This window comes from Myripristis murdjan, chromosome 3 (genome assembly GCF_902150065.1).
Source record: "Myripristis murdjan chromosome 3, fMyrMur1.1, whole genome shotgun sequence".
NCBI classification, from domain to species: Eukaryota; Metazoa; Chordata; class Actinopteri; order Holocentriformes; family Holocentridae; genus Myripristis; species Myripristis murdjan.
Window position 1 is genome coordinate 188630 of NC_043982.1, and position 210551 is coordinate 399180.

Sequence of the window (210551 nt, forward strand, 5' to 3'; positions counted from 1 at the left end):
AATAAACATTTGCCCCTCACCGAGGTGAACGAAGGGTCAGGGATTTGTTCTATTCCCCTCAAAGACTCTAACAGTCTCAATGACTCAACCAACCCCTGATTTGCAAGTGCCGGGGTCAAGGAATGCATTCCCAAACCGTCTTGCATCCTCTGTTGATAACAGATCAAAGACTCCATGAACACAAGGAATGTGAGACCTAAAACCCCCACCTACACCTACACACACACACACAAAATGACATGTGCAGTGAAATGAGTAACCAAACGTTCAACAAATCAGTAACAAGGGTTAGGCTTGTTGGAGAAGCCTGAATTACATCTGCTTAAATGAACTGGCAGATGTGGATGTGACCGTGTTGTGATTTTGTATGTCATGTTTGGTAACATTGCGCTACTCAGGGTAAGGTAAAGTCAATTTTTAGGTAATCTCCAAAATTCCTCTTGCAGGTTGAATGATATGAAAATCTGTTAGAGGAATACTTCCATCCTAGGGCCATTAATTCCCTGTCTGTGAACCCCCACCCCCCACGCCCCCGATTGGTCAGCAAGTTGAGACGAGGGGCATCCCTCCTAAAGTTTATGATAACAGATAGCTGCCTGATTGGCCAAACTTTTTAACATTTATTGGCTTACACCCCGCGTTTCCAAATTGGCTCACTCTCTAGGTACACATTGGTTCATTTTGCACTGATGCAATATCTATTTTGTGCCACATTTTAGTCACTGTTTGTTTTTATCCATTTCATGTTTCCTTACCTTTTTTTCTCATTCATTACATGTTTCGTTTTCATGTCTGTTTGTTTGTGTTGTTTACCGTAGTTATTTGTGTATAATCAGTAGTCGTAGTAATAAAGTGTGTTTAAATTCATGTCCGTTGGTGAGTGGTTTTTGTGAGTGGAATTCTTGATCCCTAATCGTAAAAGATCTAACTGACCTTTTTTTGTGATTTGATTATTTCCAGGCCTAGACTATCATCTTTAAGGGTGTAATATTCCCGATATAAACTGGTTTTCTGCCTGATCACCAGAAAATGCAGTCGGCCATTGTTACGTCTTTCCTCCGGACCAGTTGCCATAATAAACTAATCATCACTCTTAAAGTGTTGATAAGTTTATTCTCATAATTTCCCCATTATTTTGTGATAGTCTATCCAAGCGAGTAATCCTACACCTTTAATAATACAGAATTGGTTTTATCACAAGAGACATATGCCTTCTATCACTTAGATAAGAATATAACCAGGAGTGAGCTACCCCTCTGATGCCATATTTATACATCTTTTGCAGTAATAATCCAGGATCAATCATATCAAAGGCTTTTTTTAGATCAATGAAAATTCCTATTGTGTATAATTTATTGTGTATTGCAGCGATTACTTCCTCCATAACTAATCCAGTAGACTGGTTTGTTCTAAAACCATACTGATTCTCACTCAGGATGCTGTGCTTTTCTATAATACTATCCAATTTTATAACAAATAATTTCTCCAGAATTTTTGAAAATTGCGGAAGCAAAGAAACTGGTCTGTAATTTGACACAAGATATTTTCCACCAGACTTATACAACGGAAAAATTTTAGCCGTTTTCATTTCATTTGGAAAGATTCCAGTTGTAAATGAAAGATTAAAAATAAAGATCAGAGGTTTAAGCTTCTATAGTGTTATCAATTAAGGCCATATCAAAGCCACTGTTATCTGTAGAGCGTTTACTTTTAAACGCTGACAATCCTCATAACTTCAGTTTCATGAATGGCTGTAAGAAACATAGTATTTACATTCATTTCTGTCAGGTTATTTACTTCATCCTTATTAACTGGTTGTACAATATCATTTGCCAAGCTCAGTCTTACATTTACAAAGAAACTATTAAATTAGTTTGCAATATCTTCCTTATTGTAAATATGATTATCTCCCTTTAAGATGGATTGAAGAAAATCGGCTTTTCCAGTGTTCTTTCTAATTAAGCTGTTGATTACTTTCCACGTCTCTCTGATGTTGTTTCTACTCTCTTCCATTAATTTACTATAATAATTCTCCTTACTTATCCTAATTATCTTTGTCAATTTATTTGTATAATAATAATAATAATAATAATAATAATAATAAAACTTTATTTGTATAGCACCTTTCATACAAGAATTGCAGCTCAAAGTGCTTCACAATAAAAAGAATATTTGAAAACCTTAAAATAAAACATTAAAAACTGCACAGGGTGGAATTAAAAAGAAAAGGCTAAAAACGAGAACTTAGAAATAAAACAAAAGATGCAAATAAAACAATAAAAGACAACAGTGTGGAATAAAATAGGAGTTAGTTAAAGGCTAGAGTGAAAAGGTAGGTTTTTAGTCTTCTTTTAAAGACATCTAGTGAGCTGGCTTCCCTGATGTCTAAAGGTAGTGTGTTCCAAAGTTTGGGGGCATAAGTAACAAAGGCGGCATCCCCAATTTTCTTTCGACTGTTGTAGGGAACCAATAAGCCAGCAGCAGACGATCGCAGTGCTCTTTGGGGTGCATAGCCAATAAAGGCTGGATTATGCTTCCGCATACGGGGGTTGTGCGAAGCATGCATTTCCTACGCAGCGCGTGTGTGTCCAACATACCTCTGCGAAACACACTGAGCAATTCTCCGCCCACCAACGTAGACCCTGTGACGTATGGTCGCTGCTCTTCTGTACGTCTTTGTAATGGCGAGAGGACGAGTCGTATAGGTGCGGGTGCTTGCGCACCTCCTCGGCCAGGCGTTCTTCCGCGAGATCCAGCATTCTCCAAAGTTTTCAAACACAACCGACAAGTCGAGACACAACAATTGTTTTAAAAATGGTGCTGCCGGCCAGCACAACAACAGGATGTGATGCTGGTTGCAGCGAAATGCTGGAAATGATGTACTTTGGCGGACCAATCACAGCTCTTGTGGGGCTGCGTAGGGTCCGCGTAGTTACAATTTTTGGGAGGCGCGCGGCAAGGCTCTGCGGCAGTCGCACAACCCCTGTAAGCTTCGTACAACCCCCTCTTCTTACGCAGAAGCATAATTCAGCCTTAAGGGAGTTGGCAATGTAGCTCGGTCCTAGCCCATGAAGTGCTTTATATACAAGTAGGAGAACCTTAAAGTCAACTCTAAATGTTACAGGGAGCCAGTGTAGGGCAGCTAAGACCGGACTAAAATAACTTTTGTATATCTTCTTTCAGCTTTTTCTGTTCTACTTCTTATAAATTCTCTATACAGTGGAGGAAATGATTATTTGATCCCTTGCCGATTTTGTAAGTTTGCCTACTGACAAAGAAATGAACACTCTATAATTTTAACGGTAGGTTTATTCTAACAGTGAGAGATAGAATACCAAAAAGAAAATCCAAAAAATCACTTAATATAAAAGACATAAACTGATTTGCATTTCATTGAGTGAAATAAGTATTTGATCCCCTAGCAAAACATGATGTAGTACTTGGTGGCAAAACCCTTGTTGGCAAGTGAAGAGGTCAGACATTTTTTGTAGTTGATCACCAGGTATACACACACATCAGGAAGAATTTTGGTCCACTCCTCTTTGCAGATCATCTCCAAATCCTTAAGGTTTCGAGGCTGTCATGTGGCAACTTGAAGCTTCAGCTCCCTCCACAGATTTTCTATGGGATTAAGGTCTGGAGACTGGCGAGGCCACTCCATGACCTTAATGTGCTTCTTCTTGAGCCACTCCTTTGTTGCCTTGGCCGTATGTTTTGGGTCATTGTCGTGCTGGAAGACCCATCCACAACCCATTTTCAGTGTCCTGGCGGAGGGAAGGAGGTTGTCAATCAGGATTTTGCGGTACATGGCCCTGTCCATCCTCCTGTCGATGCGGTGAAGTCGTCCTGTCCCCTTGGCAGAGAAACACCCCCAAAGCATAATGTTTCCATCTCCATGCTTGATGGTGGGGATGGTGTTCTTGGGGTCATAATCAGCATTTCTCTTCCTCCAAACACGGCGAGTTGAGTTGATGCTAAAGAGCTCAATTGTGGTCTCATCTGACCACAGCACCTTCTCCCAAGCATTCTCTGAATCATTCAGGTGTTCATTGGCAAACTTCAGACGGGCCTGTACATGTGCCTTCTTGAGCAGGGGAACCTTGCGGGCACTGCAGGATTTTAATCCATTACAGCATAGTGTGTTACCAATGATTTTCTTCGTGACCATGGTCCCAGCTGCCTTGAGATCATTAAGAAGCTCCTCCCGTGCAGTTGTAGGCTGATTTCTCACCTTTCTCATGATTATTGATACCCCACAAGGTGAGATCTTGCGTGGAGCCCCAGACCGAGGTCAACTGATGGTCATTTTGTGTTTCTTCCATTTTCGAATAATTGCACCAGCAGTTGTCTCCTTCTCACCCAGCTTCTTGCTTATGGTCTTGTAGCACTTTCCGGCCTTGTGCAGGTCTATAATCTTGTCCCTGACATCCTTAGACAGCTCTTTGGTCTTGCCCATGATGGAGAGGTTGGAGTCTGATTGATTGATTCTGTGAACAGCTGTCTTATATACCGGTGACAAGTTGAGACAGGTGTCTTTTATGCAGGTAACAAGTTAAGATTAGTATCTATTATTAGTTGAGTATCTAATAGGTCTGTGGGAGCCAGAATTATTAATGGTTGCTGGGGGATCAAATACTTATTTCACTCAGTGAAATGCAAATCAGTTTATATCTTTTATATAATGTGATTTTCTGGATTTTCTTTTTGATATTCTATCTCTCACTGTTGGAATAAACCTACCAGTAAAATTATAATAGTGTTCATTTCTTTGTAAATAGGCAAACTTACAAAATTGGCAAGGGATCAAATAATTATTTCCTCCACTGTATAGTGTATTTTTCTTTTCAATTGCATTCTGTAGGGTTTTGGATATCCGTGGCTTATTTTCTTTTTTATTTCTATCACTGTGTGTTCTCAAGGGGCAATTTTTAGGGCCCGAGCACTGTCCCAGTGCGAAGCCCTATTGTTTTTGCTTCGTTTTTTTTTTTTTTCTTATTATTATTATTACGTCTCTTTGAGGCTTAATTTGACCCCCTAAACATGCTCAAAAACTCACCAAATTCGGCACGCACATCAGGTCCGGCGAAAAATTCAATAAAATCAAAAATCGGAACCCCCCGGTGCAAAAATGGGCTCGGTAGCGCCACCTAGGGACGCAAAGGCAGCCCCTGCGGCCCACAGGAATGTCATAGAAAGACCAAACCAGCGCCGAAACGTAGATCTCATCTAGCCCGACATTTTTCGTGCTTGCGCCCCCCACCTAAAACCAACAGGAAGTCCGCAATTTGCGTTTGAAAGTCACGTTTTCGCCCAATTTTTCACTTTGCGTGAAATCGCACTCCTCCCAGGGTGTTAATCGCATTGGCTTGAAAATTTAATACATGACAGAGTAACCAGTGCTTAACAAACCATCTAAAGGAAATCGTAAAATTTCGAACCGTTTGGATTTCAGAAGGCCGCAAAGTCAGAGTGTCCACAACCAGCGCCTCCACTTTTCCCTATGGACTCTGGTGGGAATAACGCAGAATGCTAGGGGCTAATTAGGCCCCTGCTGACTAAAGTAAAAGTCTGACAGCTTTCAAACCTATGCCGATGGAAAGAGGACCAAAATTCCTACAAAACTATATATCATGGTGTGGACTGGAAAAAGTGTGTGGCCACTGTGAAGAGTTGTTTAACAAGTGGGACTCCGGTTTCGCTGCTCTGCACTGTTCTCCCTCCCCTCCTCCACTCCTCTGACTCACAGTAACTGCCTGCAGCCTTCTCCCAATACACACTCATTGGGAAGGAGCAGTAACAACTCTGTGTGTGTGTGTGTGTGTGTGTGTGTGTGTGTGTGTGTGTGTGTGCTTAATACCACAGCCACCGGGCACAAGTAGGCACGAGGCGGCACGGGTGCGAGGGCCCGTCCAACGCTGCTTGCAGCTTTAATTATCATAACATTCTTTAAATATCCTTAAAAATGAATTATAAGCCTTGTTTACATCAGAAACATAAACAGATTCCCAGGTTTGTGTCATTAGATCGATTTTTAGTGACTCCACTGTTTCTGGATTTCTCAGTCTAAATGTTGTTTGAGTTTTTTCCACAGGATTTCCCCTTAGATTATAGTGAAAAGTTGTAAAAATTGGTAAATGATCACTTATGTCTTGGATGAACAGCCCCCCTACAGTTGCATCTATGATGTTAGAATAAATATTATCAATTAGAGTTGTACTGGACCTAGTGATGCTACTTGGTTTAGTGATCCTTGGAAATAAACCAACACTATACATGGTATTAATGAAGTCAGTTGTTCCCATTTGACCCGGTGGATTTAATAAATCAATATTGAAGTCCCTACATACAAATACAATCTTCTTATTGATTATTTTTTCATACAATTCAATCATTTGTTCCTTAAGAATTTCTATTTCACATACAGGAGCTTTGTAAACACAACTTATGATTATGGTTTTAGCTTTCTCTATCTCAACTTGTCATCTATCCCTTTAGACATATTTTTCACTTGCTTACATTGTAGGGTCTCATCAACATATAAGACCACACCCTCACCCCTTTTTCTTCTCCTATTAACATAAAACATGTGATACCCCTGCAATTCAAAATCATTTACTTTTTCGTCAGTTAACCAAGTTTCTGAAACAGCTACAGCACTAAATTTAGTTTTCAACAACCTCAAGAAATCATAGACCTTTGAGAAATTTGCAATTAGGCTTCTGCTATTTATATGTATAATTGAGAACACACCTACCATTTTAACCTTTACGTTGAATTGCTGTTCAGTGTAATACCTACATTCGTTGTGCATGGTATGGAAACAATTTGTTTCTGGGTCAAAGTCACAGTTCATGTCATGTGTTCTTTTTCCAGAGTAATCAAATGTTTCATAATTAAAATCTAGATATGAATTTAGAAGAGTGGTCATGTCATTTCCTCCAGTCGTTTCATCTAGATTGTCACTCTCATATTCCATCATTGGTGAAAAAATAACAGTAAATCATGAATAAATAAAATATCAAAAGGACTGAAAATGAACTCACAAGTGTCCAAAGTTCCACTCGTTTGTACCTCCACAATGTTCCCCGCAGTCCAGCATCTCCAACAAGAAAATGAAGCAGTCCAGGGCAAATAGCACGGCATGTCCATAGGCCACTCCCTTATCAACATTCACAACAGACCTGCAGCTCCAAGCCACACCAATTCCCAAGCTCACCCGGAAGAAAGCTTCAGTCACTAACTGTCGTTAACTCTCTTCTTGTAGTCATAGAAAAGTTGTACTCGGTCTTTTTCAAAGGTCTCATCACTCTCCCTTTGAGGGTGACACTCAAGGGTGAAGCAAATTTGGTGGTTTCTCCAGTGGAGGTTAGCTGACAGATTTGTTACATTTGTGTGAATCCAGGTTGCGGTCAGGAGCTTGGCTTCTGTTTGACAGCCTTAACCTCTTCTCTGATTGTTTGTCTGACCTCAATAGTGGGGGGAAAAGAAGAGGTGGATCACTTACAACATTAGTCAGTTGCACAACAGGTAAAGGCATGATCACAGCAAATTTCTCCTGTCAACATGCAATTGCCCTGCTTCTTCAAAACTTAAATTGCCTCAAAAAATGGTAATGCTTCAGTTGTGAACTTCACAGTTATTTTTTCACCACTGTTGGTGATTAATTTATACTTTAACCAGGAATTGATCTTAAAACTGTAGACTATGCCTGTAGAGTGTGTAAATGATTAAATGATTTTTTACACAAATGTGTATGTTGTATCACACATATCCACAACACAGCCAATTTTTACAAGGACTCTAGCATGACACAAGCACGATGCGAGAGGAGGGTATATGTTCCATCATCCAATACACACTAACTCAATCTTGTTATATTGAGTAAAGCAAAATATACAGATCGCTGTTTAAATCACACATATGTCCAACTGTGGGCACTTATTAACCATATCTATATTGATTAATCTAAAGCACAAAACAGAAATACATACATTACAATGGGATATTTGTGTCATTTAAATAGTTCTCTATGCAAAACAATAATCAAAAACAAAAACATTTTTGATTTAATGGAGCATATGAAACTGAAGAATTGAGAAAATAAACAGCTTAAATTTGGCAACGTTTAACAAGGAAAGTTATAAAATCTATTTGGACCACCTCTTGAGGTAAACACACTGAAAATTTGCCACAGGTAATAGGAGTAGATTAGAATTTAGTCATCACAGCTTCATCACATAAACCTAGGATAACAAAACCTTGGACATCTGAAATTATGCCTTGTCTTCTGGCTCATAAACTAATTGAATGAATCTACCTGTTGCCCCACTTTCCCCACTACAATTAACCAAGTGTTTTAACATACCTGCAATCAGTGTAGCCTTCTTGTGAAGATCCGAGAACCACCTGGTAGAGATAAAATGTCATAGTGAATAACTTGCCGATAAAAGAAACCAGGGCAGATATGTTTTTGTTTAACTATAATTCACAACCAGACTTAAACATTTAATAGCTTATATAGCTGTTAAATTTTTTTCTTTTTTTTTTTTTTTTAACGGAGCAATAATAGGGCCCTATAAAATCCGTTTTGGGAATTCTGTTTTTTACCTTTTACTCTTATTTTACGACCAAAAAAGAGTGTGTTTTTAATGTTGATGACTATAATGCTAACTAGACTTTATAAAGTTTCTGAAGAAACTTTGATGTGCTTGCCTTGCAACCGCCTGGACATGTGCTAAATCGCCAGCCTTGTGCTGTTTGTGGGTTGTGTAGTGTTGTGGCTCTTGCCCAGGTGGGGAGTTGAACCCTGGTCTCCTGCATGGCAGGCAGAGACACTATCCACTGTGCCACTGGGGCTTGTGTGGGCGGAGCCAGAAATGAGGCTCTATGAAACACACAGCATGAGTGACAGTGCTGCTTCTGTGAAAACTCACCTAAAAGTAGTGGTCAACTACTGCTTTTTTCTCAATGACAGTAAGTCCGAGCAGAAAATAAAAGGTATCATGGCAAGGCTTTGGGCTTTCAAACTGTGTCAAAATTATTTTCCAACTCCCAAAAATGCCCACCTTAGAGCGAGTTGGAAAAGTGTGTCTTTCTGCTTCTCTCCTGAGACTTTGCATTCCAGATATAATGGGAGTCTATGGGGGAGAGAGCTGGCACTCCTGCCTCGTTAAGGGTCACAGTTTAAAAAGTTGAAGCTACTTTGCTTTTGTATTTGCATTTTTCAAAGCACAACTAGTTTTCCTACTACTTTCCAAAAAATTATGCATGTGGAGTGAAAATTGTGGCCAGGAGAGCAAGTTAAAGACAAAAGTTTTAGGCGAATTTTCAGGGCTGCTCCACTCTAGCCCTCAGGAATGCCACTCTAGCTCACTCCATTAGTGTGTATTGCGTTTGGAATTCCAACTTCAAACTGGAATTGTGGAAAAACGGAAAGTCAGATCGGTTTGAAAATGGAAACCCTGATTCTTCTCCATAAGACGCACATTTTTCATATTTGGTGCGTAGACGCAGGTCCAAAGCTCTGGGCCCTGGAGCCTTCTGAAGTTTTGGCCATTCATTTCGGATGGCCAGAATTTTCAGGAAAATTGGAATTTTGAGAATTCCATGAGTGGGATTCCTTATAAAAGTAATAGCACACCTCTCCCAATGGGGCCACACATTTTCCCAATTCATTGTGTGGGCCTAAAACCAAAGCTGTAGGAGGAGTAGCGCGCCGAAAACGTGCAGAATAATAAACTATAATAATAACTAGAGGATATAAAGTTTCTGAAGAAACTTTGATGTGCTTGCCTTGCGAGCGCCTAGACATGTGTAAAGCGCCAGCCCTATGCTGTTTGTGGGCTGTGTAGTGTTGTGGCTCTTGCCCAGGCGGGGAGTTGAACCCTGGTCTCCTGCATGGCAGGCAGAGACACTATCCACTGTGCTACTGGGGCTTGTGTGGGCGGGGCCAGAAATGAGATTCTATGAAGCACACAGCATGAGTGACAGTGCTGCTTCTGTGAAAAATCACCTAAACGTAGTGGTCAAACTACTGCTTTGTTCTCAATGACAGTAAGTCCGAGCAGAAAATAAAAGGTATCATGAGAAAGGCAAGGCTTTGGGCTTTCAAACTGTGTCAAAATTATTTTCCAACTCCCAAAAATGCCCACCTTAGAGCGAGTTGGAAAAGTGTGTCCTTCTGCTTCTCTCCTGAGACTTTGCATTCCAGATATAATGGGAGTCTATGGGGGAGAGAGCTGGCACTCCTGCCTCGTTAAGGGTCACAGTTTAAAAAGTTGAAGCTACTTTGCTTTTGTATTTACATTTTTCAAAGCACAACTATTTTTCCTACAATTTGATCCCAAATTTATGCATGTGGAGTGAAAATTGTGGCCAGGAGACCAAGTAAAAGACAAAAGTTTTAGGCGTTTTTTCAGGGCTGCTCCACTCTAGCCCTCAGGAATGCCACTCTAGCTCACGCAATACACACTCATTCAAAAGTCAGAGGCGGCTCAAAAATAACTCCAAACTTAAACTGTGTTTTATGGCAAACTAAAGCAGACATGAAAAATTCAAGATGACACACATAAAGTTGAAGGTCTGCTGAGTCATTTAAGCTTTGAATGGAGTCTGTGCGCCAAAGAATGAAGGAGCTGTGAGGCTTTGAAAATGCATGAGTGTCTGCCGATTTCCCATTCTTTTTCTATGAGGGCAAAATCGTGATTTAAATTATGAATTATGAGAAATCGCAAAGTCTGATCGGTTTGAAAATTGACACACCTCTTCTTCTCCACAAGACGCACATTTTTTGTATTTGGTGTGTGGACGCAGGTCCAAAGCTCTGGGCTCTGGAGCCGTCCAAAGTTTTGGCCATTCATTTCGGATGGCCGAAATTTTCAGGAAAATTGGAATTTTGAGAATTCCGTGGGTCGGATTCCTTATAAAAGTAATAGCACACTTCTCCCAATGGGGCCGCACATTTTCCCAATTCATTGTGGGGGCCTAAAACCAAAGCTGTAGGAGGAGTAGCGCGCCGAAAAAAGAGTGGAATAATAAACTATAATAAAAACTAGAGGATATAAAGTTTCTGAAGAAACTTTGATGTGCTTGCCTTGCGAGCGCCTAGACATGTGTAAACCGCCAGCCCTATGCTGTTTGTGGGTTGTGTAGTGTTGTGGCTCTTGCCCTGGTGGGGAGTTGAACCCTGGTCTCCTGCTTGGCAGGCAGAGACACTATCCACTGTGCCACTGGGGCTTGTGTGGGCGGAGCCAGAAATGAGGCTCTAAGAAGCACACAGCATGAGTGGCAGTGCTGCTTCTGTGAAAAATCACCTAAAACTAGTGGTCAAACAAATGCTTTCTTCTCAATAATAGTAAGTCCGAGCAGAAAATAAAATGTACCATGAGAAAGGCAAGGCTTTGGGCTTTCAAAGTGTGTCAAAATAATTTCCCAACTCCCAAAAATTCCCCCCCCTAGAGCGAGTTGAAAAAGTGTGTCTTTCTGCTTCTCTCCCGAGACTTTGCATTTCAGATATAATGGGAGTCTATGGGGGAGAGAGCTGGCACTCCTGCCTCGTTAAGGGTCACAGTTTAAAAAGTTGAAGCTACTTTGCTTTTGTATTTACATTTTTCAAAGCACAACTATTTTTCCTACAATTTGATCCCAAATTTATGCATGTGGAGTGAAAATTGTGGCCAGGAGAGCAAGTTAAAGACAAAAGTTTTAGGCGAATTTTAAGGGCTGCTCCACTCTAGCCCTCAGGAATGCCACTCTAGCTCACGCAATACACACTCATTCAAAAGTCAGAGGCGGCTCAAAAATAACTCCAAACCTAAACTGTGTTTTATGGCAAACTAAAGCAGACATGAAAAATTGAAGATGACACACATAAAGTTGAACATCTGCTGAGTCATTTAAGCTTTGAATGGAGTCTGTGGGCCAAAGAATGAGGGAGCTGTGAGGCTTTGAAAATGCATGAGTGTCTGCCGATTTCCCATTCTTTTTCTATGAGGGCAAAATCGCGATTTTAAAATTGAATTATGAGAAATCGCAAGGTCCGATCGGTTTGAAAATCGACACACCTCTTCTTCTCCACAAGATGCACGTTTTTCGTATTTGGTGCGTGGACGCAGGTCAAAAGCTCTGGGCGCTGGAGCCTTCCAAAGTTTTGGCCATTCATTTCCTATGGCAGAAATTTTCGGGAAAATTGGAATTTTGAGAATTCCGTGAGTGGGATTCCTTATAAAAGTAATAGCACACTTCTCCCAATGGGGCCGCACATTTTCCCAATTCATTGTGGGGGCCTAAAACCAAAGCTGTAGGAGGAGTAGCGCGCCGAAAAAAAGGTGGAATAATAATAATAACTAGACTTTATAAAGTTTCTGAAGAAACTTTGATGTGCTTGCCTTACGACCGCCTGGACATGCGCTAAATCAGCAGCCCTATGCTGTTTGTGGGTTGTGTAGTGTTGTGGCTCTTGCCCAGGCGGGGAGTTGAACCCTGGTCTCCTGCATGGCAGGCAGAGACACTATCCACTGTGCCACTGGGGCTTTTGTGGGCGGAGCCAGAAATGAGGCTCTATGAAACACACAGCATGAGTGACAGTGCTGCTTCTGTGAAAAATCACCTAAAACTAGTGGTCAAACAAATGCTTTCTCCTCAATAATAGTAAGTCCGAGCAGAAAATAAAATGTCCCATGAGAAAGGCAAGGCTTTGGGCTTTCAAACTGTGTTAAAATTATTTTCCAACTCCCAAAAATTCCCCCCCCTAGAGCGAGTTGAAAAAGTGTGTCTTTCTGCTTCTCTCCCGAGACTTTGCATTTCAGATATAATGGGAGTCTATGGGGGAGAGAGCTGGCACTCCTGCCTCGTTAAGGGTCACAGTTTAAAAAGTTGAAGCTACTTTGCTTTTGTATTTACATTTTTCAAAGCACAACTATTTTTCCTACAATTTGATCCCAAATTTATGCATGTGGAGTGAAAATTGTGGCCAGGAGAGCAAGTTAAAGACAAAAGTTTTAGGCGATTTTTAAGGGCTGCTCCACTCTAGCCCTCAGGAATGCCACTCTAGCTCACGCAATACACACTCATTCAAAAGTCAGAGGCGGCTCAAAAATAACTCCAAACTTAAACTGTGTTTTATGGCAAACTAAAGCAGACCTGAAAAATTGAAGATGACACACATAAAGTTGAACATCTGCTGAGTCATTTAAGCTTTGAATGGAGTCTGTGGGCCAAAGAATGAGGGAGCTGTGAGGCTTTGAAAATGCATGAGTGTCTGCCGATTTCCCATTCTTTTTCTATGAGGGCAAAATCGTGATTTAAATTGTGAATTATGAAAAATCCCAAAGTCTGATCGGTTTGAAAATTGACACACCTCTTCATCTCCACAAGATGCACATTTTTCGTATTTGATGCGTGGATGCAGGTCAAAAGCTCTGGGCCCTGGAGCCTTCTGAAGTTTTGGCTATTCATTTCGGATGGCCGGAATTTTCAGGAAAATTGGAATTTTGAGAATTCTGTGAGTCAGATTCCTTATAAAAGTAATAGCACACCTCTCCCAATGGGGCCGCACATTTTCCCAATTCATTGTGTGGGCCTAAAACCAAAGCTGTAGGAGGAGTAGGGCACCGAAAAAAAGTGGAATAATAAAATATAATAATAAAAATAAGAAATATGCAAGATAATAAGATGTGTTGCCTTTTCAAGGCAAGCACATAAAAAGAATAAATATGCAAGATTTTAAGATGTGTTGCCTTTTCAAGGCAAGCACATAATAAAAAGTATGCAGGATTTTAAGATGTGTTGCCTTTTCAAGGCAAGCACATAATAAAAATAATAAGTATGCAGGATTTTAAGATGTGTTGCCTTTTCAAGGCAAGCACATAACTAGAGGATAGAAAGTTTCTGAAGAAACTTTAATGTGCTTGCCTTGCGCATGTCGGGTTACACGCAACATCACCAGAGCCCGTCTACTGTATTAGAGTTTCTCTGATATCGCGTGCCTCAGCTTCAAAACAAACTGCTGCATGCTGCTCTCTCTCTCTCTCTCTCTCTCTCTCTCTCTCTCTCTCTCTCTGTCTCTCCTCGCCGCTCTACACACATCCGTGATACTCAAAGACACGCGGTGGTTATGTCATGCACAAGCACATGCACGGTCGGGCACGCGAACGTGGATACGACGTAAATCATGCAGTCCTCCTCCCTCCGCAAAATCGTTTAATGCAAACGGCTGCATTGCGCAATCAATAATCAACCGATAATAATAATCAACCAGATCCGGCAGACCTAACCAGAGGGCTGTACTACGAAGGAGGCTCAATATAGCCAGGCTTTGTGTTCACTATCAGGCTCAACAAAACCTAAAGCTCCAGTCAAAGTTAAGTGGTATCACGACGGCGGTTCTCATCAAGGTTTGTTAAGCCCGGCTGTCAGCTTTGTGCTCTGTGCGCCTTCACAGAAAAGGGGGCGTTTTGGCATCATATGATTCTACTTCCGTGAAAAATGGACCGTTCACGGGCTGCATAGTTCACGCAAGAGGAGCAGCTTGTCCTCATGGAAAGCTATGAAAATTTCAAAAATAAAATTAACGCTAAGAGCAACACTGTGGCCGCAAATAAGGCGATAGAGGAGAGCTGGCGATTAATTTCAAAGGAAGCACAAAGGTTGGGGATTCTGTCACTGTTTTAGCCATTTTAAATAATTGCTGCAATATTCATTCAGTATTATGAATTTTAGTTTAGAAAAATGTAACTTCAGTAGCCTTATGGGAGTGTTGCCTAGGAATTGGAGGTAAAGCCTGAGGTTAAGTCAGGTGACTGTAGGTGTGTGTGGGTGAGTCTAGCAGTGTCGGACGGAGCAGGCGGTGGTTACCATGGTTACATGACAATTTTGACCACTATTTACGCTGCTTAGAGCCACTTGTCAGTAGTTTCAGATAATTGTTCGTTACATTTGAAGTTTAACTTGAATTATGGAGCCATTTCGGTTGATGTTTGTTTGCTCCTTTTTTGTTAAATCTTTCTTTCTAAATCGAAATAAGTGGCGTTTGGAGTGCGTTTGAATCACCACTGGCTGCTCCCGTCCAATCATCATGTCGTGACAGTCACCGTTATAAGGGGTTTCCTTTAAAAAAAAAAAGTAGCCTACTATAACAAACGTGAAGTCTGTGCACCACTAATAGTATACCTGCATTGTGCATATGTGCCACCAAACACCGGACAAAAATTATTTTTCGTGATTTCACCTGGGTGAGATAGCGCCGCTTTTATAGCCGGACGGGGTTAAACTTAACTCATAACCTGGTCGGGACCAGGTTATGAGTTAAGCATAAGTTACCATGGTGATCTAGCCGGGTTAAAAGAGAGCCACCTTCGTGATACAGGAAAGCCTGGCTTTAGACTCAACATACCTCGCTAACCCACCGAACCTGCTTCGTAGTACAGCCCTCGGGTGGCCACACACAGCGTGAGGTGCTGGCCAACACCGAGCCGGCACCGCGCACACAGACTGTCATATAGTGGAGCACACTTGCAAAGGACGACGCTTACAAGGGCGTCGTGGTCGAGACGAGTTTACTCTCCATCTGTCAATCATACATAACAAGACACACACATTGCAGCCTGGTTCATAACGGCACGTGCAGCTCTTCTGATGATTACAGCCGAATGTAAAGAGCACGAACACAACAGGGGATCAACATAAAAACAAAGGCGACCGTCATGTGCACTGTGCTACGACATCAAGTAAAGGGGGCAGACTATATTAGTTACATTTTGCACTCCATAATAATAAACATCACCCACCGTCTGTTGACGTTAGCTCCGGGTCGCGGGAGCAAGCTAAGGGTAATTAGCGCTTAGCGAGCTAGCCATAACAGTTAGCTTACTCACGTCATCAAATAAATAATATATTTCCTTCGTGAGTCTCTTTGATATGTCTCGCTACCCCACTCACATACACTATTTCACACACACACATTTCCATTAAACTAAACGGTCTGCTTACCTGTCAATCATACATCACAGAAGACGCACACATTTCAGCCTGGTTGATAACTGCATGCGGAACTCTTCTGACGATTACAGCCGAATGTAGCCGAGCACGGCGTCTGGACGGACTGTAATTCTTGTCTTAGCGTGCCCTCTTGTGATAAGAACCGGTATCACCACAATAGACAGTTCTCCCTTTACCACAACTGAAGGTAAGTCCCACAATAACAGGTATTTCTTATTATGAATCAAACATAAAAATAAAAATAAAAAATAAATGGGGGCTCCGGCTGTCAGTTGGACACAGACGGAGGAAGTTACCTCTGAAACTGTCAAGGTAAATAAACACCCCTTAAATGAAACAAAACGTCTGTTAGTTAAAAGGAAGACATGATGAATGTATGTGTGTATTTCAATGTGACGTGCATATCGGGGGCAGTCGCGCTGGAGCGCGTTTGGGCTTGATAATGTGAGTGCAGGCCAGCAGGGGACTGGGGAGGGGGGAGAGAGGGCGGGACACAGCCACGAAAATGGAGTTTTCAAATTGATTCGTAAATAACTTCAAATATACAATTAACCTTGCTCTTGTGTTGATTTCATGGTAACACCCCCGGTGTTAGGCTCAGTTTTGACCCGTGTTTTAAATCAGCCATAAAATACCAACAAAAAACAATTATTTTTCATCCAATGTGTTTCTTATCTCTTGGTTACCTTGTTACTTCCAAAAAAAATCCCAAGAGAATTATATAGATAAATAAAAGGTTGTTATGCTACCTGACAATTACTGAGGGATATTAGAACACATCTAAAAAATGTTCATAATTTTTTTTTATTATTATTTTAATATCATTAACTATAATAACATCTATTTTGTATATATTTCCAGGGCTGCCAGTAGAGGGAGCTCACGCTCTTTGGATGTAAATGTAGATACAGTCACAAACAGAGTTAAGACTGGAGATCAGTAGACTGGGTGAAGACTGGAGATAAGTATCACATTCCAGCAGATTTATTTATTTATTCATGTATTTATTTATTTAACTACCGTAAATCAGTCACAGTCACACAAATAGGCTCCATATTATTTCTTACCTTGATGCAGAATTAGTGTTGAAAGTTGAAAGTTCATAAGCAGCCAAATGTTGCCAAAAGCAGCCCAATTTTGAAGTAGACGCCCAACGTGATTATTCCCTGCCCAACGGAATTAAAAATAGCCCAATCTGCCAATCCTGGCAGGAGGAGAATTGAACTCCGCTCTCCAGCATTAGAGGCTGGAGAGGTTACCGCTGCGCTACTGGAGCTTATGGGGGCGGAGCCCGAAATCACTGTCTATGAAGCAGACAGGAGCAATGACACTGGTACTGGTGACAAGATCGCCGAAAACCACGGGTCAAACTACCGCATCTTTCTCCGCGATAGTAAGTCCGAGCAGAAAATGGATTGCACCACGAGAATCGTAAGGCTTTGAGCTTTTAAACCATGGTTAAATTATTTTCCAACTCCCGAAAATGCCCGATTTACGGCGAGTTGGAAACGTGTGTGTCTCTGCTTTCCTCCCGCGACTTTGCTTTGCCGATATAATGGGACTGAATGGGGGAGAGAGCTGGGACTCCCGCCTCGTTAAGAGTCGAAATGAAAAAAGTTGAAGCTACTTTGCTTTTGTCTTTACATTTTTCAAAGCACAACTATTTTTCCTACAATTTGATCCCAAATTTATGCATGTGGAGTTAAAATTATGGCCAGCACAGCAAGTTTAAGAAAAAAGTTTTAGGCGATTTTTCAGGGCTGCCTCCCTCTAACTCTCAGGAATTCGAGCTATGCCGCTCTAGCTCAGCCTACGTACCTCTCCCATTCATTTGTATAGAGTCTTAAATTTCGACTTCAAACTGGAATTTAGGAAAAACGGAATGTCGGATCGGTTTGAAAATTCGCAAGCAGCTTCTTCTCCACTAGACGCAAATTTTTCTAATTTGGTGTGTGGACCTAGGTCCAAAGCTCTGGGCGCTGGAACCTTCGGAAGTTTTTGCCCATTCATTCGAATGGGCCAAATTTGCCATAAAAATTGGAATTTTGGGAATTCCAGATGTTGGATTCCTTAGAAAAGTAATAGCACACTTCTCCCAATGGGGCCGCACATTTTCCCAATTCATTGTGTGGGCCTAAAATCAAAGCTGTAGGAGGAGTTGCGCGCCGAAATTTGTCCAGAAAAATAATAATAATAAAAATAAAAAATATGCACAACAATAAGATGTGTTGCCTTTCCAAGGCAAGCACATAAATATGCACAACAATAAGATGTGTTGCCTCTCCAAGGCAAGCACATAACTAGAGGATTGTGCAGTTTCTGGGGAAACTGCGTGGGCAAGCTGGAAGCATAACCGCGGCGCGCGGTTTCCGAGCAGAAAATAAAACGTATCATGAGAAAGGTAACGCTTTGGGCTTTCAAACGGTGTCAAAATTATTTTCCAACTCCCAAAAATGGCCGAGAAACGGCAAGTTGAAAACGTGTGTGTTTCTGCTTCTCTCCCGAGACTTTGCATTTCAGATATAATGGGAGTCTATGGGGGAGAGAGCTGGCACTCCTGCCTCGTTAAGGGTCACAGTTTAAAAAGTTGAAGCTACTTTGCTTTTGTATTTACATTTTTCAAATGACAACTATTTTTCCTACAATTTGATGCCAAATTTATGCATGTGGAGTGAAAATTGTGGCCAGGAGAGCAAGTTAAAGACAAAAGTTTTAGGCGAATTTTCAGGGCTGCTCCACTCTAGCCGCTCAGGAATGCCAAGAATGCCACTCTAGCTCAACTCCATTAGTGTGTATTGCGTCTGGAATTCCAACTTCAAACCGGAATTGCGGAAAAACGGAACGTCGGATCGGTCTGAAAATCGAAACCCTGCTTCTTCTCAATAAGACGCACGTTTTTTGTATTTGGTGCGTGGACGCAGGTCCAAAGCTGTGGGCCCTGGAGCCTTCCAAAGTTTTGGCCATTCATTTCCTATGGCCGAAATTTTCAGGAAAATGGGAATTTTGGGAATTCCGTAAGTCGGATTCCTTAGAAAAGTAATAGCACACTATTCCCAATCGGGCCGCACATTTTCCCAATTCATTGTGTGGGCCTAAAATGAAAGCTGTAGGAGGAGTTACGGTCCAAAAAACGTACGGAATAATAAATAAAGAAAGAAAGAAAGAAAGAAAGAAATAGTAGGAATAACATAAGTGTGCAAGCTGCAGCTTGCCCACTAATAAAGAAATAGTAGGAACAACATAAGTGTGCAAGCTGCAGCTTGCCCACTAATAATAAGAAGAATAAATATGCACAACAATAAGATGTGTTGCCTCTCCAAGGCAAGCACATAATAATAAGTATGCAAGATAATAAGATGTGTTGCCTTTTCAAGGCAAGCACATAATAACATGAGTGTGCAAGCTGCAGCTTGCCCACTAATAATAAAAAGAAGAAATATGCAAGATTTTAAGATGTGTTGCCTTTTCAAGGCAAGCACATAATAAAAAGAAAAATAATAAGTATGCAAGATAATAAGATGTGTTGCCTTTTCAAGGCAAGCACATAAAAAGAAAAAGAAAAACTAGAGGATATAAAGTTTCTGAAGAAATTTTGATGTGCTTGCCTTGCGAGCGCCTAGACATGTGTAAACCGCCAGCCCTATGCTGTTTGTGGGCTGTGTAGTGTTGTGGCTCTTGCCCAGGTGGGGAGTTGAACCCTGGTCTCCTGCATGGCAGGCAGAGACACTATCCACTGTACCACTGGGGCTTGTGTGGGAGGAGCCAGAAATGAGGGTCTATGAAGCACACAGCATGAGTGATAGCGCTGCTTCTGTGAAAAATCACCTAAAAGTAGTGGTCAAACAAATGCTTTTTTGTCAATGACAGTAAGTCCGAGCAGAAAATAAAATGTACCATGAGAAAGGTAAGGCTTTGGGCTTTCAAACTGTGTCAAAATTATTTTTCCAACTCCCAAAAATGCCCACCCTAGAGCGAGTTGAAAAAGTGTGTCTTTCTGCTTCTCTCCAGAGACTTTGCATTCCAGATATAATGGGAGTCTATGGGGGAGAGAGCTGGCACTCCTGCCTCGTTAAGGGTCACAGTGTAAAAAGTTGAAGCTACTTTGCTTTTGTATTTACATTTTTCAAAGCACAACTAGTTTTCCTACTACTATCCAAAAAATTATGCATGTGGAGTGAAAATTGTGGCCAGGAGAGCAAGTTTAAGACAAAAGTTTTAGGCGAATTTTCAGGGCTGCTCCACTCTAGCCCTCAGGAATGCCACTCTAGCTCACGCAATACACACTCATTCAAAAGTCAGAGGCGGCTCAAAAATAACTCCAAACTTAAACTGTGTTTTATGGCAAACTAAAGCAGACATGAAAAATTGAAGATGACACACATAAAGTTGAACATCTGCTGAGTCATTTAAGCTTTGAATGGAGTCTGTGGGCCAAAGAATGAGTGAGCTGTGAGGCTTTGAAAATGCATGAGTGTCTGCCGATTTCCCATTATTTTTCAATGAGGGCAAAATCGTGATTTTAAAATTGAATTATGAGAAATCGCAAAGTCTGATCGGTTTGAAAATCGACACACCTCTTCTTCTCCACAAGACGCACGTTTTTCGTATTTGGTGCGTGGACGCAGGTCCAAAGCTCTGGGCCCTGGAGCCGTCCAAAGTTTTGGCCATTCATTTCCTATGGCCGAAATTTTCGGGAAAATTGGAATTTTGAGAATTCCGTGAGTCGGATTCCTTATAAAAGTAATAGCACACTTCTCCCAATGGGGCCACACATTTTCCCAATTCATTGTGGGGGCCTAAAACCAAAGTTGTAGGAGGAGTAGCGTGCCGAAAAAAAGGTGGAATAATAATAATAAAAAGAAGAAATATGCAAGATTTTAAGATGTGTTGCCTTTTCAAGGCAAGCACATAATAATAAGTATGCAGGATAATAAGATGTGTTGCCTTTTCAAGGCAAGCACATAATAATAAAAAGAAGAAATATGCAAGATTTTAAGATGTGTTGCCTTTTCAAGGCAAGCACATAATAAAAATAATAAGTATGCAGGATAATAAGATGTGTTGCCTTTTCAAGGCAAGCACATAATAATAAAAAGAAGAAATATGTAAGATTTTAAGATGTGTTGCCTTTTCAAGGCAAGCACATAATAATAAGTATGCAGGATTTTAAGATGTGTTGCCTTTTCAAGGCAAGCACATAATAATAAGTATGCAAGATAATAAGATGTGTTGCCTTTTCAAGGCAAGCACATAATGACTAAAATGCACACAAATGAAATAGAAATTACCTTAAATTAATTGCGGTAACAAATAAATAACACTTTATTTATTTAACAATTACGTTGTTATAGCAATAAAAGGTGAAAACGTTATGTTATTAATAATTGAACAATTTTGTTTTAAAAATGTAAATTACTTATCAAATAGACCTAACAATTCAACTACCAATGCAGGAGCAGGAGTATGCCTGTGATAACATAGATCGAAAAATAATCCAAAGTGATACCGCTTCTCTGAATAGACAAGCTAAGCTAGTGTGCTGCTGTTAGCCAGTGAAAATAGAGCGGAGTGGCAACTCTTTACTTTGTTAGACAATCTATGTCAGCGCGCTGCTGTAGCCTGGAAAGTTTCTTTGCCTTTTGGACTCGCACGGTGCCGGTGCAGTTGTTGTAATTTTTTTTCTTGGTGGTGCAGGTGCAGGTTAAACGACTGCAGGGGTTGTGCCACCCAGGTTTGCTTCCCTCCATTTAATTTTCCCCAGACAAATGTTCATATTCCACACAAAAACAGCATTTCATTCAAATTATGTCAAATTCCGTGATATTCTGTGTTAAAAATAGATTCCGATTTGTTTGGCTAATTCAGCAATTCCGTCAGCGATTACATTATCGCGGAAATTATAGGGCCCTACAATAAAAAGAAATATCCAAAATTCCCTCTGTAAATACCTTTGCCTCGAATACAGCAATAAAACAAAAAAATAGAATTGTGCCTTTATCCAGTGTTTACGTTTGTTTTGCTCTGAATTTATGGCACATTCTAAGACAATTCCCTATTTACATATTTTCAGAAACCTGTAATGCAAATAAAAATATTGTCTTACTTGTTTAGTGGTGGTATCATGAATGTAACATTGTTAACCTGCTCACCTGTAAGGTTAATGGTAACTTTAGTGCATCTTGTTAATATTGTAGTCATGCATTTGCAATTTCATTAGCCAATTCCAATTACCAATTAAATTACACAACAGATCATTAGCCTACAATTACAGACCATTTCATTATTATTCTGTTGCTGAAGTCTTTTACCTCTCCTTCTCTCTGCTTTGAATGGTAGGTCTATTTGCAGATGCAAATACTTATTATCTTGTTCTTTCTCCATTTATGATCATATGATTAATCTGTATCAGTGTTGCCAGGTGTACGATAATTATCGTCTTTGTACGATAATTTGGCCCTCTGTACGATGTATGATCAATAATCCCCAAAAAGGCCAAATGTGCAATAATTTGACCATTTCAAATTATTACCTGCCGCAACTGAATACCGGAGTTTTTTTTTTTTTTTTTTTTTTTTAAACCCTGAAGGGCTCTATCCCCATGTGACATTTTTGCAACCAATCGTGCTTTGCTGAGCGTGAGATACGAGTGATGTCTATGCGTTTGTCTCAGAACAACGAGCAGGATTGGCTGAATGGTCAGTTGCGCCCGCCCCAGGAGAGCTCACAGTCAGGTCAGGAAGTCGAGCGAGCGCGATTCAATTCAAAACAGAAAGGCTGAATTTCAATCTCCTCCCTAAGCCCTGAGCCCTGAGCCCTCACTGACTTAAGTAGCTGCAGCTGGAAAGTGACTGAGTGTGTGAGGCTGCAAGGGGCTGAAGCAGTGGCGGCTGGCCCATAGGGGGCGCTGGGGCGCCGCCCCTCCAGACGTGGAGGGGAAAAATCTCTAATGTATATATTTACAAATTTTATCATCAGTGTCAATTTTACTTAATAGTGTGTGCCTACATGCAATCTGAATAATTTAAACAACATTTACACCAACTGACTCATTCAATCAGTGGTGAATTTCCTCCCACAGACTGTATCATTTCTCTTTAGGGGCGCTTTTCAAAGCGCCCCAGACCTGCAGCTAAATAGCCAATCCGGTTATGGTTGCTAGGGGAAAATGATGAATAATTGGCCAATCAACGTCGCCAAATTTAACGCCGTAGGGGCGCTGGAAATGTCGCCCCTACGTCCACGTAAAATGCGTGAAGGTTTCGGATTGCTAAAGCTACTTGAGGAGCCAGCGATCATTGTTTTTCGTAGTGAGATTCCCAGACTTACGGTGCCCTACGAAAAAAAAATACCGCGAGGAGTGAGTGAGAGAGATAATGGCGGCGACGATGACAGGAGTTCAAGAGCAGCAGCTTCCACCAAATTCGCTGAGATCCTTATTAAATTACCCTTTTGCGAGAAGGACGGTAGCGGAAAAAATCCGCGTTAAGGAGCTGGGACACGACAAGCCCGAAATCAACATCCAACAGAAAACCAAGGAGAAAGCTACATCCTATAGCAGGACTTTTTGCCGGAGCTGGTTTCAGCGCAAGCCGTGGCTGACAGGTTGTGGAGCAGCCAGTGCACTTTACTGCTTCCCCTGCATCCTTTTCAGAAGTGACAGGTATGATTCAGCGTGGACACACACAGAGACAGACACACACACAGAGAGAGAGACAGACCCAGTTAGAGAGACAGACACACACCAGGGATGCAAACAGCGCGCTGAAAAGCGCAACTCGCTTTTTGCCTGGCCATTTGGGTGAATTTCATGGCCATTTGGGTGACTGTTTTTAACTCGGAATTTGACATAATAACAACGGCACCGGCACCGCACGAGCCAAAAGGCAACACCCACAAGGCAAAGAAACTTTCCAGGCTACAGCAGCGCACTGACATAGATTGTTACAAAGCGAAGAGGTGCCACTCGGCTCTAGTTTCACTGGCTAACAGCAGCACACTGGCTTAGCGTGTCTATTCAGAGAAGAGGTATCACTTTGGCTTATTTTTCATATTCAATCTGTGTTATGACATGCATACTACTGCTCATTCATTGGTGGTTGAATTGTTAGGTCTGTTTGATAAGTAATTTACATTTTTAAAACAAATGATAATCTAACATATTGTTAAATTATTGGAGTCAAGCTTGCTGGTAAACATCTACTCCTTCAAGATAATTTATTATGTTCTACAACTCATAATACTACATACCTAGTGTTTGAGCAACATATCTCCTCTGTGCTACAAAAGATCCGCCGTCACCCCCTGTTGTTCTGTTGTGTTTGTGACATGCACTGACAAATTTTGCTGCTTCTATGGCACTGATGCTTTTTTCTTCAAGCAAATTTTGCATTTTTTCTTGATCAGATAGGGTAAATCATCTGATTATGTTTTAATTTTTGAAAAGAACTTTGCTGTAAACTCACTCACTCACTGTTGATTTGTATAGATTCAGCTGAAATCCCTTTCTGTAAATTTATCTCATTATTGTATTGTATTGTATAGTATTTGATAGCATAAAGTCTAATATAGCTGTAAATTGTTATTTTATCTTTGAAACTGTTGATTTTGAGAAGGAAATTAAATATTATTGTGGAACTGTTAGTAATTTTCCCACTGTTCATTTGAATGCTTATACTAGACTAGGCAGGGAAATGTGTTGGCACACCAGCCCCACCAAGAATTTTTTTCACCAGCCGCCACTGGGCTGAAGTACTATAAAAAGGGAATGGGACAGCCCTTTGTTTGGTTGTCAACAGCGATGCATCATGTTTCTCACAATCGCAGCCTTGGGACTTTTTATTTTACGTTTTTTGCTTGGTATTTTTGAGGAGTCGTAAAAACAGCATTAAAAAATGATCTACTCCCACAAAAGGCATTGATGAGCTTGCCAAGAGATAAAAAACAAATATGCATTGCCTATCTGCTTATTTCCTTCATTTCTGAAGGCCATCTTATATAAAATATTATACTCACATGAGAACTTCTTCTTTTTTGCGGCGTCACTGCTGATTGCCCCCTCCATGTTTTTTGTTTTTTTGATACCATGTAGGATTTATGATTTTATGATTTATGATTTTATGTGTCCATGTTTTTTTTCTTTTTAGGCTGTGCGGGCAGTGCATTTTACATTATTTTATTCTATTTAAATTATAATTGTATTATTATTTTGTTTTATTTTATTATTGTATATTATATTTTCTTCTTCTTATTATTATTATTATTGTCTTATTTTATTTGATCTTATCTTATTTTATCGTGTTATCCTATTGTGTATTTTACCTTTTTATTCTGCTTCTATTGTGTTATCTTGTGGTGTTTTATCTTGTTGTGCAGCACTTCGGAAAACCTTGTGTCTGTAAAAATTGTAGTTTATAAATAAAGTGGATTGGATTGGATTGGATTGTTTACAAATTCGCTCGTTTCACTTCGCTTTTATAGCGGCCGCCAGCTGGTTTCCCCAGGGGATTCATGTCATACGTCACAATGCAATGAACTATGGGTAATTCCCTTACGCTAAGTCTGCAGAGATGCCCACTTACGGAAAGGGTGCATTAAGGGCTCAAAAAGTCCGCGAGAGAACGCTCACGCACTTCATGATTTGTCAATGGGACAACCCTAAGCCCTCACGGACTTAGCGGGAGCGTGCCTCAAAGTCAGTGAGTGTGTGAGGGTGGACATTGGGATTGGGGCAAGCAGTGTTAAAGCAGAGGCAAGAGTGTAGATGAAGCAAGCAAGGAAAATGAGCAACACTCTGGAGGACTTTGGTGCAAGAAGAGTGTTTAGGGAACTGGGAGAGTTTGCCCTTGATGCACTATTGTTTCCTCATTCAAATGCATCCTGTGAGTGCGTGTTTTCCAAGGCTAATCTTATAAAAACAAAACCACGAAACCGACTCATCACAGACACACTTAATGGGCTCATGCACACATCAGAGTGTGTGAAGATGGCAGGTGGATGTGTCAGTTTTAAGCCAACAACCACGATGCTGCGCTCCTTGACAATATCAGATCTGTACCGTAAAAAGGACTGCCCCCGCCCAGCAGGATGCAGCAGACTCAGACAGTGACTCAGAGCTGGAGACTGAACTTTAAGGTAAGCATAATTCATTATTTAATTAGCCCAGCTGATGGCCTGTTTCATGCACATTATGAACAGGCTTCTAGTTGTGTCATCTATCATATAATGTAATATCATTATAAATCTAAACAATAGTCTCCTCTCTGCTCTTCTATTCGTTCACAAAATTGCAGAGGCGGAAGTGATGTGACATGACTGACACAAACCGGACAGCCTATGAAGACCGAAGCGATTACGGCTACACATCACTGTTATCATTTTGTCCAATGTTCAGTGCATCCCAAGTTTTTTGGTCAACATTACTCTAGGGAGGTTGGGGTTTGGTGGAAAAACATGTACCCTTGTTTTTATTTCATTTATTATTTATCTGTTTTTTGGGAGGGACTTTTGCAGAGATACCTCTTTTTGATGCACATCATTTTAAGTTATAACCTGGCAGCAGGCACTTTGTAAGTATGTGTGTTATATTCACATCATTTTAAGTTATAACCTGGCAGCAGGCACTTTGTAAGTATGTGTGTTATATTCACATCATTTAAAATTATAACCTGGCAGCAGTCACTTTGTAAGTATGTGTGTTATGTACACATGATTTTATGTTATAACCTGGCAGCAGGCACGTTTTAACTTTGAAAGTGTGTTGTTTATGTCCATTCATTCAGTTAGTGTCATTTTTGACACTAACTAAGGTGAGATAGTATTGTTCTGCAAAATAAATTGCACTAAGTGAAGCCAGATTACTCTTTATTTTCTTGTCAGTTATTATGAATACTGTTTCTCTATGACAAAAAAATAAACCTGCTATGTCTATTCCCCAACAGTAGGTGGCCTCCAGGCCTCAAGACTGCTCATTAGTTCACATCTGTCATTTGTTTGTGAGGGACACATTAGTCTAACGCAAATGTGAATTGGGGCTGCTGATATGGTGCTGTTAATCCATTCCGTACTGACGCCACAAAGTCGTGATTGCCTGCAGGACGCTATTAAACACTAGAGTGACTATATTTGACAATAGCGTATCATTGGACTTGTTATTTAGGTTATCACAGATGTACGATCATTTCTCTCAAAATACAATAATTTTGAGTCTCTGGTACGATAATCCTACATTTCCTACCTGGCAACACTGATCTGTATTTCCTGTAGAGCAACAGGTCTCTTGGCAGGTCGAACTTTTTTTTCACATATGGGTCATTCCATGTCATTTCACCAAATGGCCCACGCACTTGGGTCTCAAAAAATTCTGAAAAATTCACCAGTTGTTCCTTATTTATCCAATAGGCACACTGTAAAATTTTAGTTTGCTCGGATGGATACTTTTTGAGATATGGCCAGTTTGGTGGGGGACGTATGCAGGGCTCCAGACTAACTTTTTCACAGGTAGCACTGGTGCCACCTAGCTTTTCATTTAGTAGCACCAAAAGAAATTAGGTAGCACCATATTTTTCTATGTATAGCGTGTTATTAATGCACGACCTTATCATGTTAATGAAATTTAAAGATTAAAAATGACCCAAACTTGTCTGCAAAATATTGTAATTTGAAGTTTACATTTCTCTGCAGCAGCAGTACAAAATAGATCATCTTCTTCATATAAACAAAACATAAAAATGAAAGTAGGGATGTCCCGATCACGTTTTTTTTTGCCCCCGAGTCCGAGTCATTTGATTTTGAGTATCTGCCGATACCGAGTCCCGATCCAATACTTCTATAAAACCAGGAAATTATATGTTATTAATGATTGAACAAAAATGACAAGAGGATGCATCAGTAATTATTTCACCTGAGGGTTGATAGAGTACTTTTTACTGTAACAATATGTTAAATTATTATTTGTTTTAACAATGTAAATTGCTTATCAAACAGACCTAACAATTCAGCTACCAATGAATGAGCAGTAGTATGCACGTGATAACATAGATTGAAAAATAAGACGAAGTGATACCTCTTCTCTGAATAGACAAGCTAAGCCAGTGTGCCGCTGTTAGCCAGTGAAAATAGAGGAGTGGCACCTCTTCACTTTATTACTCAATCTATGTCAGTGCGCTGCTGTAGCCTGGAAGGTTTCTTTGCCTTCTCGGTTTCCGAGTCCAAAATTCGCTTGTCGCGTCCCTTCAACAGCCTCCTGACACATTCTTTTTCTTAAAATAATCAACGATAGATGCTTCATCTTCTTTGTTTAGTTTTTTTTTTTTTTAGCGGGATCGTCGGTGATCATTCAGTGAGCGCGCTGCGTGTACACGCGCGTGTACGTCTGTGCACGCATTAAGACAGACAGGCAGGCAGAGACGGGGAGCGAGAGAGAGGAGAGATAGGAGACGCGGGAATGAGCCAGAAAGTAGCCTAATTTTTTTTTTATTATCAACCACAACCATTACTGCACTAACATAGCCACGGGAGTGATGAGAGAAAAAAAATATTTTTTTTCACTCGTCCTCCTGCAAGTAGCACCGGCGCGACCTAATTAAATTTTAACTCGCACCTTAAAAAAAGTAGGTCGCATATGCGACCTAATAGGTCGCACGCTGGAGCCCTGGACGTATGTGTCGATTTTGGTGCGATTTTCACGCGTCCTTATTTTAGGAAACTGAAATTTGGTACAATAAGACACCTCTACCTACTCTCTCAGAATATACAAAAACATCTGTCATACTTCATAACTGGTAGGCATGCCAGCCCCTCAAAAATGGAAAAAAAATTACGCGGGTTTTGTGGTTGACCATTTTTGGGCCTTCAGAAAACAACTTTGTATATGCTCCAGTTTCTTGACTTTTTCAGCGCTTTGAGATACATACATGGACTGTTCAAAGCATTGATGGTTAGTCAGATATATGCATCGGTTTCTGGATGGAAGCTTCTCCAAATCCCAAAAAAAGTTTTCATGTCACATTTTCATTGGCCCATAACTGCATGTGGGAATGTCTTAAAAAATCTGATTTCTGTTTTAATTTAAAGTTCAAAGCTTGCTCTTTCTTGGGATATCAAACATTTTTTCTTTATGCAAGTTCTTCATTTTTTTTTTTGTTATCCCAAACATGGGGCTATTTCACCACTTGCGAATATTGAAATTCCTCAATATTAGACCATTGTAGCTTGCGTTTGCGTCTTATATTCATTTAGTGTTTGTTATTTGGTCATTATTAACCTAAAATACAATGACCATTGCACCAGAAATGCATTTATTTGTCAAAACATCAACATTTTCATGAACTTTTTACCAAATCTCCTAAGCTGCACATTCATAGAGTTGGGGTTTTCGCTTCCAAATTTCCACAGTAATGTACCCATTCTGAATTTCACCATACATAAAATATGCATAAAATTGACTACTTTACAAATTGAAACCGTTTTGGTGTGATTATCTTCAAAACTGAAAAATTGTAAAATGTCACACAGAATGGGTACTTTACTGTGCAGTAAAGTGCAGTAAAGCCTGAGGATGCTCTGGTGTTCTGTTGTTGTCATTTGTCCCAATTTGTCCTTATCTCCCTGTCTCTGTCTCTTTGTCTCTCTCTCTCCCCTTTCCACCCAACCGGTAGAGGTAGATGACCGCCCGCCCTGAGTCTGGGTCTACCTGAGGGTTCTTCCCGTTAAATGGGAGTTTTACCTTGCCACTGTCGCCAAGAGCATGCTCAGGAGGGAATCTGTTGGGTTTCTTGTTTTTGTTTTTTTTAAGCATCAAATCACAACAAATTTATCTGATGACGCTTTACAGGTAGAGTAGGTAAAGACCACGCTCTACAAATTAGAGAAGAAAAAAACAAACTGGGACAAATGACAACAACAGAATACCAGAGCATCCTGGGGCTTTACTGCACTTTACTGTGCAGTAAAGTGCCCATTCTGTGCCCATTCTTCATTTTGAAAACTTTACAAATTGAGACCATTTTGGTGTGATTATCTTCAAAATTTAAAATAAATAAATAAATAAATAAAGAATGGGCACAGAATGGGCACTTTACTGCACAGTAAAGTGCCCATTCTGTGTGACATTTTACAATTTTTCAGTTCTGAAGATAATCACACCAAAATGGTTTCAATTTGTAAAGTAGTCAATTTTATGCATGTTTTATACAAGGATACAAGGATACAAGAAAGTTTATTTGTCATTATACAACAGGTTGAATTAAAGCTGCAAGCAGCGTTAGACGGGCCCTCGCACCCGTGCTGCCGCGTGCCCACTTGTGCCCGGTGGCTGTGGCATTAAGCGCGCGCACACACACACACACACACAGAGTTGTTACTGCTCCTTCCCAATGAGTGTGTATTGGGAGAAGGCTGCAGGCAGCTACTGTGAGTCAGAGGAGTGGAGGAGGGGAGGGAGAACAGTGCAGAGCAGAGAAAGCAGAGTCCAAACCTGTTGAACAACTCTTCAGTGGCCACAAACTTTTTCCAATCCACACCATAATGTATACTTTTGTAGGAATGTTCGTCCTCTTTCCATCGGTATAGGTTTGAAAGCTGTCAGACTTTTACTTTAGTCACCAGGGGCCTAATGAGTGTCCATTGTCAGGTTAAGTGCCTGTTTATTCAGAGCAGGCACACCAGGGTCCATGGGAAAAAGTGGAGGCGTTGGTTGTGGACACTCTGACTTTGGGTCCTTCTGAAATCCAAACGGTTCGAAGGAATGTAAATTCCTTCTGAACTTTTGTTAAGCACTATGTTCTCTGTCATCTATGAAATTTGCAAGCCGATAAAATAACGCCCTGGGAGTTTATAGATTTCATGCAAAGTGCAAATTTGGGCAAAAACGTGATTTTCAAATGCAAATTGCGGACTTCCTGTTGGTTTTAGGTGGGGGGCACGAGCACGAAAAATGTCGGGCTTGATGAGATCTATGTTTCGGTGCTGGTTAGGTCTTTCTATCACATTCCTGTGGGCCGCAGGGGCTGCCTTTGCGTCCCTAGGTGGCACCACCGAGCCCATTTTTGCACCTGGGGGGTTCGATTTTTGATTTTATCGAATTTTTCGCCAGACCTGGTGTGCGTGCCGAATTTGGTGAGTTTTTGAGCATGTTTAGGGGGTCAAATTAAGCCTCAAAGAGACGTAATAATAATTAAAGCTGCAAGCAGCATTGGACGGGCCCTCGCCCCCCCGTGCACGTCGGGGCCGGCGCGCGTGTCGAAGTGCAGACAATTCGTCAGTTTGTGGCAATTTTAAGGGTATTTTTGGTGCTTTTATTTTGAAAGAGTTTTGGGCTTTTATTTTGAAAGGCCGCGGAAGTCCTAGTGTGTGCTTGACATCAGTACTGACGGCTGTGTCATGATCACACCAAAATGCAGGCATACAGAGAAATCCTCATTCAATCCAATGGAGAAATCCAGAAAACCCACCCGTTTGAGGTCAGCTCGGTCACCGTTTCAGCTACAGATTTGATTCAAAGCTTAAACGAGTCACGAGACTCGGATCTATAAATCTCCCATGTACATGATTTTGCTATCTTTTACCGTTTTTGAGTTATGGCAGTTTTAGTTTGAGAGTGTTTTCTGCTCCCTCCGAGCTCTTACAATGGGTGTGTATTGCGCATTCCTGAGGCAGCTAGAGTGAGTCACATGTCCAGGCAGAGTGCAGAGCAGAGCACACCAGAGTCAAAAACGTTTGAAAACTCTTCACAGCTCCCACAAACTTGGTCCAATCCACATCAAAACTACATATTTTTGTAGGAATTTTTGTCCTCTTTCCATCTGCATAGTTTTCAAAGCCGTCAGACTTTTACTTTAGACTCCAGGGGCCTAGTTAGTGCCCAGTGTCAGCCTCTTCACACCAAACTCCATGGGAAAAAATGAGGTTTTGGTTTTGGCCACTCTGACTTTGAGGGCTTATAAAATCCAAACGAATCGAGTAATGACGAAATCCTTCAGAACTTTTGTTAAGCACTGCATCCTCTGTCATCTGTTAAATTTTCAAGCCGCTGCCATTCACGCCCTGGGAGGAGATAAATTTTGTTCAAAGCGGAATTTTGGGCGTGAACGTGACTTTGCAACGCAAATTGCGGACTTCCTGTTGGTTTTAGGTCGGGGGTGTCAGTGCGTGAATTGTAGGGCTTGATGAGATCTACATTTCGGCATTGGTTTGGTCTTTCTAGCACATTCCTGTGGGCCGCAGCGGCTGCCTTTGTGTGCCTAGGTGGCGCTACCGAGCCCATTTTTGCACCTTGGGGGTCTGTTTGTCCATTTTATCAAATTTTTCACCAGACCTGGCCGGTGTGCCGAATTTGGTGAGTTTTTGAGCATGTTTAGGGGGTCAAATTAAGGCCGAATGACACGGAAGAATAATAAATTAAAGCTGCAAGCAGCGTTGGACGGGCCCTCGCCCCCCCCGTGCACGTCGGGGACGGCGCGCGTGTCGAAGTGCAGACAATTCATCAGTTTGTGCCAGTTTTAAGGGTATCTTTCGGTGCTTTTATTTTGAAAGAGTTTTGGGCTTTTATTTTGAAAGGCCGCGGAAGTCCTAGTGTGTGACCGACAGGACAACTGGCAGCCGCTGCATGATCACGCCAAAATGCAGGCACACACACTCTTTCACTCACTCACTCACTCACTCATACAAACACACACACACACACACATACGCACGTGCACACACACACACACACGTGCACACACACACACACACACACACACACACACACACACACACACACAACGCCAACAAAAACCCACTGGTAGTACATTCGCTGCTGGTGCCCCTCTGGCCACTAGCAGCGCCGCTCCAGCAGATGGCGACCTTAGCATGTCCTAGTGTGTGACTGACTTGAGTACTAGCACACCTCTCCCAATGGGGCCACACATTTTCCCAATTCATTGTGTGGGCCTAAAACCAAAGCTGTAGGAGGAGTAGCGCGCCGAAAACGTGCAGAATAATAAACTATAATAATAATAATAAAAATAATAAGTATGCAGGATTTTAAGATGTGTTGCCTTTTCAAGGCAAGCACATAACTATTAATATGGCAGTGCATTTTCCCATTTTGTCTATTTTTAGCAGTTTTAATACCTGCTTTAGTATTTCTACCTAATTACCCCAAAATGTTCCTGAACTTCTCACATTACCTGTGTGACATCCTCACTGTCAACATGATGCCAACTTATTACAACATTCTCCTCATCACCAAGGTCATCTTCCGGATCCCACTGAGCTGTATCTGCCTCGTCTACTTCTGTATCTTCAAAGGTTCCATAGATGTGTTCATGTTCCGTTTGTGGGGAGTGACTGGGAGGTACACTGGTCAGATCAATAGTTTCAAACAAGGGATGTGGTAAGGCTGTGTTTGTGCCCTGCCTTTGTGGGGTTGACTGAGTCTCAGACATTGCTCTTTATCTTTTGGATCTACAATGCATCTGTAAACAAATGAAAATCAGAAGGTTTTAAAGTTGTTGTCAGCAGTAACAAAAAAAATCATAGCAAGAAACTCTTTTGCCACATGTAATATTAAATGGTGTGGAAAAAACATATGGCTCAAAGTCACTTCACTAAAGTCTATTAAACCAGTAAAGCCTGTGCAAATACAATGACCCAAAACTTTATTTTAAAAGAAAAAATAATACATTAAAAAATTATGCATTATTTTTTTTATGAAGTTAGCACCTGACGTGTGATCTTCAAGCTAATTCTTTCCATCTTTCTCAGTCATTATCATAATTTTATTCATTAGAAATATATTTGCTACTACCACAAACCTGATTTCTTCTGTCACTGTCAGATGACTGTCTACGATCCTGCAGATCCGTGATCAAATCTTCTGTGTGAATGTGAGATCCACCTTCAGTTGGCTGTGAATCTGCTCCTTCAGTGATGCTGAAAGATAAATCCTCAGATAATGAATCTTCACTACCTTTGTTCAGCTCAGATGAGAAGTGATCTGTTGATGGGCCTTCTTTTGTGCAAATGTAAAATCTGAGCAGATTCAGTTTTGTTTGTTCATACAGTCTGCCAACAGTATCATCTAACTGAACATTGTTTCTTTTAAAATCACAGACGTCAAATGTAAAATCGTCAGCTTTCCCCTTTGTTGAGCACCCATCTGGGAAAAATAGGTCCTTTCCCATTTCCAAAATTTGAGCAACAGTTGTCTTTTCGACACTTGCATGTCTTGTTCCTCCACCATTCCTAGTCCTGACTTGCTGGTATTCATTCTTGCCATAATGAAGCCATCCAATTTCAATCTTCCTGGAGGTCTTTTCTGCGGAAGTATTTCTTCCTCTTGCCATCATACTACTTGCCGCACTAGACAGTGCTCCTTTTGTTTTTGATTTCATTTTCCAATTCTATCTCTTAGTCTCTGTAAAAGTGTCTCTTTATTGGCGCTGCACTTATCAGTGTCTGTCTGTTCACAGAATGATACTCTTCCAGTATAATATAATCGATGCTCCCATTGATACAGAAGCCATATGGCTTTAGCTTGTCATAAGAGTCTATGTGCCAGATGAAGTTCGGCCCTTTAGAGAAGTACCTCCGTCGTCTCAAGCGTCTTGCTTGCCTCCATGCGACTCCTCTTGGATCCAGTTCCTTTAATGCCAATCTCACATCCTTTTTTCTCACCCGCAGTCCACATTCTCTGCATTTCGCATACATCCACCTATACCCGTGAAGCTGTCCGGAGAATTGCAGTTGGTTCTGAATGAAATCAACCAGGACCGCAAGATCCGAATACGCTTTCCGACGAGAAAGTCCTCTCTCGCTTAAGAATCTTTTTAGATGTCACTCACTAATATGGAACCCGTGTCTACTGCCTAGCACTGTTTTAATATCTTTGTATTTTAGGCCTAAGTAAAAAATAAAACTCAATAAACTTATCCCACTCCATTGTTGTGTCTGTTGTGTTTCCGCTCTGACCACGGATGACCCGGAAGAACATGCTCTTAATATAACCTTTGCGAGATCTCGCAAAAATTAATCTTTTTTTTTTTTTTTTTTTTTTTTTTTACCCTTCAATTTTTTTTTCTCGCAAGACCTTTGTGAGATCTCGCAAAAATTAATCTTTTTTTTGTTTTTTTTTTACCCTTCAAAATTTGTTTCCCCATGTTTCCCCATACAAAAGGCATATTCATAGACATAAGAATATAACAGATATCCCTCCTTGAAATGTCCAGGTATATGACAGAATATCAAGAATCAGATTCAATCGTGGTTGTTCAGGCAGGTGAGTGTGCCATTCATTCACTGCCAGTCCAAGGAATCAAAAAAGCAACCTTCCAGTCACAAGACCGTTTCTTTAATCATTAGACCATAACTGCCCCATAAGTTATCGGGCACCTCAAGATGCAGTAGGATTTAATTTGAGGTTATTGACATCAGTGCAAAAATACATGATGAATCAAAAAGTATGAAAATCAACATTATGAGATTTCATAAGCCTACAGTTGCTTACTCTCTGGGCAGGATATTCAGCAACTAATGGATGGACAAACTGATGGATTGAAGGATAAATGGACAGATGGAAAGATGGAGTGATGGTTAGAAAGAAAGGAGATGGAGATGTAATTAAATAAAATGTAAACTTATAGCCATGGGCTTTAATGGCACCATTGTTCAAAATGCTGCTGTGTTATGACACAAATGAGTGGAGCTAGTTCAGTCAGGAGGCTGTCCAGGGACCATCAGTTGATTGGTTCCTGGATGGTGCAGTTCTCATACTTAACCAATAATCATCTCACTGCCTAAATTCAAATGCCTTTTAAGTGTCACGTCAGCTAACCTTGACAAAACTGGCTAAAATGCTGCTCCACGTGATATATAAGATATTTTGATCAGAAAAATATTTGTGATATGTCAGAAACAAACTTGTCCCACAACAAAAATAAATTTCCCTCAAAACACAATTGAGAATGTTGATAAGTTGAATGGGCACAAGCTATGTTGATTAAAGATGTATTTGTGATAGTCAAAGAGAAATGTAATCCCTGGCAAAACACGTTTCACCCTAAAAGTAATTGGGAATGCAGTTTTGTTGTATGCTAAAATTTTTTAGGAGACAGGGGGTCCGTTTCACAAAGCAGGTTCAACAAACTCTGAGTCTTACCCCAAACTCTGAGTTGATCTACTTTGAGATAGGAAACTCTGAGTTTTCGGTTCCAGAACAGCTGATTTGAGTTAGTTTGATCAACTCGGAGTAGTTTCACCTGGAGTTAAGCGTGTGCACCACAGCTATAAAAAGACAGCGTCAATGGAGCCCCAATTTGACGATTCACCATGGCGACGGGGAAGCGTCAGGCTGCGTTTTTCACCCCAGTTGAATTGGAAATCTTAATGCATTCATACAGCGAGTTTGAACACCTTTTTTTTTTATAAAAAAGTGCAACCACTGCCGCGCCAAAGCAGAGGGAGACGGTGTGGGAGAACATTGCTGCTTGAGTAAATGTGTAAGTTTAAATGTAGTCCATTGCAATCACAATAATATTAATGGGGAAAACTGCTTGAATGGTAGCCTATTAATTTATTTCATTTAGGTGCAATCCCACGGGGGAGAAGCGCACTTGGCAGCAGCTTAAGATGAAATATAAAAACATTGTTCAAACAGGTAAGACCTCAGCATAATCTTATGGGGGTACCCCATTTTGATGTCGCTATGTAAGGAAGGATTAAGTTGTGTATATAGATGATCGACTGTGACGATCATCTATATACACGAATGTGACGAATATTTAATTCTCTGCGCAGTAACACTGCACCTTCATCCACAGGATCATTGACGAAAGGACATGCCATGTTTGTGAAAAAAAGTCGCCACCTGACTACTAATGGACTTCTAATAAAGGCCTACTGGCTGTTTAAAAAAAAATAAAAAAATTAAATAACAGATGGCAGAACTAATATCCCACGCAAAACTCACCTGCTGACTGAATGAATGAGGAAGTTAAATACCGTGTACCCGACCAGGTTAGTTTCATGGAGTCTGTTACTGCAGTAACTGACCGAGAGCTTAAGTTACCTCCCTCTGTGAAACAGGCTAGAGTTACCTCCCTTTGTGAAACGGAAAACTCAGAGTTTCCCTCATTTCAGGGTTAACAGACTCAGAGTTTTCATTAAACCTGCTTTGTGAAATGGACCCCCGGGTGGCTTTCTTCCACTCCATAATTGCTCCATTCTGCTCCAATGATCATAGGCCACACTGTATGTTTGTCTCTGTCAAACTGAAAGTTATTGGCATAGACATCAATGAGCACACAGTCACTGAGGTTCAGAAAACACTCCTCATATTTATTTACTTTTTTTCTGTGGGTAGAGGCCTAAGTTAACATTTGGCACACTGATGTTTAATTTCCGCACAACAACCTGAATCACAAGATGAAACAATCTTGCCAAAACAAAAAAGCTCTATGAAATTGATCAACTTAGGATGCTCCGAGCCACTTCTGTGAAGTGATCTGAATATAACAGGTTCAAAAAGGGTGGCAAATTCACTTTTTAGCCCACCTGCCACAGTGTCTGGTGGAAGCCAAGATGTTACCAGCCAATCTGATTTTTCTTACCAGACACATTTTTTGTGCCCCCTGCCTGCGTGACTTGTGGTCCTCAGTTGCTTCCAGTTTTACATTTCTGCCTAATGACAAATAAATGTGACTGCCCCATATCTGAAGCATAATTTCAGCAAAGTGAACAGCAGCAGAACATTATATTTTGTGTATCAAATACCAGACATTCCCAATCTTTTCCTTTCTCACATTTTTGCCACCTTTGGTTAAATAATCTTTTTACTAAGTTTTCATTGTTTGCTGTCTTTATGGCATCAACTGGCCTTTTCATGCCAGGTTTGTGTAGACACAAATCCCCCACCGTGGAGTAGGTCAAATTTACCTGCCACTGCAAGTATTTTCCCGCATTTAGCGAGTGCTAATTTGCCACCCTGGGTTCAAATCATGAACATTGCAGTAACTATGAAAGAGCATTGTAATGAGATGTGACAGGTTGAAGCAGAACTAGGTGAGCTACTGCAGTAAGTATCTGATGTCATCAGCTGCTCCTTCTTATCAGTTCTAATATTGTTTTTGTTAAGTTACATCAGAATGAATGCGAGATATTTTAGTTTTGTGCTGGTACCAGACTACTAGACCCATCCCACAATGCCAAGTGGTTCTACTTCAACCACTTTTCCATAATGACAGTGAAGACATATAGAAATTAAACACCCTGCAGTGTGTTGCACCAGTTAAATGGGCACATAATCAGTAGTAATCAGCAGTAGCCACCACAGAGACAAAAGTGTACTGCTTAACTATTGTTTCTTTTCTTCATTGAACACATGAATGCATGTTGGAGGACAAAAATAAAACTTTCTCTGGCAAGTAATGTTGTAGCTAGTTTCTTTTCCTCCACTCTCCTCTATCACACACGTTTCACGCATCTTTCAGGCTTCTGTCATCCACCTTTATATCCGAAGACCAGCACAAAGCACTTAAACCACTAAAGTAAATAGTTTTGCTGTTGATAATTCAATGTTTTATGGTATTTCAGGCTGTAAAAATACTGCTATACATCATGGACCTCAAATTCAAACTATTATTTAACAATTTGAGAGGATAAAGACAGTTATTTTAAAGAATCTTAGCTGGTGGAATTCCACCTAAATGGCCGGAGGCTAACAGTTAGCTTTTGAAGGATAAAGGAAATAGCTGGCACTCCAGCAAGTTTATCATAAATAAAACTGATTTGCCATGCAAGTAACATTTTTACGACTGCACACCTTTTGATAGTTTGATAGTGATAGTTTAAAGATGTAACATGTCTAGAGTGGGAATATTTCAGTTGATTTCTGCTTTGTTTTATAACAATACTTAAGCTCACACAGAGGGAGAATTTATGATCAAACTAGCCAGTGTCTGACCTGAAGTCTGACTGATGCAACAGGCTGCTGGATTGAACAAAAGCTGTCACTGAATGTGTAAAAGCAACTCGGATATTAAGGTGACCAGATCCAAACACATTCACAGGACTTCATAATGATTAAACACTAATTAATGATTACATAAAAGTAATTTAATTTCACCAGTCAGCATTTGTGAACACAGCAACTGAAGAGAGCAGCCTGGGTAAAACTCTGGACGGTTTGATGATTCATATCTGATGAGGCAAAATTCCACCTGTGACCTCTTTACAATACAAACATTCTGGACTGACACATTAATACAGACACAACAGAGTAAGGCAATAAAAGACATATACATTGCATAAATGTTCATTATGCACTCTTATACACTTTGGTCATTCAAAACAAACAACTCTTGTGTTGTGTTGCGAGGTTTTATATTTGCAGCTTTATATATATATATATATAAAAAAAACATCTAAAGTATTTATGGAAGAAAGTTTGACAGAATTTATAGAAAGTAGGTTAGCGTAGAAAAACAAAGACTAACAGAAATACAAGTTAAGTGTTTTCAATGACATCACTTTAAGGGGAGCTGTCACTGAGACAGCAGGTCAGTGCTTTGCAGAATTCAATATGGAGTTATTAAAATGATACCAATCAGTTCTTTATGAATCCAATCCAATATGATGGATATGATGCAGTGTAATAAATTACATACTTAGTTTAGATTTGATGAATACCATACTGGTTGCCTCCAAAAACCCTTAAAGGATTAGTTTCCCCATTTTGAAAAATGTGATATTACTGTATTTCACCAATTAATCGCCTGGCCGCAAATAGCTGCCTGGTTCTTTTAAATGCCTGGGGTCTGCACCCATTTTGCGTATTAAACGCCCACCCAAATAACCGCCGGGGCGATTATTTGCATTATACCAAGGTAACCCAAAATAAGGCTATTCACCTTATTTTTGCAGAAGTAAACAGTTAGCCGCACAATAGCTGTGCAGCACTTCCGTTTTCTGTCAAAATAAAAGAGCTAGCTAATGATAGAAAAAAGGGTGTACCGTAATCTTAAATCAGCCGACTGTAAATATGTTAGACAGTAACTGTCATCACAATAATGGCCTAGTGCAGATCTGTGCAAAAATAAATAAAGGCCTGCAGCGAATAGCCACCTGGTTCTTTTAAATGCCTGGGGTCCAAGTTGATTTTGCATATTAAACGCCCTGGCGATTAATTGGGGAAATACGGCATTTCACTTCTTCCCTAGCTGTTCTGTAGGACAGTAGTGGTTCTATCTTCTTCTCATTGTTATTGAGTGCAGGATACTGGCTGGATGCTCCAAATGCTAAGTTAGAAGTCACTGCCTAAATCCACTCAAAGTGAGAGTGCTAACCTAAATTTATGTTAGCCAGTATACATTGGGTTTTCTCAACGGGGGCAGTGATTTCTGTTTCGTACTTCATGCTGCATTTAGGAGAATGGGACATGAGAGCATCCTGTATTAAATGTCACCACCACTATGACTCTTCTCCAATGGCAGCGGAATTGGTCAGGGCTTGTTGGGATTCCCGACAGGCCCTGACCCCCCCACAAGGTCTCGCGATGCTGTTGTCACTGGCGCACAGTGCTTTTGGCTAGCAGCTAAGGTGGAGATTTCCCATGAAAAGACCTCCTAACTTGATATTTGAGGAACAAAAATGTAATATTAACTGGGAAATCAACACCAGGCCTCAAAGATTTAATCCAAAGGAAGGGACAAAAATTGTGAGGACTTTTCAAATGGAATGGTACAAAAGGAAAGACCGGGTTGTGTGGATGCAGTCAAGCTAGCAAGTTGTTGTGCTTTCCGAGTCTCCTTTTCTCAGCGGGTAGCGGCAGCATCTGGCTGAGAGAGGCTGACTGCGACCTGCACAGCCTGCCGAGGGCTTTGCTGAAGCACCAAACCTCCACAGCCCACATCCGCTCTCAGGTCGCCCTGAACACCTTTGGTAAGAACCGGACAGACACAGCGCTGGATGAGCAGCACAGGCTCCACATCACTGCACACAACGAAAAGGTAAAAGCTAACAGGGAGATTTAAAGGCCCCTCTCTCACTCGCTCTCTCTCTCTCTCTCTGGTTAGAAGGTCTTCCTAAGTTGTGCTCGTATGTGAGTGACACAGTAGCTTTTTAGGCTTTCAGACTTAGTTGTGCTTGGAGGTTTAATGGTGTGTGATCGGAGCAGGCAGTGTTTATAATGTATTGTTGTTGGGCTTATAGACTGCATTGGAGCTGGAAATCCTGTGTTGTTGAGATTCAACTGATTTCTTGTTGTGATCTTGTCTTTGGGAGCTCCTGTGCTGTAAATCCTGTAGAAATGCAGGTGAATGTATGTCTCAGAAAATTAGGTGGCAGTAATTACGTGTGTGCTATAATTCGCCCTTGTCAATAACTACATTTTTGACAGTGGCAGCTTGATTGACTTTGCAGTGGTTTTAATATTTTGAGTTCTACTTACTACTACTCTACTACTAACCCTAACTCAAGAGATGGCTGAAGGATTTGTGTTTACCAAGTATTTGGTAACCGACACCCAGGGTCAGTCAATTTTTAATGCAGTGGATGCGTACTTATAAGAGAAGACCGTCCCCATCACCAACAGCCGCGCTTGCACCTCTGATGTTGTCTCAGCCATGGTGGGCCGCACCGTGGATTCACCTCTCTGCTATAAGAGGGGGCTCCGCAGGTCTTTACTGCTTACTGTGCCATTCAATGCCATAACCTTGTGGCCAAAGCAATGAACACCGTATCCGTTTGTACTTGTGTACTTCTGGTGCACTGTGGTTTTGGGTCACTTTCTTACATCCCGATGTGAAGAAGCTGGCATATAACCACCAAGCGCAGGGCTCTCACTAACGGTGCCATGGCGCATAATGATGAGGCGTCAAAAAAACCCTCTATTAGAGCTCACAAAATTTGGCTGTTTTTTCTTTTGCTTTTTCCACAAATGAAAATTGGGCTGTCATAGACTGTTCTAGTCTAGTGAATGTTGTAATGCTGTTCTTGTTCTCCGTTATGAAATAAACCCTTTTTTCCCCCATAATTCTGATACTGTTAAATCCACAGTTTCTGATTGGCTGCGGATAGTAATTAAGCGACACCTCATTTAAGATTGTTTATTAAAATTGTCAATTTGTAAAGTACAGGGTTTTTTTTTTTTTTTTTACCAAAAACAATACTAATTATAGCTACAAAACAAGATAATAAACAACATTAACATTAAGGAAAGATGACCAAACTACATGATATTTAATAGGGGGCAGCAAGCAACCTGGATGATGTACAGGGGGGCGCTGGCCCGAAAAAGGTTGAGAACCACTGGTCTAAAGGATCTGGTAGAAAATATGCCGAATAAATAAATGAATATAGTGAAGACTTTTTTGTTGGAAAATAACAAATGTTACTCTTTTACTCTAGCAAGTCTGAAGGATTATTTGGTTTACTTGTGTCTGACTTTCAGTTCAAACATCCAGTGAAAAGGCCCATACTCTCAGCTGTAAGGTAAGCTTTGAATTAAATCTTTTTGGAGCTGTACTGCTGCTGATGAGGCTTTTTTGTTTGTCAATTTGGGCCTAGAGGGAGTGGTTTTAGTGTTTTTGAAATGCTTGACATATTGCACTTAGAAATCCAGAGACACTTGTCAGCTTCAGTGGATTTTGGGGTTTTGTCAGGTTTAATCCATCCCTTGCATAACTGAACTGTTACCACTATTAAATAAAATATGCCTCAGTGAGACAAGTGCTATATCACCTAAATACACCACAAATTAAAATATATGTGTATTATTTCCTCCACTTGGCCAGAAATCTGGAATATTACCATATTAGTCATCCAAAAAAAGTCTTTCCTAAATCCTGGTGCACAATGACGACAATTTTGCTCAAATTACTGTTTATAGGAGTGTTTTTCCTTTTATTAATATCCAGAAAGATCCAATAACTTCTGCACTTCTGCTACAGATCATGAAACTCAAACTTTGTTTTTTAAATAATTAGAGTGGGTTAGGGCAATTGCTTTTAAGAATGTTAGCCAGGGGAAAGTCCACCTAAATGGCAGGAGGCTAACAGTTTGCATTTGGAGCATTCAGCCAGTATCCAGCACACAGTTGAGACTACAACTATCCAGTAGTGGTGTAGTAACAGTTAGGAGGAAGTGAAATTATTTAATATCTTTCAAAATGGGTAAACTATCCCTTCAGAGGAGAATACCAGTGCCATTTATTTCAGTTTACATACTAAAATTAGATATATTTCTTAAGATTTTTTTTTTTTTTTTTTTTTTTTAAATCTGTTGTCATTTTTAAATTGTAACCTAATTATCCAGAGTCAAACCAAGCTTGACAATTACATATTTTAGATCTACTAACACAGATTGTCTAAATAAAAACACATAGCTGTCACAATGAAGCTTGGGCAACATGCTTTTGACAATTGACAGGACGTGCTCAATTCCTCACAATGAAATGTGTGTAAAACACATCTGGACCTGCCAAATAAAAGCTTCATATTAAATGTACTAGATTATTTTACTATGAAGTTGTTGTTGTACAAAAATGAATGACAGCAAATGGCTTCTTTTGAAGAGAGGAAAGATTAGCTGACTGTGTAGATACCACAGAGGGTGTTTGGACTTTTCATGATAACTTGCACTGAAGAACACTGAGATCATTCTTTAATATGTATTTGTTCTAATGAAATATTTTCATTCAGTTCCACACAAGTATATATGAATATGATCTAGGTGCTATTTCAGAGGCTTCTCGACCCTTGCAAGAATGGGTGAAACATTAAAAACCTGCAATTTTTGGCATGAAAGTGGTGAAGAGAAGTTCCAATCCAAAGGTATTAGCCTTCCAATATCCATATGGGTTGCATGGTGATATGTGCTAATGGCAATATGCAGCAGTGCAAACTCCCGTGCTTCACCATCAAACAGCAGCAGCATCAGGAGGTTCTGTAGCGAATGGTTGGTGAACTGTGACCCTGTCACATGGACTCTGCCTCAGTGCCAGGATGCTTTGTTACCCCAGAAGGCAGGGCAGTTAAGCTGTTAGTCAGAGACATTCACTAACTGACCACGTGGGCAAAGATCTCAGGGATTCTTATATTTCTGTTCCTTGTGGTCCTGTGTGTGTGTGTGTGTGTGTGTGTGTGTGTGTGTGTTTGTAGTCTTGAATGCCTGACAGAATCACAGCCCATGAAGCCAGTATAACTAGACAGATTGTCAACAGATTTTAACGTGATGAGCCGGCTGCAACTCCAGTCCACATACTGTTTTATGGGTTTTATGTGTTTAAGAAAATACTACAAGGAGTAAATTCACATAGTTATGCTACAATGAACATGGATGCATCCGATTACCCTTAAATGAAACAGTGATGGTGTGCAAGCAGTTCCGATAGGAAAGGAATGAAATGCAAAATGCTTCAGATTCTTTTTCTTGGAACCAAGGAGCATGCTAAAGGCTAGGACGTGAAGACAAGTGAAACTGTATTGAAAACAAGTGGGATGACATCACGTGAGCGAGATCTTTTCACTTGTTTTAAGAAAAACAAAATTTTAAGACTGAATATGAGACTAAATGACTTGTAAAGACAGAGATTTTTTGTAGCATGGATTGTTCATTGTTGTGATGGCATATTTGAATACAAACTGCAGTTTAATGCCTGCTGGAAATGGAGCCTAAAAGTGAAGGAAGCTGCAGACATGAAAGATTTATAGTAAGTGATTCAGAAATGGCGACTGATTCCCTATAGGACAGGTTTGCTTTACATTCCAGTCCAATACACAGTATGAAGCCTAGTGTATTAACTGTGTTGGTTCAACATGATGACCTTACATATCATTTAGTTTGTGTAGATTCTGCGTGTGTCTGCACTCTGGGTATGTTTGTCTTGGTGTGTGTGTGTGTGTGTGTGTGTGTGTGTGTGAGTGAGTGAGAGAGAAAGAGAGAGAGAGAGAGAGAGAGAGAGAGAGAGAGGCGGAGAGAGAGAGAGGGAGAGAGAGAGGCAATTCATATGTCCTGAAGATACTAATTAGTGGAGTACAGTTATACCTATAGACACTGATCTCCAGCTAGTGTTCCTGCTCCACTCAAGAGGTTATGGATGCAGCTCAAGGACTATGTGCTGATCTGAAATCTGCTGTTACAGCTGGGTGGGCCCTCTGGTGTACATCTCACTGCCAGGAGGAGGCACTGTTACCAGGCTCCTCAAGTACACACAGGGGTTCCTCCTTCTTCCCGAGCCAAAGGCAGAGGCAGGAGGTGGTGGCGGCGGTCCAGGGGGCCTCAGAGACGACATGAGCGGCTGCATCTCCTGCTGCTGCTCTGACACACCTCCACCCTCCTCATCTTCCTCCTCCTTCTCTGGGAAGTGGAAAGTGACTGAGCCTTGCGCCACATGGGCTGCAATGGAGGATGTGCTACCTGCTGAGCTGCCGGTGGGGGTGTAGGAGGCAGGGCGGGGTCCTCCCAGCCTGGAGAGGGCGCTCACTCTGGGATGCACAGGCTCGGCAGGTACTGGTGGGGAAGAGATGCTCTCCAAGGAGGAGATGCTCTGGTTCCAGGCCTGTTGAAGGTCTACAGGGATGATCTTAGTGGCTTCCACAGACACACAGGGGGGCAGTGAGCCCACCCCCCCCTTCCATGGCAACTGGTTCTCTCCACTGGTAGGTGAGGGGGGGGGTTGCTGATGGGCTCTGGCACCCATCTAGACCTGCTGGGACTAGAAGAAGACAGTGAGGAGGCATTTCTGAATACATTATACAGAACACAACATACAAATTAATGACTTCCATTTACATTCTTGGCACTTAGCCAACTCTCAGCTACATTTCAGTTTCAATTTTTAGTGGAGCCTGCTGACTAAACCTTAGTGGTGCAGAACTAATAGACAGACAGACAGACAGACAGATAGATAGATGTAGTTTATTGACCCCAAATGGTAAATTCTTCAACACTATGAGAAATCTATATCTTTAGAAAAAACATATCTATGCACTATTTTTACTTATGGACATCACTGTATGAACTTTGTGGATGGGCATAAGAGAATGGAATTTTTATTAACATGTGAGGAAATATTCTGGTACCTGATTTGGGCCGTTGTTTTGGTGTTTCTGTGTTGTGAGCCACAAAGGTGATGCCTACATCTTCTTCCTTCTCTGGGTCTGAGTGCTCACCTTTGTCCTCCTCTGAATCGATGGGAACTACCACCGGATCTGATACAAACACACTGCATGTTAACAGGCTTTCATCCCAACCACCTCTACAGGAGCAGATTCAGATGTTTGATTTCTTTATTTTGGAAAAAGAAAATGTTTCAAAATTGTCTTCTTCTTAAACATACAATTGTCTAATTTTCATTTATTCAAATCTTTTTGGCTGTTTTGTTTTAAGTGACAACAAATGATAAATACAATGCAAATGCAAATTACCACCAGATTTGTAACATGTGTGAACCAGCCACTTTTGTTCCAACCCTTGTGCACTATGAGGGACGAAAAATGACAAAACAATAAATAAATGAATAAATAAATAAATACGCATATAAACATATAAATGCATAAATAATTAAATTAATAAATATTTCTACATTTATTTATTTATTTATTTCTGTGTTTATTCATGCATTTATTTATTTATTTGTGTATTTATACATTTATGCATGTATTTATTTATTTATTTTTACATTTATTTATTTATTTATTTATTTATTTCTACATTTATTTATTCATTTGTGTATTTATATATTTATTTTTACATTTATTTATTTATACTTTTATTTATTTCTACATTTATTCATTTATTTATTCTTTCTTTTATTTCTACATTTATTTATTTATTTCTACATTTATTTATTTATTCCTACATTTATTTCTGTATTCCTACATTTCCACATTTATTTATTTCTGTATTTCTGTGTTGTATGTTAATAAGGTGGGCGGTTCTTACATTAGTCTTAAGCACGACTGGTTTGTGGGTGTGATCCTATCCACTGCTACTGCCTGGACTGGCAGTAGCAGTGGATAGCAGTGGACTAGCTAGCTACTAGGGCATTAACAACGCCAGACTTTTCCACGTCGTCGACGTTACGTCGACCCGTCAACACCGGGAGATTTTTGGCTAGCGGGGGTCCAACCGGAGGGAGGGAGGGGTTGTAGTGGAGCGCTGACCGGGCGATCGGGGAGGGGTGAGGAGGCTGTAGTGGAGCACCGACCGTGTGTGTAGTCGGACTACTGGAAGTAGTCGGTGGGTGCATGATTTAACCACATCATTCGCCAGTGACCTTAAATCACTGACGATGGCTCTCAAACGCTTTCGATTGCGTTTTACACAGTAGCTAGTAGGGCATTAATGTAAACATCGACCCGTTGAAAGTCGAAGAAACACACACACACACACCCCCACACACACGGTCGGCGCTCCACTACAGCCTCCTCACCCCCCGTGTGCCTGGTCGGCGCTCCACTACAGCCTCCTCACCCCCCCCCCCCCCCCCCCCCCCCCCCCCGGTTGCCCGGTCGGCGCTCCACTACAACCCCTCCCTCCCTCCGGTTGGAGCCCCGCTAGCCCCCCCAAAAATCTCCCAGTGTTGACGGGTCGACGTAACGTCGACGACGTGGAAAAGTCTGGCGTTGTTAATGCCCTAGTAGCTAGCTAGTCCACTGCTATCCACTGCTACTGCCAGTCCAGGCAGTAGCAGTGTATAGGATCACACCCACAAACCAATCGTGCTTAAGACTAATGTAAGAACCGCCCACCTTATTAACATACGACACAGAAATACAGAAATAAATAAATGTGGAAATGTAGAAATACAGAAATAAATGTAGGAATAAATAAATAAATGTAGAAATAAAAGAAGGAATAAATAAATGAATAAATGTAGAAATAAATAAAAGTATAAATAAATAAATGTAAAAATAAATATATAAATACACAAATGAATAAATAAATGTAGAAATAAATAAATAAATAAAAGTAAAAATAAATAAATAAATGCATGCATAAATGTAAAAATACACAAATAAATAAATAAATGCATGAATAAAAACAGAAATAAATAAATAAATAAATGTAGGAATATTTATTAATTTAATAATTTATGCATTTATATATTTATATGCGTATTTATTTATTTATTCATTTATTTATTGTTTTGTCATTTTTCGTCCCTCATAGTGCACATGTTACTGAATGGCCACAATCAGTAATTAGCATTTTAGCACGGCTTCTTTCTCTAAATAAATAAATCTTTTGCAAACAGATGTGTCAGTGGAGAAAACATTCAAGCTGTTGAAAAGAAGAGAAGCATGGCCACTAAAGATACAAGGCAGAAAAACTCTACAAATGTTAAAATCCAAATGGTAGTGTTAGAAAGAGGTAGAGGCCTTTTCTGGCCTTTACCGACATAAGGCTGTGATATACTGAGAAACAGTCAACCTTTTTAGGGTCTTTGCATTACCTTTGTCCTGCCAGCTGACATTGCGTCTCGGCTTGTCATTACCCTCCTCCTTGGTGTCAGATCCTCGGCGCTGTTGAGGACAGTAAACAGTAAATACACTCCTGATCAAAATCTTAAGGCCAGTTGAGAAATTGCAAGAATTTACATTTTGCGCTGTTGGATCTTAACAAGGTTCTAAGTAGAGCTTCAAAATGCAAAAAGAAGAAATGGGAGTGAGACCAAAAAAAATTTGAGTAAGCAATTTATTGCAAACAACCATTAAACTGAAATAGGCTGTTCATCAGCTGATCAAAAGTTGAAGACCACAGCCTTTAAAAGCCCAAATCTTCGCAAAAATGTGGATTCAGTGTCATTTTCTGTCAGGTATCCATACTGTCATAACCTCCTGATGGCAAAGGCAAAAAAAACTTTCTGTCTTTGAACGCGGTCGGATTGTTGAGCTGCATAAGCAAGGCCCAACAACAAAGCCCTCACAGTGTGCCATTGCTGCTGAGGTTGGACGCAGTAAGACAGTCATTTTAAACTTCTTAAAAGATCCTGAGGGTTATGGAACAAAAAGTCAAGTGGTAGACCCAAAAAAATTTCACCGGCCCTGAGCCGGAGGATCCAATTGGCTGTCCGTCAAGACATGGGACGATCCTCGGCCTAAATTAAGCTTGTCACTGGTGCCAACTGCAGTCCCATAACCATCAGACGGCATCTGCGAGAGAAGGGTTTTAAGAACAAAAAATGTCTTCAAAGGCCTCGTCTCCTTCAGCGGCACAAAATTGCTTGTTTGGAGTTTGCATGAGAGCACCAAACATGGGACACTGAAAGGTGGAAGAAAGTTTTATTCTCTGATGAGAAAAAATTTAACCTTGACGGTCCTGATGGCTTCCAACATTACTAGCATGACAAGGAGATCCCACCTGAGATGTTTTCTACACGGCACAGTGGAGGGGCGCCATCATGATCTGGGGGGCTTTTTCCTTCAATGGAACAATGGAGCTTCAGGTTGTGCAGAGGCATCAAACAGCAGCTGGCTATGTGGAGATGTTGCAGGGGGCATCCCTCATGACTGAAGGCTATTGTCTGTGTGGTAATGACTGGGTTTTTCAACAGGACAACGCTGCAGTTCACAATGCCCGCCTGACAAAGGACTTCTTCCAGAGAAATCACATCACTCTTTTGAACCATCCTGCGTGTTCCCCTGATCTAAATCTAATTGAGAACATTTGGAGTTGGATGGCAAGGGAAGTTTACAGAAATGGATACCAGTTCCAGACAGTGGATACCCTCCGTGAAGCCATCTTAACCACTTGGAGCAACATTCCCACTAGCCTCCTGGAAACACTCGCATCAAGCATGCCGAAATGAATTTTTGAGGTGATTAACAAGAAAGCTTTTTTTGCCTTTGCCATCAGGAGGTCATGACAGTGTGGATACCTGACAGAAAATGACACTGAATCCACATTTTTGCAAAAATATGGGCTTTTAAAGGCAGTGGTCTTAAACTTTTGATCAGCTGATGAACAGCTTATTTCAGTTTAATGGTTGTTTGCAATAAATTGCTTACTCAAATTGTTTTTGTCTCACTCCAATTTCTTCTTTTTGCATTTTGAAGCTCTACTTAGAACCTTTTTAAGATCCAACAGTGCAAAATGTAAATTCTTGCAATTTCTCAACTGGTCTTAAGATTTTGATCAGGAGTGTAATTAAAAGTGCACCACAGACTTCAGACCTGGTTTCTGTTAGTCAATAACGCAGTCACTTTCAACTGCATCAAGATAGCAATGCACCAATAATACACCTGACCACATTTCATTCTGAGACCAACATGCCTCAGATGGACACAAGTGCATTTGCTATTTACACAACATGGGCACTGGAAGGGAAAATGACAACTGCGCCAGTTGGAAACTAGCAAAGACACCAAGGTGTAAGATGGGGTGCTAACTGTTAGTTTAACTTGCCTTTTTGCCTTGCACCCAATGTGCGCTGTGATAGGCTCCTGCACCCCATGACCCAAACAATGATAAGAAGTTTGACAATGAATGAATGAATGTACTACCATAAACAACTACAAAAACCCAAACACTGGAGGAATTCCCAAAAATTGATTTGGGGATTTCCTCAATGTTTGTTTTGTTTTTCAAAAATTTTGCCTGCCTTCTTCTGGCTGCGCTCCTTTTTGTGTCGTTTGTGCCGGGTGGATTTGAAGGTCTCCATGCGACTTCTCATGTTCCTTTGGAAAACCTCCCTATCCTGACGCTCCTTCTCCCCCACTGGCATGAAGTGACGGCTATAGTGGGACTGGTACTGCAGACAACACAGTACATTCATACATTTTAATCGAAGTAAATCTTTCACCTACTTGTAAAGCTGACCTCTACAAGTGTGCAACTTAATCAACAATACCTAACTCTGGAAGTGCTTTGTTATTAAACCAAAATTCCAGCCTAAAACACACACGTTAAGTCACCGATGTCTGGTTTTAAACAGTGGTAATGTGTTTATGGGTGGAATTTTCATTAAAACCCTCCTTGGCAGTTTCTGCTTGGACTTGCCTGCACACATTTCTAGGCAGCTGTAACTCTTCATTAGGTTACATTACTTACAGCTATATATCTTCTATAATCTAAATGCAGGCTCAGCAGATGAAAAGAAATGTCTCTCTCCAAACTTCAAAGGACACTGCTGTACATAGCCCTTTTCACACTTGCATTCCTTAGCCCTAGACTAACTCAGTCCTGTGCTATGACTTTGGGTAGCCTGGATTCACACAAGTACTTAACCAAGGGCTAAGAGTTAGCCCTTGAACCCTTAACTCTTGATAATCAAAGCTTAGGGTAAATGTCCTCAGAAGATTTGTAGCACAGTTTTGATTGGACAAAAAACATTCTGTTGCTTTTAAAAAGTATTCTATTGCTGTTGTGCTAACCTTGAGTCTAACCTTCATTCACACTACAGAACTTAACCATGACTTTTTGAGGATATCCCCTTAAAATCAGGGATAACTCTGCTCTGGAACAGTGTTTAGTTAGCCCTGGGATAAGAGTTGAGATATCATCCAATCCTAAAAAAAAAACAAAAAAAACCCCTGAAACAACAGCAATAATAATAATAGTAATCATAATGCTAATAATATGATAACTATAATAACAATACTACTACTACTGATAATGATGACAATGATAAGAACACTATTGTGTGCAGTAAAACAAATGTTAGAAAGTGCTTTGCAGTAGCCTATATAAGAAAAGAGCAAGAAGTGCAGTCAAGAAAAAACTATAGCCTATAAAGCCTATATAATAAGGGATAAAACAGAACACAATTCAAAACACAAATAATATAAGCAAAAACAGATTCAATGATATAACAATAAGATATAAAAAGTAATTTAGCATTTTAAGAAGAGATTTAAGTTGAGTATTATAATGAAACAGTTTAAATGTGGTGCCAGTGTGTAGTTATGTGTGTGTGTGTGTGTGTGTGTGTGTGTTACCCGTCTCCTAGGCTTGTAAAGATTTCCAGCGAGGACATGGTGTGTCTCTGTATCCTCCTCTACTTTTGCCCCAGGCACATTGTCAATCACCTGGAGGTCCAGACACACACCACTACCATTCTCACGCCTGGAACATGCCCACACACCAAAAACACAGTGGAACACCCCAGTTATGAGGGGTAATATGGGGTTGTGATTGAGAATTGATCAGTGCTTGTTGCCTAAGGGCAGGGACGACACCCAGTTTTTTTTTTTTTGAGGGGGCACATACTACAACTTGCTGTTTACCAAACTCATTTTTTGCTACCTCATACACTAACCGACTGTTCATTTGAACACTGCATCAAAATTTATCAAAAAGTAAATTAACTTCAGATAACTTCAAATCATTCTGTGTCAGTGTTCCAACATAAGTTACACAAAGGTCAGTGAGGCTGGAAATAGGACATTGATATGTTGTGGGGTTCAGCGCTGACAAGCACTGACACAGGCCTAGCCACATTTTTAGAGAAAATAACTTATTTATGGAGTGACTGCAATTGAATTGTCCTATACAATTTTCAAAAATTTTAATTTCATTTTTTAATGCAAAACAAACAAACAAACAAAAAAACCCAAAGAAGTCAGAATTAAAAAAAATTTGGGGGACCTCTGTCTAGGGCAGGGGTCGACAACCTTTACCACTCAAAGAGCCATTTGGACCCGTTTCCCACAGTAAAGTAAACACTGGGAGCCACAAAACCCTTTTGACATTTAAAATGAAATAACACTGCATATAAAGTTTTTTTTTTTTTGCCTTTATGCTATGTATAGCTAAGCAAACCATAATGTGTTGCATTTATGAAATCAATGAACGACTGCAGAGAAAACGAAATTACATGTCTGCATGCAACAAAAACATTTTGAACCCCGAAAAAAAAGGCGCTGGGTTAAAGGTTACTTAAAGTAGTAAAGTAGAATACTCAATGTCTATGTTTTTTTTTTGTTATTGTTGTTGTTTTAGTTTTTTTTTTAAGTGCAACAGCGCTGCAGCGGCAAAGGAGAGGGATACGGCGTGGAAGAACATTGCTGCTCGGGTCAGCAGAAGTAAACAGTTAGCCGCACAATAACTGTGCGGCACTTCCGTTTTCTGTCAAAATAAGAGAGCTAGCTAACATTAGAAAAAAAGGGTGTACCGTAATCTTAAATCGACCGACTGTAAATATCACAATAATGGCCTAGTGGAGGTCTGTGCAAAAATAAATAAAGGCCTGCAGCGAATAGCCGCCTCGTTCTTTTAAACGCCTGGGGTCCAAGTTGATTTTGCGTATTAAACACCCAGGCGATTAATTGGGGAAATATTGTATTTAATTCTCTGTGCCGTAACACTGCACCTTCATCCATGGGATCGTTGTCGAAAGGACATGCCATGTTCGTGAAAAAAAATCACCACCTAACTTCTAATGGACTTCTAATAAAGGCCGACTGACTGTTTTTTTAATTATTATTTTTTAAATAACAGACGGCAGAACTAATATGCCACGCCAAAACTCGCCAACACAGAAGGAAAAAGCAGAACAAGAAAAACCTAAATCAGCCTATCATTATTTATTTCTTTACAGTGGTCTGATATGGCTGATTTTAGGTTTCTTGCTCTGCTTTTTCCTTCTGTGTTCTGTGAGTCGTCCTGTGTTGGACTCACAACAACAACAACAGGACTGTTGTTGTTGTGACTGTGACAGTCCTGCACTAGTCTGACCTAATGCGGACTAGAAAGACCGATGCGCTATGAAACTGATGAAGCCCCTTGGATAAGAGGCGAAACGTCTTCCTAAGACAAATACAAGTCCAGTTGCCTATGATTCATTTTAGCCCAAAGAGCTTTGGTTACTGTTCACCCCTCCTGTGTTTTCTTGGGGGGGAGAGAGTTGTGTTTGCTTATTTTGATTACTTTATTATTACTTATTATTTGCTTATATCATGTGAGCATGACTCTCTAGTTGGGGGTGGGTGGGGGGGTTGTTGCTCTAAAAGGTGGAAAAATGGGTGAAATGTGTCCTCACTGATTGAAAATGTATTTTTGTCTTGATAACCCAATAAAGATATATATGAAAAAAAAAGTTGAATTATATCCCATATTGTCCTACTGAGTTTCTACAACAGAGATGGTCCAAATGGCAGCAGAAAAAACAAAAAACAAAAAAACAAAAGAATGCCTGAGGACTACATTGGATATGAAGCTGACTTCAGGTCTCATTAGAAACATAGATAAAGCTCGAGAGACACTCCTTCATGTTATACTCAAACCCATCAGATCTGTTTCTATGACAAGACAGCCACCATCAACCAACCACCACACATAATTTAACAGTTATTTCCAAATGTGATACATTCATTTTTCTTATATGATTACATATATATCTACGAAAGCTAAACGACACGGTCCTATACCATCACTTGGTCAATTATTAAGTCAGAGCAGCTGTCACTTTTTCACATGTCTCAATTTGGAATCAAACTCTGAAGCCAAAGGACACAAGGACAGGGCGTCTTAACAAGTGAGTTCATGTTTGTAGTTAATCTAATGATAAGAAGTAAAATGGCTGCTAATTACAAAACAGTTTATTTGTATTTTTGATGAAAAATAACTCCAGTCTTGATTCGGTCTTCTTTGGTTTATCATGGCAATCATTTTGTGAAAGCAGATATCATTTTTTTTCCAATGCACACAGACTCTCTCTCTCTCTCTCTCTCTCTCTCTCTCTCTCTCTCTCTCTCTCTCACACACACACACACACACACACACACACATACACACACACACACACACACACACACACACACACACACACACACACACACACGCATGCATGCATACATGAACAAATGCATGTGACTCACAGGTAGTTGGTGACATTGGTGACCTCAGGGAAAGAGGTTCTGCTGGCCATTGAGGGCAGGGATAGTCTGGCAGAGGTGAGGACATTCCCACCCTACACACACACACACACACACACACACACACACACACACACACACACACACACACACACACACACACACAGGTAAAGGTAAAGCTCTATTGTTTAGAGCACCTAATCTTCTTAAGCATTACTATATCATTACCAAATTAATAGTGATACCAAAGCTTACAGAGAGAGTGAAAGCTAAACCATGGTCATTAATTGCTGTGAGACAGAAAAGAAGAGTGCAGCACAATCTGTTGGACATCAGCAGGCAGTGTATATATGCTGGTCAGTTGGGCTAAATGCTGTAAAATGATTACTACATTTGACTCCAACTATTTAACAGTAAGTGGACTATTACTGTCATTGTTAAATGGCCCAGTATTTATAATGAAGACACAGTTATAACCTGATGTGAAATTGATGGTTGTAAAATTATGGCAGTTTCCGAAGATTTCAAGTAGAATTGAGGCTATTTGCTGTTGACTGGTTGTGTACATGGTTCAGGTTTTCATTAATTTAAGTGCATAGAAATGTTTATCTTCTTACTCAGCATCACACAGACCTTCATTCCAGAGCGCCAGGGTCGATTCCCAATTGAGGCAATAACTATGTTCATTTTTAGCTAGCTAAGACTAATGTTAATGTTAGCAAACGTTAAGGTAAGTTTCCTAATCTTGACCAAGTACCTAATGAAAGTGGCTAAATCTAAAATTTGACTGGTTAAGAGTGACTAAAAACAGGAACAGCCCTCTGACATTCTAACATTTGATTGGTTTAGACAGATTTATGATAGGAATAGATGATAACAGCCTTCTGACCCACTAGAAGGTGCAGCTGAGCCCTACTAAATCATGTCTTTCGGGGCTGGGGGTGGGGGTATGATTTAAAATGTCCATTCAGTGTCAATCAGTGTTGTGATAATAGCAGGTGCAATATTGGATATGAATGTGTCAATGTCTTTGAGGTCAAAAATTATTAGATGGGTGTTGGGAAGAACTAGCCTGATATTCAGTCTAGATGACCATTCCATTTCCATTGCATTATTCAAACCCGGTCTCATCTATTTCACAGAGCTGATAGTGGAAAAAAATCCTGAGCCTGAACTTTTTTCTGTGTGTGTGTGTGTGTGTGTGTGTGTGTGTGTGTGTGTGTGTGTGTGTGTGTGTGTGTGTGTGTGTGTTAGATAAATCTTGGCGAACCCAGTGCTGTTGATATACCAGTCTTTCCCATTGATTTCTGTGGAAACCTGATGTGCTACATTCAAACATGCTCATTAGCTCAGTACCTGAATACCTAACATTAACGTCACCAAAACTGCATGGTTATATTTACAGGGCTGCCACACATTTTGACAGACAAGAATTCTAAACTTTTCCATGACTTTGCCTTTGTACACCACCACAATGGATTTGAAATGAAGTAATCAAGACATGCAAAAGTGAAAAATATGGCATTGACAATTTAGGAATTATAGCCAATTTTATACAGTTACCCCCTTTTCAGAGGCTCAAAAGAAATTGGACACTTAACTAAAAAGCAGTTTCTTGGCCATTTGTCACCTTTTCCCTCATTATTCCATGACAAATTAAGAAAAGTTCATTCCGAGTGTTTGCATTTGTGTTTGGTAACTGTTTATCAGAACCCTCAACATGCGATCAAAGAGGTGTCTATGCAGGTGAAGGAGGCCATCATTAGGCTCAAAAAGCAAAAAAGAATTAAATAAATAAATAAATCCATCAGGCATCTTTTGCATAGTCGTGTTCAATGATGAACGAGCTCATCCGAATTTTTTGCTCACATACACAGTCTGTCATCGAGGGTGCCGTTGCAGTCGTCCCAGGTAGCGTGGTGTTATTTTTTAAGGCACTGATTGCAGCAATGTCATTTCGGTCGGTTTTGTGACGACGGACGACTGCTGTGCACCATGTATTAAACAGTTTGCCCTCAGAGCTGGATTCTCAGCTCTTATTGGCCAGCTGAGTTTGGTAACACTATACTATTGGTGGATCTACCCATGTGCTTTGCTGAAAATCAGAAGATGATTCGTTAAATGCTTACTTATGCCAAATTGTTGCCACAAAAACAAAACAAAACAAAACAAAACAAAAAAAAAACACAACAACAACAACAACAACAAAAAACAAAATAAAATAAAATAAAATACCAGAATTTCCGTCAAGCCAGAAATCCGGCACCACGCCGGAGTACTTTAAGCCCTGGACAACTAAAATGGATGACTGAAGAATTCTTTCTCTGGTGAGGAAAACCCAATTCAGTGTCTATGGAACTCAAAAACACTCTCGAGGAGGTAGGCGGGTTGTTGTTCAAATCTACGGCTAGAGAAGGCCAGATTTGACATTGCAAAAAAAAAAAAAAAAAAAAAAAAAAAAAAAAAAATCCTGCTCAATTCTTGAACAAGGTTCTTTGCACAGATGAAACAAAGACAAACTTGTACCAGAATGATTGGAAGAGAAAAGTGTGGAGAATGAAAGGAACAGCTCATGACCCAATGCACACCACATCATCTGTCCAGCATGGTGGAGGCAGTGTTATGGCATGGGCATGTATGGCTGCCAATGGAACTGGGTCACTAGTATTTATTAATGATGTGACTGCTGATGGAAGTAGCAGGATGAATTCTGATGTTTATAGAGCTATGCTATCTGCTCAGATTCAGCCACATGCCACAGAACTGATAGGACACAGGGCAGATGGACAGTGACCCAACACATATTGTGAACATAACCCAAGAGTTACTGAAAGCAACGAAGTGTAATATTCACTTCAATGGCCAAGTGAAGCCCCAGACCTCAACCCAACTGAGCATGCTTTTCATTTGCTGAAGACCAAACTGAAGGCAAGAAGACCCACAAACAAGCAGCAACTGAAGGCAGCTGCAGTAAAGGCTTGGCAGAGCATCCTAAGGAATAAACTCAGAATTTGGTGATGTTGTCCATGGGTTCCAGACTTCAGGCAGTCATAGACTGCAAAGGATGGAATAAAATTGAATAAAATCCTTATAATGATATATGTTATGTATAGTTTGTCCAATTACTTTTGAGCCTCTGAAAATGGGCTGACAATGTATAAAACTGCGTAAACTGGGTAAAAGGGTAGTGCCATATTTTTGTTCAACCCCTTAAAATAAAGTTGAAATTCTGCACTTCAATCACGTCTTGATTACTCCATTTCAAATCGACTGTGGTGGTTTACAAGGGCAAAATTATGAATATTATGTCACTGTCCAAATACTTATGGATCTAACTGTATGAACAGAGGTAGGCATAAAGAATTAATTGAAATATTATTGAAATCGCAGAAAATGGCCAAGTGCAATATCCAAATCACAGACGCTGCAATTTTTTGTCAAAGGTAAAAGGTTTGTCAAAAACATTGTTGTGAATGAAGTATTATGGTGCTGCAGGGATGTCCTGGCCTACAATCCATATTTTCCAGATGTAAGAAAGCAATCAGCCACAGGCTACAACAGACTGAAGGTTAACCACCTAAAATATGCACCTGCTTTACACAGTTACTAAAGAACCCTCCATCTTTAAGTTTGCACTACCTTTGTGGTAGTGGAAGTTAGTCTGAACAATAAACACTCACTACAGATGTCTCTAAAATGTGTAATAGATGGATGAATTGATACCATAAGCACTGAGTCAGAGGCATTTTTCATCATTCTTGTTTCATGTTATTTTATCTTTTTCTATTTTTTTTATTAATATTTCACAGGTTTCTTTCCATAATGGTACTGTATCAGTCATCTTTCCATTACAGTCTACCTGTCAAAAAGCTATGTAAAGGAGATAGTGTACTGCAGAGAAGACATGAAAAAGAAAAAAAAATGTATTGGAGGAGCTTGCCATCTAGTGGATTTTTATGGAAATGACAGTCAAACTGATAATAGAACATTACCTGCAGTCTGTTTTAGTCTATAGGTGGTTGAATGTGAAACTTATGTTACATTATCACTGACAAGTCTACTTTACAATAACCTTCATTGTTCTGGGATGTTCAAAATGGATTTGAACTGTGGGACACTTTATCTCTCCAGCCACTTCACACCTACATACTCTGGCAAAATCCCGTAGAGTACAGTATTTTCCGGACTATAAGGCGCACTTAAAAACCTTTAATTTTCTCAAAAAACGACGGTGCGCCTTATAATCCGGAGCGCTTTATACATGGATTAATTCTGGTTGTACTTCTGGTATTCTGGTGTGGTACACGGCGCTCACGGCACTCTGTCAAAATGTTTTAGTACGACTTTGGTAAACTACAAAGCCGCACCGCTTGTAGCATTACGGCTACCGTAGTCAGGAGCGTCGCGGAGCAATACATACTGTGCTTCACCATAATATTAGAATGTGTGTATAAGGACCCCAAAATGGCACCTGTCAAGAGACACGCTTACGACGTGGACTTCAAACTCAAGGCTATCAGTCACGCAGTAGAACATGGGAATAGAGCAGCTGTGAGAGAATTCAACATTAATGAATCAATGGTACGGAAGTGGAGGAAGCAAGAAGATGACCTGCGCCAAGTAAAGAAGACCACACAGATTTTCCGAGGGAACAATGCGAGATGGCCACAGTTAGAGGACAAAATTGAACAGTGGGTTATTGAACAGAGAGCAGCAAGTAGAAGCGTCTCTACAGTCTCTATTCGAATGAAGGCAACGGCGTTAGCACGGGACATGAATATCAATGACTTTCGAGGCGGTCCTTCTTGGTGCTTTCATTTTATGAAAAGACGTAATCTCTCCATCCACACACGAACTACCGTCTTGCAGCAACTGCCAAAAGATTACGAAGAAAAGCTGGCCACTTTCTGCGCATTCTGCAAAAACAAGATCACTGAAAAGAAGATCCGGCCAGAACACATCACCAACATGGACGAGGTTCCCCTCACCTTGGATATCCCTGTGAACTGCACTGTGGAGAAAACAGGGACCAGAATGGTGTCTATACGCACCACAGGGAACGAGAAGTCATCCTTCACTGTAGTTCTCGGTTGCCAGGCTAATGGCCAGAAACTTCCACCCATGGTCATTTTCAAGAGGAAGACTTTGCCAAAAGAAAAGTTTCCAGCCGGCGTCATCATCAAAGCTAACCCGAAGGGCTGGATGGACGAGGAAAAGATGAGTGAGTGGCTGAGAGAAATTTACGTCAAGAGACTGGATGGCTTTTTCCACAAATCTCCGTCCCTATTGATCTGCGACTCCATGCGCGCCCATCTCACCGATGCTGTCAAAAACCAAGTGAAGCAAACTAATACGGAGCTTGCCATCATTCCAGGTGGATTAACTAAAGAACTCCAGCCGCTAGATATTGGTGTCAACAGGGCGTTCAAAGTTAAACTGCGAGCTGCGTGGGAGCAGTGGATGACAGAAGGCGAACACACATTCACCAAGACAGGGAGACAGCGCTGGGCAACTTACGCCACTGTCTGCCAATGGATCGTGGATGCCTGGGCTAAGGTATCAGTCTCAACTGTGGTCCGAGCTTTCACGAAGGCCGGAATCATCACTGAACTGCCAGGTAACAGCAACAACACTGACTCGGATGATGACGAGAGGGATCCGGGCATGCTACATGCCGTAATCGCCCAACTGTTAAACTCGGACACTGAAGATGAAGAATTTGAGGGATTTGTTGACGAGGAATGAACTGGAAAAGTGAGTGCATTGTGTTGTATTTTACATGTTATAACTGAACAATTTTGAGAGTTATTGTGAATATGCTAACGTTTGACTTAGCGGTATCAGACTGTGTTGTATTTTACGTGTTATAACTGAACAATTTTGAGAGTTATTGTGAATACACTAACGTTTGATTTAGCGGTATCAGACTGTTTTTTTTTTTACGTGTTACAACTGAACAAGGTTGGGAGTTATTGTGAATACGCTCATTAACGTTTGAACAATGTTGAGAGTTATTGTGAATGCGTTGAATAAAGTTTGACTGACTGACTTATCTGACTGTTTTGCTTCGTGTAATGCGCCTTATAGTCTGGTGCACTTTATATATGAAAAAAGTTCAAAAATAGACCATTCATTGACAGTGCGCCTTATAATCCAGTGCGCCCTATACTGCGGAAAATATGGTAGTCCATTTCTGAATTTGCCTCCCCTACCTCTGACTTCCAGTGGGGAGACCTGAGGGTCAGGATCTGAGATGATGCCCTGGATGGCTGTCCATGTCTCCTATAACGGCATCAGCCTCCAGTCAAGATTTCTTCCAGGGTTTTTGGGTTGTATTAGAAATCAAGATGGCAGTAAATGAACATGAAGTAGATGAAAGTAAATTGAAACACATCAATGTCAGTAGCATCTTCTGGGCTAGTTTCCTCCTCCAGGAATCACAGCCTTACAGTGAAATGGTTTGTGACACTGGGATCAATGTTGTTGATAGCCTTGCACTCCTGGTATGGACATCCAAGACAAATTAGTCCCAGGAGATAGACCAGACAAATGGCAATCGAAAAAGACCCATTTGTGTAGCTCAACAAGATCTATGAGAGCCTACCAAACGTGGGGCCAACTCCTGAAGCCAGGTCTGTCAATGGTATTTTTAGGTGAGGTGTCCCTGAAACAAAGAATGTAGGATTTAACCTCTCTAGGCTAACAATGAGCTAGCCATGGAAACTAATTCCCTGGAACAGAGCTAGAATTAGTCTGACTTCACTAAATTGTGGGTCTTTCATTGGATTTGTGGCAATATTGAGCAACTGCATTTCTTAAGACCATTTTTACCAACAAACTGACTTGGGATAAACAGCACACTGTCATGTTTCACGGTCTGTTTAGCATTTTATTTTCTCCTCCATGTTTCATGTCTTGTATTTCCTGTTTTATTTTGTGATCACTCACCCCTGTCTCTGTTCCAGGTTCCTGTCTGCCCCGCCCCTTCCTCGTCTGTGTTCACCTGTTCCCTAATTGTGTCTCCCGCACCTGTCTAATCACTCCCCATTAGTACTGCTTATATTCTCCCTTTGTCTTGTCTCGTCGCCAGTTCGTTGTAGCTTCTGCTCACGTTCCGGCGTTATCTCTTAGCCATAGCCATAGTCATAGTCTTTTTGTGTATGAACCTTGCCTGTTTTTTCGACCTTGCTTTTGCTTCTCGTTTTGGACACCTCTGCCTGTTTTGGATTGCCTGCCTGTGTATGACCTCCGCCTGGTAATAAACCTGCCTTTTGAAATTCAACCGGGTTGTGTTGAGCAATTGAGTCCTGTTTTCCCTGTGCCACGTTCATGACAGAACGAACTGGCCAAGTATGGACTCAGCCGACTCAGACCCGGTGCGTCAAGCCCTTTGTGCGCAGGGACAAAGGCTGGCGCAACAAGAAGAACAGCTCTCGTCTCTGTGCGCAGATTTGCAAGCCCTGGCTGCTCTACAAGACTATGATGACCTCGCTGAACTCACAGTTTAATGAGCTACTCACTCATCTGCCACGCAAGAAGCCCGCGACGGAGACGCCGAACTCGGCTACTCTTCCGGGTTCACTCACAGACTCACAGCCTTCCTCCAGTGCTGCCATGTGTGCAGCTTGCTCGTCCAGAGCGTTTCTCCGGAGAATCAGGTGACGTGAGACCGTTTTTGATGCAATGTGAACTACATTTTGAATTGCAAGCCTCGGCTTTCCCCACAGACCGGACCAAGGTGGCGTTCATCATCTCCCACCTCACGGGTCGAGCTGAGGCGTGGGCCACCGCTGAGTGGAGCCGCGGGTCGACAACCTGTTCCACCCTCGATGGATTCACTCGAGCCCTCGAGCAGGTCTTCCAGCACACCTCGCATGGCCGAGAAGCCGCCAGGTCCTTGCTTAAATTGAGGCAAGGTAAGCGTAAGGTTTAAGACTATGCTATTGATTTCCACACTCTCGCCTCTGAGAGCGTATGGAATCGAGCAGCCTTGATTGATGCATTTTTTCAAGGACTTTCTGAATCTGTGAAAGACCAACTGATTCCCATCGAACTCCCAGATGATTTGGATGCACTCATCGCCTTGGCCATCAGGATTGATAAGAAACTCTCCGAACGGCACCTGGAATGAGGACGTTTCCGGACTCGCTCATCACCTCACCGGAAATGGAGGAGTGACTCGGCGGATCGACCAAGTCACGTCCGCCCATCTGCTGACAGCCTGGCTCCCGTTAAACTCCCTGCGGAGGAACCCATGCAGCTGGGTCGCACCCATCTCTCTGCTGAGGAACGTCTCCGCCGCCAGAGGGATGGCAGATGTTATTACTGCGGACAATTGGGACACTTAGTGAGTGCATGTCATGTCAAGGGTGCCGGTGCGCTGAGTAAGAGGCCGCTAGTGGTGAGTCGAAGTTTTGTTATTGGTAAACCTGCCCAATGCCAACCTCAAGTTAAGATTTCTTCTGACTCTGATTCACTTTTGGTCTCTGTGTTTGTCGACTCTGGGGCTGATGCTAACCTTATGAAATCTTCCCTTGTTAGGAGACTAGGGCTGAAAAAGTTCGCTCTCCAACACCCCCTTGAGGTTAAGGCTGTAGATGGAACTCCCCTGGGCAAGATTACCCACCGTGCACAATCAGCTAAGCTAACCTTCCCTGACTCACACACAGAGAGTTTTCATGTATTTGACTCTGTGGCTCATCAGGTGATTTTAGGGCATCCTTGGCTCATGACTCACAATCCTGATTTTGACTGGGTTAATGGGAGTATCACCTCCTGGGGACCTAACTGTGCTGACACCTGTCTCCCCAAGCCTAGGGAATTGGTTCCTGTCTTAGACTCCTCTAACCCAGATCTGATTAACGTGCCACCATGCTATCATGACTTAACTGAGGTTTTTAGCAAGGCTAAAGCCACTTCCCTGCCACCTCATCAGTCGTATGATTGTGCTATTGACTTGTTGCCTGGTTGCACCCCACCTAGGGGTAGGTTATACTCTCTCTCAGCTCCTGAACACAAAGCCATGGAGGACTATGTGAGGGATTCGCTCGCCGCTGGAATCATCCGTCCCTCTTCCTCTCCAGCTGGGGCAGGGTTCTTCTTTGTGGACAAGAAGGATAAGACCCTCAGACCCCGCATTGATTATTGTGGCCTCAATGACATCACTGTCAAAAACAGGTACCCTCTCCCTCTCATCTCAACAGCATTTGAGTTGGTAGAGGGGGCCACAATCTTCACTAAGCTCGATCTCCGTAATGCTTACCACTTGGTTAGAATCAGCGAGGTGGATGAGTGGAAGACAGCCTTTAACACACCCACTGGACATTATGAATATCTGGTCATGCCTTTCGGACTTACCAATGCTCCTGCTGTGTTTCAGAACCTAGTTAATGATGTGTTCCGTGACATGCTTAATGTTTTTGTGTTTGTGTATCTTGATGACATCCTGATCTTTTCCCCGGATGAGGAGACTCACACCCGCCACGTCCGCTCAGTGTTGCAGCGGCTGCTCCAAAACCAGCTGTTTGTGAAAGCGGAGAAATGCGAGTTTCACAAACCCTCGGTCTCATTCCTTGGGTTTGTGCTTGCTGAGGGGGAGATCAGGATGGACCCTGAAAAGGTCTCTGCAGTGGCAGATTGGGCCACTCCCACTTCCCGCAAGGAAGTCCAAAGGTTTCTAGGTTTTGCCAACTTTTACAGAAAGTTCATTCGCAACTACAGCTCTATAGCCTCACCTTTGCATGAACTTACCTCTCCCCACAGACCATTTGTCTGGAGCCCCGAGTGTGATGTTGCATTTCGGGGTCTAAAGAAGAGCTTCACCTCCGCCCCTGTTCTCGCCCTCCCGGACCCCAGCCAGCAGTTTGTGGTCGAGGTAGACGCTTCTGACATTGGTGTCGGTGCGATCCTCTCACAAATTAAACCTAAGGATGGTAAGCTGCACCCCTGTGCATATTTGTCCAAAAAACTCTCCTCAGCGGAGCAAAATTATGACATTGGTGACCGTGAGCTGCTGGCTGTAAAGGTGGCCCTGGAGGAGTGGAGGCATTGGCTGGAGGGAGCTTCCCAGGCGTTTCAGGTTTGGACAGATCACAAAAACCTTGAATATTTAAAATCTGCTAAGAGGCTAAATGCAAGGCAGGCTAGATGGGCTATCTTCTTTAGCCGCTTTAACTTCACGCTCTCCTACCGACCTGGTTCAAAGAATGTCAAACCTGATGCTCTGTCTCGTATGTTTGCTCATGACAATTTGGATTCTGAACCCAAAACCATTTTGCCTAAGACTTGTTTTGTTGCTATGCTTTCATGGGACGTGGAGAGCAAGGTTAAAGCCGCTGCCGAAGGGGTAGCTATTCCCCCCGAATGCCCTGATGATAAACTTTTTGTGGTTCAGGCTCTCAGGGGGGATGTTATTCATTGGGCCCATACTAATAAGACTGTTTGTCACCCTGGCATAAAAAAGACTTTATTTGCAGTGCAACAGCGGTTTTGGTGGCCTAAAATGGCTCAGGATGTAACCGATTATGTCAATGCTTGCTCTGTGTGTGCTTGTCATAAAGTCTCTCATCAAAAGCCCTCAGGAGAACTCAGGCCCTTGCCCATCCCTCAGCGCCCCTGGTCCCACATCTCCATGGACTTTGTTACTGGACTTCCCCCCTCTAATGGTAACACTGTGGTTCTGACTGTTGTGGACAGACTGTCTAAGATGGTGCACTTTATTGCTTTGCCCAAGCTTCCCTCAGCCAAGGAAACGGCTGAGGTCATGATGACTAACATTTTTTGGATTCATGGTTTCCCTAAGGATGTTGTTTCTGACAGAGGCCCTCAGTTCATCTCGCAGTTCTGGAAGGAGTTCTGCAGCCTGATTGGTGCCACCGTCAGCCTTTCCTCTGGGTTCAGTCAGAATGCCTCAACCAGGAGTTGGAGACTGGTCTCCGCATCTCCGCCTCCCAGAACCCTGACACCTGGTCTCAGAAACTGCTTTGGGTCGAGTTTGCCCACAACACTCTCCCTCTGCCTCCACTGGTTTGTCTCCATTCCATATTGTTCATGGTCATCAACCCTCAGTTCCCTCTGCATTGGCCTTGGTGAGACGCTGCAGGAGAACCTGGGACCGAGCCCGCCGGAACCTCCTGCGACAGTCCAACCTCTACAAGGCAGCCGCGGATCGTAAGAGGACACCCGCTCCACAGTACAGGAACGGACAGAGAGTGTGGTTGTCCACCAGGAATCTGCCACTCCGGGTGGAGGCCAAGAAACTCGCTCCCAGGTTCGTCGGTCCGTTCCCCATTGCTAAGATCATCAACACTGTCACTGTCCGACTCAAGCTCCCAAGGTCAATGCGGGTCCACCCCACGTTTCACGTCAGCCACATCAAGCCAGTCAAAACCAGTCCACTTGTCCCTCCGGCCAAGCCCCCTCCACCCGCCCGGTTCGTGGATGGCGGTCCAGTGTTCTCCGTCCGGAGGCTCCTGTCTGCTCGCCGTCGGGGCCAGGGGATCCAGTACCTGGTGGACTGGGAGGGCTATGGGCCTGAGGAGCACTCCTGGGTACTGTCGAGGTTCGTCATGGACCCCTCCCTCACTTTCATGCTGCCCACCCTGATGCGCCTGGGCCTTCAGGGACCGGCCCTTGAGGGGGGGGTTTCACGGTCTGTTTAGCATTTTATTTTCTCCTCCATGTTTCATGTCTTGTATTTCCTGTTTTATTTTGTGATCACTCACCCCTGTCTCTGTTCCAGGTTCCTGTCTGCCCCGCCCCCTCCTCGTCTGTGTTCATCTGTTCCCTAATTGTGTCTCCCGCACCTGTGTCTAATCACTCCCCATTAGTACTGCTTATATTCTCCCTTTGTGTCTTGTCTCGTCGCCAGTTCGTTGTAGCTTCTGCTCACGTTCCAGCGTTATCTCTTAGCCATAGCCATAGTCATAATCTTTTTGTGTATGAACCTTGCCTGTTTTTTCGACCTTGCTTTTGCTTCTCGTTTTGGACACCTCTGCCTGTTTTGGATTGCCCACCTGTGTACGACCTCCGCCTGGTAATAAACCTGCCTTTTGAAATTCAACCGGATTGTGTTGAGCAATTGAGTCCTGTTTTCCGTGTGCCACGCTCATGACACACACTGACTGACATTTTTGTAGGTGGCTAAAGTTAGAATGCAACTGCACTGTAAACTACAGCAGGTACCATGTCAGCTGATAATCGGATAACATGGGGGCAATTTCATAATGAATAATGGAGTGGTCATTCAGTTTAAATATTGGGCTAGGGCTGTCTGACAAACACATTAGAGGTCTGAAGATTTTCATCATCCCTGTGAGTTGGAGTCTCTTTCGACTTCTGACTCTGATGTCCCTCACTTCTCAACAACCACTTTCCTTATTTATTTTATTTATTGGTTTATTTTTCTGGGACAATACCTACCTAGGGAAAGTCAGGCATTTTTTTGGCCAATCTGCAAAAAAAATTTCTTACCAATAGCTTTTTTTACCATGTGTTCCTATGGGTGTCTACTAACACCTCCCAATTTATCCATGGGCAAATCCTCGGGGAAACATCTGGAGAGCCAATCAAAGCTATGGAATGCCCAGAGGGCCTGGGCGAAAATAGTGAAAATATTTTTTTTTACTATTATTAGCTTTTGAGATGTCTAACTAGGGGTTTTTAGGGGTGCTGAATCTATTCCAACCATTAGTTTTGAGTAAAAATGACTCCTTAACCATGAAATACTGATCTGTCATATTTAGACTATGGGTTTTGGGTGTCAAATGGATTCTAAATATTCCATTTGAGATAAACTAACTCTGGTGATGGTAAGTAAATCCTTTTGCTGTCTAAAGTTTAGATGACTGTAAATTTAAACACACATCAATTTTATCTCTTAGTTATTGCCTAAAATGAACAACTGACCAACATAAAAATTGGTGTTGCTAGCTAGCATCCATCTTAAGTTAGCTAATGTTAATGTTCACTCTAGCCGCCTAGCTACATCAACCACTGTAAATAGTCTCTGTGTTGTTGATCAACTTTAATTGTGTTGTAAATTGTGTCATTTTATAGTGGGCTCACTATATATAATTCAAAGTGAGATTATTGTTCCTCAAACCCATGGACACCATTTCACACTCTTTCACTGTCGAAAAATGCAACAATTTTCTATCATTTTTCCATCACAAAATTGACAGTATTCACAACCAACTGGCCTCTCCCCCCTCCCCTCTGGACCTGATCCTGACCCCCTATATTCAATACCCACTCCTTCCCCTCATTTACGGACATCACCCCATCTGACATCTCCCCTGCAGTTGTAGGCGTGAAGTCCTCTACCTGGTCCCTGGACCCCGTCCCCACCACTCTCCTCAAGGACTGCCTCCCCACTCTTTCCCGTCTCATCACAAAAATTGTCAACTCCTCCCTTTCCTCTGGACATGTACCCTCTCCACTAAAGCTTGCTGCCATCACACCCATCCTTTAAAAACCTGGCCTCAACCCTGGTTCCCCCAACAATTACTGGTCCATTCCCAACCTTCCATTTCTGTCAAAAATCCTTAAACGTGTTGTTGCTATTCAAATCACTTCATACCTGGAAACAAACAACCTCTCTGAACAATTTCAGTCTAGTTTTCTCTCCAAACACAGTACAGAAACTGCCCTGTTCAAAGTCACAAATAACCTCCTGCTCTCCTCTGATACTGGCTCACTCAACATCCTCATCATCCTCGACCTCAGTGCTGCTTTTGACACCATTAACCATTCAGTACTCATTTATCATCTCAAATTCACCCTCGACATCACAGACACTGCGATCTCCTGGTTCAAATCATATCTCTCTGACAGACATCAATTCATCCGCATCAACAACTGCCAATAATGTGTAACCTGTCTCTCAGGGCTCTGTGCTTGGCCCACTCCTCTTCATCTTATACATGCTCCCCCTTGGACAGATACTTTGGCGCCATGGCCTCCGGTTTCACTGCTACGCTGATGACACCTAGCTCTATCTCCCCGCCAAGACCATTACTGCTTCCACCCATTCCACCCTCACCACCTGTCTGACCGATGTCAAAAACTGGATGCAAATCAAATTTCGCTAACTTAACTGCAATAAATCTGAAATCCTCATCATAGGCCCACCCTCCCTCACCTGCTCCACTCAGGACTTCACTTTTAATATTGATGGTTCCATTGTCATCCCCTCCACCCATGTTCGAAACCTTGGCATCATCCTCAACCCGACCCTGTCCTACCAGTCCCATGTCAACCAGGTTACCAAAAGCTCCTTCTTCCATCTCCACAACATTGCCTGCCTGTGTCCCAACCTGTCCCATACTGCTGCAGAGACACTCATTCATGTTTTCATCACATCCAGACTCGACTACTGCAGTAGCCTCCTATACAGTGTCACCAACAAAGTTCTCAGGAAACTACAGTACGTTCAAAACTCTGCTGCCTGTCTACTCACCAGGACCCGATCCAGAGATCACATCACACCAGTTCTTTGTGACCTTCACTGGCTCCCAGTTAAATACAGAATTGATTTCAAAATACTACTTACCACCTACAAGGCCCTCAACAATCAAGCTTCTAGCTACCTCTCTGACCTCCTTAACCACTATGCCCCAATTCGTTCCCTCTGGTCTGCCGATGCCAACCTTCTGGTCATCCCCAAGACTTACTGCAAAACCTGGGGTGACAGGGCTTTCTCAGTTGCTGCCCCTTTGGAAATCACTCCCAGCTAGGGTTGCAAAGGGACAGAAGGTTTCTGGTAAATTTCCAGAAGCATTCCAGAAACTTTCCATGTGAAGTTCAGCTGGGGAATTTTGGAAATTTGTTTTGTTATAAGCAGACATGCGGGCAAACTAATGACATTTTTGACTATGACTTATTTTGAGTAGATTTTTTCTCAGTTCTTCAAGATTGATGGTGGATAAATTAACGGAAATAGGCTCAATGAATAGATGAACACTCCCCAGTCAGCATGCTAAATCAAACTATAACCTACATTCTTGTATGATAACTGTATTTGTATGAAAACTGGCTAGGAGAAGAACCAGCATCACAGTTGAGCTAGCTACCACCATGATAGACAGCCTCTTAAATAGCTACTGTGTAAACACTTTTTGACTTATTTTTTCCAGTTAAACTTTAATATCATAGTTCAGATTTAGTTTCTTTCAGTGCCTTTAAGGACACCCTTCAGGATCTGGAGCGTGAATTTTGTGGGAAATGCTCCTGTCCTTGAACTCATTTGCTGCCTACTACATCGAAGCCTTGTAATTGTTTTTTTTTTTTTGTTTGTTTGTTTTGTTTTCCCATGTCATGGAACTTGTTTGGTCATGTGTTTAATATGCTGCCCTCTTGGCCAGGTAACTCTTGAAAAAGAGATTGCATTTTATCTCAGTGAGTTTTATCTGGTTAAATAAAGGATAAATAAATAAAATAAAAAAATATATTTACCCTAGTCATATCAGCAAAACCTTCTCGACTGGATGTTGTCTGTGGGCTAAAATGGAGGCCGAGTCGTGTGGCCTCAGTCGTCCTGCTGCAGTGTGCAGGATTCTAGAAATGATTTGTGCATGGGTTTGAGGAACGCACAGTGCGGGGCAGGAATTCAACTGAATTTGCATTAAATCTGGTTGTTTTAATCAGGATTATGCTGCAAGATGGTTTTTCTTCAACTACATTAAGTTCATGCTTATAGGCTAACATGCAGTTCTGCAAATTTCAAGATTATTCTTCTTAATTCCCATATTTCCATTAATTCCCATGCAAAGTTTTCAACTTTGCATGGGAATTCCTGGAATTTTGCAACCCTACTCCCAGCTCACATCAACACTGCCCCCACTCTGTCATCGTTCAAAACAGCCCTCAAAACCCACCTTTTTTGACATGCTTTCCCTACTTAATTACTTTTTAACTCCCTTTTACTGCTTGGTGCTTTGTTTTGTTCTTTTTTGTTTTTCATTCCTTAACTAGTTTTATCCTACTAAAGTTGTTTTCTTTTTTTTTCTGTAAAGTGACTTTGGGTAACCTGAAATGCACTATATAAATGCCATCTATTATTATTATTGTTGTTGTTGTTGTTGTTGATGGTTACACATAATCTATTAATGCGGCTATATGGACCTATTCTGTATGATATGTTTGTGTTGTCAAAAAGAGAAATTGTTCACCGAGCTGTCTTGTCTTTTAGGACAGTATGGAAGAGGATACCACAACTTGCCATGGTTTGAGGTGCTTCATCTGTGGTGGTCCTGGGACTGGGACGCAAAACTCTCAAAAGTCACTCACAAAGGCTATCAGCAGCTATTATCTTATTCTGAGATCGTGGATGATTTATAGTGAGCCCACTATAAAATGACACAATTTACAACACAATTAAAGTTGATCAGCAACACAGAGAGTATTTACAATGGTTGATGTAGCTAGACGGCTAGAGTGAACATTAACATTAGCTAACTTAAGATGGATGCTAGCTAGCAACACCAATTTTTATGTTGGTCAGTTGTTCATTTTAGGCAATAACTAAGAGATAAAATTGATGTGTTTAAATTTATAGTCATCTAAACTTTAGACAGCAAAAGGATTTACTTACCATCACCAGAGTTAGTTTATCTCAAATGGAATGTTTAGAATCCATTTGACACCCAAAACCCATAGTCTAAATTGTAAGTGAGTCATGGTTAGCCAGAGAGGCTAGTTTTCATCCTCTGGCCAGAATTTTAAAAGACAACCTAAAATTAGAAAAATTAAAATGCATTTGTCACAGAGATTAAAACTACTTAAGTAAGTTAAGAGATACAATAACACATAAAAGGCCCCATCAGCAGAAAATGGAATGAAGACAAAACAATGTACATTTAAGTAAAGCAAACATAAGATACTATAACAGAGCACACACAATAACAGACTACAGCAGAACAAACACATCTATAGTAAAAGCATATAAACTACTCACAAAAAGTTAGGGATATTCGGCTTTCGGGTGAAATTTCAGGATGAACCTAAAATGCATTATAACCTTTACAGGTGAACTTAATGTGACCTTCTGTAAACTTTTGAATGCACATGTCCTACTGTTCAGTGTTTCAGTACCTTTTGCACAAATTGCTGTTCTCTAACAAGGAGTTTAACAGCAAAATTCACATCAGGTGTTTGATGCTCCAGCTCATCGAGGTCGTATCATTAGGGAATGGCTGCTGGAGACTGGGGTACCTCAAATGGAGTGGCCTGCACTTTCTCAGACCTGAATCCCATAGAAAACCTATGGGATCAGCTGAGTCACCGTGTAGAGGCTCGGAGCTCTGTACCCCAGAACCTCAATGTCCTGAGGGCCGCCCTTCAAGAAGAGTGGGATGCCATGCCTCAGCAGACAATAACTCGACTTGCGAACAGCATGAGACGTCGTTGTCAAGCTGTAATTGATGCTCAAGGGCACATGACAAGTTATTGACACTGACATTTTTTGTTGTGGTATATCCACCACTGTTGTTGGCTTTTGTTTCAAGAAACTGTTTGAGATGAGGAAATCACCAGTGTATGCTTCTACTTAAATGCCCTTCTTTCATGATATATCACTGTAGCGTCAACATTTTACATTTTCCATAAATTTCACCTGAAAGCCAAATATCCCTAACTTTTTGTGAGTAGTGTATATGACACATGCAGTAGCACACCATAGACCATATACAGAATCGACAGCAACATGCACTGAACAAGATAGTAGCATATGCTAGAGACAAGCAAGCAGGACAAGGCAGTTGTTACGATGCCAGCAGAAGCAACAGTCGCAACACTAATGTACACACAGCTGATTATTCAAAAGCTATATTTGAAGCTGTCCTGAAAAGGAATCGTAAGTACAAAGTTCTCTAATATGTACTGTTACTGAATTCCATTCCTGTGGTGCCTTAACTGAAAATACAGGGCGGGAAAAGGCACTTCTTATAATTGGTACAACACAGTCTCCTCGAGTTGGACTTCTGGTTGCCCAGTCATCTTTCTCTTCTTTTCCTTGTCCCTTTTGTTCATTCTTGTACCTCCCTCCTCCTTATTCCTACCTGGTCTATGACGCTGATGGCATCTCTGATATTGATCTTCTGGTAGGCCTCCCACAGTTCACTCTTCCGGTAGACAGATTTCCTCAGCAGCAGCTTACTTAGGTAGTTCTTATCAAACTGCTCCCATCTGAGGATGAGATCAATGGTGAGAGGAGGAAGAGGGGGGAAAACAGAGGAAAATAGAGGAAAGAGCAATGTTTTTCAAGAGTCACATGTTTGAAAGAGAGTTGTTGTGTCAAATTGCTCTGATTCTTTGTCGGTAAAGAGAGATATATTTCAGTTAGAAAAGGGTCATATCTCCACAAACTGAGGCTGAATTAAATTCTGGTGTTGTGGTATGGTGAAATCCAGAAGTGTCTCTGACAAAGCAGCCCTCCAGTGAAAGCTACATTCACCTTCACTCCATCCCATCCCACACTCCTGCTCCTCACGAATAAAGAATAGTAAGTAAGGACAACTAAGAGGACATTTTGTTTATTGACTCCATGTGTCAGCATTTTATGTAATGAAATTACACAACAACAACAATAACAACAACAACAACAACACTCCTGCTGCCATTCTGGGCCATCAAATTACCTGGTTTATTATTGTCCATTATTGTTATTACTATTTTTATTGTTTCACTGTCCTCTATACTATATATTTTGATTCTACTGATAAACACAAGCATGGACACTGTTAATATAAGTTGGTATGGTGTTAGTATAATGTTTGTATGATATTAATGTGATGTCATTATGATGGTAGTGTCACATTACTATGATGTTGGGATGGCGTTAGTGTTTTGTTGGTATAATGTAAGTATGATGGTCATGGACATGTTAGCATGGCTCACTTGTCTCTCCAGTGGTGGTATCCTTGCAGCCCTGCAATGTCCTCTACTGCTGTAAGGATGTGGTCGAATGCCTAGGGATGATTGATAAAACATGCATCAAGATTCCTAGCTAACACACTAAAATAATTTATTAGATATATCAACATTTTCACTAAGCAAATAATTTAATATAATAAGCAAATAATCAATAAGCAAATAATTTACTAGAACAAGATGGCGGCACATACAGATGCAGTGGCTTGGAGCTCTTCCACCCAGTGTTTTTTTTGTCTGTTTGTGCGTTTTTGTCCGTTTTCCTTCTTTTTTCAAATATGACCTCCCAGGCAAATTTAACCTACAGCCAACAAGACTTTCTGCTACTGGGATTACAGAGCGAGGGAACAGTTACAATTTCTTCACTCTCACAATATACCGGCGGATATAGCCAGAGCACCAGGCTGTCCATGGCTTGTACTGCCGGAGAACAAGAGGAGGAGGCGGCGTCACAACAGAAAGCAGAAACAAGGCTGCAGAGCTGGCGCATGGGTGAGGCTAAGGAAAGCGCCACACAAACCTCTGCTCCCCAGCCTTTTCCTTACCAACACCAGGTCAACTGTGCACAAAATGGACGAGCCGAGGCTACAACTGGAAGACAACAAACTCATCGGTGACTGCTGCGCTCTGATCGTCTCGGAGTCCTGGCTACACTCTGGCGTACCGGACGAGGCTGTGGAGCTAACAGGCCACATTCTACATCGCCATGACAGAAACAGAAACTCACAGAAACAACAAGGTGGGGGTCTCTGCGTTTACACTAGCGAAAAATGGGCAAATAACACTAAGACTGTAGACAGCCACTGCTCTCCAGACTTAGAATATCTGTCGGTCAAATGCAGACCTTTCTTCCCTCCCCGTGAGTTTTCATCAGCTGTTCTAATCACGGCAGTGTAAACAGCTCCCGACACTAATGCTAACACAGCCCTTAGCCTCCTACACAATACCATTTCCACTCAAATGAACAAATATACAGAGGCAGTACACATAATAGCGGGGGACTTAAATCACATGAACTTAAAAGTAGTGTTTCTCAAATTCCATATGCATGTGAACTGTGCCACTAGAGGGAAAAACAACCATCAACCATCATCCCTGTCCCAAAAAAGACTACCATCAACAGCTTAAATGACTACAGACCAGTGGCTCTCACTTTAGTCATTAACAAGTGCTTTGATAAACTTGTCAGAACTCACATCATCCAAGCACTTCCACCTTCACTCCCCACCATACAGGAAAAACAGATCAACAGAGGATGCTATCGCCATAGCCCTCCACACAACCCTGACCCACCTGGAACAGAAGAACAGTTATGCCAGGCTTCTCTTCCTTGACTTCAGCTCGGGATTCAATACGATCATTCCTGACATACTGGTAAACAAATTAATCAACCTCGGACTCCCACACTCCACCTGCGTCTGGATTAAGGACTTCCTTAGCAACCGCCCACAGAGAGTCAAAGTAGGGCCTCACCTTTCTCCAGCACTCAGTCTCAACACCGGCTCCCCCCAAGGATGTGTGCTGAGCCCTCTACTTTACACTCTGTACACCCATGACTGCTTCCCCACCCACCCAAGCAACGCTATCGTGAAGTTCGCAGACGACACGACAGTAGTTGGGCTCATCACCAGTAACAGTGCATCTGCATACAGGCATGAGGTGGAAAAACTGTCATTATGGTGCAGTGACAATAACCTGGTCTTAAACACAAAAAAGACCAAGGAAATAATCGTGGACTTAAGGAGAATCCACTCACATTACACATTACAACGTGCTCAAGCAGGATTGCCCCCGGTATGTACGTCATCACGTTTAAATACGACACACGCATGGCCCGACGTCATCATAAATCAATATAGGCCTAGTTCAAATACATTCCTTATGTCTTCCTTTTAACTAAAATATGTTTTTGTAGGCTACCTTGTAATCAGACATAGGGATGTTTATTTACCTTAAGTTTCGGAGGTAACTTCCTCCTTCAGAAAGGTCCAACTGACAGCCGGAGCGGCACCTGTCAGATCCGGAAGACCTGACCTGACCGGGTGGGTTAGGGTTAGGGTTAGACCATCTGACAGGTGCGCCGCGCACACAGACTGCCATACTTTCATTATAAACCGACTTTTGTTTATATGCGGTTGCAGCAGCACAACTGACAACAACACAGACAACATGGTTGATTATTGATTGCGCAATGCGGCGATCACACTGCGCGCATTAAGCGATTTTGTGGAAGAAGGAGGAGAGTTGCATGATTTACACCGTATCTACATTCGCGCTGCGTGCATGACCGTGCATGTGCTTGTGCATGAACGCTTGGGCGCGATACAAACTTTGTAATGTGAGTAGCCTCTAACTCATTCATTTCATTGGATAACATGCCGGTGGGGTGAGTGGAAGTCCCTGATTGATTGAAAAGATTCTTCTGATTGGCTGGGCCTCTTGTAAAAGTGGCCCAGCCGCCGCTGCCTCTGCTCTGTAGGCATAACTTATCGATCACAAGTGGCTTTTCTCAGGCTCAACAGATAGATCACAGATAAACAGAACTGTTTTTAGTCGAAAGAAAAAAAAGGCTCTTGATGAGCACTTCAGCGTGAGAAATCGGAGGTGTGGCGTGAGAGCGTGTGGAGCCAATCAAATGCGTGAGTCTCACGGCCAATGCATGAGAGTTGGCAGCTCTGTAATTGGAAGCACATACAATTTCGTTATGCTTTTGGTATAATGACAATAAAGACTTCTGATTCTGATTCTAAATACACAATCAAATAAAGCCCAATTTATGTTTGCCATTAAAGGCCCCTTTTCCAGGGTTTTATTTTAACTGCTGATATCCCTAGCATGATGTATTTTTGGTTGTGAGTACCTGTGGTCTGCTAAAAATAATTTCACAGCTCCTCTCTCTTGCCTTTATCCCGGAGCTCTGGCAGCACGGTTCGTTTAGCCAATCAGAAGAGAGAATCAGCCCCTCTCCACTGATTGGCTGACTGTTTTCTGAGTGACATGGTCGGGCCAATCAACCGACGTCACTGCTCAATGCATTCTGGGATGTAAACAATAGCGCGCTGCCATATTGAGCGAGAGAAAAAACAGAGCCAACGAGATACAGTAACTATTTAAAAACTTGTCGAAAGTGAGTTATCATCTTATGTAAGATTGTCATGGCTACTGCCGAGCGTGATGTTATACAACCGTACATATTTGAGTCTGACTCCGATCCCGAACCACAGATGAAGCCGGCATTGTATTGCTATTGTGATGGCTGTGCGCATGGATGCAGCGGCCCCTCAAGGGATCAGCGAGAGTGAATGTTTTAAATGTTTTGCTTAAACCAGACGCTCAGGTTGCATAACCTACATCCCAGAGACTTTATTAAACATCAGGGTAAAGCATGCTGCAAGAAATGAGGCAATCTGCTTTGATGTGGCCATACTATGCCAGCACGGGATTTTACCTGTGTCTACACTGGCAGACACCAGGAGGGGGAAGAGAGCCGGGATCCATGCTAGGCTAAAGGCTAACCCCTCCAGACCAGCAGTACCGTGGCTCTTGCTCTCTAATGTTCGCTCCCTCGACAGCAAGCTGGACGAGCTACGCTTGCTGAGAGACACCCGCAGAGACTGGAGAGACTGCTGTGTGCTTGCTTTTACGGAGACATGGCTCCATGGAAACATCCCATCCCTGTAGGAGTAGAGCACTGAACATTGTCAGAGACCCCTCTCACCCGCTCCACAAATACTTTGAACTGCTGCCATCAGGCAAACGGTTCAGAAGCATGAAAAGCAAAACCGCCAGAATGCGCAACAGCTTCCTCCAGAAAGCTGTTAGACATTTAAACTGCTGACTTTACCATCACTCGGGGATCCCAAATGAGAAACGCAATCTCATTTTGTGTGCACTACTGCTGTATGTGCAGCTTAATGACAGTAAAGCTTGATTTGATTTGATTGTGTCGGGTTGATAAAACAGTTGCCGCTGAAATGAGCCCAACAGACGAGCAAATTTGGACTAAAACCCTGCGGGACCCATGAAACCAGGACCCTGAGCGTGATGTTATACGACCGTACGATCCCGAACCACAGATGGCAGGAGAAACCTAACCTCCTCAAATCCATTTATTACAGGATGTTTCAGAATGGTAAGTTATTTTTGTTAAATATTTTGTAAACATGTTGTAAACTTGTTGCCCTGGTAGCAGAGGGGTACTGGCTAAGTTCGCTAGCTTGGTAGCTTGTTGGCCGGGGAGTTGAGGCTAAGTGGCTAAGTTCGCTAGCTTGGTAGCTTGTTGGCCAGGGAGTTGAGGCTAAGTGGCTAAGTTCGCTAGCTTGGTAGCCTGTTGGCCGGGGAGTTGAGGCTAAGTGGCTAAGTTTGCTAGCTTGGTAGCTTGTTGGCCGGGGAGTTGAGGCTAACTGGCTAAGTTCACTAGATTGGTAGCTGGTTGCCTAGGGACACAGGCGGTGTGGGCGGAGTCACTGACGTCAGAAAATACACTGACGTCAGGAATTTGAGGAAGTGTAAATCCGCTCGTTATACAGGAACAGTTTCAAAAAAAGGGCTGTGTGCACTTCTCCATTTATCATAGGTGAGATGCATGGGACAGTATTTATGTGGCCCCAAGACCTTCCCTATCACACAACGAAAATTGCATTTTTCAGGCCATGGGGCCTTTAAGGTTCAAGTTTCCAAAGTCTGGTTTTATGTATTTTGATTGAGTCCACAGAATTAATAAAAATCTGATCGTAACAGCATTATTGATAGTGCCATATCCAAATCGCAGCAGCTGCAATTTTAGATGAAAGTTAAATGTGACAGTATATTAGTATAAATTAAGTATTGTGGAGCTACAGAGATGCCCTGGCCAATTTTCTCCAGATGTAAAAAAGCTTGATGGCTTGGTGAGACCCAGTGGCGGCTCCTGACAAATTTCTCAGGGGGGGCAACTATTGCAATGATGGCTAAGATGACCCATTCAATGGGTAAAATAATAATAAATAAAAGTCAGATAGCTAACTTTACAGTGTTACATTGCATTGTTTAATGTGGTTTTCCTGTTCAACCACTAGATGGCAACACCAGACATGAATTGTACACACGGTAGTATTTTTGTACAGCTATATCAAGTTACCGTATTCATCCGAACATGAGACGACATTTTTTCCATTGAAAATGCCCTGAAAAAACGCCCTCGTCTAATATTGGGGGTCTAAGCAAATACACACGCGATTACAGGTGAATGGCCGCACTGCGCAGTCACTAATCAACCATGTTGTCTGTGTCATTGTCCGTTGTCTGTGTCATTGTCCGTTGTGCTGCTGCAGCTGCATATGAACAAAAGTTGATTTATAATGAAAGGTATATATGGCAGTATGTGTGCGCCACTCACCTGTCAGATCTGGCAGACCTGACTGGGTGGGCACGGCACCGGCCGGCATCAGGCGAGCCGGGCGAGCCGGCCGCTCAGCCGTCTAATCCGGCAGACCTGACCGGGTGGGCGCGGTACCCACCGGCCGGTGCCGCAGCCCGCCTGATGCCGACCAGTGGCTTTTTTATTCAAACAAGATTTTGTCCATATAAAAAGTATTTTTCCATAAAAAAGGGTCTTGAAAAAGAGGGGTCGTCTTAAAATCAGGGTCGTCTTTTATGCGGGTCAATACGTTAAATGCCTCAAATACAATAAGTTGCTGCAGTTCCTAGCCATGTTCATCTTGCTGTCTCCCGCCCGACGCTGCACGTATCGTCCGCTTACGCAACGGTGCGTATGACGAAATCACGTTGGGGCAAGCCCTCCCTGGGCCCATAGAAATGAATTGTAGGGTCCAAAATGTGAAAAAAAATCTCACCATGTAAGTCTATGAGAGCGCCTGGGGCGATTTTCAATCTGACCGAGATCGCCCCAAGGGGGCGGGGCTGCTGGTTGGAAAGTGACATTCAGGTTGCTGATGTCACAGCGATATTCGGGCTGCTGATTGGACAATAATATTAAGACCTAGACCGGCAAAATAAACTCTTTTTTTCTCTCTTTTTTTCGTTTGGCTTTAGGAGGGCGATGCACTGTCGCCCACTATGGGCCAGCCGCCCCTGGTGAGACCCCAACAACAATCACATCAGCCTCATGGGAGGACCAAGGTAAGTGTAAAACTGGCAGAGCAGGTAAAGGTGGAAAAATAAAAGTATTATTCTCCTAAAGTATTTCCAAAAAATTAAGATGGGTAACAAAACCAGCTAAATGTGACTAAAAAAAAAAAAAAAAAGAATAACTACTACGGGTGTAACAATACACAAAAATCACGGTTCGGTATGTACCTCGGTTTTGAGGTCTCGATTCGGTACATTTTCGATACAGTATGGGAACAAAATAAAACATAAAATTGCTTTAAATAAGCAATTTTATGTTTGTTAAGAACTTTATTGTAACATTATATAAAATATAGAAAAAAAATAGAATACTGCTGCCAAGTTTTCCAATAAATATTTTCATTATAAACAAAATATATATAAGTTTTCCAATAGATAACATTTTCTCAAATAAACAAAAGTATATATAAAATAAGTTTTCCAATAAATAAAATATTCTCAAATAAACAAAATATATATAAAATATATATTTAGAAAAACTCCGATGGCAGTTGTTATAGCTTTGGCCCGATCTGTACTGCTAGGGAGAGGCTGCTTGAATGCCGTAGTCCGCTGTGTTTGCATTAGGGTGTTTTTTTTTTTGTGTGTGTTTTTTTTTCTTGTACCAGAGATATTCACACTCAGATGACGCCGTTTCAAATGAAATAGCATGTTTCTCATGTTGCCATGAATGCACCCGGTCTCAGCTGAGCAATGTTGGCACACTGCCTTCGTTTTATCCACTTGTCTTTGTCCGTTGCAATATTTGACCAGAAAGCCGAAGTGTTCCCAAACACGAGATTTTAACAACAAGGGACGGTCTTCATGCTCTAGTTTCTCCCTAGTGCCGGTTTCGGTAGCATTAGCCGTAGCATGACATCAGTGCTCAGGCTCCAGGTCATGCTTCAAGTGTAGCTTATTTTGCTTCTTCGAGAGACTAGATGCTTCCATGGCATACTGCTGCCCTCTACTGTTTTGCATGTGTAGCTGCAGGTGGATATAGATGAATGAAAACGAAACTTATGTTCTGTCATCTATTATAATCGTGTGGTAACTCACCCGTGCTGCACACCTCTGTACCGAACCCAACGTCCTGTATCGAAAATTTTCAATACGAATACATGTACCATAACACCCCTAATAACTATATATAAATTTTTAACTTTAACAGAATTCCTCTAGAGCAGACGTAGCTCAACTAAACAGACCCAAACTCAGCGCAAAATAGTGAAAGCACCTCTGGCCAAAAGATACTGTCCTCAGCTGTTAACTGCGGAATATACACTCAGTGGCCACTTTATTAGGTACACCAGCACAATCTAATAAAATCCAATACAAATGTTCTGCCATAATGTTTATGATGCATATAATGTTCATGTTTTCTGACCGTCACAGAGGTGTTAATTCAATGTTATATATGTTTGACTCTGAGTTCGCAATTGGTGGTGGTTTAGTACTGGACTGCATTTAATTATGAAGTGCTTCTAATAAGGTGTCCTCCTCTTGTATATAAATAAGCATGGCAAAAAAAACAAAACAAAAAAAAAAAAAAACGGAAACACCTAAATATAATGTAGTCTAGTACAAGACCTCTGCGAACTACAACCTCAATTATAAGCATATGATTAAATTTATACATTCTCGAAAATGTCAACAAAAACTGAATCAGAATCAGAATCAGAAACACTTTATTGATCCCTGAGGGGAAACTGGGTCAGTTACAGTTGCTCAATTCTCAAGAGAAAATAGAAATACAAAATAGAAATATACACTACTCACAAAAAGTTAGGGATATTCGGCTTTCGGGTGAAATTTCAGGATGAACCTAAAATGCATTATAACCATTACAGGTGAACTTAATGTGACCTTCTGTAAACTTTTGAATGCACATGTCCAACTGTTCAATGTTTCAGTACTTTTTGCACAAGTTGCTGTTCTCTAACAAGGAGTTTAATGGCAAAATTCACATCAGGTGTTTGATGCTCCAGCTCATCAAGGTCGTATCATTAGGGAATGGCTGCTGGAGACTGGGGTACCTCAAATGGAGTGGCCTGCACTTTCTCCAGACCTGCATCCTATAGAAAACGTATGGGATCAGCTGAGTTGCCATGTAGAGGCTCAGAGCTCTGTACCCCAGAATCTCAATGTCCTGAGGGCCGCCCTTCAAGAAGAGTGGGATGCCATGCCTCAGCAGACAATAAGTCGACTTGTGAACAGCATGAGACGTCGTTGTCAAGCTGCAATTGATGCTCAAGGGCACATGACAAGTTACTGACACTGACATTTTTTGTTGTGGTATATCCACCACTGTTGTTGGCTTTTGTTTCAAGAAATTGTTTGAGATGAGGAAATCACCAGTGTATGCTTCTACTTAAATGCCCTACTTTCATGATATAATATCACTGTAGCGTGAACTTTTTACGTTTTCCATAAATTTCACCCGAAAGCCAAATATCCCTAACTTTTTGTGAGTAGTGTATGTGCCTTACAATTTTTAAAAAGTATGTGCATTATGTATAAGTTGTATCAGGAACATTATAAACTTTCTTAAAAACTTTTAAAACAGTAAAATTTAAGGCAGAGCTGTTGCACTGAACTGCATCACTGCACAGCTGTACCTAAACCTTGTGTTTGTTACAATTGTTGCTATATAAATAAAGTGGATTGGATTGGATTGGACTGGATACTAATAAAGTGGCCACTGAGTGTATATTCTATGCTGGCCAGTCCATAGAAAGTCACAAGGGAAAGAAGACACTCCTCTTGTTAAAAAGGTGTGGCATAAATTTGGCGGCTCCCAAGAGCACCCCTCTGGCTGCAACAGAATAGCGCATCCCAATAACCCAGACCCATCTACACTATATGGACAAAAGTGTTGGGCCACCAATGCATTACACCTACAGGAGCTTTTATGAAATCTAATCCAGTAGCATTAATATGGAGGTGAGTCCCTCTTTGCAGCTATAACAGCATTGTTAATTTTGACATCAAATTCTGATTTAGTCTTAGTCTTTTTAATAACACACCATTTAGTTTTAGTCATATTTTAGTCATCTGAAATCTTTTTGTCTTAATTTTAATTTTAGTTGACTACAGAATTCCCGAAAGTATCCATCAGTCTGTTATGGAATAGTATTAAGGTTTGAATATGCAATACAGACAGATTTAATGGTTGTAATACAAAACATGTATTTTATTTTATTCTTAATGTCAAAAACATGACCGTGGTTTTTTCACAAAAGATACCAAGCTCTGACATTTCTGTTGTTCATGAGACATGCGGTTGCCTTCGGACGGGTGCACTGTAAAGCGTTAGCATGTTGCTAACAAGCGAAGTCAACTGAAATCAACCAAAGTCATGCTGGAACAGAAAAGGGCCTTCCCCAAACTCTTCCTACAAAGTTGCAAGCGCACAATTGTCCGAATGTCTTGGTGAGCTGAAGCAGCCGCTCTTCACTGCAGCTGAGGGGCCTAGCCCAACCTCAGAAAAACAAGCCCATAGCATTATCTCTCCTCTACCAACATTACAATTGGCACAAAGCAGTCAGGCAGTTCTCCCAGTATTTGCCCAACCGAGACTCATCCATCAGACTGCCAGATAGAGAAGCGTGATTTGTCATTCCACAAAACATGTTTCCACTGCTCTAGAGTCCAGTGGCAGCATGCTTTACACAACTCCATCCGATGCTTGGCATTGTGCTTGGTGATGTAAGGCTTGCATGCGGCTGCTCGGCCATGGAAACCCATGTCAGGAAGCTCCTGGCACACAATTTTTGTGCTGATATTAATGCCAGAGGAGGTTTGGAATTCTGCAGTTATTGAGTAAGCAGAGGCAAAATTATATTTTTTACCATGTCGTGCTCACCAAATTATGTTTATGTTCATTTAAGAAAGGACAATGCACATTAATTAACATGAGCAACTGGGTCCATCATGTAAATGCGGCAGATTTAGCCATAAAGGCGAGTTTTCATCTGCAGTCCCTGGGCAGGTTGATTGATTTGGGAAAATGTGATACTATTTCCAGCCTAGATGTAATGCAGGACAGTAGTGGAGCTATCTTTCTCTCATTGTTACTGAGTGCTAGATAAGTAAGTAAGTAAAATTTTATTTATATAGCACCCTTCGCAGTACGAATACACAGAGTGCTTTACAGTAAAAACAGATAAAACAAAAACAGTCAGGTGACCGTCACATCATTATTAACATAGACATCATCAACAACAAAAACATCATCAACGATAATGCCATAGCTATGCATAAGAGGCAGTGCAACATAAAATGCAAGTGCATTATCTCACCAGCAAGAACGAGCAGACCATACACTGTACAAATGAAAATAAAAGAACCCGGAGAAGGCGTACCCTCAGGCCTATGTTAAGAAGGCTAGCCGGAAAATATGTGTTTTAAGCTGCTTTCTAAAGCTATCCACCGTCTGGGTGGATAGCTCTCAGAGCCTGAGGAAGCGAGTTCCAGAGGCGTGGTGCCACTGCTGCAAAGGCCCGATCACCTTTAGTTTTTAATTTGGTGCAGGGCACTACCATGAGCCCCTGGTCAGCTGACCGCAGAGAGCGACTGGGGGTGTGATGGTGGATGAGATCACAGATGTAGCTGGGAGCAGAGCCGTGGATAGCTTTAAAAGTAAACAGTAGTACCTTGTATTGGATTCTGAAGTGAACCGGTAACCAGTGTAGGGCGGCAAGTATTGGTGTAATATGACATGATTTCTTAGACCTGGTGAGTAATCTGGCAGCTGCATTTTGGACCAGTTGGAGAGGGTTTATGGATGCTTGGTTTAAACAAGTGAAAAGTGCGTTACAATAATCAAGCCTGGAGGAGATAAAAGCATGTATGGCCATCTCCAGCTCTGAGTGCGAGATGACAAGACGCAGTTTGGCAATGTTTCTTAAATGAAAGAAACAATTTCGACTCAGAGACTTCACATGATTATCCTGGAGCATTAATTGATCAAAGTGTACACCAAGGTTCCTGATACTAGGACGGGCGTTGTTTTTGAGGGGGCCCAGGTGTTCTAATACCCTGGCTGTGACACTATCAGGGGCAATGACTAGCACCTCGGTCTTGGCCGCATTTAACTGAAGGAGGTTGTTCGCCATCCAGCCCTCGATGGCGGCCAAGCACTCCAGCAGAATGCTGAGACTTTGCATATTCACAGGTTTAAAAGAGAAATGCAGCTGGATGTCGTCCGCATAACAATGATATGCTACACCAGGAAAACTCCTGATGAGCTGACCTAACGGCAGCATGTACAAGGCAAAGAGTAAAGGGGCCAGCACCAAACCCTGGGGTACACCGCAGTGTAAAGGGGCGGTGTCAGACTTGAAAGGGCCGGCGGTCACAGAGAAATAACGCTCACTGAGGTAGGAGGCAAACCACTCTAGGGCACAACCTGACACACCAACCTAGTTCCTCAGTCTGTCCAATAGGATGCCATGGTCGACCATGTCAAAAGCTGCGCTTAAGTCTAGCAAGACTAAAACAGAGCATTTGCCGGAATCCGAGGCCATCAGAATGTCATTGGAAACTCTAAGGAGTGCAGACTCAGTGGAGTGATTTTTCCGGAAACCAGACTGAAATTTGTCACCAATGTTATATGTGGACAAATACGAGTTGAGTTGGTTAGCTACAACTCTCTCTAGCACCTTGGAAATGAATGGTAGTTTTGAGATGGGCCTGTAGTTAAGAGGAGAGGAGGGGTCCAGGTTGGGCTTTTTAAGGAGGGGTTGGACTGCCGCCTCCTTAAAATAAGAAGGCACCACACCTGTGACCAGGGAACTATTAACGATAGTGACCAGGCAGGGGGCAACAGACATAATGACTTGTTTCCTGCACGGTGGTGGGGAGAATGTCCAGGGGGCTTGAGGAGGTCTTCATGGAGCTAACTACCTCTAAAAGCTCTTCTAGAGAGACAGGTGAAAAGCTGCTCAATGAAGGTAAAACAACTGGACTGGGGACCGGGGGGGAGGGGGATGGAGTGATGTTAGCTCTTACAACTGCAACCTTGTTGACAAAATACAAGCGAAAGGTGTTACAATCATCATTTGAGAACACAGGTACAGGTGGAAGAGGAGGAGCAACAATTGTGTTAATGGTGTTAAATAACACTCTGGGGTTGTTCCTGTTAGAGGAGATGAGGTTAGAGAAATAAGCAGCCCTGGCCGTTTCAACCAGCTTGTTGAATTCAGACGTGAGGTCTTTATAGTATAGTCTATGGACTTCCAGATTGGACGCCTTCCAGTCTCTCTCTGCTCTGCGGCGTTTTCGTCTGAGCGCACACATCTCCTCATTCAACCAGGGAGACGAGTTTGTGGGGCGGGCAGAGCGAGTGACGAGAGGAGCTACGTCATCCAGAATGGCTGCGCAGTGGGCGTTGAAAACACGAACCAAACAGTCAACGTCATCATCCAGCAACATCAAAACATTGCAGTTGAAACTAGCTCTAAAGTTCTCCACTGTTAGATTGTTTATAATGCGGGAGCTTTTCACACGTTTCTCCAGAACAAAGTCATTGTCAAAAGATAAGCGAAACATTACACCTTTGTGGTCTGACAGCATCAAGTCCACAACATGGACGTCGCTAACAGTTAGACCGATGGTGAAAACAAGGTCCAATGTGTTACCTCTCTCGTGAGTCAGACTGGACACATGCTGGATGAGATGGAAGGAGTCCGTGAGATTGAGGAAGTCCACAGCAAATGTATCCGCGCACTTATTTACATGGATGTTGAAATCCCCAAGCATCAGGATTCTCTCGAAGCTGAGAATAGATGCCAGAAAATCACCAAACTCAGCCAGGAAGGACCCGTTCTTGCCTGGAGGGCGGTAAACAAGGACACAGAAAAAGGGGTTTGTGCGGCCAACCTTGTTTATGAGGACTTCAAACGAGGAGTAGGCTTTGCAGCCCACCGTCCGTGTGTGGATACACTTTCGGTCGATAGAGGCTAGGCCCCCGCCTGAGCCGGTGGGTCTCGGGGCACATGAGAAGGAGCAGTCCGCCGGGCAGAGTTCATTAAGCGAGGAGAACTCGTCTGTCTTTTGCCAGGTCTCTGTGATCTGCAGAAAATCCAGGTGACTTGAGACAAACAGATCATTTAAAACAAATGATTTGTTTCTAATCGATCTGGCGTTAATCAGCCCAAAAGCGATGCGGTCCGAGCCAGCTCTGCCGAAGTTTGAGGCTCGGGGTAGGGGCCGCAGACACCTGGAACGGGTCTCCCTCCTCAGTCGCTCGTCTCCAGGTAGCAACTCCACACTCGGGGGCGAAGCATGAGGATCTCCCGCACACGCAGGCACTGAAGCCACTCTCGTGTGCGCTCGCCGATCGGACACCGGAGCGAACGCCGGTAGGTGCGCCGTTGACGCTGGGAGGATGGGTCGTAGGCATGCCAGCCTCCAGCAAGGGCCATTCGCCTTGGAGATGGCATGGAGCGCGGACAGGGAGCGGCCTCTGGTTTGTTGTCGGAGCTTTACCGCGGCTCCTGCCCGTCTAGTCCTTCTCCTGGACTTTCTCGGCCGGGTGCAGGTGCAGGAGGGCCTCCAGATGACCCCAGGGATTGTGCGGTGCAGGCGACGGTGGGAGCTCCACTGTTCAGATCGGTGAGACAGCGATCTCAGCACCGATGCACGGATGTTAAACAAGGTATGAAAATCATACACAATCACCGAACTAGCACCGTTCTCACAAAGCGATGAACAAACAAAAAACAGAGCAAACACAACGAGGAACCAGCACAGACGGCCTGCTGCCGGCATAGGCGCGACCATCTTGCTGTCATGCGCAGTCATCATCCCCCACTGATACTGGCTGGATGCTCCAAATGCTAACTGTTAGCATTTGGCCCCCAGCTAACCTTCCTAAAAATAAGTCACTCAGTCCACTTAAATAAGGTTCAGTATCATTTTACAAGTGTCACTTTGCAAAACTAAAATGCACATATGACTACCGAGTGCATACAGAGAACAATTTTGCTCAACTTACTGTTTAAAACTCTGTTTTCCCTGTTATCTACATCCAGAAAGATCCGGTAACTTCTGCACTTCCTCTATCACTCTGTGCTAGTGGTGCAACGGATCATCGTAGATCCGTGATCCGTACGGATCCCACTCCACGGTTCGGCACGCGTGTGGTCCGTGGATTGGTTGATGAAAAAAAAAAAAAAAAAGTTGTGCGCATTCACGTGAAGCCCGCATGATGCCAGCCGGCCAACCCACCTGATGCCGGCCGGTGCCGTGGCCAGCCCGCCTGATGCCGACCGGTGGCTTTTTTATTCAAACAAGATTTTGTCCATATAAAAAGTAGCCTATTTTTCCAAAAAAGGGTCTTGAAAAAGAGGGGTCGTCTTAAAATCAGGGTCGTCTTTTATGCAGGTCAATATGGTAGTCTAGAAAACTGGTGATTTTTTTTTGTTTGTTTGTTTTTGAGGACGCACTTTTTTTTTTTTTTTTTTTTGGAGGGCGCTTGTGTGCTCCAAGTAGATTGTGCCCTGGGCGGTTGCCCTCGTTGCCCATGGAAAAAACCGTCCCTGGGTCAAGCACTGCGGTAATCATGGCTAGTGGAGGAGCAGAGGAACTTGAAAAACCTCCTGCATCATTTAAGTTGCATGTATGGGAGCATTTTGGCTTCCCTGTAACATAAAATGATGATGGAAAAAGGATGGTGGACAAAACCATTACGGTGTGTAGGCACTGTGCCACGTGAAAGAAGAAGGTATCATGCCTTAAATTGCACTTTAAGTTGTTTTTATATAATTTTAAATTTTAAGTAAACATTGGATGGACATTTTTAGTTGAATGTTTTTATTTAATGGGCAAAAAAGTTTTACAAAATAAATGGAGGACAAAGTCAAATTTGTCTTCTTTTTTTTTTTTTTTTTTTTTGCTGATCCAAAAAATGATCCGGTCTGTGACTCAAAACTGTGATCCGATCCGATCCGTGAGTTTTTTGATCCGTTGCACCCCTACTCTGTGCCAGAGAAGCAGTAGCCACCACAGAAACCAAAGATTGCTTGAGTTTGATATCATTTGTTTTCTTCTTTGAACACATGTGCTTATGTTTGAGGACAAAAATAATGCATTTCATATACCTAGCAACAAATCAGGTAACCAAGATGGTGGTGCATGTACACGCAGCATCCCAGCAATACTTGAGACAGTTCACTTTAACTAGTTTTCTGTTATCTTGCCTACTACTGAGTACTATGTGTGCTTCTGTAAGCTTAAAATACAGTCATCATGAACTGATAAGTATCAGTTCGACTCAAATCAGTCAGGTTTTTGACTATCACAACTTCCCCTAAGACAGTGTTTCTCGCGACCAACGGGAGTTCTTCATTTATTTATTTATTTATTTATTTATTTATTTAAATGGCCACAGATACATTTTAGTCTCACTCGCTAAAGATGAAATCAAACTCCCACTCACACAAAACAACCACACTCAAACAAGTTAATAATTGTATCCATCTTTGGTTAGTTTAAGCAGCATTAGAATGGGGAACGAGATGAGAATGTGACCTGGAATGACAGTGTGAAAATTATGATTGACGTCGGCATTTTAATTGCGGCGGAACAATGAAAAAAAAAACTTCCTTGGAGCAACGCGGCAATATGGGATAGTGCAGTGATTTTAGCTAGCGTCAGAGGGCTCTACTAGCATTATAAAATGGACAGATTTGTGACAAGAGCGACAAAGGTTGGTGATCCAGCCACACCAGAGAAGACAGCCATTCAACCAAAAAGTCAACCACCGAAAAGAAAGTATGACGACTCATACACTATATTACCAAAAGTATTCGCTCACCTGCCTTTACTCATACTATGAACTGAAGTGCCATCCCATTCCTAACCCATAGAGTTCAATATGATGTCGGTCCACCTTTTGCAGCTATTACAGCTTCAACTCTTCTGGGAAGACTGTCCACAAGGTTGAGGAGAGTGTTTATAGGAATTTTTGACCATTCTTCCAAAAGCGCATTGGTGAGGTCACACACTGATGTTGGTCGAGAAGGCCTGGCTCTCAGTCTCCGCTCTAATTCATCCCAAAGGTGTTCTATCGGGTTCAGGTCAGGACTCTGTGCAGGCCAGTCAAGTTCATCCACACCAGACTCTGTCATCCATGTCTTTATGGACCTTGCTTTGTGCACTGGTGCACAGTCATGTTGGAAGAGGAAGGGGCCCTCTCCAAACTGTTCCCACAAGGTTGGGAGCATGGAATTGTCCAAAATGTTTTGGTATCCTGAAGCATTCAAAGTTCCTTTCACTGGAACTAAGGGGCCAAGCCCAGCTCCTGAAAAACAACCCCACACCATAATTCCTCCTCCACCAAATTTCACAGTCGGCACAATGCAGTCTGAAATGTACCGTTCTCCTGGCAACCACCCAGACTCGTCCATCAGATTGCCAGATGGAAAAGCGTGATTCATCACTCCAGAGAACGCGTCTCCACTGCTCTAGAGGCCAGTGGCGGCGTGCTTTACACCATTGCATCCGACGCTTTGCATTGCACTTGGTGATGTGTGGCTTGGCTGCAGCTGCTCGGCCATGGAAACCCATTCCATGAAGCTCTCTGCGTACTGTACTTGGGCTAATCTGAAGGTCACATGAAGTTTGTAGCTCTGTAGCAATTGACTGTGCAGAAAGTCGGCGACCTCTTTGCACTATGCGCTTCAGCATCCGCTGACCCCTCTCCGTCACTTTACGTGGCCTACCACTTCGTGGCTGAGTTGCTGTTGTTCCCAAACGCTTCCATTTTGTTATAATAGAGCTGACAGTTGACTGTGGAATATTTAGGAGCGAGGAAATTTCACGACTGGATTTGTTGCACAGGTGGCATCCTATGACAGTTCCACGCTGGAATTCACTGAGCTCCTGAGAGCGGCCCATTCTTTCACAAATGTCTTGTTTCACAGTCTGCATGCCTGAGTGCTTGATTTTATACACCTGTGGCCAGGCCAAGTGATTAGGACACCTGATTCTGATCATTTGAATGGGTGAGCGAATACTTTTGGTAATATAGTGTATCTTGGTCTTGGGTTCACGGTAGCGACAGTTGGGGCAGAGGAGAGACCCCTGTGTGTTCTCTGTCTTAAACCGCTTGCAGCAGACAGCATGAGACCCAACAAATTATGAAGACACCTAGAAACCACACACCCCACTCATGCCAATAAGCCACTTGATTTCTTCCAGAGAAAACTTGCAGAATACCATCAGCAGGAAAATCGCATGGTAAAAGTTGCCTCCCTCACCAGTAAAGCACAAATGGCTTCGTTCAAAGTTGCATACAAAATTGCCCTGTGCAAAAAACACACGATAGCCGAGCAACTTATTCTCCCCGCGGCAATAGACATGGGGCCCTGTCTTGCGCCAGACTCCCTAAACCCGTTATTTGCGGATTTAGGATTTAGGAAGAGGCGTTCCCCCGTAAAAGTTGCTATCTTGTGCACCTCTCGCTATCCGCAAAACACTTGCGCTACCCGCTATATTATGCATAGGCGTGTTTTGGGCGTTACGCCAGTTAAACCAATCAGTGTGCCAGATGCCATTGCCTTTAAGGGCAGGCTGCGCTATCCTAAATCCTAAATCCTAAACCCGCGATGGAGAGAGGGAGGTAGATTTTCTCAGGGGTTCTACTAAGGCTAAAGCAAGTTGGCTTTATATTCAGGTGGAACTATGTGTAAACTAATTTATTGACAAGGTAGATTGGGCAAATAAAATATTAAAAATAAAAATATAGCACAGCTGCTGGCTTATGATAAAACAATAAAACGTGCTGGCGCAAGTGTCCAATTAAAACAGTCTTTCCTCTAAACAGTCTATATGAGTAATATCCTCAGTCCATTCCGGCGGCGTCCCGGTATCAGTCCGACCGTGTGCGTGGCGAGGCTCTGTCGGGGCATGCATTAAAGCCGCCTGGGCGCACTCTTGTAACAGCCCAAACTTTAGGGATAGCGGATAGCGGGTGGTCCTGACCACCCGCTATCCGCTTTCCCTAAAGTGTGTGCGCAAGATAGCAATTTTAGGGATAGCGCATGAAACACGCCCACAGACACACCTCCAGGCGCAAATGACGGAGTCGGCATAAGGGATAGCGGGTAGCGTGGGCGCAAGATACCGTTTAGGGATAGTGGAAGTTCCTAAATCTGCAATTTGCGGGTAGCGGGTAGTGGTAGCGGGTGGCACAAGATAAAAATAATTGAAAAAATTAAAGAGAGACGCTTTGCATTGCAAGTAGACGAGGCAACTGACATCAGCAGAGATTGTCTTTTCATTTGTTATGTCCGTTACGCAGATGCCATGTCAATAAGTGAGGACATGCTGTTCTGTAAATATGTGAAAGGCAGAGCCACTGCTGAGGAGCTATTTGGGATGCTGGATGAGTACCTTTCACATCATGGTCTAAAATGGGAAAACTGTGTGGGGTTTTGCTCGGATGGCGCACAGATCATGGCAGGGAAAAGGAAGGGCCTGCAGGCATTAATTAAGCGAGTCGCTCCAGAGGCGCAGTGGACGCACTGTATCATTCACAGGGAAGCACTTGCGTCAAGGCAGCTCAGTCCCAGTCTGAATGAAGTTCTGACAGATGTTGTGAGCGTTGTAAACTTCATTAAAACCCGGCCTTTGAAGGCACGCCTCTTCTCCGCGCTTTGCGGGGAGATGGGCGCTGATCATACAGCGGTGCTTATCCACAGTGAGGCACGGTGGCTTTCCCGCGGCAAAGTGCTGTCGCGTGTGTTTGAGCTTCGGGGAGAGATCCGGGCGTTCTTGGAGGAGGAGCGCATGAATGACGCACCGGCCAAGTTCACCAATGAAGATTTTTTGTTGAAGCTGGCCTATCTGAGTGACATATTCGGAAAGCTCAATGAATTAAATCTTCAGCTCCAAGGAAAAGACAAATACATACCTCACCTGGCTGACAGAATGATTCGGGAGCACATAACATCCCTGCTTGAAATGTTTGGAAAATACTTTCCATCTAGCAGTGGTCAGTATGACTGGATCATGGACCCTTTCAGTGCAGCAGGTTGGTTTTATGATTTAGCTTTATAAATTATGTTTAGAAAAATATTTTTGTTTAATTCTATTCACTGTCCTTTCTGTTCAGTAAAATGAGCATGTTGTAATCTATCTGCAGTACCTGCTGACTTCAGTTCTGTTGAAGAGGACCAATTCATTGAGATGACCTCTGACACCACTTTGAGGCTGAGGTTTACAACTCAGACACTGGATGAATTCTGGCTTGGGGTGGAAAGGGAGTATGCTGCCATTGGCCAGAGAGCTGTGGACATTCTCCCCTTTGCAACTTCTTATCTCTGCGAAACTGGCTTCTCAGCTGTTGCAGCACTGAAAACAAAGTACAGATCCCAGCTCCATATTGAGCATGATTTGAGAGTGGCAGTTTCAAACCTGCAACCCCGTTTTGAAAAACTGTGCCGTGCAAGACAGGCCCACTGCAGCCACTAATGCAGTGATGTGTGAGACTCTTGTATTCTTATGGTCACTTGGACTCTTATGTTCCCATGTTACATTCAACTGAAAAGTGATGACACAACTTGCATTTTGGGGCAAAGATTAACAAGCACTTTTATTTTCTCTAATTTTAAACTAGAGTTATTTAGGCCTACTTTACATTTGTTATTTCAATGCATTTTGAGTTAAAAAAAAAAAAAAAAAAAAAAAAAAGGCCTGGTTCACCATTCTGTTGAGGCAATACGAGTAGGTGGGGCTTGACAATGCCCCCCCGTCCAAAGTGGGGAATGAGAAAAAAAGTTTGAGAACCACTGCCCTAAGAGATCGTGAGGCCACCGGGGTCTGCATAGATTACAATCCCCACAGAGAGGAGGCGAAGGTGGCGCAGAGACAGGAGGCAGAAACGCAGCTGCAGAGCTGGGATGCAAGGTAGGCTGGCATGGGACCCACATGCACCTCCGCTACCAAGCCTCTTTGTCGCCAACGTACAATCACTTCCAAGCAAGATAGAGTAGCTGGAACTGACCCTGTCCATGCAGAGGAATATACAAAACTGCTGCGCCATGGTTTTCACAGAGATGTGGCTAAATCTGACAATACCAGAGGACATAGGCAGCGCTAGGGCATCGGGGATGGGGAAGCTAAAAACAAAAAAAAAGCGTTACCAAGCAGCAGCAGACTGACGCTTATAATAATAAAGGCTTCATCTTGCTAACATGACCCAATGAACCCTATTTAACTCAGCATTACACTCAAAATTACAATAGTATTTCATATAGGCTAGGCTGATATTGCTGATGTCGTCAAACTGAGATGCCGCAGCAGAATAATTCATTCATTCTTTACACAGTCATTGGCTACTGTAGTAGCCCATATTAATTAATTAACTATAAAACGGGTGCTTCCCATCCTTAAATGTGATTGGCTGAGCCGTGTTCCATGCCGTTGTAAAATCAGTGTAACCCACAGATAGACCACAGCACAAAATATCCCTGCGCCACTGTAAACGGACATAGCGGACATAGCAACCAACTACTCTGCGCTCAACCTCCTCGTTAGGTTACATTTGTTTCAAGACTTTTGTAAACAAAATGTCAGACTTTGTAGTGAATTTTGATTTGCTGGGTGGCCTGAGCCTGGATGAGTGGTTGGAGGAGGTGCTTGGTGCCTGTTAACGGATGCTGAATTCACCACCAGCAACAATGATTTTGCTGGTGTGGTAAAGAAACTCCGCTGAGAAGGATGTGACAAATCTTCCCACCACCAAGCCATAACCGAGGCAGACTGCCAGAAGATTAAGCCCTTTCAGCCACCAAGTTCAAACACACCTTGGGGGCTTGTCTGTAAAGTGTGGTTTGACGTGCAGCTTCATATGGGACGCAGGGTGAACGAGGGCAACCGCAAATTAAAGGCCGACTTCTTCACCATTCGCCACAACGAAAATGGCCTAAAATATGTCACTCTGTTAACGAATGCACAAAAAAATCACAAATATGCAGCCGAAAAAAACATAGAAAGCCTGCGGGGATTCATATATGAGCAGCCGGGTAACCCACTGTGTCCAGTGGCCCCCTGGAGAAATAGCCTATCTCTCCCTGCTGCCTCCTGATCCACCTGCCTTTTATCTCCACCCAAAGCGGACACAGTGTGACAGCACCTATGTATGGTAAATTAACAGTATACTTTTATTATTATTGTTATTGTTATATCTGACGTTAGGCATACGTCTGCGCAAAAGCGCACCTGTCACAAAACGTACGCCACCGTCCCCGCAAAGAGGAGTCCAAACATAATTGAACACTATTTTAACAATTGCACTTACAGCTTACAGACCACTTGTCAACTCAGCCAAGCCAGCTACCAGAGTGATTCAAGTGTGGCCTGAGGGAGCATCTGAACAGCCTCAGAACTGTTTCGATTGCACCAACTGGTCCATTTTTAAGGACAATGACATTAACATCTACACCTCCACTGTACTATTCCATATAAGAAGCTGTGTGGACACTGTCACCATGATTAGGAAAATCCGTGTGTTTCCCAACAACAAGCCATGGATGTCAAGTAACATCTGACTCCTGCTCCCGCAACATGGCCTTCAGGTTGGCGATGCACAACAGTTCAGTATTGCCAGGATATAACTGAAGAGGGGCATCAGAGATGCCAAGATGGCCTATAGGAGGAGGATCGAGGGCCACTTTGACAACTCCGACTCTCGATGTGCATGGCAGGGAATATGACACATCACAAACCAAAACAATAGAACTACCTCACCCACCAATAACAGAACTGGCAGAGGAGCTCAACAACTTCTTTGGCTGCCATGAGAGGGGGCCTAGGGCTGCAGCCCCAGTCCCAGCTATTAACAACCAGGCACTCGTTCTGTAACAAGCTGAGGTGAGACACACACTCAACCACATCAACATACGGAAGGCAGCTGGCCCCAACGGCGTCCCTGGCAGCGTCCTCAGAGACTGTGGCAGTAAGTTGGCTGAAATCTTCAGACATTTTCAGTACATCTCTGTCACAATGCTCTGTTCCCACCTGCTTGAAATCATCCACTATAGTGCCATTACCCAAACAGACAGCAATAACAGGCCCTAATGACTACAGACCAGTAGGCTTAGAATCCATGCTTATTAAGTGCTTTGAGAAACTGGTGTTGAAACACATCAAGGCTGCCCTCCCTAACACTCTGGACCCCCACCAATATGCATACAAACCCAACAGATCAACAGACAATGCAATTTCCACCGCCCTCTACACTAACCTACTCCATCTAGAAAAACCCAAAGCATATTTGTGGATTACAGTTCTGCTTTTAATACAATACTTCCAAGCATACTGTTTCACAAGATGTCCAATCTAGGCCTCCACCACAACATCTGCCTTTGGATATGGGACTTTCTAACCAATTGACCACAGTCTGTAAGGATGGGCCCCCACCACTCCTTCACCCTGCACCTCAGCACAGGAGCTCCACAGGGGTGTGTACTGAGCCCTTTTCTATACTCTCTGTACACACTGGACTACACACCCACCTATAACACCAACGTTATTGTAAAATTTTCTGATGACACCACCATGGTGGGCCTGATCAGTGATGGAGACGAGACCACTTAAGAGTCCGCTTAAAGTCTGATCACCGGCCGATGGACTTAAATGGGGAGAGTGTGGAGCACACTCATTTCTGAGGACATCACATGGTCACACAACACCAACTGGTAAGGAAAGCACAACAACGACTCTACTTCCTGAGAACTCTGAGGAGGATTAATCTAACACAACACCTGCTGCTATCCTTCTATCACTGCTCTGTGGAAAGTGTCCTGACCTACAGCATCCTTGTGTGGTATAACAGCAGCTCTGCAGCTGATAAAAGGGCCTTGCAGAGAGTCATCAAGACAGCACAAAAAATAACAAATGCACAGCTCCCTGACCTGGAAGACATTTTCACTTCCTGTTGCCTCCGGAAGGCAAAAAACATTCTGAAGGACACATCTCACCCTGCTCATCATCTGTTGGAGCTCCTGCCCTCTGGTAGGTGCTATTGGACTGTCAAAACCAGGGCCACTAGACTGCTGAACAGTTTTTATCCAAAGGCCACCACCACACTGAATGCTGCACTGCAGTCACATGGCCGATAACAACTTACACCAAACTGTAGTGCAATAACTATGCAATATATAGATATACATTATTTATTTATTATACAGATTTATTTTTATATTGACATTAATTTTATACATGGATGCGAATAGGCTCTTAAATTACTTACATCATATGTAGGTACTGTATCTTGTATAAGTGTGTATGAACTAGTGCAGTGTGTGTGGTCATGTGCATATGTGTAGTCTTTTCTATTAGTCTGTCCTTTTATCTGAGCTTGTTTTACCTTGTGCCAATGGAATTTTGTTGTATTTTATTACAATGACAATAAAGGATCTATCTATCTATCTATCTTATAGATACCTGCCAGGAACCACTGTAACTGCGAGCAGCGCAGAGAGCTTATACCACACAAGAAAATAGTTCTTCCATTGATAACAGTTAACATTTTTACACCATTTTGGGCTGTATATAAATTCTGCCAAGCATCATCAAACTCAAAGTTTGTTTATGTAACAATTTAAGTGGATTAAGGAAGTGGATTATTTTCCAGATTAGTCTAAGGGAAGAGCACAACAGTATCAGGGGGTTAATTAACATTTGGAGCATCCAGCCACAATCCAGCACTCAGTCATTTTTTTCAAAATTAATAACCGCTTTAAATTTACTTAATTACTCTAAATTAACCTTAATTTTAACAGTCAGCATAGCAGCTTACTTGTAGGGAGCCTGTGTAACATCTGGCCATGGACTACAGATGAAAAGCCTTTTGGCTGATTGTGGTGCATTTACAGAAATGTCTATTAATGTGCATTGTCCCTGTTAACAAAGTAATAATAATAATAACTCTCCCCTTGGAATACCAGTGATAAGCAGAAGAATCAACAGTTTGACTGCTTTCTCAAGGGCACACCAAACACTTGGTGTTCCCAGATTACAATGGTTTTATAGGCTGTAGTTGGAGTCTGGACAAGACCAGCAACACCAGCAAATCTTGGCATCAGTCTTGGTGCTGTGCTACACTGATAGCACAAACTAGTAGGGATGGGCTATGATTTTACAATTTTTAAATACTCAAAAAACTGAAAAAACAAACCAAAAAATGGAACAGTTTATGCAACTATCATCCTCTCTTTAAAAAAATCCCTTGCTTTTACTAGCATGTCATGGCGGTCGCCATCCAAAGTGCGTTTGTTTTGAAACAGCTGATAGAGCAGGTGTGGCCATCACCCAGCAGGAGCGCGCACTGATACTGATGGAGCAAAAATGGGGCCAAGTGATTGTGTCTGACTTTTTTTTCCTGGAGTTGCTTTTGTGATGGAAATTTATTACTATTTTGAGTGCACATTTTTTTGAGGAGCAAAACCTTTTATTTTTGTGACCCCAGAAAACTAGCTGGAAGTACCTATTGGAATACTTCAGAAGGCCAGAACTTTGGCCAGGGAATACCTTAAGTAAAAAAAAATCCCTTCTCATGCACTGCCCTGCTGGGGAGGATTTCATACAACTTCCATACAATGTCCAAAAATGCAAACTATCCCTATCTCAGTACCACTAGCTCACTTCCACATGAGCAGATGAGAGCATTTGCCACTTTGCCTTTTTGCCTGAAATGCCTATTTCTAAAAATTTGTAGGATAAACCTTCCTAATATTTGCTTATTTTTGGTGTTAGGCTAAAGGTCAAAGAAGCTGGTATGTACCTGGAAGGTCGCTGGTTCACATCAAGCAACCAGCTAGTAAAAACTGGGTAGCAACACTGAATGATATGTGTTCTTGCATCCCTCCCTCTCTCTACTCCCTCAAAAACTTGAAAGACTTTAAGATTGTACTAGGAAAGTAGGGGTAGAAAAAAAAACAAAAAAAACATTACAGGTAGCTCTAACAACCTTCCAGTGACAAGCCAACCCCTGTAACTGGCAGGTTTAAAACATTCAGACAGGATGTGGTACAGCTGCAGGCCAGCAGGAAGAAGAGAAAGAATAAGTAAAGGAGGAAGAGAAGAAGGAGATTGCTCACCCTCTCATGGATCTCCTCGTTGATGGTGGGCTTCCTGCTGGTGGAACGAGGAACTTTGAGCCACTTCACCAGAGGTTTGATTGTCAGACCCTGGTAGAGAAACACAATCCACATTCCTCTACTGATGGTGGAGATGTCTGTGCATGCCCCTAAAATCTGAGATTCAAACATACCCCAGACAGACTTGATATGTCACAAATCTGACAGTCATTCCTCTCAACTGAGGGGGTGGTGCTTTGCATATCATTAGCACCAGCTCCATCTGTTGTAGTGCTGGTACTGGGTTGCTGGTTGTGTTTTATAATCAAAAAACCAACAAAGACCAACACGAAATGGCTGATTCATATGAACAGTGTTAGTGTAACAGAGATTCGCTTAAGAAAATCATTTTTTTCATGGTTAGATTATGAAATACGACACAATTTTCATGAGCGTCGTGGGAAGAGACTTACATGTTCTATGAACAGATAGCACTGCAACACAAGTGTTCTTTTTTTAAAAGATCAGCACGACCAACTCAAAATGGCTGATTCACATGAACAATATTGGTGTATTAAGAGATTTGCTGATTTTTTTCATGGATAGATTATCAAATAAGGAGCAATTTTCAGGACTGTCATGGGACGGGACTACGGTGTCCTCTGAACAGAGCTCTGGTTACAGTCCAGTATCACGGCAAAGCGTGTAATAGACCCACTGGTCCATGTCAGTGTCACGTTTAGTACACCTAGGTGTGAAAAATGAATAGTTTTATGAAAGAGCAGTAATGTGGCGTAGTAGGTTATGAAGGGAGCATCAAAGTCTGCATAAGCAGGTGGGGTGGTGGATGAGTCAACACATGGACTTTCCCATGAGCTGCTTGAGTTCAAATCCGAGTCCAAGCAAAACCAGAGATTGTTTTTAACATGTTTGCTAATGTTAGCTGGCTAGCTAGTATTGCTAGCTAACGTTTCCTATCCTTCATCCTAATTTTATCTAGCGTTAGCAAACAAGTTAAGAAGCTAACATTCACTTAGCTAATGAACAAACAATTAGCTAACAAACAAACAATTAAGTAACAAGCTAACATTTGCGCATGCACAAACGTTACCCTGTATCTGATAATTAGCAGCTTAGGCTCCTGTGTATGGTTAGTAACGAACGTTACCCTGTACCTAATAATTAGCAGCTTAGGCTCCTGTGTATGGTTAGTAACGAAAGTTACACTGTACCAGATAATTAGCAACTTGGGCTCCTGTGTATGGTTAGTAACTCCTTGGTGAGGCAAAATATGACTCTAACACAGCTTCCTCTGGTGAACCAGTGGGTCTTTTACATGCTTTGTCATGATATCTGGAGGATGACTTAAATGGAAGTAAGACTATATTCAGATAAAAACTTGCAACTGGGTGTCTCATGAAGTTCAGTTCCAAATTACATATTACATATCATTACAATATTTACATTACAATTATCACCTTTCAGTAAAACATAGTCAAACACAAACTTTTCCCAATCCTCAATGTGTTTTTCACCACCACATTGGATTTGAAATGGAGTAATCAAGACGTGACTTAATGGCAGACTTTCAGCTTTAAGGGGCTGAATAAAAATATGGCATTAACCGTTTAAGAATTACAACCAGTTTTATACATTGTCACCCCATTTTCAGAGGCTCAAAAGTAATTGGACACTTGACTAAAAAGCAGTTTCTTGACCAGGTGTGGCCTATTCCCTTGTTATTCCATGATCTCCAAGTGCGTGGCATGGCTGTGGGAAGCCGGATGGCTCCTAACTACGCTGGTTTATTTATGGGCTTATTTGAACAAGATGTGGTTTTTGCCCCCACTAATCCTTTCTTGTCCCACATTAGATTATGGTGACGGTATGTTGATGATATTTTTTTGTTGTGGACTGGAAGTGAACAGGATCTGAATGAATTCTTTCAATGGATCAACACTTGTAATCGTTCATTAAAATTCACTGTCGTTCAACATGAAAGAAATTAATTATCTCGACATTATGATTACTAGAGAGGAAAAAAGGTTCAAAACATCTGTATATAAAAAAAAAACCAACAGACAGAAATGCTCTATTAAGAGCCGATAGCTTTCATCCATCTTCTTTAAAACGGAGCCTCCCCATCAGCCAATATAACCGCATCCGTAGACTGTGTAGTGAAGACGCGGACTATGAACATCAAGCGCACCTCTTGGATATGCACTTCAAAGAAAGACGCTATCCACAAGATTGGCTGAGACAAGCACGGGAAAAATTCAAAGATGTAACACAGGACCAGTGCCTTAAGTCCACAAGGAGTAACTCTTCGAACAACAGGCCTTATGTATTCTACAATACTCTAATTTGGGAAGGGAGTTTGAACAAGTTATAAAAAAAAACATTGGTACTTCTTGAGCAGTGATCCAAAACTTTCTACAACATTCAAAGACACACCCAGAGTTGTATACAAATGTCCCCCGAGTATGAGACAAATTGTAGTGAAATCAGATCTTGTCCCTTAAAGACAGGGCACTGTTTTCACACATGTTCCAGGTGGGAATTACAGATGCGCTAGCTGTGCACAATGTAATTTCACCACCAAGAGCCACACTTTTACGCATCCCCTCACGGGGAAACGGTTTGACATTAAAAGCATTATTACGTGCACTACCACTAACGTAATATATTTACTTAAATGTCCATGAGGTTTAGGATATGTGGGTAAAACAAATCAAGCATTAAAAACACGCATTGCCGAGCATAGATGCAGCATACAAAATCAGGACCCTAAGAGTCCAGTAACTATGCATTTTCTGCAGGCGAAACATAGTGTGGCATCCGATGAGAGTGGAGATAACTAATTAAAGTTATCTGTATCTTTGACTCTATGTGTTCTTGATTGTATGTGATTTTTTGGACTGACAGATTGCTGACAATTAAGTGAGTGCCTCCCCACCCTCCCAGGTGGGGATGATCTGGATTGAACAGTTGGGTGTGGCCAAACAATTACTATGGCTTTATATACATGTTTGCGATGATGACATTACGCTCTGATGAAGGCTTCGGCCGAAACACGTCAGCATTAAAACCTTTTGAAATTGAATTTTGAGGCTGGTCTTGCCCTTAAGTTTGGAGTGCCACTTCTTTACCTACCCTAGGTGAATTTCATCATAGCGTGGCATCCCTCACATACGAAGGAACTGAACATGTTAAATGTCCGAGACGAGGAGGGGACATAAATAGACTGTTGTTACAACGAGAATCCTTTTGGATATTTACTTTGGGCACAATGTTTCCCAAAGGCATGAATGAGGACTTTCCCATTAATCATTTTCTCTAGCCTGGATTAGTCACTTACCTGAATTGACAGATTGTTTTGTAATCTACTGTTTATTGTTCATGTCTTTTTGATGTTATATATTGATGTATACTATTGCAAAACTCTTTTTGTGAATGATCCCAAGTTTGATGATGTCACCAGGGGGCGTTTATATATACACGGGTGAAACACATTAGTAAAAAAATGACCTGATGAAGAGCGGACACGCTCGAAACATTGTTTAAGTAAAACATTTTTTGGAGCAAAATGTGAGTGTGCGGGCTTTTTTCATCTTTTTTGATATGTTCCACTGAGCCCAGCACCTTAAGTATGTGATGTGCGTATATATGTACAAACTTGTTATTCCATGACAAATTAAAAAAAATAAAAGGCCTGAAGTTCATTACAAGTTTTTGCATTTGCATTTCACTGATTCTTGAGACTTTGGCAAAAACATGTCCAACTAAGAATAGTGCCAATTCCTTTGAAAATGAATCACATTTTGTTATTTTAAATAATCAGGGTTTATCATCTGAAGATGTTCTGCACAAATATAGCACATTTTCATATGTTTGTTTATAATTGTATTAGGGCTGGGCAATTAATCGAAAAATAATCGAAACCGACATTTAGGGCCCTTAACTGACATAATCCTGCCCACGTCGGTTATTCTGGTTACCACACCACAACACGTCACATCACATCACAAAATGCTCCTGTTGTCATCGTAAACACGGTCCGTTCCTCCTCACTCAGGCTGTACAATGCAAACTTCCAGCAGTTTAAGCAGCACGGATTAAAAAGAGAGACGCCAAAAAAGCCTCACTGCATCGTTTAGCCCACAACCAGGGGTCCATTTCACGAAGCAGGTTCAACAAACTCTGAGTCTTACCTCGAACTCTGAGTTGATCTACTCTGAGATAGGAAACTCTGAGTTTTTGGTTCCAGAACAGCTGATTTGAGTTAGTTTGATCAACTCGGAGTAGTTTCACCTGGAGTTAAGCGCGTGCACCACAACTATAAAAAGACAGTGTCAATGGAGCCCTGATTTGACGATTCACCATGGCAATGGGGAAGCGTCGGGCTGCGTTTTTGACCCCAGTTTAATTGGAAATCTTAACGCATTCGTACAGCGAGTTTGAACATGTTTTTTTTTTTTTTGCAACACCGCTGTAGCAGCAAAGGAGAGGGAGACAGCATGGGAGAACATTGCTACTCGGGTCAGTGCGTAGGTTTAAATGTGGTCCGTTGCAATCACAATAATATTACAGGGGAGAACTGCTTGAATGGTAGCCTTTTAATTTATTTCATTTAGGTGCAATTTTGCGGGGGAGGCAGCAACTTAAGATGAAATATAAAAACATTGTTCAAACATCTGTGCGCGGTTTTATAACCATCTCCCTAATATTTAATTCAACTATTAATGGACTTCTAATAAAGGCCTACTGACTGTTTTTTTTTTTTTTTAATAACAGACGGCAGAACTAATACGCCACGCCAAAACTCGCCTGCTGACTGAGTGAATGAGGAAGTTAAATACCGTGTGTGGCTGAAAGAGGGCGGACACAGAGAGAAACTCGAGGTTTCATGAGAAAAACCTGGTCCCGACGAGGTTAGTTTCATGGAGTCTGTTACTGCGGTAACTGACCGAGAGCATAAGTTACCTCCCTCTGTGAAATGGAAAACTTTCCCTCATTTCAGGGTTAACAGACTCAGAGTTTTCACTAAACCTGCTTTGTGAAATGGACCCCAGCACATAATATATTATATTTATACTATATTATAAGAATAATATAGATATGATAATAATATATAGCCGAGATACTGATGATTAATTATTGTACTACTACTACTATTAATAATAATAATAATAATAATAATGATAATAATAATCATTAGGGAGCAAAATTCTGAGAAATTAATATAGCCTGCTTACTATGCAGGCACGCTATATTATAATTAGTGCATATACATTCCTGATCAAAATTTTAAGACCAGTTGAGAAATTGCAAGAATTTACATTTTGCACTGTTGGATCTTAAGAAGGTTCTAAGTAGAGCTTAAAAATGCAAAAAGAAGAAATTGGAGTGAGACAAAAAAAAAAAACAAAAAAAAAAACTGAGTAAGCAATTTATTGCAAGCAACCATTAAACTGAAATAGGCTGTTCATCAGCTGATCAAAAGTTTAAGACCACAGCCTTTAAAAGCCCAAATCTTCGAAAAAATGTGGATTCAGTGTTATTTTCTGTCAGGTATCCACACTGTCATGACCTCCGGATGGCAAAGGCAAAAAGCTTTCTTGTTAATCACCTCAAAAATTCGTTTCGGCATGCTTGATGCGAGTGTTTCCAGGAGGCTAGTGGGAATGTTGCTCCAAGTGGTGAAGATGGCTTCACGGAGGGCATCCACTGTCTGAAACTGGTGTCCATTTTTGTAAACTTCCCTTGCCATCCAACCCCAAATGTTCTCAATTGGATTTAGATCAGGGGAACACGCAGGATGGTTCAAAAGAGTGATGTTATTTCTCTGGAAGAAGTCCTTTGTCAGGCGGGCATTGTGAACTGCAGCGTTGTCCTGCTGAAAAACCCAGTCATTACCACACAGACAATGGCCTTCAGTCATGAGGGATGCCCCTGCAACATCTCCACAAAGCCAGCTGCTGTTTGATGCCTCTCACAACCTGAAGCTCCATTGTTCCATTGAAGGAAAAAGCCCCCCAGATCATGATGGCGCCCCCTCCACTGTGCCGTGTAGAAAACATCTCAGGTGGGATCTCCTTGTCATGCCAGTAACGTTGGAAGCCATCAAGACCATCAGGACCATCAAGGTTAAATTTTTTCTCAGAGAATAAAACTTTCTTCCACCTTTCAATGTCCCATGTTTGGTGCTCTCGTGCAAACTCCAAACGGGCAATTTTGTGGCGTTGAAGGAGACGAAGCCTTTGAAGACGTTTTTTGTTCATACGCGCCCTTCTCTCGCAAGATGCCGTCTGATGGTTATGGGACTAGAGTTGGCACCAGTGACAAGCTTAATTTGGGCCGAGGATCGTCCCGTGTTTTGACGGACAGCCAATTGGATCCTCCAGCTCAGGGCCGGTGAAACTTGTTTGGGTCTACCACTTGACTTTTTTGTTCCATAACCCTCAGGATCTTTTAAGAAGTTTAAAATAACTGTCTTATTGCATCCAGGCCTTGCTTATGCAGCTCAACAATCCGACCGCGTTCAAGGAGAGAAAGCTTTTTTGCCTTTGCCATTTTTTTTGCGAAGATTTAGGCTTTTAAAGGCTGTGGTCTTAAACTTTTGATCAGCTGATGTACAGCCTATTTCAGTTTAATGGTTGTTTGTAAATTCTTGCAATTTCTCAACTGGTCTGAAAATTTTGATCAGGAGTGTACCTTGGTGTCCACTGTGAAGATTATGAAGGATTTCTTGTCTCATGCAGCATGGAATCACGATCCGTTGACCTCTGAGAAGCAGCTCTCTAGCCAAAGTGAGGTTTTCTCTTTCAGGCCAGTACGGGCCCAGCTCCGGTGGAAAAGCATGCTTTTCAGGCCACTCAGTCTCACAGTATTTGATGAGCTTTGCACAGACAGGATCAGCTTTCTGTTTCTCTTTGCCTTTAATCTAGCTTCTGTGTCAGGAAGGCTTTGAGTGACTGCATCCACACTTTGACATCTTCCTCATTCTCTTTTTCTTTCTGTGTGAATGTCTGCTCCACAGGGGCCCTTGATAATATGTCTGCTGTTATCAAGCACTTACTGGGCATATGAACGATGTCAAATGAGAACCTCAGCAGCCTCAGCCTGAATCTCAGCACTCTGGGGGGAAGCTCATCCAGAGCCTTGGTGCTCAGCAGTAGCCAGCACTTGTGGGGAACTCAATTCTGCTTTCAGTCTTTGAAATCCCTACTTCTGTGGCGCTTCCCAGCACCATTCTTCCCACAGAGCAGATCTTTAATTGGACACGTGTATGATGCGAGGTGGGGCAAAAACTTACTGAGATAATTGACCATTCCCATCACTCTCTTCATGCCATCCACATCCCTTGGTTCGGGCATCTCCTGGATTGCTCTGGTTTTTCCTGGGTCAGGTGTCACACCATCAGCTGTGATGTGGTGACCCAGGAACATCATGCTGTCTTTGGCAAACTCACATTTTTCTCCATTTAATGTCAGACCCTCTTCCTGAAGTCTCTTTAGTAGCTGATGCAGTCTCTCATTGTGTTGGGCCATGTTCTCGCTGTACACCAGTATGTCATCAGCATGACACACAACGCCTGCACATCCTTTCAACAATCTGAGGACATGTGGCGTTGGAAGTGCTCTGGGGCAGATGAGATCCCGAACGGCAGGCGATTGAATGCATATCGCCCGAATGGGGTGATGAAGGTTGTCAGAAGTGAGCTTTCTTCTGACAACGGGATCTGCCAGAAGCCAGAAGTTGCATCCAGCTTTGTGAAGCCTTTTGCCCTTGCAAGCCAAGTGTGTGGTCGACTGCTGGGAGGATGTCTCTCTCTCTCTCTCCGAATCCACTTGTTTAAGTGTGTCAGGTCCACACACAGCTGGATTGGTATTTTTCCCCAAGGCTTGGGCACTAAAACCATGCTGGCACACTATGGTGTAGGTTGCATCACTTTGGAGATCACTCCCATACCCTCCATGCGGTTCAGCTCTGCCCTCACCTTGTCTCGCAAAGGGAGTGGCACGCAGCGTGGAGATGACAGGGCATATGGGACAGTGTTTGACTCCAACACGACTGTGTAGGGCTCCTTTAATTTCCCTAAGCCTGAAAACACAGTGGGGAACTGGGCATTGAAATCCTCCTGTCGGGCTTCAACTGTGAGAATCCGTTTCACTAGTTTGAGAGACATTATTGCAGGAAGACCTAGAAAGGGACAGTTCTTTAACAACATAAATGAGTTGTTTGGTTGCACTCTCTTTGATAGTCAGTCTCCCTTCAAAACATCCTTTTACATACAGTTTGTGTCGTCCTGGTTCATACAACACCTTACAGGGCCGTCTCAACGTCCCATGTTTTTCACTGGAGTAAGTGTTGCTTGGGATTGCTGTGATTGCTGCTCCCATATCAAATTTAAACACTGTCTCTTCATCATTCAGCTGTACCACTTCAATCCATTCCTCATCTGAAGTCATTTCTCCTAGGAAAGCAAACTCCTCACCTCCTTGACTCCCCATGTATTCCTGTGAGATGTCATGTACATCCTTGGCTGACCTGCATTTCTTTGCAAAATGTCCCTTTTTATGACATTTTCTACACTCAGCCTCTTTGGCAGGGCAGTCTTTCCAGAGATGCTTTTTTGTGTTTCCACATCTGCCACATCCTATTAACTGACTGTCGGCTTTGTCTTTTCTGACCTTCTGTCCTTTGCTGTTCTTTTTGTATATTGCTTCAACATGTCCAGTTGCTGGCTCTGTCCCTCTCAGCACGGGTTGTTGTTTTTTCACTGCTATACATTGTTTCACTCTCTTCATTGCTTCTTCCAATGTTAACTCTGGGTCCAGCTGCAAACTTTCTGACAGCTTAGCATCATGTATGCCAACCACTATTCGGTCCCTTATTAACTCTTCTCTCAGGGCTCCGAATTGTTTTTTCACTGCTGCACATTGTTTCACTCTCTTCACTGCTTTTTCCAATGTTAACTCTGGGTCCAGCTGTAAACTTTCTGACAGCTTAGCATTCTGTATGCCAACCACTATTCGGTCCCTTGTTAACTCTTCTCTCAGGCCTCCGAATTGGCAGTGTTCTGCGAGTGTGTTTTAGCAGTTATAAAGGATTCAACACTCTCACCCGGCTCTTGACTCCGGCGATTGAAGTGTGCTCTCTCGAAGATCACATTCTACTTGCTGACGCAGTGTGCTTTTTTAAAATTTTATTCTATTATAATTACTATTACTATTATTACTATTATTATTATTTATTTATTTACTTATGTTGGTTGACTTGTCACTTCACTTCTCTTCTTGTTCTTCCTCCATTTAATTTCCGTCTTTTTTTTTAATTATTATTTTTCAAATAGATGTGAATAGATGGGAATGGCATAGACACTTTTTTTCTCTCATGTGTGTCCTTTTTCTTGCTTGTTTTTTGTATTGTCACAATCTAATTTTAAACGTTTATCTTTTTCATGTCTTTCTTCCCCTTTTTTTCTTTTTCTCTTTCCTCCTTTTTTTCTCACATGCACACAACCATACACACACACACACACACAAACACACACGCACACATACAGACACTCACACTTACATTTTAACCATTTATTTACGCCCACATTAGTAACAATATATACAGGGACATAAATACTGAGGGCACAGACTTAAGATACACAGGCACAAGATGGACAGTGTCTTTTGCCTACAGAGCAGATCAGTCACGGGTACAGGTAACAGCGTCTCTGCCATATATGACGGCTGCCAATAATCGCAGACACAGAACAGTACTTGGAGAGCCTTTTAGCTTTCTTCTTGGGCATCCCAAGTAGACACAGACCTCTGACAACCAATCTGTGAACATGTCCCAGGCTGCCAAAAATAAAAACGAGTAGCCTACACCTGAAGCCGAGCTCTGAGATGGTATTTATCAGTGGTTGGTATTTTATGACCTTCGTCATAAAGGCCTCCTCTAGGCTTGAATCAAAGGTGATTGCTATCTCTAACAGAAACACTTTTCTGGACTCCTCATCAACAATAACAACATCTGGAGTATTAGCAGACAGTTGTGAAAAGCTGTGTTGGTCATTACAGAGATGGAACATGGATGCATTGACACGTGTATGTGTGTACATTTTCACTGAAACTGTGAAGTATTGTGATATGTCCTTTACGATAAGATTCACTATTCTATCATGACGTGCTATGTACATTCCTCTGTAAGCATGGCAGCCATTCAAGATATGTGACAGGGTTTCAGTGACCTGCTCTGTGGTGTGGTGCAAGCAATGAGGAGCCTGAGTGGAGGGAAACCAGATAGAGAGGTTGAGTCTTGTCGGAAGAACCTGTAATCTGCTTTTAATTGTGAATATGACTATATCCTCATTGAGTGCGGTGTTCTTGAGAAAGGAGTGGGAAACAGAGTGGTCAGCTGCGGGAAGGCATGCCAGCTTCCCCTGAAGTTTCAATCCAGTCCAGTGTTGTTGCTGATGATGTTGATGAAAGTCCATAAGAGTGCGCCTAGCCCCCCTAGATGTTAGCAGGTGGCTCTGTCCAGCAAAAGGGGCTGTTGCCCTGACCTGGGTGAGAGGGTCAGATATACAGTCCTCTGAGACCTGGACAGTCCCAGAGTCAGACCGCACCCACTCCATGGACACCCCGGTTCGAACACAGAGGTCGTTCAAATCCGGCCAGTCTGACCAGACTCCGAAGCCAGCAGAATGGGTGTCCAGTTTGCCGCTGGCTTTCCTCTTGAACCCGAGGAAGTGTGGCTCCGTCCCCTTGGCCACTGGAACCTTCCTTCTCCTCATGTCCAGGAACAGGGAGGACCGGGCCAGCCTCCTGACATCCTCGTCATCATTATTGAGCATCCTGAGAAGATGGGAAATTCTCATGCTGTTATAGATCCACTCTACATTGGGGGCCCCGAGCCCTCCTTCCCACTGAGGGTGAAAGATGATGTCGCGGGTGCTGTGTGAATTGAGTCCAAGCCAGCTGCGCACCAGGCTCACTGTCTTGTTATTCATTTCACACAGTACATTCCGGGGGATGTGGACATTAGAGAAGAAATTCCTTTATCCAAGTAATCTGTGGCAAACAGCTCACTCTCCCAACACCACTCCAGACAGGCATTAAAACTGGCTGTCCATGGAGCGCGGTCAATTTCATAATTGCCATCAACCAGTGGATTAAGTGGCTATGCCAGTGTGCCCCCCAGGGTGTCATCTCCCCCAACCCAGTGCAGGGCTACGCAGATGATGTTGTCTTGGCCTCCAGGGAAGAGAGCATAATTAAGAACATGCTCACCAGGACAGATAGTTTTCTGAAATGGTCAGGCCTGGAGGTCAAAAACAGCAAATGTGCAGTCATGTATGAAAGGCGGAGTGGGGGGAACAGGTGGTATCACTCAAAAACAGACACACCTCCTGTGTTTTCCATAGCAACACAGCCTATCCGTGTATATTCTCTACATGAAACATACACTTATCTTGGACATCAGTTTAACATCGCAGGAGAGTGGAAGGAGCAAGTCAACAACATCTTGACAGAGTTTACATCCAGGCTGGACCTGATAGATAATGCTGTACCTGCGGTCACTGGTCCGCAGTGCCGACAACGGTGGAGTCTGTGTGCTGCCGTGAGGCGGATTTGGATAGTGTGCTAGGGGAGCTATCCTGTATTACCCTGTCCCATACCTTCCACATGCTATATCGTGAGAGGGATGTGTTGCAAGTGGCCATGCTCTCCCTGCGTGAAGTCCGTGCTGAGACATTGGAGCGACCTGTAAGCAGCAGGTAGGTTCACGCAAACCTAAAAGTTGATGCTATTTGTTGCAATGTCAGTATCAACAACCACTGTCTGTCTGCTAAAAGCAGTTAATCGAATATTTCTAATATATATTTCCGTCGTTACTAATATTATTTTGCAAAATCTCATTTCATTAGCATGCCGTTAGCATGCTTATCAGCAGATACAACACGTGGTTTGAACCAAGTTAACTGCATGCGTTAGCTTGCAAACATTACGAACGTGGACTGAACCAAGCTAATGCATGCCGTTAGCTTGGTTCAGCTTTAGCATGCTTATTAGCAGATACAACACGTGGACTGAACCACATTTTCATACATCACGGTCATTCCAAAGATAATTGCATAAGTCTTGAAATACAGCTTAACTTAAATTATTTCTTATATGCGATGTAGATATGTGTATTATTGCAGTTAGTACAAACGTGTCATTGTAATTTAATAGGTTGAATGGGCTGAGATAGAAGCTATATATAATAGACAAGGCACGTGTTTTTCATATGTTATGTATTATTACTTGTTTAATTCAGCAATTGATAGACAACTTTTTTTGTTAGACTGTTCAGGTTAACTGCATATAGACAGTTCACCCTTTGGGCAAGAGGACACCAAGGGAGGAGGTACAGAGTGCTATCCCTGCCTGTGTGGTGACCTCCATCATGATGTTTTCCCCGTCCCCAGAATACCACGGTTTTGAATATTACGACAATGATCATTTTTAATGATGGTTAGTATTAAAGTGATACTTTTTATTATTTTGTCACACGGGCAAATAATTCTTATTAACAGAAGAGTCAGTACTCATATTTTTTAAAATCATTAATATTAATTGAGAATTTGTTATAATTTCGTGCTCTGTAAAGTGCCTTACAGCACCATAAAGAAAGTGACATTTATATGAGAAATGGATAAGCTACTACTACATGCACTTGTTGTCATCTCTAGCTTTGCCTTTGGGCCTCAGACTCTCTTGAGTGTAAGGACGATGCTCACATCGGACATCATTTCAACACATGTCCAGTTGTGGACATTGGTGATGTGGTGAAGGATGGATGTCCAACTTCTCCTTGAGCCTGCTGCGCTTTCTCCACAGGTGCTTGAACAATACCACAGGTGATTTGTGATCATTTTGGTCCACTCGTACAGCTCCTCATTATGGGCGCCGAATATTTTTTACACACATTCTTCACAATTATAACTTAAACCAACTCTGAAAATAACCTGTAACTGTCTAGTCTTTTCAGGGAGCTCCTGGGGCAGCGGTGGTGCAAAGCAGCTGAGCTTTCACACCCTTTTGTGCTGGGCTAGAGGATATGTTCATTACACTGGCCAACGAGGCTAGTGTAAATGAATTAAAAGAGCCACACGTTGTCCCTCACTGCTTCCTGGTGGGAGTGTCTTGTTGCAGAGAAACAAGTTTCAGGCTCCCACTGATTATGGTGAAGTATGGTGAGTTTTTACTGTGCTTATGACATTAGAAATGTTAACAAGGTAATCATTAAACTGATTATTACACTGATTATGTTCATTTTGTTTTCTGTTAAGATAAATGGTCTTTTTTCTTGTGATCAGACATGAAGGGACAAAATCACCTGGGACCTCCCTTGTCCAGAGACTCTCCAGGCGGGGGAGGCGCGGCCACTCGACAGTCACCAGTTCCTGTCACCAGTACTCCTGCCTCATCACAAATGTTTCCTCCATGTAAGTCATCAGCTGTAAAAATAATCACTACAAACCCTATGAGCCGGCCGGCTGATAAGACACATCAGCAGCATGTCAGATGTTTTGAGGAAGACTGGAGTCACAGTTAAAACGTCCAAGCAGGTAACATCGCTACACCTCTTTGTCCCTTTTGTCTGATCACAAGGAAAAGAACATTTAAACTGATAATTGTTTCATCCTAACCTGTGTGAATGCCCTTTGTTGTCTTCTCGAGCTTTTGCAGAAGACCTTTGTCAAGGACAATCTTCTGCAGGTGTTCAAAAGCTGCAGAGTTTTGTTGAAGCCAGGGCCTTAGACTCCTCTTCCTCATTGTCCTCACTGTCGTTACACGTCCTCTGGAGTGTAAGGACAATGCTCGCATCGGGACATCATTTCATCATGTCCAATTGTGGACGTGGCTCCTTGAGCCTGGTTGGCTAATCATTTTGGTCCACTCGTACAGCTCCTCATTATGAGCTGCGAGTATTTTTTTGCGCACATTGTTCACAATATGCCACAGGTCATATTCATGCTGCATTTCTTGATGTCTCTCTTTCAGGACCTTCTGCACAGACGGGTGGCAGTCCATAGCAATAACAGAGACCTGCACACCATACTCTGCAAGCTTGGAGAGACACCTTTCCAGACCCTCAACCTCCAGCCAGTAGCTGCTCTTCACTTCTGTGACCTTGACAGTCTCCTGTCCCACCACCAAATTTGATTTGATATCCAGAAGTGAATAAGTGCCAAATGTTGCATTGTGGCCAGGGCTGTCATATCGACAATCCCCATAGACAAGTAGTGGCTGATCTTGTACTGCAGCCAGCACAGCTTCATTGTGTTTTGTCCACAGTTCATTTATCTTGGGGATAACGTAGGCCTTCTGAAGGTTAAACCACTCTCTGTGTGACATGGTTTGCAGACCAATGGCTTCACAGATCTCCAGAAATGGAGAGCTCTCATTACCAGTGGCAAAAGTAGCAGCCGGGATGCGGAGGTTACACTCCATCATTCCTCTTACCAGAGGTTGAGAGTGGAAGATGTAGTCATGACCATCAATACATTCAGTTTTGATCAATATTCCAAATCCACACTTTTTTAAGGTTGGTGATCTGACAGCACACTTGCCACAACCCTCCCAGTGGCACACATTGTAAAGTTTTAACAGTTCTTTGTGTGACATGATGCTCATTTCCACCTCTGACACACCATCCTCCACCTCACTCATACTCTCATCACTCACGCTCTCATCAGTCATGCTGTTGACGTCACTTAATCTGATCTCATCAACCTCATCAGATTCATTCAGTTCCTCTTCAATGCTGCACCCCTCAGATCCCTCCATTTCAACACAAAAGACATTTTCTTCATCCCTCTAACTCTGGTGGTTGATGGTAGTGGTCTGCAGTTAAATGATTTGCCGTAAACATGATCATGTGTAACAAGCTGGCTGAATAGGATGTCATCTGTCACTGTGCCTGTATTGCTTTACTGCATTTAATCTGTCTGGGTGCTCACGCTGACTGTCCTATTCTGACCTTCCTGCTGCTGCTCATCCTCCACCTCAGCACCGATCATCTGTCTCTCCCTGTCTGTCATGTTGTCGCTGTTAGCTAGGAGAGTGACTTTTTGTCTGACCTGTGACAATAAAAGAGAAATATCTTCAAGTTGATTAAGTTTCTTTGCTGATGTTAGAATGTTACAGTGGTGAAATAAGAACTGATGGGTACTGCCTGAACTTTAATTGGCTTGAAATCACTGACAGAACATGAACTTGGACTCACTTATCAGTTTTAATTAAGTTCTTGTATTAGTAGTTCATGTGAATATTTAAAAGATTTCTTATATACAGTCATTCACAGCCATAAGCTTTAAGAGACTGATGTGATAACATTTTATTTCATCGGGAGCAGATCTAACAGGATCGTACACTGTGACTTAGGGTTTATTTTAAGATAACTCACTGCCCTCTTAAGTCACATCTCAAAACCTATTTTTACAGGAAGGCTTTTTTAGAGTAGCTCTCTTTTGCCTGCCACTTTTATTGCTTTATTTTATTTTGTTCTATTTTATTTATTTTATATCAATACTCCTGACTATGGTTTTTATCCTGACTGTTTATCTTGCTCCGTAAAGCAGATCAGGTTCATGGTTTTATGTTGGAAGGTTTTTATGTTGTTGCGATGACTGTATTGTTTGTTTGCTCTGTAAAGCACTTTGTAACTGTGTTTTGAAAGATGCCATACAAATAAAGTATTATTATTATTATCGTTTTACTTTGAAAGCGGCTGAAAACCGTCCGACTTCACATCCGTCTGTACCTCTCTTTACACCAGTTTGACACGTCAAGACATGATCGTTACCCCAAAATGTAAGCCAACGAGCTAGTGTAAATTAAGAGAGTCACAGGTTGTCCCTCAGTACTCCCTGGTGGGATCGTCTTTTTGCAGAGAAACAAGTTCAGGGCTCCCACTGATTCAGCGTTATGGTGAGTTTTTTTTTTTTTTTTTTTTTTTTGGAGGGGGGGTCTAATCCCTGAAATTATTGTGTTAATATAAATTGAAGGTATGATAGTGATTGAGATTGAACTGGATTATGGAACATTTTTACTGGATTGTTAAACTTTTAACTGGTCGTATTTACCTCTCTCTGTTCTGTTAAAATGGTACGCCATTGGGCTCTTTCCTTACGGCGCAGAGCCACCTCTGTGCTAGTAGACTGAGTAGACGGTCTGTCATCCGTGCACTATAGGAGGAAAAATCAAACTGGGAGGGAGTAGCATCTGGTTTCAGCTTGTTGCTTCTACGAGTTATTAGTACTCCTGCCTCATCAAAAACGGTTTCCTCCATGTAGTTCATCAGCTGCAAAATGATCACTACAAACCCTGCCTCTAGTTGGTGATTCTTCCTCTTGAGAGCAGCTAGCCAACTTCAGAGAATAGATGGTCTATTACTGGTAACTGGTGGAAATGTACTGGTTTCCCGGCCTTGAACTCAGTAAAATTCAGAGCGTCCAGGGACAATGCAAAACATGCCTCCCTTTTTCCGAGTCTCCGCTTTCCCTGTCATTTTGAATGAACGAGCGAATGAATGAATGGATGAATGAATGATGAAGGAGGATGAATGAATGAATGAATGAATGAATGAATGAGTGCTAGTTTGACAAGTAGTGCCAACCAATCCCGTGACATCATGCCTGTCGACAGATGGTGCGCCCCATTGTTTGACAGTTAAACTTAAATGGCAATATGTTGATATTTCTTTTGCCATCAGTGTTAAAACTCATATAATCTTATTAGGGTGGATCCTTCTTTAAATTATGGTATATTGCTTAGTGTTTCATGTCCTCTTTAAGATGTTGGAGAACCTATGACCTAGCCCCTTAACATTCCACGAAACTACTGTGACATCCTTGCCTCCTACTGTTACTCTATCTTGGGCCCCCTGCATACATGAGTAATGAAAAAGATGACATAATGGAGTAAAAGCATATTTACCATCGTAACGTGACTGGCAGGATTAGAGAAACATCACACAGAAAAACAAATAACACTGACATGTCTGAGCCATATACAAAAACATATCCCCCCACCCCCCCCCCGCCTTGTGCCTACCTGAAACTGGCACATAGCATCCTACATCCATCCTAAAGGGAGCTGCTGGGCATACATTAGTCACTACTAACTATGTTACTGCTATCTCCCCTCCCTGCAACATTATAATGTAAAGAAAAAAACAATAGCAACAACTGTATAATACCGCAAGAATAAAGTTAGCAGAACAAGGAACATGACCAAAGCCCGCACCCCAGAGTGAGAGGACATGGCATCAGTTTAAATGGACCTTGGTAATGGCAGATACACTACTCACAAAAAGTTAGGGATATTCGGCTTTCGGGTGAAATTTCAGGATGAACCTAAAATGCATTATAACCTTTACAGGTGAACTTAATGTGACCTTCTGTAAACTTTTGAATGCACATATCCAACTGTTCAAGGGTGTTTCAGTACTTTCTGCACAGAGTTTGCCTGTCTCTAACAAGGAGCTTACCGCAAAATTGACATCAGGTGTTTGATTCCATGAATCGACCAATAAATTTCCCTGTTCAATTAGAATTGGTATTTAAACAGTCCTCCTCATCATGCTGTTCACATTTTGACATCATGAGACCAAGACGACACCTAACAGATTGATCAGCAGCACCTCGCCCTTGCGAGGCTTCAAAAGGGATTTCTCAGACGGAGTGGCCACTGAGCTTAGAGTGTCACAGAGTGTCATCAGTAGGTTGCAACAGAGATACAGAGAGACTGAAGAGTCACGAAAGGCATAGAAGTGGACGTCCTTTGGCCACATCCCACACTGATGACTGCTTCATTGTGAACAGTACCCTGCGGAACCGGATGATGAATGCCACTCAACTCCAGGCACGTTTAAGGGAGGTGAGAGGCACCCAAGTGTCATGTCAGACCATTCGAAACTGTTTACATCAGCATGGTCTGCGTGCTAGAGGACCTGCAAGGGTACCTGACCACACCACCAGGCACAGGTGTCATCGTCTTGCATGGGCCAGGGAGCATTTACGCTGGACGAGGGACCAGTGGGCCTCAGTGCTGTTCTCTGATGAAAGCCGATTCATGTTGAGCAGAAATGATGGCCGCCAACGATGTTGGAGACATCAAGGAGAGCACTATGCATCAGCCACTGTTGTCACCAGATAAGCCTTTGGTGGTGGTGGTGTTACTGTGTGGGCAGTTGTGTCTAGTCAGTACAGAACTGCCCTACACTTTGTGAATGGACAGTGACAAGCCCATACTACCTGAATAACATCATTAATCCAGTCATTGTGCCCCTGCATGAACAACACAGGCCTAATTTCATCTTCATGGACGACAATGCTCCAGCTCATCGAGGTCGCATCATTAGGGAACAGCTGCTGGAGACTGGGGTACCTCAAATGGAGTGGCCTGCACTTTCTCCAGACCTGAATCCCATAGAAAACCTATGGGATCAGCTGAGTTGCTGTGTAGAGACTCGTAACTCTGTACCCCAGAACCTCTGGCCTCCAGATCCTGCACTTTGGCGTGAAGCTGAGTGTTACACTTCGCCAGCTTGGAGTATCTAGCCTCAAGTGTTAGCATGCATGTGTCAAGTTCAGTAGCAGCCTGCTCCTGACTAGCCACACGAGCTTGTAGCTCCGCCTGTGAGGCTGCGAGTGCATGGAACTTGGTCTCAAAGCATCGAAATGCTCGTTAATGCAGCGCAGGACTGATTCGGACATCTCCTTATATAGTGCCCTGCATGTAATATAAGTCTTGTGTGATGTGCGTCCGGCTGGATAGAGGAGTCAATTGTCCGTCTCGATGTTAGCACTAAGCACTAGGTCCTCGTTGCGGTGGTTTGTCCATCCGTGGTTTTGGGTCTGCTGGGAATGCTTGCTTTCGGCATGTTGCATTTTCAACTCAATAAAGTTCTTAGGGAAACATATATTCAGAGAGAACGCGTATTAAATAGTTTTTCAAAGTCGCAGACAGGAGCACAAGTGAAACGCGTCTACATCCTCCGCATGCGCACTAACGCCCCCCATTGGCTGCTGCATTTCAAAGGGTTAACTATTCCTCATTTTGCTGAGGGCCCTTTGAGGGTGCTGAGGGTGCATACAGAAACACCGGAGTAATTAGTGCTTATGTAACATAGTTATGTAGGTTGTTAAATCCTGCTACGAAAAATGTGGGGACTACGCCACCTGTTGTCGTGAATGTGTATCTGTGGTTTGGGTGTGACGAAGGATTGTGGGAAATCCTCACTGCGCCTGAGGATTCATATGAGGTAACGTGTCAGCTAATGTCTGGACAAAAAGAAATATGTTAATCGTCTTAGGGGGCGCTTGAAAGTTGAACTGGCTTGTTGGGGTGTGCATTGGTTGTTTTAGGCTTAAGTCGCCGTGTTTTTTTTGAGTTAATCACTTTCACTTTCTTGCCAGTAAAAATAGTCGCCATATGTATGCTAGCTAACATTTTACTTATGCCGCATTTTCAGACTGCGCATGAGCCGGTGTCTACCTGAGCTGACCCGTTGCCTGTTTATTCTTTCTTTCTGTCAAACCACAGGTATGTTGCATGTGGGTGTTGAGCCGTGCAGGTGGATTGTTTATTGTTTACTCTGTATTACCTGGAAAAGTTATTACAGAGATGTTTTTTTTGGAAAATGAAAATATGTAAAAATAGGTAACAGTCCAGAAATTGAGAATTTTATATTTGTATTTTTTTTATATATATATATATTTTATTGTATTTTTTTTTCTGAGAAAGAGGTTTTTCTATCTTTATATCATTATTGTATTTATATAAAAACACTATACGATCACAGAAGGATTATGTGAAATTTTCACTGCGCCTGATTCATATGAGACTGCGCATGAGCCGGTGTCTACCTGAGCTGACCCGTTGCCTGTTTATACTTTCTTTCTGTCAAACCACAGATCAATTAAATCTGCTGTTACCTGTACTTGGAGAGCTTCATTTATGCAGAGGGCTTAACACACAGGTCACACTTAGTACCAATGATGGAAACCGAACAAAAAAAACACCACAGCAATGATTTAAGCAATAAGCCCCGAGAAGCAGTGGGTTACAGTGATTTTACAACGGCTGAGGGGCGTTCTAAGGCACAACACGCAGCGGAGTTACAATTTTTAAAAAAGTTAAATAAATAAAAAGTTAAATAAATAAAATAAAAGTTAAAATAAAACAGTGACCCTATATATAGCCCATAAAATAAACACACAAGAAAAAAAATCAAGAATTTATTGGTAATAATGCAACAATAAAATTGAGATTATTCATTCTTCCACCAAGCAAGACAGAGTGGACAGAATGGCTGCCAAGCAACACAGATGCTAAGATGGCTTTTTCATCTAGCACCATCATCACGTCACATCAGGCTATTTGGACTTGTTAATGTTGAATTGGATATTTCCACTGATAGTACAATTGTTAAAATAGTATTCAATTATGTTTGAATGGAGTCCTCTTTGCAGGGATGGTGGCGTGTGTTTTGTGACAGGTGCGTTTTTGCACAGATGTACAGTACAGGCCAAAAGTTTGGACACACCTTCTCATTCAATGCATTTTCTTTATTTTCATGACTATTTACATTGTAGATTCTAACTGAAGGAATCAAAACTATGAATGAACACATGTGGAGTTGTGTACTTAAAAAAAGGTGAAATAACTGAAAACATGTTATATATTCTAGTTTCTTCAAAACAGCCACCCTTTGCTCTGATTACTGCTTTGCACACTCTTGGCATTCTCTCGATGAGCTCAAGAGGTAGTCACCTGAAATGGTTTTCCAACAGTCTTGAAGGAGTTCCCAGAAGTGTTTAGCACTTGTTGGTCCCTTTGCCTTCACTCTGCAGTCCAGCTCACCCCAAACCATCTCCATTGGGTTCAGGTCCGGTGACTGTGGAGGCCAGGTCATCTGCCGCAGCACTCCATCACTCTCGTTCTTGGTCAAATAGCCCTTACACAGCCTGGAGGTGTGTTTGGGGTGATTGTCCTGTTGAAAAATAAATGATCGTCCAACTAAACGCAAACCGGATGGGATGGCATGTCACTGCAGGATGCTGTGGTAGCCATGCTGGTTCAGTGTGCCTTCAATTTTGAATAAATCCCCACAGTGTCACCAGCAAAACACCCCCACACCATCACACCTCCTCCTCCATGCTTCACAGTGGGAACCAGGCATGTGGAATCCATCCGTTCACCTTTTCTGCGTCTCACAAAGACACGGCGGTTGGAACCAAAGATCTCAAATTTGGACTCATCAGACCAAAGCACAGATTTCCACTGGTCTAATGCCCATTCCTTGTGTTTCTTGGCCCAAACAAACCTCTTCTGCTTGTTGCCTCTCCTTAGCAGTGGTTTCCTAGCAGCTATTTGATCATGAAGGCCTGATTGGCGCAGTCTCCTCTTAACAGTTGTTCTAGAGATGGGTCTGCTGCTAGAACTCTGTGTGGCATTTATCTGGTCTCTGATCTGAGCTGCTGTTAACTTGCGATTTCTGAGGCTGGTGACTCGGATGAACTTGTCCTCAGAAGCAGAGGTGACTCTTGGTCTTCCTTTCCTGGGTCGGTCCTCATGTGTGCCAGTTTCATTGTAGCGCTTGATGGTTTTTTTGCGACTCCACTTGGGGACACATTTAAAGTTTTTGCAATTTCCGGACTGACTGACCTTCATTTCTTAAGTAATGATGGCCACTCGTTTTTTCTTAGTTAGCTGATTGGTTCTTGCCATAATATGAATTTTAACAGTTGTCCAATAGGGCTGTCGGCTGTGTAGTAACCTGACTTCTGCACAACACAACTGATGGTCCCAACCCCATTGATAAAGCAAGAAATTCCACTAATTAACCCTGACAGGGCACACCTGTGAAGTGAAAACCATTTCAGGTGACAACCTCTTGAAGCTCATCGAGAGAATGCCAAGAGTGTGCAAAGCAGTAATCAGAGCAAAGGGGGCTATTTGAAGAAACTAGAATATAAACATGTTTTCAGTTATTTCACCTTTTTTGTTAAGTACATAACTCCACATGTGTACATTCATAGTTTTGATTCCTTCAGTGAGAATCTACAATGTAAATAGTCATGAAAATAAAGAAAACGCATTGAATGAGAAGGTGTGTCCAAACTTTTGGCCTGTACTGTATGCCTAACGTTGGTTGTGCCACTGCCTGAGGCAAGGATATTGCTCCACCATCTCCTGTCATCATAATTTGGATGCCAGTACGACTGGAGAGAACTCTCACACTTATGTCCCGTCACAGACATAATCTGCTGTGCCTCTAGGCCAGCACCAGCAAATTTACCCCCATAGGCTCTCTGGTATACCTAAAATAAGTAGAAAGAGAGAGAGAAAAAAAGTATTGTGGTGAGATGCTGCACTGGAATATGCCCGCCTCTAATAACAATAACAATAATAATAAAAGTATACTGTTAACTTACCATACATAGGTGCTGTCACATTGTGTCTGCTTTGGGTGGAGATAAAAGGCAGGTGGATCAGGAGGCAGCAGGGAGAAGTATTTCTCCAGGGAGGCCACCGGACACAGTGGGTTCCCCGGCTGCTCATATATGAATCCCCGCAGGCTTTCTTTGTTTTTTTCTGCAGCATCTTTGTGATTTTTTGTGCATTCATTCAAAGACAGGGTGACATATTTTAGGCCATTTTTGTCATGGCGAATGCTGAAGGAGTCGGGCTTTAATTTGCGGTTGCCCTCATTCACCCTGCGTCCCATATGAAGCTGCATATTAAACCAGACTTTAGAGACAAGCCCCCAAGGTGTGCTTGAACTTCGTGCCTGAAAAGGCTTAATCTTCTGGCAGTCTGCCTTGGTTATGGCTTGGTGGTGGGAAGATTTGTCACGTCCTTCTCGGCGGAGTTTCTTTATCACACCGGCAAAAAACATTGTTGCTGGTGGTGAATTCAGCATCCTTTAACAGACACCAGGATCAGCTGATTGGTGGAACATCGATGTAACGGTTAAGCCCCGCACGTAGCCCGACATAGCTGCTGAAACCATGGGCTTCACCTTTCCCATTTTTTACAGTGGCATAAAACTGATGGAGAATCCGATTAAGCTCTGTTTTTGTGACTGATTGAAAGCGAACAGTCTCTTTCTTCTCTTCAGACCAGCTCTGAAAGCAATGAACAGACCACATAATTTGTTTCACCGTGGCCTCTTCATTTCTTGACTTCTCCAAATATTCAGGGTCTTGTCATTAATGTCAGTGTGTCTCCTGTCTTCTTTTTCTTTCTTGTTCATCCTTTCCATCTCCTCCAACCACTCATCCAGGCTCAGGCCACCCAGCAAATCAAAATTCACCACAAAGTCTGACATTTTGTTTACAAAAGTCGTGAAACAAATGTAACCTAACGAGTAAGTTGAGCGCAGAGTAGTTGGTTGCTAGGCAACGCTATGTCCGTTTACACTGGCACAGGGATATTTTATGCTGCATTCTGCCAGTGGGTTACACTGATTTTACAACGGCATGGAACGCGGCTCAGCCAATCACATTTAAGGATGGGAAGCACCCATTTTATAAATTCTAGTAATTTTCTTCTTTTGTTTTGTTTGTTTGTTTTTAATGTTGAATGAATGTAAATGTACATCATGGAAAGGGTGCAGTGTTCCACCTACCTGGAACATGACGGTGAAGAAGATGACAACAATCGTGGTGGCTACAAAGTAATCCTTGGCTCTGACCTGCTCCCCATCCAGTAACACCACCAGGGCAAATGCCACCGCACCACGCAGGCCACCATATGACATCACCACCTGGTCAATCTTATCCAATGGGACTAGGCGGAAACGGTTCAGAATCCAGGTCTGACCAATCACACCTGTAGCAGGGGCCGAGCAGCAGAGATGGAGTGATGAGATGAAGCCGGTTAACAATGGATTCATAGGACATTCACCATCTGACCATCTCATGTCTCCATGAAGCAGATTGATCTTTTTTTTATTTACCTGTTAAATCAAATTCACTCACTCACTTAAACGGGAATGAAGAAAGGAAAAGCTTAAAAGTAATAAGTAGGATTTTTATGGTTATGATTTTCGTGTCTTTAAAATTCACTTACTGGGCCATACTCTGTTTTGGAAACAAAACTGTCCATGTTGTTGTGATTTGTACTAGTCTACAACCGAGGGTGATAAAGTTAAGATTACCTCAAGTTCAAAGCTATGTAAAACATGTGAGTCATAACTGTAGTTCTCTTTCCATCATACAGTTTATAGCCAACGTGTTGTTATTGCCTGGTTTGACCTTTCCAAATTTATTTCTGATGCTAAACCCCTACCACCTCCACTACACCCTGTCACCGTTATTCTGACGTCATTCAAAGCTTTTCTGAAACTGCACGGCAGATAAGCATATCAAATTCCACATCAAGTGCCTCTTATGCAAGCCCAGTATGTAAATTTATTCTCTCCCCATCCACTGGGGAGGACTTGCTTGGTGTGTTTGCAAAAAGAGGTGTGTTCTTGAGATCCTCTAGTGGTCAGAAAATCACTTAGTGTAGTTTTAAAGGCCCCATGCTGTCCACTTTTCCAGCGTTTTATTTTAACTGTTGATATCCCTAGCAAGATGTATTTGTGGTTTTGAGTACCTGTGGTCTGCTAAATATATGGCCCTTTTCCACTAGTACCTACTTGGCTCGACTATACCCGTTCTGAGAGCTTTTCCATTAGGTGGTAGTACCTGGTAGCAGATACTATTTTGGGACCTACTCAGTTGGGGTTCCAAGCAAGCTGAGTCGAGCTGAGTCGAGCCGAAATGTGACGTAAACGCTATCCAGGCCACTGATTGGACAGGGAGCGATGACACATGAGAGCGACTCCTGCACAAAAACCAAACCTGGCATTAAAAAAAAAAAAAAAAAAAAAAAAAAAAAAACAGTGACACGGCAACAGTGACCGTGCACATTGATCATCACTGAAGTTGGCAAAGTCGGAAAATGGCAAGCAAACCGGTATCGTGGTCAAATGAAGAGGTGGAGACTTTTCTGTGCTTGGTGGTGGCCCAAAGAATCCAGAGGGAGCTGGACGGTGCACCGCCTTGCTATATGATGACTCCACCCACGGTGAGCTGGTACTCAATTGTAATAGAAAAACCATCTAAATCGTGTCGAAGTGAGTAGAGTCGAGCCGTGTCGAGCCGTGTCGAGCCGAGTAGGTACTAGTGGAAAAGGGGCAATAGTTTCACAGCTCCTCTCTCTTGCCTTTCTCCCGGAGTTCTGGCAGCATGGTTCGTTTAGCCAATCAGAAGAGACAATCAGCCCCTCTCCACTGATTGGCTGACTGTTTTCTGAGTGACATATGGTCAGGCCAATCACAAGCAAGTAACTGAAACCTACGTTGCTCAGCGGAGCTCGGTAAACAGGAATTATCATCTTATGTATGATTGTCTGAATTGTCGGTACTGGCTAATTTTGCTGGCTTGTGAGCTTGTTGGCTGGGGAGTGGAGTTGGACTGGCTAATTTCGCTAGCTTGTGAGCTTGTTGGCTGGGGAGCAGAGTCGGACTGGCTAAATTCACTCGTTTGTGAGCTTGTTGCCTGGGGAGCGTAGACGGACTGGCTAAGTTCACTAGCTTGTGAGCTTGTTGCCTGGGGAGCGTAGACGGACTGGCTAAGTTTGCTAGCTTGTGAGCTTGTTGTTTGGGGAGCGGAAGCGGACTGGCTAAGTTCACTAGCTTGCAGTGTTGCCAACTCCTCAGTAAGGAAAGTAGCTATTGGCTGTCCTAAAAGTCGCTAGAAGTCGCCAAATTACGTCATCGCCTAATTTGCATAATTGGCAATTTGCACGTGATTGTAATGGACGCTGTAGGAGAGGAATAACGTCGTGGGAGAGACAAAAAGTGAGTAAAAATATCCTAAATATGTTTTAGAACTACAAATTTACGGGAAGGGTGGGACCAACAGTGGCTTTGCGCATGCGCGATTCATCTGCTGCCTGGCCGCAGAGTGGTGGGTCTCCTCTCTGCTCCTCTCCTGACTGCAGCTGCCTGCGACTGCCGCGCGCGGCTCGAGGCTGTGACCACTATGGTGACCACCTGTGAGGACTTTGGGGCGGGGGAGGGGCTCGCGGCAGCACCCGCTGCTCGCTGAGAACAGGAACTGCAGAGGAACGATACGAGCTTTCATGTCAGTTTCCAAAATACAAGAAGTCTCCAGTAACACCAGGAAAAGTCGCTAGATTTGTCGCTAGTCGCTTTTGACAAAAAAAGTCGCCATGGGGAGTTGGAAAGTCGCCAGATTTAGCGAGAAAGTCGCCAAGTTGGCAACACTGCTAGCTTGTGAGCTTGTGGCATGGGGAGCGGAAGCGGACTGTGGGCGGAGTTACCGACATTACATCATGACATCATGAAGTAACAGAAGTGCAATCCACTCATTTTACAGGGAGAGTTTCAAAAAATGGGCTGTGTGCACTTCTACATTTATCACAGGTTTAATGCATGGGACAGTATTTATGTGGCCCAAAGACCTTCCCTGTAAGTGCTGCATAAAATTTGAGTTCATTATGCATATCATAAGTTAAATAGTAATAAATAAATAAATAAATAATTTCATTAAAATGTAAAATTGGTGTGTTAAAAAACAGATAAAAATGTTATTAGTTCATTATAAATACTGTGCATTTCATGGCCGGAACTAATGTTCCCAGTTGTGTTGTGACTACGGCAAATTTTGATGGCACTGTGTTGAGGCAGGCAGCACATGTTGCAGTGAAGCTCTGTTGTTTTCATTCATTTATGTCATGTCAACGTCTGAAGCTAAAAACAGACAACAAAGGGACTCTAAAGAGACTTTCTAAGGACTTTTATGGACTTCAACCTCTTTTCACATCAAGCGGCCAACGAGGTATTGTTGTTTTAACTTTAACTATCTTTATTTTACTGGCGCTGTGCGTCTTATTTGTATTTTATTTTACATGCTAACGTGCCGCTTATGCGTGTTTGTGATATGTTTGTTGATATAAATACAGTTCTCACGGCGTGAGCAAGACGTGCAGGGACGAGATGCAAGATATGTCCAAGCAATCAACGCCTGTTTTAGAAGAACGACCTGTGTCTGTCATGATGTGAAGAGAGCTACATTCCCTATCACGCTAAAACAACGAAAATTGCATTTTTCATGCTATGGGGCCTTTAAAGTATGAGCTGTAACCCAGGTAATACAAATTCTGCGTCCACACTGTAGCGAAAAATTATCTATTGTGGTAGCCATTACAAGATGTCAGTCAACTGCAGTGGCAAACTGCCCTCTCATTGTCATGGATGCTGTGCTTAGAAACTTGACCAACTGGCATTAATACAATACAAGTGATCTCTTATGTGACACTGTTTGACTGTTTAATTTAACTTCAAAATGTCTGTTATATTTTGCATATAGTATTTAATGTAATTTCCACTGTAAATGAACAGGAAGCCATGAAGGGAATTAGAATGGTCCTGGCAAAAATTCTAAATTTAAAATCTAAATTTCACATTATTTGGAGAAAAAAAGGCAACCAGCCTATTTTTGGTATTTTATACAGGTTTTAGTTTTAAGGGAATAGATGGAGCTGTATTTACTCTGGCTAGTGCTTGGTATCATTTTTTACAGTAGACTTTGGGCTGCACATCTACAACTCAGTAGAAGGTGGGAAGTCATGTTTTTTGTAACCTCATTTTTAGTGTGTGTGGATGTTTGTGTGTCTACGAGAAAGCTGCAGAGGGAGCTGACTGACCAACGGCTCTGAAGATGAAGATGAAGATGAGGGTGCAGGAGACTAAGCCAGTGTCCCAAGCCCATTTGGATTTGTCCACAGCTGAGATCCCCAGGAAGATGAAGATGATGGTCTCAGCGATACTGGCCAGAGTCTTCATCGTGTATTTCACCGTGGTCCGAGATTTCTGAGAAATGTTGGCTTCCACATATTTATTGGCCCCGATGCCACAGAAGGTCATTCTGAGGAAACAGAGAGATTCACACCAAACACGGTGGTGTTTTACATCTTTAGTACTGATGAGCCCAGTGAGTGGGCCTGGTTCTACAAGGGTGCAAAAGCATGCATGGCACCCTCGGTTTAATATTTTGCACCCTTAAGGCTGGCACACATTACAGGATTCTTCAAACCTTCACAGATTTAGAGACCACACACTTGATGATAACAAAAGACAGATTGCACAAGATCTCTCTCTTCTGATCTTATAGTGTGTGCTGTGCACTACAGACCACACCACACACTATAAGATTCTTCAGTAGAGTATCAGGTTCTTCACGCTCAATATTCTAAATCTTGCGTAGTTAAATGTGACTTCAGTGTAAACAAACCTGGCTGACAAACAATAATAATAATGACGATGATGATGATAACAATAATAATAATGATAATAATAATAATAATGAAAATTACAAAACCCTAAATGCCACTGTGTGTGTCATCTAGCCAATGATAGGCAGAATAATAAGAATCACTTTATTGACATGGTTAACAACAAAGTGAGGTAATAAATGAATGATATCCTGTTCTCCAGATGGGGAACTGAATCCCTGGTATCCTGCATGGCAGGCGGAGAAACTAGCCGCTCTGCCACCGGCAACCATATCGACTTTTTTAGTTTGGGTTGATTCTCCATTCATGTTGATAGATTACGAAAAACTGCAAAATCTGATCGGTTTGAAAATTGACACATGGCTTTTTCTCCACAAGATGCACATTTTCCGTATAGGATAATAATAATAATAATAACGACAACAACAACAACAACAATAATGCTATATTGACCCGCATAAAAGACGACCCTGATTTTAAGATGACGCCTCTTTTGAAAGACCCTTTTTTGGAAAAATACTTGGACAAAATCTTGTTTGAATAAAAAAGCCACCGGCCGGCATCAGGCAAGCCGGCCGCGGCACCGGTTTGGCTGGGTGGGGACGTAAAAGCGCTCCAAGGCAGCGCCCCTGAAAGTTGATGTTTTTTGCATTTATGACTGCAATTACATGTCATGTAGAGCTGATCAAATAAACAAGCAAACGATCATAATCAGAAAAAATAAAAACTAGTAAGAGATTGACATTAATGTTTATACTGCATATATGAATATCTATACTGACTACAAGTATTTAATAATTCTGTAATGTTGTAAGTTAAAGGCAACTAAAGAAAGACAAGCAGGCAATTTAACTGAGTTCTTGTCTTTAGTGCAACTGTGCATCATACTGTACATCCACAACACCATACAGAAACATAAATAAAATAAATGTTTGACACTACCTAAATACAAACAGATTAGTGTCCATTGCCTTGCTCTTATTTGAAAAAAAAAAATCTCTGTTGTTGAGGCTCTACAGTTCTATAAGCTTGACATTTTAAAACATGGTTAGTAAAAATGGATAATTCCTGCTTACCTAGAAACAACAGGCCAATGTGCCTGATAAAAGCTCTCATGTCAAAGAAGCATGCTGAACTATTGTTCTAACTGCCACCTGACGAAATAAACAGTGAAGAAATCAGTCTGTGTGCATCTGCTGGCCAACCAGCCAAACAAACTCCGCTGTGCGAGTCCTGCGGCGCTTTTTTTTTTTTTACAACCACATGGAGTGACAGCCGGGACGGCCAATCACGCATTAGCAAGAAACGGCAGAGCCAATCGATGAGCGATATTACGTTAGAGGCAGGACTTCTAGCGGAGACCTGCTGTTAACCCTTTGTGTACCATAAGAATTGACTAGACACTGATGGACTTGAGTGTTTGTTGTCGCTGTTATTTGTGAAGCCCTGCGAGCGCCTGTGAGGTGTCATACCAGCAGGGGCGGACTGGGACTAAAAAACAGCCCGGTTAGCCTGCTCCGGGGCAGGCTAACTTTCAGGATAGGATTGAATCCTACATAAAGCCAATCAGCTGTTTGCCAAAACCGTGGCCTGTCTAATCATTGAGGATCCCGGAGAGCATTACGGCGTGAAAGGATTTTCCTTGACCAATCAAACCCGTTACATTTTGCCGATGACTCTCTATATGAGAGAAAGGATGTAATGTAATGTATGTAATGTGAAGCAGCACTTCAGCCTGGCTAACAGCTGCCTGCTATACACAGCTGACACTCTAGGAGCGGAAAACACATGAGATCATTAAAGGAAATTTGATAATCAAAAGTATTTTTAGAGGCGTTTCACAACATTTTAGGGACATTTAAAATGGCACAGTTAATTAGCTCTAAATATTTTTGGGGGGGAAATTATTCCTGTGTGAGAGAATGGGCCTGATTGACAGCTGAGGGGTTGCACGTGGGGGAATTCAGCTCTACCTGTCATACACGCAACACATCTGTGCAGTGCAGTGCATGGGTTTCAGCGTCAGATGTGGACTTGAGCCACTGATGTGTAATTTGCGCATTTATGCAGTCGGCAATTCGTTGCCAAGCATTCCACCTTCTCTTGGTGGCAGCTGCGGTGTTCAATTTAGTGTGTGGATGTTGTTTTCCTCCTCATACTTTTCTAGTCTGGTACCCCGCTCCTCCTCATACTTTTCCAGTAGGCTATAATACGCTGCTCCTCTGCCGTGACATACGCTGTGCATTTTTTCATGTTTGTGATTGGTCGGCTGCCTCAGAACCCGCCCCTTACACGTGCGCGTTTCACGGCTCTTGATGAGGCAAACCTGGATCGAATGAGCGAGTTGATAACCAGCGTCGTGATACCGGTTATCCCTGATCATCATGATCTCGATTAGTGTAGCCGGATAGGTCTGGCTAATCCAGCGCAAACTAAGTTTGCTTCGTGATACAGGCCTCAGTAGTATGCATGTGATAACAAAGACTGCAAAATAAGCCGAAGTGATGCCTCTTCTCTGAATAGACAAGCTAAGCCAGTGTGCTGCTGTTAGCCAGTGAAAATAGAGCAGAGTGGCAACTCTTCACTTTGTTACACAATCTATGTCAGTTCGCTGCTGTAGTCTGGAAAGTCTCTTTGCCTTTTGGATTCGTACGGTGCCAGAGCAGGTGTTGGAATGTTTTTTCTTGGTGGTGCAGGTGAAACCACTGGAGGGGTTGCGCCACCCAGATTTGTTTCCCTTCTCCCAATGAGTGAGACTTGAGAGCCCTGCCTCAGTCACCAAAGCATAAGGCTAGCGAAATATTAAGGCAAAGCACCGGAGGCAGAGCAGCAAACTCCAATGGAAAAAAAAAGACGTGCACTTGAAGACTGTACCATTTCAGGGAAGGGGTGTGTGTGTGTGTGTGTGTGTGTGTGTGTGTGTGGGTAAAAACAGGTAAAACATTTATTTTGCTCAAATTGAGTGGGGTACACAGTTTAAAAAGACAACAGTGGGCCTGTTCAAAACTAAATTATACATTTTTGTTATGTAATAATGTTATAATTATCATGGCATTTTTTTTTTTTTTTTTTTTATTATCAACCTTAAAGACCGGCCGGCCAGCCGCCGGTCAACTGGCAGCACCGGCCGTTCTGGTATTCTCCAGAACGTCCAGATGGCCAGTACGCCCCTGCATACCAGGGGCCCGTTGCACAAATTGTATGGGCATTATGCAAAGTGACCTAGGAAAAAGTGAAACAGAAACTCTTTCAACTTTTTTTAGTCTCATAAGTATGTTGCTTATAACATATCAAAAGTCCTAAGAAATCCCAGAGGTGGAAAGTATTGAAAAATGCTGAAATAGGTGATGTCCCAATTTCCCATTGACACCCATGTTAAAACAATCATTTATGTAAACTAGGCAAAAAGTTCTGCACTGCTTTTTCAGTCTATAATTTCTCCCCTTTATTTATACCCAATAGTGTTGTATCTTATACCGTTGTAAAGCCTGATTCGTCCTCTTTCCAATGAGATACTTAACTTGTCCATAACTTGTAAGGATCCTGCATTTCTGGAATGAGTGACACCGGTAATTGTGTGGGAAGCGACCAATTTTTTTGACAAAATCCCCTGCAATATTTTTTCAGTTGATCATTTCTCCCATTAAACAATACCGATTGGTGTTGTCTTTTATACTGTTTGGAAGCCTGTTTAGTCCCCTTTTCATTGAGAAATAAGTTGTAAGGATTGTCAATCGATTGGTATGACCAACATGGCTAAACATGTCCCCTCACCCCCTTTTTGAGGGGAGCAAAATCCTATTCCATGTGTTTTCAGTTGATCATTCCTCCCCTGTGATAAGACCAATTGGTAGACAGGGTTGTGTGTCTTTGCCTCCTTTTTTCGAAAATCAACTATCAGTTCTTTGGTTTTGCTGACGTTGAGCAGAAGGTTGTTTTCTGTGCACCATTCTGCAAGATGGTTGATTTCCTCCCGATATGAAAACTCATCATTGTTGGAAATCCGGCCGATGATGGTGGTGTCATCCGCGAACTTCACAATAGAGTTCTCTCCATGTCGGGGGTTGCCGTCGTGGGTGTAGAGCGTGAACAGGAGGGGGCTGAGCACACAGCCCTGGGGCGCTCCGGTGTTGAGCACTAGAGTGGAGGAGGAGAGACTGCCAATCCAAACTGACTGGGGTCTGTTTGTGAGGAAGTCCAGTATCCAGTTGCGGAGGGTGGTACTGATGCCCAGAGTGTTCAGTTTTCCAATCAGCATCATGGGGGAGATTGTGTTGAAAGCTGAGCTGAAATCAACAAACAGCATTCTGATGTAGGTGCTGCTTTTCTCCAGGTGAGTGAAGACTGAGTGGAGAGCAGTGGAGATGGCATCCTCTGTGGATTTGTTGGTTCTGAATGCAAACTGCTGAGGGTCTAGACTGGCAGGGATGTTGTTCTTTATGTGCTGGAGAACCAGTTTCTCAAAGCACTTCATCAGGATGGAGGTGAGTGCCACAGGGCGGTAGTCATTTAGATTAGACACTGCAGACTTTTTAGGCACAGGGATGATGGTGGCTGTCTTGAAGCAGGTGGGAACACTCTCCTGTGACAGTGATATGTTGAAAATGTCGGTAATGACATCTACTAGCTGGTTGGCACATGTTTTTAGTACACGGCCAGGGATGTTGTCAGGCCCAGCAGCTTTACTCATATTCACTTTCAGCAGGACTTTCCTCACATCCACTGTGGATACTGACAGTGGCTGGTCCTCTGGAGGCGGAGTAGACTTTACAGCTGACTCTCTGTTGAGAAGGTCAAAGCGAGCATAAAATGTGTTTAGCTCATCTGGTAACGTGGCCTCACACATGATGTGAGCGCTCCTGCTTTTGTAGCCTGTCACACTTTTGACCGCCTGCCACAGGTCTTTGCTGTTGTTGGTGTTGAGGTCTCTCTCCAGTCTCTGCTGATGCCTTCGCTTTGCCTCCTTGATGCCAGCTTTCAGTTTTGCTCTGGCAGTGTTGTAGGCTTCTTTGTCACCTGACTTAAAGGCAGCTTTTTTGGCTCTACATAGAGCTCTCACCTCTCCATTCATCCAGGCTTTCTCATTAGGGAATGATTTAACTGTCCTTGTTTTTACCACATCATCAGCACATTTGCTGATGTATGATGTCACTGATGATGCGTATTCTTCAAGGTCAATATGATTCTCCTGGGTAGCAGCATCTTTAAACATCTGCCAGTCTGTGCATTCAAAACAGTCCTGTAGAGCCGCTGCAGCTTCATCTGTCCACACTTTAACTGTTTTTACAGTTGGTTTGACCCTTTTTGTCAGCTGGATGTAAGTAGGCAGGAGAAGCAGGGAGATGTGGTCTGACTGGTCAAAATGAGGACGAGAGAGGGCTCTGTAGCTGCCAGGAACATTGGTGTAGACATGGTCCAGTGTGTTGTTTCTCTGGTGGAGATGTGGACGTGCTGGTGGAATCTTGGCAGAACAGTTCTGAGGTCTGTTTGATTAAAATCCCCAGCGACAATAATAACAGCATCTGGCTGTTTTGCCATCTGACTGCTGATGACCTCATACAATTCCTGGAGTGCATTTTTTGAATTTGCATCCGGTGGAATGTAAACAGCAGCAACAAACACACTGGTGAATTCTCTAGGCAGGTAATATGGCCGACATCTCAGCAGTAAAAATTCAACGTCAGGTGAACATTTTCCATCCACTCTGACTGCACCTGTGCACCAAGCATCATTGATGTACACACAGAGTCCATCCCCTCTCGTCTTACCGGAGTCTTGTGTTCTGTCCACCCGGAACAGGCTCCGCCCGTCCAGTGTTAAAGCCTCATCCGGTATGTTTTCATGGAGCCACGTCTCTGTTAGGATGAGAGCGCCGCAGTGTCTGATTTCTCCCTGCTGGGTCAGCCTGAGCCGTATCTCATCCACTGTTCTCCTGTGATCGGACATTAGCCAGGAGCAAGCTGGGCAGCGGCACAGCCTTGGGTCCAAGCCTACTCAGCCTCAGTCTCACCCCGGCTCGCCTGCCCCTCCTCCTGCGTCGACTACACCGCCCGCGATGACGTCCGATCTGAACGCCCTGGTCGTCGGATCTTGAGATGCCGAGAGCAGATATAATCCCAAGGTCCGCGGCACTCAGTGCAATTTTCGCACTTCCTTTTCTGATATTGAGGAGTGTATTACTGTCATAAGTAATACACCCGCAAGTGATACAATTCTCAGCAGTAAAAACGGAAGAATCGCTCCTCTTTTTGCTGAAAATTGAGGGAGCCACCAGCTGCTGCATGCATGTGCGCCGTCGTTGCCATGGTAAACCCTACTTGAGTTTGTTAGCTAACAGTAGCTACGTTAGCTAACTACACTCAGTTTGTTTTGACGGACTCTAACATAGCTAAGGTTATATAAGTTTGATGACGTTTTAATATTAAACTGACCTTGTAAAAAATGCTCGCTGCAGATCCGGGATTATTTGGAAAGCCATCCAAATACTCCCGGATCTGCAGCGAGAATTTTTAAAGTCCTTACGATTGATAGCAGCTACCCGTCGCTGTCTTCTGTCCGCATCAAAAGGTATCCTGTAAAAGGCTAGATTAGGCTTACAGCCTTGCCTGTTAGCACACTCCACGGCACAGCAGGAAATCACCATCTTACCACCATAAAAGTAAATTAAAAACTATCTACAACCACGGAATGTCACAAACTACAACGCGCCTCCTTGTCTTAAAGTGACGTCCACTGTTCTTCTACCGTCCATCATGGCACCACCTCCCATGTCACGTGATAATTGTGACGTGTCTGCAAAGGGTCAATAATAAAAAGGCAAACTTACCAAATGCAATGATGTTCTTGTGTTGCGTTTTGTGTTTTTGCTTGCTCCCACGTCCTTTTAACCCCGGAGGGATTACACCTGGAGGAATTTAACTATACCTGTCATACACGCAGCACATCTGTGCAATGCAGTGAGTTCAGAGGTTTCAGCGTCAGGTGTGGAAACTTGAGCCATCGATGTGTAACTTGCGTATTTATGCAGTCGGCAATACATTGCCATGTATTCTGCTTTCTCTTTGCGGCAGCCGCGGAGTTTAATTTAGTGTGTAAAATTTGTTTTTCCTAATCATACTTTTCCAGTACAATACGCTGCTCCTCCGCCGTGAATTATTGCTTTGTGCATTTTTCCTTGTCGCTCATGTTTGTGATTGGTCTGCTGCCTCGGAACCCACCCCTTATACACTACTCACAAAAAGTTAGGGATATTTGGCTTTTGGGTGAAATTTATGGAAAATGTAAAATGTTCACGCTACAGTGATATTATATCATGAAAGTAGGGCATTTAAGTAGAAGCATGCACTGGTGATTTCCTCATCTCAAACAATTTCTTGAAACAAAAGCCAACAACAGTGGTGGATATACCACAACAAAAAAATGTCAGTGTCAATAACTTGTCATGTGCCCTTGAGCATTAATTACAACTTGACAACGACGTCTCATGGTGTTCACAAGTCGACTTATTGTCTGCTGAGGCATGGCATCCCCCTCTTCTTGAAGGGCGGCCCACAGGTCATTGAGGTTCTGGGGTACAGAGCTCCGAGCCTCTACACGGCGACTCAGCTGATCCCATAGGTTTTCTATGGGATGCAGGTCTGAGAAAGTGCAGGCCACTCCATTTGAGGTACCCCAGTCTCCAGCAGCCGTTCCCTAATGATACGACCTCGATGAGCTGGAGCATCAAACACCTGATGTGAATTTTGTCGTTAAACTCCTTGTTAGAGAACAGCAACTTGTGCAAAAAGTACTGAAACATTGAACAGTTGGACATGTGCATTCAAAAGTTTACAGAAAGTCACATTAAGTCCACCTGTAAAGGTTATAATGTATTTTAGGTTCATCCTGAAATTTCACCCGAAAGCCGAATATCCCTAACTTTTTGTGAATAGTGTATGTGCACGTTCACGGCTCTTGAGGAGGCAAACCTGGGCCCAATCCCAATGTCCACCCTCACACACTCACTTTGAGGTGCGCTCCCGCTAAGTCCGTGAGGGCTTAGGGTTGTCCCATTGACAAATCATGAAGTGCGTGAGAGATCTCTCACGGACTTTTTGAGCCCTTAATGCACCCTTTCCGTAAGTGGGCATCTCCACAGACTTAGCGTAAGGGAATTACCCATAGTTTATTGCATTGTGACGTATGACGTGAATCCCCTGGGGAAACCAGCTGGCGGCCGCTATAAAAGCGAAGTGAAACAAGCGAATTTGTAAACAAAAACATGGAGGGTGCAATCAGCAGTGACGCTGCAAAAAAGAAGTTCTCATGTGAGTATAATATTTTATATAAGATGGCTTTCAGAAACGAAGGAAATAAGCAGATAGGCAATGCATATTTGTTTTTTATCTCTTGGCAAGCTCATCAATGCCTTTTGTGAAATAAAAAGAAAATAAAAATAATTAAATAAAATAAATAAATAAAATAAAAAGTCCCAAAGCTGCGATTGTGAGAAACATGATGCATCGCTGTTGACAACCAAACAAAGGGCTGTCCCATTCCCTTTTTATAGTACTTCAGCCCCTTGCAGCCTCACGCACTCAATCACTTTCCAGGTGCAGCTACTTAAGTCAGTGAGGGCTCAGGGCTCAAGGCTCAGGGAGGAGATTGAGGGCCCACTCACATTGGCAAGTTTGAGCCCGTATCGTGCTAAAGCCAAAATCCCCCCCTCCCCAGTCCCCGGCTGGCCTGCACTCACATTACCTTTTTCCCAAACGCGCCCAAGCACGATTGCCCCCGGTGTGCGCGTCATCACGTTGAAATACCACAACAGGCATGGCCCGACGTCATTATAAATCAATGTAGTTCAAATACATTCATCATGTCTTCCTTTTAACTAAAAAACGTTTTTGGTCCTTTTAATCAGACATGGGATGTTTATTTACCTTGACAGTTTCGGAGGTAACTTCCTCCTTCTTCAGAAAGGTCCAACTGACAGCCGGAGCGGCACCTGTCAGATCCGGCAGACCGGGTGACCGGGTGGCCGCACACCGCGCGGTGCCGCGGCCAGTGCCGGCCGGTGCCGACGCGGTGCCGGCCAGCACCAGGTCTGCCGGATCTCCGCACACAGACTGCTGTACTTTCATTATAAACCGACTTTTGTTTATACGCGGTTGCAGCAGCACAATGGACAATGACACAGACAACATGGTTGATTATTGATTGCGCAATGCGGCCATTCGCCGGTAATCGCGCTGCGCACATTAAACAGTTTTGCAGAGGCAGGAGGAAAGTTGCATGATTTACATCCGCGCACTGCGTGCGTGACCGTGCATGTGCTCATGTACGCGCCCGTACCGTGCAGAAGCACACCCCTTCCAACCGTGCCAGAGCAGGGGAAGTGTACTGTATTCAAGCACGATACGGAGCGATCATACTGGTCAAAGAATCCGGATTTTAAGGGCAATCGTGCTTGGGCGCGGATCAAACTTGCCAGTGTGAGTGGGCTCTGAGATTCAGCCCTGGATTGAATGAGCGAGTTGGTAACCAGCGTCGTGATACCGGTTATCCCTGATCACCATGATCTCGATTAGTGTATCCGGATAGGTCTGAGAGATCCAGGGAAAACTAAGCTTGCTTTGTGATACAGGCCTCTGTAGTCTTATGTTTTGTTTGATTATTTTATATTGAGTGATGGTTAATTTTTTGTTGAATGATAGTGTTGGAGCCAAATGCTTGATTTATGTTTTGATAAATATTTATTTTATCTGGTTTACTATTATTATTTACCTGATTAATTATGAGATATGAACATGAAATATTCTGGTTTGAATTGTGAGTTGAATTGATAACAATTATGAAGTTATGAAATTATGGCTAATTTTGGTTGTTGGAGGCTGGCGTGGCTATTGGGGCCGGTGAGGCTCTCGGTTTCAGGCACGCAGCCATACAGTTTTAGACCGCTGCTAAGCATTGTTTTTTGGTTTTGTTTAATGGAATGGAAAAGAGGGTAATCAGTGGATTTGATCTGTCTGTCACTCCATGCTGCGGTAAGAAGTCTAAGTTTTGATGTACCTCAATCCCACAGAGGAGAAAGAAATCATAGACATAGTTAATAATTGTAAAAATAAAACATCTACTGATTGCGATGACATTGACATGAAAACAGTAAAATGGGTAATTGAGGGTATTTCTAAACCACTAACTCATATCTGTAACCTATCATTCCAAGTTGGACAATTTCCTACAAAAATGAAAACAGCAAAGATCATACCTATGTACAAAACTGGCAATAACCACCTCTTTACAAATTACAGGCCTGTCTCACTACTCCCACAATTCTCCAAAATCCTAGAAAAGCTATTTAATGATAGATTAAGCAAATTCATAGATAAACACCAACTACTTACTGATAGCCAATATGGATTCAGACCAAACCGTTCAACTTCACTAGCCTTAACCGACCTCATAGAAGAAATTACCAGTTCCATAGACAATAAGAAAATAGCCATTGGGGTTTTTATAGACTTAAAAAAAGCTTTTGACACATTGAACCATGAAATACTAATCGAGAAGTTAGATCGCTATGGGATTCGAGGTGTTACTTTGAATTGGGTAAGGAATTACCTCAAGAGCAGACAACAATTTGTAAAGATTGGAAATAATGAATCTGATTATCATTACATTGAGTGTGGTGTCCCCCAGGGGTCAGTGCTAGGACCAGTATTATTTAATATATATATATTAATGACATCTGTAAAATATCGAATGGTGTTAAATTTGTTCTGTTCGCAGATGACACAAACATCTTGGCTACTGGTGAGAACCTACAACAACTTCTGTCCTTAATCACCTCGGAAATCAAAGAAATAAAAAAATGGTTTGATAATAACAAGTTAACATTGAATTTGAACAAAACAAAAATCATGATATTTGGAAATTACAACAAAAATGCTCAAATACAAGTGGAAATAGAAGGTGTATCTTTAGAAAAGGTACACGAAAACAAATTTCTAGGTGTAATAACTGATGACAGAATTTGCTGGAAACCTCACATTAGACATGTACAAACAAAACTATCTAGAAGTATTTCAGTCCTTGCCAAAGCAAAACATATCTTGAACAATAAATCACTCCTTATTCTTTATAACTCACTACTCCTACCATATCTAACTTACTGTTCAGAAATCTGGGGAAACACATGCAGAACCTCTTTATATCTGCTGTGCATACTTCAAAAACGAGCCATCAGAATTATCCATAATGTCAGTTTTTATGAACACACTAATCATCTATTTTTGCAGTCAAAAATTCTTAAACTACATGATCTGGTAGAACTAAACACTGCACAAATAATGTTTAAAGCAAGTAAGAAGCTTTTACCTGGACCCATACAGAAAATGTTTTCTGAAAGAGAGGGTGGCTATAACCTAAGGGGACACAGCAACTTAAAAGTACGAGGTATAAGCACAACGAAAAAGAGCTTCTGTATCTCAAGTTATGGTGTAAAATTGTGGAACAGCTTAAATGAAGGGCTAAAACAAAGCCAAAGTATAAGCCAGTTTAAGAAGAAATATAAGGAGGACATATTCAACAGATACAGGATCACGGATGAATGAAAATAAATGTGTATAAATGTGTGTTGTATGCAATCTAAGATTGAATAGTGAACTAGGCGTGTATGTATGAATATGTGGGTATGTATATGTATGTGTGTAAGTGCATATATACGCATATATGTGTGTATGTATGTGTATGTACATAGGCATATGTGTATATGTGTATGGGTGAATGTATATATGTATATATGTATGTATGTGGGTGTAAATGACTAAATATAAGTGCATTGTAAGTGGTACTACAGGTAATGCAGCGTTGAATTAGACTTTACATTTCTCTGTATGTTGATATATTAGTAATACAATATTGATGTTAATTACACAGCTTCTATATTTCATAGATTAATATATAACTTGATGATAATTACTTAGGTATAATACAATATATATATAATAAGTAGGAACTCAAGGGGTAGGATCCTATAAGTTTTTAACTTCTTCCTACTCCCTTTTGAACATGTGCTGGCCAGCCGTAAATAGCGTTGAATTTATTTATTTTGTACTTTTCTTCTGTTGCCCTGTTGTTGCATTGTCTGTTGCCCTTTTATACAACATGTTCAAAATAAATAAATAAATAAATAAATCTATCTGTCACTCCATGCTGCGGTAAGAAGTCTAAGTTTTTGGAAATAAATATCTTGAACCAGAGGAGAAGTGTTTGGATTTCATGGTCATTTATAAACAATAGCGCTGTAGCGTGTCTGACACAGATGCATGTAACCAAGAACCAAGAGCATCTTTTATAAGAAAAGATTGCACTTACAGATAGTAACATCTTGTTAGACACTATCGGGTAACCATGGCAACACACTCGGCGAGTGAAGTAGTTATTCCCCTGCAACCGCCATGTAACCTATATTGGAAAAGTAACCAACTCCTTTCAGTTGAAAAGACGTTTATTTATTTTCTGTATTGTTTATGGCAATTGTGCAGGCCAGGTTTTTTCCCCCCGACATGTGACCCCGACGTCAGCCCGACAACGGACAGGGACCCCCTCTTCTGTGTAGCCGCAACCAGCACACACGACACCCCGATAGGATCTGATGGCGGATGGATTTCACATTTAAAAGGGATAAAAAGGGTGCTTCATTTTTACTACCTATTTTCCTCATTTTAGAACATGACATGTTTATTGTTACCAGGAGTGCCGGATTCACTTAAGAAGTCGGGGGGCCAAAAAGTGCCTTGTTGTGTGTTCAGCTTATTAACAGTGCCTCTATTCTGTGCACTTCAGTCATGCCTATATTGCAACACTTACGGTATAAAAAAATAAAAAGATGTTTGGCTCCTTCCCGTTAACTCAGACACACATGCCCCAAATCCATCACCAAGATTGAGATGTCTTCAAAATCAGTGCTTTGGACTTGTCGTTTCAATGTATATCATAAATTAACGCACAGTGAGGTCCGTGGTTGAGTAGGCAGGATCAGCCAGAGCTTAAATCACATAGTAGCTACATCCATACAAAAATATCTATTAAGTAGAACTCAATGTTAAAACCACTGCAAAGTCAATCAAGTTGCCACTGTCAAAAATGTAGTTAGGCTATTGACATCGGCGGATTATAGCGCACACACAATTACTGCCAATTAATTAGGCCTATCTGAGACATACATTCACCTGCATTTCTGCAGGATTTAAAGCCCAGGGGTCTGTTTCACGAAGCAGGTTCAACAAACTCCGAGTCTTACCCCGAACTCTGAGTTGATCTACTCTGAGTTAGGAAACTCTGAGTTTTCGGTTCCAGAGCAGCTGATTTGAGTTAGTTTGATCAACTCGGAGTAGTTTCACCTGGAGTTAAGCGCGTGCACCACACCTATAAAAAGACAGCGTCAATGGAGCCCCGATTTGACGAGTCACCATGGCAACGGGGAAGCGTCGGGCTGCGTCTTTCACCCCAGTTGAATTGGAAATCTTAATGCATTCATACAGTGAGTTTGAACAAGGTTTTTTTTTTTTTTTTTTTTTTTTTTTTTTTTTAAAGTGCAACACCACTGCAGTGGCAAAGGAGAGGGAGACGGCGTGAGAGAACATTGCGTAAGTTTAAATGTAGTCCGTTGCAATCACAATAATATTACAGAGGAAATCTGCTTGAATGGTTGCCTATTAATTTATTTCACTTAGGTGCAATCCCGCGGGGGAGAAGCGTACTTGGCAGCAGCTTAAGATGAAATATAAAAACATTGTTCAAACAGGTAAAAAAAAAATCTATGCATGGTCTTATAACCATCTCCCAACGAATATTTAATTCTCTGCACAGTAACACTGCACTTTCATCAACAGGATCGTTGTAGAAAGGACATGCCATGTTCGTGGAAAAAAAGAAGCCACCTAACTACTAATGGACTTCTAATGAAGGCCTACTGACTGTTTTTTTTTTTTTTTTTAAATAGCTAACAGACGGCAGAACTAATATGCCACGCCAAAACTCGCCTGCTGACTGAATGAATGAGGAAGTTAAATACCGTGTGTGGCTGAAAGAGGGTGGACACAGAGAGAAACTTGAGGTTTCATGAGAAAAACCTGGTCCCGACCAGGTTAGTTTCATGAGGCCCGTTTCCACCACCGGAACTTCGGGGTAATTTTACGGGGCCTTGGCCGTTGTTGCGTCTCCACCGCCGGAACTACCCCAAAGGAGAAAGTTCCGGAACCTTTACAGGGGCTAAGAAACGACCCTGCCTTGGGGTAGGGACTCTGAACAGCCCCGAAAAACTCCTGGGTTTACTCACGACGTGATGTGATGTCAACAGAAAACAGGCGTCCCTAGCAACACGGCCAACACTACCAAGCTAACGCTAACGTGCTAGCTAACGTTAACAACACACTTTTAGCCGGCATTTTTAGGGGCGCTAACGTTAGCTTTGGCGGACGTTAGCTAACGCTAACAACACACTTTTTAGCCGGCATTTTTAGGGGCGCTAACGTTAGCTTTAGCGGACGTTAGCTAACGCTAACAACACACTTTTTAGCCGGCATTTTTAGGGGCGCTAACGTTAGTTTTAGCGGATGTTAGCTAACGCTAACAACAGGCTTTTTTAACAACACGCATTTTGATGCCCTGGTCATGGTCGCACAACCACCCGGTAACTTTACAGGAACCTTCCTCCTATTCGGCCCTCTCAGTGGAGACAGAGCAGTTGAGAGGGCCGAGCGAGAGGACGTTCCTGTAGTAGCTCCTGCCCCCCAAATACTACCAGGAACATTTTGGTGGAAACGGGCCTATTGAGTCTGTTATTGCGGTAACTGACCGAGAGCGTAAGTTACCTCCTTCTGTGAAACTAGAGTTAGCCCTCTTTCTCTGCTTTGAGTTACCTCCCTTTGTGAAACGGACCCCCGGAGCACACGGGGAGCTGCGGAGTCCGTGCTCGGCCTTGTCATGCAGTAGTGGTCAGTAATCAACTTCGGAAATGCTCGGTAAGCTTCGTGACCATGTGTGTTGAGTCAGAGGTCTGATTTGATTGGCTAGTGTCGTGTCAGAGGTCTGATTTGATTGGCTAGCATCGCGCCATATAGTAAACAAGTGATGTAATGCACTACCCGAAGCAGCACATGCAGTTTTCTGAACCGCAAGAGAGAAAAAAACTCATTGGTTTTAGCTATAGGGCTTGGGTCTGGACTGGACTCTTTCTGGGTCCGGATGTGGACCGCGGTCCGCCAGTTAAAGACCCATGGGATAGAATAATAGAACTGAGCTGAATGATATTATATTTAAGACATTTGTATTATAGAAATTTTACTGATGAAATTGAACTGATTATTAATGTGAACATTCTGAACACTGAACATTTTGAATGGAAGCTATGTATTTTGTTTTCTTTTAATGGGTTACTTGTGAAGAAAAACTGTTTAGCCTAATGAAAAAAAGTCACAATAACAAAGAAAGAAAGAAAGGAAGAAAGAGTTAACTCAAAAGAAAGAAACATACAAATCAGGATTAAATAGCTGGTAAATTAGATTGAACAATCTATACCAAATACGTTACTAATAAGAGCATATATACAGTACAGGCCAAAAGTTTTGGACACACCTTCTCATTCAATGCGTTTCTTTATTTTCATGACTATTTACATTGTAGATTCTCACTGAAGGAATCAAAACTATGAATGAACACGTGGAGTTATGTACTTAACAAAAAAAGGTGAAATAACTGAAAACATGTTTTATATTCTAGTTTCTTCAAAATAGCCCCCCTTTGCTCTGATTACTGCTTTGCACACTCTTGGCATTCTCTCGATGAGCTTCAAGAGGTAGTCACCTGACATGGTTTTCACTTCACAGGTGTGACTTATCAGGGTTAATTAGTGGAATTTCTTGCTTTATCAATGGGGTTGGGACTATCAGTTGTATCGTGCAGAAGTCAGGTTACTACACAGCCGACAGCCCTATTGGACAACTGTTAAAATTCATATTATGGCAAGAACCAATCAGCTAACTAAAGAAAAACGAGTGGCCATCATTACTTTAAGAAATGAAGGTCAGTCAGTCCGGAAAATTGCAAAAACTTTAAATGTGTCTCCAAGTGGAGTCGCAAAAACCATCAAGCGCTACAACGAAACTGGCTCACATGAGGACCGACCCAGGAAAGGAAGACCAAGAGTCACCTCTGCTTCTGAGGACAAGTTCATCCGAGTCAACAGCCTCAGAAATGGCAAGTTAACAGCAGCTCAGATCAGAGACCAGATAAATTCCACACAGACTTCTAGCAGCAGACCCATCTCTAGAACAACTGTTAAGAGGAGACTGCACGAATCAGGCCTTCATGGTCAAATAGCTGCTAGGAAACCACTGCTAAGGAAAGGCAACAAGCAGAAGAGATTTGTTTGGGCCAAGAAACACAAGGAATGGACATTAGACCAGTGGAAATCTGTGCTTTGGTCTGATGAGTCCAAATTTGAGATCTTTGGTTCCAACCACCGTGTCTTTGTGAGACGCAGAAAAGGTGAACGGATGGATTCCACATGCCTGGTTCCCACTGTGAAGCATGGAGGAGGAGGTGTGATGGTGTGGGGGTGTTTTGCTGGTGACACTGTTGGGGATTTATTCAAAATTGAAGGCACACTGAACCAGCATGGCTACCACAGCATCCTGCAGCGACATGCCATCCCATCCGGTTTGCGTTTAGTTGGACCATCATTTATTTTTCAACAGGACAATGACCCCAAACACACCATCAGGCTGTGTAAGGGCTATTTGACCAAGAAGGAGAGTGATGGAGTGCTGCGGCAGATGACCTGGCCTCCACAGTCACCGGACCTGAACCCAATTGAGATGGTTTGGAGTGAGCTGGACCACAGAATGAAGGCAAAGGGGCCAACAAGTGCTAAACACCTCTGGGAACTCCTTCAAGACTGTTGGAAAACCATTTCAGGTGACTACCTCTTGAAGCTCATCGAGAGAATGCCAAGAGTGTGCAAAGCAGTAATCAGAGCAAAGGGTGGCTATTTTGAAGAAACTAGAAAATAAAACATGTTTTCAGTTATTTCACCTTTTTTTGTTAAGTACATAACTCCACATGTGTTCATTCATAGTTTTGATTCCTTCAGTTAGAATCTACAATGTAAATAGTCATGAAAATAAAGAAAACGCATTGAATGAGAAGGTGTGTCCAAACTTTTGGCCTGTACTATATGTATATATATATATATATATATATATGTAATATCTAAAGTCTAATATAATAGAACAAGCATACCTTATTCTTCAGTTACCTGCCGGATTATTTTATTAAAAAAAAAAAAAAAAAAAAAAAAAAGCCCTGTCTCTAGTCTTGTTATTTCTAGTTTATTTCACCACTCTCCTCGAACCCAGTCCAGTAGCTGCATAATTGTGTTGTTGTAATAACAGTGAGTTAACCAGAAAATTTCTGAGGTTGAGTGAAAACACGACTTTTTTACGAGAATAAAGTCGTAATATTTCAAGAATAAAGTCGTAATATTTCGAGAATAAATTCGTAAAATTACGAGAATAAAGTAGTAATTTTACGAGAATAAACGGAAGTAAAACAGGCAAGAGCACAGGCAGCCTCTTTGGCAACCACCGTCTCCGGTGTTGTGCCCGGCCACACAATTAGACGGCGGGCCGAAGGACGCTATCTGCTTTCGTTTTGAAATGATCGATCCTCGGTTTTTTATCAAGTTTTTATGAAAACGGAGCTTATGTTTGATAAGCTACTCGCTATGGAATGCTATACTGCAATCAATCAACAACAACTTCCATTATCACCTGACTTGAAGTCTGCCAATGATATTTGTCCAAATAGGAAGTAAATACGGCTACAGAAGCGAGGATACTGCTGTCTGGTAAGGTTGAAATATCTTTTTAAATTCATAATTTCATGTTAAAACAATACTCAGCATGCTAAATCTTTGTAGTCACTACTGGATACCTGCACAAAGCACTTTCATCGTATTTAAATAGCCTACTATTAACGATAGCATGCTAGAACGAGCCCAGGCAGCTAATTAGCCGCTCATAAGCAGATTTCAAAATTCCGAACATCTGTATCATAATCACTTTGAACATTTGTCAGTAGAAATGCATAGGTGACTCAATAAAAAACAAGCAGCTCCCACTCCCACAAGTGCTGCCTCTACCAGCAAGGAGGGTAAAAACATGCATATAAAAAAAAGATGTTTCAAGATGTTGTACATGTTGTATTTAACGCCCATTTGGGGGGTTCTTTTTTTGCCCCCCCAAAGAGGACAAATGCCCACCCAAGTTTGGCTTCCTGGCAATGCTTCTGGTTGCACTGCTCGCTGCACTCCTAGGCCACATGAGAGTGACAGAGAGGAAAGAGTGCGTGCACCGCACACACACATGCTGCCTCAGAGGGACTCGGGGAGCAAGGATTGAGAGAAAGAGAGCGCAAAAAACATAAGTACGCACATACACAGCTTCATTGTCGCACAAACGCAACTCAATACATATGGCTCTTATTAAAACACAGTATCAATACTTTTAAAATTGAGTATTGTATCGTTTTTGACAACAGAGTATCACGGTACTTTTCTAGTATCGATAAACCATGCAACACTACTGCTCATTCACCAGCAGCAGCGGAATGGTTGTACAGGGTGTGGGTGGTGAGACTCACGACAAGATGGCAGACAGGGAGAAGAGCTCAGCTGTCAGGTAGGCTAGGTAGACCAGCAGGAAGACGAAGAGTGGTTCAATGATCCGAACCTTCTTAGTGAAACGAGTGATGAAGCCCAGGATGACAGCGAAGACCAGACCCACCAGAGTCCCTCCAATACTGACGATGAGGAAGGAGGCTATGGGGCATGAGGAGTAAGGAGAGGTTTGTACCCTGATGTAACACATAATACAAACTCTTTATATCAGTCCACAACACCACCTACATGCAGTATCAGACAGCTCAGCACCTTACTATCCCCTGCTGTCTGAAACAGCCCTATACAGTACAAAGGAGAGAAGCTTCACTGGATCAAAGTAGTATTCAGTAATACCTTGAATTTTAAAAAATGTGTTTAACAAATTAAATTCAATGGAGCGATTAGTGGTTTATTGATAAAATATATGCAAATAATTTCATTTTCATTCATTTTCTCAAAGATGTTTTAAATTATGTGAGAGATGATGAGATGATGATTCAAATTGTTTGGCTGGCTTAGAATAATCTATTTTACTGTACATATGGTGGTTCCCCCAGTCTAGGAGGCTATTATGAATCACACTGGAGTTCTCACAAAAGATACAGACACAAACAAACACATACAACACATACAAACAGTTAAAGCTACAATATACAGTCATATACATTAACCATGGTTAAAGCTACACTGAGCAATATATTAAGCAATATAACATGCATTTTGTTGTAGTTAATGTGAGAGTCATCACTGTAGGACATCTTTCCCCCATATAATTTATAGCTAGCCTGTTTATATTGTCTGGTTTAAGCTTTCTAAATTTCTTTCTTTCTTTTATTTTTTAGATGATTTTTTGGCCTTTCCCTTTATTTTATACTGACAGTAGAGAGAGACAGGAGAGGCAAGGAAGAGAGAGGGGGATGACATGCAGCAAAGGGCTCTGTCTGGAATCAAACCTGGGCTGTGGGGGTAAGGACTTAAGCCTTCATATGTGCTGCACTCTATAAAAGGTGAGTCATCAGGGAGCATGCTTTCTAAATTTCTGTATTGGCCCAAACAAGCTCCCCTTGCTGCTATGAATTCATTCAAAGCTTCTCTGAAACTGCACATTCACCAAATAAATGTGTCAAAATTTCAGATCAGTGATTCTGTTGCTGTAATGCAGTGACAGAGACATAGGGCCCTATCTTAAGCAGTGCCAAGCACAAGTGCCTTTGCTAGTTTCCAAACAGTGCAGTTGTCATTCTATCCGGTGCCTACGTTGTGTAAATAGCAAATGCACTTGTGCCCATCTGTGCATGGGTGTAAAGTGCACATTATCAACATAATAACATGGGTGCACAACATGCACGCACACTATTTGTTCTACACATGCCGGCTTCACCTCAGAGAATTTTGATGTAATCCTACTATTGCCGTAGACGATCTGGGCATGCACTTTCACTTTGTGCATGAGCAGATCCGTTTCCTCTTACCTGGCAAATGTGCCATTATAATAGAAATCCGCCAAGGTACAAATGTGTATGGATTTTTAAGGGAATGGGAGATGACTGCTTTACTGCATGGTATGCCCAAAACACACCCATGACTAATTTAGAGACTAAGTACAACCCTTTTGAACCATGGGCCTGGTGAAATCACCCTTTTTTCTGCCATTAAAATAGCAAAAGTGGACTTGGACACACCCCAGATGCACTTGCGCCATTCTCTTCAGACTGTGTGCTGAGATCATTAAAATAGAGCTCTTAATGACAAAGGGGTGTAATGTCACTTTACAGTCACTGATCTATAATAAAAATAGTGTATTACAAATAGTATAGAGTATATTACAGATCTGTGGTAACAGCTCCATTTGAAGAAGGAAATATGTGATTGTTCATGTACACAACTACATTTGTTTTAATTTTTTTTTTAATATTCATGGAAAAATGTCTTGATGTTGTCCGGTTTGCTTGAATACAATGAAGAATAGATGAACTCAAACATCTAACACGGTGGCTTAGGGTACATTCAGTTTCCTCACAACATTTCAATTTTTTTATGTTTGTGACCATAAAGTGCCATCTGAAATAGAAAATTTGTTAGATATTCTATCTGTTGGTTAAATATAGTCCTACATATTGTTTATTTATCCTTTTTTTTTTACCAGGATGGTCCCATTGAGACACAATGTCTCTTCTTCCAGGGAGTCCTGGTCAAAATGGCAGCATAAAAAAGTTTCAAACACAGGACACCAATTACACATAGACACACACAGGGGTACCATTACACAAAGACAAAGGCTGACAAGACAGTACAGGCTAAACCAGGGCTAGGATCACCAGCACTAAGCAGAAAAACAAAAAATCAAACAAATCAACAGCATATTGTAAGTGGGCTATATCCAGACAATGACATTGTTCTGTAAGGACTGTATTTAACAGACTTTTAAAAATATGAATTGTAGGTAGGGAATCTCAGTTAAGAAGACTTTGCAGCTCATTCCATGCATGTGGGGCATAGGCATGGAAGGCAGATTTCCCCAATTCTGTCCGTGGAGAAGGAGTTTGAAGAAGAAGCTTATTTGAAGAACGTGTATTATATGTTTGATGGCGGCTGGATAACAGGCTGCATATGTAATGGGGTAATTTGAACATTAAGGCTTTAGCTATGAAATTAAAAGATGTATTCTCCTTCTCAGATACAATGATGTTCATTCTACCTTCTCATACAACACACAGTGATGGGTCCTAGCAGAAGCACCAGTTACAAAGCGTAACGCTGAGTGAAATTTTGTTTTCATACATGTGTTCTCACCACAGACAACTCTTTGTTTCCTTATCATTCAGGCTTTGGTTGATCTGTCAGGTATATTCACCCTATAGATAGATTTCTATCTATAGGCTGAATATACCTATAATTAACCAAACTAATTTGCCATTGGCAATAGTTAACTATACCCCTCACCCTTTTTGGTCAGTATCAATCAGACTGGACAAGGCGTTGCCAATCATAATGTGGTATCTTCTGTAAATGTACAACCCTGAGTACACCATGTTTAGATAATTTTGTGCAGTTTAATGGTGGATCATATGGAAACATAAACAGCTTTTAGATGGGCAACGAAAATTGCTTAGCCATACTTAATTTTCAATGAGAGGTGAGCGGAGAAGCAACACAGGGATTGTGAGGCAGCCAAGTGGAGTGGGACATGGACTTGTTCTTGTAAAAAAAAACAGTGTCCTTGCTCATTTTTATGGACATGCCCACTTGCCTCCTTCATCAGCTTCCTCAAACAGTGTTGACTTGTCCTGAACTTTTTTGTCTAGGTCCACCATCAATTGATTAAATTCAACTCAGAGACAACCATAGGATGTGCTCATGCTTTACACATAAAACTAAACTGGTGATCTCTTACAACTGTTTTACAACTCTGCCTACTTTGCTGGAAGAGTTTATAACAAATTTTAGACATAATGGAACGTAACTGGCACACTTCTAAACTCAAGGTCTTCTGTCTTGCTTGATATGATAGTCTAGTGGATTATAAACGCATGCTCTCCACAGCCAAAAAAAAAAACACTTATTACTCGAAAATCATTAAGCTTAACAAACATAACCAGAGATTCCTTTTTGATACAGTGTGTAATTCAGAAGCACTCCCCTCAATTTAGCTCTTTTGCAGCAAACAATTTTGTTGAAAAGATTCTATCTGACTTAATTATACCCTACCCCAGTCCCTGTGCTCTCGGGGTGCTGGTCTGTTGGTTGTCACTGATTCTTGGGAATTTGGATAAATCATGTCCCACTAAGAAAAATGCTATTTCTGTTGGAAATTTACAACATTTTAATGAATAAAAAGAATCAAGGGCATAATCAGGGGGTCCTTTGCACATTTGTAAGGTTCTTTTATAGGTTTATTTTTAATTGTAATTAATTTAATGATTATATGTTGGCCCATGGCCTACAAAACCAGTTGTCCTCAGATAGGAGATAATCATTTCAACTTGATTAAAACAACAAAAAGTAATAATTTCATTGAATAATATATTTACCACATGAAAGAGTACATCATAATATGTATTAAAAACTACAAACGATTAGTTTTGAACAATATTTACTATTATTTTGTGGTTGCTCAAAATGTGTCCCACATATTCGTCACCACCGTCAGATATTTATTTAAAAAACAAAAAACTCTACAAATATAAGGTCAATTACATTCCTAAAGATCCCTTTTCAAACCTTCAGCTCTACTGCATGCTTCAAGACCACTCAGGCTCCTGGAAGTTTTCTCTTAAATCTCTTCATATTTTGGGACACTGCAATTGTCACAATCATAACATGTCAACACAGTCACTTTTGTATAAAAAGGACATATTGGACTTTTAGTCAAGTTCTTGATTAAAGCACCCTCAACTGGCTGAACGGGCAAGTTGTCTCCTGTCTTCTGAGAGATGTGATAAAGTATTTGTGATAGTTTTGTAAGATATTCATATCCAGATTACCAGAATAATGCCATTTAATCATGTAAAACAATGCAAGATATGGAAAAATTGGTAAATACCCAACCCATACATGTGTCATTTACAATGTTATCAGCTCCATTTGTTTCTTTGCCCCCAGAAATATAGGTTTGACCACTGCAATCATGATTTTAGGTCATCTTGGAGGCGAGATATTGAGAAATTCGTTTTTGAAAGTAGCCATTTTTAAAGATCCAATATGGCTACTTTAATGACCTCGAAAAAAATGGCAACAAACATTTTCTGATTTGTTAGGCTATAAGGTTTCCAAAAATATATAGTTTGCCAAATCTCCAAAAAAATCCTACGAACTCATATGTCTGAACATAGTGAACTGGACTAAAATGTATATTTTTTAAGAAGAGGTCTGATGTAGGTAGCAACAGGGGGGAAACAAGATGGCTAATGTGAACAACTCTTGCTTATCATGTGAAAGAGTAGGTTTTTGTCACCACCGTCAGACGTCACCACCGTCAGGTTTTCTGTCTGACGGTGATGACTAAAGTCTGAAAAATGCTTTTAACAGTGCTCAGGATTGTTATTTTTTGTACCAAATAGTTAAATAAAGTTGTTAAGCAAGAAGTCATTGACTTGAGTGGAATAAATATTGTAATTGTATGTTGTAATGAGGCCACTGTCACCACCGTCAGATTACTGTCACCACCGTCAGAGGCAGTCATATTTGTTTTAAATGAATATACGTACAATATGTTTCTTTGGTGCTGTTGAATTATTAAAGTATTAGTCTCTTTTAATACAAAAATATGTTTTTCAAATTTAAAAAAAACATTACGGTGACTGTGTTGACAAAAACAAAGTAGCCTAATAACTGGAAAAACATCTATTTTATGAAAAAAAAAGTGCAAAATGAGGAGGTTGCACCGGTACATTGCTGAACAGCCAAGACCTTGGCCTATAATGATATACCTTCAGATTTTGTAATTTAACTCACTTTTTTTTTTTCAAAATTAAAACCTATTTTATCCAAATTCCTAAGAATCAGTGTTGTTCAAAGAATTAAAAAAAAAAAAAAATCTGAGCAAAGAATTAATTTTTTGTCTGAGGCTAGCTAACATCAGCTAAGTTGTTTCACAACCTTTACCCTTTAGCTATTACAACAGACCTTTCCCATTAACAATTAACTTTTCCTAACCTTAACCAAATATTTTTAGCAGCTCATGAGTTAGCAAACTATAGCTTGGCAGAAAAAGCATTGGCAGAAAAGTAGGGTTAATTAGTTAGTGTGAGTTGGTGTTGCCTCAAGATAGAGGCGTTTAATAAAAGCTCTGATGACTTTAGCGTGACACCACAGTATATGATTTGTTTTGTTTTGCTTGATGGGTGACAGAATTTATTATTGTAATTTCCCCTTACTTCTTTATAGTCTGGCTTTTGTTGCTACTTTGGTGGGTCAAATATCCTGTGTGAATACAATCAATAGATAATCAGTTGATAGATGGACAGATTAGTCTGCTAGACAAGCAGTGCTTGTGCAGAAGGTGGAAAAGTAGTCTCTATTAAAGGTAAAATAAAAAAATAAAAAAATAAACGTGACAGTTTGAGGAATTTTGTGGAGGAAATTTTATTTGTAGGGATAGGTGCATGATGGAAGATGTTTAAAGATTTGTGAAAGTTTTATTGGTTGAAACTTAAATTTATACCCACTAGTGTAGAATGATGTCACTATTTAAGATACTCTGTTTTACAGGAAGTAGAAGTCATGTGAGGTCATTTCATGAGGACTTTGAAGTCAGAATTATGGAGATGGTAAGAATCAGAATTTGCCAAAATATCCATATACGGCATCACAACAAAATGCTGGATGACACAAACATTGCTTAAAAAAAAAAAATAAATAAATAAATTATAATAATTCTCTGACTGGATTTATAGCAGTGGATTCATTTAATCTGATGAATGGACCTAGCACTAGCAGTGAAGATGACTAGCTGTGGCTAGCCTGGATAACATTAGTGGCTAATGCAAACTATATTGTCATTTGCTGACAGATCAAAGTTTTTGTATCTTCTTGCAGCATCCATGTTGAAATGGTATGCACTCAGCAGGTGGGAAGGATATTGGAGGTTCCAACTCTGAAGTTGGAAACATTTGACAGTCGGTGGAAAGCTCTGTCAGTTGCAAGAATAGTCTCATATTTGCTTTTTCAAATGCAAAGAATGGAAGAAAAACACCATTTTGAAGGAAAATCAAGAGTAGATTTTTTTATTTATTTTTTTTTTAAATTGAAAGGCTGACTCTGAGTTGACTGGAAATTGTTGGGTAGACCCTGTATTGTCAAATTGTCAAATTTAATTCCAAATGATGGAAAAATAAAATGAGGGTTAATTGTATTTTTCAGAAGTAAACCATTAGCTGGAGCAAACATGTTTTGTAGTACTCACCTACTCCTTTGAAGTAGTCTGCTGTCTGAACGTTTCCTGGTCCAACTTCGACAAAGGAAATATAGACTTTATACAACACCTGAAAGAGAACAGAGTTGTATGTTTATGTAACCCCCATCATGTACCATGTGTACCTTTTACCCCCATCATGTACCTTTTACCAAAGCCAATAGATAAAGAAAGCCAAACCATAGCCATTGACTGCTATGAGACAAAAATGAGTGCAGTACAGTGTTTTAGACATCGTGGCCTACTACACTGCCCGCTAAACAGAGTAGAATATATTGTGGTCAGTGGTGATCAAAATAAAATGATCACTACATTTCATTCCAAATATTTATCAGTAACTGGAGTATTACTGTCATTGTTACATGGCCAAATATTTATAATGAAGACATAATTATAAAATTATAAGCTGAGGTAAACTGATGGTTTTAAAATTATGGCAATTTCAAAAGACTTCCACTAGTATTGATGTGCATGTGGTGTTGACTGGTGGCATAATCAGACAAAAAAAGATTTTTTTTTCACAAACAGTTCAAGATTTCATCATTCATTTCATTCAGTAAATGCGTGTCTTCTTACCCAGCATCCAGTCATTTTCACTAATTCACAGTAATTAACTAATTCACTCTTCCAGAGTTGGATGGGGGTTATGTTTTCACCCTATTCTGTTGATATCTCAAAAAGATTTACATGGAATGCTGTAAAAGAGTTGATCATGGGCCAGGGAAGAACTGATTCATTTTCCTGCTGACTGGCCAAATACATATAGCTTTTGAGCAGATAGATAGATAGATAGATAAATATACTTTATTGATCCCAACCAGGGAAATTCTGGTGTTCCAGCAGCAACAGTAGAAACATACAATAAAGTTAACTAAAAAAAGAATAAAGGCTAAATATATACAATAAAGACTATAAGGACTAAAAACTAAAAATATACAATAAGGGCTAACCTAAAGAAAAGAGATACGAGATGTGAAAATATACATATGGAATGAATATGACAATATACAGATGGAACTGAAGTATATACATGATTGTATAGATTGTATAGATAAGGAGAGTTAGCATGAAACCACGAAACCAAGAATCAAGTGGCAGAACCTGACGCCCAGTAATGGGATTCAGGAGCTAACCGACTTGATTCGGCCTCTTAAGGAATCACCACTTCCCCTCCAGTCTGAAAAACAGTGTGAATGTATATTAACCTAGGATGTAATATATAGATAATAAATAATAAATAAACAGTTAAGGTGCTGGGTAGTGGAATAATAAATAAACAGTTAAGGTGCTGAGTGATGTATAATAAATAAATAAACAGTTAAGGTGCTGAGTGATGTATAATAAATAAACAAACAGTTAATGTGCTGAGTAGTGGAGTGTTAAAAACAGAACTATACAGCAGACAGATGCAAGTCTCTGTCTGACAGATGTGATTTGTTGTATAGTGTGATGGCTTGTGGCAGGAATGCAGGTACACAGCATGAAACTTTGTGGAAAAGTTGATCATGGGCCATGGAAGAATGGATGAACTTCTCACACTGGTTGGCGAAAGGAGAGTATGGTGTTGGCCGTGATTAATTTTTGGTGAATATTGAACATGTAGAACTGACAACTGCATAGTCAGGGCGCTCTACTTACTGCTTTTATCCAGTTTGCCTCTGCTTTACCCAGTTTTAGCACTCCCTGACACCCCCTCAAGGGGGGCTCACATATTCTTGTAGGTGGTCCCAATATGTATCTCTGCTTTAACTGTCTTCCGCAGCTGATTAAAATTTCTCCACCAGGATCAAGTGTTGTATAATCTCATTTTATTTGAGAAATGCCCTTAATACTTGGCTTCTGGCCTTTGTCACTGCTTTGTTTGCTTTACAATTTAATCTTACATGAAAAAACACAGCAAACACAAGCAGACAGCATCATTCTTGGTTTTATTCAATTCAATTCAATTCAACTGTATTTGTATAGCGTCAAATCATAACAAAAGTTATATCAAGGTGCTTTACAGAAACCCAACAGATATTGCCCTGAGAAAAGTCAGCCAATGATGATGATGATGGAGTAGCCATTAAGCTAGTTAGCCCTTCACACACTTTAGTTTTTCAATGCTGTGGCTCTGTTCTTCCAGTAACAGCACAGAGCCACTGAGCTAGCCTGTGAAAAATGGGATTAGCCCATATTCGGAGTGCTACTGAGGATTAGGAAGCTGCTCTCCTCTAACAGGGTTAAGCTGCTCAAACCCAAATATCTCTGGCTTCTAACTGCTGTGGGTCCACTGCTAAATCTGAAATCTCTGTATCAAATTTAAAGGAATAGTCTACTCCAAAACAAAGATTCTGTCATTATCTGTTCTCCCTCATCTCATTGGGAAGAGTATAATGAAGTTGATAGGAAATTAATCCTACCAGCTTGAACTTCACTGAAGCTGGTAGAAATTGGTTTTGAAGTTGGTTGGTAGAACATCAAGCAGATGGTAAGTTTTTTGTCTGCTAACATAGGGAACACAATGACTGGATTTAATTTTGGGGTCGACTATTCTTTTGATGCATCTTATAGAATACTCTTGATCAAAATAATGTAATTTGAAGCACATAACTTGTGCAATGGCACAAGCTAGGTGCTTCAAAAGTGCAAATGTAATAGTGCATAATAAGGTGAATTTATTGTGGACAGGCCATATATAAACGTGACTAGGGGTGCAACGGATCAAAAAACTCACGGATCGGATCGGATCAGATCGCGGTTTTGAGTCATGGATCGGATCATTTTTCAGCTCAGCAAAAAAAAAAAAAGACTAGACAAGACAAATATAACTTTGTCCTCCGTTTATTTTGTAAAACAGTTTTGCCCATTAAATAAAAACATTCAACTAAAAATGTCCATCCAATGTTTAATTAAAACTTTAAATTATATAAAAACAACTCAAAGTGCAATTTAAGGCATGATACCTTCTTCTTTCGCGTGGCACAGTGCCTACACACCGTAATGGTTTTGTCCACCATCCTTTTTCCGTCATCAATGTACGTTACAGGGAAGCCAAAATGCTCCCATACATGCGACTTAAATGATGCAGGAGCTTTTTCAAGTTCCTCTGTTCCTCTGCTAGCCATGATTACTGCAGCGCTTGACCCAGGGACGGTTTTTGCTATGGGCAACATGGGCAACCGCCCAGGGCACAATCTACTTGGGCCGCACGAGCGCCCTCCAAACTAAACTAAAACTAAACTAAACTAACTATGACAACAAAAACAACGGGAGTAGATGGGAGTGAAAATCATGATGTAGTTATATTTTAATTTATTTCAAATCAAATCAAATCGATATTTGAACATTTCTCCCCAGCATCGAGTTAAACGTTGCACTGATCACCCTTGCCATTTTGTAGTTTTCATTCAGTCACCCAACACTGCATCACAAGCAAAACGAACTACACTGGAAGTCTAGTACTGCATCCGGCAAGTAACGTGCAACACAACGCATCTGAGCAGAGCCAGAAATGGAGGTGCGTGCTTCAAACACTTCCATGACGGCAAATCAAGAGCGGATAAAATCTGAGTTGTCACGTAAAATTAAAAACAAGGACCTGTCTGTGAAACTTAAAGAGAATTCCGGGAAATCATCACTTCTTGAAAAGTTTGTGAGAGTCAAGTGTGACGGTGTCAACACGGAATATGTGGCGTGTGATACATGCACAGTCTTAGTAAAATATGCCAGTGAGTCTGGTACGAGTGGCCTAAAAAGGCACAAATGCCAAATGCTGCCGACAATTAACCAAAGATGACTGCATTTGCCAAATGTAAGTTACTTCGGAGTGTAAAGTCACATTTGGCTGACAAAATTGCCCGCATGTGCAGCCAACACACACACATACACACACACACACACACACACTCAAATGTTACATTGTTCTTGTGACTTTCTCAGTTCTCCAACAGAGACACACACTCAAATGTTAAGTTGTTCTTGTGACTTTGTGAATGTGACTTTGCACTAAATATCTGGACAGTGGTCAAATGTGCTGCTGGTGAAGTATTTTTATTCAATAAAAACATACAGTGCAATGTTAGATGTAAATTTTTGGTGGTTTTATATTTAACTAAGGCAGACATGGTGTGACCCTTGTACTGCATTTTTTATACTGAGGAAGAAAAATGTAGGATTGGGTGGGAGTAAAAATGAATGGGAGTGGGATTCTGTAAAAGTTTGGCTGGGGATTGGGACGGGATGGGATCAGTCTTCTGTGGGAGTGGGATTTTTTTAAACTCTCACTCAGGATTGGGATGGGATGGGATTATTTCTGTGGGCATGGGAAGGAGCGGGAGTCAAAATCCACTCCCGTGTCAGCCTCTAGGCAAAAGTTATCAGTAAGTACATTAGATGAATAACACTAGTGTTTCACTCTTAATGTTAGCCTTTGGGATATCTTTTGAGTGTGGTATGATTTCTTTTTATGTCAACTCCCATAAAAAGAAAGTAAGAAAGCTGCACAGCCAGTGGTGAGTCAAAGAGGCGGTGCAGCTCTGACAGCGTCAGTGTGACGGCGGCTGGAGCAGGACAACATAGAGGAGAGGCCTCCCCGAGTTTACAGTTCAAAGCAGCTTCATATGATGTAACATTATCCTCTGGCTTTTGTTTGATATGTAGTGTCGGTATAATATTTTGCATATATACATATTCCGTTGTTAGTGTAGTTAGCATTAGCTCGGAGATTATTTGGCATTGCTAGTGTTAGCTAATGTTAATTGCACTGATGTTGTTAAAACACTAAACCACTATATTAAAACAACACAGGTGTATTAGTGACTTAACGTTTCTGTTTCTGTTGTAAGAGAACTGCATACCTGTTAAAAATCATTTAATTTGGGCACCCTGGTGGCTCACCGGTAAAGTACGCACACCATGTACCAGGGCTTAGTCCCAATCGCAGTGACCGGGGTTCGAATCCGACCTCAGGTCCTTTGTTGCACGTCATTCCCTCTCTTTCCCCTGCCTTTCCTGTCTATTTCTACTGTGACTGTCAAATAAAGCAGAAATGCAAAAAAAAATGATCTTTAGAAAAAATCATTTAATCGAGCGCAGCCAACTAGCACACAAATTGTTAGCATATTTGGCCAGCAAAGGATAAAGGTTGTTTGGTGTCAAATCAGTTAGAATCCAGGAAAGTGGTTGCAGCACCGTCTCTGTTCAGAGTTTGTCTATATAATGTTTAGGTCCCAAAACTAAGGCCTGTAAAATACCTGTGTTCAATTTCAATGTTTTTATGTATTTTTGGCCCTTGATATTCTTTAACTTTTACAGTAACAAAAACGCCTTTTGTGGGAAGCCATGTTTAGGTATTAATATGTTGAAAAATATTGTTTCTAGCCTCACCCAACTGTAGGATGGGAGACAAACATGTTGTCAGTATGACTGAACCATTAAAACTTGTACTGCATGCCTGCTGATTTTCTGTGAGGCCCTAGAGTTGGAAAACACTGTTAATGCTTCCTCTTCTCTCCCGGTAGGCAGTACTCGAGTTGAGGGGGGATGAGGGTGGATGGCATCCCCTGAAATAAAAACGGTCAAAATCATCCCCCCTGTTAAAGTGCTATCCTCACTTTTCATCAAGTGAAAAAAACTGACCATCCCCCCAGAATTTTTTTTACAACTCGACTTCTGCTGGTAGGTCTGTAATCAACAACTGTTCCTCTGAGAAGGCGCGCACGAAGAGACCTTAAGAGAACGCTACAGCAAATTAGCAATGACTGCAGCACTAATTTGCCTTTTAATGCTGATTACAGTACTTTTATAGTGACTGTCAAAGCTCCAGCAGACTCTGTTTCCAGTGTGGACACTGACCATCTGATATCAGCTGCTCACGGTTGGTTTGCTCTGCTGGCGCTCCTCTAACTGACAGTTGTGTCGCCTCACACATGCGCTCAACTGTTGTTCAAGGGATGCTTTTTCATGCCTATTCCTTTTTTTCAGTATATCTGCACTCTCAGTCACACACAGCTAATGCTGATAGTTCATTCCTCTGTTTTGATTGGTAGATTGATGTTAAGCTATTTTTGGCACTTGATTCCTGTCTTCCTGTGGCTACCTCTCTCTATCCTCCTCTGTTGTCTCTCTCAGCTTTAAATTCATTAAAATGACTGGAATCACAGGAAATGTAATTTTGTAGTTACAAGTTTTCTTTATTTTTAATTTTCCCAGATTTCTGCCCTGGGTCCATTGCGGGACCGGACACAAAGCATGTTACCTGGAACATCCTGTCACACATTTTTTGTGATAATGTGGCCAAGAAAATCAGTTTGAACGGAGCAAATGGTAAGATGGCCTTTAGGCAAATGGCAATAAAGGCAGTGCTTGCAGTACAGTACAGTACAGTGCAGTATGCATAAACATGTCAGTAGCTTAATTTGTGAAAAGGGGTTGCAATGTTTAAATCCTTAGAAATTGCTTTACATGTCCTTTTGAACAGTATGCACTTTCACTTTGTGGTACTTGCATTAATTTGCCATGCATGGGCGTCGCAGCCGCGGGGGATGCGGGTGTTGCGACACCCACACTTTCACAAAAACATGATTTCATCCCCCCCACTTTTTCCAGAGGTAACGTTAGTCACCGCTGAAAAGCAACAACGTTCACAAACGCAATGTTTGGCGGCTCTTCATCAGTGTTTACAACTGTTTCCAGCGGCAGTGCTTCCTTGTTTACGATGGTTGCTAGGCAACAGTAACTTCGTTCTTGTTTGTAGTCAGCGGCATGCACGTAGTTTGCACGCGCGCGAATGTAAACAAAGCCTCCTCCTTTTCCGAACGGTGTTTCAGTCTGCCGGCTGTGACCAGGAGAAACAAACCAGAGGTATGAAACGGATGGTTCCATATAGGCTATCTGACTAGAGAGACTAGATCTAGTACACGATAGAAAACGGCTATTTAGGGTAACTAGTTGGTAATATTGATTTTTTTTTTTTTTTTTTTTTGTAATTTTGTCTTATGTGATAATTTATATAATTATATAATTATATCTTTTTGTCATGCTAGATACGAGCATGAACCATGCACAAAGCCAAACGGCAGAAGAAGATTGACTTCTTTTTCACAACAAATAGACATGTAAGTAGAGTTATGGTGACATGGACTTAATAAGACTTTGCTCTGGTTAATTTCAGTCATCCAGTTTTTCCACCGGCCGCTCACCTGTCAGATCCGGCAGACCTGACCGGGTGGGCGCGGTACCGGCCGGTGCCGCGGCCGGCCCGCCTGATGCCGACCGGTGGCTTTTTTTATTCAAACAAATTTTTGTCCATATAAAAAGTAGCCAATTTTTCCAAAAAAGGGTCTTGAAAAAGAGGGGTCGTCTTAAAATCAGGGTTGTCATTTTTTTTCTTTTCTTTTCTTTTTTTTTTTTTGAGGGTGCTCGTGCCCAAGTAGATTGCGCCCTGGGCAGTTGCCCACATTGCCCATAGCAAAAACCATCCCTGGGGGTAGGCCTACATTAGTTTGGTTTTGTGTCAATTCTATGCAGTGATGGGAATAACGGCGTTATAAATAAACGGCGTTACTAACGGCGTTAATTTTATCAGTAACGAGTAATCAGAAAAATTACTGTTTCCCCCGTTACAATGCCGTTACCGTTACTGACAATAAAATGCGCCGTTACTAGGCAATAACTGAGCTCACTGATGCGGCTTCAACCGACCAGGTTCTCTGTCAGCTTAAGCCCCGGATCTTTCTTCAAAAGCCCCTGATCTTTTTTTTTTTTTTTTAGCTTTATAATAATAATAATAATAATAATAAAAACATTATTATTATTATTATTATTATCATGATATAATAATAATGATAATAATAATAATAATAGTAATACTACAACTAATAATAATAATAATAATGTTTATTATTATTATTATTATTATTACTATTATTATCCTATACGAAAAATGTGTGAATTGCGGAGAAAAAGCGGTGTGTCAGTTTTCAAACCAATCGGACTTTGCATTTTTTCATAATTTATCAACATGAAAGGAGAATGAGCCCAAACCATAGGACTAGCATACAATCTACGACAGCAGAACGGATAGTGTTTCCACCTGTCATACAGGAGACTTGGGGTTCAAGTCCCCACCCGGACAAGAGTGCATCCCTATTACCTCACTTTGTTGTTAACCAGGACAATGACGTGATTCTTATTATTTTGCCTGTCATTGGCTCGATGACACATACAGTTGCATTTAGGGTTTCTGTAATTTTCATTTCTGTACTCTTTGTGAATTTGTATTGTAACCCAGGTGCTAAATTATTATTATTATTGTTGTTGTTGTTGTTGTTGTGCCTTGTTTTTTTTTTTTTTTTTTTTGTTTTTTTGGCCTTTTATTGTCTTTTTTAATGTCTTGTTCTAACTTTATGGGGAGATTTGTGTGGTATATTTTGTTTGTCGCCATGACCTTCGTATGTGCAGTTTGGGCTCATTCTCCATTCATGCTGATAGGCACCTGCACTTACTAATCTGAAATAGATGCCCAAAAGGCGTTGGCCAGTTGTGGCCTGTTCAATAGAATAAAAAAGTTCCAATTCATCTATTGTATTTTATTGTTCCACTGTAGTACTATAGGCCAGTATGACTGGGGCAGCCAAGTTATTTGACATATTTGAACAATTCTTTTTAAAAAGTAACGTAATAGTTACTTTTCCTGGTAATTAATCACTTTGACAATGATGTAACTCAGTTACTTTTTAATAGAAGTAACTAGTAACTATAATTAATTACTTTTTCAAAGTAACTTGCCCAACACTGATTCTATGTAGGTGTTTACTGATGTAACTTAAAGTTATTTGTTTGAGCTGAAACCTGTTTTAAAATTATTTTTCCTTTCATCAACTCATCCCTGTCACTGTTATGTTGTTAAGGAGAAGCAGTCCCATCATGCATCAACCTCAGCAAAACAGGACACAATTAATGTTGAGGTGAGCAGTCAAATGAAATTACTTTTAATGTTTGTTCTCATCTCATAGTTAATGCTGTGGACATATTAGGGTGTTTGTGGTAGTGAGGCACTAAGAGATGGGAATATTAGTACAACTTTCATTTCACGGAAACATCTTAGTAGGAATATTAACATGAATCATGAATCCAGGAGTTAAAATGGGCCAGAATGATCCAGATCAGAGTTCAGGTACCTTAAGTAAATAAATATGATCAAAGTGACATCAAACAACATGCATTGGGAGAAAATCATAGGAGGAGCGAGAAGCTGCGGAGTATGTGCAGAAACACTCTCAAAGTTCTTTGTTCTCCCAGGCAGAAAATAATTCCATACCTACACCATAACTACTTTTTTATACATTCGCACGCTGTTGTAAACAAACTCTGTCATTCGTTTTATGGTTTGTGTTGTTAAACGGGTGAAAAATGACCAAAATGTCAATCTACCAGGGTACATTCAAAACACATGTATAAACTTGCCTAGAGCTAATGGTACATGTCAGTTGCAGTGTCGCATAAGTATTGGAACGTTTTGTCCAAATATGAAGCTTTACATGTTGACTTTAATGTTTTGTGGACACGTCGGGGATTATGTAGAGGTTAAAGTTAATGCTCTGCACAGCTGGGAAGCGGCACATATGTGTCGCTAAAATATAAAATTATGTTTTTTTTCAATGAAGTCTGGTTTCCTTTTAATGCAGTGTTAAAAATCATTGTAGGGATGTTGTAGGCGGTGTTGGGTAGGACTTGTCACGACCATGTTTGTGGGCATTTTTATGCAGAAGTTTGCTTAGGGCACCAGGGAGGTCAGAACTGGCTCTGGTATTGATAGTGTTTTTTCCCTTTATATGTAGGATGTATATAAGAAAGGAGGGTCCAGGAGTGAGAAGGACAAAGGAGAGGATGGAAAACAAAAAGAACAGGGACAGAACATGAGAAAGGAGGAGGGAGAGAACACAAGAGAAGAAGAGGGCGAGAACACAAAAGAAGAGGGAGTGATCACAAGAGAAGAGGAGGGCGAGAACATAAGAGAGGGACAGGGCATGGACACAGGAGAAGAAGAGGGAGAGGGAGATGTTGAGGATGAGGATGAGGAAAGTATGGTGCAGGTCACAGAGGTGTTGGACACCTCTGCTGTGGCAGTCTCAAACCAGCCATTTACACCAACTAAACCAAATCAGCCAGATCCCAAATTCATAGTACAAGGATACAAGGATACAAGGAAGTTTATTTGTCATTATACAACAGGTTGAATAATGAAATTAAAGTGTGGTTCCCTCTTGATTGATTAATTGATTGTATAGAAAAAAAAAATTATTAAACATGGAGGAGTGCAGATGGTGCATTTAGTAGTCTAAGCAGTCACTGGGAAAGCATACCCTTACATTCCAAAAACATTGGTACAACAGATTCCCATGGCTACATTTCAATCTTGGTGTGGAAGGTGTGCTGTGTTTTTACTGTTACAAGGCATTTCACACAGATAAATCACCACTGGCAAAGAATGCAGAACCTGCATTCTGGCTTCAAGAACTGGAGAAAGGCCATTGAGCGATTCAGTTTGCATGAAAAGTCTGACTGTCACAAGACAGCAATAACTACCCACCTGTATGAAGACAGATCAGTTCAGTGTCAGCTGGCTAGTGTGTGTGTATCACAGCAACAGGAAGCAAGGGCATGCCTCTTAAAAATAATTGGTGCTGTGCAGTTGTTGGCAAGACAGGGTTTAGCATTCAGGGGCCATGATCCAAGTGAGGGAAATCTTGATCAGCTACTTAAGTATAAAGCAGAAGATGACCCATGCCTTGCCAGGTGGTTGCAGAGTACAAAGGATGTTTATACATCAGGAACAATTCAAAATGAGTTCCTTAACTTGATCAGCACCTCCATTGTTAGAGACATTGCTGACAAAATTCGATCACTTCCACATTTGCAGTTCTCCATAATGATGGATGGCACAAGAGATCAGTCAGGAAAAGAGCAAGAGGCGTTGTGCTTGAGGTACGTTGACCATGATTTGGTTGTGCATGAGGACTTTATTGGCTTGTATGAGGTTTCACTGACAACTGGAGAAAATCTGTCAAGGGTGGTGAAGGACGTACTGGTACGCCTCAATCTGCCCATCACTGGCTTACGTGGCCAGGCATATGACGGTGCAGCGAACATGGCTGGCAAATATTTAGGGGCACAGGCCATCATTCAGAGAGAGCAACCGCTTGCTCCATATGTGCACTGTGGTGCACATTGCGTGAACCTTATCACCCAGAAAGCCTGTACTGCCTCAGCCGTTATTCGCAACTCCATGGAATGGGTTCATGAGTTGGGAACTTTATTTGGCCAGTCCAGCAAGCTGAAGGATATCTTCAAGGGAATCACAAAAACAGGGGAGGAGCCACAGCAGGCTATTAGACCTCTTTGTCCCACAAGGTGGACAGTTCGCACAAGTGCCATACGTGCTGTGCTGAACCAGTATGAGCATGTGTTGCGTGCTTTGAGTGAGATGGCAGCAGGTGACTCAGATGCAGCAGGCAGGGCACAGGGCTTGTATGACAAATTTCAGCACGGAAATGTAGCTCTTGGTCTTTTACTTGCCTTAGAGGCAACAGAGGAGTTGGAGACTCTCAATGTTTCTCTCCAGCGCAGAACACAGACTATAGATGGCATGCTCTCTGCTGTCGCCTGTGTAAAAGACACTTTTGCCAAAAACAGAAACCCAGCTTGTTTCCAAACTGTTCACACCAAAGCATCACAGATGTGTGAAAGACTTGGTCTAACAACAATAGCATCCCCTCGTGTCCATAAGCCACCTCAGCGATACACTGGCTGTGCTCCTGCATATGGACATGCATCCCCCTCTGACTACTACAGAAGTTTTATAATGTAATTGATGTCGTGGAGATGGGGATTAGAGAGCGATTTGAGCAGGAAGGAATGAGAATGGTCAGAAATCTTGAGCAAGTCCTCTTAACTGGAGAGGCACATGATGTTGTGCAGAAGTACCCAGAGCTCAATCCAGAATGCCTGAAGACACAACTGGTGATGTTCAGGAGCAAATATAAATTCCAGTCAAGCAGTGATGTGGTTGGTATTCTTCAGGGGATGTGTCCAGAGGTCCGTGGCCTCTTTGATCAAGTTGAAACACTTGTGAGACTGCTTATTGTTGTCCCAGTGTCTTCAGCTGAAGCAGAGAGAGGGTTCAGTGGGCTCCGGAGGCTGAAGACATGGCTCCGAAGCACTATGACACAAACACGCCTAAACAGTGTAGCTGTGTGCCATATTCATAAGGAAAAGCTTGACATGCTGGACAGGCAGGCAATTGCCAAAGAGTTTGTGTCTCGCAAAGACAACAGAAGGAACACCTTTGGATCTTTTGAGTAGATACTCAATACACGTGTTTCTAAAAGACACCTGTTTGAAGTCACTTTCTCATATGCAGAGACCATATTCATTTTATTATTGTTATTTATTATTTGTTATTATTATTGGAAATACTGTATATATTCATTCACTTCAGAATTTCTTCAACATGTTTCTAATATGCAGACACTTAAAATAAACTGTTACTTGTTATTTTCTTGCTCTTCACTCTTTACTCTACAAGTCACTTGACTATATTGTAATTGTGGTATTTTCTACAAGACACTAGTGGTTTTGAGCATTGATTTTGTAATGTGGAAGCAGCTGCCAATTTTCAACCACCACCACTTTGTCTTTTTTCCAACCAAGGAAAAAAGACAGAGTCTAATTGTTTATATTTTTGTGAAAGTCATTGGTTATAGTATGTGAATATAGTATCTTATCAGATATGTCCATAATAATAATAACAATAACAACAATAATAATTTATTATTGTTGTTGTTGTTGTTGTTGTTGTTATCATCATTATAATTAGTAGTATTATTGCAGGACATTCGAGTCGGCAACGCCGACTTCGAGGGCGTCGTTTTTTCCATGGAGTTTGGCGTGAAGAGGCGCACACTTGGCGCTAATGTGGCCCCTGGCGTCTAAAGTAAACGTCGCACGGCTTTCAAAAATTATGCCACACGAAAGAGGACGAAAATTCCTACAAAAATATGAAATTAATTTTTAAATTGGAACAAGTTTGTGGCCGCTGTGAAGACTTTTCGACCATTTTGGACCCTGGTGTCCTCTCCTCTGCACTCTGCCCGGTCATGTGACTCACTCTAGGTAACAGACAGTTCCGCAATACACACCCATTATAAACCGTCAGCGGGAGCAGAGAAAACAGTCAAACTAAAACTGCCATAACTCAAAAACGGTACAAGATAGCAAAATCGTGTAAATACACGATTTATAGAGCCGAGTCTTGTGCCTCGTTTAAACTTCGAATTGCGTCTGTAACTGAAACGATGTCCGAGCGGCGTTACCTCAAACGGGTGTGGGTTTTTATCGATTTCTCCATTAGATTGAATGTGGATTTCTCTGTCTGCCTGCATTTTAGTCTGATCATGACAGAGCTGCCAGTACTCATGTATTAGCGCAGTACTCATGTCACTCACACACTAGGACATCCTAGGCCTTTCAAAATAAAAGCCCAAAACTCTTTCCAACTGAAAGCACCGAAAAATACCCTTACAAATGGGAAAAATGGTTGAATTGTCTGCACTTCAATGACACAAACATCGCCGCGGACTGGCACCGGTGCGAGGGCCGACCAACGCTGCTTGCAGCTTTAATTAGGCCCTCGCCCTCCATCGGAGAGAGGGCCTATTGTTTTTCTTCGTTTTTATTATTATTACGTCTAAATAACCCTTAATTTGACCCCCTAAACATGCTCAAATTTGGCACACAGGCCAGGTCTGGTGAAAAATTTGATAAAATGGACAAACGGACCCCCTAAGTGCAGAAATGGGCTCGGTAGCGCCACCTACGCACACAAAGGCAGCCGCTGCGGCCCACAGGAATGTGATAGAAAGACCAAACCACTGCCGAAAGGTAGGTCTCATCAAGGCCTACAAATCACGCACTGACACCCCCGGCCTGAAACCAACAGGAAGTCCACAATTTGCGTTGCAAAGTCACGTTCTCGCCCAAAATTCCACTTTGAACAAAATCTATCTCCTCCCAGGGCGTAAATGGCAGCAACTTGAAAATTTCACAGATGACAGAGGACACAGTGCTTAACAAAAGTTCTGAAGGATTTCGTCATTACTCGATTAGTTTGAATTTTTTAAGCCCTCAAAGTCACAGTGGCCAAAAACAAAACCTCATTTTTTCCCATGGAGTTTGGTGTGAAGAGGCTGACACTTGGCACTAATTAGGCCCCTGGAGTCTAAAGTAAAAGTCTGACGGCTTTGAAAACTATGCAGATGGAAAGAGGACAAAAATTCCTACAAAAATATGTAGTTTTGATGTGGATTGGACCAAGTTTGTGGGAGCTGTGAAGAGTTTTCAAACATTTTTGAGTCTGGTGTGCTCTGCTCTGCACTCTGCCTGGACATGTGACTCACTCTAGCTGCCTCAGGAATGCGCAAAACACACTCATTGTAAGAGCTCAGAGGGAGCAGAAAACACTCTCAAACTAAAACTGCCATAACTCAAAAACGGTAAAAGATAGCAAAATCATGTAAATGGGACATTTATAGATCCGAGTCTCGTGACTTGTTTAAACTTTGAAACAAGTCTGTAACTCAAACGGTGACCGAGCTGTGACACCTCAAACAGGGGTGGGTTTTCTGGATTTCTCCACTGGATTGAATGAGGATTTCTCTGTCTGCCTGCATTTTGGTGTGATCATGCCACAGCCGCCAGTACTCAAATCAGTCACACACTAGTACATGCTAAGGGCGCCATCTGCTGGAGGGGCGCTGCTAGTGGCCAGAGGGGCACCAGCAGCGAATGTACTACCAGTGGGTTTTTGTTGGCGTCCAACGCTGCTTGCAGCTTTAATTTCTTTTATTTCTTTATTTTAATTGTTATTTCTTTCTTTATTTATTTTAAACAAGTGCTGCAATAATTTCTCTTTTTTTAAATTTTCTGTTTACTTAAGAGCTGGAGAGCAGAATTGAGCAAAAAATATCACTTACACCCCTTGTATTTTCATGTTACAGTTTGTACTTTAATACTTTGTTAGCATTGTGCTTTTTGGTTATGTTGTTTACAGTGTTATACGACATACAATGTTATGTTATGTTAAGTATTGCAGTTTGTACAATGTTGTGGTGCCCAATGTTACCATGAATAAATGACACTTTAATGAAGGGAAGTATTGTCATTATTGCTCTTAATAGACAAACTTAATTGCCCATTTACACACATTAAAGTATGATACATTAATAAAATGGACCATTAATTTTTGATATGGAAAATGGCTCTGGTACAAATCTGGACCACATCTGACCCAGTGCTGATCATCTCTGTGCCAGATTCGGGCCATATATTAACTTGGTTGCTTCTCTGGACCAGTTCCGGCCCAAAACTGTTGCAGATCTGGCAAGTGAGTCCATACCGTATCAGGCCCATTGTGCAAAAAGGCACTGGAGCTTTTACCAATTTGGACCGAATACTGGAGTACATCTGGCCCATGTCTGGTCCAGTTACATTTTGCTATCTGGGACTACATTCCGCCTTCAGAGGAGACCACTCTTGTGGTACTTTTGGCCATAAAATTTGACATCCAGGGGATGGCCCCCCAAGTTAGCAGATAACGAAAACACATCTCATTGGCCAAACAGTCCCATCTGGGAGGGTCCCCCAAAACAGGTTAAAACCACCATGCACCTGAGAATCAGTGAGCAAGAAGGAGAGCAACGCAGGGCTTATGACAACAAAAATGGAGCATTTAGAGCAAGAAGAATAGTAACCCAAAATGGAAACTTAGAACAACTTGGGAACTTGGAGCAACTTAGAATCGCGGGCTTACAATACCCAAGAGAATCAAAATGTGCGAATAGTGCGTACAGAGCACGCTGAGAGAGTAACAGAACCAGTACAACATAGGAACGTGCGTGGAAGCGTGCGCAACATAAGTGCATACGGAAAAACAGAGCAGCGTTAACATCCAGACCTGCGCTCCAGAGCCCTCTGACCATGTGAAGCTGCTCTCCCTCCGAGCAGCATCCGTCCAAAGAAGAGAGATCTACGCCGACACAAACTCCATTGCAAAACTCTACTCCTCGTCTCCTCCCGAGGGCTCCCCTGCTACAGTCCAGCCTTCTCCTGCCAATCAACCTTCGCCACTGCTCCACAACTCCGCAAAAAGTTATCCCCAGGCATAAGCAAGGCTGGTGTTCATTTAACTCTTAGTGCTAATCTATAATTGGCTCATGTTTTACCAAAACCAACCTAAATTAACATTCAGAACTACGCGGTGCCGATTCTCCAGGTACAGGTTGATTACTCCATGGTGTAACTTTAGTGTATCGGATCATCTTTCCATCTGTGTATTTGTTCCTGTCACAGTTTGTTTATTTGTTTTTACCATTTCATTCAATCTATGCATCACCTTGTTCATGTACCTGTATATAGATGTCTATTATCCCATCTCATAGCTTGTAAATAATAGTTGTAACCGTAATAAAGTGTGTTTATTTCACGTCAGTTGTTCGAGTATTTTATGAATGGAAATCTCGATCCCTATTCAGGAAAAGACCTGCCTGCCTTTCAATTTATTGGTGTACTTGTGTGCTTAGTATTAAGTATTAAGTAGATAGATAGATAGATTCAAGTTCAAGACCTTTATTTGTCCCCGAGGGGCAATTGATTCTGCCGCAGTAGTAAAAAAACAGTACAACAACATCGACAACAACCACAATAACAACAACAGAGTCAGACACACAGCACAACAACAACTACAAGGAGACACACAAGGCACACAGTAGTAAATAAATCAGTAGTAAAATTAAAAAAAAAAAAAAAACAGTAGTAAATAAATAAAATAAATAAAAAAGTGCATACTTGAATAAAATGGGAACTAAAGGTGATGCTACCTGTACTGTACAGAGTTGAGCAGTGAAATGGCGGAGGGTATGAAGGAGAATTTGTATCTGTTAGTTTTGGCTAAAGATTGTCTGAGGCGGGAACCAGAGGGCAGGAACCTAAATTCTGAGTGCAGGGGGTGAGTGCTGTTGGACATGATGGATCTGGCCTTCTTTGAAACCTGATTATTGTACAGTTCTGAGAGGGTTTTTTGCTGGGAACCAATAATTTTACTGCTGACCTTTGTTATCCTGGATAATGATTTTTTCTGTTTCAGAGTGAGGGATGCAAACCAACAAATAAATGAAAAGGTTAAAACAGACTCAATAAAAGATTTGTAAAACATAGTCATCAAAGATCTGTCAACCTGAAACTTGGCTAACTTCCTCAAACAAAACAGACGCTGCTGGCTTTTCTTAACAAGCAAGTTAGTATTATCCTCAAAAGTCAGTTTGTTATCCATGATGATGCCAAGATACTTATAGGAGCCCACAGTTTCACAGATAGATAGATAGATAGATAGATAGATAGATAGATAGATAGATAGATAGATAGCCTTTATTGTCCCAAAGGGAAATTCTTTTTCACAACTTGTCACAGAAACCAACATTAACAACACAGAATGCACAAATAAGCAACATCACCAGGCACCCAAACAACATATGAATAAAGCACAAACACCACCCGACATTGAACAATCACAACGCTCAAGAGGGGCTGGGCCGATACCGCTTAATTGTTAAGTGCTGAGATGGCAGACGGGACAAAGCTCTTGCTAAAGCGTGCCCGTCGCCATCTCAGAGTCCTGTATCTGCGGCCAGACAGCAGCAGTTTGAAGTGTGGGTGGAGGGTGATCGGGGTCGGTGGTTATTGTTCGTGCAAGGCGTGTGACTGCTCTGTGGTTGAGCTCAGCGAGGTTGGGTATGGGATGGCTGATGATCTTGGAGACGGTGTGTGTGATTTTAACCAGTTTGTTCCTGTTAGTGGTGGACAGCATGTTATAGAAGCAGGGTGAACAGTACAGGAGGATGGGTTGAATGATGCTGGTGTACAGTAGTGACAGGAGGTGGGGGGCAACAGAGAGGGCACGGAGTTTCCGGATGACGTGTAGTCTCTGTTGGGCCTTTTTGTGTACGTTGGTGATGTGTTGATCAAATGTCAGTTTATTGTCTATAGTGAGTCCAAGGTATTTGAAATGGCTGACCTGTTCAACTGTTTGGTTGTGGATGGAGGTGGGGGCCAGTCCAGAGGGGGGTGTGCGTGAAGTGTAGATGACCATTTCTTTTGTTTTTGCCACGTTCAGTTCTAGGAAGTTATCTGTGCACCACAGAGTGAAGTGAGAGATGGATAGCTGGTAGGCTGTAATAGAGCTATTGTCGCTGAGCAGACCTAGGATGGCGGTGTCATCTGAATATTTGTAGTATGTGGTGATTGGTGAGGGGCTGATGCAGTCATTTGTGTAGAGGGTGTAGAGAAAAGGGCTGAGGACACAACCCTGCGGGGCTCCGGTGTGGGTGATGATGGTTGGTGATGTCACTGTGCCTATCCTTACAGCCTGTGGTCTGTCGGTGAGGAAGTTGTGAATCCAGCGGATGAGGAGTGGGGGGATGTTAAGGTGACGAAGCTTCCTGATCATCTGGTGGCATTGGATTGTATTGAAGGCTGAGCTGAAGTCTATGAAGAGGATGGATGCAAAGGTGTCAGGTGATTCCAGGTGTTGAAGGAGGGGGTGGAGGAGGCATGCTACAGCATCCTCCGTCCCCCTGCTGGCCCTGTAGGCAAACTAATATGGATCCAGCAGCGGACTGACTACTGGCAGGATGATGTGGAGGATGAGTTTTTCTAGGCATTTCATGATAATGGAGGTTAGTGCAACTGGACGGTAGTGGTTTGGTTCAGAGGGGCGTGGTTTCTTGGGTACAGGGATGATGGTTGAGGTTTTCCAGATGGTGGGGATGGATGCTGACCTGTATGAGTCCCAGAAGATGGAGTGAAGAGGGGGGGGGCAGCTCCATGGCGCAGAGCTTCAACACTTTGGCTGAGATGTTATCGGGCCCGGGTGCCTTGCCAGCTTTGCACCTGCTCAGCTGTTGTTGCACCTCCACTATGGCGAATGGAGGGTGTGCAGGTACGTCTGGAGGGAGGGCACTGAGCAGCTCCTCGCATGTGGCAGAGTGGTTTTGGGTGTCGAACCGTGTGAAAAAGGAGTTCAAGGTGGCTGCAAAGGTGGTGGGATCTGTGGTTGTGGAGTGAGCCTGACTGGGTAGTTGACCGGTGAGAATCTTTGCTTTATGGAAGGCTTGTTTAGTGTTCATAGTGCTGAATTCCTGCTCCAATCTGTCCTTGTATTTGTGTTTGGCCTTGATGATGTCAATTTTTATTTGTCTGTTGAGTAGGTTGACAGCAGTCCAGTCCTTGCGTTGAAAAGCCTTGTGCTTTTCCCTGAGACTGTTTTTGATATGGTAGGTGATCCAGGGTTTGGAGTTGGGATATCTCCTGACAGTTCTAGTATTAGCATTAAGGTACTATTCCCGGTGTAAACTGCTCTCTTGCCTGATCACCAAGAGATGTAGTTTTGATCAGTAATTATTACGCCTATCCTAAACTAATAATCACTCTTATAGTGATTAAGAATAGGTTTCAATAATTTCCCCTACATTTATGAAAGCCTATCACAAGCGAGTGAACCTACATTTTTTGGTGAAGAATGCAAGTATGATCAAATAGAATCAGAATCCTACAGACGTTACAGAGTGTTGCCAGACCCAATCTGAAGAGGGGCATCAGGGTGGCCAAGGCTGCCTATAGGAGGATTGAGAACTGTTTCCAGAGCAACAACTCCAGACAGGTGTGGCAGGGGGTCCAGCACATCACCAACTACAGACCCAGCAACCTACAGCAACTTCTTGTCTGGTGACATCTATGCCTCACTGGCGGAGGAGCTGAACCACTTCATTGCCTGCTTCGAGGTGGAGCGGCTACATTCTCACAGTGGAGAATGTCCTCAGGCCTGTGTGCTGAGACCCCTACTCTACACCCTTTACACCCATGACTGTATCCCTGTGCACTCCAGCAAAATCATCATCAAGTTCGCTGATGATACTACTGTGGCGGGGCTCATCTCTGGGGGAGATGAGTCCGCATACCGGGACGAGGTGAGGCAGCTGTCAGAGTGATGCATAGAAAACAACTTAGTCCTGAACACTACCAAGACTAAGGGGCTGATCATAGACTTCAGGAGGAAAAAAAACAGACAGACCCTTGCATCTGTGTGTGGTTCTCCAGCAGCACAACTGCAGACAGGAAAGCGCTCCAGAGGGTCGTCAACAGGGCCCAAAAGATTACTGGCTGCCCTCCCCCCTCCCTGGAAGATCTCCCCAGACATTATCTTCTTGAACTGTTGCCCACAGGCAGATGCATGAGGACATTGACTGTGTTTACAAGGTCTTTAGTATCCCGGTTTTGATTGGGTTTTTTAAGTATCCCGTTTTTGTGTTTGTGCATGTAAACACCATATCCCAAATTCAGAAACCAGGTTATGCCCTTTTTTTCCCGGTTTCAAGAAACCCGGTTTTGCCACCTGGAGTACTCCAACAGAAGCCAGGATACTGGAGCATACGCCTTATCCCGGTCTCTGATGGCTGCCCACCATGTACACAGGCGCCAGAGTGACACACCAGATAAACAAGCAACATGGCGGCAACGAGAGTTTCCCATTTTTGGAGCAACGAAGAGACTGAATTTTGCCTGAAAATAATGAAAGAACTCAGCATAAGTGTGTTTAGATGGCAGAAGACACAGAAATGCCGACCTATTCAACTCTGATGCAGACAAGCTATGTGACACTGGTTTTCCACCTCGCACCAATGAACAAGTTAGGTCGTGGTGGAAAATACTGAAGAAGCACTACTACTTAGCCAAGCATCAGAACCAGAGAAGTGGCTCTGATCCAGCAACCAATGTGAGTATTTACTAATCCTAATCCCACTAGAAGCCACAGAGGTCTCATATTTGTCTTGCTTCTATATATCACACTTTCCGCTCAATCTGTTGTAAACAAAAGACGTAAAAGATGTAACACATGCCTGCGCAGACAGGATGCAGTGATCAGAAAACGGGTTACTGGTATTTATCATGTATACAGGGATATGAATAACCGGGATTCTCTGTGTTCCATGTAAACATCATATCCTGGATATGCGCAAAGCCGGGATAAGCCTCAAAACTGAGATACTAAAGACCTTATAAACACAGTCATTGAGAGCACAGACTAACAATTTAAGAACAGTTTTATGCCTGAGCCATAACTGCACTAAATACAGCAAAAACTTTTGAATGTGAATGTTTTGTGTGTGGAATGTGTTTTTTTTTTTTACACTTCCTTTTAGAAGCTGCTAAATTATTTATCTCATAGTTTTTAGATGCATATTTTTTTCGCAGATTGCATTTCAATTTAATTGTACTTGTGACAATGACAATAAAGACATATTCCTCTAATATTTTGTAAGTTATTAAAAAATTAGCTATGCCGACTCTGTACTGTTTTCTAAAAGCTGCTGTAAGCGATTAACATTTTGGCTAACCAATCCGTTCTTGTAGTTAGCAGTGCCTCCCTCCTCATCACATGAATGCAGCGTCTTAACCACAGCACAACAACAGTGGAGAGCAGTGGCTCATTCAGCTCAAACCAGTAAAATAAAATCAAACATTGGCAACAAATTTATGTATGTAATTAGCTTATTGTCAGTTTGTTAGCTAAGTGAACACTGAACACTCATTCGCTAATATTAGCTAAAATACCTGGCTAAGGTGAGGTTAAGGTTAAGGTTATCATTGTTAGCTAGCAAGCTAACATTGGCAACATTAAAAACAAACTTGCTTGGACCTTGATTTGAACCTGGGTTGATCATGGCAAAGTCCATGTGTTTTACCCATCCAACAGCCTACCTGCCTCATTATGCTGACTGTTTCTCTCCCTTTATAGACCCCTTCATGGCCTATGTCATTGTGACGTCATGACGCTAGCTGGAGGCAAAACAAACTGAAGCTGGAGGCAAGCACTGTACACACTGTACAAAGAATGTTGTCCTGCTGTGTTTTTGGGTGCCAAAACCAAAAAACTAAAAACACAAACTTAAAATTGTATCGAATACCAGCAGCTGCAACTCCAAAAAAATTGTAGACAGCGGTGGTTGAACGCGATTAAACGAAAGGATTGGACCGAAAATATCATCAAAAAACGCCCGTGTTTGCAGCGCACACTTCATATCAGGTAAGGTGGTTAATATGCAATATATCATCAGTTTCAGCCTGAATAACCTCATGGACTAGACTAAATTGTGACTGAAATAACATTACGTTAATCATTATTTACGTGTTAACGCTAATGCTAACCGCTAGCTAACTCAGTGTTGTCCAGGGGTCTGTTTCACAAAGCAGGTTTAGTGAAAACTCTGAGTCTGTTAACCCTGAAATGAGGGAAACTCTGAGTTTTCCGTTTCACAAAGGGAGGTAACTCTAGCCTGTTTCACAGAGGGAGGTAACTTAAGCTCTCGGTCAGTTACCGCAGTAACAGACTCCATGAAACTAACCTGGTTGGGACCAGGTTTTTCTCATGAAACCTCAAGTTTCTCTCTGTGTCCGCCCTCTTTCAGCCACACGCGGTATTATTATTATTGTTACACGGTAACTTCCTTATTCATTCATTCAGTCAGTCAGCAGGCGAGTGGCATATTAGTTCTGCCGTCTCTTATTTTAAAAAAAACAACAAAAAAAAAAACAGTCAGGCCTTTATTAGAAGTCCATTAGTAGTTAGGTGGCGACTTTTTTTTCACGAATATGGCATGTCCTTACGACAATGACCCCATCGATGAAGGTGCAGTGTTACTGCGCAGAGAATTAAATATTCGTCGGGAGATGGTTATAAGACCGCCCATAAGATAACGCTGAGAGTTTGTTGAACCTGCTTCGTGAAACGGACCCCAGGCAGGAGTAGCATGCTGCGTCAAGCCCCACAGTGGTTCCGCTAACTTCTTGTAATATCTCTTGTAATATCTTTCTTTTGTAATATCTTTTCGGGCAGTACCGTCAAATCGTCCATCCAATGAGTGATCATGTAGGGGTTGGGGAATTTCATCCCATGAGCGAGAGTGAATTTTTTTAGATAACATTCACGGTCCTGAAGAGTGAGTCTACTCACATATCCACTAAAATTGTTGTTTTCCTCGTCGATTTTAGTATAAACACTCTGTTAAAACATGCTAATCCACATTGACAAGCTAGCGCGTTAGAGATGTTTTGCCTCCCGCTAAGCCCCGCCCCCCATACTACGTCACATTGTTTACAAGCTGTGAAGGGGTCTATACCATGTCATGCTACTGCTCTTTCATAAAACCATAGGTGGTTCTAGGGGGTGGCAGCTGCCACCCTAGAAAAATGCCTTGCCACCCTAGTTGCCACCCCAGTTTCAGACAGTTTATTTATTTATTTTTTAATTGTGGCTGTTCGGAAACTCGCTGTTACGAGACTCAAATGTCCAAGTGCAAGTAAATGCAGCAAGAGATGACACTCCCCATCCCCCCACTGGGAGACGATCTAGCCCTCCCCCAACAGCAGCTGTTGCTGTTTGAGACTTGGCATCAGGGTTGCCAAGTCCACGTTTTTTCCGCCAAATTGGGCTACTTTTTAAGTGTTGCCGCGGGTAACAAATTTTGTCTGCGGGTTGGGCTTGGGCAGTCATGAATAAAGATTCATATTTTGAATGACCAATGTTTATACCCAAATCCTGTCAAACTGACTCCGGGCTAGATCAGCATATAAACTATCCACATATGTCACATGCTCCACAGACAAATAATATGCCAATGCTGTGTGAGGCCACTCAGCACATGACCAATCACATCATCAGCACCACTCGCGCCCAGTGCCTGTCAGCTGAAGTAAGGTATCCCATATTATATTTTAAGTTCTGATATACTCTAAATTAAATAGGTGAAAGAACTGTTTTGGGAAATTGCCTTTAATGTTTATGGTGTTATTTTATAGATATTATAGTGCATTTTGCAGTTATAGCAATGCTGTTGGACTTTAAAAGCAACATATATGGATTTTTATGGGCATATTTTGAGTTCTGGTATTGGGCCCTTTTTATACCAGGTTGGGCGGGTTTTGGGCTGGTTTTTAGTTGCTGTTTGGCTCCTTTTGTCTCACAGACCTGGCAACCCTGCTTGGCATGCATTCAGAGGGACCACACCTCACCTGTGGCACAACATTAACGGAAGGCACGGCGCAGAGGAGTGGCTTTTGGGGCTTAAGACCTGGATCTTTCCTCAAAAGCCCCGGATCTTTTTTTAACTTTATTTTTTATTTTTATCATTCGTTTATTATCCTATATGAACAATGTGCATCTTGTGCAGAGGAAGCGGCGTGTCAATTTTCGAACCGATTGGATTTTACGTTTTTTCGTAACTTAACATGAATGGACAATGAGCCCAAACTACTATAATAAACACAAGTGCCAATGACAAAGTGGTCAGTGTCTTTACCTGCCATGCAGGAGACTGAGGGTTCGATTCCAGACCCATACAACAGGGCAGCCATACCTTCAGTTGTCGAGTTGTAAAAAAAATTCAGGGAGGATGGTCAATTTTTTTCACTTGATGAAAAGTGAGGATGGCAGTTTTACAGGGGAGATGATTTTGACTGTTTTTATTTCAGGGAGGATGCCATCCACCCTCATCCCCCCTCAACTCGAATACTGCTTACCTTCATCTAATTTTGTTGTTGACTATGACAATAAAGTGATTCTTATTATTCTGCCTGTCATTGGCTAGATGAAACACACAGTGGCATTTAAGGTTTCTGTAATTTTCATTTGCGTGCTCTTTTTGTGAATTTGTATTGTAACGCAGGTGCAAACGGCAGCCTGTTGCCTGGTTTCAGGAAGTAGCTTCGCGGCTGCCGAGCTGCGGTGGTGACAGAGTTTGCTGCCGGTGGGTTTGGAGTTATTAACAGTTTCTTTGTTGATATATCGCTTTATACTCACCGTGATGAGCCCTAACTTTAAGGAGCCGCTTACCGCTGTGTTCCGTCGTGAGTGTGCCTGACGTCGTCATGTAAAACTGAACTGAAAAGCGAACTGGTGAGTGTTTGTTATGTTTGTAGCCGCTAGCCTAGCTGCCTCCATATATTTCAAAGGGACCATTAGCTCCGCGGCTAGTGCTACTTATTGACTGTGTATTTTGACTTAAAGTCTGGTATTGGGTGCGTATAATGATTTGAAATGAACTGGAATGAATGTCAAATCAGAGGTTATTGCATTGCATTGTATTATATTTACAAATTAAATGATATATTGATGCCTGTTGCTTTTGATGTCAGATCCCTTGTAATGCACTTTGTAACTGTACTAATTGAGTTTCCCTTGAGTACTCTTCTTCTTATTTATGCACTTGTTATTTATTCACATTGGATTCCAGTTAGAATCTCTCTGTCATTCTTCCAAAAATGAAATGATAAGTAGTGTCTCACAAGAAATCATAGGGCACATTGTGATGGAATTGAAATAGGCCAGGATGTACTGTGAGTAGGTTAATGTGAAAAATAAGGCATTTTTAAGCCTTGTTCTAACTTTATGGGGAGATATATATACCAATCAATTCAGATTCAGATTTAAACAAGGATTTTTGTGGTATACTTTGCTTGTCGCCATGGCCTTCCTATGTGCAGTTTGGGCTCATTCTCCATTCATGTTGATAGGCACCTGCACTTACTAATCTAAGATAGATGCCTAAAAGGCGTTACCAATATGGCCGCCAAGTGAACAGGCTTGGCCTAAAAGGACTTTGATAGAACTACATGAGTGCTTTCAATTCCAGTGAGCCACCTACTAGGCATATTGACCCTAATTAGGCATACACTCGTAATTGATTATACAGTAACTTGAATGCATTATATTTTAAGTCTTAATTTTGCCATTATAAGTCCCTTAAAAGTCCCCTGAAGCCACTGTTTAAGGGGTTGTTTTTCAAAATTTTCTCCCACGGGAGCACACCAACAGTAACATAGAAGGTTTCATCCAGTGGCGGTTCTGCCCATGTTGCCGCCCTGGGGGAAATTACTACCTTTGTGTGGCAGGTATATAAGGTATATATGGCAGTATGTGCACACATACTGCCATATATACCTTTCATTATAAATCAGCTTTTGTTCATACGCGGCTGCAGCAGCACAACAGACAATGACACAGACAACATGGTTGATTAGTGACTGCGCAATGCGGCCATTTGCCGGTAATTGCGGCATCAGGCGAGCCTACCTACTGGTTTACATATGCAAGTACAATACATGTGTATTTCCTTAGACCCCCAATATTAGATAAGGGCGTTTTTTCAGGGCATTTTCAATGGAAAAAATATCGTCTTATATTCAGATGAATACAGTAATAGAAAACTGCTTTGCAGCGAGGATGATTTTTTTTTTTTTTTTTTTGCGCTTATGCTGCCCCCCACGTGACATGAATATATGCCGCCCCAGGCGGCTGCCCGCTTGCCCGTGCCTAAAACCGCTACTGGTTTCATCTACATAAAATTAGAAATAAGCAAACAGCCTTGCCACAGTGTAGTGCCAGGAGCTGCGAGTAGACACGGTTGGTAACAGACCAATTTCACCCCAGCTGCCACTAAACGTCCCTGCAGCAGGAAAAAATGTCTGAAGATTTGGAAATAAATAAAAAAATAAAATAAATTAAATAAACGAATTAATAAAAATATATTTTTCTAATGCCACCTTTTGGTTTTCTATTCAATGCTTTACTCATGTACCACAATAATGGAATGTTTTTGAGTTAAAATATCCTCATTTGGGGTTTTCCAAGCAAATATTGATATATGTGATCGTTTGGTATTAAATCAGCATATATATTTCTGCCACCCCTTAAAGTCTCCATGCCACCCTCTTGCCACCGCATGAATATTTGTTTAGATCCGCCCCTGCATAAAACTGTACATTTTTCATGCCTAAGCGACACAAAACATGACACTGACAAACTTTCTTGGTGGACCGGTGGGTTTGTTACACACTTTGCCTTGATACTGGGCTAGATAGAGTATATTGATCATATTTTACCAAGATACTCAGTGAACACTTTCAGTAACCTTTTCTTAGGTTTATTTTAATGTATATTTTATTCATGAGTCTTCATCTGTCAGTTCATCCTGATAGTATCCTGTATGTTTTGTTTCTCAGTCCATCCACTTGGCTGCAAAGTTAGCTAGCGTTACTTTTCTGCTATAATGAAGCACATATATCTACAGCCATCGGCTACAGAGCTAACAGCAAGCTTCTCTGTTATCGTTACACAGAAAACCAAGTTTAAGTATCCAGGCAGTTATAATCTAACATTAGTTACCATGGTAAAAATCACCAACAAACCAAGCTGTATAACAAATATCCTACTGGCCTAATAGCTATTGCAGAGTAAAATATAGCTGATCTGTCCAGAAGCACTATGGGTAGCTGAGCATCTCTGGTGACCACATTTCAACCCCCCAAACCAGGACCCTTAAGTGCTCCTCACACGCACATCTATGGCTTGGAGTGTACCATAGGCGTTTTCATCAGGATGAGGGACACAATTATTCCAGCACTTAGCACACCAGGATTACTTTGGTGTAATACATTATGGGCCCTATCTTGCGCCAGACTCCCTAAACCCGTTATTTGCGGGGGTTGCGCAAGAGGCGTTCACCCGTAAAAGTTGCTATCTTGTGCACCTCCCGCTATCCGCAAAACACCTGCGCTACCCGCTATATTATGCATAGGCGTGTTTTGGGCGTTACGCCAGTTAAACCAATCAGTGTGCCAGGTGCCATTGCCTTTAAGGGCAGGCTGCGCTATCCTAAATCCTAAATCCTAAACCCGTGATGGAGAGAGGGAGGTAGATTTTCTCAGGGGTTCTACTGAGGCTAAAGCAAGTTGGCTTTAAATATATACATATTATATATTATAGGCGAGTTAATTCAGGAGGTGGAGCCACATGTGTCCAAGTGGACGTGTCACAAGGTTGTACTGATTGAGTAAAATCCCGGGGTCTCACCACACACACACAAGAGGCAGAGGTGGAACTATGTGTAAACTAATTTATTGACAAGGTAGATTGGGCAAATAAAATATTAAAAATAAAAATATAGCACAGCTGCTGGCTTATGATAAAACAATAAAACGTGCTGGCGTAAGTGTCCAACTAAAACAGTCTTTCCTCTAAACAGTCTATATGAGTAATATACTCAGTCCATTCCGGCGGCATCCCGGTATCAGTCCGACCGTGTGCGTGGCGAGGCTCCGTCGGGGCGCGCATTCAAGCCGCCTGGGCGCGCTCTCGTAACAGCCCAAACTTTAGGGATAGCGGATAGCGGGTGGTCCTGACCACCCGCTGACCACCCACCAAGTGCGTGCACAAGATAGCAATTTTAGCGCATGAAACACGCCCACGGACACACCTCCAGGCGCAAATGACGGAGTCGGCATAACGGATAGCGGGTAGCGTGGGCACAAGATACCGTTTAGGGATAGCGGAAGTTCCTAAATCCGCAATTTGTGGGTAGCGGGTAGTGGCAGCGGGTAGCGGGTGGCACAAGATCAAAACACAAGGTGTCTGTGCACACAAGTGCAGGCTGCTGGCTATAAATGGCTGATTGTGATCTGAGCTAATCTGTGTTGAACATGAAGTTGCTGAATTCCAAGGGTTGTAGCATCAAACACGGCTCTCAAGTCTTACGCATTGGGCATGAGACACACGCACTTAAACCCGTTCACACGCCACACCTTGTATTTCTCACACAGAGAAATTACCAGGATAACGGCCACCAAGTTGCAGCGCTATTTTTATAACAGTGGTAGGGCCCTATAATTTCCGCAATCACGGAATCACGGACGGAGTCGCGGAATTAGCTAAATAAAACGGAATCTATTTTAAACGCGGAATATCGCGGAATTTGACATAATTTGAATGAAATGCTGTTTTTGTGTGATAGATAGATAGATAGATAGATAGATAGATAGATGCAGGGCAGAACAGAAAGCATTGTGCAACCTGCTAGTTGAATAGCCGAGTCCGGTATAGATGGTTGCAGCCATGTCTCTGATATCAGAAAAATGCAACAGTCACGGAAACACTTGTTGGATGCAATGTGCAGGCGCAGTTTGTCGATTTTGTTAGTTATGGACCTGCCGTTGAAAAAAGCTGGGAGGCGGCGGCTTAAAGGGTTGTCTTTTCAGCCGTGCTAACGCACTTGCTTTTGTTTTGTTTTGGTGTCCTTCGGAATGTCCTATATATGAAGGTATGTCTGGCAAAGGCAAAGAAGATTTCCAGAATACAGCCACTACCGCCACCAAAATCTCACTCTGAACTCAGTTCAAAACTTGAGAGCCCTGATATTATAATATATATATTATAATAGATAGATAGATAGATAGATAGATAGATAGATTTTTATTGTCATTGCACAATCATATACGTATAATAATGCAACGAAATTAGGGCTCAGTCCTTTCGGTGCAGGGGAGAATAGAAAGCATCGTGCATCTTGCTAGTTGAATAGCCAAGTCCAGTAATAGATGGCTGCAGCCATGTCTCTGATATCAGAAAAAATACAACAGTCACGGAAACACTTGTTGGATGTGCAAGCGCAGTTCGTCATCCCGTGTTCAAACATATACAAAACATATAATACGGCACCGAGAGTGGAGAGCTGTAGCCGCTGCGTCTGTGCGCGCCGCCATATATTATGTATATGTTCAGTATGAATTGCAGGCATGAATAGTAAAAACTATGACAATTTGGTAGTGAATGCTGTAAACCGTGACATTTTAGTGTTTAATATTCAGTGATGGCTATCAATGATGGCTGTCGGAATGTAGAGCTATTTAACACATATTTGAACAAAAAAATATTGCTCACAGTAGCTTTAACATCCAACATATGTACAGATATAAATATCATGTCTGGTACCCTTTTTTTTTTTTTTTAAACTTATTCTTTATTTGGTTATTTCCAGTGATGGGAGTAACGGCGTTACAAAGTAACGGCGTTACTAACGGCGTTACTTTTATCAGTAACGAGTAATCAAAGAAATTACTGTTTCCCCCGTTGTACCATTACTGACAATAAAATGCGCCGTTACTTGCCGTTACTTACTACTAATACTTATTATTATTATTTTACTATCCTGTTCGAAAAATGTGCGTCTTGTGGAGAAAAAGCGGTGTGTCAATTTTCAAACCGGTCGGACTGTGCAGTTTTTCGTAACTTATCAACATGCATGGAGAATGACTGAGCACAAATTAGAAGAAACGTCTGTGTTCTCCGATAGTTTCGCCGCCTGTCATACAGAAGACCACGGGTTCAATTCCCCATCCTGACTAACTGACATCACTACTTCAAACTATAATGTATTACTTTTTCAAAGTAACGTGGCCAACACTGACAATGATAGATGAAATTTGCCAGCAATGTCCACACTGCAACAGCAACGCAAAAATATGTGCATTAATAAGAGGATTTAAGAAAAGAAAAAAGTAATCATAAAAATTACTTTCCCCAGTAATTGAATTATTCTTCTGCAGCAGTAATTGAGTAGTAATCAAAATTACTTTTTTACAGAAGTAATTAGTAATTGTAACTTATTAGTTTTGTGAGTAATTGGTCCCAACACTGGTTATTTCTCACCGTCCCTTTTACATCAAAATTCTTTCAAGAAATATTGACGTTTCCCTTACAAAGGTTTACCCTGTTTATAAAGTATTATATATCTGAACATATCTGAAAATGATCAACATGATAAGATGTATAGAAATAATAAAAAAGTAAATAACAATGATGATGATGATGATGATGGTAATAATAATAATAATAATGATAATAATAATAATAATAATAATTTGTTTTTCACGGTCTATATGTTTGGCCTCTCTGAGTGTCATCTTAGCAGATGCAAATGAGATTATCTTTCCCCTCAAAACAACTCTGGCTGCCTCCCATAAGATCAGTGGTGATGTCTCACTTGTGGTGATGTCTCATTTGTGTTATGTGTAATCACGTTCCCTTGGGTGAAGTGTCTCCAGGCATCCATGAGACCCAGGTCCTCAATCATATGTTTGAGGGCCTGACTCGCTCCATAAAGTGTGGCAAATGAGGGTGGATCTTTGTCCATCCTATTTGACAAAACACAATTAAAATCACCTCCAATTAAAATAATTCCACTGACCTTTTCTATAATGAGTTCACACACATTCTTAACAAATTTAGAGTTATTTTCATTTGGTGAATAAATATTCAGCAGAGTTACCCCACTAATGGAACCATTCACCAATAAAAAGCTCCCCTCCTCATCAGTAAAATTTGAATGCATACAAAACTGTAGTGAGCTATGGAACGATATTGCCACCCCACAACTCCTACCCAAACCATAAGATGGAAAATACACTTGACTTGCAAATGAATTTTCAAGTTTTAAATGTTCAGAATGACAGGTGGGTTTCTTGGAAGGCTATTGTACATTTATGATGTTTAAGCTCATTAATTTTTTTTTTCTCTTTATAGGACTATGTATGCCCTCACCATTATAACTATACCATCCATCCGTCGTGTTTGCTTATGGATTGTTCCTCTTTTGATTTACATAGGGGGTGCAGAACTTAATGAAGGTGAGCTACATATATGAGTATTCTGCTTCCAGACTTCCATTATGTTAACCCATAAATATAGGGATCTTCCCTGCAGTGAAATTAACAAAACCACAAAATATATTTGAATTAAAAATGAGGGGTCTGGGCCTTGACTGCAAGTTTTTTTTTCTGCAGTTTATGTGCCATCTTTTCTCCCTATTTCACCACTGATTTTAAAAAATGCTGCTAAATTATAAAACATAAGAAGTATCAAGAAGTATATAATATTATTTTTTTCTGTATTCCATCCAGCTCACTTTTCTCATCTGAATGTGCATTTTAAGTCCTTATAGTGGGGCGGCATAGCTAAACTATCGTTCATTTTGTGATAAAAGCACCAAATTTGGTACACTCATTGCTGAATATATGTTGAATGAATCTGGATATTGGGCCAGTGCAAATTTTTATTCTGATGACTGTGGCAGCCATTTTTAAAACTGGCCACCAGTGGTTACTGGCATGGAATGCTTTGCCTACCCTACAGCCAGGGTTTCCGTTATCCGGTAATTACCGGACTTTGACTGGTAAAATCTGCCGAAGTCCGGTAATTTTTAACCCCTCCGGTCAAATTGTCCGGTGAAAATATTCCCTCTAAGCACAATTTGAATTTTATTAAAACAGTCAATTTCTACGTCATTTTATTTAAAAAAAAAAAAAAAAAATAGCATGCGTGATCCCTGTCTCCAGTGTACCAGCAGGGAGAGGTTTTTCTCTGCAGAACCGGATCAAAACAGCGCAGCGAAGTCGCCTGGGGGAGAACAAGGTCACAAGACTGATGCGCAAATCTTAATGCATTCATACAGAGAGTTTGAAAGTTTTTTTTTTTTCTAAAAAAAAAAAAAAAAGTGCAACACTGCTGCAGCGGCAAAGAAGAGGGAGTGGGAGAACATTGCTGCTCGTGTGCGTAAGTTTAAATGTAGTCCTTTGCAATCATAATAATATTACAGGGGAAAACTGCTTTAGGTGCAATCGCGCGGGGGAGAAGCGCACTTGGCAGCAGCTTAAGATGAAATATAAAAACATTGTTCAAACAGGTAAGACCTCGGCATAAACATCTATGCGCGGTCTTATCTCCCGACGAATATTTAATTCTCTGCGCAGTAACACTGCACCTTCATCCACGGGATCGTTGTCGAAAGGACATGCCATGTTCGTGAAAAAAATCGCCACCTAACTACTAATAGACTTATAATGAAGGCCTACTGACTTTTTTAAAAAAATTATTATTATTATTATTATTTTAAATAAGAGACGGCAGAAAAAATATGCCACGCCAAAACTTGCCTGCTGACTGAATGAATGAGGAAGGTAAATACCGTGTGGCTGAAAGAGGGCGGACACAGAGAGAAACTCGAGGTTTCATGAGAAACCTGGTCCCAACCAGGTTAGTTTCATGGAGTCTGTTACTGCGGTAACCGACCGAGAGCTTAAGTTACCTCCCTCTGTGAAACAGGCTAGAGTTAGCCCCCTTTCTCTGCTATGAGTTACCTCCCTTTGTGAAACGGAAAACTCACGGTTTCCCTCATTTCAGGGTTAAGAGACTCAGAGTTTTCACTAAACCTGCTTTGGGAAACGGACCCCTGATGTGTTTTTTTTTTTTTGTTTGCAGATTGTAGTTGCTTGATGTTCATGTTAAAACAGCGCAGGCTTGTGCAATATTTATTTATTTATTTTAGAAGTTACACACGTGAGTCAATTGACGGCACTCATTTTATTTGATATAGCCTACTTTTCAATAAAAACATTACTCTATAAATTGACATGCCTTGATATCATTCTTATATAGCCTGCATATAATTTTAAGCTCAATAAATTCAGATAATATTTGACCGGAATTTCAAACATTTGTCCGGTAAATTGAAAACCTGCCGGTCAGCTTTCATTTAAGCCCATGGGTGTCTTTTTCTGACAAACACAGAGGTCACATGACCTCCTTAAACCATAAATTACACACATTTTCCCACATTTTTCACCTAAACTATATAGTTTCTTTTATCCCTGTGGGATCAAGGGATATCAAGGACCCAAAACACAACATCCACAATACCTAATGGACTTTGAGGATTCAGGAAATGTGTGATATACCCATACTATTTCTTTGTGAGAGGTTATTGTGAGCCTTAAAATAGCAGTAATCGACTCAGGCCCATTCACATTCATTCATTCTCCAGCATTATGTAAAAACGACCTCACCAATTGTTTACTGTAGATATAATGATATTATTACTAATAAAATGTAATAATAATCAAAGGCCAGGTAGACATTTTTCATCAATTTAATTAATTAGTAAAAATTAACTGAATGTGGCCACTAATTATTACAAATATGGATAATAATGATTGGATCAAAACAGCAGTGCATTACAATTTTTTTGTGATCACATTTTTTCTTCTTCAGTGCATTACATATTCATGCAAAGGTCACTTGACGTTCGGCACTGACAAGACCTGCTGGAATGTGTTTAGGAAGCCCAGCGATCTACTCAACAGGCTTGGTGAAGGTCCGGGCGGTTTGGGCGACTAATCAATAACTATGCTAATTAATCAATAATTATGACCTGGCCTCCACAGTCACCGGACCTGAACCCAATCGAGATGGTTTGGGGTGAGCTGGACCGCAGAGTGAAGGCAAAGGGGCCAACAAGTGCTAAACACCTCTGGGAACTCCTTCAAGACTGTTGGAAAACCATTTCAGGTGACTACCTCTTGAAGCTCATCGAGAGAATGCCAAGAGTTGGCAAAGCAGTAATCAGAGCAAAGGGTGGCTATTTTGAAGAAACTAGAATATAAAACCGTGAATTTCACGGCACGGCGCGGCACGGTACTCTAGTGGAAAAACGCTATTACTCTTTCTGATCAGTACATTTTTATTGTTAAAGGGTAATTCCAGTATTGTTGAATCTAGGCCCTATTTTTCCAACATTTGGGGTCTAAATTTCAAATAGGGAAACATTTTTTTGGAATTGGCCCAGTATCAAGCTACATCAATTCAGACAGCAGCTGCAAAACAGGCTGCAATGTAATCCTTGGGGGCAACTGTGTCCGTTAAAGTGTGTCCACCAGTCCCCCCAAAAATTGGTCCCTATTAGTCATTTAGACCCAGAATAATGGAACAATAGGACCAAAGTTTAAAAATACCAGAATTACCCTTTAACTACTTGACAACAGTTTCTTCCAAGTTTGCTACCAATGCTTAGCTTGCATTTGTACTCCCTGCACTTCACTGATTCCTCATGTTTGCAGTATTCACATCAACCTGTAGGCTGTTTTCCCGCAATATTCTGTATTTGATACAAATGCTTTTCCTTTATTCCCTGTCCTAAGTTTCTTGCCATGTTTCCATTCCCTTCATCCATATTTTTTCCCTTCTGATTTACTTACTTGAATTTAATTAGGGCCCGAGCGCTGAACAGCACGAAGCCCTATTGTTATTGTAGTGTTTTTTTTTTTTTTTTCCTATTATTACGTGTCATTAGGCCTTAATTTGACCCCCTAAACATGCTCAAAAACTCACCAAATTTGGCACACAGGCCAGGTCTGGTTATCTGTCTGGGTTCTCTTGAATCCCTGGGACTTGCTTAGCAAGGTAATATGACACCTCTTTTCCTTCCTCTCCAACATGTGCTGGCACTCACACAAAACTAACTTTCATACTCAGCTGAAATATTCTTGAATGTGCTTGTAACAATTCACACCATATCTCTTGCCAAATATTGGATTTGAATGCTTTTAAACTTCTTGACACAGAATTTGAATCTGAACATATCACCACTTTCTTAGGATTAACCTCCTCCATCCAGTTTATATTTAACTTCCAGCATTGTATTTAACTTTCAATATTGTCTCAGCAGTGTACATATTTCAGACATTTTTTTTTCGCCCTTCCTGTGTGTGCGTCCTTTGATCCATCTGTATGTAGATATTCTTTTTGCATGTAATTAGTCCTCAAAGATATTAAATAAATTTTGCTTCTGTTCCTTTGTTTGTGGTCTAATAAAGCATGCTATTTCAAGTGCAGATTCCCCACTGGTCTTACTGGTAGCACCAGAGGAAAGGTCATAAGTTCACCAAAATCAAAACAGATATTAATGCTCTAGGCAATATTCAATCCACCAAATAAATTTTGAGATATGCCTCTCTGGACCTAACTGCTGACAGGTGTCATGTAGGCCCTTGCTTCTTAGTGGATCAAACAGCTAAACTGGTGATGCCAACAACCATTTTTGTACCAAAGGAAGAGGAGAGGAGAGCACTGTGTGCCATCTTTCTAGTTAGCTATGAGTTGTTTCCTCATAATTTCCACAGGCATCTATCCCAATTCAATCTACAATGCAGCCACAGGAAATGTCTGAACTGCCCCACCACCCTCTGAGAGCTTGTGCTTGAAATAAATCCACCTTTTTCAACTGAGTGCAGGCAACCCATGAGCTATAACTCCACAGTTACTGGTATTTCTCACCAAGGGAACATGAAGGCACACTGAAGCTACCTCAATGAGCTATGGTCAAAATAAATGAATAAATAAATACTGCAACAATTATTGTTCAAACAAAGTAAGAGCCTTTGCTTTTGTTGGGGCAGCAATGTCAACAAAACAAAAATAATAATAATTATTAATAATAATAATAATAATAATAATAATAATAATTGGAATATTGTATGTTTGCATAGACATTGCATGTTTGAGTTATGATGCACAGTGGGGTGGCTTAATGTCACAAGGCTTATGTTTGAACTTGAATATTATGAATATTAGTTAGCTGAATAGTTCCATTTAATGGATATTTGAGTATATTGATATGACATAAATAAAACTGTCTGATGGTGCACAAACAAACACTACAAATACTGAGTGTAGTTTCAGTAGTTAACGACACAAAAATGGCAAATACTACTACTACTACTACTAATAATAATAATGATAATTAAAGCTGCAAGCAGCGTTGGACAGGCCCTCGCACCCGTGCCACCTCGTGCCCACTTGTGCCCGGTGGCTGTGGCATTAAGCACACACACACACACACACACGCACACACACACACACACACACACACACACACACACACACACACACACTCAATGAGTACATTTACATGCACACCTTATTCCGGTTTGGGTCAATATTCCGGCTAAGGTAACTGCGCCGCGGCAACTGGAATATTCCGTTTACATGTTACTTGGCATGCCCCCGTGTTTCGGCGTATTCCACTCTCTGACGTAATGCGACACTCAGCCGCGGGGGGCAGCAGTACGCGTATAGGCGTCTGGTCTGCCGGAAAAACAGACGAAGAAGTCTTCTTGCTCGTCTTCTTCTACTTTTTCTTCTTCTTCTGTCGCTATTTCTATGTTTTCTCCCATCGATATCCTCCGTGATATTTAAGTCTTTCATTAGCTGAAGGCAGACTGCAGTCTCCTGGCTCTTGCTGCTGTTCGCCATGCCGTTTTCCCCGCTTGCAGGTAACCATAGCAACAAAGACGCCACAGAATTCCTTGTGAGTCAAGCATGCGCAGTCGTGACTGAATATTCCGGTTCGGGGAGTTTTCCAACTAAGGTGGTTACATGCCCCAATATTCCGGTTGGAACAGGAATATTCCAGGGGGCTTATTCGGAATTCTCTCCAACCGGAATATGACCTTAATCGGGTTCGGTGCGTGTTTACATGACACGTGCGCAACCGGAATATTGCGAATATTCCGGTTAATACAGGAATAAGGTGTGCATGTAAACGTGCTCAATCAGTCACACACACAAACACACAAAGTTCTGGACCAGCCACTAAGGCGCTCCTCCAGCAGATGTCGTCCTAAGCTTGCGTTTGAGTTTGAGAGTTGTTTCTGCTTCTGGGGAGGAAGGGCAGAGCAGGCAGAGCAGAGGAAAAAAAAACCCAGAGTCCTAACCTGTTAAACTAGTCTTCACCGCGGCCACAAACTTTTTCCAATCCACAGCAAGTCCTCCTATTTTTGTAGGAGAATTAGTCCTCTTTCCATCTGCATAGGTTTGGAAGCTGTCAGACGTTTACTTTGGACTCCTGGGGCCTAATTAGTGCCTATGCTCATGGCAAGTGCCTGTTAATTCACAGCAGGCACACCAGGGTCCATGGGAAAAAGTGGAGGCGCTGGTTGTGGACACTCTGACTTTGAGGGCTTCTGAAATCCAAACGGTTCAAATGAATACTTAGCCTTGAAGAATATTTCTTAAGCACTGTGTCCTCTGTCATGTATTAAGTTTTCAAGCCGATAAAATTAACGCCCTGGGAGTTTATAGATTTTCTGCAAAGCTCAAATTTGGGCGAAAACGTGACTTTCAAATGCAAATTGTGGACTTCCTGTAGGTTTTAGGTGGGGGGCACGGCACGAAAAATGTCGGGCTTGATGAGATCTACGTTTCGGCGCTGGTTTGGTCTTTCTATGACATTCCTGTGAGCCGCAGCGGCTGCCTTTGCGTCCCTAGGTGGCGCTACCGAGCCCATTTTTGCACTGGGGGTTTCCGATTTTTGATTTTATCGAATTTTTTGCCAGACCTGATGTGCGTGCCGAATTTGGTGAGTTTTTGAGCATGTTTAGGGGGTCAAATTAAGCGTCTAAGTGGCGTAATAATAATAATTAAAGCTGCAAGCAGCGTTGGACGGGCCCTCGCACCCGTGCCGCCTCGTGCCCACTTGTGCCCGGTGGCTGTGGCATTAAGCACACACACACACACACACACACACACACACACAGAGTTGTTACTGCTCCTTCCCAATGAGTGTGCATTGGGAGAAGGCTGCAGGCAGCTACTGTGAGTCAGAGGAGTGGAGGAGGGGAGGGAGAACAGTGCAGAGCAGAGAATCCGGAGTCCCACCTGTTAAACTAGTCTTCACCGCGGCCACACACTTTTTTCAATCCACACCATGATATATAGTTTTGTAGGAATTTTGGTCCTCTTTCCATCGGCATAGGTTGGAAAGCTGTCAGACTTTTACTTTAGTCACCAGGGGCCTAATTAGCCCCTAGCATGCTGCGTTATTCCCACCAGGGTCCATGGGAAAAAGTGGAGGCGCTGGTTGTGGACACTCTGACTTTGCGGCCTTCTGAAATCCAAACCGTTCGAAATGTTACTTAACCTTGAAGAAATTTTGTTAAGCACTGTGTCCTCTGTCATATATTAGCTGTTCAAGCCGATAAAATTAACGCCCTGGGAGGAGATACATTTTCTGCAAAGCGCAAATTTGGGTGAAAATGTGACTTTCAAATGCAAATTGCGGACTTCCTGTTGGTTTTAGGTGGGGGGCACGGCACGAAAAATGTCGGGCTTGATGAGATCTATGTTTCGGTGCTGGTTTGGTCTTTCTATCACATTCCTGTGGGCCACAACGGCTGCCTTTGCGTCCCTAGGTGGCGCTACCGAGCCCTTTTTTGCACTGGGGGGGTCCGATTTTTGATTTTATCGAATTTTTCGCCAGACCCGGTGTGCTTGCCGAATTTGGTGAGTTTTTGAGCATGTTTAGGGGGTCAAATTAAGCCTCAAAGAGACGTAATAATAATATCGAAGAAAAAAAAACCCACTACAGATACAATAGAGCAGGGCTATTCAATTACAAATTCAGTTGGGCCAGATTTTTAACCGAGACCTTAAGCTGGGCCAGACATTTTCCAGACATTTAAAACGGCGGTTTTCATTGTCAATTTTTCATTTAAGGGTTGAAAAAGACATACTTTTGAGCCGCTAGCATCAGTAACTTTCAAAACAACGCGCTGCAGTGTGAGTTGGTTGTGTGTTGCTAGGCAACGTGGAGTGTTGCATTCACTTTCTGAACTACTGCAGAGTTCATTCTCGCGAATGTTTTTCTCTGCTTTTTTGGTTGAACCACGAGCTGGGCCACTCGGGAATTGCTTCTGGGCCGCATGTGGCCCGCGGGCCGCCAATTGAATAGGCCTGCAATAGGGCTTCGCACTGGGACAGTGCTCGGGCCCTAATAAGAAAAAACAAACGAAAAACAATAGGGCTTCACACTGGGACAGTGCTCGGGCCCTAATAATAATGATAATAATAATAATAGAATAGCCTTCCAAGTCTAAACTAAACTAAAAGAGGTTAATCACTACAACCTTCCAGATTTTCAGTCATACGGATAAGTCATAAGGATCCTTGTCTACTCCCTTCCCTAGCACCTTGTAAGGGTTACATCAGATTCAGATGGCCAAGAAAACACAAAACAAAACAAAACAAAACAAACAAAAACAAAGCAAAACCCAATCAAACTGTCTCTGCTACTACTTCTACTACCACTGACACTTACCTCATGAGGGCCTATGAATCTCAGAACACACACACACACACACACACACACACACACACACACACACACACACACACACACACACAAGTCGAATGGATATTTAATTGAATCTTTTCTATGTAATATTTAATTTAAAACTAAGAAAATAGTGCTTGTTTTCAATCAAATAGTGCAGGGTGGTGCAGCATATTGCTTTTTTTTTTTTTTTTTAAATATATATATGTCCGTGCAAACATGCTTGCCTATATGTGTATGTCTTCATAAATATGTGTGTATGTGCACTGTTGTGAATGCAGTGTGTATATGTGTGTGTATGCACAGGGACGGTTTTTGCTATGGGCAATGTGGGCAACCGCCCAGGGCGCAATCTACTTGGGGGCGCACAAGCGCCGTCCAAAAAAAAAAAAAAAAAAAAAAAAAAAAAGTGCGTCCGCAAAAAAAAAAAAAAAAAAAAAAAACGTTTCTAGACTAATATCGCTCATTTCCATGTCAAGTTGGTGCAGTGGACGCTAAGGCGCCCCTACTATCACGTCAACTTGCTGCTGAGAGTCATGTATACAGGTCGTGTGTGTCAGAAGAAAAGGCAAGGGGGAGGGGGGCGCAGGGGATCAACTTGCGACTGCAGAGGCTGTGCGCAGGTTGTGAGTCTCAGGAAAAGCAAAGGGGAGGGGGGCGGGGATAGACTAACCTCTGATATGAAAGATCCCAGGCCAAACAACACAAACTGCTGCTTCCAAATAAATTGTATTTCATTCATAAAATTAATATAGACCCCTTATAGCTACATGTAATTTATTGGGTTATGTGAAAATGCCAAACAACAACAACAACAACAAAAAGTCAATGGAGTATCATGGACAAAAGGCCAAAAAAAAACATCAGGTGCCCAGTTCAGAAAGAGAAGGAGAGAAGAAGAGGAGAAACGTTCAAAAGATAAAGGTATGCAAGTCTCTATGCGTGACGTTAATTGTGCATGTAATGAAACAGTAGCCTATACCCTATTTATTAGCCTCTTGCTAATATGTTGCCACTCAGCCACAAGTTTTTTTTTTTTTTTGGTTTTTAGTTTTGCTGAACTAGCAACTATTAGAATTTTAGGCATCATGTCATGGAATTAATTTCACCCATAGGCTAGTTTGTGTTTGCAACACAACAAGTGCAAGTTCACATTGGCCTGTTAGTCTGTGGATTTGGTAAACAATACATCCTGACTGTGGAATTTTTTTTTTTTTTTTGCTATACGTGGGTCTATGGTAACCTAAATAACTTCCTATACACTGACATGACATTTTGTAAGCTATATGTGATATAGCTTTATGAGTAATTTCTAGTGTGTTTTTCTTAGTTAATAGGATGTTAACAAATGATAGGCCTGATGTGGTGGGGGTGGGGGGTGCGGGACGGTTCGCCCAGGGCGCAAAACTAGCCAGGACCGCCTCTGTGTATGCATGTACATGGGCATGGGCATAAGTCTCACCACAGTGACAGCGTCATTGAGCAGTGACTCTCCGAAGACGATGATGAAGAGCATGTCGTTGACGTGAACTTCCTCAAACACAGCTAACACTGCCACCGGGTCAACAGCAGAAATCAATGCCCCAAACAGCAGGAAGTCCATCAGGTCTGCCTGCACACGCTCATCTGCACAGACACACAAACATATACACCCAGAAACATCAACATGATATATTTTTTCTTGTTGCATATACATGGTTACAGGTTTTTCTAGCTGTGAAGTTGTCAGTTCTTTGAGTTTTTCTTCCTGTTGTTGGCAACACTTAGGTCTTACTTTATTCAGAATGGATATGCATCCTTTAAAGGGATGGTTCACCCATTTTGGAAATTTAGATATTATTTCACCTTCCCCATATCTGTTACATAGGACATTAGTGGTGCTATCCTCCTCTCATTATTATAGTGCTGGATACTGGCTGGATGCTCCAAATGCTAACTGTTAGCCTCCTGCCACTGAGGTGGACTTCCCCCCAGCTAATATTCTTAAAAATAGCTACACTAATCCACTCAAATTATTTAACAAATAAAGTTTAAGTTTGGTGATATGTAGCAGATTTTTTTTAAAGCCTGATATGGAATCTTTACTTTATTAAACCATTTTCAGAATTAATTAATTAATTGAGCAAAGGTAGAACTACTTCCTTGTGTCTTCTGAACTCTCTGTGCTGGTCCTTAATTGTAATGGTGGCATGTGCATGAAAGATCTGTGAAATGTGTGTGATAGAGGGGAGTGGAGGAAAAACAAGGAAAAAGGGGAAAAAACAGTTATACACAGTAATTTGAGGAAAACTATCATCCGAGTGCACTTGGTAATTGAATGCTTATTTTAGTTTCAAAAAGGGACACTTCAGTGCCAGGGGACTTACTGTGTGTTCAAACCAAAATGTGAAGTGTGTTTCTGTGTGGACTCAAGTGAATATGGCTGTGAAAAGTTTGAATTCACATGAATACACAAATTTCGTGTGTTTGTGTCACCCGGCGCAAATTCTCATTGGCACTGACTTTGTATGTAATCGTGCCATGTTAAAAACTTGCTTCACATTTGGGCTGGACACCCAGAGACAGCATGTGAAGCATCCAGCCAGTATCCAGCACTCAGTAACAATGATATAAGTCACTACTGTCCTATGTAACAGCTAGGGGGGAAGTGAAATAGCACCAATGGTATTCAAATGTATTTTTTGTGCCAACATTACAACATAGATTTGAGAATTTGAATCTTAATAACGTACACTGTGACTTCACATATACTTATTTACTGTATTCTATAATAATAAGATATATGGGTGATCACTTCTGCTTTATCCTGATTCTGTAGTGCTGCAGTGTGCTACTATTGCTTCATGGTGGCACAATCTGACTCTTTCATGCAGTATGATCCCCCAGGATGATCTCTGAGTCAGCATTTTGTTTCAAGGATGCTAATGACCAAAAAATGCACATTGTGAATTGATTTTTAAAGAAAATAAGTTATTTCAGGCATCAAGATAAACAATGTTAACTTATTTTTACTTTAACTATTTACATGGCAATGGTGGAAGTTATAGGAACTGACTGATTGACTGATGAATGATGTAATGGCTCTGCTGCACCAAATGATGTATATGAACAGAAAAAATTGTTGTCAGGTTAATCCTGTAATTAACAATGAATAAGTTTATTGGTTGTGGGATGAAGTTGCCCTTGAGTGCCGTTCACAGATCATTTTCTTTTTTATTTGAAACCAGGGCTGACTCAGTCCCTGTTCAAATCATTGGCTACGGTTGAAACTGAACTCAAAGAGCCATCAGACAAATATATTTGTCATTTAAGTATGAAGCTGATCTGAGGTTAGCATTGAGAGGCAACTTTACCTGGGAGCTTTACTCAGACATTCATTTATTTATAATGTCACAGAACCAGACTGGGTAATATTGATGCTGACAATATGCAAATTATTATAAGCAATGATGCAATGCAATGTTGAAAGATACATTCAAATAGATACTAATTTTTGAGTATAATATTTGGATTCTGTTTCATGCCAGTGAGGACTAGCCCTAAATGATTTAGGTTCTTTTCGGATAAGATGAAAGAAAAGACCAACTTCATTGCTAAAATGAAGTTGCTAAAATGTTTTGTTAAATGTTTTGTTAAACAAGTTTAACAAAACTTCACTGGATGGGTTGATTTTTCTTTCTTTCTTTTTTTTTGTTTAGCTTTTTTTTTTTGTAACATTCTTGAAGACAACTAACAGTAATCAAGGACTTCTGAAGCACTTAATTTAGTTACTTATTTAGTCAAATCATTTTTGTGTCTACTTAGTGCTTTTTTCCTCATGTCTATATTTTTCATCTCATTACTAAAGAAGTTATTTATGTTATGTCCATTGGGATTATTGAACCATTTCATCTCATTACCAGTCAATCATCAGCAGTATGACCTCAAGAGTGCCCACTGACTGACCTATGACCCCGAGGAGTTTGACCCCATACAGGCAGAAGCCTGTGCAGAAGGCATTCCACAGTGTTCCCACCACAGCATAGAGCAGAATGGCTCCCAGGTTGTCAAAGAAGAGCCGGGCTGGCATGAAGTAGCCGGCATCACCCACAATGGTTGGCAGAAGGAAGAGGAAGAAGAGAGCAGGCTCCAGCTGGTACAGTTGCTTCTTATTGGCTATGAGGACGACCCCACCCAGAACCAGGCCCAGAAGGATCAGCATGCAGCTCTCTGGGACGACTGTGGTGAATCGCTGGGAGAAGTGGAACACTGGTGGGGGACAGACACAGTCAAAACAAAAAAACAGCTCTAGCGCTCTTAATATTTTTTTGTCCCCACCCAATGCAACCCTGTCTCCTAAAGATTAAATTCTCATACAGCTAAACTGCATTCTTACTTAGGTTTGGGGTAAATGTATGTTGTTGCAGATTATGTTTGTTTCTGATTATCACAAATATGTTTCTAATAAACATAAAAACCACTTGGTTACAGTAACGTTAACGTTTGCGAAAAACAAACACTATCACTTTATGTTGGACTTGAACCTGGGGTGCTTGGCTGAAAGTCAGTTGTTTGACCTGTCCGCTACCTCACTTACCTCCCAGCTCAGCCTTGATAAAATTATGTTCCCCTTGAAATGTAATTGAGAATGCAGTTTGGTTGTATGAGAATGTATTTTTCCCCCAATAAAATCAGAGAGGGCGAGACTATAAAATGTGTGTGTGCACCTGGTTGTCTGTTCATCTATTTATCATACTTGATTTGACTTGACATGGGTTTGCATAGTCAGTTCGAGTAAATTCTACACAAGCAATATTCTGTAAAGGTTTGTTCAGACAAAACATGAAGCATTGCCGCGTTGCATGAATATGGCCATGAATTTTTGGCTCAAGTTGAAAATTTTCAACTAACATGAATAAGCAAGTGGCACAAATTTCATGTGTTCATGTTATTCGCAACATGGAAATCCACATCATTTGCGTTGCGTGCAAATTCACATCTTTTCGTGTCTTTACTTTGACTTTGTACGAAATTGTGCCACATTAAAAACTCACTTCACGTTTGGTGTGAACACACCTTAAGCCTATCAGGTCCAGGTCTATTTATTATGTATTGATTATCTATCAGGTCTATTGATTATGTACCATCTGTGCTCTGAGCATGCAGTATGTCATGATACACCCGTATTTTTGTATTCCTTTCTTTCTTTATTTGTTTTTCAGGGTTAACAAAAACATAATTAACTGGAATTATTTCACCCTACAATTTTGGGCTTTGTACCTAGCCACAAGAGGGCACTAAACCAAATGGGATGTTGTTGATAAGGTGAGCGAGGTGGTACCTGATATATTTATCAGAGTCCAATCCTGTCTGGTTGTCTGTCTGGTGGTTCGCATTATGTTGTTCGCTGATTCTGGCTGGGCATGTTTTTTCTTCCTCTTCTGCCTTGTCTTTTGCTTGCACCGGAGTTTTGAGGATGATGAGGGGGCTCTAAAAAATGCCCTGTTACTACACTCAAGCCATTACTGGTGTGCTGCTGGGTAGGTTGAAGAAGACTGAGCGCACCCGCTGTTTTCTGCTGTGCAGAGAGCAGGACCAGGGGCCTCATGTACAAAGACTTCCGTGGATTTCCTACTGAAAAATGGCATACGCTTAAATCCAGAAAACGTTGTTCGCACAACAACATCCAGATGTATGAATCTGTGCTTACACATGAATCCAAGCACATTTCCTCTGAACATCCGAATCAACGTGGAATTGAGCGCACATGTTGGAGTACCCGACTCCTCCCTGTCCACGCCCCCATTGAAGTACTTTTCTGATCTGTGTGATCAGAAAACTACAACCCTTAACATGAATAAGAAGGAAAAAATAGAAGAAGGGGGGTGTTATTCACCCTTGCTGAATGACATGCAGCAAGGGAACTGAGCTCGGATTCGAACCCCGGTCGCTACGATCGGGACTGAGCCCTGGTGCATGGTACGCGCTCTTAGCCGGTGAGCCACCGGGGCGCCCGACGCACGGATTTATTGACATGAGTACTTTACTCACAGAGACAATCAGGAGCCTGTCGGGAAGCTCTGAAGCTGTAGTTTAACCAGCAAATAACAACAGCCTACTGATGCTGTGAAGACAGGATCATATTTGGGGGCGCACTAGCTCAATGCGCATGAGAGGGATTAATATTAGGACAATTAAATGAAAAAATCGATTGAAAATGCTTCCTGTTGACATAAATATTTTTTTCTTCATTTAATCTTTTAATGTGGATAGCCTACTGCTGGGAATGTGAATTTCCTTCGGGATGAATAATGTATCAATCAATTAATCTATCTATCTATCTATCTATCTATCTATCCATCTATCTATCTATCTATCTATCTATCTATCTATCTATCTATCTATCTATCTATCTATCTATCTATCTATCTATTTACCTGTGATGCCGCTTTTATAGCAATGTGTGTGTGCAGTCAATAGCTCCGATTACATTAGGAAAACCGGCAATGTCTTCTAATAATGCCAAAGCAGCCATTATTGTTAACGGTATTTTCATCACTTTGCGCATGCTTTTATATCCACTAATCTAATTCCAGACACGTGGGTGTATTAATTGTTCATCAGTTTTAATTGTTAATGTGTCTAGGACTAATTGTTTTCACATTATCAACAGTTTGCCAGCATCACCTCTAAGTGTCACCAAAGGATCAATAGCTGTAGAAACATGCGTACACCAGCCATGAAGTTGGCGTGAGGCACTGCACATTTCCATGGTCATTTCACTCTTGATACATCTGAACTTTGCCGTGGAAAAGGACGTAGGCTACGCCACGTTTTGTGAGTACGCACCCTTTGTACATGAGGCCCCAGGAGTGCACTGTGACCTCCTGACAGTCTGACACATCCGTCTTACATTTATTCAGCTTGGAATTTATGAAAACATCAGAAAGCTTTTCAGTGTCCTCTTTCAGATTCGTTTCAAGTGACGTTTGTTCCACACTGGTGATAAGAGATTGAACTTGCGTTCTGATAATGTCAGTCACGTGACATTTTTTCATGTCACGTGGGGGGCGGCATGAGCGCAAAAAAAAAAAAAATAAAAAAATCCTTACTGCAGTTTTCTATTACCGTATTCATCTGAATATAAGACGATATTTTTTCCATTGAAAATGCCCTGAAAAAACGCCCTCGTCGGGGTAGTAACACGGAAGGGCGCAAGGCAGTAATTTCGCCCAAGGCGGCAACATGGGCAGAACCGCCACTGGTTTCAGTTTGTAATTGTTTGTTGTTGTTTTTTTGGTTTGTTTCTTCAATCAGAGGTAGAATCAGATCCAGTGAGCATTTATTTAATATACACTACTCACAAAAAGTTAGGGATATTTGGCTTTTGGGTGAAATTTATGGAAAATGTAAAAAGTTCACGCTACAGTGATATTATATCATGAAAGTAGGGCATTTAAGTAGAAGCATACACTGGTGATTTCCTCATCTCAAACAATTTCTTGAAACAAAAGCCAACAACAGTGGTGGATATACCACAACAAAAAATGTCAGTGTTTCAGTAACTTGTCATGTGCCCTTGAGCATCAATTACAGCTTGACAACGACGTCTCATGCTGTTCACAAGTCGACTTATTGTCTGCTGAGGCATGGCATCCCACTCCTCTTGAAGGGCGGCCCTCAGGACATTGAGGTTCTGGGGTACAGAGCTCCGAGCCTCTGCACGGCGACTCAGCTGATCCCATAGGTTTTCTATGGGATGCAGGTCTGGAGAAAGTGCAGGCCACTCCATTTGAGGTACCCCAGTCTCCAGCAGCCGTTCCCTAATGATACAACCTCGATGAGCTGGAGCATTGTCGTCCATGAAGATGAAATTAGGCCTGTGTTGTTCATGCAGGGGCACAATGACTGGATTAATGATGTTATTCAGGTAGCATGGGCTTGTCACTGTACCACTCACAAAGTGTAGGGCAGTTCTGTACTGACGTGTCGTCTTGGTCTCATGATGTCAAGATGTGAACAGCATGATGAGGACGACTGTTTAAATGCCAATTCTAATTGAACCAGGAAATTTATTGGTTGATTCATGGATCAAACACCTGATGTGAATTTTGCCGTTAAACTCCTTGTTAGAGAACAGCAACTTGTGCAAAAACTACTGAAACATTGAACAGTTGGACATGTGCATTCAAAAGTTTACAGAAGGTCACATTAAGTTCACCTGTAAAGATTATAATGCATTTTAGGTTCATCCTGAAATTTCAGCCAAAAGCCGAATATCCCTAACTTTTTGTGAGTAGTGTAGTTTCCCATTTCATCTTAAAGTCCAGATTGTCAAGGCCAAATGATGGAAACTTTTTTATTCGTTGTCCAAGAGGGATCATCTCTGCTCTCCAGTAATCCGACAGTGTTGGATGCAGATGTAATTATGCGCAGATATAATTTCTTGTCCTTTTCCTCTAGTTTTTTTGGGCATGTAGATCACTTCTTTTAGGTGATGTTGGATCGTTTTAATTTCCCACTAACGTGTCTTGAGCAAAATTGTAATTGTCCCAAGGAAAAGGAGAAGGAAAACGACGCATCTTGCCAAGCCAGACAGGATTAGACTCTGATAAATATGTCAGGTACCTCCCTTCCACAAGAATATCTTTCTTTGCTGTCTTGGGGTCTTCGTTGTGCACCCACAAATAATGCAAAGAATTTTCAAACCAAAGATGACTTATTTAAATTCTACAGAAACCTGAACTTGAAAGTCTGGTACCACCAAAGTCTTCATTGAAAACTTCACAAAACCCTGATATTATATGTATCAGTGATTTACTATTATTCTACAATTCTACAATACTGAGTCTCTTACATAAAAAACAAAAATCAGTGCATAATTAAAATGTTTATTTTATATCCACTTACAGTAAACAGTTTGCTCCAATTCGTAATATGCTACACAGTGATCCATCCTTGAAAAAACCTATATCTAATATCTACATAATATCTATCGCCACAGACTTCCTGGCTTCATAAACCTGTGGGCATCTTCCCTTGTGGCAACTGTTGCCATTGCAGTAACATCTCTAAAACAAATAGAGTTAAGGATGTGTTTACTAATAAGACATACAAAATAAATCACTTTGCCAACTGTTAACACTTCCTTTCCTGTATATTGCCTGGAATGCCCTTGCAGAAGGTTCTGTGTGGGGAGAACAAAAAGAACGCTGTTCATTATAATCAAGCAGGACATGGCAGCCCCTCTTTCTTGGCAGCAATTGCCCTTGAAGTCATACCTAATCAGAAGATGTGGCAACAGGCTGAAAAAACTCCTCCAACAAGGGACATTTTGGATTGTCACACTAAAGGCCACAAAGTCGCCAGGTTTGAATGATGAAGTGGATTTTCTGCCTTCTCTCTAATGTCCTTTGTTTTCCAATGCACTGATGGCCTATTATCCCCAGTAGTTAGAAGTTATTAGGAAAACCATAATATCTGTTTATTTAGACATAACACATATTGAGTGTCCAATGACCATTATTAAGAGTGATTTTACATTTCAATTTTTACTGCTACTTACTTGAGCATAGGGTATTTGATCTGGCACTTTGGATATGCTTGCTTATCCCTTATATATGCTACTTGCAATAAACTCTTAAAACTCAATAAAAACTTGCTTGAATTTGGTTATTTCATATACAGTTAGGTTAATAAGTATTTGGCCAGTGATACAATATTTATACTTTTGCCCTTATACACCACCACAGCGGATTTAAAATTTCCATACATCCATACATCAGTAAAGTTACCGCTCCCTCCATTTCCTCTTATATAGTTTAGTTTGCAGTGTTGAGTAAGTTACTCAAAAAAGCAATTAAGTTAGTCATTACTTTCTACAAACTGTAATCACATTACTTTACTAATTTACTCTACAAAAGAATTAGATTACTAATTACTATAATTTGCATCACTTTCTAAACTCCAGATCAGACTGTGCATTACATTATACAGTTAGGTCCAGAAGTATTTGGACAGTGACACAATATTCATAATTTTGCCCTTGTACACCACGACTGTGGATTTGAAATGAAGTAACCAAGACATGATTGAAGTACAGACTTTTAGTTTTAATTTAAGGGGATGAACAAAACTATGGAATTACCCTTTTAGGAATTACAGCCAGTTTTATACCTTTTTGTGCCATTTTTGGAGGCTCAAAAGTCATTGGACAAACAATACATAACATATATAACTATCATTATAAGGAATAAATTCAATATTTGGAGGAAAATCCTTTGCAGTCTATGACTGCCTGAAGTCTGGAACCCATAGACAACATCACCAAATTCTGAATTTCCTCTGTTGAGATGCTCTGCCAAGCCTTCACTGCAGCTGTATTCAGTTGCTGCTTGTTTGTGGGTCTTTCTGCCTTCTGTTTGGTCTTCAGCAAGTTATGATGGGTTTACAGGCAAAACAAATTTTCTGACCGGTCACTGCAGAATTTTGTGTGGTACTGAACTGGGATTCAGAATGACACCAAGTCATTTTTAGGTTAATAATAGTATTCATAATGTTAACATCTATTATGCTGTCTCTTTTACAACTTTGTGGCTATGCGAGACTGTTCCCAAGTGCAGGTACTTTACAGTAAAAAACAGTAGCAGTAAGCAAATAGAATTGAGCATTAAGCAGAGAAAGGAGGAGAGAAAAAAAGACAATAAAACACAACCTCTGTGCCTGCAAGACAGATCATATTTCAGCAGCATAGGAATGGCCCTCTATGCCCATATAGCTTAAAACTCTTAGAACTCAATAATATGAGCAAGAACAAGAATAAACAAATGAAAATGAAATGACTTGCATGTCAGGTGAATTGGAATGTGGGAGGAAACTCACGCAGACACGGGGAGAATGTGCAAACTCCACACAGAAGGGACCCTGGCTAGCCAGCTGGGAATCAAGCCTAGGACCTTCTTGATGTGAGGCGACAGAGCTAACCACTGCACTACTGTGCCACTCCCTAGCATAGTTCCTGTCAAATAAAATAATAAACTAAACTAAAAAAAAAAAAAAAAAAAAAAACTGCAGGAAGGATTCAGACTTCTACTTCAACTTCTTTATAAGACTGCATCTTTATCTCCAATACTGAAATGGACTGTCTCTGCTGTGTAGAGTCCCTCTACTCTGCCTTCCTCACAGGTTGAAGAGGATTGTGGTAAAAGCTACAGCGACAAAAATAAATAAACAAATAAACAAATAAATGAATAATAAAACAAATAAATAAATAAAACAAAATAAGAATAAAAATAAAAATTAATCAACTTCATACTTGAAATTCCAATCTTTCAGGGCTTGGTTAAGTAAAGATAACACATCTGCACTGTTATGGTTTTCCATTTTAACAACAAAACGATTAGCAAACAAGATACAATCATCTCATTCACTTTCACCATCACCTCAAAAAAGTATCCTGATAGGTGCTCTGCTGTGCACAAGTTTAAGTTTCTGATCACATTCCATTAATTATTTATGTTCAAATGTCATTTGACAGTAGATCTACCCTTTAAATGGCTTTTAATTTAATATAATAAAGTGCAAACTCTTTAATTTTCAGAGAAAATTTTATTTCAACTGTTTGGTTTCCACTTTCATTGATAGATCAAGAGCAATATCTATTTAACATTTTATTCCATCTCCATCAGCTATAATGTATCATTTCAAACAACAATCACATTGAGCTGGTCATACTGTTTGCATGTAAGGAAATCCTGGTAAACTCAACAAACTATGATTGATGGTTCCTCAGTAGGCAACAGTCAGTTATTAGTGAAGAGAGCTGCTAACAGGCTGCCTGAAGGGGCTCTGTGTGTGTAATGTGAGATTACCTGTGTGGCAGGCAGACACACCACCACACACACACACATCCAGAGAAACCAATTTCACTGAGACAAACTGCTGACCATTATATTATGGGTGGGGATGAAAGTGAGTATTGTGAGTATGCAACAGCTTCAGTAACCTGGTGCAAACCAAAGAGAGCAAACCAAACAAACTAGAAACCAGGCAAAGTAGAAACCAGGCAAAATAGAGACCAGACCAAGTACGAACCAGGAAAACTAGAAACAGGACAAACTAGAGACCAGGCAAACTGAAAACCAAACAATCAAGGGACCTGACAACATAGAGACCAGAAAAAATATAAACCAGACAAACTAGACACTGGGCAAGTTAGAGACCAGGTAGACTAGAAACCAGGAACACTTAAAACCAGGCAAACTGAAAACCATGACAAAATGTATTTGTTAACATTATTTTCCAGGATGAAAATAAGACAAACAAAAACAACAACAACAACAACAAACTTTTGCTCAAAAACCTTGACGAAATATCATGTCTTGTCACCAACATGAAAACACAACTATTGACCTCTGTTTGGAAGGGCACCAGTCATTCATTTGCAAGGAACACAAAGCTGCAAACCACTGGATCATACCTACCAGAAGACACATCTAGCTAAAATTAGCTGAAGATTAAATATATCTGCATATGCAAGGTCACTAATAAATAATCTAATAAAAATAAAAATGAAAAAATAATTGTAAAAAATTGGGGGACAATTTTAGTAAAGTTCAAACTTAGTTATCACTGACTAAAACCTTCATTGTTTTTGTCAACTAAGTTGACACTGCAACTGCAGTACTGGCCTTTAAGTTTATACCTTGGACTTGAGAACTGTTGCCAGATAACTAGAATTATCCATCAATATCAGTGTCCTTGATAATTCTGTGCATTGGAGTAGGAGTCTTTAGTCTTCATTCACATTCAGCTCCAAAAAAGACTGGTGACAAAATCATCTACAATGCGTCCATGACCTCTCTCATGCAACAGACTTCACAGAGTCATCAGTGAGTATCCTGATGATTCTGCTCATACAGGAAAAAGTCTCCATTTTTGTTTCTAAGCGGATGACCAGGCACATCAGAGATTCTCCAGCTGATTCTGCAAGCCTTCAGCAAGATCAGAAACCTCAGGACACAGAAAGCAATTCAGTCCTTTGGCTGAGAACTTGAAAATCAATGAACTAACTGGAAGTTGCACACTCCACTACACCATATGAACACCAACTGGAAATCAAGAGGAGGTTTGTTAGACTGACATGAGATACAGAGCTGAGGGAGACCTGAAAAATAAATTTGTTTCTGTCTCACTTGACAGCCACACACTGCAAAAACTAGAAAAAGTTACAAATGATTCAACTGATCTCCGAGGCTGATGGATGTTCTAAAAACATCTATTCTGGTACAGAAACAGAACATAACAGCACATTTTAGCATTTACTTTGCCACATTCCAAATATTACTCCTCTCTGTATTAGGGTTTACCTGAAAATGCATGAAAGAGAGAGAGAGAGAGGGAGAGAAAAACAGCGAGCGAGAGAGAGAGGGGGAGAGAGAGAGAGAGAGAGAGAGAGAGACGAGAGCGCGCGCAAGAGAGAAAGAACATCCTACACACCAGGCGGCCAGCGAGAAAAGACGAATCAAGACGTCAAGAAACATGGAGAGCGTTCAGCTGCTGAACATGTAGCAGCAACTATGTGGATCTGCACCACCAGTGTGTGTGTGTGTGTGTGTGTGTGTGTGTGTGTGTGTGTGTGTGTTTAACTTTCAGCCAGATCACCATAGCAGAGCATGTAATTGTCCTGCAGATAGTGAGGTGACTGTGAGTCACCAGCTACTCTACAGGAAACCTCTCTGTGTGTCACAGAAACAGACAAGTTTAAGTCTACAGAGCCATGAAGGAGCACTGTACTGTTTAAGAGGGTGATTCAAAGGTGTGGTGGGGTGGGGGTACAAGAGACATAAACAGAGCAGAGGGCCCAGGTGGGCCTGGTTCTGTTCTCATACTGTCACACACCCAGAGCACCAGTTTAGTTCCAGTCCTACTCTGTCTCTACTAGCAGCCTGTTAGACACCAGCTCCAGTCTAGTTCCCAGTCCCAGTCTGGTTCTAGTTCTAGGGCTGGCACTGGTTCCCAGCCCCTCCCTCCAACCTCACCAAGTTAAAGTCCACTTACAGATTTTGGCCACACTGGCCACCAGCAGCCAAATGGCGATGATGTACGGAGTCTGGACGTAGCTCCACTCCCACTGAACCACCCGGTACCCACCGCCGTGATTATGATGCTGCTGACCCTCCTCCTCCTCGCCGGTACTGACCAGTACCTCCGCCGACCGGGCCAAGGCGAGACCGGACGGACTGTATTCCGCCCCAGGCTGCAGGAGGAGGGCCGACGCGGAGGGAGAGCCGGGTACTGGTGTAGACGCGCCGAGCTCCGCGCGGAGCGGCGCGCCTGATCCTGGCAGGTCGGTGGCGGCGGCGGAGGGGGCCGCTGGAAGCAGCAGCAACATCAGTCCGAGCGGCAGCATCCTTCCTGGTGCTCAACGGGAAGGCATCCCCCCGGCCTTGATATATATGGGCACAGAGAGGACAGGGAGGAGCGGAAGCCGGCCAGGCACCGGTTTACAATATCAACACAGTCTCCTAAGTCAGAGAGGAAGGGATACTGAACCTGGACATGTGACCCGCCCAGTTTCTCTGTTAAAGAGACGGTGTGCGGCAGCGGATGGAGGTTAAAACTTGACAAAATAGAAAATGTCTTTCGAATATATGGAATGCCTCTCAACAGCATAATGAGCCGTGTTATAACGACATGATTGAAATTACACCACCAGTTAAAGTAATGATGCATAAGATCATCATTTCAAAGTCAGGTTCTGGGGGTCCCAAGGGTCCCTGAGGGGCTTCCAGGGGGTCCTCAGCAAAATGAAAATTAGTTGAAACTCCCTGCAATTTGATTCACTAGAACTTGTTATAATGACTAAAAATTGTGAGGGATAATTTTAACTTTTTCTTCTTTCTGGTTTAATCTCCCCCGATTACCCGTGTTCAAGTCTCAACATCAAAATAATTTAACCCTTTCAAACCTGATCCACTTGGTTTCTTGTAAAAACATGGGGAAAACATTATTAGAAAATTTGCAAAAAAAAAAAAAAAAAAAAAAAAAAATTGCCCAGAGCATTAGTAACATAAGAAGAAAATTACTAGAAAATTAGCAAAATAACCCCTGTCTTCCTCCACTGTCAAATATCACTAGTTTGTGGTTTCTGGGAGTTACCCTGTACTCTAAGTTACTTTTCTGATGAGCCCACTTTCCCCGACTCTGCCATGTCTAGTTTTACTTCAGTTAGTATTTCCCTGCATTTCCCAGAATGCTCTTCAAAAACTCAGAGAGGGAGACCTGGACTTATTGACTTGTTGTCCTCATTAGAGATTACACTGCCTACAATAAATTGTCATTGTAGACTGATCTGTGGGTTATTTTTTCAGTTAATCAATAAGTCATTTTCATTTCATCTATAAACTGCTACAACTAATGACAAATGATCATGAGCTCACAGAACATCAAAGTGATGTCATTAATTGCCTTCTTTAATGTCCCCCCTTTGATGTCTTGAGTGACATCAAAGGGGGTAGCCCTGCACACTGCTGCATCTTGCAATAGTTCCTGGTTTTATTCACAAAAAAACTGTGATGTTTCAGTCAGGGACACTGATCAGGTTGACATGAAGTCAGATCAACACAATGAGATATTAAACATGGCACAACCAATCAAACAATCATAAACTGACATATGACAACACATTTACCATGCAACATTGTGTTGAATGTCAAACAGCTGATCATTTGTATGGTAAATGATGTATTGTTAATTCCAGCATTGTGTGGGATGACCAGTTTCTACTATGGTTCCTGCAAACCTGCAGAAACACAACTCAGTTGTACAGAAGCTGTTCATTTACAGTTTGTAATTATATGAAACCACAGCACTTGAATGGAGTAGATTGGTCCTTCCCATTCAAAGCAACATACCAGGTTGGTCAAAGCAGGGGCCATTATTATGAGGACCATGCAGGACCAGGCTAGCTTCCATTTAAACTGACTTTTTGCAAGTTGCCGACTCACAGAGGTGGGAGTTTTTGCCACAAGTACCACAACAGGAAAGATGGTCCAGTCTTTCAACTCATGTCTATTAACTGGTTAAAGTTAACACTTTCCTTCTCGACCACAGTTCTTTAAACTATACACATAGCATGTAAGGGGTTTTATTATGTAAAGCTATCGTTGATTATGCTAACCAGCTACATTTGCTGGTTTTCAAATGCTAACAAGCACAATCTTGCTGATGTTATGCTAACTATGTGGCAAATGGGAGATTTCAGTTCAATTTTGACAGTTGTCTATGTGCTCGTGGAATAAATGTTCATAATTCTCTTATCAAAATCTGCTTCTGCATCGCTTCACACAGTACAAGATATCAGCACTCAAGATAGTGCGATGCACATTGCGACCCCACTGACTGTCACCATAACAAAGACCTATGATTGCTATTTTATTCTGTATTAGCCAAATGACTGCTCTACTCCATTCAACTTGTGTGTGTGAAACCGAGAAAAGCAAGAGCTTTTTAGCATTTGTGAAGCTGTAACCGCAAATGTTTGATTTTTCTTTTTTACTAAGTCATTTAATAAATTACTGAAATAATTAACTGATTATCAAACTATAACTGACTGATTTTTTGTTTATCTTATTCAGTTCAAATGGTATAGTGTCAAATCATAACAGAAGTTGTGGGTGGTAGCTTTCCAATTTGGGTGTGAGAGACTAAGCACAAGGCTTTTGGATGAGTTATGTTTAAATATGGGCCTGGGGTTAATTAATGGGCTATTAACTGATTATCAAAGTATAACTGACTGATTTTTTGTTTATCTAATTCAGTTCAAATGGTAAAGTGTCAAATCATAACAGAAGTTGTGGGTAGTAGCTTTCCAATTTGGGTGTGAGAGACTAAGCACAAGGCTGTTGAATGAGTTATGTTTAAGTATGGGCCTGGGGTTAATTAATGAGCTAGAGTCAAAGGCTGCTACAACTCCACCTCCTCAGCCAGTGCCTTGAGGGATGTGTGTATTAATATCACTTGGGAAGTGGATTCATTTAGGCTGACATATTCTTCATGACACAGCAAACAAATAAAAAAACAAACAAATGAAAAACAAGAGATTAATATCTATTTGCAACAAAATTACTGAAAAATAAAATAAAATTACGAGAGCAAGCACCCAAAAAGTGTAAAAATACAAACAAGAAAATGAGAAAAGTAGCCAAAAAAACCTGTATTAATAATTTAATATTTTAATGAAATTACTGGAAAAGTGCCACATTTTCCCTCAAAATATAAAAAAAAAATCAAATACTAAACATGAGTTTTTAAAAATAAAATAAGGTTGAGGTGCCCCGGTGGCTCACTGGCTAAGAGCATGCACCATGTGCCAGGGCTCAGTCTTGATCGCAGCAACTGCGGTTCGAATCTGACCTCAGGCTCTTTGCTGCATGTCATCCCCCCCGTCTCCCCTGTCCATCTCTACTGTGACTGTCAAATAAACCATAAAATGCCCAAAAACTAATCTTGAAAATAAGGTTATTATTATTATTTTCATTATCATTATTATTATTATTATTATTATTATTATTATTTTGGCATTTCAAATAAGACTATTTTTGTTCAAGAGGTTAAATAAAACCTTTCAAAAAATGCCAGCCCACAGGCTCATCCTCAGGAATAACGGATATTTTTTTCAGTCATAATTTTATGTACACACACACACACACACACACACACACACACACACACACACACACACACACGTGTG

At 41.7% G+C, this 210551-nt stretch overlaps 1 protein-coding gene and 1 long non-coding RNA gene across 2 annotated transcripts; both read right to left on the reverse strand.

Annotated features, from left to right (window-relative positions):
- Positions 1-45045: 45045 nt before the first annotated feature.
- Positions 45046-207209, reverse strand: slc9a5 (solute carrier family 9 member A5). The gene is given in 17 exon segments (XM_030048495.1): positions 45046-45643; positions 45645-45685; positions 46053-46181; positions 48428-48497; positions 50576-50725; positions 51912-52038; positions 54792-54883; positions 72845-72971; positions 73683-73753; positions 98933-99022; positions 122600-122802; positions 126691-126911; positions 145966-146143; positions 152889-152967; positions 194283-194446; positions 196766-197068; positions 206858-207209. Coding segments are annotated over 17 exon segments (2934 nt in total). The 3' UTR covers positions 45046-45106.
- LOC115357116 (uncharacterized) lies at positions 58963-60975 on the reverse strand. Its single transcript, XR_003928073.1, has 3 exons — positions 60691-60975; positions 60620-60633; positions 58963-59060 (listed from the first exon to the last, which is right to left on the reverse strand). It is a non-coding gene; the product is annotated as an uncharacterized LOC115357116 (long non-coding RNA).
- Positions 207210-210551: the final 3342 nt, after the last annotated feature.